At 43.1% G+C, this 243,793-nt stretch overlaps 1 protein-coding gene across 1 annotated transcript; it reads left to right on the forward strand.

Annotated features, from left to right (window-relative positions):
* The first annotated feature begins 132,226 nt into the window (after window positions 1-132,226).
* On the forward strand, window positions 132,227-243,204 carry MAP1B (microtubule associated protein 1B). The gene is made up of 7 exons (XM_004608502.2): window positions 132,227-132,559; window positions 141,072-141,173; window positions 207,638-207,720; window positions 211,739-211,879; window positions 227,171-233,675; window positions 237,474-237,712; window positions 238,760-243,204. Exons 1-7 carry the CDS (start codon window positions 132,376-132,378, stop codon window positions 238,913-238,915), a joined length of 7,410 nt encoding a protein of 2,469 aa, XP_004608559.2. The 5' UTR covers window positions 132,227-132,375; the 3' UTR covers window positions 238,916-243,204.
* The last annotated feature ends 589 nt before the right edge of the window (window positions 243,205-243,793 follow it).

Consider the following 243,793-nt stretch of genomic DNA (forward strand, 5'->3'; position numbering starts at 1 on the left):
TCAAGGTGTATGTGCAGAACACATCCATGAAAGCACGCCCAGCAGGAAACTGCCTCCTGTGCAAACAGATGCTCCTCGCTAGGGGAAGATGGGAATGCATCCCCAACAGGAAATGATCTGTGGGAGAGAGGCAAAACAGAAAGAGAGATTTAAGTTACATAGAGAGAATTTCTTTCAAGATGGAGTGGTATCAATTATTAAAGCTGTACATGATGAGTAGGCAGGATAATATCAAGGAGTTCTAAATTATTTACACATTATTGCTCTCTGTCTACGGGTGTCTGCCATCCCTCATCTTCTACTGGGGGAATCTGCAGAATGTGCTTGGCTCAGAATAATTTCTAATAAAGTTTCTCCCTCTAAGGTCTTGACGCTTCCTATTCATTTGAAATAATCAGCTTCTTGAATTCCCTATCACAAAGATTCTGCTTTCATGAGTCTAAAGTTGCCGAATATAACTTCTATTTTATGATGCATGAGATGGAAGAGATATTTCCAAGGGGTGTGTTATCTTTGAATGTGCAATCAACTCTGACATTTCTGAAAAAAAGTCCTGATGTAGTGGCAAAAATGATATTAGGAAGCTTTCACCTTCCAAATGCACCTACTGGCTTCTTCTGCTTTATCATCACTAGTGCTTCATAAATCCAGCTGGCCGAAATATACCCAAAGTATAGGATTGCATCAATAAGCTAAGTACTGCTTCATCACGCCTGTACAAGTCTTGGACTTGAAGCATATCAGTGGAAAGGGGACTGAGAAGCTGCACAAAATAATAGATGGGGGAGAGAATTTGTGAACTGTTATGAAGAGGATTTTGGCAAGACATGATTTATCTCAGGAAAAACTGTGGAACACGTTTTCAATGTTTGCTGTGAGTAAAGAGGATCAGAGGCAGGGAAGCCCTGGGCTAGGTTAGTCATTATGGACCTTTCTTGGGCATCTCAAATTCACTGAAACTTGTCTTGATTCTACCTCCCATGAGATGAGTGTGTAAGGGTTCCCACCGAAGGTGAGGTATCTAGTATAGGTTCTGGAAGAATCCATTACATGCATGATTTAAAAAATAATAATAATAAAATTCCCCCCCTCCCCAGATCTTCAGATCCCTGACTGTAAAAAATAAACTCAACCTGGGATGTTGAGTAGTTTGGAGTGGTGAATTGTTTCATTCAAAAAAAGAACATTAAGAGTGGGTTTCCCCTTTGATTCCTGTATCCTGATAAAGAGAACATATATACTTCATTATGATCCTAAAACTCTTGTATTCAGATACTTAACTTGGTTGGCAACTCTTGGATGAAAAAGGAAATGAGGAATTTAAGTGAGATAAAAAGAAAAACGTAGGAGACTGGAGCAATAGCCAGCAGGTAGGGTGTTTGCCTTGCACACGGCCAACTAGGTTCAATTCCCAGCATCCTGTAAGGTCCCCTGAGTACAGCCAGAAGTAATTCCTGAGTGCATGAGCCAGGAGTAACCTCTGTGCATTGCAGGGTGTGACCCAAAAAGCAAAAAACAAAAAACAAACAAACAAACAAAAAACATAATAATGAGCCATCTAAAGCATTTACTATTTATTTTCTTTTTGCAACCCTACTCCTACTCTCTCATCTCTGGGTGTCAAACTTCTCAACAATTTGACACTTTGATCCCTCACAACAGGATTATTGATTCAGAGAGGGGTCTTCATGTTATTGGGAGATAACTCAGATTGACCTGGTCATGGCTTTGAAAATCTAAGCCTCCTCCCATCCTGCCAGCCAGGTGGTCCTGTGCAGGGCCCTGTGGGCTGGTCTTGGTGTTCTCCCGGGTGGTGTGGCTCTTGGTGCCTTCCAGAGGGGTGTTGTTAGAAGTTGCAAGCAAAGTAACACACAAGATGGTTGAAGTGTTCCACAGACTTGGTTCTCACTTTTTTTTTTTTTGCTTTTTGGGTCACACCTGTCGATGCACAGGGGTTACTCCTGGCTCTGTACTCAGGAATTACTCCTGGAGGTACTCAGGTGACCAGATGGGATACTGGGAATCAAACCTGGGTTGGCCGCATGCAAGGGAAATGCCCTACCTACTGTGTTATTGCTCTAGCCCGGTTCTCACATCTTAACCCCCCCCCACACACACACACACACTTTGTCATTAAATTCCAGACTCAGAAGAGCCCTATTCCAATGAATTGGCTAAAAATAAAATGACTTCGTTAATGAATACAGTTGTTTACCTTGTTCTGCTCAGGGAAGACCCTCTCTCATGGTCTTGTCACCCCTTCTCCCCTTCTCCCCACCCCTTCTACCTCACCCCCACCCGCATCCCAGCCCTTCAGAGCGCCATCGCCTTCAAGTCCTGTCCCTTCACACCTATTCTCACAGACCACTCATTTTGGGCTTGTATTATTGAATGCGTTCTAGATCCTCGGTATGTTTTTTTCACAGTGTCTTTGTTCCTAATTCTATATTCTGGATCATTCCTAGCCCCAGTGGTTACTTTTTATGGGAACTCTCAGTGTGGCCTTTGTAGGAGACATCTTTCATGTTCCTGTTGGACAGCAAATCGGCTGTCCCTGGAAAAAGTGGTCTTTTCACTCATTTGCTCAGTTCCCCTCCCACTGGAGATCTAAGGGAGAGTTGAGTGTCTCTGTCCTGGTTCTCTGATGGAGAATTGCATCTGCAGAGGTGGTTTCCTCCCAGATCCCTGCCCTCACCCTTTCTTCCCTACAGAAAGAAACTTTACTCTTCAGCAAGAGGCCCCTGAGTGGCTTTCCTTTCCCTCCTCCCTTCCCTCTGCGTCTAAACACAGCAGCCCGGAAGCATGTCTGAGTGTGTGGGGGTTGTGGAAACTCTCGGGACACGAGTCCTTGTTTCATGGGTGTGGTTCTCAGGGGCAAAGGTGGGTGCAGGCAAGGAGCTGGAGAGGAGGGAATACAGAGGCCCTAGCTCTACTTTGTGTCCTTCTGATTGATTTTATTCTATTATTTTTGGAGGTCACACCTAGAGATGCTCAGGAGTTACTTCTGGGGAGGTGCTCAGGAATGATCCCTAAAACTGCTTGGGGGACCATATGCAGTGCTGGGAATCGAACCAGGGTGGACCACATGAAAATTGAGTGTCATAACCTCTTAACTACTTCTTTGGGCCCAGATAAATTTGGGGATTTTGAGGAGATCACAATGGGAAGTCCTTGGGGGTTCTGTGCTTGGGGTAGCTCTGAGCAGTTTTTGGGGGTCCAGACAGTGCCAAGAATAGAACTGGGATCAGCTGCAAGCAAGGCATGCACCTTGCAATTTCTATACTATCTCTCAAGTCCAACCTTTATTCAGTTTTATATATATATATATATTTTTTTTTTTTTTTGCAAGGTGGGGTGTGGGGGTAGTGAATTTGAGTCACAGCAAACAATACTCAGTAACTATTTATGGTTCTGTGCTCAGGAGTGACTCCTGGCGGTGCTCAGAGGATCATATGCAGAGCCAGGGGTTGAATTTACCTCCTCTACCATTACCCCCTGAACTGGAGCGATAGCACAGCAGTTAGGATGTTTGCCTTGCACTCGGCTAACCCGAGTTCATTTCCTTCATCCCTCTCTGAGAGCCCAGCAAGCTACTGAGAGTATCCCACCCACATAGCAGGGCCTGGCAAGCTCCCCGTGGTGTATTCGATATGCCAAAAACAGTAACAACAAGTCTCACAATGGAGATGTTACCGATGCCCGCTCGAGCAAATCAATGAACAATGAGATGACAGTGTTATAGCGCTACTATTACCCCAAACATTCTAGCTTTTAAATGGCTGCTCTCTAGCCTGTTGACACTCTGGCCAGCACCATCTCCCAGGCAAATAGTATAAAAAGTCTACCTTTCTCATTAGTAACCAGGATGGCTGACACAGTGCACTGTTAATGTGCTACACTTAATATTGTGTGGCATTTCATCCTTGTTCTGAAGCAATAAAAAAAAGTGGGTTCTTTCATTCTCCCTGTTCATAGATGAAGACACAGACCCAGGAAGTGAGGGGGAGGGAGAAGGCTCTGGGGGCTCAGGGGTAGTCAGCGCTGACCCAGAATTAAAATGCTTGCCCGGGGCCCACTGAGAACACTCATGCCTATTCTCTGCCTGTGCTTCCAGGCCTGTCTTAGTTGTTACATGACCAGGAAAGCAGCACCAACGCTCTCAAGTGGAGCATGCACATTGATGGAGCCAACCTTGACAGGGGCTGTCAAAATTGAAGAGCCGTTTGCTCCTGTTGGGCTGATCTGTGCTTGCAAGTCAAAGGTCTGAACCCAGACACTCCAGATCATCTCTGCTTCACCGCAACATGCAAGATAGCAAGACTTCTTTGGAATGGGCTCAATTTTTGAGTGTTCATACATTTTTTTCCCTTCATCAAGCAGAACCTGGTCCAGTTTTTCTGTCCCATTTATTTTGGAGGCTCTCTTCCCTGTGAGCAAGTCAATAGCTAGGGTTGAACCTGGCTGGCATGATCCCTTCATTCCTCTGTCTACCACATCTGACTCCTGTGCCTCTGAAGTGTCTTGACCACCCTGGGTCTCTACAAGATGCCAGCTGTATCCCTTTCTGCAATAGCAGAACCTGGAGCATGGCAAACATCCCGGGAAGGTTTGTGAAATGAGTGACTCTCTGAACAAATGAATGAGTGAAGTAAAGAATGAAACTTTCCATAGGTGGACCCATAGCATTCTGACAGAGCTGATGTCATAATCCCTTTGGAGAGGAACTGCTTGCCTGGTATCAGAAAAGAGGAAGGAATATTTCCTGATCCAGATTCTTTTGAGTTTGGGGAGAGCTCTCATTCATCCCCCACACACTTAGTTAAATCCCACCTGCTAGGTAGGTAAGAGGCAGTCAGGTTGAGTTCTGGGCCAGTCCTCTCCCAACTCACTATTTCCATGGAGGGGTTTGGAAGCAAGCTGGTATTGTCCATTGTTTTGTTAGAATCAATGTGACACCATCGTGTTCCTTGGGGCACTGTGTCAGATGCTGTTATAGTTGTAGAGATAGAAAACTTCCATTTCCAACTCTGGATGGAAAAATAAGGCCTTATCGAGAGGTCTAATAGGGCATGCTATTTATAAACCGATGCGGCTTATCACCAACAAGAATGTTATCTTCACTAAATGATGCTTTTAAAGATTTCCTTATTCATTTCAGAAAATATTTTGCTAGACCTGCTTGAGCAGTTATTTCTGACTAGGTTCAACTTTCATTTCCAGAATGTCATGGCTTTTTGTTCCTCCCTGTGACCCACTGTCTAGCCTGACTCATCTCTTCTAGAACCTTCTCTGTCCTTCCCTCAAACCACTGGAAGTGATTTACTAAGTGTCATTTTCCAGCCAACTTCCAGATGCTGGCTAGAAAGACAATTTACAGGAACAAAATGTGCTCAAGTTATCACTGAATCATAGTCCAAAATTTATTAAAGAATCAGCTATTGGAATTAACAATGCTTTCTCTTTATGGAAGCTGTGGTTTGAGTGGAGATTGCTCAGGAAAGCTCTTTAAAGTCATGTCATCAATTTTGCAATTGTGTATCTCACAGTGATTCAATTTTAAAAAATTAAAAGTAAAAAAAATTAAGTCATGTTATCAAGAATGAAGCTGGATTAGAAGGAAAATGAAGGATCAAGCAGTAAAACATCTATAAGGTACAAAAGAAGGTGTGTGGGTAAGGGTAAGAGGAGAATTATGAGGGAAAGGAAAATACTTCCCCTCCCTTTTTGTTATTGCAGTTCTAATCTGGGGCACAGCTCATCTTAGTCAGGATTTTGTGATCTTTAAGCCAGAAATGACTGGAGTTCAGCATTTGATCCACGATGAGCAATTTAAAACCAGCTTGATGTACCAACTGGAATAGCAGTTTTCTCCTTATCATTGCTGGCTACCTTCAGTAAACATGTTGCTACCAGTACTCACTGAAAACAAATCTGAAAGGACCTTTAGATTCACTTGCTAGACACATTTTTGGTCTAACTGTGATGATAACATCATATTACTAGAACCAAAATGTACCAATTACACAATGTACCAATTACCAATTAATTAGAACCAATGATCCCAGGAGCCATTTTGATTTCTTAAACCTCATGTAATATTGATTGCTCTGTTTTGACCTAACATGTAAAATTTGTAGTTTAACAAGCAGGAAGCAACTTAATTTCTATGCCATCAGAAAATTTTATGTTTAACTACCTTATAATTATTTCAGCTATAGAGAGCACCAATATTTCCTGAGGGCATTTTTGAAGGAGAGAGAAGCACAGAACAACCATATCTTAATCCACGAAAGTTCTGAAAATTCAAAATTCAGTTGCATCCCATCCTTTTCAGGAGTAACAGGCAGAAGAGCGAGTAAAACAAAGCATATAAACAAGTATAAAGACCCATTTATGAAAGGGATACTGACGATCACTTTCATAAAAATTCTTCTGCCCCTAGAGCAAAGGATCTCAATTGGATATTAGAAAGAAAAACATACAAGCTAATTTAAAAGAAAACACAAGCTAATTTAAAAGAAAACATAGAAGCTAAATTAAAAGAAGAGGTAAATGACTAGCTAATGCCTCTCCTAACATCCCTAGATGTTAATTTTTACCATTTTGTTTGGTTGGGGAGGGGGGTTGTATTTTTATCACAACCTATCACCAGAGTGCCCGCTTCCCTCCACCAGTACCCCTCCTACCCACCCTGCCATGTAAGCTCAATTCTTCGACAAAATCATCAGTCCCAATGACTTAAACTGTAAATCAATTAGTTGAGAATACAACAAGGATATAAAGGTGTATCTTTAACGAGTAGAATTTGGAGGTGATATGACCAGTTCTGTGGAGAAGAAAACTTCAGGAAGCTATTGGAGAAGAGATTTGGGGTCCAGCCTGGTATTTGGCTCTGGAGTTCAGCTTGCCTCAGCTAGTTATGTTCTCCCGAAAGTGTCATCTAGCATGGAGCTAAGGTGGAGCTGCTCCCCAGGGAGATTAGAGCCTGCGGTTGGCGCATGGGCACCGAGAGACACCCGAGCTGACCTTTCATCTATCTCTGTTCAAGGTTCTTCTCTCTTTCCAGTGGTCCCATTTCTGCTCATCTCTTAGCTATTGCGTTTTTTCAAACAAGCCTGGCACCTGGACAACTTTAAGTTGCATTTCCCTTACCTTCCCCTGAAATCATCAGCATTTTGTGTCCTCTCCTACCTTCTTCTACTCTACAACAGGCTTTGGTTCCCAGGCTCTCTCGTATCTTCTTACGTCCTAGAAACTTAGCTGGCTGCTGACTTTGCCAGGGGAGGCCCCTTTTTCTCCTAGCTTCTGGATTTCTCTGCACGCATGGGAGGAACCCTTCTGTCCGTGGTATAAGTGTTTGGGACAAGCCTGGCCCTCAATCCAGCAGCCCCCCAGTCCTCCAGTTTCATTGCTCAAGGAGACCGACAGTGGTGCTGCTGGCCTAGAAAAAGAGGAATCGAATGATATTTCTGATGCGTGATTTGGTTGTAACTTGAGCCCTGTAGACACATGTTGGGGTCTCGGTAGCCAGCCTGAGACTTTGACCAAATCCCAGATCCCCTGCCCCTGAAAGAAAGAGCCGGCCCTGTTTACAGGGGCCTAGGGGCTTGCTTCAGCACTCCACACACATAGGCACTCTAGTTGAAGGTGAGGGATGTAATAGTTACCATCTGCCTGAGCTGATACACCTGGCCCTGAGAGCGGGAGATGTAAATCATTAACATCTGTATTGAGCCTAACAAGGTAAAAGTGATACATGTGGATCACCCTGAAATGTGTGTATAAAAACTCCTGTGTGAGAGCTAATAAATGGATTGCTGATTGACCACCAGCTTTCCCCCTCCCCACGCCCGCGTGGTTCTTTCTCCACGGTGGTGGGAGTCCGAGGGTGCGTGGAGGGCCAGGGCAGAGGCTTCTCCCCTTCCCACTCCCTCTCCTATAGGGAGTAAGTCCGGCGACTGGGGGATGGTAGTCCAGTGTGCCGGGGTCGACTGGCCAGGACCCCGACAGACACAGCTAGACGAGCTACAGTTCTGCATCTAGACCAAGCATACTGGTTCTTATTCAGGTAGACTCAGAAATCCTACAAAACATGCGGATTTTGTTTTAAAACTTTTAATTGAAATACTGGGATTAACAAGACTGTTAATTATACTTTTCATGCATATGTCATTCTAACACCACACCTGTCATCAGAAAGCCTGCTTTTCTCCACAAGTACCACTCCTAGCCACCCTCCCATGTGAGCTCAGTTCTTTAGATAAGATCGTCCCAATGACTTAAATTGTAAATCAATTAGTTGAGTAAAGAATATTTTTCAAGAGCTGTTTCTCTTTTTATAGGTATATACATAAAAATAATGATGTAATGATTCTATTTTAATATGTTTAAAAATTAGCATGAAATAGATAAATTTAAGAGTGAGGGAAGGACAATTTTAAAAATAAGTTAAGGGGAAATCTGAATATGTCAGGCCGGAGCGATAGTACAGCAGGTAGAACATTTGCCTTGCATGCAGCTAACCTGGGTTCAATCGTTGGTACCCCACATGGTCCCCTGAGTCCTACCAGGAATGATTCCTGAGCACAGAGCCAGGAGCAAGTCCTGAGCACTGCCTGGTGTGGCCCCCAAACAAATAAACAAACCAGCAAATCTGGATACGCTGGTAGAAGTATGAAAGTGTGTTTCCTCTTAAGATGATGATGCTTTGGACTGGAGCACAGCGGGTAGAGCATTTGCCTTGCATGCAGCCGACCTGAGTTCGATTCCCAGCATCTCATATGGTCCCCCACACACCGCCAGGAGTAATTCCTGAGTGCATGAGCCAGGAATAACCCCTGTGCATTGCTGGGTGTGACTCAAAAAGAAAAAGAAGATGATAATGCTTTATGTTAGAAAATATATATTATAAATAATGATTAGGTTTCTGCATTAATAAGTAAAATATATTGATAAAAATTTGAGCCCACACAGTGGATGCTCTCATAATATCAGCATTCTGCTGCAGAGAGTGGATCAGCCTACCCACTAGGGGCCTCTGTGCTCCTCTCATTCTACCCCCTAGGCATCTAGCAGAGCAAACCTGTTAGAGATACCAGTGCCAGGCACACGGGATGCAACTGGAACACGTTTCCCAAGAACCGTGTTGTCTTTTTTTCAGAAAACAATGGGGACTTCCTTAAAGCTATAGTAGAGTCTCTTTCCCATCAATCACAGTGGCTAAGTTAAGCATTCAATAAATTGGCTCTATGTATTTATAAAAATCACTCTTTTTTTTTCATTTCACTCATTTCATTTCTTTTGAAATGTTTGTTTTATTTTATTTTATTGAATCACCTTGGGATAGTTACGAAGCTTTCATGTTTGAGTTTCAGTCTTACAATGATTGAACACCCATCCCTCCACCAATGCACATTTTCCACCAGCAATGTCCCCAGTATCCGCCCCCCTTCCCAGCCCTCCCCCTGCCTCTATGGCAGACAATTTCCCCCATACTCTCTCTCTCTCTACTATAAAAATCGCTCTTTATGAGTCTAAATAAAAGCTTAAAAAATCAGTCAGATCAGCACTGAGAAGTGGAAAATATCCCCTCATGGGCTACTACACTCCAATGTTTGTAGAACTCATCAGCAGATACTGACCAGGTACCTCCTCTGCGTAGGAGCCTGAGCCATAGGGATATAGGGATACAGTTATGAATGAGGAAAATCCATACCTATTCTCACAGGTTATATAGTCAGTTTCAAGAAGAGAAAATTATAGGCACTGTTTTTAAAAAACACAGAAGGTCAAGTGGTCACAGTGTTTCATGCCCTAAATCAATCTATGCTAACTATACATTTATCATCTCATTTCTTATTTTTCCTACTAGATTTTAAATTCCTTGAGGGCACAATATATTTCCTTTGGGTGCTTTTGTGCTTTTCTTGCACCTGATTCTTCACTTCTGGGTCTTTATGTTAAAGGAGATAATGCTTTATGTTAAAGGAGATTTGCTGATGCATAGCAAATGTTCATTGAATGGCACAGGCCCATATTCATGACCTTGCTTGACCCAAACATTAACCCTAAAAGGAACCTGCGATTATTGAAGCCATTTGATATTGTTCTTACCAGCATCTGTGGCCCAATAGGACCTGACCCCAATTTCAATTCCTTCTACCTCCCTCTCCTCTCTCCTTGCTTGCAACTCTCAACCTTCCTGTGGTAGGGTCCAATATCCAAAGACCACACATAGCAGTGAGCTTTGTAGTATAAAGTTTTATTCTGCACAATACAAGCAAGCATTGGGTTCAGAAAGCTAAGAAAGCTGAGAAGGCTGAGAAGGCAGACTGGTCAGGGCCGGCCCCTCTAGTAGGAGAGCGACCCCCTCCTTTGTTCTTGCACCTCTTATATCCCTGATTTCTGCACATTGCCCATTTCTTGGTGGTCTAGCTAACTTCCTGGTGACCTTTTACAGGCTGCCTTCAGCTGGTTTGTATTGGGCAAGTGCGTGTCAAACTCCTATTGGTGGTTATCATCCGAGGGTTCATGTCTCATCTCCCTCTGAGAATTCGCCCACTGCAGGTTTCCACATCCTGCTATGTGTCAGGGTTTCTAGCTAACTCTGTAATCCTGATATAATGCCTCAAGGCCATGGTCATGGATGTACAAATTTTCCACTAAGCAAGCTTTGGGTGCAGAATGACTGCCGCTTAAAAATGGGGGTGCTTATGCTATGCTGAATGATACCTATTTTTTCTGGCAGTTGTGGAGAGGGTCCCATGTCTCTTGCTTTCAGCAGGTCATTCCAGATCCAATTCCAGCATGTGCTTTCCTTTTCCAATACCTGGAAGGCTAGTCGCCCAGGTTTCCATGTAAATCGTCGCTCCACTCGCTCAGATGCTTGATGCTTCCACTCCGAAGAGGGATTTCCTAACTTCTCTGCTACCCCTCATGTGCAACGGCTCATCTCACCCTCCTCCAGCTCTCTCTACAGCACTGGAATACCATGCTGTTTCAATGGTAGTGCTCCTTAATATCTGAACGACAGCTTTACTGGCGAGGGATTTTGTCTTACAGGGCCAAAGTTGGATCCCGAGCCCTGAGCCCCTGCTGAACCCCAAGCAGATCTCAACAAATATTTGTTAGAGAAATGGGTCTTCATTCTATGGATGAGGCACTTCGAAGTGCAGAAGAATTCGGAACCAAATTCAATGCCACACAGTTTGAAAGTGCCAGAGATGGGACTTGAAACCACATTGTGCCAAAACCAATGTCCTTAACCCGTGTGTGTGTGTGTGTGTGTGTGTGTGTGTGCGCACGTGCACATGTGCATGCGCACACACACACATATGCACATGCATCTCCTGTATGCTCTTGGATTCTTCATGAAAAAGCACTATTCATTTTATATCTTGTACTTTAAATGCTTAATGAGCCTGACACACGAAGGGGATTGCATAAATGCCAGGTAAGAAACAGACAGCTGGCTAATGGAAGATTTGACAGGTGGAGAGAGCCATGGTTCTGAGGAAGACCCAGTGGCAATAAGGGCACGGGACTTAATGAAAATATTTGGTATAGCATGGTTCCACTCCACAGCCTGGAAATGCCTGAGTGAGTGGCTAGCTATCACCTAAGGCGCTTCAGCAGTGTGAAAAGGAAAGTCTATTAAGTCCAAGCACTGTAAGGGTTTCCTTTTAGCAGCTGAGTTGTGGACCCATATCTTGTCTTCATGCTAATTTAAATGCCTGAAGTGCTTTGTTAGTCTTTCAAAGACTTCATTATGATGAGCCAGAGTCACGGTAAAAAATGTGCTAGTCTTTAAACTCAAGGCAGATGGGAAATTGATAGCGCTCTGAAATGGCCACAGAACTCAACACTGCTTCTCGATGGCTGCTAGATTACATATGTTAAAACTGATGGACAGAGTCTGCAGTGAACGAGGCAATGAATTTGGAAGCATGTAATCAACAAAAGTATTAGTTTTTAATAAATATTTAGGACTATATACATATTTTTTAATATAAAGAACTCTTAAGGGCAAATAACGGTTTGGTAGAAAGCCGCAGGAAGATAGCCCATTGCTGGATTTCTCAGACCTTACCACCATGTTCCTTCTAATGTTTTGGTTCTATTTCTCATTCCTAATTTTTTTCTTGCTCCTTTCCTTGTACAGGAAGGAGTAAAATCAGAACCCTCCCTGGGGGTTAGTTTGCCAACACAGATACTCTGGGTCGGACCCTAAGGCTACCAGGGCTCTGGTTGTATAGAAGGGGATGCCTCCTTTCTCCCCGTGCCTACCATAGACATTGGGTCATTTACACTGTATCCTTTCCATAGGCTTAAATGCTTGACATCCTTCCTTGCACCCACTTCATTTGCTGTCTTTTCTCCTCATTCCTCCTCCTGCAGCCCTCCACCCAAACACATTGTTGTGGATTCTCATTAACTCTGAAGCACAGGTGGAAAAAAAAAATCTGCCTGACTGGAGGGTATTACACCAGGGAAGTAACATTTCAAAGCATAATTACTTGTCTCTCTAAACTTGCTTTCTAAATTAAACCAGTGTGCTTTACAACATCCCAAACACTTTTTTCTTTCTATGGGAAGTCAGAGTAAGTCTCTGACTCTAAGTTTTTGAAGAGGGAGGAAAAGCATCTTTCTCTGACCCGTCCAGGGTTCCTTAGGGTCCTGACTCAGTAGACTGAGGGACAGAAAGAGACTGGGAGTGCTGGTTCTGAGCCAGAGTGACTGAGCCCAGATCGGGCCTGAGGTGAGAGGGGTATGTTTTCCTTTTTGTTTACACTTTATATTCCACATCTGAGAAATGATTTCCTATGAAGAATTCCTTATTTTCTCCTATATTGCTTTCTTAAAATCTTTTGCTATGCATCTCTCTGTCATTATTCCTAATCATGAAATTGATTTCTGTGGATAGTTTGAGCAAAGAATCAGATTTCATGCCTTCTATATGAAAAAATTATCAAAACTCCATTTACTAAATAACGCATCCTTCTTTCACTGGTATGCAAAACCTATTGACACAAATCCAGTTTTCACTTATATACAAGAATCTGTTTTGAGGCTCTCTGGTCTGTATATTCTTGTAACCATGCCTTAATGCCTTTATTTCTGTTCCTTTATAACATATCTTGCCAGGGGAAATTCTGACCCTTTGCTCCTATTATGTTCTGCAGTGGCAGCACATTTTGTTTTCAAAGATGAACATACACACATTTGTCTTGGGGTGGGGAAACTTCCCCAGTGATGTTCCCATGGCCCGAGGGCCCCTCCTGGCCCTGCTCAGCAAACCTGCTCAGTAGTTAATGCGAGGGACGGACTGAGTGAGGTGATGCTTGGGCCCTGTGGTGCATCCACAGTGCTTGGCGTCTCCAGGGCTGCACCCAGTGGTACTTGGGGGGGATGGTCATGTGGCTTCAGGGGGAGAATGTGGTACCCAGGAATGGAACCAGGGATGGCCAAATGCAAAGCATGCACCTTAACCCCTGTACTATAAGTCCAGGCCCCTTGGCTTAAACATGATCGTTAATTTTTAGGAAAAACCCAATTGGGAGTTTAACTGGACTTACACTGGTGTTGTATATACTCTTTCTTTTTTCTTGTCTTTTTTTTTCTTTTTGGGTCACACGCAGCAATGCTCAGGGGTTACTCCTGGCTCTGCACTCAGGAACTACTCCTGGTGGTGCTTGAGGGAGACCATATGGGATCCTGGGGATTGAACCCAAGTCTTGGCCGAGTCCAAGGCAAACGCCCTACCCACTGCACTATCACTCCGGCTCCTGTATATACTCTTACAAAAGGTTTATGGTAGATATTGAGTCTTCTTAGTCAACAGTATAGAATAACGCTTCCTTTATTTGGATCTTTTCTAATGTCTTTCAGGAAACTTCTATGGATATAATTTTTTTGAAACAACACCTGTACAATCATTTAAATTTTTTTAGATATGCCTTTTTGTGTTATTATAAATTTCTTTAAAAAATAGTGACTGTTGAATCGAATCTGTACCCATGATATTCTTCAAAGAAATGGATCAAGCAATCTTAAAATTCATATGGAACAGCAAACGTCCAAGGATAACTAAAACAATTCTTGGGAAAAAGATGATGGGAGGCATCACCCTCCCTAACCTCAAACTTTACTACAAAGCAGTAACAATTAAAACAGCATGGTACTGGAACAAAGGCAGAGCCATAGACCAATGGAACAGGGTGGAATATCCTTACACACAATCCCAAATGTATGATCATCTAATCTTTGATAAGGGAGCAAGAGATGTGAAGTGGAGCAAGGAAAGCCTCTTTAACAAATGGTGCTGGCACAACTGGACAACCACATGCAAAAAAATGGGCTTAGACCTTGACCTGACACCATGCACAAAAGTCAGATCAAAATGGATTAAAGAACTCAGCATTCGACCACAAACCATAAGGTACATTGAAGACAAGGTCGGCAAAACCCTCCACGATATTGAAGATAAAGGTCTCTTCAAAGGCGACACGGAACTAAGCAATCTAGTAAAAACAGAGATCAACAAATGGGACTACATTAAACTAAAAAGCTTCTGCACCGCAAAAGATACAGTGACCAGAATACAAAGATTATCCACAGAATGGGAAAGGATATTTACACAATACCCATCAGATAAGGGGTTGATATCAATGGTATATAAAGCACTGGTTGAACTCTACAAGAAGAAAACATCCTACCCCATCAAAAAATGGGGCGAAGAAATGAACAGAAACTTTACCAAGGAAGAAATACGAATGGCCAAAAGGCAGATGAAAAAGTGCTCTACATCACTAATCATCAGAGAGATGCAGATCAAAACAACCATGAGATACCACCTCACACCACAGAGACTAGCGCACATCCAAAAGAACAAAAGCAACCGCTGTTGGAGAGGATGTGGGGAGAAAGGGACCCTTCTACACTGCTGGTGGGAATGCCGACTGGTTCAGCCCTTCTGGAAAACAATATGGACGATTCTCAAAAAATTAGAAATTGAGCTCCCATTTGACCCAGCAATACCACTGCTGGGAATATATCCCAAAGAGGCAAAAAAGTATAATCGAAATGGCATCTGCACATATATGTTCATCGCAGCACTGTTTACAATAGCCAAAATCTGGAAAAAACCCGAATGCCCTAGAACGGACGACTAGTTGAGGAAACTTTGGTACATCTATACAATGGAATACTATGCAGCTGTTAGAAAAAAGGAGGTCATGAATTTTGTATTTAAGTGGATCGGCATGAAAAGTTTCATGCTGAGTGAAATGAGTCAGAAAGAGAGAGACAGACATAGAAAGATTGCATTCATCTATGGTATATAGAATAACAGAGTGGGAGACTAACACCCAAGAATTGTAGAAATAAGTACCAGGAGGTTGACTCCGTGGCTTGGAGGCTGGCCTCACATTCTGGGGAAAGGGCAACTCAGAGAAGGGATCACCAACTATAATGTAGTCGAAGGCCATGCGGGGGAAGGGAGTTGCGGGCTGAATGAGGGCTAGAGACTGAGCACAGTGGCCACTCAACACCTTTATTGCAAACTACAACAGCTAATTAGAGGGAGAGAACAGAAGGGAATGCCCTGCCACAGTGACAGGGTGGGGTGGGGGGAGATGGGATTGGGGAGGATGGGAGGGATGCTGGGTTTACTGGTGTTGGAGTATGGGCACTGGTGAAGGGATGGGTTCCCGAACTTTGTATGAGGGAAGCATAAGCACAAATGTGTATAAATCCGTAACTGTACCCTCATGGTGATTCATTAATTAAAAATAAATAAATTTATTATAAAAAATAGTGACTGTTACATAAAAATTCAATTGATTTTTAAATATTGATTTTGTATACAACAACCTTGCTTCTAAGTTTAGTAATTTATCTACAGATTCTTTTGGGATTTATTTGTGAACAATTGTGCACCTGAAAACAATGACAGCTGTATATTTGTTTCAAATAAGATAATAAGCCCTTCACCCACTTGGTATCAATTCTAATAAGATCTCTAGTATCACTAGTCTGTAGTTGAAAGGGAGTGATAAAAGTAGATCTTTAATATTTTTCCTGATCTTAAATATTTTACTACTAAGTATGTTGGTTATTAAGATTTGTCCTAGGGATATATCTTTATATTCAAGGAAAATTAAAGTTATGCTTTTTATTAAACTGGACTGTATACTGTATTTAATCAAGTAATCCATTAAATTATAACATAATAACAAACTGTTAACTTCAATTTATTTACTTTTCAACTCTAGAATTTTTAAATAATTATTTTTATTTTTATTTCTCCATTACATTCCCAACTTGCTCATTATTAGTATATTGCCTTTATAGTTTCTTTTAATTCTTTAAGTATATTTATAGGGATTTTATTATTTATGTATTGTTGTTATTTGGGGATCACACCCTTTGGTGCTCAGGGGCTACTTCCAGGGCAGTTCTCAGGGGATCAGGTAAGCTGGGATCAAACCCAGTCCTACTACATGCAAAGCATACATTGCAGTCAGTGATCTATCTTTCCATCCCTTATAGTAACTGATTTAAAGTCTTACTCTGCTAAATCCAACATCTCTGTCCATTTGGAACCAATTTTTTATTGAGTTCTCTTTTTTCTGAGGATAGCTGATACTTTCCTTTTTCCTTGAGAATCTAATAAAATTTGAAACTTGGATATTATACATAAAAGCAATTCTGAAAATAGTTTTTTTCCAATTTGTAATATAATTTAATTGTCTGAACTAATATATTTCCCATATGGTATGAAACTGCTAATGTCTCTGATCAGATTGGTGGTTTTTTTTTTAAGAAAAAAAAAAACAAGCTTCTGGCTCCTTAGAGGCTTTTATGTCTGTGTAGTTTTGCACTGAGACAATATTAGTGCAGAAAATATACTCAGGCACATCAGTCAGTAAGATTATCACCTTTTGCTCCTTAGAACATTGACAGGCCTCCTTCAGATTTTAGATTATTTCCCTATCACTGCTTACAGCAGTCTTCTTTGTTCACATGTATTAGCATAGTTTAGTTGTCATATAAAATGTGTGAAGACTTCATTATTTCAGCCCTTCCATACCTTTTCTTGCTTCCAAGATCTCTTTAAATTACTAGCAGTTTGTTCTACCAGCTCTAAATAAAGCCTGACACTTTCTATCAGTGAAACTGCAGGGCTTTGCTGGAGTTCTGAGGGAACACCCCCAAACTGAAATCTACAGTCTTACCTATTATGGCACCTGTTATTCACAAATAAATGCGTCTAATGTTGTTGCCTGACTTTGGAGATTTCCCTGGGCCCTGAAAATTATTGCTTTTAATAATTTTTTTCAGTTTTATTGTTGTGTTCTATGTGAACAAATCACTCCATTTTTTTTATTACTTACCAGTTCTAGGAACAGGACTTTAGATATTTTCTTCCTAGTATATACTGTAATAATTTATCTATTTCTTCACCAAAGGGACTCTAGGCAATTAACTTATGTGAATGTTCTTTTGGAAAGAGGGATAGAGACTTGCCAAAACCTAATGAATTTGAATTGCTGATCATACCAAAAGACCCACTGTCTCACAGTCCACCTGGTATATTAGGGGTCATTGGAAGCCAGATAATAAATGACATCTTAGTGTGTAGTGAGCTGACAGTTTGTGGATTCATTTGGGGATCATTCTCCAATCCCTGTGTGTATAATTGGAATTGATGGTGCAAAAACTGTCATAAAAGGGAAGGCCAAGCGGAAACTCACCTCCAGCCACGTTTCAACAGAGGTGGCAGAGAACAAGTCACCACTTAAAACTTAAAAAGAACAGGGATGACATTTAATTAACCAGCATGGCCTCTAAGAAAACCACATCAACTGGAAGAATGAGTCAACTTCTATAAAGTATGAACCCTAATAATTGCAATAACTAATAATTACAGTTGCTGCAATTATGTGGGGTACCCTGCTAAGGCAGACTGTTTATTGAGTTCTCAGAAGCATGGCACTGGGTCAATGATTTTATGAGCATGTTTTCTTCTATTTTGATCAGAAAAGAGGATTAGAATGAATTCATATTTATATGGAATGAACAATGAACATAATCATTTATAGCCTTGCCCTAGGGCTATGTTAACTTTCCTCTGTAATAATATATTCCAAAGAAATGTGGACTGTCTAGACACCTCGTGGATCAACAACATTGATCTATTGCATTATGCTGAGCAGGAAAATAAGCAAGAGAGTACAAGCACTGAAGTCCATGTAAGTTTTGGGGCTCTGCACAGTGGGAAGAACAAAACATGATTCAGGAACCTGTACCTCCAGTAAAATTTTTTAAGGTGAAATGGTTAAGGATGTGCTGAAATAGCTTAACTGAAGTCAAAGAAAAATGATGTCATTCTACATCCTCTACCACTGAGTTTGGAACATGATAGGCCATGTGGGTTTAGAGCAAGCACTTTCTGCATCTTGGAAGATTGCTCTGCCCATCTGCTAGGTGACATAGAGGTAGCCAGCTTTGTGTGTGTGATCCTAGCAGGAAAGAAATCTGCAACAAGTCTAGACTCTGGTGCCAGCACACAGTCAAATAGGGCCCCTGGGGTATGGAAGGTATCAGTGGCAGAAAGAGATGCAGGATAGACCTTAAGGAAATCTGTGAGAGCATCACAACACAGCCCTGTGGGGTTCTACAGCATAAAAATATACCTACATTTCAAATTCTGTTGCTGGCTCAGAATTTGGCACTAATGGAGAACACTTGTTTACTTGAAGCACCAAATAATCTTGAACTTGGAGTGATCCAATCTGAGCCAAAGTCTACCAGCTCTGTCAGCTCACACTTTTTTTGACAGGCCAGGAGATGTCAAGAATAAAATTAAAAGTGTAAACAACTAATGGACAGTTGTTTACACTTCCATGTCACCAACTACCTCATGGGTGCATCCAGCTCAGACCTCAGTCATGAGATGAGAAAAAAAGCCTAAACCTGGAATGCAGTACTATGTTAAAGAAAGATAAAAACAGATGAGACTGTGTTATAGCCGCAGTAAGGGTGACCTTGGAAAAAGACGAAAAGAGAATTTCAAAGTAAACAGTGGGGCAAGTCATACACATGTGCATCCACTTGTAATGGAAGAAGTAGCATGAGGCAAGAATAAATATAAATATTTAGAGGTAAGAATAAGAATAAATAGTGTCTGAAGATCAGGTTGGTTGATCAGACTTCAGAGAGAAAGAGAAAGATCAGAGACAAGGCAGTGTTAGATAGAAGTTTAAGATGGACACATGGGAGTGGGAAAAATCTGTGAAGATTTTCATATACTTTCACACTCACCATAAAGCACCCAACAGAATAAAATTATTGAGCTAAAGTGATTTATCTGAGTAATAAAATCACTGAAATGATTCCTTGAGGGACTAGTAGACAATCTTTATCATTGACACTCCAGATCTGGAACGATGTGCACATGAATACAAGTCTGGAAACCAATAGAGCTGTCAGGGGACCCATTTCACAGCCAAGGATTGATGGAAATGGGTCCCTGACTTCAAAATCTGCTGATTGTGTCATCCTACACCAAACAGTAGTAGGGAGCCTCGTTGAACACAGGAATGGTTCACAGACAACAAAGCTGAAAATATAAGCCAACACCAATCCAACCATTGTTGTCTCTGAACATACACATTGATAGCAATCACCAACATTTTGGCCTTCAGTGCTGTACTCTTTTTTTATTTTTTAAATTTATTTTCCTAAAGTTGTTCACAATAATGGATTACAGCCAATATATTTTTTAAATTTTTATTAGAGAATCACTGTGATGTACAGTTACAAATTTATGAACTTTTGTGTTTGCATTTCACTCATACAGTGATCGTTTACCCATCCCTCCACCAGTGCCCATTCACCTCCACCAATGTTCCCAGTATCCCTCTCACCACCCCCATCCCATCCCCCACCACCCCTCCCTGCCTCTGTGGTAGGGCATTCCCCTTTGTTCTCTCTCCTTTTGGGTGTTGTAGTTTGCAATAGAGGTATTGAGTGGCCATCATGTTAGGTCTATAGTCTACTTTCATACAGCCAATATTTTGACACCAATCTCACCACCATTATACCTTCCCACCACCATTATTTTGAATTTTCTCACCACCACTCAATCCTTCCCAAAAGGCAGATGCCAGATAATGTATTTTGTGTTGCTTGTTATGAATAGCATAAAATGTCATGTGGCTACGTGCTCCTGGAATTCTAAAATTTTAGATAATTAGGGTCTGGAGAAATCTCTGCAGAGAGCTGCGCGGTTCCGAGATTCTTTTTTTGGGTCTCTGGATCATGGCCCTTAGGAGTTTAAATAGTGGCCAGAGGCAGTTCATGGGCATGACTTCCAGGGTCCCATGGGGGTGAGGAGATGGGAAGGACCTGCCCATCCTCTATCCTGTGAGGCCTGGAGTTTGCCATCACTAATCCCAAGCACCTAGGCTTTCCATTGTGTTCTGGAAGTTGGCAGCTGCTGGGATTCTTAGGGGGCAGGTGGAGGGAAAATGCCTGCTTCCATCTGAGGCACTCCAGTGAAATTGTCCTGGCTTAAAGTCCAGAAACATCTCTGCAGTGAGCTGCTTGGTTCTGAGAGTCTTTTGTGTGTCTCTCAGTGTTCTATTCTTTTTTTTTTTTAATTTTATTGAATCACCGTGAGATAGTTACAAGCTTTCATGTTTGGGTTACAATCTCACAATGATCAAACACCCATCCCTCCACCAGTGCACATTCCTCACCACCAATATCCCCAGTATACCCCCCCTTTCCCACCCTCCCCCTGCCTCCATGGCAGATAATATTCCCTATACTCTCTACTTTTGGGCATTATGGCTTGCAACACAGACACTGAGAGGTCATCATGTTTGGTCCATTATCTACTTTCAGCACGCATCTCCCATCCCGACTGATTTCTCTATACTTATTAGAGGAGATCAACTCACCACTCAGTGGGAGATTAAATGCTATGGAGGAGTTCTTCTATATAGGAAGGGTCAACAGCTTTGCTGACAGAGAACACCTATTCTGACCAAGAAGAGTTTGCTATATCCACCTGAATACCTTGGTTTGCTCTTTTGTCCTTAAAAAAACATGGAATTCTTGTCAGTCCTTTGATTCAGGGGCTTACCAATACAATATAGAAATCCATATAGCATAAATGGCTGGGAGGCCCACTTAGCAGAAAAGATATGTAGAAATGGGCTCTTGATCATGGAGAACTCGAATTGTATCATATACTGCCCCATGCAATGGCAGGAAGGACTTAGTAAAAGCACAGCAAAAGCACCAGTTTAGAGCCAATTTTTTACAAGAATAGGTGCCATTCTCTAGGCTACAGACCTCATTATGTTTCCAACAGTTAACACAGATGTATCTCAGAAAAGGGGTGGAAGTACTAGCTACTCTGTTTGTCATTGCACCAACTGAGGTTTTTGAGCTTTACATTCCCACAACTCTGAGCACCACAGAGGCAGAGGTCCTGGTCTCTAAAGAAAATGTCGTATTGACTCCAATCTATGGTTTCTTCTAAAACATATGGTGCATCTCCTATCCAAGGTCTTGTTGGATAAAGAAAAAATTATCTCTGCAGAGTCATTAGGGGCTGGAGTGATAGCACAGCGGGCAGGGCGTCCACCTTGCACATGGCCCACCTAGGTTCGGTTCCTCCATGCCTCTCAGAGAGCAGGGCAAGCCACCCGAGGTGTATTCGATATGCCAAAAACAGTAACAAGTCTCACAATGGAGACATTACTGGTGCCCGCTTGAGCAAATCGATGAGCAACGGGATGACAGTGACAGTGACAGAGTCATTAGATCTCTTGAAGAAGGTTAGACTACTATTATTGAATGAAGTCCAGAAAGAATACATGTAAAAATCAGCTATCTGCTTAGACATCTCCTATATGCTGGCATCTAATTTTCATTGTGAATAGGCATATTGCAGGAGCCTGGCCCAGAAAGGTTTAACCCCAGTGTATTTTTTACTATATTAAAATTTGTAATATATTTTGATATTACAGTAATATAGGCTCAGTAGCATAGGCTAGATCACAGCAACAAGTAATCTACTGAGAAGTACAAAAGAGATGTAATGAGGAAAATTTAGAATGGACAGTGGAAGAGGGTGAAGATGAGACCAGCTGTAGTTTTGTGATCAACTGTAGTAACAAGAGAAAGATGTTATCCCATTAATCTCTCAAGTTTCCCATTGAAAGAGGAAAGACCATAGAAAATGAAGGAGTTTCTCCAGGGACATAGAACCCAGATCTATGTTGGAATTTAGTCAAATATTTTGCCTATTGAGAGGAACATAATTTTTCTCCTTGATTATGTCAGTGTACTGACTCAGTGTTACTGATTTCCTAGTAGTAAACCAACCTTGCTTTCCTGGAGAAATCCTGCATCTGGTCTTGATGTATTATTGTGTTTACATATTGCTTGATTCAATTTGCTGATTACTCAGGCTTTTGTTGTAGTTATTGTTAGGGAGGATGTATGTCAGAGATGAAATCCAATGTGTCCTTTATGCAAAGCTACATGCCTGGCCCATTATAAATTTTTATATCTAGGCTTAGGAGAGATATTGCTCTGTCATTTTCTTTTTCTTGTATGTGTGTGAGTGTGTGTGTCTGTCTGCCTGTGTCTATCTATGTTTGTCTATGTCTTTATCAGCTTTTGGTATCAGGGTTTTGTTGACATCATGAAAAGCAGTTGGAAGTTCTCTCTTATTCTTTATTCTGAAAGTATATAAAGGATTGATATTCTTTGTTTAAAAGTGTTTGGACTTTAAGTGTCCCATAGATAGTACAGTGGACAAGGCACTTGCCTTTCATGTGGTGGGCTGGTGTTTTATCCCCAGCACCGCCTATGGTCCTCCAGCCCTGCCATGAGTGACCTGAGTAAAGAGGCAAGAGTAAGCGCTGAGCACCACTGGATGTGCCCCCAAACAAAAACAAAAACAAAAAAAATGTTTGCATTCACCTGTGAAACCATGTAACATAGAATTTTCCTTGTGTTAAGAATTTTTTGATTAATTTGGATTTAATAGATGAGGTTATTCATATTTGTATTCCTTCAGGTGTTAGTTTTATTTAATTGCATAATTCAAATTTTGTCTACATTTGGTTCATTGGACTTACCTAAATAAGAAAATCTATTGGCACAATAGATTTTTGTATTCTGCTGATTTGGGTTTAGTTTGTTGTTCTATTGCTAGCATTTTAGGTAAAAATAATATTGGCATTTAAATTTCTTTATATTGTTTACTTATTGACCTTTTACAATTCTGTGGGAAATGTGGCATGCTCTTTGGCTCCAGATACTGTTAATTTGTCTGTTTTCTCTTTATTTAGTTATTCTGTCTTGCTCTGAATTTATCAGTTTCATAAATCTTTTGAAAGGAAATGACCCTGGGCTATGTGGATTTTCCTAATTGTTTGTAGGCTTATTGTTTTTATTGATTTGCACAATATGCTGATATGGGTTTAGTTTGTTCTTCTCTTGCTAACATTTTAGGTAAAAACTTATATCATTGATTTTATATCTCTTTTTCTTAAACATAAGCATTTAATGCTATAAAATTCTCTAAATATTACTGTATTGCATCCCACAACATTTGACATTTGCACTCTCATTTTCATTCAGTTAAAAATATTTTCTAATTTTCCTTATTATTTCCCCTTTGCCCCTTAAGTTATTTAGAACATTTTTTGATGAATTCTCAAATAATGGAGGATTTCAATACATTTAAAAAATTGACTTCTAATTTATGTTGTGGCAAGAGAACATTTGTACAATCATTTAAAATGTGTTGAGAATTGCTTTGTAATGCTAGTCACCTGACATATATTATTCCAGGAACCCTTACCGATAATTGTTGGAGTATTTTATAGATACAATTTTGATTAAGTTGGTTGATTGGTTATTTAAACCTTTCATATCATGAATCAACAAAATTTTATGTGAAGAGCTATTTTCAGTTTTGCAGGCCATAAACTCTGTAGCAACATCTGACTTCTATCTCTGCAGCACAAAATAGCCACAGAAACAGCATATAAACAAATAAGATGGTCAGGGTTGGTCAACAGGCTGTGGTTTGTCAACTCTGGTTCTATGTTATTGCTTATTTTTAATTTATTTGTCTTTTCAAATACTGGGAGAGGAGTATTTAAAAGTCAAGCCATAATTGCAGATTTGTTTAATTCTTAACTTAGTTATGTTTACTTTTTTAAAATTTCTGCTTTCTTAATGATTGACAGCCATTCTGACATATTCCTTTTATTCTTGCATTGCATTTCAGCTTAACATTTATTTTTCTTAGGTTAATAAAGCCAAGCCACATCAACTTTCTTATAATTAGTGTTTTTATGATATAATTTTCCATTCCTCTTTCAAAGTTTTTGTATGTGGAAGAATAAAAGGTCCTATTAGACTAGACATAAAATGAAACCTCAGCCAAATAAAGGCTATTGTGATATAAGCAGAGTTGCCATCATATAATAAAATATTTAATGATTTTCCCCAAATATCATAAATTAGGCAAGGTTGTTTGTTCTCATTTGTGTTCTGTATTGTACTAGAGATCATACGTATAACAAACAGGAAAGATTTTTAAAAAGCAGCAGGATGGACAGGTGAGAATTAAACATATTTACTCACAGAGAAGGGAGATATATATAGAGAGAGTATGCTTCTAAAAGCATCTACCAAAACTGCTAAATCAAATAAGTGAGTTGAGTAGCAATGAGTACCAGGAATTTTGCTCCATGGCTTGGAAGGCAGCCTCACATGCTGGGGGAAAAGGCAGCTCAGGTAGAGAAGGGTACACCAACTAAAGTGTGGTGGAGGATCCACTCGGGATGGAAGAGGCAGGTTGAAAGCAGACTGTAGATTGAACACAATAGCCACCCAATATCTCTATTGCAAACCACAACACCCAAAAGGAGAGAGAGAACAAAAGTGAATGCCCTATCACAGGGGCGGGGTGGAGTGGGGGGGGGGAGAAGGGAGGGTTGGAGGGACCCTGGGGCCATTGGTGAAGGGAAATGGGCACTAGTGGAGGGATGGGTGTTCTAGTATTGTATGACTATAACACAAGCATGAAACTCTGTAACTGTATCCTCATGGTGACTCATTAATAAATAAAAAAATTTTTTTAAAGAATATACAGGATACAAAGGCAATATTTAAGACTTAATTGAACTTCTATGTACTAGGAATAAAAATTAATAAATAAAATAAAATTCTACATTCACAACATAGAATATTGAGGGATACATTCATTGAAAAATCCACATACTGAAAACTATAAACTATGAAATAATGCTAAAAAATGGAAAGGACAGTAATACATGGAAATATCTTGATCATGGAGGAGAAGGTCTACTCTCTTTCTCATTAGGTTGAGCTTAGCCTAGTCTATACTGCAGCAATTCCATTCCCAAAGACATACCCAGAGAAAGTGACCATGTCCAGGGCCTGGAGAGATGCTTAACAGTCTGGGATGAATACACAGAACTGAGTTCAACCTCCAGAACTGTATGGTCTCCCAATTATCACTGGGTGTAGCCCTGGTGGTCCCCAGCGCCTCTGGGGAGACACACAAACAAAACAAAATTAAAAAACAACAAAAATCTGTCCACATGTACACTGTATACGAACATTCCTGACTACTTTAGTTATGATTTCCAAAATCTGGAAATAAGTCTTAACAATCTCTCAACAGAATAGACTATAAATTTGTAAATGTAATCTGCCTAGCAACCAGAAATAAATTAATAAAACCTGCAAGAAAATGGATGAATCTCAAAAATATTAAATGGAACAAAAGAAGTCAGATGTCAAAGAACACAAACCGTACCTTGATTTAATTAGATAGAATCCAATCTCATCTCTGATGGTAAAAGTCCAATAGCAGCTGACTCTGTAGGAAGGATTGGCTGGGAAGAGACATTTTGAGATAATGGAAATATTTTATGTCTTGGTTACAGCTTGCGCAAACTATATATATGGTCACTGTCACTGTCAATATATATATACACATACATATGTATATATTTGTTTATCAAAAATCACCATGCACTTAAGATATATGCTTATCTCAGTAGGTAAATTTTAGCTTTATTTTTAACAAGAAACAAAAAAATAATGAATATCTGTTGTACATCTGGCACTGAGCCAGGTGCCAGGGATCTAGCTATAACTGACAATATCCTTGCCCTTGTAAAGGTTAATTCTAGTTTCAACATCAGATATATAAATAAAATTCTGCTATGCCTATCTGAATCTGCAAACACTGGAATCCCCGCTTATGCTGACAAAATGGCTCACGAGCCCGGTTCCCCCCCTTCCCCACTTACCATCTTGCTGCCTTGGTAGCAGGTGTTTTCAAGCTATGAAGAAAAGCCAGTCCACCTGATTGGGAAGTGGTGTGTTGGCACTCAAGGTTTCCCATAGGCTGAAATGTGCTAACTGAACTGAAAATGAGCCCTGAAAGAAAACCCTTCTGGGCCATATTTCATTTCTACATAAAGCAGGATTCATTCAATTACATGCCTTTAGTGGGATTCTTGGGGACAGGCTTGGGCAGATGGTGCAGGGGAGGCAGCCACGAGGCTGTGGCTTAACCTGTGATCTTGTCAGTTGGCTGATGCTACATCTCATGGGTGCTTTTCCAAGAACAGTAGGCAGACTCCTAGGGAACAGGAGGACTAGGACTCGGATGGAAGTTGAAACTGAGAGCCACATCCTAACAACACCACCCATCCTATCCTGGGTCTTGGTTCCCCTTCCCTCCCTGTTTGCTCTCTGGAGTGTATGTCCAAACCAGACTTTGACTGAGATGGTAAGAAATGGACTGGAGAACATAAGCAGTTGTGAATGCTTCTCTCACTGCCTTTATTGGTCTCTGAAGACACTCCATGATATAAAATTAAAATATCAGGGTTCCAAGATAATAGTATGAATGTGTTGGGCTGAAGGATCCTGAGGTACTCAGGGAAGTTGCTGGTGGGAATGAATGAGAAAATAGTTTCGAAGATTTTTCTAAGAGTAATGGTGTCAGATATCTTTGCTTCTACTGAGAATTGGACCTTTATTTTATAGGGGCTGCCCTCAACAGTGCTCAGTGAGATGTGTGGTACCAGGAGTAAACTCCAGGGCCTTGCATATACTATATATGTGCTTTACTTAAACTACCTCTCTGCCCCTAAATTTGCCAAATTTTTATTAGCATTAACGTTTTTATCATTTAAAATTTTATAAATTTTTATTGTGATAAAGGCAATAATCTATTTAAAAACCATTGTCATTGTGATATTGTATTTATTGCATGTTACTTAAAATTAAACCCAAATTTAATATTAGGCTAACAGCTAGTATTTACATGATCTGTATTTTATAAAGCATAGTGTGGTAATAATCACAGCTAGTTCTTCTGCTTTCTTTTTTTCCATTTGGGTTCCCCTAACAGTAGACTCTCAGAAAAGAATTCCAGGATAGGGATTTCTTTGGAGAATAGAAAATAAATGAGTAGAAAGTAAGTGTATGAGATAGGGAGAGAAAAATCAGCCAATAAAAATGCATTTGAACCCAGAGGTTGAGTTCTTGCCTTGCATTTGGAAAGCCCTGGATTTGATTTCTGGTGACAGAAAAAAAATGCATTGGGGGCTGGTGATACCTGGGAATCACGAGTCTATCTAGTTATCTGACTTGCAAGGAGAAACAACTACCATTAACCATTTGTTGAGAACTGTTCCTTTGTGGTGGGGGTAGGGGACATTCTCAGGCTTCTTGGTCCATCTCTTCAGCAGCAAACCTGAGCCAAGATCGAGAAAAAGCATACTGGAAGAAACGAAGGTGCTCATAGTTGGGTGCTCCTGAAATGAGCTGAGTGTCACTGTGCTGGATGCTTTCTGTGCATTTTGGACTCAACAGTCACCCCAAGTTTACGCCTTGGACTTATGGCCATGTGTTAAATAGATTGCAATGTGAAAAGAGGCAGGGTTTTTTGTTCATTTTAAATCATGAGGACATGCTGAAGGAGACTGGCATTTAATTTTTTTAATGACATTTTGTTGTTTGCAATACTATTGATAATAGTTTCTCATGCATATAATTCCAACACCACTCTCATCATCAGTGCACCGATCTCCTTTCACCAAGAGCCCTAACACCTCTCCCTTACAACATCCCCAACTCAATTGTGTGGATCAGTTCTCCCATTATGTTCCTTTTGTTAATTTTTTTTCTTTTTTGGGCCACACCCTGTGATGCACAGGGGTTACTCCTGGCTCTGCACTCAGGAATCATGCCTGGCGGTGCTCAGGGGACCATATGGGATGCTGGGAATTGAACTCGGGTCGGCTGCATGCAAGGCAATGCCCTACCCGCTGTGCTATCGCTCCAGCCCCCATTATGTTCTGTTTGGCCCTTGGTTTCTACCTTGTTGTGTATCTTTAAGTCCCACATATGATTGAGATTACTCTGTATCTGTCCCTTTCTGGAGCTTGGCACTTTGGACTCCAAAACTCATGCAGACCTATGCTCTTTTGTTTTGCATTTTTCAATTCCTGGAACTATGCAATAAACAAGAGGCATTTTCTTGACTTCTGTTTGGCAAAGAAGGAAATGGAGGCTCCCAGGCAGCCACTGTCATGCCCCTTGCAGGCTGTGAAGACACTGCCTGTGCCTTGCTCCCCTACCAAGGACTGTGGCTTTCTTTTTTGGCTCCAGTCTTTAGAGACTTTTACTTATAACTCTCCTGAAATGGGCTTCCCCCCAAATCCGCTCTCCCATACAGAGCTGTTTCCAGCTAATTGCCCAGACAGACTCTTTCATCAGCCTTGGAGAATCTAGTTGATTTACTTGATTTCCATGTCTAAGCTTTCATTTGGTTGTTTCCCTAATCAAACAAATTAAATCTCCAGCCTTTGAAGGTGGAACTCTCAGAGAGGTCATAGAACATGTTCAGTAGAAAAATTACAGAGAATTCCAAGAACAGGTGTTTAGAAAGAGATATTTTAGTCAGATTTGATTGCAACCCCCACACCACTTATTCCCTGTAAGAAAGCTTAGATTTAAAAGGACCAGCTAGGTCCCAGCAAGTGCTTGCAGCCATGTTTCCAGACTGTGAACTAAGCCTTTGCTCCATGCTGCCCCAGGAAGGGAAATGATGCAATTTCCAACATAAATCTCCCTGGACTTAATTACTAAAATACAGAAATCCTAAACTGCGCGGCCAATACCAGTTATCAGTTATCAGTTATGCAGGAGGATGTGGGGGGGTTGGGGGTGGGGGGTGGGAGGTATACTGGGGTTTTTTTTGGTGGTGGAATATGGGCATTGGTGAAAGGACGGGTGTTTGAGCATTGTATAATTGAGAAATAAGCCTGAGAACTTTGTAACTTTCCACATGGTGATTCAATAAAATAAATTAAAAATAAAAGGACCAGCTAAATTAACTAGAGCATTTAGTACCACTCCTTTCTCTGTTTCTTATATCCAAAGATCTGTGAGGAAATGAACTGACCATGATGGTATACAGTGATGGTATAGTGCTGAGTCCCTGCCTTTCCTGGTCTGACAGAAGTCAGGGTGGAGCCCAGCAGGGACAAGAGAACCAAGTGATTCCTGTTCAACAGAAGGCCTTTGTGGCAGGGAACCTTGGCTCCAGAGAGTCTCGGTTGTCTATAATTGAGATCTTCCTAGATCTGCATTGCACCCCTTCAGTTCTTCTTAACTGTCCCAGTCCTGTCCCAGTCCTGGTTATTTGCATACTGTTCTGAAGACATGTCCCACCTACTCCTGCTCCTCCTTCACAATTTCTGTTTCTTCTTGGTGTCCCCTTTTTGGAGGACTCACTGATAGGATTGGTACACTGAGTGGGGTTTAGAAAAGATCACTTGACACATTGCTGGCAAAAAGAGAACACCAGCTTGGCAAAATGAGAAATGAGGAACATGCCTCAGATCTGGTAGTGTGGCTCTATCATAGAGGTCAAGGGATGACTTGGTGGTCCTGATGTGGGAGCTGAACATTGTCAATTGCAGTGGTTCAGGGACTTGGAAGATAGGAGGCAAACAATGATAGCGATTATTGCTGCAATGGTATTGATGCCCTGTGGAGGAATAATTAGAAAGTGAGGGCTGTTAAATAATTCAAGACTAAATGTGAGAGCCAGATGGCTTCTTTGGACAGTTACAAATAATCCCTTACCATCTCTTGCAGTAGAGGAAGGCTTATACTTGAAAAGAGGGTTCTAGATTTAATTGTTTCTTGAAACCCCAGAGATACTTTTATGCTTAGCTAAGGATTGTTCTGCTAAAGTCAGAGCCCTGACTGGGAAAATATGGGTCTCTGATGTCTTGCCCCAGATGTCTGGGTAGAGGCCAAACATTTCTAGCTACATAAACTTGCCTAATTTTTCAGAAGTTTCCAAGCAGTGCACACCTCCCTATTAATAGCTGGCACATGCCCCTTTAGGTGAGACATTAAAGAGGCCCTCTTTCCACCAACAAATGGATGCTCCCTCAGTTGCCACCTGCACCTCATTGCCTGGCTGCCAGGCTCAAGACAAGAGCTAAATCTCAGCATAACCCTCAGGGGCATGATAGACTTTAAAGCACAACAAATAACATATCCAGCAGTAGGGTGGGGACACTATATACCTGGAAACCCACTGTTAACAACTATGTGAATCATGATGTCTAAATAAAAAAATTTAAAAAAATATTTAAAAGCACAAACAAAATTGATCAAGAAGTCTGGAAGTTTAGCAAGTTTCTGCTAGCACAAGAAAAAGCAATATTTTGGAGACTGGATTTTCAGGATTTTTGATAAAGAGATGGACTAGAAAAGAGTCTTCGCAAGAATTCATGTACTTGCGAAAGTTTCTTCTGTCAAAATACCCAAGGTATAGGGCTAATTTACAGCTAAAGTGGCTCTTAGAAGCATAAAGAAATAATAGCCAACACTGAGAGAAGTAGACATTGCTATGAGTAGAGATCACAGATAGTTAAGAAAAGAAATGAAAGGGTTGGTAGATTAAGGAGGAGCAGAATAAACCGGAGTCATGTTTCATGTACAACCAAATATATCAGAAGATTATAACTGTATAGCTGGATCCAGAGGACGTGAAGACTATCAAGAATGCACTTGGAAGGTATGTGAGGGGATGAGATGGGGTTACTGATAGTGACAGAAAACAGAGTTGGAGGTCACAGAATTCAAGGAACAGCCCTTAGGCACTACAAACCAGAGGATGCAATTTTCATAATGACTGACAGTGTCAAGGGAGTAGCTAAGGGAACTTGACCTGGGAACCGGGAAGATGTCAATAGATAAACAAAAACTGAAAGTGCTGCTTTCATTTACTTGACCATAGATGGTCATTTTTGACTGTTCAGAAGAGGGTGAAAAAGAGAAAAGCCTGAAGACAATCACTTCAATCAAAGACCATGATCAGTTGCTCAGTTACTAGACCCAAGTTCATTTTCTGACTTGAAGCCCATTGAGAAAAGAGATTGTGGGTTATAGGAGAAAGGTCCTGCTATACTCTGGAGAGTATACAGCAATGATTCCCTCCTCAACCTTTCTTCTAAAAGACCAAGGGTCACTTACTTGAGTGCTGGTGTACTGGAAGAGAATACTCAGACATTTCAAGAGGCTGGGAACAGAGTCTGAATTGGCACTAACTGTCAGAGACCCATCATATTCTCATAAGCTCTTAATGAATGGAGACCTAATTAGTCTGATTTAAGACTTGGGCCCATGGACCCAGGGGCCAGAGAGATAGCATAAGGGTAAAGTGCATGCCTTGTATGTCACTGACCCTGGATCGATCTCTATGAGTGCTTGGTCTTCTGAGCATCACCAGGCATAGCTCTGAGGCCTTGCTGGGGTGATCCAAGGAGTCCTTGGCACAGGACCCAAGCAGCATTGCATCCTCGGCCCTTACCATTGAACAGTTGGGTCTGGTCAGCGGAGAATTGCCAAGGGAGTGTGGGGGTGAGGGTGGGGGTCTTGACCTCCCAAACACTACTTGAGACTCCCCTCCCCATTCCAAAAAAGAATCAGTGGGCCCAAACGGTTGAGGGAACTCATACATTCAATTTCTGGCCTGTAAAAGCTAGCATAGTGAAAAATGTCAAGAAGCTTCTGAGGAAAACAAAACAGTATGACATCCAAAATTTTTATTTTATTTTTTTTTGGGAAGGGAAGGAAGTACCACTTAAAATTAAAGAATGTAAAGATGGTGGTTTTTTTAATTCCCATCTAATATATCAATGTATCACCAACTAGATGGTTCAGGGAGTATTACTATAGATTTCACAGTTAAACCAGTGATGTTCCTGAATGTAATACTATCTCATACTGGGGCTGGAGAGATAGCACAGTGAGTAGGGCATTTGCCGTGCATGCAGCCGACCCGGGTTCAAATCCCAGCATCCCATATGGTTCCCTGAGCACGGCCAGGGGTAATTCCTGAGTGCAAAGCCAGGAGTAACCCCTGTGCATCGCCAGGTGTGACCCAAAAAGCAAAAAAAATACTATTTCATACATAGTGTCTTTGCTACAGGGTCTCCACAAGTGATTTGACTTGTGGTTTGGGCCACAATGACTGCTGATTTGGTCACTGTCACTGTCACTGTCATTCCGTTGCTCATTGGTTTGCTCGGGTGGGCACCAATAATGTCTCTCATTGTGAGACTTATTGTTACTGTTTTTGGCATATCAAATACACTATGGCTAGCTTGCCAGGCTCTGCCATGCGGGCGCAATACTCTTGTAGCTTGCCAGGCTCTCCGAGAGGGGCGGAGGAATCGAACATGGGTCGGCCGCATGCAAGGCGAACACCCTACCGCTGTGCTATTGCTCCAGCCCACTGATTTGGTATCTACATTATTTATATTCCAATCAAAAAGTAGATCAAGATATTTATATTTACATGTAATAGACAATAATACTTAGTTTTGCCTCAGGGCTATGTGTACTCTCTCACTCACTGAACATAACTGAGTAGATGTGAACTACTTAGGAAGGAGGAGAAAAGAGCATGAGTCCCACATTTACCGTCACTCTTAATTACCCCCTGGGGAACTTTATACTTCTCAATCACATAGTTTGTGGACTTTGTAGCTTAGTTGTTGTCTCCAATAAGAGTACTATTTTGTCATATCATCTTGTGTTCCATTGAAATACAACTTGGGGCTTTCCACCTGAGCTCTGTGAACTGTTGGTATCCAAGGAAAGAAGAGGGAGCATTCTAGCTGGAGTAATTGTCACTGCTTAGCAGGAGGAGAGAGGTTAGGGACAGAAAGGAGCATATGTGAGAGGCACTGGAGACAATAGTGATCTTTCATAGTCTGCAGGTGGCAGGGAGTGTGGGCTCATCTAGGAATGAAACCGGAGTCATACCACTGGATTTACCATTCAGAATTACCCAGGATGAGGGGAATTTAGAGCAGGGAGTGAAGAAGGGAAATAGTGATCAACTGCAGAGGTGAGGCTGTCAATAGTTGGTCAGAGAAGACACTGTAAATAGGGATGCATCTAGGCAGCCTCCAGGTGTGCATCCTTTACTCTACCTTGTGGTCTTGACCTCCATGGGTTGCTCCAATCAGTGGCGCAGTAAGACAGGAGCCTGCCATGCCTGCCCTGTGTGGGAGGTGGAGGGGTTGGGGCTCTTAGTAGAAAATCTTAGGACTAGGGCTTCCAAGTGGCCCAGTGAAACATTTTAAGCATTTTACTATAATCTTAACCTCCTTCTTCCTACATCTTTTCCCTTTCTCCCTGCACAGTTGCCGGGTTCCCTGTCTTTCCTCATTCTCTCTCTCCTGTATCCCTCACAAATGTTTTCCTCCTGCAAGCTATGTTGGCTTGCCTCTGGTTCTCAGGAGATCCAATGTGGCACTTAAATTATTCAAGATAATAAGACCAATATAGCTAAGATTTGCATGGAACCATAAAAATGCTTAACAATTCTGAAGGAAAAATGAAGATGTGAAACATTGCATTGCCTGGCTATAAAGCTATAAAGCTATAGACCTCAAAACTCTGATACTGGTACTGGGGTAAAAGTGGACACACAAAACAATGGAATAGAAATGAAAGCCCTTCATATGTATAGACAGTTAATTTATTACAAAGGAGCTGGATATGTGGAGCAGACAAGAAAAGTCTCTTCAACAAATGGTGCTAGGAAAATTGGACAGCTGTGTGCAAAAATACGAATCAAGATCTCTGTCTCACAGCAAACACAAGTTAATTCAAAATTCATTAAAGATATTGATATTAGGTTTAAATCAATAAAATATCCTGAAGAAAACTTAGTAGAACTCTCCAGGATATTGGTTTCTTTAATGATTCAATGTCAATGGCAAAGAAAATAAAAACAAACAAATGTAACTACATTAAACAAATTAAACCTTGTGCACCATGTAGCAAAGTTGATACTAAAATAACAAAGAAACTAAAATTTAAAAAATTAAGCAAAAATGAGGGTCCTGAGAGATAGCTCAACAGCCTACAATACATACAGGAGGCCTGAGTCTGATCTCCAGCACTGCATGGTCCTTCTGAGGTCTGTTGGGAGTGACCTCTGAGTTCTGAGATGGGAGTTGCATGAGTTCTTCTAGGTTTGGTCTCCAAAATGTAAAAAAATCAATAATAGTCAATAATAGTTAATTATATAAGACTTAAAACAATAGTAATAGGGTAAAATAAACACCATAGCAATTGGACAAAGATCTTTGCACATCATACATTTGATAAAGGGATAATTGCTAAGACATATAAGTACTAAAGAAAACTCAATATCTAATAAAATCAAACACTCCCAATCCAAAATCAATCATTCTCCAATCCAAAAATCAATCATCCCACTCCAAAAATAATGAGAAGAGCCGAGCAGGTGTTTCCTCAAAGAAAACATATAGATGGCCAACAGGCATATAAAAATGTTTATCATCACCTATTATCAGAAAAATGTAAATCAAGACAGCAAGGAGATATTACCTAATATCAGTTAGGATGGCCTATTTTGAAATTTCTAGAAATAATTGGTGCAGTGGAGATGTGGAGGTAAGGAGCCCCTTGTTAACTGCTATTAGGGTTGTTTTCTATGGAAAACAGTTTAGAGACTTCTCAAAAAATAAAAATAGAACTTCCATATGACCCAGCAATTCCATACCTTGGCATCTATCCCAGGAACCAAAATCCAAAAAAAAAAACATTAATTTCAAAAGACATTTGCACAGCATGTTCATGATTTGTATTAGTCAAGATATAGAAACAACTGAAGCACCCAGTGGCAGATGAGTAGATAAAGTGCCTACGGCATATATATAATGATATACTACTTGGCTACGAGAAAAGATGAAATCTTGCATTTCATGCAATCTGGATGAGCTGGAGGGTGTCCTGCTAAGCAAAGTGAGTCAAGAAGAGAGCAACAAATTTTACTCCTATGTGGAGTACAGAGAGAGAGAGAGAGAGAGACAGAGACAGAGAGAGACACAGAGACAGAGACAGAGAGACAGAGACAGAGACAGAGAGACACAGAGAGAGAGTAAAGAAATATAAACAACAGCCAGGGAAATCAAACCTTGAGTTCTACTCACAGAACTGATTCTACCAAATAGGGTGGAGGGTGGGGAAATGAGAAGGAACCTAAGACCAGTGTGTGTGGGGTGGGGGGGATAATGGCATGCTGGTCGCAAGCCTGGTGTAGTAATATCACATGCCTAAAATATTAGTACTATTATCAATCATGATACCTTAGTGGAAAAAAAAACAAAGAAAAAGTTTTAAGTGTTGTACAGGAAACCTCAGAAAATTATTAACAAAATTTTTCCTGTTTGAAAAAAAAATCTATGGCTCTGTGGAGAATCAATTGGATAGGGTGTTTAGCTATCCACTTTCTGGATGTTTTCAGGAGCGAAAGGAAACAAAAATAAGTGTCAAGGAGCAAATTTTTTATCCAAAGCAATTTTCGAGCACGTCTGTAATCCTAAATTGTATTAATTTGTGTGAAAGCTCTTATACTTGTCAGATCCAATTATTCTTCTCTGCCCTGATTGGGCAGTTGCCCTAGTGCATGGCAAAGGACAGTCCTTGAACGTTGGTCCTTAATCTTTGAATCTCTTCTCCTTCCTGTCCTTCTGGGATCACCGAGGGCTGAGCTCCTCTTGATTTTCACAGGAAGCTGGGATGGAGCATGATCATACTGCACTTGACAGCTGGTCCTGGGGGACAGCAGTTCACCTTTCCCCAGCTTACTTCCCGTTCCTTCTTCTAGGTGAAGGAAAAGGCCTACCAACAGCCTCTGCGGGCAGTCGGATCGTTTGCCACTTCTATTTTCTGTGCAGGAAAGTGAAATAAAACCATCTCCTAAATTATTGAACCTAGAAAGGTCACACCAAAAAAGTGACATCCCCTGTCCTTGGAGACCAAAGAGGAAATGGCTGAGAAAGCACTGAGGCTAAAAATAGCACAGAAAGGGGCCAGAGAGATAGTAGAACAGGTAAGGCACTTGCCTTGCACGCTGCTAACCTGGACTCAGTATCTGGGACCCATCTGGAGTTAACAGTAAGCCCTGAGCACCACCGGATGTGGCTGCAAAACAACAAAAACAATAAATAAGGCAGAAGAAGAGGACTCAGGCACAGTGAGGAAAAAAAGTCAGTGAAAGCCACCTCTCCCCCTCACGCCACCTCGCTGTCTTGAAAACTGGCTGAAAACATTTTATGTTATTGTTATTTTTATTTTCAGGGGACTGTTTCTTAGGGGACTTTGTGACTCCTGGCTCTGTGCTCAACAATTGCTGAGGAATCTTGAGATCCTGGGCATGGAGCCAGGGTCAGTGACATGCAAGGCGAGCACCTCACCTGCTATACTATTGATAGGGACCAAAGGGAACAGGCAGAGCAAGATCAGGGACAAAGACCTGAGTAAATCACAAGCATGGACTGTCCGGGGGATGGGAGCATGGGCCTGCATGGTGCCTTACAACCTGGCTGGCAATAGGCCCTGTCAGAACCTGGACTCTAGAGGACAATCATCTTGGTATACTTTCCTGCCGGGACCCAATGCCTGGGAACGGCCAGAAACCAATGCCTGGGAACAGCCAGAAACCTATGCCTGGGAACCAATATGTCAGTACAAACTGACCTGTAACTAAGGAACAACCGCTTCTTGGGAAAGGTTGCAGAACAATGCCCAGAGAAACTGCCATCAGGGCCCACATCCAGTTTTGTTAAATGTTTGCATTCTTTGCTATTCTCCCATTCTGCCCACTTCCTCATATAATCAATTATAAAAAACTAGCTTAGGAGAAATAAAATTGGAGCTTGCTCCCATTCTTGTGTTTGCCAGTGTCTGTCTCTTTCTTCTTGTGTCTGTCTCCTTTTCACTCATGCACCCTCTCCCGGCTACCCATGTTGACCAAGTCCCGCTGGACGGGAACACTTTTGCCTATTCGTAATGGCCCACATTCTTAGAACATAATCAAGAAATGCTTACCCACCCACCTTTGTTAAAAAGGTATTAAAGGGGATGGTCAGCCTTTCTCCTTTATCCTGCTTGAGGAGACCCTTCCCATAATCTGGAAGCTTCTCAGCGTTCCTTCCCCCCACTCCTTTCTTTCTTTAAAGTGTTTTGCTAAATTCAGCTATTTGCTCTCTTGTCCCTTGCTTTAAATTTGACTGCTTTTCATTCAGGTCAGGACCATGGCCTGAATGAAAGTGTGCGCCCATCACAACACTATTCTTAGACCCCCACAAGGCTGAATTTTCTTCTCCCCAATCAATAAGTGAAAAAGAAATGGTCTCTGACTCGGCTGACTCACAATGATGCTCTCAAAACCTGAGTCATGCCAGGAAGGAAGGGAATGAGGAGAATGGATTTAGATGGCCTTTATGACAATGATAATGGTTGCATTTGCTAAGTGTCTTCCATAAGTCAGCTGCTCTTCCCCCAAGGACACTACAGGATCATTGTCCTTTCTCCCACTGGACAAAAGCAGTAGCCTTGGTGAAATTGAAAGATTTCTATTTGTTCCCCTTTAAAAGGAGGATTGGAGATTGGAAAGATAGTACAACATATAAAATGCTTGCCTTGCATATGGCTTACCCAGGTTTGATCGCTGGCAGCCCGTATAGTCCCCCTAAGCACAAAGCCTGGAGTAAGCTCTGAGGATCACTGTGTGTGGCCCCCAAACCAAAGAAACAAACAAACCAAAAGAGGTGGATTTCTAGGGGAAGGGCTGAGTCTTTTTATTTTAAATCTGGAAAGGAAGCAGTGGGCTAAATAGGGCTCAAGAGGTATTGTAAACCAATAAGTATGTAAATTTGTATCTCTATTAAAATAGTGTTGGACATTTGCTTTGTCCTATCATTATATCTGTGTGCTTTAAATCTCTCTTCCTGGGCAGTAACTAGATCTTGATATTAATAGCCTCTGCCACTTATGTTACACTTGACATATAACTGTCTGCAATTCCATGAGGTTTAAAAGCCAGCTTTTCTTAACCTCTTTTGAGGACTTTGAGACTCAGCAGGGATAAAATCACATACTTAAGAATGGGGAAAACTTAAATCTGAATTGACATTTTTTATCTTTGCATCTATTTTCTTTTTCTCCCCAACATAGAATCCTATTATTGGAAGCTTTTAATTTGCCATTATGGTTTAACACAGCTAAACATAAGTCCTACATCTGCCTTATAATAAAGTCCCATAAATACCTATGATTTTTTTGTGGTTCTTGTGTGTGTGTGTGTGTGTGTGTGTGTGTGTGTGAATGAATGACTAAGGAAGGAAAGTAATGAATGAAACTCTCCATAAAATGACTTAATAGGATTTTGCCTTTGGGCAATTTCCCTTTCAGAGCAGGAGAGAACATAGTCTAGAAATTCTGCCACTCACATTTCATAGAAGTGAGTGTACTCCAACACCATAGTTTGCAGTTTCTAGTTAAAAAGTGTTTGTGTTTGGTCCTTTCGGCAGCCATAAATCTCAGTAATCAGTGCCTAATGGTTTGAGGGATATCTCTGAGCAAGTCTCCCATTAATTGAAAGAAGAATGTTGTCATCTGCTACAGAGATTTCTCATTATGTTTCATCAAATTCAAAACAGATCCCTGTTTGAAATTCTTTTATGGACAGTGTAATTACCCCACATCCTATGGTGTGTGGAAGTAGCACTCACAATTAGCATCTCTGTCATGAGTGGGGAGTGATCCGTGCTAAATAGGAGCTGGGCCAGATGGGGCTGGCTGAGACCCTCTCCTCACCCCCTCAGCTCCATTCAATTAAGCTATTCCAACGTGTGTGCGAAAGACATAAATCCATCTTTTGCTTCTGTGTGTATTAAAGAAATGCTACCGCTTCCAGTAATTAAAAGTCAAGTGCTTCTGTGACAGTGATTCAGGGTCGATGCCAGTGATGCCAAAGAATTCCAGAGAAGGGGATTCCGGGTGAGATGTCACAAGCCTTGGCAGGCTGGGAGGAAAAAGGAGCTCAGATAAAATCCACCAGTCCAGACTCTGGGTGGGAAAGGGCAGCATCCCAGCAAACCCCAGCTTGAATTTCCTCAGAGCATATGGTCCATACTCTGCTTAGGTACCAGTCATCCCAGGCTCTGCTGTGAGTGGAACCCGGGGCTGGGCAGTCACATGAGCTGTGATAGTCTTGATCCCCAGTTTCCTCCTAACTGTAATAGCTATCTCGAATTTTACTTTGTTTGATTGTTTGTTTTTGTCTTTGGATCACACCCAGTCATGCTGGGGGGTTCTCTTGGCTCTGCACTCAGGGATCACTTCTGAATAGCTTGGGGGAACTGTATGAAGTGCCTGGGATCATACTTGGTTTGGATGTGCTCAAGGCAAGCACACACACTGCTGTACTATCATCTAACTCCCCCATCAAATTTTTCCTTTGATGTCAATTTTTATCCCTTCCCACCTTCCCCCCTCCCCACCACACACACACACACACACACACACACACTCAAATTGTATTGCTTTCCTTCTTCCTTACTCTACTGTCAACCACAGTTCTTAAGTTGCTTATCAGTCATTTTGGTAAAAAGTTTTACTGATATGACTTCTCATATATTTTATATTATATTTTGCATTATGTATACATAATATGAATTCCACTTCTATAATATCTCTGCATGTACATACATAAATACATTATAAGCTTGGCTCCTCATTATGGGTGGGAGTTTCATGCCTGATTAGAGAATTTTCCATACTTCCTCCTTATTACCTGGCAAAATACAGGTCACAATAGATACATTAATGTAGATTTTTAAGAGAGAAAAAAGTAAAGGAATTTCACCTACAATTCTATTTTCAGAATCAACCACTATAAATATCTTGGTGTATTTTTTCCTCTCTTTTCCACTTACAAAATTTTGGAAAAAAGTTTGCTATGAAATACAAGGAAAATGCTTAAAACTTTCATATGCATATGTCCAACTTAAAGGAAAAAAGACAAATGATATGCAATTTCCTATTTTACTCAGCAACACTAAATCGTATCCTTTAGTCTGTAGACCACACAGGTTGCAATGTTATCGGATGCAAGAAAAAATATTCTCCTTTTTTTCTTTTCTTTTTTTTATTATTTTTTTGAATTTATTTATTTTTAATTAGTGAATCACAGTGAGGGTACAGTTACAGATTTATACACTTTTGTGCTTATGCTTCCCTCATACAAAGTTCGGGTACCCATCCCTCCACCAGTGCCCATTCTCCACCACCAGTAAACCCAGCAACCCTCCCACCCTCCCCAATCCCATCTCCCCCCACCCCACCCTGCCACTGTGGCAGGGCATCCTTCTGTTCTCTCTCTCTAATTAGTTGTTGAGGTTTGCAATAAAGGTGTTGAGTGGCCATTGTGCTCAGTCTCTAGCCCTCATTCAGCCCGCAATATTCTGGAATAGGTGGGAAGATAAGGGAAAGGGTGGAGCAGTGATCACATCCTTCTTTTGTGTTCTGTTGTTGAAGCCACCCCAGGCAGTGTTCCCCTCTCCTACTCTGCTCTTCATCAGATCCACTCAGGAGTATAGTCTTCATATCATCACAATCACAAGTTGCTTATTATTTCACTTTTTTAAATTTTCACTGAACTTGCAGATAAGGACAGATGTAACACTCTGTGGTGGAGGAATGTCAAGTGATCCTGGATTCCTCTGAGCGCACATAAATTGGCTAGATGGGAAATTTGAAGTCGCAAAGAAGAGGTAGTTTAGGGGCTTGAGAAATAGTACAGGTATTAAGGCGCTTGTCTTGCACACAACTGATCCATATGGTGTATCCCTAGCACCCCATATGGTCTTCAGAGCTTCAGTAGCATTGATTGCAGAATCCGGAGTAAGCCTTGAGCACCATGAGGTGTAGCCCCAAAATAAGCAAACAAAAGCACTGTCTGTAGCACTGTCATCCCCTTGTTCATCGATTTGCTCGAGTGGGCACCAGTAACCTCTCCATTGTGAGACTTGTTACTACTTTTGGCATATCGAATACACCATGGGTAGTTTGCCAGGCTCTGCCATGTGGACGGGATACTCTTGGTAGCTTGCCGGGCTCTCCGAGAGGGATGGAGGAATCAAACCTGAGTTGGCTGCATGCAAGGCAAATGCCCCACCCGCTGTGCTATCGCTCTAATCCAGCCTCAAAACAAGCGAACAAAAGCACTAAAATTTATTAAGCCTAAAACTAGGAAGGACTCTCACATGGGCAGACTTTGGAGGGAGCGAACAAGCTGTAGTGCAGCTATTGTCTAGGGGTTTTATAGGTTCTCTTCACAGTAGTACTAGCTTGGACCACTATTCTATGATTAATGATGCTTTCTGTTTCTTAGTTGCCAGACTGAGTTAGAGAACCCCAACATCTCTAGGTAGGATTTTGAGAGAAATATCCGATATTTCATTAGTCTGCCATGAGGACCTGGGAAAATTTTATGTACCCTGACAGCTGACAAAAGAAAAGTGAAAAGTCCTCTTTCAATAATTTAAGAAACATTGAAACATTTCTACCATCTTCCTTTTTCTCCTTTAAGGTTGTTGGTAATATTTTGTTTTATGAATTTAGCACAAGCTGATATGACCTTATAGTTGAATTTTTTTCACTATTTCCCTATAATCATCAGTTTCACATGTAAGTTTCATTCTTCTTATTTTTTTTCTTTGGGGTTTTTATTTTGGTGCCATTTCCTAAGGTTAGGCATAATAGGTCAAAGAATGTGATTTTGGTGCATAACATAGTTAAGACTTCCCTAAAATTGAGGTGATTTTTTCCCCTCACAGTAATTTATTGGATCACTTTTTTGGTTCTTGTGATCATTGTTGGTGTGCACACACACAGTGCTCAGGGGTCATATGGTACCAAGGATCCGACCCAGAGCCTCATGCATGCAAGTCACGTGCTCTACCATTTGAGCCATATTTTGTTGTTTTTGATTGCTTAGGCACCACCTAGTAATGCTCAGAAGCTATTCCTGGCTTTGGGCTTCCGAAAATGCTGAGGGGAAACATATGCAGTGCATAATCAAACAGGTTGACTGAGTGCAAAACAGCACCTTATCTCCTGTACAATCTTCATGGCCTCTTGAGCCGCATTTTTATATGCTCAAGAAGAGTAACGTATAACAGAAGTTGTTATAAAGAGAAGGAAGTTTAGTTTCAATGATTCTTTGCAAATAATATATAGATATTCCTAAAACTTATGAGAATGTCAGAAGGAGCATGAAAAAAGTAGGTACATCTTTACTTTTTAAAAGGAGATTGCTCACATCCTATGCTAGTCTATAAACTAACCTATTTCTAGTCCTAATTAATTCCCAGGGCATCCAATGGACTCATTCCAAAATGAATTTATTGGCCATGAAGTATGTTATGATGTGGGACGTCCAGCACTTTGGTCCTCAAATATTTCACATTTATTCAGAACCAGTGGATGTGTTCTTTGTGGATTGGTTAGATAGTCTAATATGAGAGTATAAAACAAACCGCTTTGGCCCAGATATTAGTGTAACATGGAACTTTGGATAGCCAAATACTAGAACTCATTTAATAAAAGGGTGAAGGTGAGGAGGGGTCATTTTCTAGGAATCTGAACTTGTTTCCCACTAGCAACTTCACCTAAATAACAAAACACTCCACATATGTATTGCTATTTGCAAGACTGAGCTGATGATTTCCTTAGCATGTGTGGAACATAGGCATGTGTTCTTGAAGTTTGTAAGAACTGCAGACTAAAGGACATGTCTGGATTTTTAAAGCTATGGGTCTGATGTTTATGATGTAGAATATAATTTGCCATTAGAAAAAAATTATAATAATGACATCTTTTACATTACATTTAATAGTTTATAGATACTGTATAATTATACACATATAAATGGATATGTGATTTCACTTGATCCTCACAACCATTTGTGGTTAGAAACATTATTAACCCATGTTAGAGATGTAGAAGAGGAAAAAGAGACAGAGAAACCAAGTGAAACATTTCAGATTCATGTAGCTCATGCATGGAACAGCCAGATCTTGAACCCCAGGCTTGGATGCTTTCTATGCCAACACACTTGGCCTGCTTCTTGACACAATATTTAGGGAATTATTTTGCCCATGATTATTAATATGACTATGATTTGGGATAAATATCTGCCTTCCTAACACAGGATTTACAGCAAACTTTTAAAATGGAAAAGAATCTAGAAATGAATGATGTGAACTAAATATTTCTAAGCTTGTCTTTTGATCCCTCAGGTTCCTTTCCAGGATGCTTGATGCTTTTCCACTGGCCCAGCTCCAAGTATACTGAATCAGATTCCCCAGAGTTGGCATCTAAGAATGCGTATTAAAGAAGAAAAAAAAACTAGCACCAGAGAAGACAAAGAACATGGAAATGTGAACCAATTTCTTATGTAAGAAAACAGGAAGACTTAACAACATAAAGATGTCATTTTCCCCTGAGCCAACCTTTATGCTAAGACCTCAAAACAATACTTTAAGGACAAAGATTGAAAGTGATTAGCTAAGGCAAAAGTTTTCTTGGAAAAACTAACAAGCATGAACAGGCCAGAATTTCTGAAAAAGGAGAGTAGCGAAGGGGCGGGGTTGGGAGAGGTTTAGCTTGTGGGGTGTTGTAATAGGACGTGAGGAAGCCAGTTCCTTCCCTCCATCTTGCAGCTTTGGTACCTTCACACACAGGTCCCAAATGAGCACCAAGTCTTCTCCTCACATCAGGAAAAAAATATTTTAAAACTTTATTTAAACACCATGACTTACAAAGTTGTTCACAATTCAGTTGTTTCAGGTATTCGATATTCCAATACCAGTCCCACCACCAATGTGCCCTTACCTTCACCAATGTCCCCAGTTTCCTACCAAACTCTCCAAGCTTTCTTCCTTATCAGGCACTAATTATATACTTTATATTGCTAATTACAATCTGTATCTCATAATGGTGTTGCTAAAATCATGACCTGAAGATTTACTGAGCTGTTTGATGGGATTGGGCCTTCTGTGTTACTGTTTTCACTCATTGAGTTTAGTGGGCTTCTACTCTCAATTTTCCTCTCTAACTGTCTTGTTTCTCCTGGGCTGTCAGTTCTGTGAAGTGTGGAGGTGTTGTGTAGCACAGGTGTGGCTATCTTTTCAAGGGCTTTGGAGCTGGGATGATCAACTGCAGGTACCTCTCTGGCTTCTCAGAGGTCACTTTTTGAAGCTGAATGGATTCTGGGCCAAGATCTCTGAACTCTAGGTGGGTCGGGGGTACCCTAGAGTCCCTGCCCTGACAAAGACCTGCACTCCACCCACCCACATCCAGCCCCTGCTACTGCCAGAGAATCAGCATCAAACTTTTGAGGAGAAAAAAGTTCAGCTGGGGCCTAGAGAGATAGATGAAGAGGTAGATTACAAGGCTCGCACTTGCAAGATCCTGTGCTTGATCTTCAGCCCTGCATGCCCACACCCAACCAGGCACCCTGAGTGTGTTCCAGTTGGACTCAGAGCACTGCCAGACTGATCCTTACTGCTGACCTGGGTTGTACCAAGTACTACCAAGCATGGACTCTACAAAAAAAGTAGTCCGAGTGTGAAGTCTAGTGCAAAGATTTAAGAAGTGTCTCTAAGATACGGAAGAGATTGACCCTTCACCCTCAAACTCCCTCAACATAATCTCCTTAGGCTGAGTCTCAGATTTTAGAGGACCCAGGTCTGAGTCAGTATTTAGCTCTCATAAAGAAGATGGTGTCTCTGAGACCTTTGGGGTAGTCATTTACCCAGCTGGAATAGAGAGAGAGAGAGGGAGAGAGAGAGAGAGAGGTATGGAGGGAGGGAGGGAGGGAGGGAGGGAGGGAGGGAGGGAGGGAGGGAGGGAGGGAGGGAGGGGGAAAGAGAGAGAGAGAGAGAAAGAGAGAGAGAGAGATTCCATTTAAGCCACTCCACAGTGCCCACGCCCCCATGCAGTGGGAGAGGCTCTGATTGGAAGCCTGTTCTCAGGGGCCTGTGCCACAGCAGTTTCTATAGAGATGAGAGTCTCCTTCCTAGGGAAGCTCAGCAAGCAGGATATACAAAAACCCCAGCAACTGGTGGAGGGCTTTCCTTCCCTTTCATTCTGAGCGTTTTCTATGCTTTTTGAAATCAAAAGCCCCCTCACTAAAACTACAGTTTAGTGTCGAAGAACACAGAAAAGGCCTGCGGGTGTCCCTGGTGCTGCAAATTTGGAAATCAGATTTGAAGACTGCTGGTAGACTCGGGAGGGGGAGAAGGGAGGGAGTCACTGGCTGTGCTACAGGCCAGCTAGCCAGCTACAGCTGAATCCATATTGCAGCTCGCTGATCCATGCCCTCTGCCAATCCAAGAGGCGCTCTCCCACAGACAAAATTAAGGAGCTATTGACTATGCCACCTCATCCTGGGCTTCCTTTTCACTGGAAGCAAATACCAGGCATTGTAGCAGGAAGAGTGCAAGAACTCAGAGGGTGAAAGTTCGGGAACTGGGCGGTATAGCCAGCCCACTTTCTTGACACAAAAGACTCCATTTAGCTGATGTCTAATATTTCTGCTAGCCAACTCAGCACAAACATCTCTTCTTAAGCTACGGCTTCTGCCTAGGTATGGGATTACTGAGGATGTAAGCAACAAAGGGTTTGTTTTCACCTATGAAGCTCCAAACCGGCCAGATCAGGGGCCTGCCAAGCTCAGATGTCATTTGTTTCTGAGCTGGCCCTGTCCCTCTCCCTGTGCACCCTTGTGCCCCTTCATAATCAGCAATGACTGTCATCCTCCAACCTTCATTTCGGTCCGGGGGAGGAAGTAAGGGAGAAGTGGGTGGGTTCAAACTCAGAAGCAAGACTTACTTTTCCTGGAAACCTGCAGCAGGTTTCTGCTTCTACTTCATTAGCCAGAACTGGCTCCAAAGGAGGCTGGCATATGTGGGTTGGTTTTGTTGTTTTTACCAATGACCACCATGAACACAAAAGTCGTTCTATTTTAAGGCTAGGAAAATATGTGTAGGCAAATAGCTAGTGGCATTCACACATATTTCTGTACTAGAATTGGGCCTTGCGACTCTGGCCATGCTCTATTTTTCTTCTTGCATCCTGTTGGTTTCAAAGTTGATCTGCCTCCTGAGGGATGGGTTCCAAGACTTATGCTATTATCATCCACTCTCTGAGCTAGAATAGAATCTGTGATATTGCATGTAAGGACTCAACATTGGTGTCCAGGCCATGTGGGATGCTCTCTATATTGCTTAAAGGCTATCTAACATGTTCTGAGCTCACCTGTCACAGGAAAGTCTGGTTTTATAAAACCAGGAAGAAGGGGCTGGAGTGATAGCACAGCAGGTAGGGCGTTTGCCTTGCACACGGCCGACCCAGGTTCGATTCTTAGCATTCCCATATGGTCCCCTGAGCACCACCAGGAGTAATTCCTGAGTGCAGAATCAGGACTGACCCCTGTGCATCTCCAGGTATGACCCCCCCCAAAAAAAAAAAACAGGAAGAAGATGAACCAGTAGTCTTATTTTCAAGTTTGTGAACAAACTTAATTTATCAAAATGACATCAAGCAGAGCCCATAAATTTATTTATTCTGACACCATGATATTTTACAGTTTATAATAGGATTTCAGATCTACAATGTCCCCACTTTCAATTCCACCACCCCATGTCCCCATTCCTCCACCACTGACCCTCTTTTCCCCACCCCCAATACTTACTCCTTACAGATACATTTTTTTAAGTTTTATTGCTGCATTTTGAGTTCACTGCTTATAGTAATTGGGTCTAATAGTTTGGATATGTACAGTTATTCCACTTCTCTACTGTCCAGGAGTCTGAGGCCCCTGATCCTTGCAAACATTTTTCTCCCATTTAGTAAGGTGCCTTTCAATTTTAGTCTGCATTTCTTTTTCTATGCAAAAACTTTTTTATTTGATGCAGTCCCAGATATTTATTTTTGGTTTTGATGTTTTACCTAATGGAAGCAAACCATTAAAAACAGCTCTGAGGTCCAAATCTTGGAGCATCCCACCTATATTTTCCTCAATAAATTTTATGAAATCTAATCTAAGGGTATTAAATCTACTTTGAATTGAATTTTCTGTAAGGTATGAAATATGTTTACTTGCCTTGTATTCCTTCCTTCCTTCCTTCCTTCCTTCCTTCCTTCCTTCCTTCCTTCCTTCCTTCCTTCCTTCCTTCCTTCCTTCCTTCCTTCCTTCACTTCCTTCTTTCTCAGGTGGTTATCCAGCTTTCCCTCACCATTTATTGAAGAGGTTATCTTTACGTCACTTAATGGACCTGGATCCTTTGTCATAAATTTATTGTTCATATGTCTGAGAGTTTATCACTGGGTACTAAATTGGATCCATGACTTGGTTTATTAAAAATATTTAATTTGGACTCCTTTATCAATTTCAGGGACTAGAAGATTCTAAAAATAACTTTAGACTTAGTTCCAAGTTCTAAAATAGAGCAAATAAAGTTCATATTTATTTTGAAAGGGTTGTTATCTAAGCCTGGGGTGCCAGCACATATGGAAATTTCTAGGCAATCTGCTGTTGGACATCAGCTGCAGTGCCTTGTCCAACTACATTTTTGTAGGATAATGGGCAATACTGTGCCTCCAAGTGGCATGAACCCAAATTACAGGCCCAAAGTCTTGTAGGGACCAATGAGCAAAAGAAAAGTGTGCATCATAAATTCAAATGTTATGTTATTTTATAGGTCCAAGGATCTTTCTAATTCTTTCACATGAATGTTTGAATCTTACACTGTCTTGTGAAAAATGGCTAGCATTTTATTTACAGATGAATATGCAAAGAATGCTATTTCCTGTCACTTGCAGGTCTGAGATATTAGCTTTGATTTGAAAATTAATATGATTGTCTATGTTTAGTCATAACTTTGCCCCTTTAAGTTAGAAAAGAATAGCTTTGAAGAGGAGCAATTTAAACCTGAAGGAATCAATGTTGAGAATTTCAAGCACTACTGAAGACAAATAGAGGAGAATTTTCCAGTTTGTGCCATCAATATTGGAGGCAGTCTCCTATTTCTCTCCTAGCAGAAATGGAGTTAGAAATAAACATTTCAAAGTCTAGAAGAAGAGAAGATGCAATTCCTGAAATTTCCTTCATATCCATGAGCTGATGTGTTTTAATCTTTGTAAAGTAAAATGACTTTTATTTTGAAATCAGAGTTAAAACTTGCAAGGCAAATGACCCTGGCTAAAGCTTGCAGTGTAAATGGCATTTACTGTAATTTGTGCTAGGCTGGAATAATTAACTGACAGACAGTCTTTTTGCTGGACTCTGGCAGAATGGAGGAGACATTCAGAATACCATGATGAAAGAGGCTTATATTAGACAAACCTGACACCATTTCTTGACACACCGTTAGCCTACAGATCTGTGTCCTGAGAAGTAAACCAAACATGTGTAACTGTTTTTCTTTCAGTCATCTTTTTACTATGACCTAGGAAGAATACATACGAGTATCTGACTTTAACAATAGTACAAAGAAACTTCAATGAGGATTTCAACAAGATGTGTAGAAACAACCCAAAGCAGAAATGAATGCATATGCCACTTTGATATGTGTGCCATTCTCTGTGATGTGAAGTGGTATCTCATGGTTGTTTTGATCTGCATCTCCCTGACGATTAGTGATGCAGAGCATTTTTTCATGTGTCTTTTGGCTATTTGTATCTCTTCCTTGGAAAACTTTCTGTTCATTTCTTCGCCCCATTTTCTGATGGGGTTGGATGTTTTCTTCTTGTAGAGTTCAACCAGTGCTTTATATGCCCTTGATATCAAACACTTATTGGATGGGTATTGGGTGAATATCCTTTCCCATTCTGTAGATTGCCTTTGTATTCTGGTCACAGTGTCTTTTGCAGTGCAGAAGCTTCTTAGTTAATGTAGTCCCATTTGTTTATCTTTGTTTCCACTTGGTTGGTCAGTTTCGTGTCATCTTTGAAGATACCTTTAGCTTCAATACAGTGGAGGGTTTTGCCGACCTTGTCTTCTATGTACCTTATGGATTGTGGTCTGATGTTGAGGTCTTTAATCCATGTTAATCTAATTTTTGTGCATGGTGTCAGGTCGAGGTCTAAGCCCATTCTTTTGCATGTGGTTGTCCAGTTATGCCAGCACCATTTGTTAAAGAGACTTTTCTTGCTCCACTTCACATTTCTTGTTCCCTTATCAAAGATTAGGTAATCATACATTTGAGGTTGTGTGTAGGGATATTCCACCCTGTTCCACTGGTCTGCGGCTCTGCCTTTGGTTCCAGTACCATGCTGTTTTAATTGTTACCACTTTGCAGTAAAGTTTAAGGTTGGGGAGGGTGATGCCTCCCATCATCTTTTTCCCAAGAATTGTTTTAGCTATCCGTGGGCGTTTGTTGTTCCATATGAATTTCAGGATTGTTTGATCCATTTCTTTGAAGAATGTCATGGGTATCCTTATAGGGATCGTGTTGAATCTGTATAATGCTTTGGGGAGTATTGTCATTTTGACAATGTTGATTCTCCCTATCCATGAGCAGGGGATATGTTTCCATTTCCTCATGTCCTCTTTTATTTCATGGAGTAGCAAAACCCCAAAATCTTTAATGGTTCCCATTCATTCTCTCAGGACAATCTCCAAACTCCTTCAGAAAGTATAGCAAGCTTTTGCAACACGGTCAGCTGACAGCTTCCTCGATAGGCTGAGAGGCTATGCTCACTCTAGCAATAAGTACACACCATCCTCCTCACTCTGCTCTTCTAGTTTCAATTTATGCTTCACAGTTCAACAGTCAGAAGCTTTTCCTGAGGAGAGTTTTGGGATACCCACGGTTTGGGGTATCCCACAGCATAAGTGGCTAGTTATTTATTTATTACTTTATTTAATAAAGCATTATATGAGTGCCTTAAGGTCCTGAAAATACCCAGCCATACAGATTTTAAGAGTCCAATAAATCATACATAAACCTACCTTAGCAGAAAATTGCAGAGATTTGGGATACATGCTAAGGCGCTGAATCACCCTCCCAAGGCCTAGGGGAAAAAAGAGAGCTTCTAATAGCTATTTTAAGAAGAAGAAATTATCACTGTATCACTGTATCATCGATTTGCTCAAGTGGACACCAGTAACGTCTCCATTTGTCCCTGTCACATTCAGGGTCAGGGGAATGAGGCCCGTTATTGTTACTGTTTTTGGCATATTGAATATGCATGGGTAGCTTACCATGCTCTGCCGTGCAAGATTCTGCATTGCTCTCTTCCAAGAGCTTTGTTTTATAGTCTCTGGATCTTGGCCGTTGATGAGATTACATGGCGTCAAGGGCAGTTTGTGGGTGTGACTGCCAAGCTACTGGAAAACTGGGGATCTCGGTGGAGGAGTCCCAGTCCTGATCCAATAATTCCTTTTAACCTCTTTCTGTTACTTATCACCCACACTAATCAAAAGAAGGAATCACTTTCTTTGAGTAATTTTTTTAAATTGTTACATGCCATGCTCTTGCTTTCCTACTTTTAAATACCACTCAGAAAAATAAAAGTGATATTCAATAGCCGTGAATTGTCCACATTTAAAACAATGCTGTGTCTGATTCATGAGACTATCTAGGTAATGAAGAAATGTAGTGTACTTTTTACTAGAGTCTCAGGTTGAACGATTTTGGTTATAATTACTGATGAGCCATTTACTTAGAGCTGCAGGGCCTTTCACAGGCCCTTTGACAACCTCTATTCCGTCACCTGCAAACTTATAACAACAGTGCCTACCATATATGGTTGTTACACAGATTGAGGCAACCAATATGGTTCTGAAAAGGGCTTAGAATGGGAGTCATGCAGTCTTCAATAAGAGCAGAGTACAATTGTTACCTGTGTAACAATTGCCCTCAACAATTCTTTTGTGGAAGAGATACAAAAACTAGTCAACATTGTGGACATTTCTCAGTTCATGATTTGCCTCATTCTCCCCACCTTTATTCAGAACCTCAGAGTAATATCTTACAGTCTAAAAGATGTTACATTTGGACAAAATGTAGATGGCTTAAGATATAGAAATAATCCAAATGCCCAACTACAGATGAATGGATCAAGAAATTATAGCATATATACAATGGAATACTATGCAGCTCTAATAAAGAACAAAATCATGCTGCTTATGGAACCAGAGGATTTCAAGCTAAATGAAGTCAGAACGAAAGAGATAGATACAGAACCATCTCTCTCATATGTGGGACTTAAACATACACAGCAAGGAGGCAACAAAAGTTCAAAGGCAAGATAATGGGAGGACAGATCTACACAACTGAGTTTGTTGAAGGAGGTGTTGAAAGGTAAAGTAACTGAGGACCTTGGGGGAAGAGTATGGTTACACTGGTGACAGGTGTGGTGTTGTAATTATATACATAGAAGACAACCATTAACAATATTGTAAATCACAGTACTTCAATTAATAAAAATTTTTAAAAATGTAGGTGGCTCAAATCCAACAACAATTAATCAACTCAGATAATTTTCTCAATTGTTCTGGTTAATTATCTATCATATAGACTAAAATCATCCCAAGTCATATTTCCCATTCTTTTCATATTTAATTATTCCTCAAGATTTAAAAATTCTCAAGGCCATTTTATTACTTTTTACCTCGTTCCACTACCACTTCTGCACATCACAAATTTTTATTCTTATTATATAACCTCTTATTTCATTCACATCTCATTAGTCAGGTCATTCTAGAATATTTCCTGAATTCATACTCTTTGTTCAGAAATCTTCAATGGTGTCTAATTGTTTTTTGGGAATCAATCCAAAATTTCATAGTCTGCATGTAAGTCCCATCACAATCTTACCTGCAACTCATTCTTTCTATTCATTGTTTTGGGGGGGGCGGTGGCACATTTTCAGTGTTCAGGGCTTATTCCTGGCTCTGTGCACAGAGATCACTCCTGGAAGTCCTCAGAGGGCCATATGTGGTGCATTTAATGTAGTGCATGGATTCAACATTGAACTTCTGCATGCAAGACAAGTGCCTTCACCCCTGTTCTATTGTTACAGCCCTCGATTCAATTTTTAAAATCTTCTAGACAAAAATCTATGTTCACATGTTTGCCCAATCTACAGCATTAATTGATAAAGGGACTGGTACTCAGGCCAAGACATAAATCCTTCCTTCTCTAAACCCAGCTGTAAAAATGAGCACTAGACATTATACTAACAGGAATGAGACAGAATCCAAATACTCATGAGCAAAGGAAATGAAAGCTAGCAAGATGCTCCTCCTCAGCTGAAGCTTCCCAAGTGACTCCATGGAAAGAGCCATGCCCAAGTGTACCACCTTATAAAAAAAAACCCAGTGTTCTTGCCCAGCACAAAAGTAGGGTCCTCTCATTGTCCTGAATCAACTAAGAGGATTTGTAATTCCTTCTGGAGTGGAAAGAGTGAACAGAAGTTTCAGTGTCTCCCTTCACCTGGAATGCAGACTTCATACTACTTCCCACCTCTTTGCTTTTGCTCATAACATTGCTTCTGCCTTGACTATCCTCCCCACTCTGGCCTGATGAAATTCTGTTCATCCTTCAAAATTCAAAATAGCATTTTGTGTTCTGACTTCAAACTCATATTTTCTATATTCTAACTATGATGGCTGCAATTCTAATTTGATCATATTGTCTGCCGTGAATTTTCAGCTATGTAAACTTCCAGTCTATTTTTACTTCTAACTTTATTGGCATCTCCTTAAAACCTTAGATCAAGTCATTATACAAGTTTGGTGTTATTAATTAAGATTTGATCCTATGGTGCAACTTTCAAATACAAACTAGGATTATTACGTATATGCTAGTGAATTAAATGCCTTATACAGTACCTTATGTGTTAAAGATTTCAATGTGTGAAAGATCAAAAGATTTGGATTACATACCAGGATTTTCTTTGTAAATTTTTTTAAATTTATTTTCATTTTTTTATTGAATCACCATGACATACAAGCTTTCATGTTCGAGTTACAATCACACAATGATCAAACACCCATACCTCCACCAGTGCACATTCCCCACCACTAATATCCCCAGTATACTCCCCCTTTCCCACGCTCTCACTGCCTCCATGGCAGACAATATTCCCCATACTCTCTCTCTACTTTTGGGCATTATGGTTTGCAATATAGATACTGAGAGGTTATCATGTTTGGTCCTTTATCTACTTTCAGTACACAGCTCCCATCCCGACCGATTCCTCCAACCATCATTTTCTTAGTGATCCCTTCAGTATTCCAGCTGCCTTCTCCCCTCCGCTCATGAGGCAGGCTTCCAGCTATGGGGCAGGCTTCCAGGTATGGGGCAATCTTCCTGGCCCTTGTATCTACTGCCCTTGGGCATACCAGGATTTTTAATGCTACCATAAGAAGGCAAAAAATAAGCAAAACACACCCAAATACCCATTAATAAGGTAATAGATAATAAAATGTCATGTATAAATTTAAAAACTGATGAATAAAAATAGTAAATTCTATTGATGTCTTATCAACATTTTAAAAACATAATGCTCATGAAAAGAGCAAATTTTAGAACCATAATATAACTTATCACTTATATAAATTTTTACATATATATAATGCATTATGTTCATAAATACATGCATAAAAATTGATGGGAAAAATGACTTCAACCCATTTACATTCATATTCATCATCTAAAAGAAGAGATTCTTCAAACATTCTTTCAGATTTTACCAAATGAAATAGACGTAGAACAAGTGCTTGTTTCGTTGTTCTTTGTGGTTCTCATTGTTTTTAAAGCTTCTCAAAGTGAAGAGAAACAAGCAAAAGGATGCCATTTGCTCGAGCCCCCCTGTCCTCGGGCTGGCATGTGATCATTCTTACTCTTGCAGAACCCCAAAAATCAAAAAAGAGGTTAAACTGTGCTAAGGAGAAGACATGATTTGAGATTGTTGTAAACGCAAGCTCACTAAATGCTTTGAGCTAGTCTTTTTTGTTGTTGTTTTCTGGGTTTTTTATTTTGTTTTGTTTTTATTAGTGATATCCCAGTAAATAAAAAGAGGGTAATGGGAAGGCAGAGAGGGAAAAAAATCCTTTCGTGTTGCCTGGTAACTATAAAATGAGATGACTCCATGTTGTTTTGCAACCTCTTATAAAGTATGTCTCATTTTTTGTACCCCTTTTGGATGGGTACTGTTTCCAGCTTATAGGTCTATATGTCTTATACACTCTATGCACTAATAATAGCAAGATATAACAATTTTAAAGAGCTTGCTCTGTGCCAGGCATTATGCTAGGCTCTTTTGCTTACAATACAATACTTCTAGCTGCAAATCTAAAATTCCATTCCAGTAGAGTTAAACATAGGAAAAAGTGTTGAATGACAATAATCATGAATCCAGAACTTGGCAGACTTAAGTAACAGTTTCTGCAAAGGCCCAAGGGTATCAGCCAACTCACAAGTTTCCTTCTTTTTAGCCCTTCGGTTCACAGATGACACTAGAAGAAAGTCACAAAGTTTGGGCTGTGGACTTCCACATTTGCATCCAATAGACGTGACCTGAAGTGCATCAGGTCAGCCCATCCCTAATCAATAATTGTGGAGGAGATGGAGTTCTGAAACAGACAGATAGGTAGATAGATGAGGCCCCAGAAATGAGATCTCAGCAAATAATCGACCCAAGATGTGGTTTAATTAGTTGCTCTGTCACTAGCCCTTAATAAGTAAAAGGCATGAAAGCACTTTGTGATCACAGAAACTATGACTCTGAGAAATACTCTCATTTTGGGCCCTTTAAATTTGGTCTTGTTTTGAAAAGATGCACGAAGACCACTGATGTGGATTTGAAAGGGGACAGCCCTGTCGTGACCTAAGGCTGAGGCCTCATGCTCTGTGTCAGCAAAGGTTACATTTGGAAAGCCGATGAATGAACAACCTCAAGTCACTGTCACACAGAGATCAGGGGCCTTTGGAGACAAGACACGTGGAGTCACCAGTAGAATTAGGCCCCAGAAAAACTTCATGACCTGTCATCAGGATATTTCAGATATTTTATAGAATCAGCCAAACACTAGGCAGGAAAACCTGGTGAGGCAGGAACTCATTCCTTTGGAATCCCCTCCCCCACAAGGAAAAGTGTGTGTGTGTGTGTGTGTGTGTGTGTGTGTGTGTGTGTGTGTGTGTGTGTTGGGGGGGAAGCACATTAACACAACAGAAGAAAGGGACAGATTGTCTCTCCAGAATGACACCTGTCAGAAATACTGAAAAGTAGAATAATTGTGCAAAATGAGAAAGGTATTATGCACTGGTCTGAGGAGAATTGCAGAAAGGCTTATAATGAGAAGAATGAACAGAGGGACCATGTAGGTTCCACAAATACTCATCATATGAGTGTTCTGGTGGGGCCAGCAAACCACTACCCATCCCACCCCACCCTTTGCTCAGAACCCCCAAGAAGACTATTCTCAGGACAGAAGTTCTTTGCACACAGTAAAGAGGGATGGCAGAGCAGGTAACTGGTGCTCTTTTTCTTCTGTCTCTTTCTCTCTCATTCTTTCTCCTTTCTTTGTTTCTTCCATTTTCTTTCTTTCTGTCTTTACCTCTTTCTTTCTCTCTCTCTCTCTTTCTTTCTTTCTTTCTTTCTTTCTTTCTTTCTTTCTTTCTTTCTTTCTTTCTTTCTTTCTTTCTTTCTTTCTTTCTTTCTTTCTTTCTTTCTTTCTTTCTTTCCTTCTTTCTTCTTGCTTTGGGCCACATGCAGTGGCATTTTGGGCATACCCCTGGCTCTGTGCACAGGGATCACCCCTGAGGGACTCTGAAGACCATATGGGATGCCTGGGATTGAACCCAGATCAGCCACTTGAAAGGCAATCGCCCTGCCTACTGTTCTGATGTGACACAGCTCCTGTGCCACAAGTGACTTTCTTGCTCCCTTTCCTACTGGAGCCAGAGGCCTTTCCTCATTACATTACTAATGGCAGTAGCCTTCCCTCTTCTCAAGCTCAGGGACTGCAGTGCTGTCTCAGGTGACACAGAAACACCAAACTTCTCAGCAGACAGAACTTCGATAGTGCATTTGGAACAGAATTCCAACTGCAGGTCACTTTGTTCTCTACAGGAATACAGATGCACTTGGGGGACTGTGTCTACAAGCCAGTTTCACTACATAAAGGTGAATCTTGTCTCCACCGCTCCCCCACCTCGAAGACTCTGCATTCCATAGGAGGAGGGCAGCGAAGTGACAGGGAAAAGTGTAGGGGGTGTTCCAGAGAAAGAAGGCTATTCCTCTGTATGGTGTTGGCTGTGGTCCAAGATGTCAGTTATAAGCAGGAGAACCACAGGTCTGGGTCCTATGCCCCCAGTCAGGGACTAAACAATTTGCTCTGCCTCAGAGATACATGGGTCTATTATGACCAAGCATTGGAAGGAAAGGAAATGGGCAGAATTTAGGAAAGAGAAGGAGCTAAGAAGGGACTAAGAGGATACCCTAGGTGAAAGGCACGGCAGAGCCATCCCCCTGAGCAATTTGGCAGCTCTGAGCGGGCAGTCAGAGCAGTAGGAGTCACCGGAAGAGGCTGGGATTGAGGCTCAGGCTGGAATTTTCCTCCCTACCAACAAAAATAGGGTAAAGTTTGTGGTCACTCATATTGATCTTTTATTGTTAGTACTCGCTCCCTGTCCCTGTCCCTGACCACACTCCACACCCCTGTACACACACACACACACACACACACACACATACACACATACAATTATTTAGGACATGTTAGACTAAGCAGAAAAGAAATTAAGCTGCTAAGCATTAAGGCTGAAAGAAGGGCGCTGCTCACCCTAATCCTGCTACTTGTTCTTTATAACCATTCTTTAAGTTCCGGGAGCATACAAAGCACCTGCATAACTTGATTTAAAATAAATAAAATGGTGGATTCCATTTCCCCAGCAAATGGGTATGAGCCCCGGTTCATGCATCACAGTCCCCAGCATTTCCCCTGTAAAGGGAGTAAAGGGTCTAGAGGCAAGGACTTCCTAACAAAGGCTGCATGCAGAGGAAAGAATTCAAAACACAGCACCTGCATTCAGCCACGTTCTGCTGAGCCACCCAGAAAACACCCAGAACACTAGCGCAAAGAGGTGCAGTGCAACCATTAGGTGACAAGAAGTGACATTTCAAGCTTGAGGTCAGGTGCTGGGCCTTGGAGGAGTGAATGTGCATTTCATAAAGGTAGGAAGTTCTTTGTCTTGCCCATTGCTGTCTCTGGAATGTCGAGATTATTGTCTGGCACCTTAGAGATCCCCAACAATTATTTGTTGAACTATGATTGCAAGAATAAGCATGTATGGCCCCTCTATGTCCCTGCTCCCCACTGCCCTCCTTATTGCGAAGATTCTAGAAGGAACAGCCAGAATCAGTCAGTGAATCATCCTCACTGAACTAACTCTTCCTCTCAGAACAGCAATTTTCTTATGGCTTCCTTTTTGTTGTTGCGTGGTTAATCCTGGACTCCCTGGACTATGGTAGACAATTTCCCCTATACTCTCTCTCTACTTTGGGGCATTATGGTTTGCAATATAAATACTGAGAAGCTATCTCGTTTGGTCCTTTATTCATTTTCAGCACATATTTCCCATCCCAAATGATCCCTCCAACCATCATTGACTCAGTGATCCCTTCTCTGTTCCAGCTGCCTTCTCCCCCAGCTCATGAGGCAGGTTTCCAACTATGGACCAATATTCCTGGCACTTGTATCTACTGTCCTTGGGTGTCAGTCTCATATTATTTTATATTCCACAAATGAGTACAGTCATTCTATGTCTGTCCCTCTCTTTCTGACTCATTTCACTTAACATGATACTCTCCATGACTATCCACTTATAAGCAAATTTCATGACTTCATCTTTCCTAAGAGCTGCATAGTACTCCATTGTGTGGATGTATCAAAGTTTCTTTAACCAGTCGTCTGTTCTCGGGCGCTCGGGTTGTTTCCAGATTCTGGATATTGTGAATAGTACTGTAATAAACGTACAGGTGCAGATGTCATTTCTATTGTGCTTTTTTTGCACCCTCAGGATATATTCCCAGAAGTGATATTGCAGAGTCATATGAAAGTTCAATTTCTAGTTTTTATAAAGAATGTCCATATTGTTTTCCAAAAGATTGGACCAAAGAAACAGTGACCAAAATTAAGAGAGATCCCACGTAATGGGAAAGAATATTTACCCAATACCCATCTGATAAGGGGTTAATATATATGATATACAAGACACTAGTAGAATTGTACAAGAAAAATACTTCCAAACCTATCAAAAAATGCAGGGAAGAAATGAACAGAAACTTCCTCAAAAAATAAACACAAATGGCTAAAAGGCACATGGAAAAATGCTCTACATTGCTAATCATCAGGGAGACGCAAATCAAAACAATAATGAGACATCATCTCACACAGAGAGACTGGCATATATCATAAAGAACAAGAACAAACAGTGCTGGTGTGGATGTGAAGAGAAAGGGACTCTCTTTATTGTTGGTGGGAATGCTGACTGGAAATAACTTTTTTTAAAAAATTGAATCACATAACTCAGGGAAGGGACCACCAAGTAAAATGTGGTTGGAGGTCATGTGGGGGAAGGGTGATGCGGGCCGAATACAGACTAGAGACTAAACACAATGGCCACTCAACACCTTTATTGCAAACCACAACACCTAATCAGAGAGAGAGAACAAAAGAGAATTCCCTGCCATAGTGGCAGTGTGGGGTGGGGGGAGACGGGACTGGGGAGGGGGGGAGGGATGTTGGGTTTACTGGTGGTGGAGAATGGGCACTGGTGAAGGGATGGGTTATAGAACTTTGTATGGGGGAAACATGAGCACAAAGATGTATGGATCTGTAACTGTACCCTCACGATGACTCTCTAATTAAAAATAAACTAATAAAAAAAATTGAATCACAGCAAGATACACAGTTACAAGTTGTTCATGATTGGGTTTCAGTCATATAATGTTCCAACCTCCATCTCTTCACCAGTGTACATTTCCCACCACCAATAACTTAAGAGGGCTATTTGGCTTTGTCTTATTAATATTGTTAAGAGTTGGGGATCCAGAAAAGTATGAACATATGCCTTTTAGGAGATTTGGGGTTTTGGATGCTGGTAGATTTCCCATCAGCAGTAGCTTGTTTATTTAGTGGCCCCACCAGCCACTTCTTAAGGTGCTCCTGAGAACATTCACTCTCAGTGGCACAACACAAAGGGATGGAGACTAGTTACTGTCTGAGGGTTTCTAAAATCCCATGCTTCACTGTACCCCTAGTTAACCTCAGGTGACAAAGACAGACAGACATGCACAATAAATATGTTGATTTCTCTTTCTCTTCATTCTCTCAGTTCTTCAGAGAGTTTCATCTATTTCCCCCAGTTTTATCAATTACATCATTCTGGTTCCTTTAGAAAGTCTCACAATGGATCAAAGCCTTTGGGCAATTTCTTAGATGTTAGCTGCATCGCAACAAAAAATATTGATGGAGCAATTTCTGTCCAAATCCTCTGATCAAGCTGTGATATAAACCCTATGTGTTAGTCTAGCCTGCTTTTATTGCCTTGTGACTAGAATTCGCTTTGGGAATCCAGAGTGCCCTGGCGTGGCTTTTGAGAATTGTGCAGCAGTTTCAGTTCTGGCCCAGAGAGTTTACGAGTTTTTGGCAGAATCGAATTTCACTTCAAGAAAAAGTTTTTTGAATTTATCTTATAAAGCATGTTTTAAAACTTTCTGGTGGTGATAGATAAATAGCTGTAATTAAAGATAAATCAGAGCATCTTTTTTTTTTCCAGTCACACCTGGTGATGCTCAGGGGTTCCTCCTGGCTCTGCACTCAGGGAATACTCCTGGCAGTGCTCGGGGGACCATATGGGATGCCGAGGATTAAACCTTGGTTGTCTGTGTGCAAAGCAAATACCCTACCAACTATGCTATCATTCCAGCCCTATGAGGCATATTTTATCTCTTTCTAGCGACCTGTTTGAAGGAGTGAGATTTAAAAAAAAAAAAATTGTTTACAAGGCAGGTGGGGAGAAGAAGAAAGAAAAAAATTCCATAGTAGCTATCCGAAAACTAAGGTTTGGGCAGCATTGTGGACCAGGCAGGTGTTTCTAGGGCAGTCAAGCACTCCTGCTTTATTTCCGTCTCAGCTCCATTTCCAGGCAAGGGAGAGGTGACTGGGAAAGGGAGGCATCTCCTCTATGGTATGCCCTTTCCCCTCACCTTGTGCCTAAGATCTCTTGGACTCCCGGATCTGACTGGAACCTGGGTTCTGAGCAGAGGCAATCTCTGCTGACCCTGGCTTGCACATAAATAAAGGGTCTTTGCTTGATGTACATAGGAAGGAAACACAGGCATCTCAATAGGTCAAATGAGCACTTGGGGTTTCCTCCAAAGGCAATAGGACTAAAGAGTGGATCAATTCCTCCTATAATAAAAATGAAAAACAAGCAAACAGAGCCATCCCACTCAACCCTGAGTTAGATGAAGTATCAAGAAGCGTTTTCTTGTGTGAGCTACTGGACCACCTCCTTCCCCCCACAGGAATCCAAGTGCTCCTGGAAGGGGCATGCCTGCCTCTCTGGAAAGGGGAGATAAATGTTTTCACTATGCAGGTTTGTTCCTGGCAGTGGCACCCTGCAATTTCTTTCTGGATACAATTTTTTATTTTGGGGAGCAGCAGAATGATTTGATTTCAAAGACAGAGCAGAAAACTGTGAGGTAAACCTTGGAGGTGAGGTTCTTAATGTAAAGTCCCTGACCTCCAGTTGGTGGACACCAGAGGTCTGTGAACTCCCCAGAATTGCATGGACAATTTTGTATTTGTGGATGTTAGGAGGGAACATTCACAGCTGCCATGTTAATGGCAGGTTAGGATGGGGGTGGATACTGGGGATATTGATGGTAAAAAATGTGCACTGGTGGAGGGATGGCTATTCAATCATTGTATGACTGAAACGCAAACATTAACGCTTTGTAACTGTATCTCACAATGATTCAATATATATGTGTGTGTGTGTGTGTGTGTGTGTGTGTGTGTGTGTGTGTGTGTGTGTGTAAAGTCATTTCAACTAAGGAAAACATTCTCAAATACTCTATCCTTCTTAATCATCTGACTTTTGGGGGGTCATATCCTGCAGTGCTCAGGTGGGAGGATGATGAGGTGCAAGGACAGAATCTGAGGTAACTGCATGCAGTGCGCTTGCTTAGACCCTTTGACTCATCTCTTCATTATCTGACTTTTATTTCTCAACATAAGACAGTATTGAGCTGTTATAATTGACCACATGTTTAGGAAATAACATCCTTTCTTTATTATCCAGGCTAATTGCCTTAGAATAGCCTTGTTATTCTAAACAATAAAGAGGTAAAGAAAGCAGTATAAAATACTTGGAAAAATATTTAATGGGCTATGGAGATTTTCACACCGGGGAATTTTATGGTTCCCATGCCCCAGGGATAAATTTCTATATTCATTTAAGTTATACTCTAGGAATACTAATAAACTTCATCCACCAAAATGGGTATGATAGGTTTTGAAAACTATGCTATTTGGACTGAATTATGGTGGTCAGCTCAGAACGAGGGAGAAAAATATGGACCTGTCTGTGATATTCAAAGGCAGATACTTCATTCCCTCTCACATAGGCATAAAGTCCCATATGGGAATTCACTTTGTGGGTCAAATCAGTGAAAAATTTCCTTGGGAATACCTTTTAAGAGACACAGAGATTGCATACATCGTATTGTTCATGCTACATTGGCCTGGACAACCGAAGCTCAGAAGCGATGTTGTTGATCGTCTGGAGGAAAATCACTCTCTTCTACTCTCATAGGTTTGGAGGCCAGAATTAAACTAACAAAAACCAGATTAGAATAAAAAACTTAAAAAATAAATTTATGTTTTTCTTGGTGGGTTTTTTATGGGGGGGCAGGGGCCACATGTTTTTGGTGAGGTTGCTCCAGGAAGTGCTCAGAGCACCCAGGATTCCTACATGCAAAGCTCTCTCTCTCTCTCTCTCTCTCTCTCTCTCTCTCTCTCTCTCTCTCTCTCTCTTCTCACCCTGACATGACTTTTCACCAATATTTTACAGACCTAGGTGTTCAAGAAAAAGAAATGAAACTCTAGGGAACTTGGGCTTTAAGGGACAATAAATTGTGGGGATGCACCTAAGAAATGGTTGGGGGATTAATGGAAGAGATAACAAAGAGATAAAGGTATTTTAGGAAGGTTTGTGCTCACAAACTTGTTTGAGTGACTACTGTTTGTGAACACAAACCTTCCTAAAATGCCTTTGATAACCTAGTGATAAAAGTGTGCTCTTCCTCCTGATATGATGGATATGGGAGCACAATGTCCTTACAAAGGAGTATTTATACACTACTTTTAGGCAGAGAAGAGGATGCAGATAAGTCATTCTGCATTTGTTTGTTATTTGAGGCTTTGGGGGGTGTTTTTTTTTGTTTGCTTGTTTTTCATTTCTTTTGGCTTTGAGACCACTGGCGTTGGAGCTCAGGGCTTAATCTTGGCTCTCAGCTCAGGGATCACTCCTGAAAGGACTCAGGGAACCATATGTGGTGACAGAGATTGAGTCCAAGACAGCTGCATGCAAGGTAGGTGTCTACCCACTATGCTATTTCTCTGGCCCAACCTGTTTATTCTTAATTATCATGAATTCAAAGTGATCCTATGCCAAGGTGTCATACTTTGGGGTGATGTATCCTGATCTATAAGATGACCTTTCAGGTTTCAATAGGGAAAAGTTAAACATCTCTTGATTTTGAGTGGAGATATAAAATCTCTCTTGCCACAAAGCATGTTGATAAGGTAGAAAAATTAGACTTTGTTCATCCAGCACTCAAAGTCCCCACCCACAAAAATACTAAAAAGAAGAAATTGCTAATAATCAAGTCCATACTTTGAATAAGTCAATTAAAGAAGTCAGGACTGGGGCTGGAGCGATAGTACAGCGGGTAGGGCGTTTGCCTTGCACACGGCCGACCCGAGTTCGAATCCCAGCATCCCATATGGTCCCCTAAGCACTGCCAGGGGTAATTCCTGAGTGCAAAGCCAGGAGTAACCCCTGTGCATCGCCGGGTGTGACCCAAAAAGCAAAAAAAAAAAAAAAAAAAAAGAAGTCAGGACTTTGGGGGCACCCACACCCTTTTTGGTGGGACGAACGCTAGATTCCAGAGTGTTGCTGAGTCACCTTCTGGAATCTACCTGCTGATTGCTGGAAACAGGAATCCTAAAGTGACAAAGAACACCTGGGTAAAAATGCGCTGTGATCACGTGTACTCTATGGAGGCTTCCCTCAACTCTCAGAGCTCTGACTGTAAATGTGGCCAACCTTTCTTCTCATCCACTGTGGTGGGAACTCTGAGAATTATCACTGAAACTGTAAGCTTAATTAGTTTTCCTATTTAGATAATTTTGAGAAATCCTCTCTTTAAAAACATCACTGTGCTCATTTTGAGAAATTTCGTTACTCTAGTGCACATGTATATGGCAGGGTATGAAATAACCCCAGCCCTCCTTGTAGCTGCTGGAGTCCAGTTTCCTGAAGTATCAATGTTGCAAGGCTTGCCAGCTGGCTATTTTGAATTAGACCCTTATTCAAATAAATGGGATTTTTACTTTAATATGTTTGAAATATAAGACAGGCTCTCTATGTTGATATCTATATAAGAGGGTAGTTATAAATATTTTCATTGGCGTATTACTTAGTGATAAGTGTATTTCTAGTTCAAGTGAGTAATTTGTTCTATTTCTACAGAAAAGTGAATCTTATGTTCTCACACATAAGTACTGAAATAATCCAATTTAACTATTAGAGCAGGTGCAATATGGCTTTTCCCTATCTGTAACCTGTTTCACACTTGAAAACCACTAAGAAAAGCCCCTTATTTTTGTGTGTTCATGTACAGGAAGCAGACATTAAGGATTATGCCTCATAAGACTGAGCTCAAAGACTTGACTGGAGATCTTAGGACAGAATGACACGAAGTTTATTTGAACATTCTGATTTCTGGAATGCAGTCTGAACTAAGATATTTTCAATTGTGATTTGGCGAATTCTATAAGGTTTCTGGATAATGAGTTACTTAGTGTTGCATGCAAAAGAATGGATGAGGACACACATGAATTTTGGAATGAGCGGCTTGCTGCACAGATGCCTCCAGATTTTGCAATAGGCCACTCCAGACGGAAGCAGGTACTGTCCCTCCACCTGTCCCCTAGGAATCTCAGCAGCCACCATCTTCTAGAATTCAGCGAAAGCCCCAAGTACATGGTAGCAGTGGCAGAAAACACTAGGACTCACCAGACAGGGGAGAAACTATTCCTTCTCCTTACCCCCCAACCCAATGGGACTCTGAGATGACGGCCACAAACTGTCACCGGCTACTTAAGCTCCCATATGGCAATGATCCAGAGACACACAAACGAATCTCAGAACTGAGCAGCTCCCTGCAGAGATCTCTCCAAACCCTAATTATTAAAATTCTAGAATTCCTAGAGCATGTAACTGCTGTCGTGGCTGCGTGAGATTGTATTATATCCATACCAAGCAGTACAAAACAAATTGTCTAGCACTGCCTTTTTGGCAGGTTTGAGTGGTGGTGGGACTGGTGTTGAAAAATTGAATGTAATCAAAGTAGAGAGAGAGTATTGTGAAAATTGCCTGCCACACAGGCAGGGGAAAGGGTGGAATGGGGGGTGGGGAATACTGGGGATTTTGGTGTGGAAAATGTGCTTTGGTGAAGGGCATTTGGTGATTGTATGATCGAAGTTCAAATATGGAAGCTTTGTAACTGCATCTCATGGTGAATCAATAAAAGGGGGGATCGTAAAAGAATGGATGAGAGCATATGTGAATAAAGATAAGGGGAAATGAGTAGGTTCAAATAGTGGCACTGAGAAGGAATAACATGCATCTTCACAACATCTTTTGCCTGTTGGAAATAATAGGATGATCTTTCAATATAAGTCCTTAGATTTCCAAATTATTGTACATGAATACTCCTTTCAGCATAATTCACAATAGGTAAAACTTGTGGGTCCACCAATTAGTGGGTAAGCAAATATGATCTTTCTATACAATGGAATATAATTTGGCATTTAAAAGAAATTAAATACTGGAGGCTGGAAAGATAGTACTGGCTGGCATTGCATCCAACTGACTCAGGTTCAATCCCCAGAACCAGGAGTGATCCTTGAGCAGAGCCAGGAGTAAGTTTTGAGCACTATCTTTTGTGCCTACCAAAAACAGGAAATACTGTGTATGCTATAACATAACCTCAAAATTTGTATGCTCCCTGGGTAGTGAAAGAAGTCAGAGCAAGAGAACCCATATTTTATTATTCTTTTCAATGAAATACCCATGGAGACCAGAAGTGGGTCCTGTGCCTATAGCTGAGGGATACCACTGTAACAGGACACAGCTTTCTTCTTGGGGCTATGGAAATAATATAAAATTGAATTATAAGTGATGACTGCAACCTACTGGAGGTCATTAGAAAATTGAATTAGAAAATCTGGGGGATAGCTAAGGAGTAGAATGTGTGCCCAACCCCTGCCTTCCACCTCCACCACCTCCAGCATCTCCATCTCCAACTGTGAGAAAGGAGGAATACTTAAGAATAATATGGCCCCTATTTTAAAAAGTCATTGAATTGTAGATTTTAAATGTGTGATTTTATGGGTTGAACATGGGACCTCAATAAAGCTGTTAGCAAAATAAATTGCTGTCTGACAATAATCTCCTTTATCATCATCATTACTATTGCTCGTGAGGCTGTTATTGTTCAAGGACTTCATGCATGAGGGCATGTTCCTTGTGGCATTACATAAAATTGCCTTTCCCCTTTGTTTTCTTTCTTCACAGGAGAGAGGCCATGGATTCCTGGATATCTCAGGGCCCTTGAACTGAGGTCAGAAAGGGGAATGGCCTCTCCCAGAACCAACCCATTCTCCCAAGAGTGCCACCTCTTCTCCCCAGCTGTGAGTCTGTGAGTCCAACACTATTTCTCTACACTCAGAGGGCGATTATAGGTTGATAGATGTTGGGGGTTTCTAGGTTTCAAGGACAAAAAACACTCTGCAGTGAGAGGAAGAGTGACTTAGAGCAAGTGTGAGTGATTGTTGGGAAATGACATCAGTAATCATACAGGTCTGATATTGATGCAAAGAGGGGGTAATAATTCAGCCTGGAGGGGAACTTTCACCTCTCCACTGACATTATTTTCTTGAGGCAGGTGGTTTTGAATTGCCATGAATAGACTATATTTGCATAATGGCTTTCCTCCATTTATTTTCTCCCTATTACCCCCAACAAATTGCTTTAGGATAACATAGCTATTTCCAGCAGACTCCTCCCCCTGGGAACCATTCCAAGCAGAGGTAATCTTCGAGCTTTTGCTTCTTCAAAGCATAACGTGGAGTTCGGGGCTCCTGTTACAAATCTTTGGCTGCCCAAGGCTGAGAAACCCGGCACCAGACAAGCTGGGATTAGAGAAAACTCCCTTCCTTGTGTTATGGTGAGAAAACGGCCAGGAGTGTGAGCAAAACTCAATCTTGTAACTTCTGAAAGCTTGGTGAAATCTCCATGGTCTGATTTTGAAGTAACAACAGTTTTCCCAAAAATGGCACTGCTACACACTTAATTTAGTTATTCCATAGTTCGCTAGAGGTGACTAAAGCAGGTGCACCCAAAGAATACATTCTACCATCTTTTTGTTTGTGGAAACCTATGTCCAAGGGAATGCATTAGGGACCTTTCTATATCAAGCCAGAGCCCATCTCAGCACATTGGCTTTTTATAAAATTGAAGATGGCTATCAAATATATTTCTTTCTTTCTTTTACATTATTTTATTAACTGAGGTAACATTGATTAATGGGAGAGCAAATGTTTACAAATTTTAGGGGTACAATGTCGTCACTCCAATCTCACCACCAAAATGCATTGTCCATAGACTCCTTCCCATCCATTCCCTATTCCCATTTGTAACCTCAATGGGAAACTGTCTTCAGAGTTTGCTCTCACTAGACATTTTCTACTTCTTTCCTTACTTGGTTTCTTTACATACCACATATGAGTGAGATCATGCAGCATTATTTTTCTCTTTCTTATTTCATTTACCATGAACTTATCAGAGGCTCCTAGAGTTATTTGCCCCCCTTTTCAGAAAACATAACAAAACAAAACAAAAACACAGCATTCTCTTGGAAATTTACCTTTTAGTTTATGTAGGTAGTTTTTGGGTCACATCTGGCTGTGCTCACTTTGCTCAGGGATCATTTCTGGTGGTTCTCAGGGAACCACATATAGTGCCAGGGATCAAACCTAGATAACTTGCATGCAAGACAAATCTTGGAGTGATAGCACAGTGGGTAGGGTGTTTGCCTTGCACGTGGCTGACCTGGGTTACATTCCTCCATCCCTCTCGGAGAGGCCGACAAGCTACCGAGAATATCCTGCCTGCACAACAGAGCCTGGCAATCTACCCATGGCATATTCGAGATGCCAAAAACAGTAACAACAAGTCTCACTTTGGAGACATTACTGGTGTCCACTCGAGCAAATTGATGAACAATGGGGATGACAGTGTTACAGTGCAACAGTGCTTAAAACTGAGTGGTATTTATTTATGTAAATAAATCCCATCTTTATTCACTCATCTGTTTCTGGGTACTTGGATTGTTTCAGGCATTGTCTACTTAAGTACCACTGCGACACATATATCCTTTTGAGTTAGTGTGTTTTGTTATCTTGAGATAGATTCCTTAGAGTAGAACTGCAAATTCATATGGTTCTTGTTTTAATTTTTGTGAGCACTCTACCCTGTTTTTTTCATGGAGACTGGGTCCATTCGCATTTCCACCAATAGTGCCTGTCTGAGGGCTCCTTTTTCTCTGTTTCCCCACCAGCACTTGCTGTTCCTCGCCTTTGCTGTTGTTGTTGTTGTTGTTGTTGCAGGTCGTTCCTACTGGGGTCAAACACATTTCTTCTTAAACTTCACCTTGGCTAAGCATTTCCAATTGCATCAACCATTCTTTAGAATAATGTTCATCTTGGCAGGGAGAATGCTTCTATTTTCTCTCTTACAGTATGTCAGCCTCTTTGAGGAATGCTCTGAGAGATAACAGGGTGTGGCAATCCTCCTCCTCCTCAGTAACAATGACAGTTATTCATGGGAAACATAAGCTGTACTGAGAAATCATCCTGTGAGGGCTGGGAGAGAAAGCTACTATTTGTGGATCTTTACCACGAGCAGCCTCTGGAGTGATTTATAAGCATTATCCTACCAAGTGGGATGGAAAGAGAAAGAGGACTTTCTGCTCACTTATAGGAGCTAACTTGGAGATCACAACTATAACTAAAACTATGCATAAATCTTCCCATTCCAGAAAGCACCCTGAACAGTCTTTTTCATTTGAAAGCTTATTAAAACAAAAAAAATTTTAAAGGGGGAAAAAAGATAAATTAAAAATGACTAGCCCCATACTAGGAGGGAGCAAATGAAAGTAGCTTGGCTGGAGTTTACTAAGCACAGTTACATCTAACAATGAGTAACAAGTAATACAACTCTGACGTTAACTTCTAATCTACTTCACTGGGGAATCAATGAAAACCTTCCCACGGGAGGCAAGAAAGCAGCCTAGTCCTTTCATCATCCCAAGTCTCCCCCTCCCCCACTCTCTTCAGGGACACATGACTCTCAGGTTAGAACACCAGTCTGAGGTGTCAGGATGGCTTTAATTAAACCAACAGTTGGGAACTCACAGGCATTATGTCTGCAGTTGCTTCAAGTTCACTCCTCTTGTGCAACCTTGAGGAGTTGCATTTGGAGCACATTTGTGTCTCTTTAATGAGCATTCCATCCCAGCTGCACTTTGTGATCTGTGCTCCCTCCGGCATTAGCTGTAGCTATGAGGACTGTTGCAAGTGGGGAGAGAGGAGGTTGCTGGCCTAGGTTCACCCGGATCAGGGCCTTTCTGGTGCTCAGAAGAAAACTCAGCGCTCAGTAGGATTCTTCATAATTCATGTTGAAGGAGTGTGGGAGACTTCTGTGTATTTATGGACTTGATTAGGTCAGGATAAGCAGGCTTTCAGAAGTGGTCTGTCAAATATCAGGATGCAATCAAGACCACTGATTCAAGAGCACTTGACTTTTACTCTCAACAGCACTGGACAAGTCAACATTGCATTGCCTTGTGGCACTGGAGTACTTTGTATGCATTCATGTGTAACAGACTGGAAGACATTTAATATCCCCAAGTAGGAAACTTAGTTAAGTGGTGCTAACACATTGGAGAATGTGAATTTCTCAGTGAATGAGTAGTGAGGAGGGGGGCAGCAGCAGGCGTGTTCCAGCTGTGCAACGACCAGACCAAGGCTCCATGCCTTTGTTGTTTTGTGCTCAGGCCCATTGCCACATGCTCTCCCAGGCAGTGAGTGCACATGCAAAGCAGTAAGGGAGAAAGAGGAAGTCTGGTTCCAGAAGGCTTTCCCCCTTATGTTTGTTCTTTTATCTGAAAATAAAATCTTTTCTAGAACTCCCACAGCCGACTTCACCCATATAGCTCATTTGTCAGAATTGGGTCTATGGCCATCATTCTCTGCAAGGGAAGGTGGGCAAGTGAGTAGCTCAGAAAAGAGAATGGATTATTCTAATTGTTGGAAAGAAATCAAGATCTATTGGAGGGAGTAAAGAAAACTACATTGCCTCCTCCAGACTACAAGATGTGAAGTGGAGAATCCTTAGTAGCCACTGAGCTAATTGTGGAACATGGAACATACAGAATCACTTTCTAGGACCTGATTCTGAGAATGGAAAGACCTGTGTGAAAAGCTAAATGTTATTCTTAAACTCCTTCCATGTCAAATCAACACAAAATATGGCTTCTACAAAGTTAAAAATAAATGTGAACTTGGGTTTCTAATATTGGTTTAGGGAACACAACCAGCTATGCTCAGGCCTTACTCTTGGCTCTGTACTCAGGGGTCACTCCACAGGCTTAGGGGACCATATGGGGTACCAGAGACCAAAGCTGAGCTGGCTGTGTATAAGGCAAATATCTTACCTGCTGTACTATTGTTCTAACCCAATTGGAAATTTTTAAAGGAAACTGTTCAGAGTAGAAGACTATCATGAAGACACTGCTAGCCATTACTTCCCTGTAACAGACCTGCAGAGGTCAACACACAGCAAGAGCTCTCTCTGTGGTGAGCACATAGAGTATCTTCAATGTTACCTCCATCAATATTCCCCCTGTTTTTATCTGGGAGAAGAAAATCTTTTGGACTTCATTTTAATAGTTCATTCTAACAAGTAATTCATTGTCAAGATCTCTGCTTGGTGTTATTTTCTTTCATCTTCTAGCTTATGACCACTGCCTGCTGGTGTTTTGCCAAAAACATATAATTTAAAAAATATTTTGTACTTGGACCAGCGGGACGCTGGTGGTATCTCGAGCCGGAGCCGATATCAGCGCAAGAGCTTTGGTTCCAGAAACTGCTTCCAGACACTCTACTAGACTATCAACTAAGCCAGAGCCCCACGCCGGCTGATGACGGGAAATAACCATCCTCTTCGGTTTTTTTTCCCTTTGTCAGACAGCGTGGCGATTACTAAACAGGCGTGAACTCGGTGGCGCGGGGCAAGGGGGAAAAAGAAAAGTTATGTAACAAACAGCAGGACTTAATATCTCTATATGCTTAGTAATGGAGAATTATCAAATGCCTCATTGGCAATAGGACTGTCTTTTTCTTTTTGGGGGGAAACCCCAGCAACGGTAGTGAGTTGTGTGTTGAAACATGGAATGTAATCGAGATAAGCGCAAATGAAGTGAAACCTATCACGTATAAGGGTGGGGACTAGGGAGGTGGGAGGGGGCGGCAGATAGACTGGGGGGGTTGGGAATGTAAGATGGGCACTGGTGAAGGAAGGGGTATTTGAATATTGTATAACTGACATAATCCTGAGAACTTTGTAACCCTCCACTTGGTGATTCAATAAAAAAAAATAATAATAATAAAAAAAAAATATTTTGTACTGCTTTGATAGCAACTCTCTAATTAGCCTGTGACCTAAAAAAGAATCCATGGTAGTGTCCCTGCCCTCACCTAGCAGAGTCACGGCTATTTCCTAGGTGGCACGAGCTGATCCCAGAGTTGATCCCGTGGGCCACAGCCTCTCTGCCGCAGCGGCTCCAATTTGCTATTAACCCTCCACGCCCTGCACCGCAGCCTCCAGACACAGCTGCTCCTGGTCCTCAAAGAGAAATGCTGAGTAATGCCAGCTTTTCCACCCCTGACGTTTCACATCTCCCCATAAATCTCGTGGCCTACCTGATGAAGACCTTTGTGCTGGAAGTAATTTTTTAATTGAAGCCAAGTATAAAATGGGATGGTATTATGTCTGGTGGAAATAATTTTATTTTGTCTTTAAAAATATTGTGGGACACTTGATTAACTCTCTGCATATCATGTTTGTTTAGACTAGCAGTCTGGCAAAGGCATGGAGGTTGATCAGGAAGCTTCTTTGTGTTATTGTCTCTGCCCTCTAAGCAGAAAGAGACAATATGTTAGAAATATAATAGAGATCATGTCTGTTTGGGTAACAATTCTAGAGACTAAATAATTTACAAGGAACTTCCCCAAAGCATGATAAACTGAACCCACCTGGCTGTGAATGATGATAGTGCTCTTATGTCTGTTTTTTTAAATAATTATTTTCTAGAAAAATGGCCAAAACCAGTGTGTATACAACCCCTCTCTGACTTTTCCCACCTGATCCTTCCTTAATTGGATCAGTTTAGAAAGTCCAGGCATTTGTAAATTCTTTGCCCACCTCATAGGTAATGTAGGACATTGACCTTCAGAGCAAAGTCAAAGTTAGATACAACTGTTCTTTTTTAAAAGTTACCTAGGGGCTAAGCAATTGATACAGCAGGTAGAGCATTTGCCTAGCATGTGACCCACCCAGGTTCAATCCCTGGCATCCCATATGATCTCCCAAGCACTGCCAAGAGTAATTCCTGAATGCAGAGTCAGGACTAACCCCTGAGCCTTGCCAGATGACCCACCCTCCAAAAAAGTTACCTAGGCTAGTTGATCATGGAGGAGGTAAAGTGGCTTCCTTGCATGCAGTGGGCCTGAGTTTGATCCCAGTTCCCTACCTTCTACCAGGAGTGATCCCTGAGCAAAGAGCCAGAAGTAAGCCTTGAGCCTCACTGGGTGGCCCAGAAAATCAAACAAAACAAAACAAAAAATGTTGCCTTGAAATCAACCTGGCCTAAAAGGAGAAAGAGAATATGGGAAATATTGTCTGCCATAGAGGCAGGGGGGGGTATACTCGGGATATTGGTGGTGGGGAATGTGCACTGGTGGAGGGATGGATGTTTGATCATTGTGAGATTGTAACCCAAATATGAAAACTAGTAACTATCTCATGGTGATTCAATAAAAGTTTTTTAAAAAGAAAGAAAGGAAGAAAGAAAGAAAGAAAGAAAGAAAGAAAGAAAGAAAGAAAGAAAGAAAGAAAGAAAGAAAGAAAGAAAGAAAGAAAGAAAGAAAGAAAGAAAGAAAGAAAGAAAGAAAGAAATCAACCTGGGCTGAGCAGAGGTCCATTTGTAAACTCATCTTAAAAAAAAAAGTCGTATTAACTTTTTTAATTCCGTTGTGGTTAAGCTGGTATCAAGGAAAAGCTGTATTCATTCCTCTGGGAAAAGTGTTTTTAAAATAAATTCTTTACCAAACAGGATTGGGGGGGGCTGAGGGGTTGGATTCTGGGAACCAATGTGATTTGGCTGAATGCTGCTCATTAGTTTAGGCAGCCATCCAGATACTCCTGGTCCCAAGGGACTCCAGGGCAGATCTGATTTTTTTTTTTCAGAGCTGACTTAGCCATTGGAGTCGACCAGGGTAAATCACTCACTGCAGCTGGAGTTTCCATCCCACGCAGAATCAGGAGATGTGGTTAAAAACAGAGAATGAAAATGTCTATTCTGAGTATGGAAAAGAAAGCAATTGTGCTGCATCTGAGAGCCCTCAGGTGTGATCCTGGGATGTTGCTGAAACATCCATTGGAGACTTGTTGCCAGAAACAACTAATGATGCAGAACAGGGCTTGTCGCCTGTCTCAACGGAAATGGAAGCTTGTAGCAAGCAAAGGACTTCCTCAAGAGCCCCGGGGTAAGATATGGTGCTGTCAATGAAAATGTACCCCTCAGATCTCTGCTCCAGAAACTGCTGTCCCTCTGGCTGTAACACTGCACTTGTGCCAGGGCCATACTTACCACCAACAGCTCCCAAGCTCCACTTACAGATGCTAAGACAGGGACATTCCACGTGATGTAAAACTGCTCCAAGGATCATTTTGTCTCAAGAACTCCCTAGAGACTTGGATTTCCCTTCAAACTTGACTGTACTCAGACTTTTCTTATAAAATCTTTTTCTTTCTCCCCTACTTCTTCTTGTGCTCTTACTAATGTTGCTTTTGTGCTGACTGGGAGTTTCGCATGGGTCTAGCTTTGGTGCTTGCATCATATTAACTCACTGTGGGTGATACAGCAGGTTTTTTTTTTAATTTATTTTTTTTTTAATTTTTTATTGTGGAAAGTTACAAAGTTACAAAGTTTTCAGGTTTAAATCTCAGTTATACAATGCTCGAATACCCATCCCTTCACCAGTGCTCATATTCCACCACCAAGAATCCCAGTATAGCTCCACCCCACCCCCTCACACCCCAAACCCCCCCACGCCCCTAGCCCCCCCACCCTAAGCCCCCCCCCGCCTGTGTAACTAATAAATTTCACTTTACTTTCACTTTGATTGCATACAATATTTCAACAAAACTCACTATTATTGTTTGGAGAGTCTCTCCCCGATACAGCAGGTTTTAAGGCTCACACACTCAGCTGCGATGCTCACCAAGGTTGGCACTCCTTTAGTCGGGGTGCTCACACACATGCTGGGATTCACCCTTTTCATCTAGATTCACAAGTTATGGTTATGGTACCTGCCAGGGGTCATGATAGTGTGGACACATACATAAGTTCACCAAGGGCCACACCTGTTGTCTGTGGTATGCACATGTTTTTAGCTGCAGTGCTTGCCAAAGGTTACACACCCTTTTGTGGTGCTTTTGTACATCTAGGCTGAGATGTGGGTGGAAATCACTTGATGCCAAGGCTCACAGATAGGAGAGCTGCCTGGACTGTGCTAGGCACATAAGGGACACCCGTGACAAAAACTTGTTACTTTATGCATGCAAAGACGTTTCTCTGAGCCCTGTGCTAGTCATCTGGGCCTCCAGGAGATGATTTTTTGTGTGTGGGGAGGGGGTCACACCTGCGATGCACAGGGGTTACTACTGGCTCTGCACTCAGGAATTACCCCTAGCGGTGCTCAGGGGACCATATGGGCTGCTGGGAATCAAACCTGAGTCAGTCTCATGCAAGGCAAATGCCCTACCCGCTGTGCTATTTCTCCAGCCCCAGGAAATGATTTATTTATAAATCTTGAATATTTTCTTCTCTGTTATTCTTTTTGGCACAATGCACACACAAATACAGAATGGAAGGCTATGCCATACATTTATAAAGTGCATATCCCAAAGCATTACTCGATTAGTTGGGATTTGCTTTCAATTCTAAAAAACAAAGAATCACAAGTTATAGGAGCCTCATCAGAATAGATAAAGCATATCTATAACTCAATAACAAAAATCAGATAATCCAAATTAAAAATGGGCAAAGGATTAGGATAGACACTTTTTTTTCAAAGCTAATATGTAAATGGCCAACAAACCTTTTGAAAGGGTGAAAAAGACAAAAATATGAAAGCCTTACGAAAATGTGCTCAAAATATTAAATATATATAAAACATTCATTTCTAGACTACAGGAAAGTGGTTGATTTGGTTCTCATGTGCTAAGTTTGTATTCTACAATTTTGGTCCTTCCTCCTCTGCCTTTTGAGACCCTCCCAAGCAGTGTTCAGGAACGCAGGGTTCACTCTAAGTGATGCTAGGTCAGCTAGGCTGGCAGTTCAGTGCTAGATTGTGATGCTGCTCAGGTCCTGCCATGCCAGAAACTGCCAAGGACATCAAGGTCGTGTTCAGGGGGCTTCCTGTGTCACATTCAGAAATAATAGGGGGCTCTGTGGGCATATCCAGGCACCCTGCTTAGGAGGCTAAATGATGCTAGGAATCAAAACCTGGTCGGACACATACAGACATGTACAGACATGTACACCCCAAACATTTTACTCTCAACTGGGGCACCATCCTCATTCTTAAGTGCCTTTTATGAATTCTTCCCATAGCTGCACTTTTGCATGTGCTCCTCTTAGAATAATCAGAGACTTTCTGTGTGTCTATACTGGGTTGGTTGAAAAATGTAGTCTGGGCAACCATGTGCTGAGTAAATACTTTATTACTATATATGATAAAAAAGAAGGTTAGCTCAAAGGGACTACCAGCAGTTTCTTCTACCACTCTGTGTCTCTTTGGCTGTGTGCACTGTCCTTCTCACAGATAACACATATTACCTTTTCTAAGAGAAGTGATTGTAGCATGCAGCTAGTACTATAAAATCAGTCATCTGCTACACGCATTCCCCATGAACAATACTCAGGAAGGGATGGAAGAACACAATGAGATTTACCTTCGGAGAAAAGACTAGGGAATAGAAAACATGAAATAGTAATGGGTCCATCATTTTTCATCTCACCAGCATACCATGGTCTTCTTGAAGACTGTACCTTTTTAATAGATTATTTCTTGCTAATGCAGATTTGGAAACCCAATAATGACAGGTTACAGATTTTGGTAGATTAGATCATGCCCTTGGTTTCATTGACAATACAATTCTCAAAAAATCTGTATGAGCTTTAGATGCACTTGCCTTTTGTCGGTTCCATTTGTAAGTGACAACAACTTTAAGTTCTTATTTAGACCAGCTTTTTGTTTTGCTTTGGTTTGGTTTTAGGCCACATCTGGCAGTATTCACTCCTGACTTTGTGCTTAGAGATCACTCCTGATAGGGCACAGGAGACCATATATGGTGCTGGCAATAGAACCCAGAATTGCCCCGTGCAAGGCAAATACCCTACCTATTAGACTATTGATCCAGCCCCCAAATATGTATTATTAGAGCACTTTTCTCTTCCAGTCTTCTTATTTTAACCAGTATCAGTTTTATCTTAATGACTATTACCTTGAGATTTGATAAACAGTATGCTTGTTGGCATAGGTAACACATGTAATTTACTCTTACACTGCTAATTTAATCCTGCTGTGGTACTGGCACTCACAGTCTAGTAGAGACTTTTTAATAGAAGGTGACTGAAAAAAATGAAGCATGAGTGCATTTTCTTCCAGCACTATTGCTCAATGCATAATTTCTAACCCCTTCAATTTGGAGTGTTGAAATGCCTGACATAATCAGACATGCAAAGCTCTGACTCACTCATTTAATTACAGATAAAAGTCAGGGGGTTCCTTTTGGAACTGTTCTGCAGAGAATTTGGGCATCTTATCCAGTTCCCTGACTTGGGGAACCTTGTTCTGGTTCCACCTGTTATGGTTACCACCAGTATACCACAAGGCTTTTAACTGACCTTTCCCCTAAGGCAACCTTCTTAGAGACTTTCAGTGATCTACCAGGGAGAGAACTAACATCCAACTAACTCCACGCATCCACCTAGGCCAGTATCTATGTCACTCTGGTGCTGCTTCTTCTGCTAGTCTATCCTGACTCAGTTCTATTCTCATTAGCACAGCAGATCTTCAACTAGGGATACAAAGATCAGGCTCTCCATCCTTACATGGGAAACTCTAACATCCCTTACTAACCTTATTTGGCGTAGGTGGAACTTTAAAAGTCTTTCATGATGCAAATAGCACTCCAGCAGTTCTTCCCTTTAATGCAAAACATTGTGGAAATGTGCATTAATGTTTATTTCTGAAATAATAACCCATAGATCCTGACCCCCAAAATGAAGAAACCAAATGTACTGTAGAGTGATATATGAAAATTATTATTTGGGAAATTGGTGGATCTGTTAGATTGTTCTGAAAATTCAAAATAGTTCAATTGCATGAGCCATAAATACAGGGTTTCAGTAATATAGACTAAATATAGACGTATGGAACACAGGCATGCCAGATAAAGGAGCAATGGTTACTTCCTGAAAAACTCAGCTCTCTGTGAACATGACAATATCCATACTAGCCATGAGGATAAATACTCCTAGAAGTTGATGATTTGTTTTGGAGTGTAGACAGTATGGGCCTCTCAAAGAGTACCCCAAACACCCCAATTTAGGTGTTCCTAAAGCAGTTAGACAAAAGCAAAGGTGTACACTGAGTTACTACTGAAGAATTCACCCCTCATGAGTTTTTCTATTCTTTGGGTTTCTCCTGAATCAGCCCCTTGCTTACACTGCACTCAGCCTCTGGGGTAAGCAGCATTTTCTATCCATCCCTCTTTGACTTAAGTAATGTGCTTGGCTGACTTATGCTACTTGCAGAAAGTTGATTCTTAGCCTTCCTTAACTCTGCCTTTGGTGATTTCACATCAGCAGTTTGAAATTGATTGCAGTTGGAGAGTTTACCTGATAGAAATCATCAACTGCTGTAAATTAGGCCCATTCAGGTTAATCGACATTTACGCACTTACCAATCATTAAGTGCCCATGAAGAAAGCCAGAATAAGAATTGTGAGGGAACTTAACAAGCTGTACATGGAAGACCTTGGTGTTAAGGTATAATTTGTGGACAAAGACTATTTGTTCACTAGGTGAACAAATAAATGATGCATCTATTTGGGGAGAAAGTATTCTTGTTATAGGAAAGAGCAACTTCAAAGCACCTTATAGCAGTACTTGGTGCTGAAGGACAGTAAAGAAAGTCATTGTGACTAGGGCAGGGTGAGCAGAGAAGTGAGAGGGGAGAAGACTCCCCATGAGGAGACCCACCATGACAGTGAGGGGAGACAAATCATGAAAGACTTTTCATATGGTCCTAAGAATGTTGGCTCACTCCAAGAAAAATGGGGGCCCATTGGAGAGAATAAAGCAATTAAGTGAAATGAGAATGGCAGGGTGGCATAGAATTTCAAGAATGATTCCTTTTTAATGGATTTTCTATAAAAAAGCAGATTTCAGGGGGCCAAGCCAGCCACTAGAAGCAATTCATAGGGTATTTCAGGGCCAGAGATATAGTTCAGGAAGTAAAGTGCTTGCCTTGCATGAATCTGATCCAGGTTCAGTCCTGAAACCACATATGGTCTCTCACTAGGAATGGTTCCTTAGCATAAAGCTATGAAGAGCTCTAAGCTCCACTCCATGCTGTGCAATCCTTCACCCACCCGACCCCATGAGGCCATTGCTACAATCAAGGTGTAAGATGGCATGCCTATGGTTAGAGGACATAGAAAAATGTTCCCGTTCTGAATATAAAGAAAATTATTATTATTATTATTATTATTATTATTAATTTTATTTTATTAAATCACCGTGTGGAAGATTACAATGCTTTCGGGCTTAGGTCTCAGTTATACAATGCTGAAACAACCATCCCTTCACCAGTGCCCATATACCACCACCAAAAAAAAAACAAAACCCACACAGTACACCTCCCATCCCGCCCCCCCACCCCCTACCTTGTAACTGATAAGTTTCATTTTACATTCTGTTTACTTTGGCTACATTCAATGTTTCAACACAAACCTCACTATTGTTAGGAGTACCCCACTAGATTCAGACCTACTGTGAAGACAAATAAGGTCGCGCGGTAGCGGCCGCGCGGTTTTGAATTTCTGTACTTTAACAAGAAGTCCAGGGAGATTTCTTCCAGATATTAGATAATTGCAGGCTTGAAAACCCAATCTGTGGTTGTCTTAATATGGCGGCCACCACGCCCTTCATCCCCGGAGAGAAAGAGGCAAGAGAGAGAAATACCTTTCCCCTCCTGGGCGGGCACGGGGCCGAGGCTTAGTTCTCAGGCTGGAGACATTCCGCGAGGAGTTGCTCACACCGAAAGAGGTTTTGCTGGGTCTGGATTCACGCTTGTACAGCTGCGGAGAGGCCGCACATGCGTGCGGCCCCCGGGATCACATCTCGGCGGAAGAAAATTATTATTATCAATCAGATTTATCCTAACACCATTCCCATCTTGGTGTTTTGGAATGCCCAATATGGCACCAAACTTTCTGTGCCTGGACACAATCATGAAGAAGCTTGATGACTACTATTAGAGATACAGAGATGTTTCCTATGTTGAAAGGAGCTCATACTCAGTGACCTCTATGAAGATCCTAAAGTGACATAGGGTAATACACAAGTTAGAAAATTCTGGTATAATACGATAACTGAGTCAAGACAAAGAAAGCAAAGTTGGATACCTATTCAAATGATTTTTCATATATAGACATACATCCCATATTCATATGTATCAGGGCACATGGCAGATAAATGGATAGGAGGACAAACGTACAGACAGACAGACAGACAGACAGACAGACAGACAGATAACTGAAACTAATGACTGTACTTCAGTTTAGGTAAGTTACTGTAAAGAAGGTTTGAGAATCAGGAACAAGTAGTTTAAGGGGTGTCGCTGTCCTTGGTGCTGAAATGTTCATTCTTTCAGAATACACTTCTCTCAACGTGTTGTTTCATGCTTGGATGCGAGGGGAAGCAATGTAGCTTGTTTCATGTGAGATAGAGACAGGGTGTTTTGAGAAGGTTAGAGAATAAGGGGTAAATAATTTATTCAGGATATTATAGCTGAAAATATCTCAAGAACTATTTAGCCTGCCCATTACAACAAAAGTTGTAATGGAATCCATTTGCTCAGAGTAGCAGAGACCTGAAACCCAAATGTAACCTTGAATCCTGTGGTATTGTTTTAGTCTTCCTTTTTTATTTATCTAATTTGACATACATTGTTGTATAAATTAAAGTTATACTGTTCTAAACATATTTGACAGAATTTTTTTCACAAATTTAATTATGTGATCTCGTTCACCATCTCAGTGAGTTAGTTTGCTCAAAACATGCTTTGTTCTGTGCATTAATTACGCTGTAATGAATTTCACCTGGAGGCCCCAACATGGACATGATCTCTTTGAGTGTAATGAAGCAGCTGGTTGGTGTCACCCAACTTTCTGAACTTCCACAAATAACTGCCTTTTTATTGCTTTTACAGCTTCTAATTATCCTGTCTTGACTTCTAAAATATTATGGCTTTAAAGGGATTGAATGTTCATTTACATGATATTTTGTCTATATGTGGCACTTGCTCAGTAAAACTGTAGATAAGCCATTAGGCAGAGAGCAATTCATGAGGTTTCAAAGTAAGGGAAAGGGAAGAAGGATAAAGTGTCCAATGAAAAATCACAAAGAAACTCAGTGCTGTAAGGATTCTTTCTATAGGCTGTTTTTACAAAAAGAAGAATAGTAAGAAACTTCTGAAATGGATGATCACCCCAATCAAACCAGTAGTTTTCCCTAAATAAATACAGCCATGCCTAAAAAATAAGATATATATATATACATAGATATATATATATAACATATATGTGTGTTAAGATTTGCATACCTGAGGAAGCCACAATAAATCTTTATTTTAGGGCCAGGGATGTAACTCAGTGGCAGAATGAATTCCTTGATGTAATAAGCCTCTAAATTCAATCCCTGGCACCACAAATGACCACAACCACCATAACAATAATAACAAATTTTAACATCTTCATTTTAAAATCTTCATTTTAAAACTTTGATAGATTGATTAATTGTGAGCTTTCTAACTGGACTGACAGGCATTGATAACCACTAAACTAGTGAATTGCAGAATGTCATTGACTCTTGATCTGTATCTAGAACAAAGCCTTCTGTGCCATGGAGACCTCACGAGTTCTCCTCACTGTAACCTTGGGTGCAGATGGAAGTGGTTCAGTGTCCCTGATCACCAACCTCATCTGGCTTCAGGGCCTCAGAGTCAAGTGCAGGTGTGGCTCATGACCTTCTCTCCAGAGGGGCTAGAAAATTTGTCTTGAGACTCCCACAGCAAACAAAATCCGGGAGAGGAATTTTGAGAGCCTAAACCAGAAATGGACTCAAAGTGGAGGGGTAAAATAACCTCCCTTTTAATACCCACCCATATTAAAGCAATTCCCAAGTATTTCTTATGCAGAAGGTATGGATCTCTAAGGCCATGTCCTGAGGTTGTTACTTCTATGTTACTGTAAGTTGGTAGGGAATCAGGGCGAAGCAGAAGAAGCAAATCTAGAGAAAGTTTCTCAACCTGTCCCCATGCACGACCTCCTTCCTAATTTGCTTTCTCCTTCTGGTCCCTTGTCTTACTAGTTGCTTCATCTCATGCTGTGGGCCCTTGATTTTGTGATTGTTATTTGTGGCCCCCTTGGAATATCATACCAGAAGGGTGATCAGAGTGGGCCACATGGCCTCCAATTGAGAAACTCCAGTCCAGAGAACTATTGGAGTAGAGTATCTTTCCTTCTATACCCTTCACTCACCCACCTAACTGGCACATTTGACTTTTGGCTGAGGACCCATCCCTAAAGAATACATTTTCTGGGGCCGGAGTAATAGTACAATGGGTAGGGAATTTTTCTTGCACGTGGCTGACCTGTGACCTTCCCTAGCATCCCATAAGGTCCCCTGAGAAGCACCAGAGTAATTTCTGAGTGCAGAGCCAGGAGTAACACCTAAGCATCACCAGGTGTGACCAAAAAAATAAAGCCAAAATAGAGAATGAAACACATATGCTAGCACCAGGGAGACTGCTAGAGACCAGGGAGAGTGGTGGAGCACATATCAGCAGGTGCCTTGAGTCTGATCCCCAGCACCACAGACCCTTTCAACCAGCACCATTGGAAGTACCCTCATGGCCCTTGAACACGAGCACTGCCAGGCAGTGCAGGACCTAGCTCGGCCCAGAGTGACCCTTGGCTCTGAGCAAAATGCAGTGGCCATGTTCTTTTTTTTTTAAAGAGAAAGAGAGAGAGAGAGAAATAAATTCATTTGCCATTGTATCTGCCACCCCCACCCCTGCCTCCCTGGACGGGGAGTAAGACAATTTCCTCTTCTAAATGTACTTCAGCAAAGGAAGAAAATGTCCTGGCAACAGCAAGAGCCGCCATTCTTTTCACATTCAGTCCAAAGATAATCTGATGCTGGAGAATTAGTACAGAAGGTTAAACACTTGATTTGCTGTGGCTGAGGAAGCTGAGATCATAGTTTGGATCCCCGCCTCCACCTCCCAGGAGGGATTTCTGAGCATAGAACCAAGAGTAAGCCCTGAGCATCAATGGGTGTCCTCCAAACAAACAAATATATATATATATATATATATATATATATTTAAATTTAAATTAAAAATTAAGCGGAGGGGCTGGACTAATAGCACAGCGGGTAGGGCGTTTGCTTTGCACATGGTCGACCCGGGTTCGATTCCCAGCATCCCATATGGTCCCCTGAGCACGCCAGGAGTAATTCCTGAGTGCAGAGCCAGAAGTAACCCCTGTGCATTGCTGGGTGTGATACAAAAAGCAAAAAAATAAAAAAAAATTAAGCGGAGATTCTCATGAGCTATGGTTTGCTCTCGAGCGCTCCTGTCTGGACATAAAGTTTTAGAAGATGGTTAGGATAAGACCCCTGCCTAAGCCGGCAATTTTCCCTGACACTTGGAGCTTCTATCAACAGAAAGGCTTTTCTGTCGAAGGGCATAGATATTGGTCTCAGGGATTCAGTGGTTAGAGATGCCGCCGGAGGTTCTAGAATGGCTGAGCTGTGTTTCCCAGAAGAGCCTCTGGGGGCCTCCGCCACTCCCTGTGCTGCAGGCAGGAGCTGGTTTAATTGCTGGTAGTTAAGGCAGAATCTGAGTTTCTGGGCATGCCTGGTGGGGGAGGGGCTGGGCGTCTGGCTTTGGAGAAGCTGCCGACTCCGTGGAACCCTGAGCTCCACTGCTTACAGCCTGTTGCCGGGCAGTTTTCAGCACTAGAAATCTGATTAATTCGACCTACACGGTCGGAGATTTGTCTTTTCAAAGGAGTTTAAGATAGAAGAGAAATGGTCTTGACTGAGAACTTATTCTATATCAGACGCAGTGCTAAACACCTTTAATTCCCACAACTTCTCAAGAAAAAAAACTTAACGATGATGATAATAGATTATATGATTTACTCAACGTCTACAAGGAGCATAAAAAGAGCAAATTTAGCCCATTGGTTTCTGACTTTGTCATTTCAAGGAACATGTAGATGGGAACTCTGTTGTGACTGCATCTGCCCTTTAGTGTGCTGGGACATTCCCCCCCCCACCCCACACACCCACTTCTTAAGAATAAAACAAATGTGAGGCTAGGATGTGGTTCAGTGAAAGAGCACTTGCCTTGAATGTATAAAGTCCTGGGTTCACCACCAAGTACTACAAAAATGCATACATCTAGAGGTTAGAAATGAGGATTTCGGATTTTCTTGTCAAAAACAAAAACAAAAAAATCAGGTATGACAACACTGGCCCAAACCTTGCATAAATAAAAAGAGGAATCGTGGCTGAATAGCTAGCTGCTGCCCCTTCTATAAAGGGAATTTCTAATTTCTCTGGGGAAATGTTCTCAGTTGACAGTTTCCTATTGTCTCCTAGTCCATTTTAATCATTTATAGAGCTTGTCCAGCCCTTGTTGGCATTTTGAGATTGTGATATTGCCTCTCGTCATGTACAATAAAATAAAATGTTGCTTGTTGGAGGCCCTATGTTTGATCCTGTGTATCCCAAAAAGGGAAAAAAAATAGAATAAAACATAGAATAAGAGGGTGCACTGGATTATAAAGGTGAGGTGGTAAAAAAGCTCAGTTACAGGAATAATCAGTGTCTTCATATGCAGAGTGAAAGCACATCACTGAAGACCAACTGTAGTCTCCTTTTCAGGCTCTTGGCTATTTGAAGGGAAGAGGTTCAGGGTAGGCAAAGAACCCCAAACATTTCAAGCAGTATAAGATACAGCCACTCACTTTTCCCATTTTTTTCCCCTGAACTTTGCCATAGCCTTTCTTTACGGGTCCTGCCTGATCTTCCAGTTGGATAGGATTCAAACACTAAAAGCTTATAACTTGCAGAGCAGGACGGCATTTGGCTGCCACGCTGGCTGTATAGCCACACTCGCCTGCTTGCTTCTGGTTAATGGTGGGGTGCGGGGGATTTCATCTGCACCTACAGTTTCCTGATTCAGTAGTTTGATAGAGCTGCTACAGAGCTCAGACTCACCTACCACCTGGAACCACAGCCCTTCTTTTGAATAAGTGGAGGGGTCTTCTGGAGAAGAGCAAAGTAAGACGATTTCTTACTTTTCTTTAACCTGAAAGACCGTCCTAGCTAAGCCAAGAATTAGAAGAAGGGTGCTTCAATGTTGAGGTCCAGCTTCTCAAATCCTTAGAGTAAATAGACAAATGTATCACATCAGACACCGTCAGAAAATCACAGTCCACTGCATCTTCCAAGCTGAGGCCTGGAGATATCCAGGCCTTTGCCTTCAAGAATGATAATTAAGCATGCATTAATTGATCAATGAAGCTTACCAGCTCTTCCCCTAATGGCTTGTAAGGCCACCAGCACTTTGTCCCTTTTCAAGGAGCAGGAGACTCTCCTTGAAAGTCTCCACAAACTCTATATGTTTGTGCACTTGTTTTCTCCCCAACTGGTCTTCCAAACCCAACCACCAAATTCCTGAGATTCTTTTTTAAGAAGGATGATGCATGGGGGACCATAGGGAGTGCTGGGGATTAGACAAGGGTTGGCTGCATGCGTGCCAAACATCTTAGCCCCTGTTCTATCTCTCTGGCTCAAGAAACCTGGGATTCTTTACTTCATTAATATCTCAGTAAAAACTGCTCTTGCTGATACCTAAACCTTAGAGCTTCCCAGGGAGGCAATGTGGTAGATTTATTAGAGCAGGGCATGGAGTTATACAGTTCTGGGTCTGTATCCTGGCTTTGCCACTTGCTAGTTAAGTGGGCCAACTGGTCCCCTCTGAAATGGGGTTTCCTCATTCAATCACCAAATAATGCTCCTTCATCTCAGGGTTGCAATGAGAACTCTGGAAAAAAAAAAACAGCTAATGAAAGAGCTTGGCTCCTACATACTGCTTGAAGGGTCTTGTTTACTCTGTCCCCTGCTAACCTCTCTGATTTCACCTCTTCCCATCCCCCTTTCCTACTCCCACTGCTGTTTCTTCAGATAAGAACATTCTTTTCATCCTTAACCATGTATTTGCCTATCTGCTGTTTCTTCTCTCCCTTTACCCTCTAGTCTTTCAGACTGGGTCAAGACCCCATGCTGAACTCTTTTCAAACCATCTGTGTTTTCTCTTCTCAGCACTTACCGCTGCCTCTGACACAACACTACTGTTTATCTATCTCCCTGTACTTTTATGACTGCACAAGACCAAGTCATAAACTTGTTTCAATTATTTTGCCACCTCTTGTATTAGGAGTACCTGGCACAGAGTAGACCCTCAGCAAATACCTGAGGAATGATTACTCTATGATAAAACTCAGCTTGAACTTTCCTGTTTTATGTAGTATATAACTGGGCATATGTAAAGACATTATTTACCATATAAAAATCAACTTAAATTATAACAAAGATCTAAATGTAAAAGCTGAAATTATAAAACCTCTTAGGAAAGATGGAAGGATAAGTCTTTATGGTCTTGAAACTGGACATGAAATATTATAATATGATATTAAAAGCAAGGAAATAAGAAACAGGTAAATTGGGTTTATCAAAATAAAAAAATATTTGTGTTACAAAAGACACCCCCCAGAAAGTGAAAAGACAACCTACAGAATGAAAGTGATTATTTTCAGTTTATATATCTGATAAGAGATATTAAAATAGTCTTACAACAATAAAAAATATATAGACAATTTAAAAATGAGTGAAGGATTTGAATTGACATTTGTCCAAAGAAGACCATGAGTACAGTGCATGAAAAGATGCTCAACATCATTAACCACTTGCTATGTAAAATCAAAACCACAATGAGATACAATAATCTACTACAAAAGGATCTAATTTAAAAAATCTGTTAACAGTCTTCGCTGGCACTGTGACCAAGTCAAAAGCCTCACACAGCTGGTAAGAATGTATAATGGTAGAGTAACTTTGAAAAAGTTTGGCAATTCCTCAAAAAGTGAAACACAGAGTTGCCTTTTGAATAGTATCTCCATTCCTTAGGTATATACATATAAATGAAGTGAAATACATTTAAGTATATAAATATAAAGGACATACTATATGTTCATATAGAATTGAATGCAATTGTTGATAGCAGATTATTTACAATAGCTTAAAATGGTAGTATTCCAGTGTCCATCATTTAATGGGTGAATAAATTCCCTTGCAAAGAGATAGTATTCAACTATAACAAAGATTATAATACTAACATATGCTACAGTGTGGATAAACCTTGATGGGCATAGGAAGACATCAGACACAAAGAACCGGACACGGTGGCTTTCTTTACTGGAAATGTCCAGACCGAGTAAATTCAGAGATGGGAAGTAGACTAGAGGTGGCTTAAGACTAAAATAATTGCAAGGTCAAAGCTAAGGGGTGAGAAGTTTCTTTGGGGAGTAGTAAGGAGTATGTTCAGTTGTGATGATTTCACTTTTCTGAATTGACTAATGATCATTAAACAGTACATTTCAAATGAGTGAACTGTATAATATGCACATTTGTTTCAAGGTTGTTGTTGTTGTTGTTGTTGTTTCAGCATTACAGCTCATTACAGCCCTCATGGGCACAGCTCTGTGGGCTGACTCCTAGACTGAAGTGCAGTGGCAGCAATAATGGGTACAACAGGATTTGACCATGCAAAAACCGCTACCCATCATACAGAGTCCTGAGCTTACAAAGACTCCCTTGCCTTGCTCCTTAGCTATATCAACTAGAGCTATTTTAAAAGAGAAAGAAAGGGGCTGGAGGCTGGAGTGATAGTATAGTGGATAGGGCACATATCTTGCATGTGGCCCACCCGCATTCAATCCATAGCATCCCATGTGGTCTCCTGAGCACTGTCAGAGTGATTCCTAAGTGCAGAGCCAGGGGTAATTCCTGATCTTGTGATCAAAGCCATGGGTGTGACCAAAACACAAAAAGTCAAAGAAAGAGACATCTAAAATCTCCATGTCTACATGTGCAAGGTCCTGAGTATGATTCTTGATACCATGTACCCCTTCCCCGGCACCCCATTGTAGTCTCTTGAGCCTGTCAGGAGTGATTGCTGAGTCAGGAGTAAGGAGTAAGCTCAGAGCACCACTAAGTGTGACAAAAAAAACCCTCAAAAAACAAACAAATAAAAGTGTTTGTAATCCCATATCCCCAAATATTTACAGTTCTGCGGTGAGGCAGCTTTACTGAATCAGCCTCAATGCACCTCTGGCGAGTTTGCTCTATTTAATATATCATTTAATGTATTTGTTCATTTAGGCCATGACTCATTGCTTCTCTGAACTCTATTTTTAGCTGCTACATCTCAGATGGATTTTTCCACATATCAGATGTTCAACTAAGTGTCTAAGGGGACATTTGCACTGGGGTTGGCCATGTAGTCTTATCGCAAACCTTCAAAGTCTGTGGCAAAAAAAAATGCCATTAGTCTCTCCTAAAAGTTTTTAAGATTGAGGTGTGACTCTACAAAGAGGACATGATAAAACTCAATTTTAAATCTATTGTAAGGTCTAATTCTGAGATGCCAGAGGAAGAAAAAGGTATCATTTTATACTTAACATCTGACACCAGAACATGGAAGAATCAGTCTGATGTCTGCAATGGCTGAGGTGGAAAGTGATGGAAGTTAAGGAGACTTTAGAGAGAAGCAGTGATTTTGGGAAAAAAAAGGAAGAAGATTGTCAGAAGAAAGAAAGTAGAGATGGATAATCAGACCCCAAGAAGACAAAATAGGAGCTTGAATTGAGAGAAGGAATCCCAGATGACTCTAATGGAGACTAAGCAAGATAAGGACCACATGACTTCTAAGAAATAATCATCTACAGAGCTAGAGAGATAGTACAGCAGGTAGGGCACTCCCTTGCACCCAGCCAACCTGCGTTTGATCCCCAGCATTCCATATGGAATCCCGAGCCTGCCATAGTAAGCTGGAAGCATCATCAGGTGTGGTCCAAAAATGAAAAAAAAATTAAATAAAGTAAGAAATAATTATGTACTAACCTTGATATTTCTCCTGTGTTTGCAACTGAGTGTGCATATTTAGAGGCAATTGCATAGACATGTTCTAGAATGATATACACAAAACTGTGTCTGGTTTTTAAATTACCAAAGGGTATTCATTTATTCCTTGTGTAGATTTTTTTTAAAAAAGTAAAAGACAAAAGAGGAGAGGCTATACAATTACATGGACCTATTATTAGAGAATTAGAATCATATAGTTAGAAGAAAACAAAAGCCACCTCCAATACTGCTAACTCAGAAATAATGACATTATGCAATATTTCCCACCCAAACCCAGTATGTTGGATTTAAAGTCCAAGCAGCAGAAAGCCTCTTCCAGTAGAGAAAAGAGTACCCCTGCAATGCAGACTAGAGCGAAATGGGAGGGTCACATCCAGTCTGAGCAGCAGAAATCTTGAGGTTCAGGAGCAAACAGTCAGCTGCACAGGCATGGAAAGAAAGCCCAGGGTGGAGGGCAGGGGTAAAGGAGGACATTAGCAAGAGGTACTCAGGAGGCCCAGAGACCACCACTCTGGTCATGAATGATCATACCAGCTTCTGAACCTAGAGGCCAGAAGCCTGAGAGGTCCGTCATACCTGGGTGAGGAAAGGCCCCAGTGGGAAAGGGAGTAACTGAGAGTCTAGAAGCAATGTGGATGCCAATGAAGGACAATGGCACAGTCCTTCATTCTGTGGCTGGTTGCCCAAGCCTTACAGTAAGGGGGCAGCTGAGCCATGCGTCACTCCTGATTGGGAAGTGACCAGATACACAGACATGCGTCGAAACATCTCAGTGCACAGATGCAGTACTTCATGAGAGGAGTGTGGGCAAGGTGTCTCATACCACCTTCCTTGCACGTGCACATGCACACACACACAAAACACAAACACACATATACAAACACACACATACACACATGCACATACACTGAAGAGAGCTTGAACTGCATTGTCAACCCTACTCTGGGCTACAGAGAATGAGGGAGACTGCAGGGTGCCAAGTAGTTACATGATTAAGGGAAAGGCAAGACACCAAGGGGCTGCACTCTAACTGTGGTGGAGAAAACTATTTGTCCTGCTCTCAGCAGATACCAAGATACACAGAAGATTTGTGAAGACCTATTTCCTATCGCTGGGTATGAAACGAGATATCCACATTACCCTTTAAAAAAATTTTTTTTTGCTTTTTGGGTCACACCCAGTGATGCTCAGGGGTTACTCCTGGCTCTGCACTCAGGAATTATTCCTGGCAGTGCTGGGGCACCATATCGGATGCCAGGGATCCAACCTGGGTCAGCCACGTGCAAGGAAAACCCTACCTGCTATCACTCCAGTCCCCCATGTTACTCCTGTGGTCTTTAGATCCATGCATGTTTTAGAGATAAAGAGAGCCAATGGTGGGTTCTGGATTGAATAATTATTTTTTAATTCAATCACTGTGAGATAGAGCATTACAGAGCTGTTCATGATTGGGTTTCAGTCATACAATGTTCCAACACCCATCCCTCCAACAGTGTCCAGTAACAATGTCCCCAGTTTCCCCCCTCCCAGGTTTCTAACCCTCCCCGCCCCCCGCATCCTGCCTCTATGGCAGGCACTTCCCACCCCCCCCCATCTCTCTCTCTGTGTATGTTTCTGTCTCTGTTTTTATCTCTGTCTGTCTGTCTGTCTGTCTCTCTCTCTCCCTTTGGGTATTGTAATTTGCACTACAGATACTGAAAGGTTATCATGTATCAGGTTTACCTACTTTCAACACTCATTTCTTGTCCAGAGTGATCATTTTCAACTATTATTGCTTTGAATATTTAAAGAAAGATGCAGTTAATCTAACATAGCGTTGAAAACCTCTTGAGATAGAACCTGTCATTTCAATAAGACATGTAACTCCCCTCTTGCGGGATCATCCCATATTTAACTTCTTGAGGGAAAGGAAATGTTCATGTTTACATGGGGTACACACAATCATCATCCAATCAACCTTGGTTTTGTTTTTGTGTGCTCAAGGCTTACTCCTGGTCTGTGCTCAAGTACAACTCCTGAAAGTGCTCACAGGTATCCTATGAAGTGCCAGGGATCAAACCAGAGTCAGACACAGGCAAGGCAAGTGTCTTAACCCCTTTACTATCTATCTGACACCCATCCTATTTTTAGATGTATGCCTCCAGGCATCTGAGAAATGTGACAACAATGCAATGTTGGTAATATTAAATCAAGATATCCCATTCTAAGTAGGGAAATATAGTGCATTTCTACATTAGCCCAGATTAGTCCTGACAAGTGTTAATTGCTCGAGAAGATGCATATATGCAATTTTCCTTTAATACTGCTCTGTACAAAACTGCTCAAAAAACAACTACCAATCTGACAACATTTATTTTAATTTGTGAAATATAAACCATATTGCCAAAGAGCTTTCAAAGGCCTTGGAGGAACCAGTAGATATGTAGTCATGGAAGGCTTCTAGTTAGTTAGAAAACTATTCTCCTTCACATTCACTTGTCCCTTTGTCCAGAAACTGAGCAAGGGTGTCTGAGAACGTCTTATTTTCTCCATTCTCAGGGGTCCCCATGGATTCTGAGCATAAATGTATTTACAATATTAACCTAGGAGACAATAATTGCAGTAGCAGCAGAAGCAACAGAAACATTTTTAGAATGGCCACGCTGGGTCCTGAAAGATAGTGTAGGTGTTCGAGCACTTCGATTGCATGTGGCTGACCCCAGTTATAATCCAGCACTGAATGTTGTCCCCTAAGCATTACCAGGAGTGAACCCTGATGGCTGAGCCAGAAGGAAGCCCTGAATACTTCTGGATGTGCTCCCTTCCCCCACCAAAATAAAAGAATGACCATCTTATGCAGGGCATTGCACTTCACATTGTGCAGCCATGCCCCATTAATCATCACAAGTCAGGGAGAGGAAGCTACTCATTTAACAGATGAAGAAACTGAGACTCCAGCAGGGGAAAGGAGGAACACCAATACACCTGACTATTCCTTCCGTTTTGGCTTTGACAGAACAAATGTTAGAAAATTTCTTCTGGGACCCCAGGACAAGCAGGAGAGGTGAGTGATAAATGTAGGATCCGAGGCATGTCATGAAAAAATGGGGCCTTAGTCTTGACACCCAAAAGGTATGAAACACTCATTTCTTTCCAAGACTGCCCAACAGTTTTTGTTAATGCTGGGTTGAGGGTCACTTAAGCCATTTGGTGAGACAGGGAAGAACTGTTTCCCATGCTTATTCAGTAACTTCTCCCTGGTGGTGGGAGCAGCTGGGTTTAGTGGGCTGGAACCCCACAGATCAATACAACCTGAACACGTGGACACGTGATCCTGCTGCTTGTCAGATACATATGGCAGATCAGTCACAGTGCAGAGGTCAAGCAGACTTTGTCTAGTGTCAGGAGGTTCATCCCATGGGAGCAAGGGACTTGTTTTTGGTGGGAACTCATTCATCCAATACAGTTTTAGAGAAGATAAACCCTATATATTTAAATATTTGTTATCAGGCTTTATGTGCCGTGTTGGCACAAGGAATAGAGTCACATCTATGTATATGACCAGAACACACATATAATACATAGCACGCACAGATGTATGCTGTGTGTATATTGAAAGACTTACATGGTTGTTATGCTTTGGTGTGGAATACTCTTTCATAACCAAACGCAGTTTTCTCTGTGCTCTTACGAAAACAATCATAGCATAGTGATTTACGTGTTTTGCAACAACAGCCTTTCTGCTTTGCTTTTATACTCATCAATCTGGCTCTCGATCTCATTCTGTCTCTGTCTCTCTGTGTCTGTCTGTCTGTCTGTCTGTCTGTCTGTCTGTCTGTCTCTCTCTCTCTCTCTCTCTCTCTCTCTCTCTCTCTCTCTCTCTCTGTGATGCCAGGGACTGAACCCAGAGCCTCATGCATGCAAGGCCAGCGTTCTACCACTAACCCATATCCCTGGCTTTCAGCTTTTAATTTCTTTTTTTTTCCTTTTGGTTTTGGGGCCACATTCAGCTGTACTCAGCGACCATTCCTCGTTCAGTGCTTGGGGTTCATGACTAGCTACTCCCTTCCACACAGAAAAGTTTGTACATCAGCCCTTTAAATTGTCTCCACAACTCCCTTCATCTTTTTCTTAAATGAAGCACAGCACCACTGCTGCTGATTTTAAGACAAACAAGCTTGAGTCCCCTTTGTTGATGAGGCTGCCACCTCCCCTGCTGGAGAGCCCTGCTAGCTGGGAACAGAAGTGAAGCTGGCCTGCCAATGTTGACTCCCCACCCCCCTTGCCCCCCTCACAAGTCCCTTCCCCCCTGCCCCACCCCACCTCTGCAGACAGCACTTCCCTTCTTCCCTTCTCTGAAGCTTCTAGGGAGGAGTGGCACTTGCTAAATGCCCTGTGCTAAAAATGCTAAAAATATCCCGAGGTCCTTTAAAAGCCATGGAAACTAACCAAGGAGACATGTTAAATAAAATGAAGGAACTTCTTCCCTCCCTCACCCCCCGCCCCCACCCCCTCTTTTAAAATATTTCCGGGATTCTCTCGCCTCAAAGTTACAGATGTTTCACCAAATTTGACTAGAAGTCTATTCATGCAAAAAATAGCAGCTATATTATAGACTAGGAATTCTGTCACCTCTAATGGACTTTGCAGATTCATGAGAGCCCCTGCCCAAATGCAAATGTGCAAAGTCTGATGTGCAAACACACAGATAAAACTACCCTCCTTGTCATTTTTCTCAATTACATTTCTGATAGGAAAAAAAAAGAAAGAAAGAAATCATCTACTCCTGTTGCCAAAGCAGCGCTAGTCCAGAAAACACAATGCCTTAAAGAAAATGAAAATCCTTTCATAGCCAACAAATAACCATAGGCCCCTATTTGGAATTATCTGGCAACCTCAGGACTAGAGTCCTTTTATTCAAAGTCCCCATAAGCTTGAAGGCAGCACTTGGGGGATAGTACAAGAGGGCAGTCTTGAAAGAAAGCCCACAAGCCCTCACTGAGCTAATCCACAAATGTGCTAAATAAAACCAAAATGCGGAGCCGCCCTGGGGTTGGCCTGTGTGGTCAGATGGGAGGTCTATGTACGCTCTTTTCTGTGACTCTTATCTTTCTGGGCCATGGCAACCAGGCTGGCCCTAGGATTCACTTATCTCATTCTATTGGTCTTATGCTGCATTAATTTAAAACATCTTTTAAAGAAACTGCATGTAAACTGGATACCTCTAGTCTGTCGCCACACACATATTTAGGACAATAACAATGCAAATCATATGCTGCTGATATTTTTCACCAGTATATGTGAAAGTGCTGGATACACAGTGAAAGACTGCTGGTCAAAGATAAGAAGCAATATAGATATAAAGATAAAGATCAGCACAGAAGGCTTATGCTAGCACAGATGATAAGCAGATAAACAGCTATTATATTTGTATGTGAGATATAGTAAGCAAGAGTAATAAGATATTCTTTCTATGGCTGCTATGTACAAACAAAGCAGATTGTGTGTAGGAGATCATTGGGCTTCACCTTCCAAGAGACTGGGAGGGTTTTTTTTTAATCCAGACCTTTGAGGCATCTCCCACTAAATGAGAGTGAATGGTTTTATGCAACAGAAAGTCAAGGTAAAAACAATTCTCCTGGGTTCTTCTAGGTAACTCAGGCAACTCTCAGGAACCCAGTGGATCTGACTTGCTATCTTTACAAGTGCAGGCACAGTGCAGAACCTGTAATATTTATCCCAACACCATTCCTGTGTTCTGTGGCTCTGGACAGCTGTTACCATAATTTTACTGTATTTACTGTTACTGTATTAAACCCCATCATTGCATCACCCTTGCACTCTGTTTCTGGCAATACCAGCCCACTTCCCTTTGAAAAGCTTCACATAATGGTTGGCCTCACATTTTTGCACATAAAAAATTGTCATAAAATTTGTGACAATTATGCAGTGAAACGGTATAGTTGAAAGATGGGGGTCTCGAAAGTACAAAACAGGTAGTTGTAGAAGAGCTGGTGATCTTTTTTTGGTTGTCAGGCTTGTGATCTTAAATCCTATGCCAACTTCTCTGCGAGAGCCTTTAAAACACCCAAATCGGGGTGGGGATGTAGCTCTAAGAGACAGTGCATGTGCTCTGCATGTTGGTGATCCCCAAGAATGGAACCCATTCTGAATACTTCTGGGTGTGGCTCTAAAACGTAAGAAAAACAAATAAATCCAGCCTTTTCTCTTTGTGGTGCAGTGACTGTTTGCACATGGGCAAAGGTAAAAAACCCACCCTCAACCCTGCCCTTGCATTCAATCTTCACTTCTCTCAGGGGAAGAATCTTGTAGCCCATAAAATTGATGGCAGCAATCGCCTGCCTTCAGGAGATTGTCTGGAAATGCCTTTTCAGAAATTATGAGACTGATAGCCATTCGTGTTCTCATTATACATATTATATGGGTCCCTAATTATTCTCCAGGAATAGTTCTCCCCACTGTGGTTAGGGAAGACAACCAAAGAAGATTCTGGCCCTCAGATATAAGAGCCGAAAGGAAGGGAAGCAAGTCATAAAAGCACATAAAAAAGGAGACGTATCGCATGCATTTATGTGTTTTCCTATAATGTTTTTGTATCAAGATGATTTGTTCATATTATTTTCATTGAGCATAATAGATTTTTTTAGCCCCGCTTCACCTTCACATGACCTTGCATTTTATGGTGTCATTACTGTGCGAATTACAGGAGCATGGACTACAAATCAACCCGGGACGAACCTGGATGGCAATGGAGCAGGAAGTTACACATATATGAGAAAGGTGTCTGTCATTGGCGAGTGGAGGGGGGTCATCTGGGAGTTATGACCTGCAGTGGAGGTCCAGACTACCAGGAATTGGTGGCAAGGGAGAAAGACAGCACCACCTTTGGTTTCTAGAACTGTCCTTGGGCCAATAAAGCATTATCCATCCTTGGACCACCTGGGATTCTCAGCAAGCATGGCTACTCAATCCTTTGTGCTTTATTCTTCCCCAACATCCTCGTGTTAATATTGTAGCACTGTCATCCCATTGTTCATCAATTTGCTCAAGCAGGCACCAGGAACGTCTTCACTATGAGATCTGTTGTTACTGTTTTTGACATATCAAATATGCCACGTAGCTTGCCAGGCTCTGCCATGTGGGAGGGATATTCTCGGTAGCTTGCTAGGCTGTCCAAGAGGGATGGAGGAATAGAACCCAGGTCAGCCACGTACAAGGCGCCCTACCCACTGTGTTATCACTCCAGTATGTGTCTATCTGTGTATATGTGTGTATGTGTGTATACACACATATGTATGTACACACACATTACATGGCCAGGCTTGGCCCAAAACCTCATATATATATATATGTTATATATAATGTGTGTACATATACATATAAATATGGGCTTGGGGTGGGATTTGGGGACAAATATGGCCATTTATAGAGCTTAGTCCTGGCTTTGCACTCAGTAATCACCTCTGGCACTTCTCAGGGGAACATTCTGGTCCCGTTCTCTGTGCAAGTGTATACGCTCAGTGGGGTTGATGATCTCATTTCACCCACCCAATAGTTCTTATATAGGAACTATTTTTTATTTATTTGTTTGCTTGCTTATTTGTTTGGGGGCCACATCCAGCAGTGCTCTGGGCTTACTCCTGACTCCGCACTCAGGGATCTCTTCTAGCAGTCTCTTGGGGACCACATGGGGTGCTGGAAATCAAACCAGGGTCAGCAGCATGCATGGCAAGTGTCTTATTTGATGTACTATTGTGCTAGCCCCAGATGGGAGCTATTTTTATTCCACTTTGTCAGAAGCGTAGCCCGAGGAGTAGAAGTGGTATGATTCTCTCCTGAAGTGACTGGGATACAAATGCAGCATAACTCTAGTGAAGTAGAATATTGAACTCTTCCTTCTTTTTCTTTCTTCTTCAACATTTTTTTCTCCCCAAGAACTTTCTCTTGATCTTCAGCTCTCTCCACTACAAGATTTTTAGGGCTGGCACTTAAATTCTCACAGAAAGAAATAAACAGCAGGTAACACTTTCAGAGATGGGGTTTATTACAAGAGAAGATTCTCAGAAGATCTGGAGATTGCCAAGTGGAAAATGCTGGATGGAGAAGGAAAAGGCACAGAAAAATAAGTGGCCTCCTGTGAAGCAGGGCAATGGGCACTGGAGCAGCAAAAACTTAACCTTGCACAGCGGCCCTGAAGCAAAACCTCACAAGAAGGAGTAACTGGGCCAATTTAGCAAAACAGGGTGTCTGCACCATGTGTCCGGCCTTGAGCCTCACTCAACCCCCTAGTCACATACGCCTGAAACGTAGAAACTGTCACGTACAACTTTAGCAAGTCATTCCAACCACAACATATAGCCTTGAAATAGATTAGACTGGGGAAAAAGCAGAAAGGAAGAAGTGATAGGCCAATAGTGTTAAACTCTTTGTGATTGGACCTCCTGTAAGTAAAGACCCTCTATATAAAAAAAAAAAAAATTTTGTCAGTAAAGTGAGCTGTGATCAACTGCGCCCAGAAGGGTTTCTCCGTGCACCTGTCCTCCTTCGCCCCACAGTCAGGTTCCATACCTGGTGTGCAACATGTCCTGGCATGATGGGGATAAGTGTCCCCAATGGCCTCCAATCCTCTTATCTGTTTGAAGAAAAAGAAGAAAGCACAGGATCTCAAATCATCTGTCTCTGAAAGAAAAGACAAAAGATTTGGAACAGATCCACTTCAAAATACTTTCTGAAAAGCTGAGTCCTTTGAAAGTCCCCTGAAAGACACTGAAATATGAGAAATGTATTTCTTTTTTAAAATGGCAAAAGAATGAAAAGACAAGCAGCGCAGCCTGTGAACATCTTCAGTTTCTGTGTGTGTCACCATCTGGGGGTCAGATGTCTTCCTCAACAGCTGATGCTAGGGTGCCAGAAACAGGGAAAAGGGATTAAAAAAAAAAAACTTGCCTGACAAAGGCCTCACGTTGACACCCTAGTAAAAAGGCTGAGAAGCAACAAAATTAAGACGAAGAAATACCTGAGGTCTGAGGGCTCGCTCAAGAAATGGCCTCTGAGGAGTTTTCAGACATCAGCCAGTGAATCCATTTCCTCCCACGAACTGGAGCCTCGAGGACACATTTCAGCTGTGGCTAGTGAGTGCTTATTTTTATGACCATCCAACTATTGATGAACTGAAAAGTCTTTCATTTTCTATTGACACTCTCCTCCTTGCTATTTATTTTGGGTAAACACTGTGAGAACAACACTTCACCACGACATCCACAGAAACGGAATGGGAACCATTATAAACCTCTTTGATTTCTCCTCAAGGAGATTCTCAACTCATAAAGAAGGTGCAGTTCAATTTAGATACGAAGGGGTGGGGAAATGGGGATTTTCAATATTAAAGATTTTAAAAAAGGGATTGACATATATATTTGCTGAGTGGAGATTTACACCTTGGGACTGTTTGGGTTGGCCTTAAGACTTCGGAAGCTACAGCAGTGACAGGTCCTCTGCTCTGACAGAAGGCAGAATTCTCACCAGGCAGGACTGACCACATTCGCTTGTCATTGGTGAGGGCTGAGGGTCTCACTAGTCAGCCCGCACCAGTGGATCCCAAAGTTCCTTCCTGAGCTTTGCTCCCTGCCATACCCTGGACCAGCAGGCACTGCCAAGGATGACCGTGGTTTAGAGAGGTCAAGGGGAAATCTAAAAGGGGAACCCTTGAGGTTTATTTCTCTAAGAGAAGGCACAGGGAGAATGTGGCAGGCAGCACCTGACTTTCAAGCCCGTATTGAAATGGTATAGTTGATGATTAATTATAATTTTCCTTTTGTTATTTCATTTTATTTTATTTTGCTCTTTGGGTCACACACATTGATGTTCAGGGATTACTCCTGACTCTGCATTCAGGAATAACTCCTGGTGGTGCTTGGGGGACATATGGGATGCTGGGAATTGAACTCTGGTCGGTCCCGTGCAAGGCAAACACCAAACCCACTGCACTATCTATCACTCTGGCCCCCACAATTTTATTTTTCATTTAACTTTTGAGAAATACAGACAGATGGGCCAAAAATTTTAAATGTCAACAACAAAAAACCTTAGCCCTTGGTTTTCCCCATCCTTTGTATCTTTCTATAGATATCTCATACACATGCATGTAAGCACACACCTATTCTTCTCTGCACAAATAGTGGCATACTTCACCCTGTGCCTTGCTCTCACCCTGCCCCAACCATTTTATAATGCATTTTAGATCATTTGACATTAGTACATTAAACCCTCTCTTTTCACGGTCAGATAGTATTCCATTAAGAGGATGTATTATTTTTTTATACGATTCACTAATATTGGTTATTGGAAGCTGGACTTGTCACTGAAAGCTGTTGAAAACTTGTTTACTCAGAGATATTTAAAAAAGGAGGCAAGTTCTCATCATCTGGTGCTTTGAATAATACCATGAGACAGGTCCCCTGAGAGTTCCCTTTGAAGAGTGTCAGCGAGACTGCTGGAAACTCAGACTCCTACAGCAGATCATACAGCACTGAGAGGTTGCTAAGAACTCAGCCACTTTTGTAGCATTAAAAAATAATAACATGAAAGCAGTAATAAATATTACTTGATAATAAATTATATGTACACTTATGTGCTTAAACGAGGGTTATCCTAACATTGGCTTTTCAAGCATTATAGTTAATGTATTAAAATAGAAAACACAAGTTGACATCTGTTCTGTGTGGTCGTTGCACTAAACTGGGGTAACACTCCCTTTGCCTTCTGGTGTGTGTTTCAAACGCAGTGGAAAAGGATTAATTGCCTTCCAACTCAGAGCATTAAAGAGTCAAACTGAAGCTGTAGTGGTTAACTTTAAACAACTTTTAAATTCTATTTCATTATACCCTTCAAATCCATTTCCCTCTTTTTCGGAGCTACATTATTTATCTCACTGACATGACATCTATTTTGGTTAGATCTCAGGCTGAGCTCCATCAGCCAGAGTGTGAGAACAAAGGCTGCTGAGCATGTGCTTTAAGGAAAGGGAGATGATGTGACTTTGGAAAGTGGCTGCAGGTAGGGACACTCTCCTCCCCCAGATCCAGGCTGGAGAGTTTGACTTGAAATAAATGACCAAAATGAGCTGTGGGCAGCGCGAAGAGGAAAGGCAGTAAGGAGGGCTCCTCGTAAGCTCACTCTTAGGAGCCTAGGAAGCAACCAAATGGTGTCCAGAGTGTGGAAGACTCCCGGCAAGAGGCCTGGCCATCCACCAGGCCACCTCCTTGGAGGAGACCTGAGTCCAGGCTCCATCTCCTCAGAGTGCAGTTGCACCACCACACACACCCTGGGTACACTGTACATGCTAGTGGAGCTGAGTGATTCAGAGAAGCCTCACTGTGGGAAGGAGAGAAGGAAGCAGTTTCTGGATATTTGCCATGCTTTGTCAAGTGGGGAGGAAAAGCAGAGCATGAAGAGGGGAGTCTGGAGACCCTAGTGAAGCAAAACCTTCAGGACCTCTCACCTGGACACTTCCTTCCAAGACCTGCGTTTTGGTTTGTTTCATTGAGAAACATTGCCTTAAAGACCAAAATTCACAAACTTCAGATCCATAAAAATCTATGTCCACTTCAGTACAAAAGACACATAATTCTTAGTTCACAATACTTCAATTCTTATTTAAAAATTATAGCTGAGGCTGGGAAATAGACAGTGGTTAGGGTGCATGCCTAGAATGCAACCAACCCAGGTTTTATTCCTGGCACCACCAGGTGCAGACCTGGAGGCCCCTAGCCCCCCCTGGAATGGCCCACATATTCCTGGCATGACAGGCCCAAGTGGCACTGCATCTTCTGACCCTTGTGCGAACCCAGTTGACTGAGAATCACCAGTGAGGACCCCAGATCTCCTGAGAACCACTTAGGAGTCTCCTTGGAAAATTACAACAAATATACATTCAACACGTTCTACAACACACAAGTTAGGGGGGCACATATAAAATGTTAAATTGTTAAAACTTGTTTTCCCTAAAGGTGACTATTTGCAATTTTCTATTATACCAAAATTATTAAGTAATTCAATGCTTTATTAAAAAGTCACATTTATTAGGAGCAGTAAAAGAGCCTTCCGATCAGGGGTCTGGAGGTCACTCCCAGAGATAATTGGCCGAGTGTCCATCAGTTCAGGGCTAGAGCCCAGGATGTGGTGTTGCTCAGGCTCTGAGACTTAGGACTTCCAGGACTACCTCGGTAGTGTTCAGAAGTCTCAAGAGACACAGTTGGTGATGCTTGGAGACTATGTGGTGCCTTTGTACCCCTAAAATTTATGAATTTTCCCATGTAACTCATCTCACTGAGCCCTTGAACTGACTAACCTTTTCCTAACTCTTAATACCTATCACTGCTGTGTTTCCCCTCAGCCCACACAGGGAATGAAATTGTCATTTCAGGTTCCTTAGAAACATAAATTCAGCTCAGGGAAGGAAAATGAAGCTACAGGAGCAAGACTGGCTCCCTCTGTGTGAAAGCCCCCACGTTCACGGAAGGATATATGTCGTCAGCTCTTTGGCAAGTTTTTGCAGGAAGTTAATAAAAAGAGTTACAAGAACTGTTCTGATTCTCCTTTTCTTTTTTAAAATGTGCTGTGGGGGCTAATTTCAGGGATCTGGGAGGCCCTCTGTGGTCCTGGGGATTTCAGTGATGAGGCGGGTCAAATCCAGAGTCTCGCACACATTCTGTCACTAGAGCCACAAGCCCAGTCAGAGGGTCTCTTTGTTGCCTGCCTTGGTTCTGTCTCTCAGCAACCTCTGGCCCCCTCAGCCACATGGTCCTGCCTCTACTTTAGCTCCAGGTGTCTAAAGGGCCATGCTGGGTCATATCTCCATCCTCACTAAGGATCTTAGCATTTAAATCTCTGGGATTATAATGAGAACAACTTGCGTTCCATCTCTGTGTGCCAAACCCAGGAAGGCAGACATAGTGTCCAGGAGTCCAAGTCTCCATTCAAGAGTCTAAGAATTAGGACCTTGGGGATTCCCTTTACCTAAGAGCCTGTGGTGGGGGCTGGATCGATAGCACAGCAGGTAGGGCGTTTGCCTTGCATGCGGCCAACCCGGGTTCAAATCCCAGCATCCCATGTGGTCCCCTGAGCACCGCCAGGAGTAATTCCTGAGTGCAGAGCCAGGAGTAACCCCTGTGCATCGCCGGGTGTGACCCAAAAAGTAAAACAAACAAACAAACAAACAAAAAGAGCCTGTGGTGATGGGCTTGTGTACTGCTCTCCCATTCTCTATGCCCTCCTGCTCAGAGCCCAGCCTTTGGAGAGTTCACCTGGCCCCAACTCTCTGCCCTGACCCCAACTCTCTGCCCATGGACAGCCAGCCAATGGCAGGGAGCAATAGTAGCAATGTTGGTTTGGGGTTCTTAATCTTACCCTGTGACCACCAAAGTCCTCAGGACAAAAGGCTGCACTGTGTGGAAGTCACTGTGGTCTTGAGGTTTGCTCAGAGAAGAAACAGAGTTATGCATTCAGAGCTAACTTGAGGCCCATTCTCTTCCCAAATCTCATTAATTTATTAGTCCACTTACTCAGTCTTTTTTCAAGGACTCCTATTCAGCACACATCATGTTCTTTCTACGTGCAAGGAACTGTTTCCTAGGCTGTGGCTACAGATAACAACAAAACAGATAAGACCACTGCATATAGCTATTTATAACGTGATGACATAATTTCTCAGTTCTTTTTATTTTTATTGTAATTTTCACTAAAACATTTCAATAGATAACTATTTTCCAGGCCTTTCTCACTGATAGACCCTTCCAACTTTGTGTGGTGCTATCTCTGGGTTATATCCCATTTGGTTTTTGGTCTCTCTTTGCATAGAACCAAACTCTTCTTAGGGGTGAGAGTTACTATAGGGACTTCTTAGAGTACCATGTGGTGCCAGAAGTTGACTCAAGGCTTCCCGCATGTAAAATATGTGATCCAGCCCTTCGGTCCATCTCCCTACCTACATACCACATTGTCTTGATTGTTGCTGCTTCATGATATGAATGATATCTTATTGCTAGTCCCTGCCCTCAAGTTTCTTCACAACAAGTGCTTTGAGTAGTTTACATTCCTGCTTTTTAATTCTCCTCAATATTTTAAATAAACTTACTGAATTCTGCAAGGAATTCCATTGTGATTTTTCTGTGGAGTGCATTGAAGATAGGTCAATTGACTACGTACTTATATATAGAATGCATATTTTTATATCACTGAATATAGATTTACAAATATATCCAGATTTAACTCAGACAAAAATTTAATTTGAATTAGACATGTACTTCAAAAGATTGCCATAGCTAGGAACTCCATACTTGCCCTCTTAGTTTTGTATTATTGGACATTGGTACCAATCTTCCCAATGGAGGAGGAGAAAATATATAGCACCAGCCTTCAAAAAATGAGGTTCTCCTATACAAAAAAATATTTAGAGCAGTAGCAAGCACCTAATAAGAAATTCACATGTCATTATCCTTCTTGTTTGCACTACTTTAGGCAAAAAGGACAGCAAAGGTTTGAAGGTAAAGGATAATTCTGTATGTTAAAAGAATTAAAAAGGAACATGTGTAAAACACAGGATGGGGGGTACTGGGTTTAAGAGACAGGTATGGGACAGAGCACTGGAAGTCATATTCCTGATGGCCACTGATTGAGCCAGAGTCCTCACTTTATGCTAAATTTATCTCATTACTAGTCTCCTTTACCTGTTAAAATGGAATCACCAGGCATTTAGCATCCTCTTAGCAGCCGTGCCACACCCTGGTTCTAGTTGCCCACCACTCTTCAAACAGACGCCCATGAGATCACTCTCATACTCAAAGGCATTCTGTGGTTGCATATGATCCACAAATCTTCCTCTGTCTCAGTCTGGTGTGCCATCACTGTCATGCTACCTGTGCCAGTCCTCCGTCACTCTCTCCCGCATGGCCACTACGGCCGCCAACATGACCACTTGCTTCAAATGTCCCTGTATCTGAAATGCATGTCCTAAATGCCCCCACTCTGGAATCTTTTGAAATCTATGCACCTTTGAAAGCTCTTTTCCAGTGGTACCTCCTCGGTGAAGCTTTCCCTTAGATTCTGAAGAAGTTGTGCCTTTATCCCATGTCTGAACCCCACTTAGCACTTACTCCGGGGTTTATGTGGTGATTAACCACAATAAAGTCAATCATATTGGCACCTTCAAATTCTGTCCTGCAGGGTCAATCATGGCACCTTTGACTTTTGTCCAGTTGGGTTGGTCACAAAGAATGAGACACACACATAGTACAGAGGAAGGGGATGATTTGACTGACTTTATTTGGATGATCCACCACAAGTTCAGGTGGTTCCTTAGCAGAGGTTCAGAGGATTCCTGAAGTCTTCTTCTCACGGAGAGCCTTAGGGTTGTATTCTACAGAACCATTTCAGGAGACTCGAGGGGAAGAAATGGAATCAAGCCACTGGGTGGGCTCTCTCACAACGCCACCACTTGGCTCTGTTCTGATAGCTGATGGTGGGAGTCTCGGTGACCTCTGTGTATCAAACGCACAATGTAAGTGGCAGGAGAGATAGTGCAATGGGTAAAGCACTTGCTGTCAGGCACGTGGATGACCCCAGTTAGATCTAGACACCACATATGGTAACCCAAGCACTGCCAAGAATGATTCCTGAGCACAGAGTCAGAAGTACGCCCTGAGCACAGCCAAGTGTGGTCTGAAAACAAAAACAGATGAAAGATCAGTGGCTAAAGAAGCTGGAGGCTACAGCAACACTCCAGTCCATGAAAATTATTACTGAACCCAGGGAAAGGGCTGGTCCGGGATGTCTTTCAATGTCTTTCAATTAAAATGAATCCTTTAATTAAGGCTGTAGTACAGAGGCAGATGGGTGGAAAGAAATAATGTCCTGGCTAGAAGCAAATTAAATTATTTCCCTTTATTTACTCTTTTCCTTCCTTGTCCCTTCCTCCTTCTCTTTCCCCCTCCTTCCCTCCCTCTTCCTCCCTCCCTCCTTCCCTCCCTCCCTTTTTTCCTTCCTTCCTTCCTTCCTTCCTTCCTTCCTTCCTTCCTTCCTTCCTTCCTTCCTTCCTTCCTTCCTTCCTTCCTTCCTTCCTTCCTTCCTTCCTTCCTTCCTTCCTTCCTGCCTTCCTGCCTTCCTGCATGCCTTCCTGCATGCCTTCCTTCTTTTCTCCTTTTTTCCTTGTTTCTCATGATGACTATCTCTACTATGTAGTTTCAGCACTTGGCCCAATGCCTCCCAGCTCACCTAGGCACTCTGGCTTTCAATGTCTTCACTTAATTACTGCTATCAACTTTGAAGATTTTTGTAAACTCCACACACCGAATAATGAGGTTAATAAAAGCAGTGAACTCCTCTGCAGTGTACATAGACCACTTCTATTAAAATGTCAAATGTATTATTAGCTCAGATTTAATCATCTTTTCTTGCCGCTTGTAAATTTTTTCTAATGAGCCCATTGACTTTACAGTTGGGGCTCACTTACTCAGTGTAAGATTTTTAATTTCTCCGGACTTGATTAGAATCTGTATTTATAACTTCTAACATTGCTCCTCTGAATAATTTCCCTAGTGAATATGCATCTGGAAATCCACAAATTGGACAAGGCTGAAGCCCCTCATACAAGTGCTGACCAGCTCTGACCACACAAAGACTTTGAGACAGAAACTCCATCAAAAGAGTTTCCTGTCCACTCGGTCCCCAGGCTATCAGGGGACTAAATAAGGCAAAATATTCAAGCATGAGATACTTAAAAAGAGAAGAGCCTTTAAAATTGCACAAATTCATTCAATAAATATTTATTGAGAGTCTGCCGTGGGCCAGACTATACACAAGCAAACCAGGGACACAAATTGAATCATTCAGATCACACTCCCAGACCTCTGGTCTGCAGAAACTTAGATGAAAACAGGGACAGATGGGCATTTAAATGGTTTTTTATATTGTATTTGGAAACATAGCAAAAATTAGCACTAGGTAAGGTTATTTTAGAGAGAACAAATAAGATCAATTAGAATAATCTTCCTAAACAACTGATTACTACTTACAGTGCAAATTAACCCTAGTGTCAAAAGATACTTTTTTTTTCTTTTCTCTGAGATGCAAACTGTCCCTGAAAAATAGCGAATCATGTGGATGGAATTCCTGTGCTAACATCAGGTCAATAAAGTGAAGGCAAACACTATGGGTCTAAAATGGGAATGTAAGGAAATAGAGCACAGATAAATTGGGTGGTTTTCAGGAAGAAAATCAAGGATGATGAGCTGGGTTTAATGAAAACTAAAGAACTAGGCCCTGTCCTCCACGACATATAACCTAGAAAGAAGTTCCATGTGTGAACTAGTGGATGAGAAAACTCTAAAGCTACAGTCACATATTCATAAATATTCATCAAGGCAGAGTTGAGATTTAGGCACATAAGCCCTTGGTCCAATCTGGTAGATAAAGAGGATAAGAAATAAGTTTCAGGGCTTACACAAGGGGTGGGGTCCTAATTAGAGAGATGCTCTTCACATTACCTGTAACATGTATTGAGCACTTACTATGTCAGACACAGTGGTAAGCACTCTTAGTTCCTTGTTTTATTCTTTATTTATATGTGCATTTATTTTATAGAGAACACTCCCATTGGTATGTGATGAACAACTGTACTGTAACTGGCAATGTGAGAGCTGCATGAATGCAGGGTTGAGGATCAAACTCAGGGTCTCACTTACACTAGGAAAATGCACAATACTTGAACAGCATCATTTTTAATATCCTTTGATACTCATTTGAATTACATGCTGTCATCACTCTGTGTTGAGTCAAGAATAGTAACACCCTGAAAGGTTAAGCAAATGCCCCTTGGTCACTTCAGCTGTTAAGTCCAAGCACCAGAATTCAGAGCTTGAAACTCCTGAGCTGCAGGGGTTGCTTAATCCTTCAGATGACTTAAATTTTTCTCTCTGGGATGAGGAGGAAACATTTTTTTAAATAATATTTACCCTGATGTTCACCCTGCCAACTGTGAGCTTCTCTGTGACCATTCAGAGTCTCTGAAAGACTATAGGAAACTAGATTAATCAACTCTGCCTTTCAAAGTCGGGGAGGGAGCTTCTGACAAGAAGCCATCCTAATCACAAATATAATATGATAAGGATAAACACAGAGGCAGAGGCAGAAGTCCTCAGAAAGGGATAATCAGGACCAGAACCACAGTCTAGACATCAGCATGGCCAATTGGCTCAATTCTCGGCACACAAGGGCCAGAAGGATACTGAGCAAGGATGCCACTGGCTAACTTCAGAATCATGAGTCCACTGTGAGGCTAATTGGTTGCAGTTGGCTGCCTTTTAAATAATAGCCATGCCACATCACCAGAGCTTTAGGAATATGGTAGTAAGCAAGAGTTTTTTTTTTAATGCCCTGTTCCTACACTAGCAGATCTCCAAAGAATGGAATCTACCAGTGTATGTGTGGAATGCTTACCCTGGGGACCTTGACTTGGCTGATGCTGAAGTGTCATTTTACCAATATCATTAGCCATGCTTGTCCAAGTTCAGTGCAGGTCTCAGGAAAAGGAGCTGGACCTTAACAATTTACCTTCCAGGGTCTTCCAGTTTTTTTTTTTTTTCATGGAAATTGATGACTCTTACAAGTAATAGAGAATCCTCTATGGGGAAAAGTAAAGGCCAGCTCCCCATTGCCCTCACTCTTTTTTTCAGACCATCTAAAAAGAGAGTTATTTAGAAATCAGAATTTCCCCCTTCATTCATTCAAACCTGAAAACAGAACAATTGTTGCCCTCTTGTATAATATTTTGGGGATATCACTGCAAAGAAAGATGGGACAACAGAGTTACCCTATTTCTGGACTGAGTAAGTTAGATGGGAGGAGTTATGTGGTCACTGACCATGAATATGCAGTTACAAATATTAATTCTTTTATTTTGAAAAACACCTGTTGTGGCTTGCTATTTACACAGTTAGAGGTCACAGCTGATTTTCCAAGAGCGCATTGTTGAGGCTTGATGTCTCTCAGAACAACTTTTGGCAGGGGCTGCAGAAACACTACAGGGGTTTAGGTGCTTGCCTTGCACATAGCTGATTCGATTTGGATCTCTATCACCGAATGTGGTCCCCGGGTCCCCTGAGCACCACACGGGGTCACTTCTGAGCATAGAGCCAGGAATAATAGCCAGGTTTAGTTCCAAACCAAAAAATAAACAAATGATTAAAAACAACGTTCTCTTTGGAAATATTAAAAAAAAAACAAAATTAACAAAGATGTCAGATTTCTGTGTTTGGTTTTGTTTCCTTGTTACTTATTTTTTGCAGTGCACAGGACAGAGGGAATTGAACCCAGGACCTCACAAATGTAAGGCTTATTCTCCCCCATCAAACTACACTTCTAATGTTAGTTTTGAAAATGGTATTTTAAAATGAATTCCAAGCACTACAAATTTGCGATCACCTACTAAATCATTGTAGGTAATGTGGATTAATGGATACAAGCTGAGTTCACAAGTCCCAAATGAAAATGTTTCAGTTGAGGTAGTGAAGCTCAAATTCTGTTTAAGAGGAGTCTCCTGCTTCTCCCAGGTAGCTCCTCTTTCTCACCTTCATTAATTTGAAACTGTTTTTATATGGCTATCTGAGAAAATAAGATTATCTTCAACTGTGTAACAAAAAGATGTGGTTTTGTTGAGCTTGAGTGATAAGTTGGTGTTCTCTGAATATGTGTTTGCAATAATACACACAGAAAAATTCCATCATCCAAAACTCAGCTATTCTGAAATCTGAGGAAAATGGGAGTTGACTCAGGGCCAAATCAAAGTAAAAGAGGCCTCACATAAACTAAAGAAATCTTAAAATTCCAGATACGTATGCTCAGGCACTTGATTGGAGGGGCATGTGTCCTAGCCCCTGCACTCTCTCCCCAGACTCCAAAAAACATGTTGTTGTTAACATTTGAGTGGCCATCGTTGCCTATGGTCCCCTGGACACTGACAGCAGTGATCCCTGGCACACAGCCAGGAGTCATTCCTGAGCACAGTCATGCTGTGACCATCCCAAAACAACAAAACAGGCAATAATAACAAGAGCACTGTAGCACTGTCCTCCTCTTGTTCATCGATTTGCTCAAGCGGGCACCAGTAACATCTCCATTGTGAGACTTGTTGTTACTGTTTTTGGCATATCGAATATGTCACGGGTAGCTTGCCAGGCTTTGCTGTGTGGGCTGGATACTCTCGGTAGCTTGCCGGGCTCTCTGAGAGAGGCGGAGGAATCAAACACGGGTAAGCCGCATGTAAGGCAAATGCCCTACCCGCTGTGCTATTGCTCCAGTCAATAACTGTAAAAAACTAAAGGACGCCGAGGGGCGTGTGCACTCAAGGGCTCTCTGGGCAGCTCTGTCCCACTGCCCGCGTTCGGTGCTCTGGAACCGCTGTGTATGGGCTGGATCAGGACGGCCGTTGGCCAAGGACAGGCGAAGGAAGAACGAGGACCAAGCTGGTTGCTGATTAGCTACAGTTTATTTAATCTTCCATCTTTCTTATCTCCCTCACTCCTAGCTCCATCCTCTCTCTGGATCTACTGCAGCCTGGATTCTCCCTCTTCACTCATCTCTCCCCCTACTTGTCTCTATTCACCTTGCCCTCTAGGCTACACACAGCCAGGTAGCAAAATCAACATAAGAAAGCCCTTCCTGAGGGCCAGGCATTCCAAAGCCCTTTCCTGACTGCCAGCAGGTAAAATACCTCTTAAGGTTTTTCTCCTTTCCTTTGTCCAAGAACTTATTCACATCTGAATACTAGTTATTTCTGTATGGACATAGCAAGAGATACATTGAGGCTTGCAAGGCAGCTTTCCTGGCAACATCTTGCCACAGATTCAGACCACAGCACTCAGGCCAGATTAATCATTCCTAACCCTAGAAGGGTCCGAATCTAGTTGTCACTATTTGTATCATGACAGCATTTGTCCATGACCAAGCTCTTAACTTATAGTTAAAAATTAGGCACTTTGGCCAGGCCCATCTCGATGCCAGGGTAGCACACAACTCACCGCTTGCCCTGGGTTCGTCTCATCCCTCGTCGGGACCCTGCTTTGGGGGGTGCTAGGAAGTAAGGGCAGCTGAGGCTTAGGTCAAGAGAACAGATGCCCAGGAGGAAAATATCATGTGGAGTCAAATGACTCCCAGGTTACAAAAGCATAGCATTTGTTAAGTCTTCCTGTGTCCATACAAAAAGGACATGGCTCTGAATAAACTATGCAAAGGACTCAAGGAGAAGAGAAAAACAGTATTTACAAGTCAACAGAACACTAAGAAAGACACTACAAATAAACACAGAGGAATGTGAGCACTGTGACGGGAGTAACCCAATAAACCTAAACTACCTGAGGCTATGTTATATCCTACAAATCACAATCATGATCACGAAATCCTGTTAATCACTGATTTCTTGGGTAGGCTCAGTAACATCTCATTTCGTCTTTTCCCTGAGATCTTAGAAGTCCATCTTGACTCGGCCCTCCTAATGATGTTGCACTGGGGGCTCTTCAGGGTCAAGGGAATGAGATCCAGCTTGTTACTGGATTTTGCATATGAATACACCATGGGAAGCTTGCAAGGCTGTCTCATGTGAGCAGGAAACTCTCAGAAGATTGCCAGTTTCTCCCAGAGGGAGAAGCAGGCTACATGACATCGCGCAGCTGCAAAGCTTCTGAGAGCTTGCTTTTAAGTCTCTCTCTGGATGTTGGCTATTGATGGGATTACACACACCTGGGTTCCTCTGCCAGTACCTTCATGCATGAAGCCTGTCCGAACTTGTGGAGAGGGGCCTCCAGCATGGCTGTAGCTAGGTTCCGGTGGTCTTCGGCCGCCAGGAGCTCTGCTCGGGGTGGGGAGGGAAGCTGGAGTCCATACCCTCCAAGGGGCCCTGGGGAAGACAGCCAGGCATGTGGGCAAGAGACTCTCTATTATTATCCTACAAATAACAACAATAATAGGATTTTCAAATGAAACTTGGAGTTGTGGAAAACTCTTTCAGTTTCCCAGTAATAAAATACTTCTTTAATAAGAAAGGAGATATTATTGGACTGGAGCAATAGCACAACAGGTAAGGCATTTGCCTAGCCCGCGGCCGACCTGGGTTCAATTCCCAGCATCCCATATGGTCCTCTGAGCGCCGCCAGGGATAATTCCTGAGTGCAAAGCCAGGAGTAGACCCTGTGCATCGCCAGATGTGACCTAAAAAGAAAAAAAAAAGGAGATATTATTAACAAATTGTTCTTTTGCTATTATACAATACAATTGTCAAAATAGAATGATTTGTAGAACTCAGTGAGTTGAACTTTTCTAAACTTCCAAAACATATGACTTCTCAAAATCTTGCACAAATAAAAGAGTCATTCAGAATAAAAGGTAGGACAATGGATTATAATATAACAATGAAATATTCTTCTGTTTGGAGTCTGGAGAAATAGTACAGAGGTGAAGGCACTTGCTTGTGTCTTGCTGACTCCAGCAAGAGCCCCAACACCACAAAGTGTCCAGGACTCACTCCTGACCACATAACCAGGAACAGCTCTGGAGCAGCATGGGAAGTGGCCCAAACTGCCTCCACCCTAAAAAAAAATTTACTTGCTTTCAGATCTCTGTTGAAAGAAAAAAATAAGAATCGACCACTTGTTAAGTTTTAGCAGAGTATGAAAATCTAATATCCACAGTTTCTGAAAAGTCTTAAAAGATCTCTTAAAATGTTAAACATCTCTCCCTTCTTTGACTATCTGTGTCACTTGAATGCAAAGGAAGTTCTTGCAGCATATTGGATGTAAAGGTAAATATGAGGAAGTACAGTGAAAATCACAAAACAGTTACTTTTCTCTCTAAAACTTTTGTTTTGAAAACTACGCATTTGAGGCTGGGGATAGCAGAGCATGTGCAGACCAAGGTTTGATCCCTGGAACCACATGGCCTATCAGGCATGGCTGGGTGTGGCCCTAGAGGCCCTGGTACTGCCTGGCACTGCAGGGCCCAAGCAATACCACATCCTTGGGCCTTAGCATCAAACCACTGGGCCCAGTGGGCCAAGTATTGACAAGTGTGGCGACAGGAGTCCCTTGGACACCACCGGGGAGCACCCCCACCAAAATGAGAAAATGATTTTAATGTAAATATATTGGATAACCTATGTTTACTAGGGCTATGTAAAAGTGAACAAATAATAAAAATTTTAATACATTCCCCTTTTAATGTCTAATACAATAAAGATGAAGAAATAATAAAATTTTTAGTGCATTCCCCTTTTAATGTCTAATACAATAAAGATGAACATGCACAAGAGCACTTCAGGATCCTCAATGATTTTTACAAGTGCAAAAGAAGGGAAAGCAAAAGTTCTGAGAATCTCTGCCTCCTAAGTATTTCTGACTACTACATTAACTACTACTACAAATGAGAGTCCCATTTTTGTTACTGTTACTGTTACATTAGGATCCTCCATGAGCTGTGTTATGGATTCACCACCAGGATCTCACCATTCTACAAGGAAATGATCATTGACGTAAAGAGAAGGGTTTGGCAGGGCGACACCATTTCACTGAAACTCTTCAGTGCCACCCTTGAGAACATCATGCAACAACTGGAATGGGAAGGAATGGGAGTATAGGGAATGAAGATAGACGGTCAGCAACTACACAGCTTCGCTGATGATATCGTTCTAATAACACCAAACACTACAAATGCTGGCCAACTTCGACCGTGAGTGTGGAAAGGTCAGACTACAGCTGAATCTCACAAAAACAATGTTCATGAGAAACAAACTGGTTATCAACATGCCATTTGCTCTGAATGGAACAAACATCTCCAAATGCAGCAGTTGTGTACCTAGGTCAAGAACTCAACGTGACGAACAACCTCGCACCTGAGCTGCACAAGAGGAAGAGAGCGTTGAAGAAGTTGTTAAGAGGACAAAGAACCTCTGGCTCCGGGCACATCTTTTTTTGTTTGTTTGTTTGTTTGTTTTTATTCAATAACTGTGAGAACAGTTACAAAGCTTTCCAGTCTAAGTCTCAGTCATACAATGATCAAACACCCATTCCCTCACAATTGCACACTCTCTACCACTAAGAACCCCAGTATACCCCCATTCCCAACCCTCTCCCACCTCTATGGCAGATGATTTCCACCTTACTCTCTTTCCCCTTTAATCACATTCAATATTTCAACAAAAGATCCATCATTATTATTTGGAATTTTCCCCAACAATCAGACCTGCTAAAAAGGCATCATTAGAAAATTTGTTTTCTATTGCTGATATGAAGAGTATTCTTGATTTCTAATATTTTAGTGATATGTCTGGAGGGATTTCTGCCCAAAGCTGCTGGGTTCCAAGATTGGTTTATGTGCCTCTGGGATCATGGCCATTCAAGAGCCAGGAGCCATTCATGGGCGGCAACTCGGGGGCTTGTTGGGGCGGGGAGGGGGGCCAGTTCTACACCCCCATCATTGCAGTCTTGTACCTGACTGTCCAATAGACTCTGGAAAGGTGGCAGCCACTGCGCCACCAGGGAGAAAAGGCGGAAGGTACAAACACCTCTCCCCACCCAGAATGGCACAATATCAAAGTTTAATGCTCAGTCCAGATGCATTTCTGCCAGAAGATGCTGGGTTCTGAGATTGGTCTGTGTGCCTCTAGAATCATGGCTGTTCAGGAGCCAGGAGCCATCCGTGGGCAGCAACTCGGGGCCTCGTTGGGGTGGGGAGAGGGTCCAGTTCCACCCCCCACCCCTTGAGGACTCGCATGTTGCCACTCTCTCTCTAGTTTGAGGCAGGGTCAGACGCTAGATCATTTGTTTTCCATTGCTCACTTTGCATATCAGGAAAGGTCGTGTGGCCTTTGTGCTTTGGAGGAATAGTCCTGATAGCCACATACCGGAGCCATGCTGGTAGAAGCTCATAGTCACCGGGTTCCATCAAGAGAAGGTGGGGAGATTGCACCTGCTCCATTTGGGGCATTCCGGAGATAGCGGCTCAGTTTGGGGCCCAGAGAATTTTCCGGTGTTGTGGTGCCCACCGGCTTTCTTCACTGCTGAGTGCACCAAGATGGCTCCAGGGGTCTGGGCACATCTTTTGACTCCACTGTTCTTCTTGCACTAACATAAGCCTCAGAGACCTGAGCCCTATGAAAACAGGATGAGAACGCTATTCAGGTCTCCCAAAGAGGAATCGAAAGAGCTATGCTTGGAATATCACGTTTACTCAAGTGAGAGAAGGAATCTGGGGTTCCGAACTCCATTGATGATCGAGAATCAGGGACGCTGTCTCGTTTGCCAAGGCATCAAAAATCAGATGGGCCAGACATGTAATGCGATTTGGAGATGACTGCTGGACTAGAGCTGTTACCATCTGGATTCCACAGGACGTCAAAGGAACGTGTGGCCACCCAGCTATGAGATGGTCAGACTTCTTCGTCAAGATCCTGAATGAACGGTTTGAGGCTCTTCATGTTCCTGGAGAGAGCAGATGATATTGGGCTACACTAGCACATGACAGGGACGAATGGAGATGTTACTGGCATCAGCTGGACCAAATCGATGTCATCCCAAAACGGGGATGACAAGTGATACAAGTGATACTAGTACAAAAATACTTTGATGAGAAGAAGCACAACATTGCAGGGTAGACTAAGGGAAGGTATCTAATGCAAAGCCTGGGGTGGAGGGGTCCCTGGAGTATTTTGGCTCTAAACTAAGACTAATGGAACACTGAAATAGAAAAAAATGCTTCTGCACTATTCTAAAGGAGCGAGAATATGGCTCATTGATGGAAATGATACTTGATAGAACTAGTTTAGGATAGCCTACCATAACATAAGATATTCATTTTTAAAAATATAAGATATGTGCAGGATTAAAAAAATTAACTTATCTCAAGTAAACAGAGTGAAAGGGGACAAAGTTGGAAATGGTCTCTGGCATGCTTTTGCAATTTATAGTAAGTTTAAAAGTGCCAGGGAACCATCAGCACTGTGTCACAAAGGGGATGGATCCAACCAGGGTCACAAGGCAAGTGCCTTAATCCCTGAATACAAGGCAAGCGCCTTTATCCCTGGCCTATCTCTCCAGCCCTTAGACTCGCTTTGAAACATTTTTCATATTTAAAAGAATTCCATGGAGATATTTCAAGTCTGCTTTGAATTTACAAGAAGTTTGGATTTAAAACCATTTATAGAAATACTTCTTCCAGATTGGTATTATCTCATGAACCACAAGTGATTCTTCTCTACAAGCAAAATTAGATTGTCATGTGGAATTCCCCACATCTTTTTCCAATCAAAAAATTTTATTGAGGTATCATGATTTGCAGTAGTATCATATTCATGTTCTAGACTCACAAAGCTACTGCACCACACCCAACATCAGAGCACCAACACCCTTCCACCCCTCTTCCTAGGGCCCTTCTCAACAGCCCACGCCAGTTGACTTCATTAACTCTGTTGGCAGCTTCTCAGGTTTGTTTTCATTGGCCAACATCTATTCCCTAGCCTTGTTTCTTTGTACTCCAAATACGAACAAGTTATTTGGTGTTTGCTCTTCTTATTTCTGACTCAGCCTGACAGCCTCCACTTCCATCCAAATTATAGCAAAAGGCAAGATTCTTCTTTCCTGATAAATGGATAGTATCCAATGGTAATTTTCTGTTCCACAACTTCTTAATCTATTCATCTGTCATTAGGTACTTGGGTCTTTCTCAGATTTGGGGTATTATAAATAGTACTGCAATGAACATAGGTTTATGTGTTATTAATTAATGTTTTTGTGTTCTTACATAGGTGCCCAGGAGCATCTCTACACTTTGGTGTGTTATTATCATGTTTGCCATACAGCCAGTTTCCTGTTTTTACCATTTCTGTTGTGTTTTAGTAGAAACTTCATGCTGCACTCATGAAAATCTTAAAATAAAATACCCTAAAGAGCTACTGGAGATATGACTCAGCATAGAGTATTTGCCTTGCAAGTAGTTGTGTGAGACCTTAGGTTCAATCCCTGGCACCACCAGCAAACAAAACAAAACAAAACAAAAAACCTGGAAACTCATCCAAGTGGGCAGACTTGGCAGATGCCCAGGTAGGTATGTACCCCAAAGATCAGGCCAGGTAACCAGCAACTCTATGGGATATTGCAGCATACTCAAAGCTCTGGGTTTGTCTACTGAATATTCATGAACTGAAAAAGAGCTTCTAAAAATGATTTTTCTCTTTTAAGTAGGAGTTTAGAAGAAGCAGAAACAAATTTTTCTAACTCAGAGGTTAAGCCTAGTATATTGGCATATTGGAACAGAAAGCTACCCACAATTGCATCACTTTGGTCTTTGGACAGCCATTTCCTGGTATTAGAATTAGGATTTATTGTCAAGAAAATACTGCAGTTAAGGTTATATTGGTACATATTGCAAACTATTTCTAAACTATTTCTGAACTATTTAATTCAGAACTATTGTAGAACATGCAGAGAATATTTTTCCACGGAGCATAGCTATAAACTTATGTTCAAAAGCCTGCGTATCTATTGTCTGACCAATATATCTTTTGCATCATACATAGTTTTTGCTTATAGTCAGTATTTTTGTGACTGCTGAGGACTCTGAAGGACAAAATAGAACAACATGGGATGACATCACTATTGCTATTTTTATATCATCTAAAGCAAAACATGGGGCTGGGAAGATAGTCCAGTAGTGAGAGTGAATGCCTTACATGAGCAGAAAAAGGAGTTATATCCCCTGCACTATATTCTCTGGTAGCCCCAGAACCACCAGGCTAAGCCACACTGCATCACTGGGCCCAGGCATTGACTTGTTTTGCCTGGTTGACTGAGTATCAACAGGAGGGCCTCCAAAAGCCCTCAGCAATAAAATAAAATAAAATAAAAATATGGCAAAGCAATAAAACTATTTTAAAACTAAAATAAATGTTGGACACTGCATATACCTTTCATGAGATATTTTAATATTGGGTCAGGAGATGTCGCTCAATGGAAGAACCCATGCTTGGCTCTACATTGATCTGTGACATTAGAAACAAAGTTAAACACTAACCAGGAACTGGGGTTGAACTCAAAGAGCTAGGGCATGTAATGCAAAAGCCCTAGGTAAGATCCTCAACACGTTCCCTGAGCATGGTTTGGTGTGATCAATAAATATACTAACCATTAAAACTTGCTGTGTCCCTAGCAAGTAGTTATGTCTGATATGCAGAATGTATACCATAAATGCTGAATGGGTGATTGAATTCCATGACACAGAAGTAGTGACTGATAGTCACGATTTTCAAAAGAGGAATTGAGACCCAATGAAGTGAAGTACCTTGCCCAATACACACAGTTAATAAAAAGAATAATTGGGCTTTAAAATTAGAAAAGCTGACCAGAAACTGTCACTTCTACTCTAACATAAAGTCAGTGAACTTTTAAAAGATCAATTATATTTAAGTAGTATAAATGTTCTTTGTTTTATTTGGGGGATGGTGGGCACATTAATCAGTGCTCGGAGCTTACTCCTGGCTCTGTGCTTTGGGATCACTCTTGGCAAGGCTCAAGGAACCTTATATGTGCTAAGGATTGAAGTGGGGTTGGACACATGCTAAGAAAGCGCTTTAACCTCTGTACTGTCTCTCCAGTCACCAACCCCCTGATTATGTTTTAGGGTGTGAAGAAGACAGATTCACAAATAATCTGTCTAATTTTCTCACTGTCCACCATCCCAGTGACCATCTCTTTGATGGTAGGGGCGTGGTGGTCCAGTTCTCCAGGAGGGCAGAAGTGTTCAAAGACCAGCGCACTGGCCTTCAGAAGCAAATGACTCAAGCAGTACTTTTCCCCACCCTCCTTGTCCTGTGCCACTACTTCCTGTTGCTGCCAGGATAAAAGTGGAAACGGGGCCAAATCTCCACCTTCTTCCACAATTACCCTTTGCTTTGCTTCCGCTTTGTTTCCCAGATAATTGAGCTCTTTAGAGGTTTGAACTCAAAGGTTTCAAAGGTGGTCGATTTCTGTATCATTTCAGGAGACTTGAGAAAGCCAAGAAATGCAATTCCTGTGTGGATATTGATGACAGATTTCTATGATTGTTAATACTAACATGAGACTATAATTAATCAAAATACTCAATAAAATATCTGATATTAAAAAAAAAAAAAAAAAAAGAAATGCAATTCCATCGTGTTTCTTCAAAGCTGTAATCACAGCTGTAAGAGTCCTCCTGGGCCAGTACTGTGTTCTGGAAAATGGAATCATGGAACTTCAGAGTAGCCAGGCTTCTGAAGTCTGATCCCCAGGGGGAAGGAAGCCAAGTGGATTGCTGGTGATGGCAGTTGGTCTGCCCACCAGCCCACACTCCTTCAGTTCTGGCAGATTCCTTACACATTGTACTGCCTGATGAACTTCTCATGTCGTGTTTTGTCTACCAGCGACCAGCTTCTCACTCCCTAGGTTTGATGGAGAGGGTGGTTCCAGGGTACCCACTCTTGTGGATTTGGTGCCACTTTACAAATCCGCCCCAGAACCGTCCTTTATTCTCCTCTCACGAGTGTGTCAAGTGCCACTTTAACCCCTTTCCAGGATTTTCTGGAGCTGTGCTTCTGCTCTGGAGAATGAGCTCTAGCAGGGAAAGAACCACGCACGTTTTTCTCATTTTACATTAAGAGTGACGATAGTCTCAGGCATGTGAAAAATGCATATCAAAATGTGTTGACTGAATGGCTGTTTAAGTCCAAATAAATAAGTCTTTATTTGCATGCTGATATTACAATGTGGAAAACTGTTTTCTTCTCTAGCTGGTTTCTTCTTTTTCCTATCATTTCTTAAAAGTTCTTTATCATGCAGAGAAAAAAAATCCATCTCAAAGCAACAAATCCAAAAGCAATTCTATAATTCTAAACAGGTCCTTTCAGGAGTGGTACAACTTGAAATATCCATCGAATGGGAAACCAGATACTGCTGACCAGGAGATCTGGGAGAAATTGTCCCTGTTTTTTTAAAGGGCAACTTTGACTATATAGCTATTTTAAATCCCAGTGGTTTCTGATGCTCCTGCCCAGCTCCAATCTATTTAGAGGGTGAATAACCATGTATCTTGACAGAGTTCTGGGAGAAACCCCAAACCAAACAACTTCACAGAAACTCCAACCATATGATCTGCTCCCACCCCAATTCTCCATGTATTCCAGGCCCTTCTGTGGAGGAGGGGGTAAGTTATCCCACTCAAAATTCCAGGCTACTTGGTAGCTCCCCAGATGCCTACATCAGGAATAGCACAACCCCTGCAAGTACCTGAAATATTACGTTCGTTTCCTATTGCTTGTTGTAACATAGTGGCAAATTGGGTGCCTTGTGAAATACAAACTAGTTTAAAACTCTAAATGCAGAGAGTTCCAAAATCAAGCAGAGTTTGATTCCTTCTAGAGAATCTAGGAGAAAATCCAGTTCCTTGCCTTTTTTTCACTCATATCCCTTGCTTCCAGGTCCTGTACCTCCATCCTCAAAGCTGGAGAAGATCTGCAAATCCCAGAAGCTTGTTTTCTGTCCATGGGACATCTCACTGAATGATCACAACCCTGACACTCCTGTTGCCCTCTCACAGGGACATTTGTGATTAATCTGAGACCACCCAAAAATCCAGGATATCTTCCCACCTCGGGATTCTTAATCAGAGGTGCTCCTTTTGCCAGGTAAAGCAGAGGCCTCAGAGACTCAAGGGATTCAAATGTGAACATTTTAGGGGAAGGGAGCACTATACTGCCCCTTCTGTCTGCTTTCTGCCTAGTGGTCCCAGAAAGTGGCCTTCGGGCCCCTAAGGCTAAAAATGCCCCCAGTTGCCAGAGGTTTCTGTGCCACTCTCTCCCTTTGAGTTTTTTTGGTCTTCCCACCTGCCAAAGCCTGCTTCTTCCTCCACATGTCCATGACCCTCATGGTCCTCCCAAGATGTTTTATTCAACCACTTTCCATTCCATCTAGAATGCAACACTGGCTTCCTGCTAACTTGGGCCAGGATCCAACTCCCTGAGTCCTCCTGAGGCACTGAAATGTGCGGCTTGCTGGCAGGTGCTCAGCTGCCACTGGAGAGCTCTGCAGAGGGTATGTGAATCTCTTCTCCTGGACCTGGTGCTACCCAGATTCTTCCTGCAGAGACCCAGACAGTGCCCTTCACCATACCCCAGAGCCAGCGGTTACACTGGTGCACACCACACAGCTCTCCAGGATACACATAATCTGGGGGCTGCCAGTGGCCAAGGAAGGAAGCTGGCCTCCACATATACAGCCTCCTGCCCTGCACACGCTGGTTCTTCCCTGATGGATGTTGTCTGTGACCCAGCTGGTCTCTGCTGGGCCAACTGAGAAGCTCCATCCCCAGCTGTCTCAGTTATTTCCACTGTGATTCTCTGCCCCTCAGGATGCCATCTTCTATGAGTGTCGCTATGACTCACTTGGCACTTGCCCTGATAAGAGGCCGAGCTAACCAGAAAGGCCCAGAAAGGCCTCCTCTGCTCTACCTTTCAGTTACTTCCCTGGGTAGGGTAGGCCTTGCCTTCATCCAGAAGAATCTTATCTCCGCAGCAGCCAAGAAATGCACCAGAACTGTATTTAATAGCCAGATTCTAGGCACAGCTTGGAGCTGTGCTGAAGTGGATGGCTGCTTCGCTCCTGAATTTTTCTATCATCCTTTTTTTTCAAGCACTCAAAACAGCCTGCAAATCTGCCCCAAGTCAATAAACCCTTTCAAAAGTAAAGTCAGGGGCTGGAACAACAGTACAGCAGATAGGGCACTTGCCTTGCACGCAGCCGATCTGGGTTCAATCCCTAGAACCCATGTGGTCCCCCAAGCACCACCAGGAGTAATTCCAGAATGCAAGGTAAAGAGTAACCCCTGAGCATCACAGGGTGGATGACCTCCCACCCACGTCCCCCAAATAAAGTCAAGTCATACTTTTCTGCAGTCATTGAAGCACCATAATCATCATGAAAATTTCATGCAAACATTTTATGTTCTGTTTCTGGAAGCTATGCTTGGAGACCCTTAACTCTTCGTTATGGCTTTAATTCATATCCTTCCCTCACTCAATTACATCAACTGGTGATCAGTCCATTCTTAATCTAAGAGTGTCAAAACCCATGTAAGCATCATCTCATCATCTTTTCATCAAGCCCAGTGTTCTTAGCTAAAGTCAATGTTTATTTCCTTTCATTTGAAGTCTTTAAAAGCTGTTGTTGCTTTCAGAGACAATTTCCTGCAAACACCATTTCTCATGGAGGGGGTTAGCTACAGAGACCATCTCCAGGGTTGGAAGCTATCAATTGGATATGGAAGTCCTTCCTGATCTCTCGAAAAGATGCTTTGTAGTTGCTTACTCTGCCAAGGGCACTTACAATAAAACGCAGCATTTTGAGTATCATAAGCCACACTATGGCTAGAAAGCCAAGGTCACACGCTGTAGCAACAACATTGCAGACTCTGTAACAACTTGAACTCTCTTTCACCTGAAGTCTCCTGTGGTAAAAGTGAAAACCCTTTTGCGATTTCTTTCCATTTGTGAAAATGGGAACAAAGCTGTTTTGTGTAAGTGATGAAAACCACAATTTTAAAAAGCACAGAACAACTATATTACTAGGAGAAGCACAAATGAGTACAACATTTACAAGGAACAAATTTTCAACATATGCTAAAATGATAAGCATGCCTGCTCTTTGACTCGATTTGAGGTACATTTGAAAAGTTTGAAACCCTTACCTAGCATGACAAATCACAACAATTGATAAAGAAAGATTAGCTTAACCTCATAAGAAACTTAATATTTGGACTGCAGAGATCATACAGCAGGGAAGGCACTTGATTTGCATGTGGCCAGCTCAGATTGGTTTCTGACATTGAATAGGGTCCCCTGAGCCCCTCCAGGTGTGGTCCCTGAGCACAGAGCCAGGAGTAAACCCTGAGTAGTGCTGGATCTGTCCCCAAACCAAAAGATTAAAAGGTAATTAAATTTTTTATATAGTTGAACACATCATAGATGGTACTTAGAAACTGAGTACCATATATAGACAACAAAGGTTTATTATCTAGATATTAGAATGCTTTTAAAGCAATAAAAATAGAGGCAAAGTCCCAATAAGAATAAAGAGATATATATTAAAGAAAACTGCAGTGACAAATAAAAATACAAACAAAAATGTTTAGTTTTACTCCCAAAATTTATATAGCTCTATAAACCAAAGACAAATCAACAACATTTTAAAGAAAGATATTTCTTAAAAGGTCTCAATTTATGTATTTTACCTCTTTGATGTGACAGGCAATAATTAAAACAACTTATACAATGGTAGGGAACAGGCAGTGAGGAGGTGGGACTATAAATTGTTAAGACATTCTCTTTGCAGGGTAATGTGGCAAGAGTCATTAAATGTTAAGGTTATGCATTATGCCCAGCCTACCTATTCAGCATCTAGACATCTGCACTTAGGGATTCATATATGCACATGGAAACCCTTTCACGCCCGGTCTCTGCAACATTATTTATTATAGGAAGAAAGAAAGCTCTCCCTAAAAGATTAGTAATGGGAAAAAGGATGCATGAACTTTGGTAAATTTATTCCATTGGCTACTGTGAAGTCGTTTTAAAAATAACATAGATTTTTACAAATTTACATAAAAAGAGCTGTGAGTGAGGGAAGGCCATGAAGCACAATATGTAAATTTGTGTTTATGAATATATGCCTAGAGATATAAATGTCTCTATGTACACAAAACACACATATTACATATCTGTAAGGAATATGCTTAGTAATTATGTATATAATATACATATAGATATACACACATAAATATGCAGATAACTATAGTAACAATAGTCACCTTCAATTAGGGAAGTAAAATTAGGAGTAAGGAAGGAGGAACTTTGTCACCTACATATTTAACAAGGTTTTATTCTATTTTCTTGTTTGTTGGTAGATGTGGTGATAGAAAGGACTTGGTTCACACTGGTAAGAGAAGGGAATTAATCTCCATTAACTGGCTTCCCAGGATGGTTTTTTTCCCCACTGTTCCACCAAAGTTAAAAAACAAAGCACTTTCTGTGTCAAGAATGAGTAAATAGAAAAAGTGAGAATGGTCTATATTAAAAATGGGAGTTCAGAAACAATGTGTTGGCAGGCATATGAGGGGAAAGAAGGACAACTCATTCACTGCTGGTGGAACTATTGCCCGACTTAGCCTTTTTTTAAAAAGAGGTTTGGTGATATCCCCAAAACTGTTAACAGAACTTCCATGTGACTCTGCAGTTCTACTCTTAGGCATCTACCCCAAGAACACAAAAGCGCTAATCCAAAAAGACATATGTACACCTATGTTGTTCACTGCTGTATTTTTACAATGGCCAAGGTTCGGAAGCAACCCAAGTGACTAACAAGACATTGTGGATTGAGAAATACACACAAATTTCATATGTATACAGATTGGAATACTGCTCAGTCATGAGAAAAGACGAAATTTTGCTGGAAGTCAGGCTAAATGAAGTGAGTCAAGAAGAAAAAGACAAACACTAGATAGTCTCGGGGTTGGAGCGATAGCACAGCGCATAGGGCATTTGCCTTGCACACGGCTGATCCGGGTTTGATTCCCAGCGTCCCATATGCTCCCCTGAGCACCACTAGGAGTAATTCTTGAGTGCAGAGCCAGAAGTGACCCCTGTGCATCGCTGGGTGTGAGCCAAAAAGAAAAAACAAACAAACAAACAGAAACACTAGATAGTCTCACTCATATACTCAGTACAGAGAAATAGAGTAAGGCATCAGACAACCCCCAGTGGAAATGACCCCAAGATTAGTCCAGAGAACTGTGATCTGGGGGTGCCAAGAGTGGGAGGAAAAGACTTTGAACTAACGGTGGCAGGATCCTGGCATTCTGGTATGTCCATGGGGTAGTGGCACTGCATGCATGAAACAATAATACTGATACTGCTGTGAAAGAAATAACAGAAATTAATTTTTTATAGTGGCTTTCTCTTTCTCTGGCTATGAAGAATACCACCAAGTTTTTAGAAACTTCCCTCTCACAACCAACCAAAATAGCTATTACTGAGAATGACACCCACTTATTTTATGGGCGTGGAGAATAACTGCATGCATCATGACAGAGCACACAGATTATACTTTTAAAATCTCCAACACTTTGTTTCATGTAAACCTTTTCCCTAATTTTTCTTTATTTTCCTCACATACTGTTAATCTTTCTACAGCTGACTTTAAGTTTGGAAAGTACTACCTAAAACTGAGCAGAGAAAGACCATTTCTTGACACTTAAATTACATACTGTTGCTAAAATTATATTTTAGAGTCATTTTAATTTTATGTAACAACATAATATTAGAGGTTTGTTTCATGCAAAATTTTCATTAAAATTTTAGGTCTTCATCTTTTATTTCTTGCCCCAATCAACACATTTCACTCTGCTTGGTCTTCTTTATTTACTTTAATTCCTCTAGCATGGAGAGAGAGGATTTTGTAGGAAATATCATAAGCTTTGAAGTTTCGTATATATAAATCTTTATAGGTTTTCTGTGATTAGGGGCAAACTATTTAATTTTCTTAATTATCAATTTTTCATCTGTAAAGCAGAAATAAATCATGGTAAAATAAGAAGTCACAGTGATATTAAAAATATTATTAAATGAGTAATAATGAAAGCAATGCAAACAAAAATTAAGGTAAAGCAAAGCCAGGACTTAGAAGTGTACAGTCTTAAAGGCATACATCATAAAAAGAGAACTGAAACTGATTAGGTAAATAAACTTTGAAGAACTTTTTAAAATAAAAATTCAGTAAAATAATCTGCACTCATATGTTCATCACAGCACTATTTACAATAGCCAGAGTCTGGAAAAAACCCGAGTGTCCGAGAACAGATGACTGTTTAAAGAAATTTTGGTACATCTACACAATGGAATACCATGCTGCTGTTAGAGAAGATGAAGTCATGAAATTTGCATACAAGTGGCAACATGGAGAGTATCATGCCATGCTAAGTGAAATGAGTCAGAAAGAGAGGGACAGACATAGAAGAACTGCACTCATTTGTGGAATATAAAGCAATAATGGGAGACAAACACCCAAGGCAGTAGAGATAAGGACCAGGACAATAGCTCCGTGGCTTGGAAGCCGGCCTCACATGCTTGGGGAAAAGGCAGCTCAGATAGAGAAGGGACCACCAAGTGAAGGATGCCTGGAGGGTCCACTCAAGATGGAAGATATGTGCTGAAAGTAGACTATAGACCAAGCATGATGGCCACTTAATACCTGTATTGCAAACAACAACACCCAAAAGGAGAGAGAGTAAAAGAGAATGTGCCTGCCACAGACGCGGGGTGGGGGGGATGGGGTGGGGGTAGTGGAAAGGACACTGGGAACATTGGTGGTGGAGAATAGGCACTGATGGAGGAATGGGTACTCGATCATTGTATGACTGAAATGTAAGCACAAGAGTTTGCAAGTCTGTAACTGTACCTCACAGTGATGCAATTAAAAAACTACAGCAAAATTTAAAAATTAGGCATAAAATGGTATAGATTAAAATTATAATAAAAATAGTATAGATAAAAACAAATAAATGAGAACATTATACAATAAATACAGAATGTCAACTGTGCTTAATTTTGTTAAAAAAATTAACAAAAATCAATAAACCCCTCCCAAGATGGAACAAGAAAAGATATATATACTTATTTATATATATATTTATATATATGTATATATATAAATATATCACCAAGATCCAAAATGCAGAAAGAGAACCCACAGGCTTTAAAGGTATCAAAATGAGATAATTTCTGGGAAGTTTGTGGATCACTAAGCCAATGTACTTAAAGCACCTCGTTAGGTAACAGAACTCATAAAAGTGGAATCAGTGATAAGAATTGAATGAGAAATACTCTCTCCAGGCATGAGGAGGCCTCAGGAGAGCTGGAGTGGGGGTGGGGGTGGTCTGGAAGTTCAGGCCCTTCCCTCTTGCAGTGTCCAGTGTGAAGATAGGCATATTTCCAGCTATATGCATTATATAAACTTACAATGACAAGTATAACCAACAAAGAAGTGGGACAGGGAGCTTAAAGGTTGATAGACCTTTAAAGAAGGTCAGAGAAGACTTGTCTCAGGGAAGTAACATCTGAGATGCCAGGTGCAGGACATGTAGACATTACATAGGTGAAGCTGACTGGTACGGGTCTTGTCACAGGAAAGGCTAGGGCAAAGGACCCACACTGGGAGGAACAAAGCCTGATGGAAAGTCATTGTTCCTGAATCTACACACCTGCAAATAAGAATAGGTGGTGCGGTGGAGGACAGGGGGGGCGGGGGCGGGGAGAAGCTGGAGAAGAACCATGATGAGCAAGGCCAGACTTTTGGGATCTTGGAAGTCTCACTATGGAGTTTGATCTTTTATCCTAATAAGACAATAGGAAGTCAATGTGGCTAGATAATGATTAGCTTAGCAAAGCCTCCCCCACCTCCCCAATGTGTATGAAGTGTGGTTGGATGGATGTAGTACCCATGGGTTATGCTGCCAGATGACTATTACTGCTGTACAGGAGTAATGCTAGCTAGGAATACTGCTTATATGCATACACTAAATGAAAAGCAACTACAGAATGTCCGTCAGTAATGAACTTGTTGAGTAAATGGTAAGTAAAGGCAAATGGCTATCATGAAGTGATCAAAAGGATCAAGCAACATAAACATGTACTGTTAGGAGTTTATCTCCAGGATATTCTGCTAAGTGGTAAAAACACAGTGTTCTTAGAGATAGTACAGAGAGATAGTACAGGAGTTACAGCACTTGTTTGCACATAGTCAACCCTGGTTCCATCCTTGGCATTATATTTGGTGCCCTGAGTCTGGTCAGGAGTGATCCCTGGGTATAGAGGCAAAAAAAACCTTGTGCACCACTAGGTGTGCTCCCACCCCCAACAAAAGCAAAAACAAAATCAAAGTGGAAAATTGCATATATGCGCTGTTTATTTAAGAGCAGTAGGAAGGGCACGTGCCTTGCAGGGACAAGTGGTATCCTTGACACCGACCTACAGACACAGAGTGATCCCAGCACACTGCAACCAAGTGTGAAAACCACATCAGGTTTTCAGACACCGTCACCAGTGTTCAGTCCCCGAACACCGAAACAATACCAAAGAGAAGGAAGAGGGAAATAGAAATTGAAAAAAATCAAATAAAAAAAAAGCTAGAAAGGGAATTCTCTGAACAGAGACTGTCTTGTAGATTTGGCTTTAGAACAGCATAAATATTTTATGTAATTATAAAGTAAAAGTGAAGTTTAAAAAATTAATTCTGAAAGTGAAACAAAGGAATATAATTATGTATAGTTAGTGGAATAATCATATAAAAAGAATTAAAATTATATTAAAGCTTTATTCATTTGGAAATATCTAGTAACTACAAAATTTCCCCAAAGAATTCCTAAACTGCTTTCAATGATCCAATTAATATTGGTAACACTTTTATTGCAATTCTGAGAGCATTTTATATAAATCCTGGGATAAAAAAATTTTGAGAGCCATCATGTTGGCATCTTTGGCAATTGGGAATTTTGGTTTGGTAATGTGATACATTTCTAAGAACAAAAATAACTGCAGTACAATTTGATTTTTATTTTTGGCACAGGGGATTGACTCCAAGACTCACACCTGTGATGAACTCTCCATCTGAGCCATATCCCTGCAAAAAAAAAAATGTTTTAGCTGTATTCGGTGATCATATAATTTGCAAAATATTTTATTTTTATCATGAACAAGTTGAGTATAATTTGTACATATTTGGGGATGGATAAAACGAGAAACTGTCTTCTCTTTTAATTCAATCTTAATATCTCTGAGAACTAGAATTTTTTTGTCCTATGACAAAAGAAATACAAGTATAAGAAAGACATAATACTAAATTATGAGTATTCATAAATGTATTTCATCTTGAAAAAATTTACTTTCTAATCCTTTCTGTTGAAAATATCTAAAACAATGGCCAACACTGTAGCAACAATTTGTACTTGTAAAAGACTATGGTTTCTGCACACTATTTTCTACCTCAGGGGCTCCTTACAAAAGTAAATGACTAATTCCAGAAACTGAGACTACGAAGATATACATGGTGAGCCAGGAACACCCAATATCATCCTATAATATTGATTAAAATATTGATATTAATAATGGCTACAAACTATATCCTTAATAATATACAAATATTAATCACCTTTAGATGATGATCAGTGAATTGCTTTTGAAAATAATAAATGAATAGAAATAATTTTATCTTTCCTTTCCTTTGTAAACTAGACCCAGGCTAGTCCTGTCATAAGTAGTACTTCTGCAACAGAAGTTTTACCACTATAAAATGAAGAAAATGTGATGAAATCATAACATGATTACGTTCCAACTCTAAATGAAATGTGAATTTAGATCATGATCATCACTGCTTGCTAAGACCTTAGAACAGGTTAACTAGATGGAAGAAAACAGTACCACCTAAGTAGACTTGCCAAAAATATCAAACCTTTTTCTGCTCAGATCTTTAGATATAACTGTCCTTATATAGAAGAATTCAAGAGCTAGAACAACATATTAAATAACATAACAGGGTGGAACACAAGTAGAATAATACAGAACATGAAATTTTGCATAGTAAGTTATTCTTACAATTCATTAGGAAGTTATGAGGAAAGAAAATAGAGCAGGAACTCATAGACTAAAAAATGACTTGAGACTAATCAATCTATTGAAGTACAAGAACCTCATTTGAATCTTGATTTAAACAAGCAAATTGCAATACATTTGATTGGCCCACTAGAGATGCAGTGAACTGGTAGAGTCCTTGCTTTGCAGGTGTGAGTTTGCAAGGGGTGTGAGTTTGACCCCTGTTATGAGTACAGTGAGGGGGGAACGGGCACTACAGTTGTGATCCCTTGCACAACAACAAGGATGCAATCTCTAGAATATCCAAACCAAGTGTGTAATCCCCAAACACTGCAATGACAACAACAAAGGAAAGGGAAAAAAGAAAAAATAATCTGCTTGGTGAAAATAGACACGTGGTGTTCTTATATCTTTCATACACATGCTTGAAATTTTCCATAGTAAAAATTTAAATAATAACAAGAACAACTAGGTTCTCTGGAGTGCTCTGGAATGCCCCAAGTACTTTTCTAAATATTTTAAATATATAAATGGTTCCCTTTGTGACAATTTTTGGCTTTATATGGCTACTTATCTCTATTGATAAAAATAATGAAACCATAAGTCATCAGATAAGTAAGCATTTTGCTGAAGATAATATAGTTAATAAATTAGGGTGCTAAGACTCAAAATCAGGCACTCTGACTCTGGAACCCAATTTCCAAGCTATATTTTATTATGTCTCATGAGGCAGTAAGTTAGGGGTTAACATTAACAACATGCATGCTGTATCCTCCTGGGATGAAGGGACAGGTCCAAGATGCATGTAAGGTTTTAGGTGAATCACATTATAGATGAGGATAGTGCTCACAGAAATAGGAAAAAAATGGAGTGGTTTAAGTCTGGAGGGCAAAGATGATTTGGGTTTGGAGCATGTTGAGTTTGAAGTGCTTTTGGGACATCTGAATGATGTCAAGTAACAGCAGACAAATTGGCGTTCATTCTTAGATGTTAGTTTTCCTCCCCAACCCCCTCATCCATCCTCCTTGGAACTTTTCCCCTCAGTCATGGATTGAGGGCAGGGCTACCATTTTAGTTTGTGGTGTTCTAAATATTCTATTCTTCTTCCAGAGATGTTGATCATTCTTCCAGTTTGATGCCTTTGGTTCATTTCTTTTAAGATGCTTTTACCCCATTTTCCAAGAAGCTGGGAGAAAACAATAATGCACCAACCATGTATGAGTTTTGTGTCTCAATGGCTGAATTATGTCCTGACACTTGATATCATGTCCTCTAACAGTCACTCACACAGTTTTAAAGGTATTAATCTTTCTTTTAGGGGTGACTGAGCAGTCAGCAGTACTCATAAAATACACATAGTACAGAGCTTGGGGGTCACTCCTGGTGGTGGTCAGGCTGGGGTGAAACATGCAATACCAGGGGTCAAATCTAGAGTTCCTACTTGCAAAGCCTGTGCTTCAACCTTTTGAACTATCTATCTTCCCATCCCTTAAATTTTTCCTTTACAAATGGAGGCTGAAGAATAAATCATTTGTCCAAAGTTGCAAAGCTGTGCAGTAGCCAGTGAGCAGCTCTAGCCCATGTCCTCCCATTATGTTTCTGTTTCTTAAAGTGTGGGTGATTACTTGGGTGGTTCACGGCCATGGCATTTGATTGTACTGACTCACCCAGAAGCCTCTTCTGTTGTTACTTTTATCCTATCTCTGTTATAACAAGGAGGACAGCTCAGTTAGGTGCCAACTTGTCTTCAACACAACATACTTGTTAAGCTCCCATTTTAACTTAGAGAGGGGACCCCTCTGGCTCATAGCAAATAATGGTATACAGCAAGAATTTTATTATTATCCTAGGGATACCTTCTGTTTATAAGTGACACTTATGATTCTATTTATACAACAATAATTTCATAGAAATACATTTAAGCAAAACAGAGCTGTAGGAAATTATTGTATAATAAAGCTTAACAGTGGTTCAGAGTAATAGGGAAGGAGGGACTGGTCAGGTGAAACATTCATCTAAATGATTGTTGCAAAACAGTGCTCCTCAAGATAGCCCTCTTCAACCAAGAGGGCTTTTGTGCTATGCTCAGAACTCAGTGGAATGGAATGGAAGCAACAGCATGTCTTCTCCTGGCCCAGATAATAATGTTAGCACCCCACTTGGGAATTCTTGGACACCACTTACTGATGAATACAGCATTTCGAGTGCTGTAGATAGAGTAGTAGATTTATTCTTTGATGATCAACTTGACATAATAGAATGAGACCTCAACTGACCATGTCTTACATTGGCAGTGCTCAGCAAAGTGCAGAGTACTTTGCCAAGAAGTTATACAAGTTAACCAAGCCAACGGGCAATTCTGAAAATCTTAGCATATCCAGGGGGTTGGATTTTTTGTTTGTTTTCTACCAATGTGCACACCAGTATTAAAACTTTATCACTTCTCTAATGTCTGTCCAGTTCTTGTCCCCAAACGTCTGGCCACACGTCTTTTGTGCTGGTACAAGGCTTCCTCTTTCTGCCCCCTTTCACTATCACCATCACGCCTTTCTTGGGGCAGAAGTTGCCTTCAGCATGTGTGAGCAATGGTTGTAGACAGGCTGCTTTTAAACATTTTTATGAGTTCTACTAAACATAAACAAAGGCAGTAAAAATTTCCAAAAACTACATATATTAAAGACATCTATATATTTTTTTAAAGACATTGTGACATGGAAGAATTTTGCTTGTGAGCTCCCAAAGGAACTGAAAAAGTACATTATAATCGCTGTAATCCTGCTGGGTAGAGACAGTATCTTCTCTTTATTCTAGGTTACAGCTGATACTATCTGTTCTGTGTCTTACTAAGAAAAGAAATCTGTGTCTAGCATAATGCATCTGTATTCCTCTTATTTCTCATCAGCACCACAAAGCCAGTACTTCGGCCACCATCGGGTCTTGCTGCATGGGGCCCAGAACTTAAAGATCAGTAGGCTCTGATTCAGCATTTGGGGGGTTGGGGGTCCGCTATACTATTAAGGGAAGGTGGTATAATCTACAAGGTCAAAGACAAGACAGGTGGTTCTTCCTGGGCGGGGTGCCCTCGGCACCATCTGCGGTGGTGCTTACAGCTGCTGAGAGCCTGGCCTCACCAGGACGCCAGGCGGACAGAGAGGCATGACTTGTGCGCCTCGGACAAGGTAAAAAACCCGACTCGGAGCGAGGAACCCAGCTGGCCCCTCCGGTTCCCCCGCACCGGCTGCGTGCTCGCAAAGTGGCCCGTGGTGGTGCGGGAGGTGCGGGGTGAGAACGTTTCCTCCCTTGGCGGCTGTGGCTAGGGGGGCTTTCAAGGATACCCCCTGAGCTCTGGACTCAGGGCCCTGCCCAGACCATTGTCCGCACACCTAGTTCTTCCAGCTTCCGGGCCTCGGGCGACATGATTTGCTGCAGATGACATCAGCCCTGGGCCAACGGCTGGAGGAGCGGAGGCAGCCACCGCGTGAGGATGTGCCGGGTGGTCCTTTCCTCCTCCTCTTCCTCCTCCTCCGCCCGGCTCCCTGCCCGGTGCCCGTATAAAAGCGGCGGCTCCTCCCCGCCCTCGCTCACTCTGCGCCTGTCTCCAGCGCGCGATCGCCCACGGGGCGGAGGGGAGGCGGCGCGCGGCGGGCGCCCGGAGGAGGGGGGCACGCAGGGGGCGGAGCGCAGCCGCCACCTTCCCCGCTAATCCTTTCTCCTGCCGCAGAGGAGAGGAGCGGCCGGAGCGCGACACTTCGCCGACGCTTCGCGGGGCCGGCAGGATGGCGACCGTGGTGGTGGAAGCCGCCGAGCCCGAGCCGTCCGGCAGCCTTGCCAACCCGGCGGCGTCCACCTCGCCCAGCCTGTCGCACCGCTTCCTCGACAGCAAGTTCTACCTGCTCGTGGTGGTCGGGGAGATCGTGACCGAGGAGCACCTGCGGCGCGCCATCGGCAACATCGAGCTCGGTAAGCGGCCCCGGAGCCCCTCTAGGGGGAGGCTGGAGGGGAGGGGGGGCACACGCGTGCACGCGACCCCACCCAGGGCGTGACGGACACCTTCTTGCTCCCGCGCGCGCCCCGCACCCCGCGCCTCTCTCGCTCGGCCGCCTCCCGCACTTCCCCCCGCTAGTCTCTTCATTTGGGGAGGAAGAATGAGAGTGGTGAGGTTAGCTTCCCGGGGTTGGGGGGCAGGTAGGGGGACAGTTTCTCCTAATCTTGAGGGACTTGTCACCGGACTGAGCCCTGAGATCCGAGCTGGCCACCGCCCTCGCGGGCTAAATGAAATGCAGGTGTCAGAAGAGCCGAGGCGGGGGGTGGGGTGCAACCGCAAAAAGCAAAAAATAAAAAAGAATTAAAAAAAAAAAGAAAAAGGGGGTAGGTGTATCTGGAGGAACCACTCCTTTCAACCCCCCCCCCCTTTGCCCCCCTCAAAACCGCCGCGGAAAAAAAAAAGTCCTGCAGCAGAATCGCCACGTGCCGGGGGTCCGCGTGGGAATCATCCTTACGAAGGCCACCGCAGCCCCCGAGAACTTGAAGCCATCCCTGGCTTCAAACCTGTCCCCCACCCCCGCCCACTATTTTCCCCCTCACTGCGCGGAATGACTAGGCGAGTCCTGGGGCCACGCCCGCTCCCCGCACCCCGGGGACGGACGCGGCGATGGAGAACCCGCCTGTGCGCGCGGTGCCCAGACGCCGGCCTCCCGCCCTGGGGGCCTCAGCTGCAGCCTGGCGAAAGGACAATGGGACCCCAAGTTGTAGGGTGGGGCTTCTGCTTTTGAGACAGAGAGAGAGAGAAAAAAAAAAGTCTGAGCCTCGGGAGTGACGGCTCGCGGGAGGCGGGGGTGGGGTGTGGGAGGAGATGTCTGCGGGCGCGGGCAGCGCCCCGTCGGCCGGGCGCACGGAGGAGCGCGCTCGGCCGCCGCGGAATAGCGGATCGCCCCAAGCCGGGGCGGGGCAGCGGGGGGCGGCAGCGCGGGGCGCGCCCACCGAGGCCGCCTCGCCGCCCCACCCGACCTGCCGCAGTGCTCCGGTCCACCCGGGCCGCCGCACCTGCCCCCCGCACTGCGGCGCCCCCGCTGCAGGGGTGGGGAGCGGCATGCCCCTCTCCCGTCCTCTCTCCGGCTTTGTTGCACGCCCACCCCCCGGGCGGGTAGCTTTGGCCTTTGCCTTTTTCACGAGACGCGGGATGCTGCTGCCTTTCCCCCTCGTCTCGGCCCTCCCACTCGACCCAGCAGAGGTCGCCGGGGGCCTCCCGCGCCCCGCGCTCTCCGGGCGGCGCTGGAGCCGTTCAGCCCGGGGACACCGGTGGGTGGGCGTGGTGCAGTCCGCACTGCGGTCTCTACGGCAGCCCGAGGCGGACAAAGGGCGTTCACGCAGCCCTCCTTCTCCGCGCCCGCTCCTCCCCCCGACCCCACGGCAAAAGGCCACTGAAAAACCTTGTTTCGGATGGAGAAAATAAAATAAAATAAAATAAAATAAACGCTTGTCATCTGCCTCTGCATTTGAAATCGGCCGCTAGTCCCCAGAACAAAAGACTGTTGGGTGGGGACTGGAGTTGCAGACCTGCTTCTTTTGTTTAACTTTAAAGCACTGATTTTTCCTTTGCAGCTTAAAAAAAAAAAAAAAGTGAGCAGAAAGCAGACATGTTATTTTCTTTGAGGAAAAAAAAAAAGTCAAGAAAGCGATATTTCCGTCTTAAATGGTCTTTAAAAAAAAATAACACCCAGTCATCCTTCGTTTTAAAACTGTGCACCTTTTTAAAAGCTGTTTCAGTTTAGATGCAATTTTCTACTTGGAAATTTCCCAGTTACTGGCTTTGGGTGTGGCTACTGTAGGAATCAATGAGTTTGGGTTTTTTTTTTTCATTTCTTTTTTTAAGATACGATTTGCCAGTAACATAACCAGAAAGACAAAAGATATGAAGGTGTGCTTTTCTATTTATAAAATTTTCATGGCCATCCCATCTGGTGTTAGAAGGACCTTCATCCTCGAGTCTATAAAGATGGGGGTTCAGAGCGGCAGGAAGGATAAAGGGACCTGCTCAAGGTCATGCTGCTGCTGAGTGGCAGAAGTGCCTGATCTGCTCTGCAGCCTCGCCACTTCTCTGGCTCTGTCTGGATGCTAGTGCCCGGCCCCTCTGAGGACCATCCAGCAGCGACTTAATAGAGCTTGCCTTTGTAGGGGCAGACACTTGTGGGCAGTGCCCCTCCCAGCGAGGTAGTTCAACAATCCCCTTGCATCATAATTATCTTCCTGCCTGGTTACTCTGCCCTTGGTTCTTTTAAAGCCTCTCCCTGGTTTTTTCTTCTTTTTTTCCTTGTTTGCTTCTATTTGAGCATCCGTTGCTGCACCCAGAGCAGCTGGTCAAGTGCTCCCTGTCTTTATTCTTTTCCACACTGCGAGCACTTATGATCAAGGCCAGATTGATCTTTGTGACATTTTGTTGTTGTTGCATTGTGCTGGGGATCAAACCCAGGACCTCCCATGTGCAAAGCTAAGTGCCCTCCCAAAGAACCACAGTTCCAAATCTCCTCCTGATTTTTTTTTTTCCGATTAAAGCTTGATTGCTGTCTTCTCTAGCAAGGAAAAGGCACAACCGAAAAATAAGAAGTTGGGTGGGTTTTTACAAAAGGAGCACACCTGTTACCCTGCTTCAGAAACAGAAACTCGAATCCCAGAAGCCCCCCTCTTGTTCCGTGTTTAGTCCTCATGCCTTCCTGATTTTTAATTCTCTAATTTGGTTGGATTTTGCCCACAACACTGAAATGGCTGTATTGATCCCATTAAGAATCAGTGGAGTGAGCAAGCGGGGCCATTTCTGTGCACAAGTAACAGATGCTGTTTATCTCTGGAGATTGTTCTCCTGGGCCCTGGGGTCTCCCATCCAGTTCAAGCTACAGGACTTTGCAGTGCTCAGTGAAAAGATGCCCCTGCCGCTTTTCTATCTGACATGACTTGGTCACGAGTTAGGCAGGTGCTGCTCCCCAGTGCATGACCTACTACTGTTGCCTCAGCCTTTAGGTCCCAGCGGGGTCTTCTCCTGAGGTGGCCCTGATAGCACTGCTGTTGTTGCTGATGTCCCTGGGCCATATTGTGTGAAGCAAGATGGAGACACTGGAGGGGGTGGGGGTTGGGCTTGGAGCGTGGGCTGCAGTCTGGGGAACAGTTCATCAGCTGTTACTCTTGCTGCTTATTTCCCCTCCTGTCCTCACTGAGGCTCTGTGGATTTGGAGACCCTGGTGACTTGGGTTTTTGCAATCCAATTACCCAGGGCTCTCTGGGAAGCCTAGGAAATAAATCTGAAGGAAGATGGTGGTAATGCAATAAATCAGCCGTCCTGAAGCATCCCTGGGAGGCTGCTTAGCAAATGCTTCTTGTGAAAGCAAAGAAAAAGAGATGGTCACTCATTTTCTCAACTGGATTCAAGAAGCATAGTATAGGGACTGGTCTTTTCATCCCCAGTTTGAAACAATGGGTCTTTTCCTTGGCTGGCCCAGCTCTATTTATGCAGGACCTGATGTGGAACCATTGTTGCTGCCACCCACCCTGGCTCCTCCTTTGCCCCTTTCCTAGTTAGCTCTCAGCATGGACTTCAGCCGCCCCCACTTGTAGAACAGCCACCCTCCTCCCGTTCCCTTCGGTACCTCGACTACAGGCATCATACAGAGGGAACCTTACAAACTGGTGTTTTGTAAGAGATGTGTGTTGCTTTATTTTTTTTCTTTAAAGGAACTAAAATACATAAGAATTATTAAGTGCCAGTGTGGTTAGAGAGTGTGACTTTCCTCCGACACTGGGAATCAGCGAGATTCTTTCATTAAAAAAAAAAAAAGATAGTTGTAAACAACATCTATTGCCCTAGATTTTTAGATTTAAATTTAGCTGATTACACTGTAAGAGTTCTTATGTTGTTTTATGTAGTATTTTAAATCAATGTGGCTAAGAGAATTAAGAACTCAGTGAAGACTTAGGGTTTACTTTTTAAAAAACACTTGTTTTTGAGCCACATCTAGCAGTGCTCAGGGATTACTCCTGGCTCTGTGCTCAAGGATCACTCTTGGTGGGGTTCAGGGTACCATATATGGTGCTAAGGATATTGAACCCTAGTGGTCTTATGTGCAAGGCAAGCACCTTATTCGCTGTACTATCACTCTGGCCCGTAGTTTAATTTTCGTAGATAAAAAACAAAAACAAAGGTTAAAGGAAATGTTGGAGAGTATGGTATTTGTCTTTATACTTTCCAAAGTCAAAAGGCAGGTGGGTTTCTGCTTGAACTGCTTAATCGGTACTATCTATAAGGGTTCCATGATCCATGCTGAAATATACACCAGTCATTAAATTGATGATTCAGAGACCAGGACTAGAGCTCGGTGGAAAACATGCCTTGCATGTGTGAGACCTATAGTCAATCACTGCTACCGCAAATAAACAAACAGAAATACTAACTCCCCATTCCTTCTCCCCAGCTTCTACCAACCCTAACCCACCAAAATGATGCTTCGATGTTAATCATCTCTGTGGACTTAAAAAACAAAACAAGTTTTGGGTTTTAGATCAAAAAATAAATTATTAGATGTCACATGTTTATTTGTGAGACACAACCCAAAATCTAGAGTATTTATCATCAATGCTTAGAAATGATGAGCTGTTTGTAAGCTGCTGTCTGCATTAACATAGCATATATGTTTTGAACAGCAAGTTGTTCCGTTTAGATGGAATGAAAAGAGAATTGAAGGTTAGGTCAAGGGGAAAAATAGGAACTCTGTTCTCTGAGAAATAAAGGCTATCTGAATTGAACATTTCCTTTGTTTCACTTCCCTTTATTATTTTAATATGATTTCAGATCAGTTTTGAGCATAGTTTTACCAATAGAATCTCTGGCTATTTAGAGGTTGATCATTTGCAATAAAAAAAATGTATGTTTAAAAGCTTATTTCATGAAGGGAGCCACTGAAATTTGGAGAAAATTAATTTACAAAAATCCAAATAATTGTCAGAGGAGAAGCTATGTCCATTTGCATGTGCAGTGCTTAGTCATTTCATTTTCTTTCCCCATCTACTCTTTCAGTAGCAGAGATTTTTCTCTTTTCAGCAGGAGGTGCTTCCGTTCCTCCATTGCTGGTTTTATTAAGCAGCCCAGCAGAATGCTTGCATGATCAGTGAAGGTGGTGAGATGTGGTCTGGCTCTTCCTCATTGTCCACACTGTGAAGACACCACCCCCCTCCAAGCTCTGCCGAACAACTGCTACCGCAAATAAACAAACAGAAATACTAACTCCCCATTCCTTCTCCCCAGCTTCTACCAACAGAGAACAACTGTCCCTTTTCTCTGTTATACCTTTAAAACTTTGTGTGCTCTTTCGCCTCCCCATTATGCACCACTCTCCCCTGGGGTGGAGAGCCAGCAGAGGTGGAAAGATCCTTTGTTACCTCCCTGCACTCTTCAGCTGTTAACACTGGTCCCTGGGGATGGGAGTCACTTCCTGGGCTTGACAAGGTCTGAAGGTCAAATGGGAGAGTTTTTAGGGGGCTGAGCCATGACCTGGCACACCCAGTTTTCCAGGGTATGACAGGTTACCCTCCTGAATTGGGAATTTAGAAACAGGAGCTTAATTTCCTTTAGTGGATGCAGTTTTTTCTGCCCATACCCCCTGTCCCACTAGCAGCCTTCTAGCATACCAACGGGAAGAGCTTGAGCGGGCATGGCATAGAATTGGACATGGTTTGGGAATCTCCTCACTGGAGACCTGGCAGAGGTGCTTCTGAGAGCTGCTGTAGGACCTCTTTACCAATAGTCCTCTGCCACCTCCAATTCTCTCCCCAGGGAGAGCAGAATGTGGGAAGAATCAAAGAAGACTTTTCTGTGGGGAGATGCTTAAACTTGCTCAAGACAATGTGACTCCTTATTGAGAAATAGTTTTTAGTATTTAAGACTCAGTTGACAGTACAAAGTAATTACAAAACATCTTATTTTTAAAATTCGTGTTGAAAATGGCCAGGTTCCAAAATTTTCCTTTCCAACTAAACTAACCAGTAAATCCTTTGGAACCCTTATTTTATAATTGGCGGTAGTGATTATGCTTTATTAAGAAGTAATTTGACTAAATTTTTGCTCTCATGAAAAGAGAACCCTAATTTTTTCCATTTCTTTGGGAAAATAAAAGTGAGAACTGTTTTTATCAGCCTTTTGCTCATGTGATTTTAAAGGGACTAAGTGGCTTTCTATTGCAGCATATTTTTTCCACTGCTAAATTACAAATCATACAACCGGTTTATGAAATCCAAAGCACACATTTAATTGCATCTGTCATGACAGGTTAATTGAAACCAAGGGGAAAATAGCAAGGAACAATGTCAGAGCAAGTCTTGTATAACCCTAGATAAAGACATTCCAATGATGTATAATTTGGACATTTCTTAAGAACAAAGGCAGACAAATGGGATGAATTTAATTTAAATACATATGTCTCATTATTAACTTACTGACCCAGTTTGACAAGCCAGAAGACAAAGTGAAGCTCAGAGCCAGAGCCCGAAGAATCTAGTCAGCAATTCCCAATTAACCAGCTCAGACAGGCGTTGGGCGATTTTTCACCCTAGATGCGTATATCGTATACATTGAATAAAATATTCTAATGAATTCAGACCTTTCAACCTGTCAAACTTTCTCTGAAAGAAAAAGAATCCATTTGTCATTTCTGCATTGAAAAAGACCTGCAAAATCTCAACATGCCTTTCTTGTTAAAATTTAAATACTCCATTAGCACAAATACAAACTGAGGCTATTAAGGCTTCCAGGGAGACCCATAAAATTCTCCCTTATAATTTAGCCTCTCTTTAGGACTGTTAGCTTTTCCACCACACCTGAATTCTACCTATGGAGTCTATGAGATATTCCATTCTCTAGTTGGTGCACATGTATCTATTTAAAAATATTCCTCATAGTTGAAAGGTATCTGCTTGGCATATAATTTGAAGATATTTTAGATGTACATTCAGTTGAGTTTCTAGTATCTTTTGTGACATATGTAGATTATCCACATTTGTGTATATGTATATTTATAGATTGATTTCTTGTGAGACAGAAATCCTTTCTTGCGTACACTTACAAATGGAAGGAAATGAAAATATGTATTAAGGATTTCAAGAAGGATTTAAATAGCCCATTCCCATTGATAGTCCCATGCCTGTGTGCACAACTAATGATTAGCAAAAATAGTTGACTGGAGCTGTTCAGTCAATAGTTCATCTACTGTGTGATATGCAGAGGTGTGGTTCCCACCTTTAGTAGGGGTGCATGCTGTCAGTGATTGTTGTTCCAGAGGCTTATTCCTGAGGTGAGGTTTCATGCAAGGGTGCAATCATGGCTGCCACAAACTGGCTCTGCCATGAGTAGTTCATTGTGAAATGTGAAAATGCAAACAAACAACCTCTGCCCCCCCCCCCAAAATTTGTGGTCCCCCTCGTTAGTTTTCCCTTGGATTGCTCCCAATTTTCCCTTTTCTGATGCCCTCTGGGTTCTCCTCTAGCCAACCTTCTGGGGTAATAGGAATGAGAAGGGCAGAGTGGGCAGGAGGAAGGAAATAACTAGGCTGGTGGGTATCCCTTCTCCTTGCCCTCCTGTTCTCCTATACCTCCCACCCAGCCCTGGGAACAAAAGCCTGAGCTTTTGTGGGAATGGACAGTTCACCACCCAGTAATTCTGTAGTTTTAGAATTCATAAAAAGTTGCTATATTTCTTTGCCTCTGGATAAGAAAATTCAATAAAGCTAACAATAGTGAATGAAAGAGCTGTCTGCCAAGCTAGTTAGGTGGGGGGAAAAAATGCCCAGGAGGACAGACAGGCCAAATCGCCAAATCTTGAAGATTGAGATCCAGTCTTTTCATCAAAGATCACACAAAGTTTGGATTGATAGTAAGGGACTGAGAGGTCAAGGTCTTCCATGGGGTGGACAAGGGCAGGAGGTCTTGGAGGCACACAAAATGCCTGCGAACTCTGCAAGAACACCACTCGGGCCCCTGCACACCCCTCCCCTCCCCACCACCATCTTCACTCTCACGTGCCAATTTCTTACCACCTCCAAGTAGGCCATGGGAAACTCAGGATTGTCTAGGGGCCTCTTAACGGCTTCAGAGCTCAGAGCTCACCGTCTTCCTGTCCTCTCTCTTCCCTCCCCGGAGCAAAGCCTGTCATTTCCCTAATAACTGTTTTCTTTTACTCTTGGAGAAAATGCTGCATTTATGTTTTATGAGGGGGCAGAAGTTCAGTCCACACTGCTAGTTATCCTTCCCTTGTGGTTGGGTAGAGAGACCTCCCCACTCTTTCATTTTGTGGGCACCCACTACTCATCCCTAAACCCCCAGAAAGGGAGTTCCCACATCCTCCATGAAAGCCTGAGAAATCTTACAGTGATGTTTTCCAAACCACTCTGAAATGACTAACTGGAATTCTGTCAACTCTTTTCATCTCCTTCCTCAGGAATCCGATCATGGGACACAAACCTGATTGAGTGCAACTTGGACCAAGAACTAAAACTTTTTGTGTCTCGACACTCTGCAAGATTCTCCCCTGAAGTCCCAGGTGAGGCTTTGATTTGCATCTGTAATCCATCATCCTCAAAATGGGAAGGAATGAGGCCATTGTTTTTGTTTGTTTGGTTTGGTTTGGGGGCCACACCCAGTGGTGTTCAGGGCTTGCTCCTTGCTCTGTACTCAAGGGTCACACCTGGCAGCATTTGGGGGACACCTGACAAGCCAGCACCAGTCCTTTAACCCCTGTATTATTTCTCAGGCACCTGATAGAGGAGCTTTTGTATTTATTGTTATTATATAGGTTAGCCAGAAGCCACATGTGGGTATTTTGTGAGTTCTTAGAATTTTTAAAGTTCTGGGTTTCTTAAAAAATCACACTGTACTCTGGTCTCCATGGATTGCAGACTACCTAGATGTTAATTTTATTCAGTGATGAATTCATGTTAAAAAAAGATGTTAATTTTATTCAGTTATGAATTCCAATTGAATGGCCCCAGAATTCCACAACCTCCTTTCCATCCCAGAGAAAGGAAACATCTATATTTAAGAATGAAATTGAGGGCTGGAGCGATAGCACAGCAGGTAGGGCATTTGCCTTGCACTCGGCCAACCTGGGTTCAATCTCCAGCATCCGATATGGTTCCCTGAGCACCGCCAGGGGTAATTCCTGAGTACAGAGCCAGGAGTAACCCCTGAGCATTGCTGGGTGTGACCCAAAGAGCAAAAAAAAAAAAGAATGAAATAGATATTTTCATGATGACATGATCAACCCCTTTCCGTAGTGTGGCTACAAGGGTCTCACATTCCAAACTGTGATGAAAAAAGCTTTTCTTTCAGAGATGGAGAAGAATGCTGCCACCTATTTAAAGGTAAGGGCACCAACACTTGTCATCTGTGGAAATACGACTCTTGATCACATTCTCATTGGACAGGAACAGACTGATCTGTGCCTATAGACCTGAGGGTGCTACCAAACTCACCCTCACCCCGCGCTAGCCCCTCCTCTGTTAGCAGTAAACACTCCTTCTTCTCTGGAGTTATGTTAGAGGATTATGAGACAGGGTTGCTGGCCCATAAAAACACACTGAATGTGGGATAAGTTTCTCAGACTCTGGCATTAATTCGTTATAGATACTGCCTTGCTTTTTTATTTCTTGGATGCCACTTGGACTTTTTGTAAAAGAAAATATATATAGGGAAACTCCTTTTGTAATATGCATGATTTTGTTGTGTGATTGCTGATTTTGTTGGCATTGATGTGAAATCAGGCATGCCTTTTAGAACAGATGACAGCATATGGATTTCATTAGTCTTGTGCACTTTGAGATCTGAAACCACTTATGGAATGTCATCGCCTTAGTGAGTCAGGCTCTGCTGCAGCTGTGTACCCAGATTCCCAGGTCTTCTCTTGGTGTCTGATTCTAGAATAAAACTCCATACATTTCAAGCTGTCATTGAGTAAATGTGCTAAGAAAAACTTGCTAAGAACTGCTTATTAAAGTTGTGGGGTCGGAAAGACAGTACAGAGAGTAGGGTGCTTGCCTTGTACCCGGCCAGCTTGGTGTTAACATTCCTAACACCCCATATGGCCCTCCAGCACAGCCAGGAACCATCCCTGAGCACAGAACCAACAGTATTCCCTGAACAAAGCTGGGTTTGGCTCATTAAAAAAAAAAAATAAGAAGAAGAAGAAGAAGAGTTGCATTTGCTACAAAGACACACAAAAGACCAGCTCTTAAGTAACTTTACCTTTTTTAGTGATTTAGACTAATTTGGTCAGTACATGATCAGATAACACAAAGCTACTGTCCATGGTTGCTGCTTTTGTTAATTCTGTTTTTTTGTTTTTTTTTTTGCTTTTTGGGTCATACCCGGCCACATGCACAGGGGTTACTCCTGGCTCTGCATTAAGGAATTACTCCAGGTGGTGCACAGGGGACTATATGGGATGCTGGGAATCGAACCTGGGTCAGCCACGTGCAAGGCAAATGCCCTCTCTGCTGTGCTATCACTCCAGCCCCCCTGTTGTATTTTCATCTTTTGCATCTATCTGTAACTTTCAACATCATCTCATACACACAAAATAAGAGAAGCAATTTTCTTCAACCAGTACATTCCAAAATGGAAAACCAAGCCTTTGTCCTTTCTATGTAGGTTGTTCTGACTGTTTTTGTAAGAGTACTTTTATTGATTTTTGTCATCAAATCCTGTGATTCCCAAGTGTGTTCATTCATACTTGAACTGATTTTATAAAGTTGCCCCTGTGTTTTGCAAAATAAAAGACATAAGAATTGCTGACAAATTAACCTTTTTTGGGTCAAAGACCTGCTATTTATTTTGTGGGGAAAGGCAAGTTCCACTTAAACAGCGAGGAGGTAAGTTCCACTCAAAATGTCACTTTAGCTCATTAAACTACCAACCCCATTGTTCATGCTGATATAGTAAGCATCTCCTGCATAACTTATACGATGCTGTACCTGATACTGTATTGAGCTTACGTGTGTGCTTTTGGTAGCTCCCAACCACCTCACACTGTGGCCAGTCCAGGTCGATTGGATAGTCTGATCTTTCCTGCAGGCCTGGAGTGTACCATGCAGGGCTGGGCATTCTTGGGAACCAGGCATGTAGAACAGAGCTGAAGGTGTGATTCCCCACATGGGGAGACTGGGGGCAGGGTTGTGTGTGCATGAAATTTTCTAAACACAACCACAGTAGGTTATGTCAGATGAAGTTCAAAGTGTCAGAGAAGAGCCAAGTTGTGCTAGAGGACCAGGATGTGAAAGTGGGGTGAGGAGAGACCCCCAGGATGACCATTAAGTTTGGGTCCACAGCTGCCACATGCTTTTCCTGAATCAACTAGAAACATTTAGGGGAAATTTTGAAGCCTAATTTTTGTTGTTTGTTTTTGGTTTGGGGGCCACACCTGGTTGTGCTCAGGGTTGAATCCTGGCTCTTCACTCAGGGATCACACCTGATGAGCTCAGGTGACCATGTGGTGTGCCCGGGATCAAAACTGGATCTTTCAAGTGCAGGGCAAGCCCCCTGCCTGCTGTACTATTGCCCCAGCCCCTGAAGCCTGTTTTTAAGAGGGCCCGAGCCTAGGGCGTCTCTTCCCTATTCACTGGGCATCGCAGAAGGTAACGTGTCTCTCAGGCTCCCTGAGAGGCAGTGGAACGAATGTCTGCTTTTAGGATTTCAAGACTTGAAGTTAATTCTAAGGTAAGGAAGAAAATGAAGAAAGAATTGCCTTAAGGAATGATTCTGCTCATGTTAACTGAAGAACTTAAGCAGCACCTGGGGTGTTCCAGGTCCTGAAGAGAGGGTAAAGGCTGCTGGCATGGCGAGGAACCTGGAAGTCCCTTCTTTGATGTATATCACCCCCTAACCCCCCTCGCCTCCCTACCCTATACACACACACCCGGAGAGAAGAGATTGCAGCAATCCCAGAAACCCATTAGAGTGCTAGCACCCAGCATCAAACCCAGGTGGATTTCTGTTTTGTTTTTCACACTAACAGGGTATAGTAAAATATTCACTGTCTTTCTTTATACATATAGTTCAGGGCTAGTGTCATACTTATGGTTTGTTTTAGGGCCATACCTGACAGTGCTCAGGGCTTGCTCCTGGCTCTGTGCTCAGGAATCACTCTTGGGAATTGGGTACCGTATGGGGTGTCAGGGATTGATCCCGGATAAGCTCCATGCAAGGCAAGTGCCTTCCCCGTTGTACTATCTTTCCAGCTCCTCATGTGATGCTTAGAGGTATTTTTATAATACCATGTTATTTTACCTTTGTTGGTTTCTGTTGCTGTTAAAAGTAGAACCCAGGACCTCATCCAGAATAGGCTGACTGAGCACATCGAATTTTCTTTCTTGTTTTTTTCCTTTTTCTTTTTTTTAGAGGGAGGGGGACCCTCCAGGTGATTCTTGGAAAACCAAGCAGGCATCCTGGGGGATTCCCTTGGCTCCTGCCCCACCCCTCAGTGCTGTCTCCAGTAGGGCCTCAGTAGTGGGGGGTGAACTGGGATTAGCTGCATGCAAGGCATGCACCCCTCACTGTCTCTCTGGACTCTGTTGTTTTTAAAACTGGGAGATGAATTCTCAAAGACTGGTGATATTACAAAAGCAGCTCACAGATTGTGGAGGCAGCACAGCCAGATCTGTTCCCTTGTCCTCACAGACCCCTTGTACTTGCTTGTAAAATCTGGTTTTGAGATTCAGTTGGGCTCTTTCTGCGAGTATTATTCAAGAGCCCTCTGAAAGGTTAAGTTGTTTTGAATCCATATTCTTTGAATAGGACCCTGTAACATGAGTGCCTTCTCTGTATAAAATGGGTGTAGGATAGTAGGAATGATGGTGGGAGGGGCTCCCAGTTCCCCACACCGTGAGCCTGGGGACTGCTAGTCCTCCCCCACGGGCATGCACTGGGTCTTGGAATGGTCTCAGGAACAATCTTTCCCTCTCACCTTGTTTCAAAAAACACTGTCACAAAAATGTCACTTGCATAGCCATATGACTAGATATCTCTATAGGTATATAGAAATATAGGGGACCTCCCAAGCAGTGTTTTGGGGGCGACTCCTGGAAGTGTTTGACCAACTAGAATAGAAGGCTCAATGCTTGAGGACAGCCACCTGATGTACTCAAGCCCAGTGATGTTGGGGGGCTTTGGGAGCCATACCCAGCAGTGCTCAGGAACTTCTGGGGCTGCACATGGTGGTTCTTAGGGACTCATGGCATGCTGGGCATCAAACTTGGGGACTTAGGCCAGAGAGATAGTACAGTGAGTAAGACTCTTGGTTATACATGCCCAACCCAAGTTTGTTTCCCGGGACGGCATATGGTCCACCAGGAGTGATCCTTGAGCACAGCTGGGTGTGGCCCAAAAATCAAACAAAAAAATATTAGGGACTTGCACATGCAAAACATATGACTCAGACTTTTAAGCCATTTCCCCATATTATATTATGTATCATAAATGTAATATATATTACAGTATGTTTTTATACTTTAAGTATTGAAAGGAAAATCCTTTCAGTAAGCCTTAACACAGAATGAGAACTAGACTGATGCTGCGTAGAGTTTCTTTGTTCCTCCATTTCTCCATTCATTACCTCTTGTAAGTTTAGGTCTGTCTATAACAATAGAGAAGAAGATCTCAGGTTCCAGGAAAGCTCCATCATCATCCATGTCTGACAGAGATCATGTGAAAACAACCAAAAATGCAAACCATTCACACAGGGGACCCAAGATTGAAAGTTCATTTCAAATTTCTTTTTTCCATTGTTTTCCCATTTCTATCTACCTATTAAAATAATTTAAAATGTTTTATGGTCCAGACTCTTGCCAACATCATAGTATGATATCACATCTGCTGACGCTGGAGCCAAACTGTCTGTGTTTTTGTTGTACTCTGACATTTATTTGCTCTCCGAGCTTACTTAACTATTCAATACTGTAGCTTTATTTCTTATAAGAGGGGATCATCCTTTACAGCTCACAAGGTCTTCATGAAGACCAGACATATGAATGCATGCAAAGATGTTGAAGCATTATTTGTCACATGGTAAAACAATAAATGTAAGCTAGTACTAATATTATCGCCCTTGAAGAAGCAGAGGAGGTCAGGAGAATCATTATGGGCTAGAGGTGACATCAGTGGTGGAGAGTCTTGGGCACTTGGTGGTTGGATACAGTAACTGTGTCCATTAATACCATAAATTTTAAAACTATTGAAACCGGGGCTGGAGCAATAGCATAGCGGGTAGGGTGTTTGCCTTACACTCGGCCAACCCAGGTTCGATTCCCGGCATCCTATATGGTCCCCTGAGCACCGCCAGCCGTGGCTCCTGAGTGCAGAGCCAGGAGTGACCCCTGTGCATTGCCAGGTATGACCCAAAAAAACTAAAAAAAAAAAACAACAAAAACAAACAAACAAAACTATTGAAACCATGTTACCTAAACTTTAGTGACAAAGTTCAGATAAGGGGCTGAATGATAGAGCAGCGGTAGGGTACTTGCCTTGCATGTGGCCTACTTAGGTTTGATCCCTGGCATCCTATAGGGTTCCCTGAATACCACCAGAATAATTCATGAGTGCAGAGCCAGGAGTAACCCCTGAGCATCACCAGGGGTAGTCCCAAAACAGCAAACCAAATAAATAAATAAATTAAATAAATAAAACAAAATAATAAAAAAGAATCAAGTAAGAACGTAAGAAAAAGAATGCTTGATATTTGTTAGGAAAAAATCAGTTAGAAACTCCATAGCTGTGTAGATTTTGTGATTATTGTTATCTAGAAGAAATCATCATACTCCTAGAGATACTTGCTAGCCTCTTGTACTGCTTTTAAAGTTTGTGATAAAGGTGTTTCTGGGAGAAACAGGGGTGTCAGTTTTCTCTGAAGGCATATAGCTGCTCCTTCTGTGTAGGAGGCAGCAACAATCTGTGCCTGAGCCCAGGAAGGATGTTCAGGATATGAAAGCCAACAGAAGCTGGGCATTCGGGGCCTGGCATCCCTTGTAGAGCCTCTGTGGTGTTGCCTGAAATGCAATGCAAAATGGTTCTATTCTGGTCCTTGTGAAGAGATGTGTTTGTGGGTGACATCACCTGCCCCCCTGCTGTGATAATCCAGCCACCGAGATGTATCCACTCCCTTCAGTCCTTGGTTCTCTCATCTTTGTTCTCCAATAAACAAGTGACTATGCCCTTGGTCAGGTTTAAGGAACTGAGATTTCCTGGTAGGGTTTATTTTCTTAGTCAACTGAATAAGTAGATCTTGGCATGTTTACATTCTGTTGCTGGTTTTGTAACTCCTAGACTACATTCACAAAAACCTTCAATGCAATTGATTTTGTAATATGCGTGTTTAAGGGTGGTACTGTTGAAGAACCCATGCCTTTTCCTTCCTAAAAGGTAAACAAATCACAGCCAAGCAGAGTAAGATTTGTGCTAAGTGACTGCTAAAAAAGACCTTGCCTCAAGACTGATTTTTGACAGAGAATGAAAATCAAATCCTTTGAATTTAAGTCATGCGAATCCTCGACTCCTTTTGACATTAACGAGGCAAGGTCTTATAATATTTGCCCATGGAATAAGAAAATGCAAAAATGTTTTTAAAAGAGAACTAAGAATATTTTTAGTTGTCCTCTTTCTCTGTCTAGACTTGTGTGTTTAGTCTGTCCTTGTGCAGAATTATAGCCTAATTGAAGGTGCCTACAATGCAGCTACTGCCCGATGACAGGGAGTAATGAATGTGTTTTCAGCCTGGTGCCCCACCTTTAAACAACAGAGCACAAAATATATGTTCACTTGCATTCTAGACGCCGCCTTAACCCTCAGGGGCCCTGCAATTTCAGAGGGAGAGTAGCGCTTTCTCTCCTGTGTGCGCATGCGCGCAGGCACAGCCGCCTCCCCCGACCCCCAAATGGGTCCCCCTCTCCCATGCGCTTGCTCCCAGGCACAACCCCTTCCCGTGTTCTGGGGTCTCCTTTTCTCATTGCATCATCCAAAGTGACAGGAGGAGCCCTGGTATTAGAAGAAAGTGACACAGAGCCCTATTTTTGCTGGAGTAACAAACCTCCGTCTCTATGTCTGGAGGTCACTGTTGCCTGGCTCAGGAAGGGGACTCCCATTTTCATGGAAATCACTTGCTTCTCAGGCAGCCCTCTGAACCCACCGAGTGCTCCCATTCATGAACTGTCTGAACAGCTGCCTGGCCACCCCCAGACGCACTCCTTTGACACAGCGAAGGGGCAAAGTTTCCAAGAACTAGATTTGGTAGTGTTTGCACATAAATCGGGTTTCTCTGCATGGCTTATATTTTGCTTAATCTTGACATTTGGGGGCTTTTTAAACACATCATATCTACATCTACATCTGTGTCCATAGATCCTTCCATCCTGTTGTGGTGTTTTTTTTTTTTCTTTCTGGTGCAGATGTGACCAGTGGAAAAGAATAAAATGGTGTTTCTTTGCCATGTTCAAATGACTTCATCCCTCAAGGTTGTTACTGATGGCTCATTGAGACAGTTCTAGAAATACCTATTCATCTCACTTTTTCTTTAGACTAGAAAGGATGTTTTGCTGGGCTGACTGTAATGGCTCTCAAGAGGTTCCTAATGGGCACTGTGGAACCACTAGGCAGAGATGCAGGCAGGCAGGAAGGGAGCAGGAAATTGGTGGCCTGGGCCCAGTAGCCATTTGGGTGACTGTCAATAACCCCGCCATTAAATCCAACTAAGTGCATTTCAGCACAGTCGCTAACACTGCTAACCAGGGACAGTGTTTCCGGCTGAATGCCAGGGCTTTGATTTTCATCTCTAGACTCCAGAGAAAGTGCCTGGTCTTCACTCTGTGTGTGTGTGTCCACACCCCTGCACCACTGAAAAAAAATTTAATCTAATTATTATAGTTTAGGTTTTATGATTATGTTTGCATTCATGTTTGTACACAGTGACCTTACCACCACCAGTATGCCCAAGATCCAGCACCAAGTGCCCTTGCGTTATTTTCAGTCCACCTCATGCCCACCCAACCCCTTCAACCTGGGATGCTCAGGTCTGTAATTCAGTGTCCAGGGATTATTATCAATGGACATTGTCTAAACCCTTGTTTTGTTTCTCTACATACCAGAGATGAATGAAATCATCCATACTTTTTCTCTCTCTGACTTATTTGACTCAACAGATTACTTTCCAGTTTGATATTTTATCTGCCCTTCTTTTTCACTGCCTAGTTATGGGCTTGCTATTTGCTTGGGGGCATTTTGCTTGGTATCTTTTTGTTTTGTTTTGTTTTGTTTTTGGGTCAAACCCGACGATGCACAGGGTTTACTCCTGGCTCAGGCACTCAGGAATTACTCTTGGCAGTGCTCAGGGGACCATATGGGATGCTGGGAATCAAACCCGGGTCGGCTGTGTGCAAGGCAAATGCCCTACCCGCTGTGCTATCGCTCCAGTCCCTAATTTTCTTCTTAAAAAAATTTTCAACTGATATTTTTGAGGCTGGAGTGATAGCACAGCGGTTGGGCATTCACCTTTCATGCAGCCGACCTGAGTTTGATTCCTCCGCCCCTCTCGGAGAGCCCGGCAAGCTACTAAGAGTATCGAGCCTGCGCGGCAGAGCCTGGCAAGCTACCCCTGCATATTGGATGTGCCAAAACCAGTAACAATAAGTCTCTCAATGAGAGACATTACTGGTGCCCACTCGAACAAATCGATGAGCAACAGGATGACAGCGACAGTGATATTTTTGAGTGCAAAAAAATTGTAAAAGGATGTATGGAAGATTATAGTATTTCATCATTTAGAAATTGGTCAGAAAAGTTAAATTATTCATAACTTAAAAATATAGTAACAAAGCATGTTTTCATGGTTTACAAACTGTGTGTGAGATAGAGAGAAAGAGAGAGAGAGAGAGAGAGAGAGAGAGGAGAGTAGATTTACTGAAATTGCTAATGAGGAGACAAGAGTGAGAATGACCATCATAACAAATGTTGCATTTTGATTGTTCAACCACAGATGTAGTCATGATGACAAAGGTTACCCAGGTACCAGCACCCCACCCCCAGCTGCAACGCAGGGCTAATTAAACGCTACCCAGGCAACCATCAAGTATCCCCAAACATCATACTCCAGGGCTTACAGCTTTTGTTTTCTCCACCGTGGTGGAGGGAAGGGTGATTTCTTTTGCGTGTGAAGTCAGATTTCCTTGGTCCTAGAGAAGTGTGAGAAAGTAAGAAGTGCCCTGTGGAGAAGTAAATTTCAGCATGAACCATAGGCACATAAATAGATGAGACAGATATAATGTTATTTTAATGAACTGGTGCAACCTATGTTAAAGATTTCCCTGTCATCAGGACTGGTGAAGTTGCTGCTTGTAGAAAATTCAAAAAGCGAGTCTATACACCGTTTACAATGAAAATGATCTAATTAAAAATGCATGTTACAGGTCAAGGGTCACTGGTGTTTCACTGCCAGGGCTACCCTCAGAAGCTGCACCACACCTCATTTAAAGACTTAACTGAGGGGCTGGAGCAATAGCACAGCGGGTAGGGCGTTTGCCTTGCACGCGGCCGACCCGGGTTCTAATCCCAGCATCCCATATGGTCCCCTGAGCACCGCCAAGGGTAATTCCTGAGTGAAGAGCCAGGAGTAACCCCTGTGCATCGCTGGGTGTGACCCAAAAACCAAAAAAAAAAAAAAAAAAAGACTTAACTGAGATTACCTCTAAAATTACCTTTGGGGGCTAAACATTTGTAGGACGAAGAGAAAACATAAATCTCCTAAACACTCTCTTTATTTGGAAAAATTCTCTTTAAAAATCTGGTCTTTGGTGGTCTTTGTTAACTGTTGGAAACCAGAGAAAAATGTATTATTTTGTGAACCACATTCACAGAGCTCATGTTTTCCCTTTACTGGAGACTTGGAGAAAGGAAAAAAAAAATACAGCTAATTCCCAGAGGGAGCACCACATTTAGAGTGCAGTTTACCCCAAAGACAATGCTTCATGGACCTGTTCCTGTTGAATTCGTGAAATGGCAGTCAATGGCAGTGTACCATTTGGAGACGTGAACTTGATAACAGTACAACTAAGGGTGGAGCAGGGGGAAGTGGCTTGGTGGTAGAGCACTGGCCTTGCATGAGTGAGTGAGGCACAGGGAAAAAAAATAAGTAAAGGGCCACATGCTAAATAAGTTCACAGAGCCACATGCTTTCCATGCTGGAGCACAGATTTGGGTCCCCAGCCCTTCATGGTCTTCCAGCACCTCCAGGAATGACCCCCTAAGCAACGAACCAAAGTACTGCAAGGTATGGCCCAAAGATGGAAAAATGAAACTTAACCTAAACAACCCCTTAAACTACGGATATATGACTTCTTCATGTAGGTCAGTCACCTTCTGTTGCTGCTTGGCCCTGGATTCAGCTTGAGCATTTCATCTCTACTTACTAAACTCTCTCCTGGAACTTTTGGTATGTGTGACAGACTAGCTAACAGGAATAAATGCCGCTTGATGGTACTTCTTCCTCTTCTTTTCAACGTAATGCCTACTGTTCTACCTGGGATTCCTGTATGTTTTGAAGCTCAGATATTAAGAGTTTTGGTGATGCAATGGAATGGGGCATGGTGTTCATGGCCAGAAGTCCTGGAGGCCCTACAAGTAGCACAGATACTCCGGAGGTAGCACAAAATGACATGCATGTATGCACGCATGCATGGGGATCAAGAGAGCTTAGGATATCATCTTTCCATACAATATGTTCCATGTTTTTAGAAGGCTCCCTGGGATAGGCCAATCAATCCGTCATTATATATTAATATCATTCAACCTGTAGTTACCACAGACACAGTTCTAGAATTCGCTCTGTGACCATAAGAAATGCATAGTTGGCCTCAGGGTGGTTTATAATCTAGCATGAAAGTGAGATAACTAACAAAACAAGTGAGTGTGTAGTGTGTGTCAATTGAGAGTACTGTAAGACTATCCTGTACATTCTGTGGGTTATTTAAAAACACGTAATGTGGGGCTGGAGCGATAGCACAGCGGGTAGGGCGTTTGCCTTGCATGCGGCCAACTCAGGTTCAATTCCCAGCATCCCATATGGCCCCCCAAGCACCACCAGGAATAATTCCTGAGTGCAGAGCCAGGAGTAACCCCTGAGCATCACTGGGTGTGACCCAAAAAGCAAAAAATAAAACAAAAAAGCAAAAAAAAGCACGTAATGCATATATGCTTAACAATGCACTAAAACCACATTATCCTAGGACTAGCTAGAGAAATAGTACAGCAGGTATAGTGCTTGCCTTGCACTGAAGTAACTGATGTGAGTTTGATCCCTGGTACTACATATGGTCCCCTGAGCCCACCAGGAGTGACCCCTGAGTGCAGAGCCAGGAGTAAGCCCTAAGCACAGCAGGTGTTGCACAAAGCCCCAAATAATAATAACAATCTAAAATAAAATCACATTATCTTTACAAATTGAGGCTTTAATACCAAAAAAAAAAAAAAGAGAGAGAGAGAGAGAAATCTTCCTGCACTGTATTTCCTTGTAACCAAGGAATTTGAAATCTAAAGTGAACTAAAGTTGGGAGCTAAAATTTCAACTTATCCCTTTAATTTCATGGGGAAAAGATAGAATTGATATTTTGTGGCTTCACCCACTGTTGGAAAACAGGAGGAAAGCAGTTTTGAACAGAACCTGTAGGCTTGATTGCATGATGTTCATCTTTGAGTGCTGGAAATTGGCCATTGGCAGGCCCTGAGGCCTCTCGGGAGAGCTTGTGGAAGGGAAAGGATTTATGAAAATAAATCTGAAGTCATTGATGCGCTGCCTGGAGCTAGAACAGACCCCAGGAGGTGGCTGACTCTGCAGGGTATAGCAGGGGCAGGAGGGTGGGGGCAGCATTCCTGGGCCATCATGCTTGGAGAATCCCAGAAGCCCGACCAAGCCTGACTACAGGCTTCAGTTGGGGAAGCACCCGAGACAATTGTTGCCCATGTAACCCGCTGTGAGGCCTTTTCTCTTTTGCAAAATAAGGGATTAGACTTCATTTCAGTCTCTGTATCTTCATTCTGGCAGGCATGAATACACTTGACCCCTGAACAGTGAGTGCAGTGGTGAAGGGCGTCAGGCAGTCAGAAATCTGTGTGTAGCTTTCTGCATCCCCAAATTCAACTGCTAAAATCCTACTGTTGATCCAACGCAGTAGATATGCATGTGTTTTGTCTGTTCTTGTGGCTTTAACTATACTTTATACTGTAAAGGAAGCTAGAGAAAACACTACATTCTTAAGAAAATTACAAGATGGCTCAGTGACTTAAAGCTTAAAAAAATTTCCCCTTTATTTTTCCTAGCCATTTCAACCCCCACCCCCAAACACACACACACACACACACACACACACACACACACACACACACACATACACACACACACACACACACACACACACACACACATACACACTTTCTCCTGGGGATCTAGGTTTTCAGAGAATCTAATTTGGGAAAGAATGGACTCAATGATTTCGGAGTTCCTTTCCACTGTTTATATTCTATGGACTTTTCTCAACTGTATCCTCTCTGTAATGTAGAAGCCAACTCATCCTTTTCTCTGTTCAATATGGGTTTTTAACTCAAGTTTTAAAATATCAGTAGAAGAATTTTTTACTGAAAGTCTGCCCATCCCATCTGCTAGGATTATTAATTTTAGGGGAAGATGCACAACTTTTCAACATGTGGGCTGATTTCCAGTTGGGAATTCTTGACCTTTGACTTTTCCCATATGTCTTTACCTCATAGACAGACCAAACAAGACAAAACATGATAGTATTTTCACAGTGTCAAACACCTGCATGGAAAGTATTTCAAAAGTTGAATTCATGAGTATTTTTTTTATCTACATAAGGCCAACTAATAAACAGATGCATTTTTTCCCCATTAACATGAGGATTTCCATATTGATGTCTGAGACTATGCTAAGTGTCAGATTATTGCTTATTCATAATTCCTTGGAAAGAGGCTGAAAATGGAACCTTATGCATGAGTTCCGGGGCTCATCTGTAGGATGAGTGTGGTTAAAGTACCAGGGATCTCATTTGTTATGGATGATTGAGGAAGGGCTGCATTTTAATAAGGATGATCAGTGATGCAGAGCTTGTCATGTGAACCATCAATTAACACTACTTAATTTAACAAGTAGGTACATGCAAATATGAACACCCTTGGGAAGCAATACTCAAATCGAGTTATTACTGAGAGTGTATGAGTTGCATGCAGGTAACCATTATCAGAAAGCTATGATTATCCAGAGGAAAGAGTGCTTTTTATGGTAATACATCATATGATAGATTATTGGTACTTAATAACTTAAGGTTATTTCAGTTTTACTTATCCCTAATTTGATAGTGTTTGCAAAAATGTTTATTCCTTCCTACAGGAAAATATTAATTAACAGAGTTCTAAAATCTGAATAAAATAATCTGTATAGAACATTTATAATAGTGTACATAGAATGAGAAGAATAATGATTTATATGTCAGAAAGTGGCCAATAATTCCTGCGAGATGATTGTTCTGGGAGGTTTAGAATCCAGTGATAAATTTCTTTCTTTTATAACAGCATCTCAAATTTAGATAAAACTGACTTAGAATTCCTAAATCAAACATATACCTTAGCCTAGATAGGCAAGAACTAGATAAAGCATGAACTGAGATTTATGTTATTCTTTGCAAATAGAATGATATTTTCAAGGTTTTTTTTGCATAGTTGGAATAAATATGGATATGTTATTGCTCTTGATATGAACACCAGTGGCAACAATATTATCAACATAGGGTGTGTTGATTAGAAGCAAGTTCCTATATGGATAAGAACACAAACACACATTGGGTTGACCAAATGACCACCTCAGTACTGATGTATGATTATGTTTCTGTGTAGGATGATGGATAACCCCCAATATTATTGTGACTCTGAGAAAGTGTCATAGATTATAGATTGTGTGAAAGAACTCCCAAATGCCGTAGAATTGGAAGTGTGCAGAAAGCAAATGCCAGTCTTTGAGATAATTTTTTTTAAATTATGGTATACATACACAATGGAATATTATACAGCTGTAAGAAAAGTTGGTATCATGCAGTTTGCTACAGTGTGGCTGGAACTGGAGAATATCCTATTAAGTGAAATAAGTCAGAAGAAGTAGAAGAAATACCAGATGATCTCACTGTAGAACATTAAAAGACAGAAGAAAGGGATAGACAGTATTGAAAAATGACAAATCTTTGGCTTTGGATTACAACACTCACATTACTTAGCAGGGGAGAGAGGGAGTGGAAGAGAATGAGTATTGTCCAGAGGTGACATAAGGACAGTGGTGGAAGGTTTGGAGCATTTTGGTAGTGGTGGGGTGCAATAACTTGGTATTTGATACTATGAAGTTAAACACTATTTTAACCATATCCTCTAAATTACACTGTAGCACTGTAGCACTATCGTCCGTTGTTCATCCATTTGCTTGAGGGGGCACCAGTAACATCTCCATTGTGAGACTTGTGTTTTCTGTTTTTGGCATATTGAATACACCATGGGTAGCTTGCCAGGCTCTGCTATGCAGGCGGGATACTCTCGGTAGCTTGCCGGATTCTCCAAGAGGGATGGAGAAATTGAACTCAGGTCAGCCGAGTACAAGGCAAACGCCCTACCCTCTGTGCTATCACTCCAGTCCATCACCTAAACTATAATGTAAATTTTTAAAATAAAAGGATAAAATGAAACCAAACCAACAAAACAGCTCAAGTGTTTGCAGAATTATGCATGAACTCACTGCACTATTGTCTCTATAGTAGGTGCAACCTCACATGCAAGATCGAGTCATGTTTGCTTCTACTCCCTGTCAACCTTATGTACGAAGATAATGTTTCTTTAGTGAACAATTATTTTCTACATGGCACCATCTCTCTCCTAATGAGCTACTAAACAACAACAGAAAAACCCCAACCTAGCGGTAAAAGAAATGAGAAGTGTGATTATTCTTTAAAGGTTAAATTTATGCCTCCAGTGGCACAGAGTATGTCTAGATCCTAGGGACAGATAGGTTGTATGACTAAAATTGTGTAGACATTTACACACACATAGGTTGTTTATATACTGGGTATGACTTTGCTTTTATAATATTAAAAAAGTCTTTCCCTTTTAAAAAAGCAGAAAAACATCCAAATAAAGATTGGCCAATGAAAAAATGACTTTTCATGTAGGTTTACCTCTTTTGCTTTGTTTTCTTGTTTGTATCACTCATGCCTTTCCCCCCATTAAATGTCACTTATTTCCTATGTGTTTTTTTCTCCATCCCCCTTTCCTGATGTTCACTCTCTGCCTTCTAATCACAATTTTATTTTCTAGAAATACTATTAGGTTTGGGTCGCTTAAAAATATCTAAGGAAACCAGTGCCTGCTTTTAAATAAAAAGCATTGCATTATGTATTAGTAATGCATATTATTATTCTTCGTCTTATTTTTGTTTTATTGCTTTATGCAGAGAATAGCGACTGTTTGGAGTCTTTGGAATAACATTCCATCACAGAAATATAAATGAAGTAATTTGGCAAATTTTCCTACTCTGGGGTTGTCTAGAAATATGACTCCATCATCAGATGGAAATTGCTATTGCTGGAATCCTTTAGCCAAATAAATGGATTTTCTATGCTTTATAAGCAAATTAAAAATGTGAAGCTCGTTATCATTCCCCACTCCCAACAAAAGCTCCAAATTAAGGCTTAAAAAGAAGAGAAAGAAAAGCTAAACACTTGATTTAAATAAGAAAAATGGAAACCAAAGAGCTTGAATCAGTAATTAAAAGGCAATTTTTTTGTTTGTTTTGTTGTCAGACCAGCAGTGTTCAGGGGCTATTCCCAGCTCTTAGTTCAGGGGCCACACCTGGTGGTACTTGAGGGAACATTCAGGTGCCAGGATCGAATCTGGGTCTCCTGCATGTGAAACATGTGTTCTAGCTCTTTAAGTAATCTCAGCACCTAAGGCTAGATTTCCAGCCCCTACAATTTCTTTTCTTTTTTTTTTTCTTTTTTTGCTTTTTGGGTCACACCTGGCTTTGCACACGGGTTTACTCCTGGCTTATTCACTCAGGAATTACTCCTGGCAGTGCTCGGGGGACCTTATGGGATGCTGGGAATTGAACTTGGGTCAGCTGCATGCAAGTCAAACGCACTACCCGCTGTGTTATCAGCCTAGCCCCTATAATTCCTTTCTAAATTAAAGTTATTTTTTATTGAAGTAATGTTACATTATAACAATATGCTTCAGGTAGATGTCATTATAAATAATTTGTATATGCTCTATTAATGTCGCTGGTAAAAGTCCAAATCTAGAGTCAGGATGTAGCTCAGTGTTAAAGAGCTTGCCTTGCCCAAGTTTTGATTCCTGGCACCACAAAAAGAGAAAAAGGAAAAAATAAAACACCCAAAATGAGTTCCGTTCTGTTTATTATCATAAAATTCCTCTAGTCATCCACACTCCTTCTCCCTTCTTTTCTGGTAATCACTGATCTTGTTGTTTCGTTTTGTTTTATATTTGTTTGGGGGCTATACCTGGAGATGCTCAGGGCTTACACCTGGCTCTACATTCAGGGATCACTTCTAGCAGTGCTTAGGGAACATGTGGAGTGCCGGGGATCAAACCTAGGTCAGCCACACACAAGGCAGAAGATCTATTCACTGTGCTATCTCTCTAGCCCTAGTAATCACTAATTTTGTTTTGAAATCTAAAAGTTTAGTTTTGAGGAGCTGGAACAATAGTACAACAGGTAGGACATTTGCCTTGCATGTGGTCAACCTGAGTTTGATCCCCAGACTCCCCTATGATCTCCAGAGCCTTCCAGGAGTGATCCCTGAGTCCAGAGCCAGGTGTAAGCCCTGAACACCACTGGGTGTGGCCCCCAAACAAAACCAAAACTTATTTTTGAGGGTTGTGATATAATATAGCAATTAGGGCATGTCCCTGCCATGTACCCAACCTAGGTTCTATTCCCAGCACCAGATGGTCCCCTGAGCATCACTGGGTACAGCCTCAGAAATCTCCAGCACCACTAAGTGTGGGCCTGGAGGGCTCCAATGCCTTGGGAATGACCTCAGTATTCTCGGCAGTGTCTAAACCTCCTGTCCTGGCATTGAACTGATGACTTGTCCTGTCTGACGAGATTCACCCATAGGGCCCCAGGTCTCCTTAGTACTGGTTGGTAGATCTCGCACTCCCCAAAATAAAATAATCTTCTAAAGTTTATTTTTGTTTCATTTAGTTTATTACCTTGTCTGGTTTCTCTGTGTGCCATAGATGAGTGAAAATTTAGTGGGTGTTTGTCTTTTTTTCCTGCTGACTTAAACTCTCAAAACATAATTATCCTTCTAAGTGAATAGCAGAAATTCTTCTTTAAAAAATTGCATACTTATATATATCAAGATAGACAAGTAGTAATCGATTGTGGATATGTACTGTTTTTTATCCACTCATCATTTGATAGGCATCACCCTAGTTCCTTGGCTACTGTAATAATGATGCATGCACGGGGTGTATATATTTCTTCAAACAAATGTTTGGTAGATAGTGATATTACTGTGTTGTGTGGAATTCTAGATATTTTTTTTTGAATTTCCAGTTTTGCTTGGAGCCTACTCCAGTTTGGTGCTTGAGGGTGACTCCCAGTGGTGCTTGGTGAGGCCAGACACAGTGAAAGATCGAACCCAAGGCTCCCACATACAAAGCATGAGCTCCAGAATTCCTCCCTTTAACTTTTGTGAGGAACCTCTTTGTTGCATCTAGAATGGCAGCCCCATAGACTTTACCACATGGTCACCACATTCTCAGCTCGCCACATCTATGTTGACACTTGTTTTTTATCTCTTGGATACTCACCCTGCTCATAGATGTGCAGTGAAAATTCATTTTGATTTGGATTTCCTTAATAAGAAAAGAAGATGAACTTTTTTTTTTGTTTTTGGGTCAGAAGTTCCCATCCATCAATGACTGGATAAAGAAACTGCAGTCAGTGCGTGTGCGTGCATGTGCGTGCGTGTGTGTGCGTGCGTGTGTGTGCGTGCGTGTGTGTGCGTGTGTGTGTGTGTGTATGCGTGCACGCGCGCGCAAGCACGTGTGCGTGCACAAGCACGCGCACCTGTGTCCATTGGAATATTTCTCTTCAGTGGAATACTTCCCATTAAAAAATATCCGGGAGTAGGTGGTGAGAGATATTACAGCAGGTACGGTGCTCACCTCACACACAGCCAACCCAGGTTGAATTCCCCACATCCCCTATGGTTCTAAGTAGTGATCCCTGAGTGCAGAGCCAGGAGTAAGCCCTGAGCACCACCAGCGTGACTCAAAAACAAACAAAAACAAAACAAAGATCCAGTGTACCCTTTAGAACAATATGGATGGAAGTTGAGGTCACTATGCTAAATGCATTTAAGAAGCGAAAGAGTCACTGCATGGTCCTACTCATATGTGATATATAATTTGTTATGGAAAATGAAAAGGCAAAACAATAAAACTGACTCCCTAAGTTTTCACTCAATTAATTAATTAACAGAAGAAATGTGTGTGCTTAGAAAACAGTTGCCTTGCATATCTGAATCCCTGCATTCTATCTCTAGCACTCAAGAAAATTATAAATTTGAGTAAGGAAATTCTTAGGCTCTTCTGTTCTACCACCATAATCTTACTCATTTGAACTCAAAGTAATGATAAAATGATGTCTGCTTCATTTACGAGCATCTGTAATGCTTATGGAATGTGATGCTGTTTTAGCCTTGGGTGAGCTTTCGTTTCACATTTGTAAGAGAATTGCATGTCATTTATACAGAACATGCTCTTTGGTAAGGTTGTTCTGTTTCATAGTAAACAGCTTCTTGTTCTCAATGTATGTAATGCATACATAGTTCATACCGAAAGCCAGTAGTTTACTGGTTTTATTGCCTTTAAAAAACATTTCTAAAATGAAAGTGTTACTTTTTAAAAAATGTAGACAGTCTTTGTTAAAGATTAATGCTGTTAACCTGCCACTCAAGGAAATGCAGAAGAAAAGTTGGCCAGGCAGCAAAAGCTGATTCACCTCAATGTCATGTTAGAGTGACCTGTAATATTTGCAGTTCTATTAAATTGCAGTATTTAACCATGACTTGTTCAAGTTTATGGTTCTTTTCTTGCATGAGCAGCCTCTATATATCACTTGGTTCCTACAGCCAAGTATTTCCATTGCTCTTTGTCTAACTAGGATTTCTCAATTCAAAAGTTTCTGTAAATCCCTCTCATCTTCATAGCATTGTTGAAAATCCCTCCCACAACCTCCTGCCTCTGCAAGAAGGACCACAGTCATTCTTATTGTCGCCATCTAAGACACTAAGTTAATTGTCATATGAATTATAGCTTTCTCTTTTACAGGGGGCCTTTGCATATTTGTGGGTGAGTGTTTTCTGGGCATGTTATCTTTGGTCACACTACAGCTTGATTGGATTGAATGAGAAAAATGGGATTCTATTTAGTTACTGGGAGTTGAAAAGTGTGCATTAGAAAAAAAATCAAGCCTTTATCCATGGCCAAGGTAGTCCTTTGATTGTTGCTGCTTTAGGTATTGTCCCAGCAAGACTCCACCACTGCCTTTGAGGGTCTGATTGTGTCCTCCAGAAGGGGCCCACGGGGAGGGCTTACTGGCACCTCACAGCCACCTCCATTGCCTGGCATATTAAGCCAGTAATTATAGCAGACATTACATTTGTCCGAGCTTCCTCGCAGTGATGTCATTGCATGTCAAACAGGGGATTAGCATGGAGAGAGAAGTCCTACTGACATTTTCATTAAGGAGAATTTGGTTTTATTTCGTTGTGGTAAGAGGAGCTGTTGTCTTCCTTCATAGGAGAATAATTTTTTAAAGAGGGAGGAAAAAAGTCCTGTGAACATCGAAGCAGACATGCGCTGCCCTCATGAATGGAGCTGGGCCGGGGAGCGCCACTCTATCAATTAGTGAAAGGGTCTGGGACACAAAGCATGCCTGGGAAATCTGCTCTTTTCCCCCACAAAGGCAGAGTGACATTCTTCTCCCAGCCCACAATGGCCTCGGCGCGGCTGCAGAGAATGTCCCTGATAAAGGAGAGCGAAAGAGGTGGCCTTGGCGGGCTGGAGAGTGAGAGCCCAGCACAGTTGACTCTGAAATGTCTCCCCTTTTGCCATGGTGGCATTGATGGAGCATGTCTTCAAGTGACACTGACTTCTCAGGTTCCAGCTCTTAGTCCAATCAGTTCCCATAAAAAAAAGAAAAATAAATCTGGCAAGAAACCTGAAGTCAAAGGTTCTCTGAGCCTAACGCTATGTATGGAGGAATGTAAGTTTAAGCAACCATTCCCAACACCTTCAAAAAAATTTTTACAGGGGGGATAAAAGAGCGTGATCAGGCTTGGGAAACAGGGCTCCGTGTCATCTCTTGGGAGCCCCTCCCCATAACTCTGCATTGGAAAAGCTGGGGTCATTTGCCAGCTCTGGCTTTGGCTCAACTCTGAAAACTTGGGCAAGAGAATTGCTCTGAGACTGTTTACTTACCCATATGCTGGAGTTAACTGGCAACTGTGCCTACTACACACAGTTAGTAGAGGGTTGTACATGAGGCCTTTGACTCTTGTTTCTTTTCCCTAAATTTTCCCCTTTCAGAAATAGCCTAGTGTTCTGAGACCACTCCATTACTTCAGCAAGCAAATATGGCAATCCCCTCTTTGCCATCTGTGCCCCCACTTTTGTCAGGGCTTAGAAAATACCAACACACTTATTTTGCTAGTTTATATCCCATCCCAGTGGCATGGGCTTTGGAGCAAATGAGTGTTCCTGGACCATACAGACGTTGGAACTGCAATCTTTTTGAATTTTGCCAAAGCACTTGGAAGAATAAAAAAGTTCCCGTGAATGTTTCTTGGGAGATTTTCAACTCCTTATAATGTTTCTCAGTTCTCTATATTTGGACATAAGAATTTTTCTTAGCATCCAGTTTCTTGGGAACAGAGTTGTCCTAGGAAGAAGCTTGAGTTTGGTCCATATCGGGCACTATCTCACTGCGGGGCGATCATTTCCCATCGAAGTTACACTGGGCTCTTTCCATTTTCATTCTTGTTTTACCTTGAAAGGCAGCCAGTGAGTCTTCGTTCATTTTCTTCTGTTGTTTCAGGTACAGCTACCTAACCAGTCTCTGCTTTCAATAATGAGGTTTTGTGGTTAGGTGTGAAGGGGTGGGGAGCAGTCCTTTGGGACCCCAGAGCTACTCCCTGGGGTTCTTGGGCCGGGTGGCACTCAGGATCACACCCACTGGTATGGATGAGGAGGGCATGCATGGTGGCTTCATTGGCCCAAAGCAGGCACTCCAGCCCTCTGAGTTATCTCCTTGGCTAAGAAGGGCATCTTAGAAATGAGACTGAATCACACATGGTTTGGAGGTGTGGCACAACTCCTAAGGTCTCCACTCCAGTTCTCCAGACTTCTGTGTTTGGTCTGGGGCACCACATTCTGTTTAAGTGTTCTAGAAAGGACTGGACCTTCTTGTCCATTGCCCTAGTGTGGACTGTGGGGAAGGGGAAGCCATGGACACTTGCTGAGGTGCCGCCTGCAATGTGGGATGCTTTGCTGTGGAGAGATCCCTGCACATGTGCTTTCCTTGGGTTTCCCCCACATCCTCTCCCAAGCTTCAGAATATTGCTGTTTCTGCTAGAATATTGCTAGAACTGTTTCCTCCCAGGTCTAGCGCTTCTTGGATTTTGGGAAATCCAGAAAAATTCTCTGATCATAAGTTACCTGACTGTAAATGAGATTCATGGGCAACACCTTACAGGAAATTATCCATTGCTTTGGGAAACTGAAATCACAATAGAGAGAGGTCGGGACATGCTTTTCCAGGGTGGCTGAGGCCATCAGCTAGTCATCATCCAGTTGGGTCCCCTTCTCAGTACCTCAGCGTGTCTGTCCAAGATCTCAGCGTGGTGCTGCCATCAAAGCTTCTCTGTATCTATGGGTTTGACTAATTTTCCTCTGGGATCCTTTAGAATCTGTTCTCCACCTACCCTCTAGCCCCCATGAATGCATAGCCTCGGAGCTGATCACGGAATTCTTTATCAGTTGCTTTTCATCAAGGGCAATTATTTTCCTCTATCCTCTGGAAAGTCTGCCTAAATCAGTCTGGTCTGTTTTTCTCTCTCTTCTCAGCTACTGACCATCTGTTTTCCCTTCTAATTCAGCTATCTTCTTAAGTTGTTTCTCATCCTTCCCTGATTATAAACTACAAACATCAATTTTGTCTACCAAACCCAAGTCAGCTGACAAGTAAAATCTCGTCCAGGGGTTCCTAAAATGAATAAATAATATAGAAATCACTGTGTATCTGTGTGGGAGATGGGGATTACAAACATTTTATTTAACACAAGTTTAGTTCTGAGTGTTTTATGTTTGGTTGTTGCGATGGTAGGGAGATCCAGATTTCTGCCCCTTTCACACAGTGGAAGTGCCTACCAGCTATGGTTATTGTCAGCATATCAGTAGGGTTTCTGGAGTATTACATCTGTGTTTGCATCAGAATGTTCAAGGGCTGAGCAACAATTCTCAGGACCCGGAGTCAGTTTGCCCCCAAGTCAGTTCATTTTGTTTACTGGCAGCTATTCCATTTTATTCCCTGGGTGGTAGTAGATCATTTGGTGATAGAGGAAGACACATCTTTACCTAGAAGCAGGCAGCAGAATTTCCCCTTACTTACCTGCCTATACCAAGACCGCATTGATTTAAATCTTACACAACCAGAATATGCCAGGGTGTAGGAAAAATTATGGTTTCAAGATAGCTCTTTCTAAAAGTGCCTTTTATAAAAATAAACAGTAAGTCTTCCCTTCTTGAGTCACGTGGTTGTTATATTTGGGTTTTCAGTGATTAGGAATCCTTCAAACAAGGCACATGGAATTATGCCACAAAGTGGCACAGAAATAAATTTGAGATGATTCAGTGCTAAACTTCTTTCTCTTAAGGATGCTGAATATGAGTCCAAGTTTTTATTTTGTCCACTTAGGTGAAATAACTTTAAAAACATTTAAATGTGAGCAAAGATTCTGAATCATAGGATCCATGCATAACATAAATAAGTCCAGTTAACTCTTTTGTTTCCAAAACTTTAATCAGCATGGGATCCTACTAAATCTGTGAGCTGGAGCAATTGCTCAAGGTGCCAGACTGCAGGCTTTTCATGCTAGAATCCCAGGTTCCATCTCTGGTACCATGTAATCCCTTGAGCACTGAGCCTCTAAGATTTAGATGTGGCCTCAAAGTTAAACAAAAAAGGCAAGTAAAAAAGGCAAGTAAAAAGTATTAACTCTGCTCCCTATCTTGGGAACACGAAGAGTTACCTTTTAAATTCTGTTTTTGTTTGGGGGCCATAATCAAAAGTGCTCTGTTGGGTCCCCAAGCAGTGCTGGGGATCAAACTTGGGGTTTCTACATGCTAAGTATGCCCTCCAACCTACCCTTTGAGACATCTCCTGTATCCCATAAACTTCAAACTATATATCTGTGTCACATATATCTATGTGACATATATCTGTGTGACAAACTGAGAGGGAAAAACTTCAAGTTCTCAACATAGGAAATGATGCAATAAATATGTATTTACCAATATTCGACCTATATGATAGTGCATGTACTTGAAAAGTCTCTACTGATGGTTAATGTTGGATGAAAGGAGCAAGACAAATGAAGGTATCTTTCAATTTGGTAACAGTTTAGTTAAAAATAATTTGTGTACTGTCTAGATAGATAAGTACATCCCAATGTTACTGTGAGCTCTCATTCAGATGATGAAGAAGTTATTTTAATTTTCATTCTTGTCATATTCTGCATGTTTTTAATTTTGTACAGTTGGCTCAGACTATTTTATAGTCAAGAAAAAGTAGAAGCATTTCAAAACTGGTTAAGCTTAGCACTGGGGACATGAGTCACTTGCTCCTGCTGTGTTTCTCCTGGAAATGAGATTCAGTAGTAAGCTTTACATGTGGGGAAAATAGAACTCACTGGAGTTGGAGATTGGAAGGCTTTGTTGAATACTAACTTCCATAACTTCAAACTAGGAGGCAGTGGATTAAAGATAGGGCACAAAGAAACAGAGATGTCAGTTTGAGTGAAGGAGGTTCAAGTACGTACAGAGAATAGTCAACAGAGAAGAACATTCACAAGCCTCTTATCTCCAGCTCTGTGAACCCCCAGGGTCAAGCTGTGCTCCCTCACATTTAATCTGTATCAGAGCCCAGGGCGCTGGCCCCAGCCCACAGAGGCTCACATTCTCTTTCTGGCTGCTTTGCTAATACTTTCTGTGATGAGCTTTGGGCAAGTCACCAAACTTTCTCAACTCGTGAATTTTCTATCAGTGCTGGAGATTTGTTCTTTTCATGGCAATTTGGCACATTCTGAGGCAATTTGGAGCTGTCAAGGTGAAGTGTGGGTTTCTTGTGGTGTCTGGCCAATACTGAGACACATTGACATGCCCTTGGGCTCATGTCCTTGAGTCGGAAACCTCTGATGTCATCTGGTTCTATCGTTAAGCATTATTTTTAAATCTCCCTTCCCTGTATTGTTGCTGCTGCTGCGGTGACTGGAGATTATATACTAGGATGCATTGCTTACGTCTGTGCTTGCCGAGGGGGATACTCTTAAGTTGGGTGCCTGTGCATGTTTTAGTTGTGTTCATTGTATGCGTGCACATATTTGGCCGCATTGTCCTAGGAAGGCACCCTTTTTTGTGGCACTGGGGATCCCAGAGCTGCTCAGAAGCTTGAAATCATGTGGAGGTAGGAACCGGGATCAAACTCTTGACCTTACCAGTCCTAAGAATACAAGGCAGCACTTGTGCCACTGAGCTGTACCCCAGGGCCCTTGGTCTTGTCATCTTTGAATAAAAATCACCATGATAAAAGTTTCTGGGAAGGACTATGGCTGAGGTTAAGGAAGACTGTTAAATTTTCTCTTAGAGATCAGAAGATGAAAACAGAGGTAAGTCGCGGCATAGAAACAAAGCTAGTAGATACTTTAACCACCTATTTTTTGCCCTACATAAATATTTGAGTTTTTCATTATCAGGTTTATTTTCACCATGCCCATTGGTGGAGGTGATTCAGAATAGAGATGTCAAGGGTAGCCAGCCTACACACCATGTGCCTGGTGCATAAGAAAAGACAAGTTCAGTGAATCTCATTGTTTTACCCTAGAAACCAAATTCTATTCAGAGCTACATTGTCCAGCCATATTTTATAAAATACTTGTGCTTTAGCCACAGTATAAAAACAACTGGGTTTGTATATAGGCAACATTAAAAGTAAAGTCTTTCGAAGCAATACCAATCCTTCTGAATTATATTACTACCCATTTCTTCTAATAGAATATAGTATTCTATTAAAACTACCGGTTGCGGGGCCAGAGCAATAGTACAGCGGGGTAGGGTGTTTGCCTTGCATGCGGCCAACCCGGGTTCGATCATCGGCACTCTATATGGTCCCCTGAGCACCGCCAGGAGTGATTACTGAGTGCAGAGCCAGGAGTAACTTCTGAGCATCGCTGGGTGTAGCCCAAAAAGAAAAAAAAAGACAACCTACTGGTTGCAGCTCACTACTTGGTTTTGATGACACCCTGGAGTACTACCAATATCATTCTGAAGAACACTGGTACTGGACTTTTTGAAAGGTACCCAGAATGAGGAGAAAAGCAATTCAAATATCCTGGGATCTGTGAAGTATCATTTAGGCAATCTTTGCAGAGAGACAGGAAAGGGAAATATTTAGTAGGCTAAGCTGCCTGTTTAGGGAACAATAGGAGGAACATGTTACAGAGGAGATTGACACATATCCCATCATTTTCATGTTGGAAGAATGCATCTGAAAAGAGGTGAAATTGTGCTTCTGGAAGCAATCACTCACACCTCTGCCGATGAATGAATTTATCACCACACTGACAGCTGGGGAAGAGCACAAGAGATGAGCTCTTAGTGGGCTTGATTTTGAATCTAGTGCCCATGGTGTTCTTTCCTTTTTCTACAGGTGATGAGTTGGATGGGTAGGTGTTTGGGCCAAACCCAGTGGTGCTCAGGGGACCATGTCAGAGCAGGGTCTGCATCAGGCTTCCTGTATGTAAGACATACATGATCAGCATTTTGAGCTCTGTCTCCAGCTGTCGGCAGGTTTTTAGTGACCTGTGATGCTGAGTTGAAATAGATCAAAGCCCGGAGATGAGAGCCTGGTGCAGGATGTGTTACTTGCTTTAGCACCAGCTGAGGTCCTTGAAATCACTCACACATTGAAAGGGAACAGGGAGACAAAGTGACCTTCCCCTTCCCAGCTGAGCTGCCTGGGCCCCAGGGAAGTTTGGTACTTTCGTGTGAGGCACCTGTTCAGTGCCCCGAATCACAGGACCCAAAGCTGGAACATGCCCCACAACGACTTTCTCCATTGAGCTGAAAGAAAGTTGCATAGAATCTCGTCTGTCTAGAAACTCCTTATATGGAGAGGTTCTGAGACTGTATTTTATGTTTGGTTTGAAAGAGGATCAAGGTTTTAAAAAAAGAGAAAGTGAAGACAGAAAAGCCTAAGGCATTGCTCTCATGTTATGGGGAGGCTTGTGACACAATTAAAAAGACGGAGTGCTGAATCCTCTGTGCATACAGCACATCCATCTTGGCGCCGTCCCGGCCGGCCTTCCCCTGCAGCTCTGGCACCCAGGACCCAGGCAGCCCTCCCTGATGAGACACTGTTTCCCCTTGTCTCCCACTGTGGCTGCAGAGAGGCTGCAGGGCTGGAAAACGCTGCCCTGTGCTTCTGTAAATGGGTGGTTTTTATTATTGCTGGAACACAGCCCCCCAGTCCTAAATCCTAAAGTGCTGACTGGGCATGAACAAGGGAGACAGGACAAGCCTGAACCATGACAGTTCGCTGGCCCTTACCACCTTGGCTGCATGCCTGAAGTAGTGAGTGACAGCAGTGGGGACCTCGCCCGTGCCCACTGTGTGACCCCCCTCTCCCCTCTGCTAACTTGCTGCACTGGAGGGTGAATTGGAGCTCTTTGAAAGCCATGTAAAAGGGGGCTTAACATTCTTCTACCAGGATGGAAAGATGGTTCAAGTCGTAGAACAAAAGTCCAGTGCTTGAGGTACTGGCTTTGATCCCCAGCACTGCAAAGTCCCTGAGTACATTGAGTGTGGTCCTTAAATTTAAAAAATACATGAAAAGGGATAATTTTTCTCCACAGGATGAGAATTGAGGGAGTCTGCTTTTGGTGATCTGGACCTTCCCCTTCAGCCCCAGAACCCAGGACTTGAGTAGCCCTCCGGGGTTATAGATTGTGACGTGTAGGCTGTCTACCTGTGCTGGGACCTGCTTTCTCCCCATCCTTATTCTTACATCAGGGGACAGCTGCAGGATTTCTACAAAATCTTTCTGTGTTCAACTTTATGATGACTTGAAGCCTCTTGATGGACAGACAGGAGGTGAAGAAACTGTACCTAGGTGTTTCTTAGACAGAGTATTGGAGCTCATAAAATTAGCCTTGAGGAACCGGAGAGATAGTATAGTGAGTAGGATGCTTGCCTTGAATGTGATCAATCCAGGTTTGATCCCTGGCACCACTTATGGCACCATGAGCAGGACCAGGAGTGATCCCCTGATCACGGAGCCAAGAGTAAGGCCTAAGCACAATTGGGTATGGCATACCCCCTCTCCATCCCTACACTAAAAAAGAGACATTTCAGAGAAAAAATATCTTCCTTAAATGGAATAAATGAAAGTCCCGAGGTTTCAATGATGAAAGTATCTCTAATCCATAGTAAATTCACATAGCACATTGTGTTCAGACAAAAGAACTAAGATGAAAGCAGAACTCTTTTGGATCACATTTATATGGGTTAAGTCTATACTAAAACATCTTCAGTTGCTTTTATTCTTTGCTTCATTTCTTTGGGAATAGGATGGGGAGTGGATTGAAGCAGAGAATAAACAGAATTGTTTTTAATTTATTAGTTTTTAAAATGGAATCACAACAGCTACAAAGTTGTTCGTGGTTGGGTTTCAGTCATACAATGTTCCAACACACATCCCTTCACCAGTGTACATTTCCCACCACCAATGTCCCCAGTTTCCACCCCCACGCCCCACCTCTGTGGCAGGCACTTTTCTTCTTTCTCTCTTAGCAGATAATTTTTTAAGTGCTTTGAAGACAAATTATAATCATTCGGAGCTTAACTTGACAGTTCAACCTTCAGAAATAGTGTGGGGGGAGTTTTTTTTTTTTATTGGGAGGCTGTAGGGGTGCCCTCCTACAGTCTGGCTAAACAGGACAAATGGTTTAATTCTAGCAAAGAAATACTTGGACCCAGCAGTGCTGGGGACCAGGGTCACACCCAAAAGTGCTTGGGACCATATAGGACCAGGGAGTAAGAATAGGTACCAGGCATGATCTTTCCCTTTGAGCTGTGTCCCTAGCCATGATTTTCTGGTCTTTGCTTGTGAAATTCATAGTGAACTTTGGTTTAAAGCCTAGATAACAATATATTATTTCCTTTTATATTATTGTTGGCATTCTAATATAGAATCCATCTGAGTGCTCTGTGTGTGTTTGTGTGTGTGTGTTTGTGTGTGCATGCGCACACACAGCTTCCATAAAAGACCCAAATATGGATATTTTTCTTCTGAGAAAAGAAAAATCTTTATACATAGCCTAAATAAGCTATGGAGTTTCACCAAGATTTCCAGAAAAGAAAATGCAAACTGAGAATTTAGTAACAAAAGAATTCATGCCTTTTGTTACAGATGCTAAATATAAGAGAAAATGTTTCGTGCAATCCCAGAGCAAACAAATACATATTCAATTCAGGGCTCCGGGGAAGGCAGTGTAGTGAGACATGGTCTGGATACCAAGGAACAGAATCCAACCTTCTAAACACCTCTTCAAGGTCCTACTCACAAGTACCCACTGGATTATGTCACCAGACCCTCTGGCTTCATTGGAGCAGATGTGTTGGGATCCTATGCCACTTGATGGCCCCAGATATGGTTTTTTTGTTTGTTTGTTTGTTTGTTTGTGTTTTGCTTTTTTTAGGTCAGACCCGGCAATGCTCAAGGGTTACTCCTGGCTCTGCACTCAGGAATTACTTCTTTCAGTGCTCAGGGATGCTGGGGATCAAATCTGGGTTGGTGTGTGTAAGGCAAACCCACTACCTGCTGTATTGTCACTTCAGCCCCCAGCTATGGGTTTTTAATTCATGTATTTTTTGAACAATGGACAGGAAATATCCCAAGGAATTCTCAGGGGACGGGTGGGTCACTCCCAGGGATACTAGGCTGATAGGACCACACTGTTCCATGGATGATATGATGATGGGGTACCACTGGGGAATTAACTTGAGCCCTGCATATGCCTTGCTCCCTGAGCTGTCTCCCCGACCTAGTGTGTTTTTAGGATACACCTCATCTTTTTTTAAAAGTTGAATCACTGCAAATTACAATACTTCAAAGATCTATGATTGTGTTTCCAGTGTATATTGTTCCAACACCAGGAAGTATCTCATCTTGAACCTGAGCATCTTGCTGTCAGTTGTTTGTTTCTAAGTCTACCAGCTCTTCTTTATTCACTTTTCCCCGCCTTTTTTGGGGGTGGATCACACCCAATGATGCAAAGGGGTTATTCCTGGCTCTGCACTCAGGAAGCACTCCTTGCGGTGCTCAAGGGACCATATGGGATGCTGGGAATCAAACATGGGTCAGCCGCGTGCAAGGCAAATGCCCTAACCACTGTGCTATCGCTCCAGCCCCTTCTGTATTCACTTTTTAGGGCTGCTCTAACCAAGTCTGCTATGCTCATTGACCCAGAGACCCATCCATTTACACTTCTAGAGGTCAGAAGTTCCTGATTCAAGGTGTTGGTTCCTCCTGAAGGATCTCAGATACTCTGTCTTACACACCCCTCCTGGCCTGTAGTGCATATGCATAGTCCTTGGCATGTGTTGGCTGGTTGCACTCTGCACTGACATAGCTGCCTCTGTGCTCCTGGTGGGCTTACCCCAGTCTGTGTCTGTTTCGCCTTGAAAGGTACCATTGGATTGAGACCTGCCCTGATCTGAGACAGTCTCATAGTAATTAGTGCTGTCTGCAAAGATGCTGCTTCCAAATGGAGTCACACTCTAAAGTGCCCAGTGGATATAAATTTGGGGAATCAACCCCAGTAGCTCCTGTCTATTTTTTTCTTTCAATTCAGCACGAGATTCAGAATGCCTAAATGCCTAAACACATGAGCTTCCCCCCGAGAATGAGAACATCCCCGGATGGAGTGGGCACGCCATCCGGGGTGATAAACCTAGAGGGAGCTCCATGGGATCAAGGTCCTGAGTTTGACTGCTCTGATACAGGCATGGCTAATTAGGGGTTCCCCCCACCCCATATGACTGGAATCTAGACTGAATATATTCAAGTTGAGACGACTTGTTAAAGAACTTCTGAACACCCCAATTCTGTGCTTGGTTCAGTCAGATGGTGCTTTTGGGGAGGAGGGGTTGGGAGAGGGAAATAAGTTGAGTAATGCTTCTGTGCGGGAGTCCAGGCCAGGCATCCTTTAGAAAGCACAAGAAGGGGCTGTCTGGGGGAGAAACCCTAGAATACGCTGCTTCTTCTTTTAAGGAAAACACAAGTCCTCTTTTCTCTTGGCCATTTGAGCACAGGACACTAGCGCCTCTCGTGTCCCTGCCTATCTCTGGAATGAGCCTTGAATCACGCTCTGTCCCTGCAGATCACGTTCTGGACAGCTGGGGGAAAAAGAGTGGGGGTTCTGCAGAGGATGAAGCCCCCCCCTCCACTCAGTGAATCACTATGTTTTAAGGCTTCCCCAGGGGTCTGTGAAAAAGGAGGACATCGGGCTCACCAGAAAATGATAACAACCCCACTGGGAAAATGTGCCACTCCGGGTATGAAATGATGAGCTACCTTGTGATTTCTCACCACAACCTTTTTATTTCTTTGCCACAAGGAGAATACTAATCCTCAGAGGAGCACAACAGCAGAGAATGATAGGAAACCTTGAAGGAATTTCATCTTTGGCAGCAACCCACATGCTTGCAAAAAAAAAAAAAAAGATTCTGTTTCCATTGTTGTGCACCTGTCATCACTCTGAATGAGTTCTTTTTCCTCCCCTGATGGATGGTGGTCTTAAAAGCTTGTTGTTTTTTATTAGCAAAGTGAAATGGGGAGCCAGTGAGATGGCTTTGTCATTCTGATAGAGTATAACATATGAATCAGTGTAATTATTCAATGTTTGCGCAATCAGCAAGATTTTGAAGGGGAATGTTACACAACTCAGAAGTGGCCCAATTTCACCTGACAATATTCTGTTCAGCTGCCTAGCATCTTCTCCAAAAAGCAATAATGCTTTGATAGTTTTCCTTCAGGCACAAGGCAAGGGTGTTGGGAATAGGATTGTTCTAAACCACTAGCTCATTACGAGAATACCCAGTGGGCACTGAGAGTGGACGACCCTCCATCAGCTAACTTTATCCCTGTTGTTTCAGAAATATCATTTATTTCTGTTGCGGGAAGCAGGTTGGGTTTGTGGGGTCCAAGTGAGTGCAGCAAGAAGAGACCTGCCAGCTCCATTAGCGTCTATTCAGGAGTTGAGCCAGACCTAAAAATGTGGACTAGCCTGGGAGTCCTAGTAGAAAGGGCTGGCTAAAGAGATAGGCCAATCAAATGCTTCCTTGACAGTGGTACTGTCTTTTCTTTTTTGGGGGGAAACCCTAGCAACAATAGTGAGTTATGTGTTGAAACATGGAATGTAACCAAGATAAAGCGTAAACGAAGTGAAACTTATCACAAGGGAGGGGACTGGGGGGGTGGGAGGGGGCGGGAGGTATAATGGGTGGTTGGTGATGGAATATGGGCACGGGTGAAGGGAAGGGTGTTTGAGTATTGTATAACTGACATAATCCTGAGAACTATGTAACCCTCCACATGGTGATTCAATAAAATTTAAATTAAAAAAAAAAAAGAGATAGGCCAGATTAGGACTAGTGCAGAGGGATTTGGGAAAATACGATGTTAGCCTTGCACTCTTTTTCTTTTTCTTTTTGGGTCACACCCAGCGATGCTCAGGGGTTACTCCTGGCTTTGCACTCAGGAATTACTCCTGGCGGTGCTGGGGGACCATATGGGATGCCGGGGATCGTACCCGGGTCGGCCATGTGCAAGGCAAACGCCCTACCCCCTGTGCTATCGCTCCGGCCCCTCACTCTTCTTTTGAAGGAGAGCTCTCAGAAACAAGGCACTTACTCTGTTGAGCTTTTTCAGAAACGCTGGCAATACCAGTTGCAGGGAGAGATGGAATTTTTCACTAACTCATTTAAATCAATTTATTCAGCCCAGCATGACACCACACATTTGCACAGGGCCCCAGGGCTGGCTCTTACTGCCATCCTGTTCATCAAAAGTGAACCAGATTGATTTTTTGCATTTACGCTTTTTCTTTTCTTTTCTTTTCTTTTCATTTTTTTTTTTTTTGAAGTCAGGCTACCTTTCTAAGGATTTCTGTGGTGATTCATATTCTAGGGAACAATCCTAACCTTTCTCCCAGAGAGTGGTGGTTCTGGAAAGGGGTTAAGTTTCCCTTCCCTCCATGAAACCAGCCTGACTGACCTCTATTGTTGGTGAGAATATTTAGAATTTCTTGCGCTTCCTGAGTGCCTCCCACATCCAGGCACTGCTCTAAACTTGGCCTGAATCACAAATGTAATCCTCCCAGCTTCCCAAGAAGGTAATATTCTCTCCTATTTAACCATAAGAAAATTGAGGCCCAGAGTGGTTAACTAGCCTCATAGCCAGTAAACAGTGGGGATGGAGTTCAGACCCTAGCAACCTAGCACCAAAGTCCCACAAACAGTTCTGAAGAATTGTGTTATCATTGGAAATGACCTTTAATTAAAGACAAACAAACAAACAAAAAAACTCTTCTATGCCTAGGCAGAGCTTCCTGTAGATGTGGGGCAAATGGATTCCAACTTTTTGAAAAAGCATGTACTTTTGCCATGCAGCATTGACCCTTTCTGGGGCACCACAAAGCTTTTCAAAAAGCAGACCCTGAGTGGCCACAGAATGTGCCAAAGGATACACTCAACACACTGCAGATGGAAGAATGCTTGTGGTCAAAATCCTCATTTGAAAAAAATTAAAACTGGCCAGGAAAATAACTCAGTCATCTGGAATACGTGCCTTGCATGTGCAGGGACCCAAGTTTCAATCCCCAGCACTGCATACCATCCCTACCCGCCAAAAGCACTACCAGATCTAGCCCAGGAACCCCGTGAGCATTGCCAGCTATGGCCGCGCAACCCCCCCCCCCCCGCCGCTGGCCCTCAGCACTGCAACATTGCCATGCCTGAGCATTGAGCAATCTACAGTGACCCAAGTGTCACTGGAAGTAGTCTCCAGGTGCCCTAAGCACTGCTTGGGAGGCCCTGACAAATTACACTTTTTTAAAAATCAGGGGCCAATGGGGCTGGAGTGATAGCACAGTGGGTAGGGAGTTTGCCTTGCACGCGGCCAGCCCACGTTTGATTCCCAGCATCCCATATGGTCCCCTGAGCACTGACGGTAGTAATTCCTGAGTGCAGAGCCAGGAATAACCCCCGTGCATTGCCAGGCATGGCCCAAAAAGCAAAAATAATAAAAGCAGGGGCCAGAGCCATATGGTCCCCCCTCTCCCTAAATCCCACCAGGAGTGATCCCTGAGCACTTCATAGTGATCCCAATCACCCCCCACCCCAAACAAATGAAAAAATTAGAAAACCAGTCTTGGGCCCTGGGGTGTGACTCAGTGTAGTGCCTTGCACTGTTCATTCCCCAGCACACCCCTTTCCTCAATGATTCCCAACACAGTAACAAGTACACAATCTCCTACAACTATGATTAAAATGATCAAGAAATGAAAAGTCTATGGGCCAGGGAGATAGTATAGGGGTTGAGATGCCTGCCTAGCATGCTCCTAACCTCGGTTCCATCTCCAGTGCTGTTCATGGTTCCCAGACCCAGTCCCCCTTTTCCTCCTCCTCCCAAACTCCATAAAAGCAAGAATAACCTACATTTCACACTTCAAACCCCATTTTTGGTCACACTGCTTCAGTGAACCTGTCTTGGTCACTGTGCTGAAACACTGAAGAACATCCAGCCTGATAGCTTACTTACCAGTGCTCTATACTCCAGCTTATCTGGATCACTGGGTGAATCCTCTTTAGTGATTAAAAAAAGCAAAGGGGAGATGACTGAGAAGAAGGGCAGGCTCGTACCTTAGCTACTCAGTCTCTGAAAGCCCCGAGGAAGGCCCCAGAGAGCACCCCAATGGGGGATTCGTTTTTTCCATTCCCCTTGACCTATCTGCTTCTGCAGCTGAAGACCAGGACGAGCCGGGCAGTGCCCACAATGTCAAAGAGAAGAGGGGACAATTAAGTAGACTGGAGTCTTGTACCAGATCAAGTGAGAAGGTAACATGGGGATGGAGAGGCATCTCTGCAGAGTGAAGCTCAGGGCAGCAGGCTCCCCAACTCTAGGGTACAAAGGTGGGGAGATTGGCTCAGAAAATCAGCTTCCCTCAATATAAGAATGAGTAGTTCTAAAGATGCCACCCAGTTTATCACAAGTTATTTACAGCAATGAAAAATAAGTCTTAGGGTGGTTCTAAGGGGGGTATGAAGATTTTGAAAACTACGAGATAGTTTGTAAAGTAAGTGGTTATTTTTGTTTGTTTTTGGCAATGCATTTTTGGAACAAAGGAATAATTCTAGTGTTATTTACCAGCTGTTGAAGTTTTAGTTTGTGGATTTTTTTTTTCATTGCATCTAAGCTTCAGCTTAGAATTCAGCTTCTTAAAGACCTTTCTCCTCCCATCTCCTGGAGATTCAGAGGACACCCCTTATTCCCCCTTCTCTGCTCCATGCCAACCAGGGAGCATGTAGGAGGGAGGACTGTGGCACGAGGCCTTCTACATTCTTCTTTCTTCAAATGAACAGCAATTTCATGTTTCTAGCCAAATGATGTGCCCATTCCAGAAAAATGTGCTAGTTAGGCTGGAGATGTGGTTGACGCAATCTGATGTTTGCATCTTCAAAACTGACACTAGCTTCTCTGTAGACTCTCAACACATGTTGAGAAACACTACCTAGGATTAGAAGTGTTGATGGGCCAGAGAGATGGTACAGATGTAAGGCACCTGCCTTGCACAGAGCCCAACCCCTTTCCAATCCCTCTCACTACATATGGTCCTCTGAGCACAGAGCCAGGAATAAACCTTGAATATAGCTAGGTGTGACTGACCTCAGAGCAAAACAAGAAAAACTACAAAAAAGGAAGTAGTGATTTGTTGCATTTGTGGTTGAAGATTGTTAGCACATTAGTAAGTGAAAGTGAGATTTTAGATGTTTGAGACCCCTTGTGAAGACCCCCTCCCCCTGAGGACCCTCTGGACTGGGTCTGTTTGTTCAGTGGGAGGCCTCTGTGCTCTGGACTTTGATTCAGAGCCTTGGAGACAAGTGGATTGGGTCAGAAAATGGGGCAGGATGTGGTTGGGTAGGAGTGGGGAATAGAAGCAAAGTTAATTCTTGTAGCTCTAGATATTCTCTATCCCTTGAGCCAGAAGGAAGTAGGGCAAATGAGATTCAATAAGAATTCAAATTTATTCCTCAAAGCCAACTTCTCTCTGTGTGTTTTCTTTTCCCTCCTGAATATTGATGTTGTCACTTGAGTACGCCATGGGGAAGAAAATCCCAGGAGGATTAGATTTATTTTACTGTGTGTGTGTGTGTGTGTGTGTGTGTTTGTGTGTGTATCACATGGATTTCATGCTCCAGCTGAGGTGCTAAACATACACTTCCACTTCCACATATTTCTTTAAATTGAGCCGATATTTATTCCCTCTAATTCTTACTTTAAAATGCATATCCTGGGGCTGAGAAGCTAGTTCAGGGTTAAAGAAGTTAGGATACAGGCCTTTTGTGCTCCAGATCCCAGTCCAATCTCTGGTGCCACACATGGCCCCTGAGTATCACTGAGTATCTTGGAGACTCCCTGCACTACTGGGTGTGGCCCTGGAGGTAATTCCAGCACCACAGGGTCTGGGCGTTATTGCCTCATCCGTCTTACACTAAGGCTTACTGAGAATCACCAGGAATGGTCCCAGGGCCCCCTGAGCATGGTTTAGCAAGCCCCTTCCAAAAAAAAAAAAAGATGCTTTGAATTTGAATTTAAGTGTGCAACATAAGCAGATGCTTCAAACATCATAAAACATTAATGTTGAGTCAATATTAACTTTTTTTAGTTCCCCACATGCAATGTCTGCTATTTTTATTCCAGTTACTGATTCAGCATCCATTTAATGTTTTATATCAATATTACTGTTTGCACTTTATATAAATTGAATGTACTTTCTATTCTCACGGTCTAAAGTTTTTGTAGGTGATTGGCATTTCATTCTACGTATCATTAACCAGTGACAAAGCCAAAGTGGACTCAAACATTCTGGAACAACCTGTTCTGCTAAGTTACCAGTGAGGAGCTTAAGCCCAGAGAGAACTGAATACAGGCTGATTTTTTTTTTTTTTTACCTCCTTTCAGTCTTCTATGTATTGATTACCAAGTGACACACTCTGTGCCCTCCCCTGCAAGCTGTGGTCAGTGTTTAATAAAGTAAGCTGCAGAGGTGAGTGAGTGGGCATTGGTTATGCTTTGTGTTTACAATGCTTTGGATTAATGTGGGGAAGTCCCAGAAGACAGATAATAAGTGAAAAAAACAGGACTACAAAACTGTTTCCAGGGGCTGGAGCAATAGCACAGCGGGTAGGGCATTTGCCTTGCACTCGGCCAACCCAGGTTCGATTCCCAGCATCCTATATGGTCCCCCGAGCACCACCAGAAGTAATTCCTGAGTGCATGAGCCAGGAGTAACCCCTGTGCATCGCCAGGTGTGACTCAAAAGGCAAAACAAACAAACAAACAAACAAACAAACAAACAAAAAAACCCTGTTTCCAGTCATGCCCGTAACTCTTGGAAAAAATGTCTGTGTGGAGGACCAGAGCTATAGTACAGAGGGTAAATCCAGTGGATGCGGCTGACTGGATTTGATTCCTAGCACCCCATATGATCCCTTGGGCTTGCCAGGAGTGATCCCTGAGTGCAGAGTCAGGAGTGAACCCTGAGCATCACTGAGTGGCTCAAAAACAAACCCCTCAAAAGTATGTGTGGAAATGAAAAGAAATCAAATGGAAGAAGATCAATCTTGATTGTTTCTGGCTTAAGTTGATTATTAGTGAGCCCTAGCTGTTCAGTTTGGGGCACCTCAGCTGTCCATGGTGATGGTGGTGGTTTCAGGGACAGGGGGTGGGGCGCATTTATTTTCATTATTTGTTCAGGGTTTAGAAAACCAATCTCTAGGGGTCAGAAAAGGGTATGGTCTTGCCTGTAGGGGGCATCCCAACCAGCAGGCTTGGGTTGTTCTAAACCCAGGCTCCTGGTACCATTTTCCCATAGTTTCAAAACCTCTTTCTTTGCTTTTCAGATAGAAAATGTCCAGTGTCAGGATGGACATTTACTCATTATCTTAGAAATGTCTTCTATTATTCTTTTATTTGTGTAGGGCCCACACCCCGCTGTTGTATGGCATGCGGTGCCAGGTTTGAATTCAGGACCTTGTGTTTGCCAGGCGTCACATCCTCCACCCGCACTGCCCCCCCTTCACCCTCTTGCACCTTCTCCAAAACTAGGAAATAGTATCTGTAGAATGTTATTAAGTGGAATGTAGATTTCATCTCTAATTTCCTAATGTCCAGGTTCCAGGGTGCAGCTCAGGGCCCACAGAGCAGTGTTCGTTCCAGGACAATGCATACAGGTTATCCTGACTTGACATTTTATCTACTTAAAAACAAGGCACTTCTTTTCTCCAGTGAGTGATCCTGCAAAGTAATTACCTCTCACTCCTTAAAATGGGAGTCTCTTTTTTCCTACAAGCCCTGCAGCTTGAACCCCTTCTTTCCCTTTCCTGCCCAGAGCATTCTGTTGGCCAACAGAAGCTCTGTAAAAGAGGGAAAAAAAGATTCAAGAACAAAGAAAGCCTTTTGAAAATTCCATGATATCTTACTGTCATTTCTTATAAATTAACCAGGCTTTAAAAAAAACAGAGCTTTGCTTTCAAAACTACTATTTTGATGGAGAACATGGTACAACTAAAGCCTTTGAAAGCAGTGGTGTTGCTGTATGAACCTTGGGCTGGGCAGTGGGGGCGCTGGCCACCACAGGAAGCAGAGCCGGGTTCCACCAGAACCCCCTACCCCACCCCCAAGGAAGCCGAGACCACCTGCAGCATGAGAAGAAAGCCTGTCCGGAGTCCCAAGAGTCCTCCTAAAAAAAACAAGATTTATTTAGTCCGGAAATTGCACTAGGGCTGTGTCTAGCGTCTGGCTCTGTGAATTCCAACCAGACGATAGACAAGTATTTGCTGAGCTACCTTGCATTTTCCTCAAATACGAGTTTGCTGACTCTTCTTTATGCACAGATTTGTCTTTCTGTCCTTCCCATTCATACTCATGAGGCCACACGTTGGCTTTGCTCTGTAACCTGGCAACCGGAGGCCCATCTCAGCCCTGTTCTCACACAGGGGACTGGGGAAGGGAGGATGGCATCTTTGCTAGAAACACAGGGGACCCCATGCACACCACAAGTATGTGGGGACTGACCACAATGGACTTGACAAGACTTTCTCACAAAGTTGAATCACGTGAGGAGGGGATGTGGTCTTTGTTCTGGCCACACGCTGGAAACGTTTGTGAGAAGTGATAGTGGTTTTTATTTCTATGGGTTCCCATCTTCCATGATCATTTTACTCAAAAGTGAAGTAAGAACAAGAACAACTGAGGCCTAAAGTCAGAGTATGGTGCATGCAAGGCAATGTAGTATAAGGGATTGAGACAGTCCTGGCAGAACCTCACAGCCTCCCCCCCACCAATAGGTTGCGGAAGGTAGGGTGAATAAGCAATACATAAGATGGGCAATTCAGGAGTATAGAACCTGGAAGATGTGAGACTCTGCTTCTCCTTCTTTATTCTCTGGGTTCCCCTCAGTCCATGGTTAGACTAGGGACCCCTTGCTGTTTGTTAGAGAGCAGAGGGGGGACTTAGGATCACAAAAGAAAATAGAAAGGATGACATCTCAACTCTCAGTTGCGGGACCTTGCAGGCAGTGCTCCCTGCTGAAGTCTCAAACTTTATATTTGATGATTTTCATTTAAAAAAATCTCTTTGGGGCCAGAGACATAGTCCAGGGCCAAAGGTACTTACCTTGCATGCAACTGACCTCAGTTTCATCCCTGGAGCCACATGGTTCCCTGAGCACTGCTGGGAGGTGGTCCAGCACCACCGAGTGTGGTCCCCAAATAAAAAATAAAATTAAAATGCATTTAAAACAATATCTTTTCCAGGACCAGAGATGTGAGCTCAGTGCTAGAGCACATGCTTTGAATATAGGAGTTCGTAGGTTCAATATCCAATACCCAAACAAATGTAAAAAGTAAATTAAAAAATGTTTCCTTAGGTTGACGATATGACATTCAAAGAACAAAAGTTCTTTCCTGGAGAGTGACTGGCCACCACAGTCATATCTGGTGGTGCTTGGTGGATCCTATGTAGTGCAGGGTCTGAGCCTCGACTCTCTGACCTATCTCTCCAGTTCCAAAGAACAATTTCTCACCAAATCTTGCAGGTTAGACCTATTGTTAAGAAGCAGATCTTTGGGGAAGGAGCAGGAAGAAGTGGGAACAGAGAGATATTTAAAAAGGTTAAGGCCCTTGCCAGCATGCTGCTATGGCCATCACCCTGATCTGAATTTGGCACCACTGATGGTCCCTTGAACTCACCAGGATGACCCCTAAGTGCAGGGCTAGGAGTGGCCCCTGAGAACCAACTCATATACCCAACCCCCCACCCACCCCAAATGTAAACAAGGGGCTAGAGATGTGCCTCAGTGATAAAAATATGCCTTGCATGTCTGAGCCTTGGGTTCAATTCCAGACATCACAATAAATAAATAAATCAATAAGCAGATCTTAATGAATATGTCCCGTAAATCTTTCATGTATTGAGTAAAAGCAAAAAGCAGGGAATATTGGTGTGACATTATTGCTTTGATTCTTTGATCTGTGTTTATCTTGGGGGATTTGATCTTTGTTTTTCCTGTCTCTTATTCCTAGCTCTCTTGCTAGTGTCTGCAACCGTATGTACGACACGGAATGATTCTCTAGAAACTCTGTGTGCAGGAAGTGACCCTTGAGTGGAGGGAGAGGGCAGTAGCCCAGGAGTTAGAATGTCCGGCTTGGTGCCCGGGTGCAATGCCACACAGACCCAGTAACTCTCCCCCTTGTGTGTGTTAGACTGACTTAATTTTGGGCCAATTGACTGTTTTTGGTCCCTCTCCAGCTTGCTGTTAACAGCTTTATTTTTTGCCTCCCTATTTGTAAACAGACACAGAGGTAATGTCTACACAACATGAATGGAAGTTTGACAACTTTTAAGTTAATTTGGCTGGTACAGATGGCCACGGGCGGGCGAGAGTCCGAGGGATGTGTTGGAGGTGTGAGGCTCCTGGTCTCAGCTGTGCCCAGCTTCTTGCCCCGCCCAGCTGGTGAACGTGGCCAGCATAGGCTTTCTTGAACACGCTACTTGGGACCCCTGGTAATTGGAGAGGCGCCTGCCGAATGAGGCCTCCGGGCTCAACTCTTGGCTCACTTTCTGTGACTGGGCCTGTGGCACGTGGAAACTGCTTCCATATGCCCTCCTGAGTCTCTGTACTTTGGGATTTTTTTGCTTCAAGGGTTTCCGGTGGTTTCTTAGCTTTCCCACTTTCATCCATAGGTGCTCACCAGGTACCCTGGCAGTGCCTGTGCATCTCAGAATAACCTGAGAACTTTCACACTCGCGGCCTTCTGTCTGCAAGACATCTTTCCTGACAAATTCAGGAGCACTGCGAAGCTTAGAATGTCAGCAGGATGCTCTGGAACCTACATCGTTCTAGGCTCCTGGTTCGACTTTCTTTTCAGGACCACAGCCATGGATAGCTAGACATTTGGAAAGTTGGAAGAGAATCCATGACTTGGTGGGCTGTGAACCATCACTAGCCCTTGATTATTCTTGATTATACTCACATCTGTTATGCCCTAACTGGTTTATAAACAAAATCTGCCCCCATGACAAGATTGTTAGACCACTCTAATGTGGCAATCTTGCTCCCCTAAAGTATACCAAAGTATAGTAAGGAGTCAGTTTGTGAAAGGGCTGATAGTGTAGGACGAGGAGTCCTGAAGGCACAGCCATGTGTTTGTTTTGTTTGGGGCCCACACGGAGCTTATGCCTGGCTCTGCAGTCAGGGATCACTCCTGGTACAGCTCGAGGAACCATATGGGGTATAGGGGATGGAGCCCAGGTCAGCTGCCTACAAAGCAGGTGACCTAACCAACTATACTATCTCTCCAGCCCCGAGGCATGCACAGCTCTTGAGCTCTGCTCTGACATCACAGAAGTGGCCACTAAGAATCTGATTTAACGAGTGTATGTGGGTTTGAAATCATACATGGTGATTTTGTCTGTCGTTGGAAATTTTGGAAAGTTATCGTAACAATGAAGATATGTCATGGATTAAATGCTGATCTGTGAAAAGGAAAGAATGTTAGGTCTGCTGAAAGATGGGGATATTCTGACACAAAGAGAGTTACGGTCACAAAACCCCAGAGTATGGACAGCAGCAGCATGCTCTGGCAACTGTTTTTGAAACCTCCCAGATAACTTTCTTTTACTGCTTTCTACTCACTCTTCAGCAGAACATTTCATAGAACTAGGAGGCAGGTGAGGGATCCTCGTCAATGCACATTTGGCTCCTTAGGCTTATGCCTGTCCTCTCCATCTCTGCTTCCAACTACCCTGCTTGGGAAATGCTGGTTTTTCTTCTTAGGGAGTGGCTAAACCTGGCAGTTGCAGGCCTGGCCATGACCTCAAACTTTCCTTGCCTCTCTCAAGTTGCCTCTTGAGTATTCAACTTAGAAGATAGAATAGAAATGTGTCTGGCTATATGAGTCATTTATGTGTGGTCAAAAATAGGGAAGGTAAACAACTGAGGAGACAAGAGGGGGAGGTGGGACATGGTAAAATCCTATGTGAGTCATAGAGATAGTACAGGGAGGAAGGAGAACCACAGATGCCCCCCCCAACCCCACCAGGGGTCACTCATGGCCCAAACCACACCCTCCCACCCACCACCCTCCAAAAAAAAAAACCTCTCAAGAATAACTGGTAACCCACTCATTGATCAGCCCAGCCAGATCATAAAGGCCATTTGAGGGGTCAAAGAAAGGGTAAATGGGACAGAGATGCCTAGATGTGATTTAAAAAAATGTAAATTACCCGTTTCTGATCCTAAAGAGCAGGCTTCAGTCTCAGTGTTCTGACTATTCTGACTGTACAACATTTTCCAACATGGTCCTCAAAGATGACTTTTAAATCATTTTTACCAATCCTAGGTATAAGAATTGTTATTGTTCCCATTTTGTATACCAGGAAACCCAGTTCTGGTAAGATTTAGGGTCAGACATGGTCTTCTGGGTTTCAATGCTATTGCTTTGCCGTTTCGTGTTTAATAGAGGAAATGGTTTCAACATAACACAGTGACATGGAGTGAGATCAAAGTCCTCGAATTACTTCTGAGTATAGAGCAGGGATGCTAGGGATGTTCTAATCCATACCCCTCCTTTCCTTCCCTCCATATTCAGACAAGGGAGCTCTGCCTCCGATTGATGCACGGTAGCACCGTCATCCCATTGTTCATCAATTTGCTGGAGCGGGCACCAGTAATGTCTCCATTGTGACTTGTTGCTACTGTTTTTGGCATATCGAATATGCCATGGGTAGCTTGCCAGGCTCTGCCGTGCGGGTGAGATACTCCCGGTAGCTTGCCGGGCTCTCTGAGAGGGACAGAGAAATCAAACCCGGATTGGCTGCGTGCAAGACATGCCCTACCGCTGTGCTATCATTCCAGTCCTGTAGATAGACAGATGGGGAAATTGGGGCCCAGGAAGACATCGTGAGTCAGGCCTGGCACATTCTGAACCAGAACTTAGGCTATTTCCAGCTTCTAATTGGTGCGAGTTCATCTGTGTTGGGGCAATGGACCAAAAGCTCCCCCCATTCACCCTTCTTCTAGGTACTCAACACCCACTCTAAGTCAGTGCTCAGAAAGTGCATGTGAAGCAGATAGACACTGGGTTTTGTTGTAATCATGTGGCAGACCTCTCTCTCTCTCTCTCTCTCTCTCTCTCTCTCTCTCTCTCTCTCTCTCTCTCTCTCTCTCTTGACCTAGTTTTCCCACCCAAATATATGATTTTTCAATTTGGATGGAGAGGCATGTTTGTAAAAGTCCCGAGACAACCAGCTGAGAGGCTCTGCATGTGTAGAAGCTGCCCACCCTGCTCGGTATTCATGGAGTCCCTTTTCTGTGGAACTGTGGGTTAATCAAAGGCCTTTGTTTGAGTTGCTTTAAACATGGATCTCCAATTTATGATTTAGCTCGCTGCTTTATAAACTGATTTGAAATGCAAATAACAGCAAAACACAGGTCAACCGCTGCAGCTGTGAGGTTTCAGACAATCAGAGCTAAGGGACAAGATAGAGTTGGGCTACTGGGGGTGGGGGCGGAGGTGGGGGGCCTGGCTGCCCAGTGAGGGCCATGTGGGGACTCATTGCCGAGGGTAGGGCCTTTTGAGTACATATAGGAATCAAACCAGGACATACATGGTTTGATTCCTCAGTTTCTGACAGTGGAAAAAGATGACTAGAAGGTGGTATCTATATGATCAGGTTCAAGGCCACTCATTGATGGAACATGCCAAAGAAGCATTATCTATGCAGCTCTTCCAGGAGTTGCTTCTGTCTGTGGGAAATGACAGTATCAGGACATGTCTATACAGAGCACTTTCCACAATGCCCAGCATGCAGAAAGCAGGCATAAAAACTCACTCTTATTTTTTCCACTTCAACTTATATTACAGTACTTATAATAGAGTATGTTAGTAGGGGATAGCATGCAAATCTGCAAATGTGGAAAAACTAAATAAATCTTAACCTCATCGTCACTCAACTCTCTAGGAGATTCCAGTCATTCGAGAGAATAAGAAGTGTTTGAGACTGGGTTTCCTTCAAGCCAGACTTCCTTCAAGACAGTCTCCATGGCTGAATGGGGAACATTTCCAGTGGTGCTTTAGCTATGTGATTTTTAGATGACCAATTGAGAGGATCGTCAGTGTGATGGGTAAGAATGAGGTCCTAAAAGGCACTTGAGCTGTTTCTGTCCTGGAACCCTTCTATATTAGAGCAGTTGAGGAGGAAGTTTTAATGTGTGCAAGTATTAATGTGTGTAAGATGGATCTTAAGACCACCAGGGTATCTCTGAGAGTGGGAGAGGAATTCTAGGTCCAATTTATACAAATGTGGGTAATTGGATTTGCAAGGGTTCATTGTTATAAGAAGTTAGGTGTTTGGAAAGTTTGTCCAGTTCTAATTAGTATACTATGTATAATTAGATCCTTGTGTTGATACCAAATTCCTTATGAACAAACTTTATGGAATCCTCATTTCAACCTTCAAAATGTGGGTCCTGCTGTTTCCATTGACCAGTTGGGATACTGAGGGCCAGAGAGACTAAATCACTTGAAGGAACAGTAATGAGTTTGAACTTAGATCTTTCTGTCTCTGTGGCATCTTTTCCTGCCTCCAGGAAATACAAATTCTTATGCCAATAAGACCAAAAAAAGAATCTGTCTTTGACCCAATGCTATAGGAAGACAATCCTTCCTTGAATAATGATGCTAAGGAATTAGTCAAAACAATTGCATTGCCACTTTACTGTGCCTATATTTGGACTTATTTCTCAGGAATCCCTAAAAGCAGCAACAATTTTATGTGCCTACTGTCTGAAACCTCCTGAAAAGGCATGGGCTATATTAAAACAGTAGCACAATGAGCAGGATCACTGGGCACCTATTTCATGTGGGCTGACAAGGAATTAATATCACTGCCTCTCAGTATCTGTATTGTAAACCATTATTCCTAAAGGAGAGGGAGAGAGAGAGACAGACAGAGAGAGAGAATATGACAGAGACAAAGTCAGAGAGAGAGAGAGAGAGAGAGAGAGAGAGAGAGAGAGAGAGAGAGAGAGAGAGAGAGAAAGAAATTACTTGCTATACAGTCAGAGTGGGAGGTGGGGTGGGCATGCTGGCAGGAGGGATATGGGGGATATTGGGAAATGTAAGAAAAAATAGGCCATCTCCTAGTGTGGCTGGTTATTGAAAATATTTGTTCTAAATGGACCTATTTTGTTCCATTGTTGATAACACCATCCTATCAGTGATTTTTGTTTATGCCTTGAAGTAAGAAGTGCTTTCTAGACTAATGGTTATTAACAGTTGGCATTGATGGATTTTAGAGGGAGCCCTCTAGGCAATAAATGATAGAAATAAATAAAGAAACATTTATGAAGACTCAGCAGGGACTTCAGGAGCTTTTGTATTTTGTACCAAGTTCACATGAGATTTGAGTCCACTTTTACGGGGAATGGTGTTCTACAAATGGTGTGAGATCCAGACCTTTCTTGTAATTGCTTGAACCTGAAAAGTGGGGCACTTACAGTGTCTGTATATGGTGAAATCATGTGCCACCAATCATGGTCACAGAGGGGACTCCCTCAGAATTACATCCCAGTGACTCTTTACTTATTTCATGCTGCTGTCTAGAACCAAAAATCAGTAACTGTCTGCTTTCAATAGAGAGAGAAAAAATACATTTTTAAATTTGATGTTCCAATTTTCACAGTGAGCATCAATTAGAATAGAGCAGCAGGAGGGAAGAGTTACTGCGGATGAGGGACATAGAAAAGGGGGTGGGTAGCCAGTTGTATGTAGGAAACTAAAAATACCCTATACGCAAACAAAAACTTCCTACATCCTCTTCCCAGCTATTTTTGAAAAGCCTCTGAAAAGTCAAATAACATCTTTAATCAAGAGCTGTTGTGCTAGTTCTTCTACTACAAAATGATACTGTTCTTTGGACTTCTATTTACTTTGCCAGGCTAGAGACAGTTGCAGTTATTTCTACCACTATGACTATTGTCTAAGAACTGAGTGCAGGCAGGAATAACCTGGCTGATTACACTGTTTAGACAGAAGAAGGTCTACGAATGTTTCTGTGACCCCATTCTGTGGTTACCTCAGTCCATTCAGTAGTTGTTCGTGAAGGACTCTTACTCTAGAATAAATCACCTCCAAGGTGCTGTGGCAAGAGTCAGGCTGCTTCTGGTTCTTAAGACAGGTAAATAGATATCAGAAAAACTTGGAGGAAATTTCTTTAATTCTCAGAAAGTGGTGAGTGGACCAGCTGAATTCTTTCTGCCCTGTCTACCTCAGTCAGGGAACAGAATCTTCTGTGTGACTGGCTTGCCACAAGTTATTGTGGAATATTTGTCACATTCTTTGTCCCATGTTATTTATTTTTATTTTTGACCACACATGGCATTACACAGGACTTTCTCCTGGCTCTGTGCTCTGGGATCACTCCTGGCAGGGCTTAGGGAACTATGTGGGATGCAGGAGATCAAATCCAGGTCAGAAGCATGCAAGACAAGTGCCCTACCCACTATACTATCACTCCACCCCCACTGTGTCAGCTATCTATTTATTTATTTGCCTTTTGGATCACACCTGGAGATGCTCAGGGGTTACTCCTGGTTCTGCACTCAGGAATTACTCCTGGCGGTGCTCAGGGGACCATATGGGATGCTGGGGATCGAACCCGGGTCTGCCACATGCAAGGCAAATGCCCTACCTGTTGAACTATCACTCCAGTCCCAACTGTACCATTTTTTAGGAAAAAAAAAAAAGACTGAGCAAGGAGTGACCCTTCCTTTGGCCATTGATCTTGGTGTGACAGCAGAACTGGGTAAGCTCCTGAGTGAGTCCTTGAGTAACTGTACATTAAGTTTGGTTACAAAACTTGCAACATTTGGGATATTAGGGTTTCTTCCTCCAACAGCTGAGGTTGATCTAAAACACTTTCTGATGTCCAGAACTTTCTTGGCTTTACATGTGATCTCACTGTTCCCAACAGCCTCAGTGCCCTGTGTCACTGACTGTCCTCCTGGTCTGAGGTCTGCTGCGCTGTCATCTGTCATGCGGGCTCTGTAGTCACCTCAGGGTCTGTGGTTCCACTGATCTTAGTCCATTTAGCTCTCCTTTGTTCTCTGGCCACGTTCATATGGACAAGAACTTCCACTTACCTGCCTTCCACCTGGCACCAGTGAGGAGTTCGAGAGAGGTTGCCCTAAATCCAGGCATGAGCAGAGGGTCAGAGGGGACATCACCTGACCCACACCCCTATCTTTGAAGTGTACCTCACTGCGCCCACACTCCCTGCCACCCCCAGCCATTTCCACGATCTTGGTGCCTTGCCACCTCTCTTGGAGACAAGATTTCAAAGGATCACTGGGATTTAACTGCATTCCCTGGTCCTTCCCTCTCCTCCCCATCCATGCCCACTGCAGTATTGTGACCAGGATGGATTGAGTGAGTCTTGCCTCAGCACTGAGAGTTGGGTATTTCACAGGCCAGACAGATCTCAGAACCCATCCATGCTCGGGCGCCCCCACCCCTACCCCCTGTGCTTTAGGGGCCCTGAACTCACCACTTCTGGCTTTGATTTTGGTGTCTCCACTAGCAAGAATCTCAGGGTGCTTAGTGGATAGCTCCATGGCTGCCCCACCGCCACTGAGGAGTTCCAACCCCGCCAGTGTTCTTGGGCAGTGGGGCCTGTGGCTCAGTGCAGGGCCTGAGAATGCAACTCTGCAGTGCTGGGGAGACCCAAGTCACCCCATCAGTGCTGAGGGCCTCCAGGGCTGCACCAGTGATGCTCTGGGGACCATGCGGTGCCAGGAATCAAATCCAGGTTGGTCACATGCTAGTCCTGTGCCCTACCTATTTCCTGTCCTATTTACTGGCTCCTGTTGTTGTGATGGGCTAGAGTGATAGCACAGTGGGGAGGGCACGGGTTTGCCTTGCCCGTGGCCGACCCGGGTTTGATTCCCCTGTCCCTCTCAGAGAGCCCGGCAAGCTACCGAGAGTATCCTGCCCACACAGCAGAGCCTGGCAAGCTATCCATGGCATATTTGATATGCCAAAAACAGTAACAACAAGTGTCACAATGAAGTTTTACTGGGGCTCGCTCGAGCACATCGATGAACAACAGGATGAACAACAGTGCTATGGTGCAGTGCTACAGTTGTTGTGACATGCAGGGGCTCACACACACACACCCAGCGGTGGGGCTTGTCCATTGAGTTCTTGTACCTGTAGGGGGTTGGCACTCTCAGCTGGGGTGTTCACCAAAGCTTTCTCTCCTTCAGTGCAATGCACTGGGGCTCACTCTCTTAGTGGAGATGTACATTCTGGTCGTTGCATTTGCCACAATCTGCGGTGGAGCTGACAGATCTGCTCACTACTACTGGCTGTGGTACTTGTACATCTTTTCGTTACAGTGCTCACTGGGCAGATTTCCCCCGGACCTCTCCCTCCAACACACACACACATCTGGATCAGTGTGGCCAAAAATTGCTTATGGAATGTGGGATAGCTGAGCTGCCAGGTTTGTGCTCAGTCCTTGGAGGACACTGGGGGTTGAGTTTATGTTTATACATTAGGCACTCTGCACCCCTGTACTGTCCCCACCTTTCCCCCACTGCCCAGGCCCAATTTTTTGTTGTTGTTTTGGGAGCCACATCCAGTGGTGCTCAAGGCCTATTGCCAGCTCTGTGCTCAAGGATCACTCCTAGTCGGCTTGGGGGACCAGATAGGGTGTTGGGGATTGAACCTGCGACAACCATGTGCAAGGTAAGCACCTTTTCTTACCTTGCACATTATCATTCCTGCCTTCCCAGTACCAGTTTTAAACAAACTGTTCTCAGGACTTTATGAGTGAGTAGAATTCATGACTTGTAGTTTGCAGCTGAAAATATCTGACTGCATCTTTTCATCTAAATCAGTCTCACATCCTGTTTGCCTCATTCATACAGGCTTTTAAAATAAAAGGTATTCTGCAGCCACTACTTAATCAGTATTACTGGATCCTTTGAGACCACCCCAAGGACAGTCTCTGTGAAGGAAGGTTTTATTGACACTGGTGAATCAGTTAAACTCCCCACAGCCGCCTACAGGAAGCTGAAGGTTCCCTCTTGAATTCTGGTTTCTGACTTGGGAGTGGGTCTCACCGCAGACCATACGGTGTGGCTCAGGATGGGGTTGTGACTGCAGGAGTGAGCACCAGCTGCCCCAGGCCAAGGGAGCTCTCAAACGACTCTCCAGAGGTGGTGAGGCTTCTCCTTGAGCTGAACAGAAGCAAACTAGTAAGCAGGAAGGGACAAATCTCTGGCACAAGTGCCCAGCATGTGTGGAGGCCGGATTTGACAACCAGAGGGGAAGTGCATGCGGGATGGAAGAGGGGAAAGTGCAGGGCGAATGAACTGTGTCCCTGCACCCTGTGTCTCAGCATGTCTCGGGAGTGGTGGCTTTTCTGACTGTGCTTCTGTGGGGGACGGACACTGCTGGGAGTCCCGAGAGGTAAGGCAATACGTAGACCATTTCCAGCTACTGAAAGAGGGAATCTGGGGCTGGAGTGATAGCACAGCGGGTAGGGCGTTTGCCTTGCACGTGGCCGACCCGGGTTCAAATCCCAGCATCCCATATGGTCCCCTGAGCACCGCCAGGAGTAATTCCTGAGTGCAGAGCCAGGAGTAACCCCTGTGCATCGCCAGGTGTGACCCAAAAACCAAAAAACAAACAAAAAAAAAAGAAAGAGGGAATCTGCTACTTGATTCATGCGGAGGGAGCATCCCTGGGCCATCTGCACTGGTAGGTGCACATGATTTCAGATGATGCACTTGATTTCAACCCCAAAAGATTCAACGTGGCCGTGTTCTTCTTCCTGAGGTGCAGTGATCACTGACAGTGCTTTGTCCTGAGAAATCACTTCAGAGCACCTAGCAGTGTCATGTTCTCCCAGGCTTCTTGAAAACAAGGCCCTTAACTCCTTGATGTGTCTGCAGCTACAAGGCCCTGTGATCCTGGGAGGCCTGACAAGTCCTCCACAAAGAAATCCAATAGAGACTTGTCTTCATAAATGTTCTCTGATAAGGTGGAGTGGGAATTGCAAGCCCCAGGCAGCTCTAACTGGAAGGAGTCCAGAGCCAAAACTGAGTTTAAAACTCATTCACAGCTTTGAGCTGGTAATGCCGAAAGGGTTGTGTGATGGCGTAAAGCTACTAACAGAGGAAAGAAAGAAACAAGTGCCTTTAGTTGACAAATGATAGGCTGAACAGGGCAGGGCAGCCCAGGACCAACGTGCAAGAAGGTTCTGAGCACATATAAGTAGACTCACTGTACTTCAGTAGATTTGGTTGTATTCAATGCATTTTGACATAGGATGGCATAGGATGACTTAATTTATGATGGGTTTATTGGGATGTGATCCATCCCACTAAATCAAGGAAGAAATACACTGGTTTCCATCCATTTCCTGCCTCCCTAGGTCTGAGAGAAGATGCTTTGGCAAAACCTAAAATTGTATGGGAGAGAAAATTCTCCTCCACAATCTCATTCAGCTGAAATCTTCTCTGATTGCGGCAAGGAAGCTGTTTCCAGAGCCTGACCAGCATAGTGCTTTAGAGGGAAGCTACCCCATTGGTCCTGGAACCTCTGCTGGCAAAGAGGTCAGGTTTATGGAGCTTTTGCCTGCAGGTGCGGCTGGGGGGAATCAGCGGTCCCTTTCTCCAGTGTGGTCTGTGGCTTGCAATTGTTCCTGACACTCTACCTCTGATAAACATGGAGAGTTTAAAACAGGATTGAGGAGAGACCACTGCAGACACTTGTATGGCCTCTGATGGTCACTGCATGCATCTGGCCTTCCACACTCCAATTCCATAATCTGGGCTGCCACAAAGTGTTTTAATTTCTACCTTTGGAAAAGGTTCCCTCGGGGAGATAGGGATAGTACAGCATGTAAGGCACTTACTTGCCTTGAATAATGCTGACCCCAGTTTGATCACCTGCACCCCATATGTTCCCTCGAGCCCTGCCAAGAATGTGGAGTGTGGACTCAGGAATAAATCCAGAGGACAGCCAGGTATCCTCAAAGGACAAAACAAGGGGCCAGAATCACATCGGGTACTGGGCACCAAACCTGAGTTGGCCATGTACAAAGCCAGTGCTTTACCCATTTGCTCCGTACAAGACCAACTCGGGTTTGGTTCCCAGCACCCCATATGGTCCCCCGAGCCCCACCAGGAGTAATCCCTAAGCAAAGAGTCAGAAGTCAGCCCTGATCAATATTGGGTATGGTCAAAATAGTAAGGGAAGGGAACAAAAAGGAAGGAGTGAGAGGGGAAGAAAAGGGGAAGAGGAGAGGAGGGGGAAGGGGAAGGGAGACATTGTTTCTGAATTGAACATAGAAGAGGGTAGAAGTTGCAAGATCATTGTCCCTCACTTCTGCATCTTGGGATTTAGAAATTTTTCCTTTGTGGCCCTCTGCTGGTTCAGAATGCATTGTGAATGCATTGAAATTGCCCCCTAGCCAGATTTGATCAAATTGTGTTAGAAACAAATCGCTGCCAAATTTCATACATTCTTTTCCTATATTAATTTTTAAAAAATCTGTAGGTGTAATTCTTCAGCCAACATTGACCAGAGTAGAGCAAGTGTGGTTTTCAAACATTCAAGGACACCCCATGGACAGTGAGTGACCTTGACCTCACTGTAATTGTGAAAACACTGGAATTGCCTGAAAAATCAGAGTGAAATCTTGCTAATGGCACCCTATTTTAATTCCATAAGGAATCACAAGGTGTGGCTAAATGACCAGAGATAGAATTCAGTTTATTTATGAAACACACACACACACACACACACACACACACACAGCACCTGACACTTTGAGATGCAGACCAGTGTGAGCTGAATATTTGACAGAAACTTTGAGGACTATACCAGAAGTGGAAGTTCATGTAGGGTGGGCAGAGAGGGCATGTAACTGAGGGCCAAAGAAGGAAAGTGAAAGAGGATTTGGGGGTTGGCCCTCATGTGCTGAGTTTCAGCCCCAGGAGGGCTAAGGTGCTAGATAAGTAAGAATTGGATATCTTTTCTTTTCTTTTCTTTTCTTTTCTTTTCTTTTCTTTTTCTTCTCTTCTTTTCTTTTCTTTCAATATTCATTTTTAAAATTAAAGCACTGTGATGTACAAAGTTATTCATAGTTGAGTTTTAGACATATAACTCTGCAGCACCGAATCCCACCATCAGTGTCAACTTCCTTCTGCCAGTATTCCCAGGTTTTCTTCCTTATCTGTCCATCCCTCCCACCCTTTCAACCTGTTCTCTTGACAGGCACCTTTTTAACTTTGGTTGTAAAGTTTGGATCTCTTGATACTAGTGTTTTGATAGCAGAGTCTGTGGTTTGGATATTTGGCTCTATCATTCCGTAATTCCATCCTCGTGCCTTAATCTCCTGACCTGGCCCCCATGGCTACTCATCTGTCTCTTCTCCCCTCTTTTCCTTGCTTTCTTTCCTTCTTCTCCCTGTACTCTGGCTCCAAGGTTGATCTGGGCATCCCCGTTTTAAAACATTGCATTTTCTCATCCAGTTATTCTAAACTCCACATATAAATGATAGTGGAACCCAAGGGGCAGACAAGAGTGTGGCGTATTAATGCACTGGGCTGGTGGAATCAGCCCTCTCCTCCATCTGCAGTGGAATGAGGCGGTGTATAAGTAAACAAAGCCAAAATGTAGCGCCCTAAGGCTTTAGGTTTTATACTGAACATTTTATAAAAACTAAACTTAAAAGTGTGCCTGTCCAGGAGGCAGGTGGCAGAGTGGAGAGAAGTGGGGACACTGGTGGAGGGAAGATGATGTTGCAACTGGTGGGATTGATGTTGGAATATTGTGTGCCCTGAATACATTGTACAATCATGAATCACTATTCAATCATGGTGCCTCAATATTTAAATTTAAGGGGCTGGAGCGATAGCACAGCGGGTAGGGCGTTTGCCTTGCACGCGGCCGACCCGGGTTCGAATCCCAGCATCCCATATGGTCCCCTGAGCACCGCCAGGGGTGATTCCTGAGTGAAGAGCCAGGCGTGACCTCTGTGCATCGCCGGGTGTGACCCCAAAACCAAAAAAAATATTTAAATTTAAAAAATAATAATGTAGAAGGAATTGTGGGGAAAGACATGGGTTGGGGTGTGTGAGAGGAGATAACTCAAAGGACTGGATTGCAAAGTTTCCATATGGAAGTATCCTTGGCATTCATGGCCCCTGCCAACACTTCCTGGAGTGATATTTCCACCCACTGCACTGCTGGTTGTGTCCCCCAAACCAAAATGAAACCCAACGGTATAACTGGTAGTTGGAAAGATAGTTCAGGGGTCAGGGATCTGAATTCTACCTCTAGATCTGCCTAGTCTCCACAAGCAACACCGAGTGTGGTCCTGGAGGCTCCTGATCACTGCTGGAGTGACTCTGGTGGCCCCCGGAAGCAATGGGTTTGAGCAGTACCACATCCTCAGACTCGCCATTGGACTCACAGCCTGGTTGACTTTGGGATCACTGGGAGTCACCACTGGCTTTCTGGGTGTTGCTTTGCAGATGCTCCTACCTCCCAAAAAAGATCTGAGCAGATTTACTGATCCCAGCTGGGTCATAGGACCTGAATGTCCACCTTTCTACTGTTTGTTATGTTTGTTTGTTATGGTGGGCGCAGGTAAACTGCTTCATCTCAGACAGCCTACAGTGCCCCCGCCTCAAGCCTCCAGCACAGGATGGTTGACCTCTAGAAGACCCTTTCCTGGCAGGTGACCACATACACTGCTGTCCCCCAACCTGACGTCACTGAGGACATCAAATCGGTCCCCTTCTCCCTGCTTCGGGGCTCAGGGTGTCCAGGGATTGGTAATTACAGAAACACCACCGGATATTTGCTGTGTCACCTGTCTTCTATTTCTTCTCAATTGCCAGCATACCAGAAGCACTAATTTGATTTTCCTTTCGAAGGCTGCCGGTTTCGAGAGTGACTCATTCGATGATCTGGTTCTGAATGGTTAAAGAAAGGAGGGCAAAAGAACAATGCTTTTCCTGCCTTTGATCAATGGCAGGCATTTGACGGCAAATTAAATGTCAGATAAAACTGTCAAATGATTCCAAGGATCAATAATGACTGGAAAAAAATGGCCCACGCCTGTAATGAGCTCTCTCTCACGCCCGAGGGAAATAACTCTAGCAGAGTTCAGACCTCAGCACAGTCATGCATAAAAGCAGTGTGAGTAAATTTAAATCAAGCTGCTTCTTGTGTCAATTTGGATCAATAGTGTATTCCTCAGCTTCACTTCTATGTCTCCAAGAAGGGACCAAGGAACCAAGTCACCAGGGAAATGGCAGAAATGCAGACTTGGTCCGTCCCTGTCCCTGAAACCTTACGTTGTTATTGAACCCCTCAGGGTACCAGGCTGTAATGCATTTGGAGAACTGCCGTCCTTTTCCTCCATCTGACAGAGGCTTCCCAGAGAGAAGTTAAAATTGTTGCCTATCAACTAAGTGAGAGGTGGATCACCTGTGTGGTTGTGCTGGGGGCTGAATTTGAAGAGCAGGTCTGAATGTTTAATGTCTCTAGAATATTCTGCTCTGATTCTCTGCTTTGGTGGAGGCCGTTTAAGTTGAAAATCAGGACAGCAGCCATAGACTGACTGGGTCTGGGGTGAGGGAAGGGGGTGTGACACCCCATGTCTGGTGCATTTGCTCCATCACCTTCACCAGCTTTTTTCCTGCTTTGCCATTCCTTCCCAACTGCAGCCTTTTTGGGGAGCCCTCAGAGATAAGAGCTCCTCTGTCTTGCACGTGGAATCCTGGAGTTGCCGGGTACACAGCCAGGTGTGTGTGGCACCAAGCTGAAGCCTGCCATGCTGGTGAGCATCACTAAAGATGTTGGGAGCACTGTGGCCAGGAGTGTGGCCATCCATGAGCACGTGTGTGAAAACCTGTCAGGTTCACACCCGTTCTCTGAAACCTACTCTGATCTCAAGAAAGTTAAGCCTAATTGTTGAACCACAAGAAAGTGATATTTGGAGGCTAGAACATAGGTGCTCTGGGCAGTCTCACTGTTTAACTTAATACTTGGCACATGGCAAGTGTCCCTGAAAACAAAAATAGCTCCCAACATACCCCAAGTGCTGGCAACATTCTAGAATAAATCAAAGGAAATTGTGTCTCAGATAAAACTTATTTTTAAAAAGTAAAGATTTGGACCTGCAAACACCTAAGAAGATCTGAGAAGTTTTGAGGAGCAGTGACAAGTGGTGAGAAGACAATCAGGAATCAAATTTTGCGTTAGATTTCAAAGTTCATTCAACAGGCCACGTTCTCTCTGTGACACGAGACAAGATCCATGGCCAGTGCACAGCTCTCATCATCCGCTTTCCCTTCCTCTGTGAAAATGGAGAAATAGAACCGCTGGTCTTTGCGATGCACTGATGAGGTTATATGTACAAAAACAACAAGATTTCATAAACCATGAGGTAGGACTCAAAGAAAAGGCAGGGATGCTCTTATTTTAGCGCCTTCCTCCAGATAGAGCTATCTAATTTATTTATAGGAGTTGGCTTTGGGCAGACAGAAGTACTCGGAGAATGGGACTGGACAGAAGAAAAATCACAAGGAGAAGATTTAGAAGGAGGGTGATCCATGGAAGAATCAAACTCATCATCACCCAGCATCTCATTTCCTTATAAGCTCTGCTCCCAAGGAGACCTTGTGAAATGCAGAAGGAGGCAGCTTCTGCCACTGGAGGGTCTTCCTAGGAAAAGCACTGGCATCACTGAATAGAATAAAGGGGCTTTATTGTCAGTAAAACAAGTTAAAACGAGAAGGATATTCACCAGCAGGGGCTGGAGAACAGCTTCAAAGCGAGGGAGTCAGTGGTCTGGTTTTATGCCCAGTAGAAAGAAAGAGAGTGATGTAACAGGATTTACATATTCTAGTAGTTTTTCAGGAAGCTCATGCATATTCATGAGGGAGGATGGTGAGCATGTGCAGTTGAGGAATAAATATACAAAGAATTTATATTGTGGGTACAGAAAATGGCAGAGATGGTTGGAGAGGGGGGCTGTAATTAAATGTGGCCATGAAGACCAGGGAGGCTAGAGGTCGAAATGGTCCTACTGTGTAGTCTTGGGTGGGGGCCTGTGGCCTTATCACTGCAGAAGTGTTCTTAAACTTTCATCTTGGCCCGATCAAAACTGCTCTCCCAAGTGCAACAGGGCAGCTTGTCCCAGAGAGAGATTGTCACACCCTTCAAAATGTACACCAGGCCCAGACTGTTTCAGCTTTCCAAACCCCAGCGATTCCTTCTTAATTTTCAGGAGATAGGGAAGAGACAAAAAGAAAGTTGCAAAAACCTTTGACAGCAGCTATGCCTCCTCTTGACCCCAAGGCCAATTTTGCATCTGCTTATAGAGAACTTTGTTTAAATCAGGAGAGAACCACGGAAGAAGGGGTTTGCTTGTGCGTGTAGCCAGGCAGGCATCTAAAGGTCAGGGAAAGCCAAAGGTGGCAGGGATTCCAATAGATGCTTAGGGTAGAAGGCTTTGCAGACACAGGGCAAACTACACCTAAGCAACAGCCACACCCCTCCCCAGGGGAAAATAACAGAGTCCAGGAAATGATGAGAAAAATAAGACAGACACCAATTCTGTAGCAACTAAATTCTCCACAGCACAAAGATATCCAAGGTGAGATTTTTTGGGGGGTCACAACCAGCGATGCACAGGGCTTACTCCTGGCTCACTCAGGAATTACTCCCTGGTGGTGCTCAGGGGACCATATGGGATGCTGGGAATCGAACCCAGGTCGGCCATATGCAAGGCAAATGTCCTACCCATTGTGCTATCACTCTAGCCCCTCCAGACTTTTTTTTTAAAATGTTAATTCCTAAGCAATGATTAGCTTATTTAAATAGAAAAAGGGTTATTTGTGAAATGTCCTGAACTTGATGAGAATAGAATTCGAGTTGTCACTCTAGAAAAGCAAACACTGCTGAGAGAGAGAGAGAGAGAGAGAGAGAGAGAAGGGGAGGGGGAGAGAGTGAGTGAGGGAGAGAGAGAGGAAAGAGAGGGAAAGAGGGGGAGGAGGAGAGAGGAAGGGGAGAGAGAGTGGGAGGGAGAGAGAAAGGGTGGGAGGAAGAAAGAGAGAGAGAGAGAGAGAGAGAGAGAGAGAGAGAGATGTGCTGTGCTGACTCATACCCTGGGGTGAAGCACACTCAGAAACAAAATGATTCTGATAGAAAAGCAAAACTGTTTCCAGGAATTTCAAGGGAGAGCTGGGAGCAAGCTGGGCTCTGATGGATGCACAGAAAACAAGACATAACCTCTGGGCCTGTGTGGGAGGCTGACTGCCTGCTGAGGGCAGTGACTCAGTGGCCCTGGCTGCCTGAGGCTGGCACAGGAGACTGGGCATCACAGATTAAAAACCTTTATTTTGGACAAGATTGGATCTGAGCAGAGGGACGTGAGAAGAATGGCAGAGTGTTGGCTGTGCGTGGCCATTTGAACAGCCCAGCAAGGCCTTGGATAAGATATTTGAGCTCCAGTCTTGGGTGGGTGGAGAGGATCAAGTGTTTGTGTTCACTTCTTCCCGGGAGGGTGCTGAGGTTAAGCAAGGAACCATCTAGCACAGAAGGCTTTGTGTGTTCCTTCAGGAACCAGGCAGTGCTCAGGAGCTGTAGAGAAGATGAGTCTTATCACACTAGCAGACTCAACAAGGTTTGCAGCATGGGACTGGAGCGATAGCACAGCGGGTAGGGCGTTTGCCTTGCATGCGGCTGACCCGGGTTCAATTCCCAGCATCCCATATGGTCCCCTGAGCACCGCCAGGAGTTAATTCCTGAGTGCATGAGCCAGGAGTAACCCCTGTGCATCGCTGGGTGTGACCAAAAAAATAAAAAAAAGAGAGAGCGCCACCAAGGCTTTGGTTACAGTAGTACAGGGATGTGTACTTGCAGCCACAGAGGGGAACATGTGGAGTCAGTCTTACCCAGGACAGAGAGAGTGGCGGATTCCACACAGGTGTCAGGGTGAGACAGTACAGAGACAGATCCGGAAGGAAGAGGAAGGGAGTCAGTCTCCCCCTGATTGTGATAATGAGCCAAAAGGGGTGGAGGAACCAGGCTTCCCTTCACAATGCAACCAGACTTTCCTTCGCAGAACTACTGTGTGTACCCAGGAAGGTTTCACTGCTGTGTCTGTGTGTCGCACTCTGATGAGGAGGTAGATGCATCCCACTTTCCTATAGTCTCCCCAGAGTAGGTTTTCTCTGGGCCCAGGTTGGTTCACAGGGAAGACGCTTCCGCGACACGACCCAAGATCAGCTGGCGGGGCTGTGCCAACTTCCCCCTCGAGTCCCTGTTCCCTTGGCCCCCAGCCTGGTCCTGTTCAGCCTGCAGAGGCCTGAGAGTGCCCGTGAGTTGAGTCAGATGTGCGCGGGCGGCTGCCCTGGGGGTAGGAGTTTGAAATAGCTGGCGGGGAGTCTGGGGCAGCTCCTGAGACCACTGGGCTTTGGGGCCCTGAGATCCGCAGGTACCAAGTCTCCGAGTCTGTGTTTGTGACCTGCTGGGGCCAGGGACTGCTTGTTTCTCCTGCTTGGCGCTCACATTTCTTCTCAGTTCTGGGGTGATTTTTTTTTTAATCCCCACTGTCCAGTCTTGCCCCTTCTCCCCCATTCCCCCACGGATCCCTCTTGCAGGGGACCCTGGGAAAGATGTTTGCTGATGACAGCCTTGCACAGGGTGGCACTTGTGCCTTGTGGCCCATGGGGAGCCCTGCTCGTGCTTGCTTAGAGATGAGGTGTGAGATGGGGGAGTCTAGGGGGAACCATCTCTGACTCTTGGGAGCAGTGCCTGGTGCTGTTTGTGAGGCCTCCTGACTTGCTGGAACCTCCCCTCCCTCGGGGAAGGGAGCCTGGGGGCCGCCTCTGCCCAGCTGGGCGGGGCTGCTCTGTGGCCGGAGTGAGCTGGATTCTTTCCAGGGCGGGGAGAGAAAGAGGATGCTTGGGGACACTGCTGAGGCAGGGCCCCCTCCTCCCCTCCCATGTCTCCCATTTTTGTAGGGCATAATTCTGTCGGATCCTGCAGAAAAGAGCACTTGGATGTTATTCCAAATCAAAAACTATTATTGAAAACTGCAGGGAGAGGGGGCTGATAATTGCTTAGTTCCTCATTCACCACCTTTTGTCTCTTACTTTTATGCCTCTAGTTAAATTTGGGGGTTGGAGGTGAGAGGCGTTCCCCTCAAAACTCCACTTTGGGGCTGGAGGGATAGCTCAGGGGTCAAGGTGCAGCACCATATTATTCTCAGAGCACTGCCAGGAGTGTCCCCTGAGCACCCCACCCAGTGTAGCCCCAACCTCTACCACCTCATAAGAATTTACTTTAGTGAAGATCAATGTTGAATTCATATTTCTCTTCCTGCTTTTTTCCCTTCACCCCTATTTCTTCCTATGAAAACAGAATTTGTAGGCAGGGGGGAGGGAGGGAGGGGCACATACCAGGTGGTGCTCAGAGGTTACTCATGACTTTGTGCTCAGGGATGACTCCTCACAGTGTTCAGGGGATCGTATGTGGTGCTGGGGATCAAACCTGGGTCATCCCTGTGCAAGAGAAGCACTCTACCCATTGTTCTATCTCTCTGGCCCAGAAAACAGGCCTTTAGACCAGGACGGTGCATGCTTTTGACATTTCCCAGCCTCCCAAGGTTTTACTCTTTCCTTCTGCATTTGCCTTTCCAGCTCTGGAATTGTCTCTGAGGATCAATAATGTTTGCTCTGCCATCAGGGACTTTTATTTTATTTTTTTTTATGGAGCATCACAATATTGAATCCTTTCCCAGAAAGAACTCTCTCTGGCGTGCAGGCCAGCAGGCTCAGTGGGCGAGACTCAGGCATGGGCGGGAGCAGGTGCAGCAAGGGGCATAGATGGGGTGTATGGGGGGAGGGGCACTCTTTCTTGCTGTAGCTTCCATCCTCATTACCCGTCCATCCGTGTCATGTCTCAGGCTTGTTCTTCTCCGCACTGAATAGTTCTAGAAAATTTATTCTTTAATTTCCACTTCTAAATGATGTTTTCTATGTCTGATTTTTATTTTGGTTTTTGGGGCCATACCCAGTGGTGCTCAGGGATTACTCCTAACTCTGCACTCAGGCATCATTCCTGGCGGTGTGTTGGACCATATGGGATGTTGGGAATCAAATTCAAGTTGGCCATGTACAAGACTAATGTCCTACCTGTTGTACTATCTCTCTAGTCCCCTTATTTATTTTTTGGCAAAGACATTGTAGAAAGAGTGTGTTGGGTTAAGATTGTGAACGGAAATTAAAATTAAATATTCACCCAGAGAAACTCTGGTGTGAGTTACGGTGTGACTGTCCTGGTCAAAGGATTTAGTGTTATCAACTATTCGTCACATTTAGGGCTCCCCATCCCTGTGTTGTTGACTTGGATGGAGCCTCTGTATTCTCTTCCTCTGCTCTGGGATGTTTTTATTTTGGGGCGATGCTTAGGCCACACCCAGCTGTGCTCAGGACTTACCCTGGCTCTGTGCTCAGAGATCACTCGTGGTGGAACTCAGGACCATATGTGGTTATGAGGGTGTCAGACCAGGGCCAGCCAGGTACAAGGCAAGTGCCCTACCTGCTGTATTATCTAGCTCCTGCTGTAAATTGTTTGAATAAGCAACTGGCTGACTGGGTGGAGAAAACCAGGGTCACTGCTCTGGCCACAGCAGAGATGTTACAGTCTCCTGGGTAACTGAATTCTGTGCTCCAGTGTGGGATTGTATGGGGGAGATTTGTCAGAGGCATGTAGGGAAAGTTTGAGCATAATGGAGTTTGGGTGTCTTGGGTTTAACAGCTGCCTTGGTAGTGAGTGAATTCAGTGAGTGAATTCAGCCTTGATTGGCCTCTTAAACCAGGAGAGTATGCATGTGTTTCATGCATGTTTCATGCATAAATCAATATCTAACTCTGCATAGAAGAGATCCCATAACCTCCTGCAAAAACATATACCTGGAAAATAGCATTTTGCCTTAAAAGATTTTAATGTCACTTGGATATAGTAAAACCCAAACCTCTGGAACAGTCTAACCTTAAAAGGCACGTAGATTTTATGAATCTGTCAAATGTTCAGAAAAGGGAAAAAAAAGTTCCAGGGAACAGGCTTATTGAAGTTTCAAGCATAGCCTTTGGGAGGGAACAGACAAAAGTCCCGTTGTCTCTAGGGACCTGTGCTCCTGCAAAAGGAGACTGCCATTCTCCTCGGGTCTAAGGTGGAGTGGACCTTCTTTTGTCGTAAGATAGTGTCTCCCATCTGTCTACACCCTCCAGCTGAGCCTTCATAGGGATGCCGGGTTTGATAGGGATGGGGCGGGGGGTGGCTCTCCAAGCCTGTTCCTTCCTGGAGGAACCAGTGATGTGATCCTCCCATCTCGAGACCCTGCCTTGGCTGCCCTGCCACCCTTGTGGGGAGAGGGAGCGATTCATCAGGGCTGCCCTTGGCGCCCTCCCTGAGAGCTATCTCAGACTGCAGACCGCCATGCTAGAGAGAGGCTGCAGCGGGGTCTTTCTTTGCTGAGCTTCTTTTCTGAAGCCTCTGAATGCGACCTTTGCTGGTGAGGGGGTGGGGGGAAGCCTGTCTCTCAGAATGCCTGGCCTGTTTCCCAGTGTGAAACATTCTTCAAATATGCCACTTGGTAAGCGCCCAGCAGCCGAGCCCAGAGCCGCCTGCCACCAGGAGAGCTGGCATCCATGCTGGGTGCTGTGGGTGGGGGCACTCCAGCGCGTCCCACTAGCCCTGGCTTTGCCAGCTGCTGGGGAGGCCCCACCCCTGGTTCCGTCTGGGGCAAGAATGTTTCAAGAGTCAACTGGGATGCTCGCTGGAAGCTTCTTTCTCTTTCAATCCGCTCCTTCATGCAAGAGCAAGCTGGTCCAAAGGCTTTTGTAAAGGAGCCGCCCTGCGGCCTGGGTGCATGTCTGTGTCACTGCTGTCAGGATTTCCAAAGATGGACAAAAGAGCGGCCTTAGTTGAATTCCTGGGCAAACAAGTCTGCAAGTTGACTGGCAAGGAGTCAAGGTAAACGGCTGCTGTCACATGACATAAGTTTTGTTTGCAAGTGATGACAACAGGCATTTCCCCAGGATGGTAGGAAGAACCAGGGAGCGCCTTAGTGACCAGCACTCAGGCTCCTGGGTGCAGGGGATAGAGCTCAGTCACTGAGTATGTGCTTTGAGGAAGTGATTCCTGAGTTTCATCCTGGCACACATCAAAAACTGACACCCAACCCAAAGCCATTTGGGCTGCACATTGTTGTTGCTTAGAGATGCCTTTTGAAAGGTCCCTAGTCGGGGGGCATTGTGCAGATCACTCAGGGAAGAGAGAGTCTCTGGTCCCTTTACCATCTCATGAGGAGGGAACCATTTTGGTGCTCCTGGTTCGCTTCTACTTTTGTGGATCCCTGATGTCTGGTCATGACTAATGTAGTTAGATCTGGACATTCTGCTGCCTGTTGCTCTGCCAGTTGGAAACAGTCACATACAAAGCATTATTAAGAAGATGACCTTCATTTCTCCTTAGACTTTAGCTATGCTCGTGGCTATCTCAGCGGCATACTTTTGAATCTCATAAAGTCTTTGTTTCAAGGAAGTCACCAATGGAATGACCTGGAATGAAAATGGTTTTCTGTTTTACCAGTTATTATCTTATCTTAATCACTGGCTTCTTCAATTTGATGGTTCTTCCTTCCTTCCTTCCTTCCTTCCTTCCTTCCTTCCTTCCTTCCTTCCTTCCTTCCTTCCTTCCTTCCTTCCTTCCTTCCTTCCTTCCTTCCTTCCTTCCTTCCTCCCTCTTTCTTTCTTTCTTTTTCTTTCTTTCTTTCTTTCTTTCTTTCTTTCTTTCTTTCTTTCTTTCTTTCTTTCTTTCTTTCTTTCTTTCTTTCTTTCTTTCTTTCTTTCTTTCTTTCTTTCTTTCTTTCTTTCTTTCTTTCTTTCTTTCTTTCTTTCTTTTTTGCTTTAGTTTTAAATGTACTTAATTGTCCAAAGCAAGACCAGCCAAGGCAGAGCAGTAGAGCAGTGTTGAGTAAGTTGTAGACTGTAGCATTCAAGCAAACAAACTATTTTTTTTATGGCTTGGGTAAATTCTTTTTCTTGAGGCTCAAGGATTTGCTGCTGCAACTGTGTGATGCGGTTTCTTCATTTTTACGCATGTGGAATTACCTTTTCTTACTTTTCTCATCCTTAGGCGGGGGCATCCTGCCCATTTTTGTCTGTTTACTTCTCCTAATGCTTTCTGACTTCTTTATGTTTTCATTCCTCTGGATTTTCCCCTAGCATCCAGAGTCTATGCTTTATCTGTTTTTCTAAATCCTGGCCTTGGAGACTAGCAGTAGAGATCAGTGAAGCAGAGGATTCTATAACCAGAGTCCAGGTCCTGACTGACCATTTGCTAGTTGTGTGACATTGGGCCCATCAGTTGTCTTCTTTAGATTTTATTTTCCTCTGCAGGATAAGGGGCCCATCACAGTACTTATGTCAGGGGTCTGGAGAATAAATGAATGCTTATGTGAAGTGTTTAAACCAATGCCTGACCCCAGGGTGTTTATTTTGGATTTCTTCCTCATCTGCCCAAGGGGTTTAATGCTAAATATTCACTGTTAGGAAAGAGAAGACAATAAGGATTGGGCTTGTTAGTGGCAAGGGTGATATTTCAACATGTTGTTGCTGTAATACTTTTGGTCCCAGAGGATATGAAGAATAAAAGCCCTTAACACTATACCTTAGACCTATACCCTAGATCACTTTCTCTCTTTTCAACCTTGTAATGGAGATACAATTTGCATGTCATAAAATCCACCCATTTAGAACACAGATGCAAAATTTATTTGTATATTACATTATTGATATTTTAATGTTTTGATAAATATAAATATCTTATCACCACTTTTGCTATTTATTTTATTTTATTTTGCTTTTTGGGTCACATCCAGAGATGCACAGGGGTCACTCCTAGCTCTGCACTCAGGAATTACCCCTGGCGGTGCTCAGGGGACCATATGGGATGCTGGGAATCGAACCTGGGTCGGCCTCTCGCAAGGCAACGCCCTACCCGCTGTGCTATCTCTCCAGCCCCACTTTTGCTATTTTTAAATGGGCACTTCAGGGGCATTTATGATACAGTGCAATCATCACCCCTAGTCCGCCACTTTTATGCCCTTCCAAACAGAAACTTTGTACCCAGTAAGCAATAGCTCAGCATTCCTGCTCGCTCTGGTTTTTATTTAGTTCTAATCTATTTTCTGACTTTGTAAAATTACCTACTGAAGGTATTTCATGTAAGTGGAATTATAGTATATGTTATTTCGTGTCTGGCTTATTTCACTTACCATGATTTTTTTTCAGGGGGTGTCCATTTGGCAACAAACACACTTCATTTTTTTTAAATCACAGAATAATGGTTCATTGCATGATCTACCATGTTTTGTTTATCCAATCCCAGAGTGACACTTAGACTCTGTGTCACTTCGTGACACAGAGAGACAATCTCTCCATTTTGGCTGTTGTGAACAATGCTGCAATAAATATTAGCTTCAAAATACTACTCGATCCCCTGCTTTTAATCTTTCTAGTTGTGGAATTGTCAGGTCACATAGTAATTCTACTTATGATTTTTGAAAAATCACCCAATTTTCCCTAGAAGTTGCTTTTTTGGTCATTCTCTCCTCTTGCATTTCTCTCCTTTGGGATTTGTCTCCTTCAGATTCTATTTCACTTCCTCTTATCCCCCAAGTTTTAGTGACTTTCAAGGGGCAGATATATCATCACACCTACCCTCCCAAACAGCTCTCTTCTCTGTCCCTCACCAGCTTGCAGAATATAAATGACCCACTCCAACCAGGCATTAACTTAATTACTTCCATTTCCTTGTCCAGGAAGGAAGAACCTTTGTAGCAGGTCAACCAGAGTCTTCATCTACTTTAACTAGAAGTGGTTTCATCCATAGTGTATCCCTTACAGATAAAAATAAATAAATAAATAAAAAATAAACTTGCAGGAAGTCCCAGGCCTGGAGCACTGTGTAGATAGCCCACCTCATCCTGACACCTTGTTCTCTCTTTTCCTTATCAACTTTGCCTGTCCTTTGGGGTGATTTGGCCGCCCCATCTAGTGGGAGAGCTGTTCCTCGTATTTTCATTTGTTCACAGTTTCCCCACTTTCCTATGAGCAAGTGAACTAATTAATGGATACCCCAACAGACTGAAAGCCCGCCTCAGACAGCTATTCTGGTTGTGGGGCTAATTGTTCGCCGGGGTTTCTGGATGTCATTCATTTTACAATAAGGCTCCTAATTAATCTCGGCAGCGTTCTCACCAGAAGAAAGGCTGATAGGGAGAAACATCCCCAATTACCATGAGAAAGGAAATGTCAAGAGCCCTTGTCGAGTTTTCCTGGCATCCACCCCTGTCTCAGATGGGAGCCGCCATTAATGCTCAGAGGCTGTCTGGGGACCAACCCTGAAAACCCAGAGGGTTGTGAGAGCGCCAGGAGACCTGAGCCCCCCGACCCAGCTTCGGGGAACCGACAGCTCCTGTTTCCCAGCCCAGCTGCGTTTCCCAAGAGCCTCTGGACCGTCTGGGTGCAGGGGCCCAAGCTCACAGCAGGCAGGGCTGATCTAATCCGGAAAAGCTAAAGGGTTCCTCTTTTGTCTGTGTTTTTGTGCCTGCAGGACAAAAGATCCTTCACCACCGAAGTGACGTCTTAGAAACCGTGGTCCTGATCAACCCTTCCGATGAAGCAGTCAGCACTGAGGTAAGCCTTGCCACGGCAACCCAGCTATTCGGAGGGTCTGGGTCAAGTGAGGGAGACAGTGCAGGGAGAGAGCGGTTTGGGGTGCAGGGGTGCAGGGATGCTTTCTTAATTCCAGAGAGTGGTTGGCTATCTGCATCTGTACCTCCCCTTTTGAGAAGGGCACCAGCTGGAAGTAGAGTGCTTTGTCAAAGCCAGGGACTGTGAAATCTGGGGTACATTTGGGGGCATGCCAGTGACATGGAGTCTGATTGGAACCTAGCAGGAAGATGAACTCTGGCCCAGTCTTGGGGCATGGAGGAGCCTCTGGTTGGAGGAGATTGGCATCTCCATGCAGTACCCCCTTGAGGGGAGAGTCACAGCTGGGGTGTCTGAGGGCCATGTGTGATTCTGCCACATTAGCCAGGTGGCCCCCAGCAAGAGACTTCCTGTCTTCTGGCCTCTGTGAAATGGAGATTCTAACAGTTGTTTACATTTACTGTTCCACTTAGAAATGGCGGGTTGCAGTGATAGCACAGTGGTAGGGCATTTGCCTTGCACATGGCCCACCCGGGTTTGATTCCTTCGCCCCTCTTGGATTGCCGAGCAAACTACCGAGAGTATCTCGCCCGCACAGCAGAGCCTGGCAAGCTACCCGTGGCATATTCAATATGCCAAAAACAGTAACAAGTCTCACAATGGAGACGGTACTGGTGCCCACTTCAGCAAATGGATGAACAACAGGACAATGACAGTGCTACAGTGACAGTGCTTAGAAATAGCAACTGCTTACAACAGAGCATGGTGAAATTTAAATGCTGACTCTTGTTCTTACGAATATTTTTATATTAATACAGTTATTTGCACACTTGCCTATATCTCCCCCCTGAGATGTGGGCTTTCTAATTTAGGATACATTTCTCTGTTTGGGGGAAATGCCCTGTACACCCTTGCATGGAATGTGTTCTTACTTGCTTTCCCCCCGATCTGGAGAAGTCCGTGTCATTTTTGTAGCATGTGTTTCTCTCTTTCCCTTCCTTTATTTCCTAAATAAACTTGTTTTGCTTTAAAAAATAAAAAAGAAAGAAAGGAAAAAAGAAAGAAAGGAAAAGAGAAAGAAAGACATCAAAGAAAGAAAGAAAAGATATCTCCGATGGCCAATCTCCTGAATTGTAGGAAGATAAATTCTTGTTTCATTCCTAGCTTCTTAAACTGTGAGTGGCAATCCCATATAAGTTTGTATAACTGAATGCTGGAGACACACAAAATAATCTTCAAAACATGTTTTCAAATAAATTTCTGTGTGATATAAAGGAAAGAAAGAAGGAAGGCAGGCAGGAAGGCAGGAAGGCAGGCAGGAAGGCAGGAAGGAAGGAAGGCAGGAAGGAAGGAAGGAAGGAAGGAAGGAAGGAAGGAAGGAAGGGAGGGAGGGAGGGAGGGAGGGAGGGAGGGAGGGAGGGAGGGAAGAAAGGAGGAAGGGAGGAAGGAAGGGAGGAAGGGAAGGAGGAAGGGAGGAAGGAAGGGAGGAAGGCAGAAAGGAAAGAAGGAAGGAAGAAAGGAAGGAAGGGAAGAAGGAAGAAAAAAGGAAGGAAGAGAGGAAGGAAGAAAAGGAAGGAAGGAAGGAAGGAAGGAAGGAAGGAAGGAAGGAAGGAAGGAAGGAAGGAAGGAAGGAAGGAAGGAAGGAAGGAAGGAAGGAAGGAAGGAAGGAAGGAAGGAAGGAAGGAAGGAAGGGATGCTGGGGTGGGGCCTTGGGTTTAGGAGGCAGAGGGTGTGGTTCCTCTCCTGACAGCTGCAGTAGAGTTACCATTCCCATCAAGGGAGTCTCACAGGATGTCAGTCTCCCAGTGCTTGTCCAGAGTGACAGTGCAGTGGCTCTGTCCACAGACACGGTGCATCTAAAATGAAATTAGGCTCACAGGTACTTCCCATCAGGTTGCATCTTTCTTTTTACTTTATGGGATTCAGTCTCCTCTCTCTTCTCTTCTCTCTTTCATACTTCTTAAGTACAACTCTTTTACTTCAGTAAAATAAAAGGAATGTGGCTCAGACCCAGAGGGAGTACTTGCTGTTTGACAAATTGGCACCAAGAAGCTTGTTTGACAGAGGGTCGTCCTCACCTTCCATTTTGTCTCACTGTCTGTGAAATATGATCATCTGAGTGCGCCTGAATTTCAGAGCCTCTGGAAGGCCTGAGCTTGGCTGAAGCTAGAGCCAAGGAGTGGACATGGCTCCACACCCTATGGTGTTTCTCGCAGGTCAGCACCTCTGAGCCTGAGCTATTTCTTGGCCCCAGGAGTCCTTGGAGGCTGGCATGGTGTCCTCTGCCCATGTGGGCACATCTGTGACGATAGCCTGTTTTTTAAAATGGAGAGATGGTTCCCAGACCATAAAACCCTTCCTCCCGTGGTGTGATACTAATGAGTTTTTATTTTTGTTATTTTTCATTTGGGGGAGAGTTGTTTGGATCCATAGTTTACAGAACTCAGGGCTTACTCCTGGCTCTGTGCTCAGGGATCACTCCTGGTTGTGCTCAGGAGACCCTATGTGGTGCCAGCAACCAAACCTGGTCAGTCTGTGCCAGGCAAGCGCCCTAGGCCCTGTTCTATCTCTCCGACTCTCATGGATTTTTATATTCACAAAGTTGTGCAACTGTCCTTACCAATTCCAGAACCTGTCTGTCACCCCCCTCTCTTCCCTCCAAGATGATTCGCAATTTGCAGTTGCTCTTTACTCTCACCACCTCTGGCAACAACCTATTTATTTTTCACCTCTATGAATTCACCTGTTTCCCTGTATTTCAGATAATAGAATCATGCAGTAGGAGGTCCTCTGTGTCTGGTTTAGTTCATTTAGTATGTTTTCCATATTATAACATATATCAGGACTCCATTCCTTTTTAATACTATTCTCTTGTTTGGAGAGATTACATGCTGTTTTCCTGTTTATCAGATGATGGACATCTGGAGTGCTGCCCCCACTGAACTCTGGTTGCGGAGCTTGTTTTGCTCCGGTGATCAATCCTTTCTTCCTGCTTCAGACCAGCACAGCTGCCTTGACAATCTCGAGGCTGAGGCTGAGGCCACTGATGTGACTGGCCCTCTCCCTGTGACTCACAAAAGCAGGGAGTCAGTACAGCCAGAATAAACTTGGACGCTGGATGTACGTCCAGGCAGAGTACCTGGGGTAGCTGTGAGAAACAGAACAGGAAAGCATAAGGCGTTTCTTTAAGGACCCCAGGTTCTCTTGTGCTGCAGCTGGGGTTGGAGCAGGTTACTTTGGTACATTCCTCAATCATATTGTGGGGTTCTTGGGGAACAACGGGTCCTAGGCCTGCCTACTCTTCCATCTTCATCTTCCCCCAAGCCTAGCCTCATGGCCAGCACTCAGTTTGGGTTGACAGAATTGCGCTCCTAAGGAATACCTTGGTGCTAACTTAGATCGGCAGGCTAGGTTGGCTTCCTGCCACTGAAAGTTCCCAGCATTCCACAGTGAGAGTCATGTATGAGACTATGTAAAAGACGCCCATTCAAAGGGGAGCCTTTGTTTCTGTTTAGCATGAAGCCCCTTGCTGATTCCACTGGAGACTGCACATAAAGCGGCGTGTTAGGTGCATGGCTCTGGGCGAAATAGGGGATTCTAGCCGAGAGGGGCTGATTGGTTTGGGACCCCACTTGGAAACCTGTTTCCTGAGCAGCTGGGGGACCTTGACTGGACCTCGTGACTGTGTGATATCCACAAGCCTCAGCTGCGGACCCAGCTGTGGAACCCATGACTGCCAGCTGCAGGGACTGCTTTGCAACAGACAAGGAAACAAGGGGCGAATGTCAGAAAGTCAGTGACCACTGCTGTCTCAGCTGTAGCCAAAATTGAACAGGGGCAGGCACGGCAAGCTGAAGACCACGGTCAGCTCTGCCCAACTCTCCAGGGGACACGAACCTAGGATGCAGAGGCTCATTGGTGACAAACGTCTCACTCCAAGGGCTGGTCCCGGGGCTGCCAGACTGCCAGTGGCTCATGTCCTGCGCCTTCTGCTTTGTTCCAGGTGCGCTTAATGATCACAGACGCGGCCCGACACAAGCTGCTTGTGCTGACCGGCCAGTGCTTTGAAAATACCGGGGAGCTCATTCTCCAGTCCGGCTCTTTCTCCTTCCAGAACTTCATCGAGATTTTCACCGATCAAGAGGTGAGCTCGTGTGGGGGGGATGCCTGGCTTGACAAGGGGCCTGGTCATGGCTGTAGTCAGAGGCTGCACTTTGAAAGTGCTTCGGGGAGATCGAAAGGAAGGGAATGTCACACCTCCTTTGAAATGAGCAAATCCATGTGATCCGAAGGTATTTTCGTTCTGTGGCTCAGCAGCGAAAGAATGTAGAGCACTCATCTAGAATTAATTGGAACCATTCTTAATGGGCCTTTGATACAGATGGAAGGAGGGTTAGAATAGCCAATGTTTTCCAGATGGCAAAAAATAATGGAGAAACTTGAAATAACACAGCCCAAAAGAAAACCAAGGTTTCCTGTTTTCTGAAAGAATAGTCCAAAAGATCTTTTGGACTTCTGGTTTGGTTTAATGGCCCTGATCTCTTTCAGTCTTGTGCTTACTTTTCCTGGTCTAATTATTTCTGATTTCTGTTTCTTTGGGTGCCTGGGTCCAGTGTTTGAACTTGGACTGTTTGAATAATCCAAGAAAGAGGGTTTCAGAAAAGGGAGGGATGGAGGAGTGTGGACACTCTGAGAACCCAAGGGAAAGAGGATCCAAGTACCTGATTATGGATTATGCATGGATTATGCATGTTTCTCATAGAGATCTTATTCAAGAAAGATGCCTGTGAAGGATTAGAAACGATGTTAGTGGTATTTGTTAAAAGGAGATTGATAATTTTAATGTGGTTATTTCTGCTTGAAAATTTAGCTTGGCTGGAAAACTTCTCTTTACCACAATACCTTGTCTCTTTGATTTGATTTCTTAATAGCAGAATAGGGACAGTCTGGGGCTGTCCCAGAGTGGGTGGGGCTGCCCTGAGCTGAGAACAGATTTCATTATTTCAATCTTTTTTTAATTAATTTTTTTATTGAATCATCATGAGATACACAGTTACAAGGTTGATTATGATTGGGTTTCAGCCATACGCCACTGTTCCAACACCCACCCCTTCACCAGTGTACATTGTTCATGACCAATGTCCCCGGTTTCCCTCCTGCCAAACCCCACTTTCCCAAACCTGCTCTGTGGCTCTATGGCAGGCACTTTTCTCTCTCTCTCTCTCTCTCTCTCTCTCTCTCTCTCTCTCTCTCTCCTTTCAGGCATAATGGGTACTGAAAGGTTATCATATTTGATTATATTGATCTCTTTACCTACTTTCAGCACTCAGCTCTTGTTCAGAGTGATCATTTCCAGTTATCATTGTCACAGTTATCATTGTCCCTTTTCTATCCCAACTGTCCCCACCTCACCACCACTTGTGGCAAGCTTCCAAGAGTGAACCAGTCCCCCGAACCCTTGTTTTAACTGTCGCTGGGTATTAGTCTCATACTATGTATTTTTATACCCCTCAGATGTAGTCATTCTATGTCTGCCCCTCTCCTTCTGACTCATTTCACTCAGCATACTCTCCATGTCCATCCATTATAAGTGAATTTCATGACTTCATTTTTCCTGGTAGTTGCAGAGTATTCCGTTGTTTAGGTGTACCTCAGTTTCTCTATCCAGTCATGAAGAACAGATTTCTTAATGGTGAGGTTGAGAGAAGTGCAGACAAGGCTGTTCTGTGTCTATTTAAAACCCTCTTCCCAGTTTCCCAGGAGGGCAACCTCTGGTCCTTTGGGTGCTATGGGGCGGGGGCGAGCATCTGTCTCACTGCATTTCTTCTGCCTTAGTGTTGCTCCTCTGACTGAGGGCCCTGTGGGCTGTGCACCACAGCACAGGCTGTACAGCCACCGACCAGCTCCCTAGATGCTTCTGTGGAAAGACTGCTCGGATGACATGACCCAGGGCTGCAGCAGTCCCCAGGGTTGGGCAGGAGGGGATCCAATACTGAAAACCTCTCATGTAGGTTCAGTGCCCCAGCTTTTAGAAGGTGTGTCAGCTGGGTCCTGAGACCCATAACTCCAACTCCCCACAGCAGTAAGGACGGGTCCTAGGATCATCACCTCTTCAGAAGGAAGGTCTTGGCCCTATCATTTTCCAAAGCTCTTGACCTGGCATCTATTTCTTCCCAAGACTGTGAGAGCTTAGGCTGCAGGTTTCCTATCTTGCACCCACCCTAGTTCAGGTGCATTGACATTCGCAGCCTGGAGCTCTGGCTCTTACTCTGCTGCTCTGAAATGGGGGTGTCATCTCTGTGAGCTCAGAATCTTTGGAAGTTTGTCTTTCCAGGTTGCTGCTGTGCTCAGGGGTAGTTGTGTCATAGCCTGAAGAACACACACACACACACACACACACACACACACACACACACACACACACACACACGCATGCACACACACGGTAGTGTGGTCAGCACCTTGCCCCCAGCAAGGAAGAATGAGTGCTGCCAAAACCTAGAAGCAGTCCAATGACCCAGGGAGTGGAGTGTCCAGCTCCATGCCTCACTGCTTGGGGCCTGGAGGCCTCACCCACATTCCTGTGCAGGGCTGCCCTTGGATCCCAGCTGCTAGCTCCTACCCCATGTTATTGGTTTGTCTTTTGGGCAGTAGAACTGGAAAAGGACCTATGGGATGAAAATGGTTTATTGCGACCAACCCATTCAAATAAGGAGGTATTACATAAGGAGGTTCATTCATTTGGACCCCAAAATAATTCTCCTTGTCTCTTTAAATAAGGCAGAGCATTTGGAGTATTGTTGCTTGAACCATTTTTTATTTTTGCTTTTTTTCGGGGGAGGGGGAGGGTCACACCCAGCAATGCACAGGGGTTACTCCTGGCTCTGCACTCAGGAATTACTCCTGGCGGTTCTCAGGGGACCATATGGGCTGTTGGGAATTGAACCCGGGTCGGCCGTGTGCAAGGCAAACACCCTACCTGCTGTGCTATTGCTCCAGCCCCCAACTGCTTGAACCATTTTTACTAGCCCATAGATGTGGAACTGTAGCACAATGTGCATATATTAAGCATTTATGATGAATTACAGGAAAGAAAGAAATGCCTACATCTGAGAAAGTGGGCTCTGAGGGAGGATGGATGCCCAAGCTGGGTGCTGGAGGGGCTCACATCTTCACCTGTACTCAGGTGGCTGTCCAGCCCAAACACCAGATCATCATCCCCTTGGCCTACCCAGAAATCCCTGCCCAGTGCTTTGGAGAAAGTACTGTTGCACTGTTTGGGGCAGTTGTGCGATAGCTTCTAGAATACACACACGTAGAAGACTCTCCAGAGAGCTGGAGAGAGAGTGCGGTGGGTAAGGCACTTGCCTTGCATGCAACCAGTCCCAGTTTCATTGCCTGGCACCATGTCTGAACCCAGCTAGGGTGTGATCCCTAAGTGCAGAGAGCTCGAAGTACATCCTGAACACAGCCAGGCATGCCCCCCCACAACTGACAAATCAAAACAATCTGCAGAATTTTATGTAACAGCCCAGATTGGTAGCACCTGGGAGGCTGGGAAGAATTTAGAATGGTCAGACTGTAGCTTGAATTCACTCTTGTCTTCTTGCACCAGCTATCTCATCCTTGATTTCTTTTCTCGTACTTAAAATTATAGTGATTGACCATTTGTTTCCAATACTGTATAAATATCAGTAGTCAGCTTCACCCCTCTGTGCATATGTAAGCCTCACGGCACACACAGACACTCCCCACCCCCCTGTTCGAGTCACCCTTATCAGATTGATTTATTCAGCTTGCCGCCCCACCACCCTCCCCTTCCACTCTGGTATTTTTATCGTCTCAGAGTTATTTTTGTTGTTATCTGTGTGTGTTTGCTTCAGCTATTCATATTCCACATGTGAGAAACTATTTATTAATTGTCTTTCATTCAGTAATTGTCTTTTGTTTTCTGACTTACTTTGCTTACCATAATTACTTCAGATTTCTTCCACAATGTTGCAGAAGGCAGGAGGCCATTATTTTTGTTTATTTTGTTTTGTGTTTTATTTACAACAGAGTCGTATTCTACTGAGTATATGTACCACTTCTTTATCCATTCATTTACAGATAGACATGTAGTCTTTGTTCATATTTTAGTTATTATAAAGGATGTTGCTATAAAAAAATAGCATGCATATATTTTTTCTTGAAAGTGGTACTTTCTTGAATACTTTAGAATTTTAAGCTAATCACAATTAATCTTGTCTAATAAACAAGACAAGATTGTTGCAGATTAATACCCTTAGAAAAAAATGAGGTGGGGGGTGGGTCCTGGGCCACGCCTGGCTGGCAGTGCTCAGGGCTTTTCCTGCTGGCTTTGTCCTCAAGGATCCTTCCTGGTGGGCTCGGGGGACCCTATGAGATGCCGGGGGTCTGAACCCGGCTCATCCACATGCAAGGCAAATATATACCCACTATACTCTGCCTCCAGCCCCTCCTTAGTAATATTTCTTTTATTTTTTTTTTAAGGATCTTCTTAAAGTCTTGGTTTTGTTTGTTTGTTTTTGTTTTGTCTTGCTGCGGCACGGGAGCAGGGTGTTTGGGCCATATCCAGCAGTGCTCAGGGATTACTCCTGGCGATGCTCAGGAAACCATGGTTTACCACACATCAAACTGGGACTGACTACATGCAAGTCAAGTGAAAGCGCCTTACCTGATGTACTATTTCTCTAGCCCATAAAAAAAAAAAGGACATTTATACAAATGAAATTATGCCTTTCCCAGCATTCTTTAAAGAAAATCTCTTAATACACTGGTATTCATTTTGAATTGTTTTCCTAAGATTTATTACTTAAAATTTATCCTCAGGGCCAGGTATAATGGGCAGAGCACTTGCCTTGCACGCTGCCAACCTGGGTTCAATCCGTATAAGGTCCCCCATGCTCCACCAGGAAACCAGGAATGATCACTGAGGGCAAAGCCAGGAGTAAGCCTGGAGCCAGTGCCAGGTATGCCCCCTGGCCAAAAAAAAAAAAAAAAGAAAAAAAGAAAAAGAAAAGAAAAAAACTTAAAAATAAGACTAGAGATTAATTTTTTTTGTGGACAAAATTTATTTAATCTCTATAGACTTTTGCTTTTAGTTTGTTTGCTTGGGGGCCATAGTCAAACATCACATATCCAGCTGTGCTCAGGGCTTACTCCTGACTCTGTGCTCAGTGCTTACTCCTGGCTCTGTGCTCAGAGATCACTCCTGGGGGCTCAGAGATCATATGGGTTGCTCAGGATTGAACCTGGGTTGACCATATGCAAGGCAAGTGCCTTCCTTACCTGCTATACTACCTCTTTGGCCCCTAAATTGGACTTTTTAATATCATGAGATAACAGCAGTTTTTGCTATCTTGGAACAAGGTCTGTTAAAAGCATTATAGTTACTCCGTTTTAATTTTTTTATGTGAGGGTGATCCTCACCCTGCAATGCCTGAGGGGTTATTGGGGCCATACCGTGTCAAAACCAAGGCTACCAAATACTCCACCCTTTGAGTCATCTCCTCTGCTCTTGTAATGAAGGGTGGGGGTGAGCAGGGACGCTGCACCCAATGGAACTGAAAATTCTAGTGCCTTTTCCGACAGCGTGGGCCAGACTAGCATTCACATTTAGCAGTGCTTAAGGAAATCATACCAATGCCAGAGATAAAGCTAATAGCCTCATACATTTTAGGATTTTGCTCTACCACTTAAGCTATCTTTCCCATCCCTGTAATTATTTTTGATAATTACTATATATGGGCTGGAGTGATAGCATAGCGGGTAGGGCATTTGCCTTGCATGCGGTCAGCCCAGGTTTGATTCCTCTGCCCCTCTCAGAGAGCCCAGCAAGCTACCGAGAGTACCTCGCCTGCACGGCTGAGCCTGGGAAGCTACCCGTGGCATATTTGATATGCCAAAAACAGTAGCAACAAGTCTCAAAATAGAGATGTTACTGATGCCCGCTTGAGCAAGTCGATGAGCAACGGGATGATAGTGACAAGTGACAAGAAACAATTACTACATACAGGCAGGAGCGATAGCACAGTGGGGTAGGGCGTTTGCCTTGCACTCGGCCAACCCACGTTCAATTTTTCTGTCCCTCTCAGAGAGCCCGGCAAGCTACTGAGAGTATCTTTCCCACATGGCAGAGCCTGGCAAGCTCCCCGTGGCGTATTCGATATGCCAAAAACAGTAACAAGAAGTCTCTCAATGGAGATGTTACTGGTGCCCGCTTGAGCAAATTGATGAACAACAGATGACACTGCTACAGACAATGCTATATTGTTTTTCATTTAAATGGTACTTTTAACCACTTTTATTCTTTCAATCCATGGTTATTAGGTACTTTTTCATTTCTGTTTGTATTATGTTTCTTTTAACAAAAGAATTTCTTTCAGTGTTACCCCAGTCTTCCTCCTCAGTAACCTTAACATTCAGATATCTTTATGATAAGATTTATAAATGGGGATGTTCTCTTGATTTCTCTTTCCTCTAATTTATTGTTTATAGAAGTGCAAGAAATGTTTGCATCTTCATTTGATATCCTGCTACTCCACGTCATTGTTATTTCTAGTAGTTTTTTTTTGTGGAATCTTTTGGGTGTTCTCTGCTATCGTGCCAGCTGCAGTACTTCATCCTTTCCAGTTTAGAGATTTATTTTAAATTTTACTTCCTTCCTTACTTCTCTAGAACTTTACAGTTTTTAATTTGTAAGCTTTGGAGAAAGAATGTCTCATCCAAAATGGATTGAGTTCTTGGTCTAGATTAAACCTTTTATTTTGTGAAGGAGGTGGGAGGGGCTGATATTGTTTGGGTCTCCCAAGCTATGCTCAGGGAGCCTGGGGACCACTCCTGGCAGTACTCGGGCAACCAGGCTAGGGGTTCAGTGGCAGGACCCAAGGATGTGGTGCTGATGAAGCCCTGAGGTACTCGGACCACTGAGGTCACCCTGATGATGCTTGGAGGCCACGTGTGCCCGGAAGTTAACTCAGGTGTGTACATGCCTTGGCTCTAATCCTTTATGCTGCCCCCATCACTAATTACAGTCTTGAGAGCTCTCATCACTGTTGTTGCCCTGGAAAGGGAATTAACAGAATGACTCAGCAGTGGAGGGAACCTACAGACCCGTTTCACTCTTTATTCCTTTTTTTCCAGACTCTGAGACATTATTGGTCCCTCTGGAGATACCAGAAACATAATATGGGTAAAACAAAAATGATACTTTTTTTTCCCCCCGCTAAGAACAACTAAGAAATATGCCGACTGAGAAATAAAATTGTCTACGCACTCTGAGTTCCAGGCTTTGGAGCCTCCTTCAGCTACAAATTCTGAGTTTATAGATCAAACAATAACTTGCTAACCCATCCCTTCCTGAAATGGGAAAATGGTGGAATCACCAGCTCCTCAGGACATTTTCCAGTTTCTTTGTTGAAGAACTTTTCCTTATTTGTTCCATTGGATCTTTAAGCAAGAAATTGTGTCCTTTTCCCACCCGATTCCCTTCACCAAGCTACCATTTCCTGCTCTATTACTTCTTTTCAGCACTACCCACTGATTTATATTTTTTTGAGGGGGGGAGAGTTGGTTTGTTTTTGTTTGTTTTGTAAAACAAGGTATTTAAAGTTTTTGTATTCCCTCATCACTGTCCTTTGCACTTGGGGGACAGGCAGGGTATGGAGAAATTAAGTTCAATCCTAGTCATCATGCTCAGTGCTTTGTGATCAGATATTTGGGCCTCTGAGTCCAGAACTCAGAATGCTGAGTTAACTGAAGGTATTATCAGAGCATAGGAGAAAAATTTACTGATCTATAGAGAAAAATGTCCTTGAAGATAAAGGGACCTATTTAGAGGTTAAGGCCTAAGTGGAGAAGCGAGCAAGATGACTTGTTTACCTTTCCCTTTGTGCCTTTTGTCTAAAATGTCAAGACTCCCAGTGAACACCACATTGCAGACATCATTGTTTAGTTAGGATTGTGAGAGTCATACTTGTATGGTTTTCATCACAATCTTCTATTAAGTCTCAAAGTAACTTTTATTTATTTAACTTATTTTATTTTTTTTGGCTTTTTTGGGGTCACACCTGGCTGCACAGGGGTTACTCCTGACTCTGCACTCAGGAATCACTCCTGGCAGTGCTCAGGGGACCATATGGAATGCCAGGGATCAAACCTGGGTTGGCTGCATGCAAGGCAAATACCTGCCCCGCTGTGCTATCGCTCCAGTCCCCTCAAAGTAACTTTTAGCCATTACTATCCAAAGTGAAATGTCACTGTGCAGTGTTAGTAGACTTTGAGGGATTAATATAACATGCATGAGTGAGGGGACTCTCTTTAAGAAAAATAAAACAAAATTATTATTATTTTTTTATTAGTTTATTTTTAATTAGGGAGTCATCGTGAGGGTACAGTTACAGATCCATACATCTTTGTGCTCATGTTTCCCCCATTTAAAGTTCGATAACCCATCCCTTCACCAGTGCCCATTCTCCACCACCAGTAAACCCAACATCCCTCCCCCCCCTCCCCAGTCCCATCTCCCCCCACCCCACCCTGCCACTATGGCAGGGAATTCCCTTTTGTTCTCTCTCTCTGATTAGGTGTTGTGGTTTGCAATAAAGGTGTTGAGTGGCCATTGTGTTCAGTCTCTAGTCTGTATTCGGCCCGCATCACTCTTTCCCCTCATGACCTCCAACCACATTTTACTTGGTGGTCCCTTCCCTGAGTTATCCAAAATGAGAGACCAGCCTCCAAGCCATGGAAACAATCTCCTGGTATTTATTTCTACTATTCTTGGGCGTTAGTCTTATAGTCTATTATTCTATATTCCACAGATGAGTGCAATCTTTCTATGTCTGTCTCTCTCTTTCTGACTCATTTTGCTTAGCATGATACTTTCCATGTTGATCCACTTATATGTAAACGTCATGACCTCATTTTTTCTAACAGCTGCATAGTATTCCATTGTATAGATGTACCAGAGTTTCTTCAACCAGTCATCTGTTCTAGGGCACTCGGGTTTTTTCCAGATTCTGGCTATTGTAAACAGTGCTGCGGTGAACATATAAGTGCATATGTCACTTCGACTATACTTTTTGGCTTTTCTGGGATATATTCCCAGCAGTGGTATTGCTGGGTCAAATGGGAGCTCAACCTCTAGTTTTTTGAGAATCGTCCATACTGTTTTCCAAAAGGGCTGAACTAGCCGGCATTCCCACCAGCAGTGTAGAAGGGTCCCTTTCTCCCCACATCCTCTCCAACAGCGGTTGCTTTTGTTCTTTTGGATGTGTGCTAGTCTCTGTGGTGTGAGGTGGTATCTCATGGTTGTTTTGATCTGCATCTCTCTGACGATTAGTGATGTAGAGCACTTTTTCATGTGCCTTTTGGCCATTCGTATCTCTTCCTTGGTAAAGTTTCTGTTCATTTCTTCGCCCCATTTTTTGATGGGGTTGGATGTTTTCTTCTTGTAGAGTTCAACCAGTGCTTTATATACCCTTGATATCAACCCCTTATCTGATGGGTATTGTGTAAATATCCTTTCCCATTCTGTAGATAGTCTTTGTATTCTGGTCGCTGTATCTTTTGCAGTGCAGAAGCTTTTTAGTTTAATGTAGTCCCATTTGTTGATCTCTGTTTTTACTAGATTGCTTAGTTCCGTGTCATCTTTGAAGATACCTTTATCTTCAATATCCTGGAGGGTTTTGCCGACCTTGTCTTCAATGTACCTTATGGTTTGTGGTCTGATGTTGAGGTCTTTAATCCATTTTGATCTGACTTTTGTGCATGGTGTCAGGTCAAGTTCTAAGCCCATTTTTTTGCATGTGGTTGTCCAGTTGTGCCAGCACCATTTGTTAAAGAGACTTTCCTTGCTCCACTTCACATCTCTTGCTCCTTTATCAAAGATTAGATGATCATACATTTGAGGTTGTGTGTGGGGATATTCCACCCTGTTCCATTGGTCTGCAGCTCTGCCTTTGTTACAGTACCATGCTGTTTTAATTGTTACCGCTTTATAGTAGAGTTTAAGGTTGGGGAGGGTGATGCCTCCCATCATCTTTTTCCCAAGAATTGTTTTAGCTATCCGTGGGCGAAAAACAAAATTATTAATGCACAGTTACGTACAGGGCTCTGGGCCATGCTAGTGCAAAATTTTGGCATTGGATTTCCACTTTTTGGTAGGTCCATTTGACTGACTACATTCCCTGAGTCCTTTCCATGGCTGCTATTAAGCCACATCTCCCAGTCCTGTAGCTAGTTACCCAGCTGGTTATTGGACCATAGGCTGGTAGAGCCTTTCTGGTAGAGTTGACTTTGACGTTATCTTCCCATTGTCAAGAGATTTGGTAAATGTCTTAATTGTGTCATCCTGCATTTTGCCATGCTCTGCAATTTTATGCTGTCCACAGATTTGATAAACATGTGTCTTTACAATGTTCATCCAAGTCAATTAAGCAACTGGGCACAAATGAGCTCCAGGGAAGCCCTTCCTAGACTGCTTTAGGCTGACACTAAGCAGCAACATTTATATGGCTGGCTACAAATCCAGCTAATTCTGCTATCACAGTGTTCGGAGATCCTGTTAAATGTCTTGCTAAAACCCAGGGATAAGCTGTCTGCTCCGTTTCCTCATTAGCCAAGCAAGAAACCTAATCAAAAAAAGAAATGTAGTTATGTAGGCCTCAGTTGAGAAATTTAAGTCTTATTTTATTAGTATTATCTGCAGTTAAGTCATTAATTTCCTAGCTCTTCCTTCCTCTTCCATCATGCCTGCATTTAATTAGAAAGAGGAAGAAATAGAGTAAGACTGTCCATGCTCTGAGCATCTTCCTTCAGCCACGCCTCCCATCCATCTCTGTGAGAAAAATAGTGCTCATATTTGCTTTGTTTGGTCACCGTCTCTGTGGAAGAGGGAGTGGGAGCTCCAGTCACTTCCCAAGTGCCCACTGGAGCAGACAGGCAGGTTGAATTGCCTGAGATCAGCGCAGTTTAGCAAACACCCACTGAGCCTGACAATGTGTTACAGAAACAAGGTCAACTGCAAAGCGGAAAGATTTCTATGAGCTTCCGGCTATTCAGGGATATTGGATACAGTGGATTCTAACAACTGCCTACTACTATGATGCTGATTTCCAAACATTTTGAAAGGTAGCCTCAGTGGTCATGTGTAAGGTCCCATCATAAGTTTCCTTGCTATTGCTCTCTTGGTTCTCTTCCTTCTCATTCATTCATTGAGTATGTATTGATTGCCACCTTGGGCTGAGTAGTTTCATAGGACCCAGTCTTTATCCACAAGGCTGTGTGTGTGTGTGTGTGTGTGTGTGTGTGTGTGTGTGTGTGTGTGTGTGTGTATTCAGGAAGCAGGATCTGGAGAAAAGCTTCATTTCCAACCCTGTGGAACTCCAAAGCTTCAGTGGTTGTTTTTGTTCCTCCTCCCCCCAACCCCATTCCACCTGTCCCCTCCATGACAGGCTCCCTTTAGCCCTAGTCTCTGTGTTCTTATCTCCCTTGCACAGTACACTGGCATTTCTCCAAAGGGATCAGATTTTCCCTCTCAAAAGGAATTTGTCCAGAACTCTGGCTTTATTATCTACTTTTCTTAGAACATCCCTGGTACAGAATTCTGTACATCATTTTTTTTTTTTCAGTTTGTAATCTTCAATTCACAGGAACTCTCTGGGTACAGATGAAAAGGTAGAAAGTAAGATAGTGTAGTCTTAGGATAGGATGTTTTTCTTTGTGAACTTTGTGACTGCATATATCACATACAAAGTGACAGCGATTGAACACTGCATACCCTTCATGCCTGCTCTCAGGGCAGATTGTCAAATATGTAGCACCGTAGCACTGTTGTCCCATTGTTCATCGATTTGCTCAAGTAGGCACCAGTAATGTGTCCATTGTGAGACTTGTTGCTACTGTTTTTGGCATATGGAATACGCCAGGGGTAGCTTGCTAGGCTCTGCCACGTGGGCGGGATACTCTTGGTAGCTTGCCTGGCTCTCCGAGAGGGACAGAGGAATTGAACCCGGACTGGCTGCATGCAAGGCAAACGCCCTACCCTCTGTGCTATAGCATGTGCTATAGCACCTCAAGTCAAATATGTAAGTGGACTAAATTTTAAAGTTTTTTCTCTTAAAAGAGCCAACAGTCTGAGTTATCCTAAGTTCTCCTCCACTACTCTTTATAAAGCATGAATAGTTTATGGGAAATTAGGGTTGAGAGTAATAAAGATGAGAGGCTATATCGTGGGGCCACTTCTGGGGTAAGAACTCATGTATAGTGCTCATATTTGCTTTGTTTGATCAGCAAATAATCTGACTGCCCCAGGCGTGAAACCATTTGCTTTTTTAACGTTCTTAGCTTCCAAAATTGTTGATTCTTAATCCTCTAATAGTAAATGGTCTAGGTAAATGGGAGTAAAATAAAGTCACGGACATTATTTTGCTATTTTGTGATTCTTCACATAAGGTATAAGATGAATAGACTTTTAAAATGGCTCTTTTACCACAAATTTATGTAGGACAGTTTGGATTCTTAAAAACACACACACACACACACACACACACACACACACACACACACACATCTACCAGTAGCCTCAGAATGTTGAATGTTGGTATCCAGGAGTTAAGGAGACAAAGAAAACCATTCTAATACTAGAGGCTGAAGGTTCAGACATGCTGGCTCAGGGATGCCTGAACCAATTGAAATCTTTTTTCCTTCCCCCTTTTATCATTTACGATCAAGGACACAGAGCTCTTTTCATTTGGAACTCTGGACTGATTTATGAACTTTGCTACAAATAATTAAGACTAGAATTGGTCATGATTTGCCCTCACTATTTACTAAGCTAAGATTATGAAATAGAAAGCTATCATCTGAAATGAAAAGTCAAAACTATTTTCCCAATGTCTTTTTTGGGACTTGATTTCCTCTTCCATGCTCCCATACTGTGGACACACTAAACAATGTGTTGAAAAACACTCAGCCAGGTTTGATCTTAGCCACTCACTCCTGGCTTATTCAGAGAAGCAGACTTATGAGTGAGTAGAATGTCTGGTGATGGGTTTGAACATGAGCCAGTTGGGTACAAATTTGGTCTCTTGCTTATGTAATTACCCAGTTGCTTAAATCATTATGGCTTCAACTAAAGTATTTATATTCGCTGTTGGATGAGCCACTCATGTTTGACATAATGGAAGCTGATAAAAGAGCCAATATATATTTTTTGCAATAATGTACAATCCATAACTTCCTTTCTCCCAGGGGAAAAGTAAAATTGCACTAAACTTTTTTTCCTTTGTGCCCATCAGATTCTAAACATAGACAACAATAAGTGCACTGTATCTAAATTCCCTGTGTCAACCAGAACTTTTTGTCAACCCTTGTGGAATAAAAAATACAACATTTTATAAATGACTCACACAGCCTCCCCTGTGATAATATTTTCTAAAGTTCATTTCTGCATTATCAGTACTATGGATAGTAGTATTTTGGGTGCCTCCCCAGTGCTATTGTAGTGTTCAAGGGAATCATATAATGCTATGGATAAAATCTAGGACTCTCCCATTCAGAGAATGTACAACTAACTTTGTGTTACCACTCCCATTTTTTTTTTTAATTTTTAAATTTATTTATTTTTAATTAGAGAATCACCGTGAGGGTACAGTTACAGATTTATACACTTTTGTGCTTATACTTCCCTCATACAAAGTTCGGGAACCCGTCCCTTCACCAGTGCCCATTCTCCACCACCCGTAAACCCAGCGTCCCTCCCACCCTCCCCAATCCCATCTCCCCCCCACCCCACCCTGCCACTGTGGCAAGGCATTCCCTTCTGTTCTCTCTCTCTAATTAGCTGTTGTGGTTTGCAATAAAGGTGTTGAGTGGCCGCTGTGCTCAGTCTCTAGCCCTCATTCAGCCTGCAACTCCCTTCCCCCACATGGCCTTCGACTACAATGTAGTTGGTGATCGCTTCTCTGAGTTGACCTTTCCCCGGAACGTGGGGCCAGCCTCGAAGCCATGGAGTCAATCTCCTGGTACTTATTTCTACAGTTCTTGGGTGTTAGTCTCCCACTCTGTTATTCTATATACCATAGATGAGTGCAATCTTTCTATGTCTGTCTCTCTCTTTCTGACTCATTTCACTCAGCATGAAACTTTTCATGCCCATCCACTTAACTACAAAATTCTTGACCTCCTTTTTTCTAACAGCTGCATAGTATTCCATTGTATAGATGTACCAAAGTTTCCTCAACCAGTCATCCGTTCTGGGGCATTCGGGTTTTTTCCAGATTCTGGCTATTGTAAACAGTGCTGCGATGAACATACATGTGCAGATGTTGTTTTGATTGTACTTTTTTGCCTCTCTGGGATATATTCCCAGCAGTGGTATTGCTGGGTCAAATGGGAATTCAATATCTAATTTTTTGAGAGTCGTCCAAATTGTTTTCCAGAAGGGCTGAACCAGTCGGCATTCCCACCAGCACCACTCCCATTTTTTTAAATAGTAAACTTTTATTTTATTTATTTCACTGCCATCACTGTCATCCTGTTGCTCATTGATTTGCTCACGCGGGCACCAGTAATGTCTCCATTGTGAGACTCATTGTTACTGTTTTTTGGCATATCTAGTATGCCACGGGTAATTTGCCAGGCTCTGCCGTGTGGTTGAGATACTCTCAGTAGCTTGCTGGACTCTCCAAGAGGGGTGGAGGAATTGAACCTGGGTTGGCTGCATGCAAGGCAAATGCCCTACCCACTTGTATCACTGTGAGATACAGTTACAGACTTACAAACTTTTATGCTTAAGTTTCAGTCATACAATGATCAAGTACCCATCCCTCTGCCAGTTCCCACTCTCCACCACCAATGATCCCAGTATCCCTCCCACTACCCCCCATCACCCCCCACCTCCTGCCTCTGTGGCAGGTGCATTTCCTTTTACTCTCTCTCCTTTTGGGTGTTGTGGTTTGCAATACAGGTATCAAGTGGCCATCATGTTCGGGCTATAGTCTACTTTCAGCACACATCTCCCATCCTGAGTGGGCTCTCTAAGCATCCTTTACTTGGTGGTCTCTTCTCTATCTGAGCTGCCTTTTCCCCCAGCATGTGAGGCCATTCTTGAAGTAATTCTTAGCTGCTGTGGCATATGCCCTGCTCATGCATGTGGTTGCGGGTCTCAGAACTGGAGCAGAATTCTAGAGTTTCTGTGGGGTGGAGGAGAGGTGTTAGTGCTGGTTCTGGGTAAAGGAGGCGTTGTTTGATGAGGAGACAGTAGTAGTGGGGTTTTCGACAGATGCTCTTCAACTACTAGTATAGAGATATGTAGCCTCTGTGAAATCCACAACCTAGTAGTAGAGAAAGGTCAGGATCAGTGATGGCAGTCACTTAAATCTCTTTCCATTCTTTTTTTTTTAATTAATCCCAGATTGGAGAATTACTGAGCACCACCCATCCTGCCAACAAAGCCAGCTTAACCTTGTTCTGTCCCGAAGAAGGGGACTGGAAGAACTCCAATCTTGACAGACACAATCTCCAAGACTTCATCAATATTAAACTCAACTCAGCTTCAATTTTGCCAGAAATGGAAGGACTTTCTGAGTTCACAGAGTACCTCTCTGAGTCAGTGGAGGTCCCATCACCCTTTGACATCCTGGAGCCGCCTACATCAGGAGGGTTCCTCAAGCTCTCCAAGCCCTGCTGCTACATTTTCCCAGGAGGCAGGGGTGATTCTGCGCTGTTCGCTGTGAATGGATTCAATATGCTCATCAATGGGGGATCAGAAAGAAAATCCTGCTTCTGGAAGCTCATTCGACACTTGGACCGAGTCGACTCCATCCTGCTCACCCACATTGGGGATGACAATTTGCCTGGCATCAACAGCATGCTGCAGCGGAAGATCGCAGAGCTCGAGGAAGAGCAGTCCCAGGGCTCCACCACCAATAGTGACTGGATGAAAAACCTCATCTCCCCTGACTTAGGAGTTGTGTTTCTCAATGTCCCCGAAAATCTGAAAAACCCAGAGCCGAACATCAAGATGAAGAGGAGCATCGAAGAAGCCTGCTTCACTCTCCAGTACCTAAACAAATTATCCATGAAGCCTGAACCTCTGTTCAGAAGCGTTGGCAACTCGATTGATCCCGTCATCCTTTTCCAGAAGATGGGAGTGGGTAAACTTGAGATGTACGTCCTTAACCCAGTCAAGAGCAGCAAGGAGATGCAGTATTTTATGCAACAGTGGACTGGTACCAACAAAGACAAGGCCGAACTAATCCTGCCGAATGGTCAAGAAATTGATCTCCCAATTTCCTACTTAACTTCTGTCTCATCTTTGATTGTGTGGCATCCTGCCAACCCTGCAGAGAAAATCATCCGCGTTCTGTTTCCCGGAAACAGCACACAATATAACATCCTAGAAGGACTGGAAAAGCTCAAACATTTAGACTTTCTGAAACAGCCACTGGCCACCCAGAAGGACCTTACTGGCCAGGTGGCCAGTCCTGCTGTGAAACAAATCAAGCTGAAACAGAGAACAGATAGCCGAGAAAGCCTGAAGCCCGCTGCAAAACCACTGGCCAGCAAGACTGTGAGAAAGGAGTCTAAAGAAGAAAGCGCTGAGGTCACCAAGGCAAATCATGTGGAGAAGCCGCCCAAAGCCGAAAGCAAAGAAAAGGTCATAGTGAAAAAAGACAAGCCAATGAAAACAGAGGCCAAGGCTCCAGGCATAGAGAAGGAGGCTGGCAAAGAAGAGCAATCTCCAGGGAAAGCCGAGGGTGCTGAGAAACCAGCCACAGACACTAAACCCAAGGTGGTCAAGGAGAAGACAGTGAAGAAAGAAATCAAGGCCAAATCGGAAGACAAGAAAGAGGAAAAGGAAAAGCCAAAGAAAGAAGTGGCTAAAAAGGAGGACAAAACCCCAATTAAGAAAGAAGAAAAACCGAAAAAGGACGAGGTGAAAAAGGAAGTCAAGAAAGAAATCAAGAAGGAAGAGAAAAAAGAAACCAAGAAAGAGGTAAAGAAGGAGACACCATTGAAGGAGGCCAAGAAGGAAGTGAAGAAGGAGGAGAAGAAGGACGTTAAAAAGGAAGAGAAAGAACCTAAGAAAGAGGTTAAGAAAATCGTTAAAGACACAAAGAAATCATCCACTCCTCTCTCTGATGCGAAAAAGCCAGCAGCATTAAAACCAAAAGTACCCAAGAAGGAAGAGTCTGTCAAGAAAGAGTCTCCGGCCGCCGGGAAGCTGAAGGAAAAAGGGAAAGTTAAAGTCATTAAGAAGGAAAGCAAGACCACAGAGGCAGCTGCTGCAGCCGCTGGTGCTGCGGCCACCACAGCGGCCGTGGCAGCGGCAGCTGCAGCGGCCACCCCTGGCCCCACCAAAGAGCTTGAGGCCGAGAGGTCCCTCATGTCGTCCCCTGAGGATCTCACCAAGGACTTTGAAGAGCTCAAAGCTGAAGAGGTGGATGTAGCCAAAGACATCAAGCCTCAGCTGGAACTGATTGAAGACGAAGAAAAACGGAAGGAGACGGAGCCAGTCGAAGCATATGTCATCCAGAAAGAGACCGAAGTCATCAAAGGTCCCGCCGAGTCCCCTGACGAGGGCATCACCACCACAGAAGGGGAGGGGGAATGTGAGCAGACCCCCGAGGAGCTGGAGCCAGTTGAGAAGCAGAGGGTGGACGACATTGAGAAATATGAAGATGAGGGAGCGGGTTTCGAAGAGTCCTCAGAGACGGGAGACTATGAAGAGAAGGCAGAAACTGAGGAGGCTGAGGAGCCCGAGGAGGATGGAGAAGAAAATGGATATGTGAGCACGTCTAAGCATAGCGTCCTGGAGGAGGAGGACAGCACCAAGGCCGAGGCTGATGTGCACCTGAAGAAGAAGAGGGAGTCCGTGGCCAGCGGGGATGACCGAGCGGAAGAAGACATGGATGAGGCCATAGAAAAAGGAGAGGCTGAACCTTCGGAGGAGGAGGGTGATGAAGAGGACAAAGCTGAAGATATCAGAGAGGAAGACTATGAGGCTGAGAAAGTTGAAGCCGAGGATTACGTGATGGCCGTGGTTGACAAAGCTGCAGAGGCGGGTGGTGCGGAGGATCAGTATGGGTTCCTGAGCACCTCCACCAAGCAAGTGGGGGCCCAGTCTCCTGGCCAAGCGCCTGCCTCTTCAATTCATGATGAGACTTTACCTGGAGGCTCAGAGAGCGAGGCTACAGCGTCTGATGAGGAGAATAGAGAAGACCAGCCGGAAGAATTCACCGCCACCTCTGGCTACACTCAGTCCACTATTGAGATATCCAGTGAGCCCACCCCCATGGATGAGATGTCTACTCCCCGGGATGTCATGAGCGATGAGACCAACAATGAGGAGACAGAGTCACCCTCTCAAGAGTTTGCTAACATCACCAAATACGAATCTTCACTGTATCCTCAGGAATACTCCAAACATGCTGTTACATCCCTCAATGGACTCTCTGAAGGGTCAAAAACAGACGCCACTGACGGGAAGGACTATAATGCTTCCGCCTCCACTATCTCGCCACCATCATCCATGGAGGAAGATAAATTCAGCAGATCTGTTCTGAAAGATGCATACTGCTCTGAAGAGAAGGAGGTGAAAGCCAGCACCACGTTGAACATCAAGGATGCTGTCTCGACAGTTTCTCCTGACACACGCAGTCCATCCAAGAGCCCTTCCCTGAGTCCGTCTCCTCCATCACCCATAGAGAAGACCCCCCTGGGTGAACGTAGCGTCAACTTTTCGCTGACACCCAATGAAATTAAAGTCTCAGCAGAAGCCCAAGCTGTACCCGCGTCTCCTGAAGTAACCCAGGAAGTGGTGGAAGAACACTGTGCTAGTCCTGAGGAAAAAACCCTGGAGGTGGTATCTCCTTCTCAGTCTGTTACTGGCAGTGCTGGCCACACACCTTACTACCAGTCGCCCACTGAGGAGAAAGCCAGTCAGCTCCCCACGGAAGTCAACACAAAGACCACGGCAGCCTCGGAGAGTTTTGAATTTAATGATGCCAAAGATGAGCACGAGAGGGCTTCCATAAGCCCCATGGATGAGCCCGTGCCTGACTCAGAGTCTCCCATTGAAAAGGTTTTGTCTCCCTTACGAAGCCCTCCCCTCATCGGATCAGAGTCTGCCTATGAAAGTTTCCTAAGTGCTGATGACAAGGCTCCCGGCGGATGTGTGGAGAGCCCCTTTGAAGGAAAGAATGAGAAACCCGGCTTTTCAGACCAAATAAGTCCAGTCTCTGATGTGAATTCCACTGGTCTTTTCCAAGGTCAACAGAAAGGGAAAAGCACAGACTTTATACCAATAAAGGAGGACTTTGGGCAAGAAAAGAAAGCGGATGATGTTGATGCTGCGAGTTCTCAGTCAGGACTGGCTTTAGATGAGAGGAAGTTAGGAGGAGAGGTTTCCCCGACACAGATAGATGTCAGTCAGTTTGGATCTTTTAAAGAGGACACTAAGATGTCCATTTCTGAAGGCACTGTCTCAGACAAGTCAGCAACACCTGTTGACGAGGGGGTAGCAGAAGACACCTACTCTCACATGGAGGGCGTAGCCTCTGTCTCCACTGCATCTGTGGCCACGAGCTCATTTCCAGAACCCACCACCGATGACGTGTCTCCTTCGCTGCACGCAGAGGTGGGTTCCCCGCATTCCACCGAAGTCGATGACTCCCTTTCAGTGTCGGTCGTGCAAACACCCACCACATTCCAGGAAACAGAAATGTCTCCATCAAAAGAAGAATGCCCAAGACCGATGTCCATTTCTCCACCAGACTTCTCTCCTAAAACAGCCAAATCCAGGACCCCAGTGCAAGATCACAGGTCTGAACAATCCTCCATGTCTGTTGAATTTGGCCAAGAATCTCCAGAGCACTCCCTGGCGATAGACTTCAGCCGGCAGTCTCCAGACCACCCTGCAGTGGGTGCGAGTGTGCTTCATATCACTGAAAACGGGCCGACCGAGGTGGACTACAGTCCTTCCGACATGCAGGACTCCAGCCTCGCACATAAGATGCCACCACTGGAAGAGCCCTCCTCCTACACCCAAGATAACGATCTCTCTGAGCTCATCTCAGTATCTCAGGTCGAGGCTTCCCCGTCCACCTCTTCTGCACACACCCCTTCTCAGATAGCGTCTCCTCTCCAAGAAGAGGCTCTCTCCGATGTACCTCCCCGAGATATATCCTTATATGCCTCACTCACCTCTGAAAAAGGGCAAAATCTGGAAGGAGAGAAGCTCTCCCCCAAGTCTGATATCTCTCCACTCACTCCCAGAGAGTCCTCTCCTTTATATTCACCTGGTTTTTCAGATTCTACCTCTGCTGTCAAAGAGAATGTATCAGCTTGCCACACTTCCTCTCTTCCACCTATGGACGCAGCATCCTCAGAGCCCTATGGCTTCCGTGCCTCAATGTTATTTGATACAATGCAACACCATCTAGCCTTGAACCGAGACTTCAACACCTCTGGCACAGAGAAGGACAATGGAGGGAAGACTCCTGGCGACTTCAACTATGCCTATCAAAAGCCTGAGAAAGCTAGCAGGTCTCCTGGTGAGGAAGGGTATGACTATGACTCTTACGAGAAGACCGTGAGGGCGCCTGATGCCAGTGGCTACTATTATGAGAAGACGGACAGAACCAAGACCCCATGTGACGGCGGCTACACCTATGAGACCATTGAGAAGACCACCAAGACTCCCGAAGAAGGGGGCTATGCCTGTGAGATAATTGAGAAGACCACGCGGCCCCCCGAGGAGGGGGGTTATTCTTATGAGATCAGTGAGAAGACCATCCGGACCCCCGAAGTGAGTGGCTACAGCTACGAAAAGACGGAGAGGACCAGAAGGCTTCTGGATGACATCAGCAATGGCTACGATGACACTGAGGACAGTGGTCACACCCTGGGGGATTGCAGCTACTCCTATGAGACCACAGAGAAAATCTCCAGTTTCCCCGAGTCTGAAAGCTACTCCTACGAGAAGTCGACAAAAACCACCCGAACCCCTGAAATGTCTACCTACTGTTATGAGACCTCAGAGAAGATCACCCGCACCCCACAGTCGTCTACCTATTCCTACGAGACTTCTGACCAGTGCTACCCTGCCGACAAGAAGTCCCCCTCCGAGGCTCGCCAGGAAGTCGACTTATGCCTTGTGTCCTCCTGCGAGTACAAGCACCCCAAGACCGAGCTCTCCCCCTCCTTCATTAACCCCAATCCTCTCGAGTGGTTTGCCAGTGAAGAGCAACCTGAAGAAGGAGAGAAACCCCTCACTCAGTCCGGGGGCGCTCCACCACCTCCAGGAGGAAAGTCACAGGGGCGGCAGTGTGACGAGACACCCCCCACGTCTGTCAGCGAGTCAGCCCCCTCCCAGACCGACTCAGATGTGCCCCCTGAGACAGAGGAGTGCCCTTCCATCACAGCCGATGCGAACATCGATTCTGAGGATGAGTCTGAAACCATTCCCACAGACAAAACCGTCACCTACAAACACATGGATCCCCCGCCAGCCCCCATGCCAGACCGCAGCCCTTCTCCACGCCACCCTGACGTGTCTATGATGGACCCCGAGGCCTTGGCCATCGAGCAGAACCTGGGCAAAGCACTGAAGAAAGACCTAAAGGAGAAGACCAAGACCAAAAAGCCAGGGACCAAGACCAAGTCCTCGTCTCCTGTCAAGAAGGGTGACGGGAAGTCCAAGCCCTCTGCTGCTTCCCCAAAGCCAGCAGGCTTGAAGGAGTCCTTAGATAAGGTGTCTAGAGTGGCTTCTCCCAAGAAGAAAGAATCTGTGGAGAAGGCCACAAAAGCCACGACCACGCCTGAGGTTAAAGCAGCACGTGGGGAAGAGAAGGACAAGGAGACCAAGAATGCCGCCAACGCCTCCACATCCAAATCCGTAAAGACAGCCACGGCAGGTAGGTGACAGCGCAGGCACCCTGACATGCTCCACACTTCCACTTTCCCATAGCTGTCATGCTGCCATTATACTCGCACAGTGCCCTTTCCCTTCTCTTGACTGTTCCTTTCTGCCAAAAGGTTTAGGCCTGAGCCTCAGTGGCCTGGAGATGTAGTCAAAGCAGGTAGTCAAAGCATTTCCCATGCACCAGATCCCATTTCTGAGTGTGCTCCTTTCTACCACATAGCAACTGATTTGGCTTATCCTAAACTCTCTCAGAACCTCGAATGTGCAGAGCAGACTTCTCTGGATGACTATGCAAGACTGGCATAGGCCATGTGGTCCCAGAATCAAGCGAAGGTATCCCAGGTCAGACACTTCCAGAGACAGAAAGAACCAGCAGAGGCCCAAGATTCCATGTTTTAAAGTAGCTATAGAATTTTGAAGTAAAAAATTACTCAAATACTTGGGCCAAGGACATAGCTCAGAGGTAGAGCACTTGCCTTGCATGTGTGAGGACCTGGGTTCAATCCCCAGCCCCTCAAAAGAAGAAAGAAAGAAGGAAAGAAAGAGAAAAAGAAAGAAAAGAAAGAAAGAAAGAAAGAAAGAAAGAAAGAAAGAAAGAAAGAAAGAAAGAAAGAAAGAGAGAAAGAAAGGAAGAAAGAAAGCAGGAAAGAAAGAAAGGAGGAAAGAAAGAAAGAAAACTTTAAAAGTTTGCACTGTAGCACTGTCGTCCTGTTGTTCATCGATTTGCTCAATCGGGCACCAGTAACATCTCCATTGTGAGACTTGTTACTGTTTTTGGCATATTGAATACACCACAGGTAGCTTGCCAGACTCTGCCATGCAGGTGGGATATTCTCGGTAGCTTGCCGGGCTCTCCAAGAGGGACGGAGGAATCGAACCTAGGTCGGCCTCATGCAAGGCAAACACCCTACCCTCTGGAGAAATCACCAGGCTGGGTTAAACATTAAAAGCATTGTTCTATTTTCTTATCAGCATATAAATACCATAATTTCAGTTGACCGGTGAATACCCACATAAAACAAGAGAAAAGTATTAAATCCTCTTCTTATCCTTCTCTGACCTTAAGGCCTCATTTCAGATTAGGATTTCACTTGTGAGGATCAGAGGCTCCCTGACTTTTGATTGCAACTACCTTGTTCCCAATTCCTATATTTCGAAAATTCTCAGCAAGGCCCTGGTGTTTTGATGAGCCAGGCCTCTGATGACCAGCTTGCTGTCGTTGCTTCAAACCAATCTATGGGATTTACATTCATTCTATTTGCTTTACACTCAATCTGGGATTTCCCATCACAGTTTACAAAATATAAAATGATTCAGGTACCAAGCAGAAATTAATTTAAATTTTCCTGATTTACTAGGGAAAATCAGATCTGACAGATGAATTTCTGGGGAAGCTGAAATACAGTGTATATTTGGGAAGTTGCAAAATTTTTACTCTATTAGAGTTGCAAATTTTTACTTTAAGCAACGTAAACTGCAATTTCAATTCTTCATTTATTTCTACATGCAAGAAAGAAAACAAACTTGTTCATGCTTAGAATTAGTGGGAAACCACCAGATTATGGACAGCCAATGTGGACTTAGGAGGAGACATGAAATCCATTCAAACATTAAAAACCAACTGAAACTTGCCAGAACATAGATGCACTAGCTCACCCAGTGAATTTTTTACTTAAACTTGCTTTGACAGTTTAATTTAAAGACATAGTTTTGAGGGTGTTTCTTTGGGAAGAGGTTTAGCTATGCCTCTCAAGGTACTCTGACACTGCTTGGGGGACCATGCAATGCTGTGAATGAGGCAAACACTATAATCTTTAGGCTATCTCTCTCACACCTACAGAGAATGTAAAGTCAGAGTTGTAAGGCTGCATTCATTTGAATTTACTTTGAAGATGCATTTCAATAGATTTTTAGAAAGAAAAAAATATATTGTTAAAAATTGATTGTTAAAACAAACCTGGATTGATTCTGGCAGCTTCTCTTATTTGTGTTTTTATCAACTCATTTACTTGGTGTTGATGGTAGTGATTCAGTGTGTGAGAGAAAATTTCAGTTTTAATTATTACAATAACAGTAATTCACAAACTTCTGCTATAAATTGGAATTATTTGTGGTGACCCTTTATGTGGATATTCTGAAGGCCTTCAGGTCACATTCATGAAATGGTTGGTTGGTTACACTATTCCTAAATTGAGTCCATTTATTTAAATAAGAGTTTGATTATATACATATATGTATATGTATATAGATGTATGTATATGTATATATATGTGTGTGTATATATATATATGTATATATATATATATATATAGGCGGGGGGCACACTTGTTTAGGGTTTACTCAGGGTTTACTCCTGGCTCTGCATTCAGGAATCACTCTTGGCAGTGCTTGGGGAGCCATATGGGATGCCAGGGACCAAACCTGGATCATCTGCATGCAAGGCAATTGCCCCCTTCCCTCCCCCCCACCCCTGACACACACACACAAACACACACACACACACACACACACACACACACACACACACACACACACACACTGTACCATCATCCCGATCATCCCGATCCTAGTTTGATTGATTCTTACCACTCCTTGTCTCCCCCTCAGAAATAAAACTGGGTGGTTGATGGAGTTTACTACTGGTTTCGACTCTGAGGTGACAGTATTTAAACAGCCCATGGAGAAAGAGGCTTAACTATATAGGATCCAGACATTACAGCAATGGTTCCAAACCAGCCGTAGATTAGAAACATCTGAGTTCCTTTATAAGCTGGAAAGGGGATGGGGATGTATCTTAAGGGTAGACTACAAGTCTTGCATGGATAAGATTCTGGGTTTAATCTTCAGCACCACCAAGTATAGAAAGCTAGTGGTGCCCAGACCCGTACTCTAGTCAGGTTAAGTACATACAATTTTGTAGTGTTGGATTTGGGCATCAGTAGTTACCATGCTGATGATTCTAAGCAGGCAGCCAGGGTGAAAAACCATTCATTGCCTTCGAATGCTAGTTTTTATTACTGCTAGTTTAAACTCTCCAACTGGAACATGTCAGAAAGCCAGCTCATCAGACAAGGTGCCAGGAAAGTTTTGGGGTTAATTTGACTCTCCTTTGCCCAGGCTTTCCCACTGAGGTTGGGAATTCTTTATGCCAAGTCCCTTTTCTCCACTGTGGTCTGCACTGATTGACCAGGGAAAACCTCCTTTTTCTACCCTTCGTCTTGCCAAAGTTTGCCTTGCCTGAAGAGAGATGGCTCGCTTCGGCAGAGAACTGTGTGAAACAGAGAGTATAGTGTTTCATCGGTTTTTGAGTAAGGTTGAGGTCCAGAGGACCTTGGAAATCATATGCGGTTAAGAGCTGAACCATTTTCTAGACCAAATGTTGGGGTTTAATATTCAACTCTGAACCAAATTGCTCTCAAATGAGATCCCACTGTGGATTATGAAGCCTGCCTAAGATTGTGTGGTTTGTTAAATGCAGGGGCTTCCTTTGGTGTTTTCAAATCTCTTTCTTAGATCACTTTTCAAAGATGCACATTAGCAGTTCTGTTAGGATGAGTAAGATAATACAGTTTCATTTTTTCCCCCCAGAAAGGCCTTGAAACTCTTCATCCTAGCTAACGAGTTGCCCACAGAGGAGGATAACTCTGTGTTTCTCCTTGAAGGTGGAAAACAGCGGTGTTATCTATCTCAAGTTGCGGGTCCTCCTGGGGCATAAGTAGGGCAGGGAAAGAGGGCAGAGGGGTCTCTTCACATGCTCATGACCCTGCCTTTCTCCTTCTATTTTCTAAAGGACCAGGAACCACCAAGACGGCCAAGCCCTCAGCCGTGCCTCCAGGTCCCCCTGTGTATTTGGACCTGTGCTATATTCCCAACCACAGCAATAGTAAGAATGTTGATGCTGAGTTTTTCAAGAGAGTGAGGTCGTCCTACTACGTGGTGAGTGGGAACGACCCCGCCGCAGAGGAGCCCAGCCGGGCTGTCCTGGACGCCTTGCTGGAAGGCAGGGCTCAGTGGGGCAGCAACATGCAGGTAAGATCCCTGGACTGTGTCCCTGTGACAGTGCAACTGCATCCAGGAGAGAGGGAAGGAATCTGGGTTAAAGAGGCACTGTTGGCATCATTGACATCTGGTACCCCTCAGCTCTGTCACACACGAAATATCGTGAGCACAGAGTGGAGTCCACATACGGAAGAGTCCGGTGTCTTCCACTCTCTACCTTTCCCAGCTCCCATCACATACCAAGAGAATGCATATCTGAGTCATATTCCCATTGAGAGCTGCTATGGGATGGTCTTTACTTTCGGGGGCCTAAAGAACAGACCTAGGAATACAGGTAGTTAGCAAGTCAGCTTTCCCTGTGAAGTTAAATTCCACGGGGGCTGAAAATGGTCCCCAACAGGCCCATACCAGACTCCCCAACATTTATGACTGGCCACAGACTATCCAGTTATTTTGGTTGTGATCTTTGCATCTATTAGACTGATTGTATGATATCACATAAACTTGCTTATTTAATGAGATCGAAATCAAATGAGAAGTACCAAATGTAATGACCTCTTAATGAAAACTAGATGGAATTTTAACAATTTCATTCACTACCCACACACCCATATTGATCCTCCATTTCCAGCTATATGCATGCATTAAAGATTCATCTTATTTTCTCAGAATTAAAATATTAGTCATCTATGATCAAAATATGTGGAGCTATAGGAATTGCTATTAAATCTTGGATTAATTGCTGAATATTTAATGCAAAATTTACCAGTTGTGCTTAAACAAATGCATAGAAATTCTACATTACCTCAAGCTCTTTTTTTTTACTCTGAAGCATTAAAAAATTGCTAGTAAGTAGAGATGAAAAATTAATCTATCATTAGATTTTTTGGTTCTAATCTTCAGCTCCCCAGAAAAACTTAACCGTCTGGTTTCTGGAAAGTGTTCAAAAGTTCTTTGAATTTCTTGAGAACAGGAGACAATATCGTCTTTTTTCCAATTATTGCTTCTTTTGTTTATTTATTTTTTGCATTGGATTTCTGGCTCTGCCTTCATCAATGAATGTCTCTGTCCCTGCAGGTGACACTGATCCCAACTCATGACTCAGAAGTGATGAGGGAGTGGTACCAGGAGACGCACGAGAAACAGCAGGACCTCAACATCATGGTTCTTGCGAGCAGCAGCACCGTGGTTATGCAAGATGAATCCTTCCCTGCATGCAAGATTGAACTGTAACCGCCAAGGTCCGCCACACCACAGGATTTGAACTTTGTCTCCAGAAATTCTTCAATTTGAAACCACCTTTTCTAAAACATCAATTCATCTAAATAAGTTGCTGAACTGTTACCTGCCAAATGCTATGCTGTGTCACGGTGATGGAAGTCACTAATATTTTCTCACTTTTTGCCGATTGCTAAGGGAAGTAACAGTATTCCCAAAGTAGGGTTCAAGTTACTGCAAAATTACCTACCACAGTTCATCTCTGCTGAACATTTGGAAACCATGCACTAGCCAACCCAACTGATTTTTGCTAGGTAGAGGCATTTGTCTTAGAGAGAGAGAGCGAGCAAGGAAGAGAGAGAGCGAATGCGTGCGCATCAAGAGAAGAGAATGCAGGAGAGAGGAGAGAATGAGAAAGAAAAAGGATGCAAAAGAAGGGCGATGGAATGATAGAGAGTGCTGGTGAGACACCCAGAGAGAATAAGAGACAGCAGGTGGGGTGAGGGGAAGAGCGTAACCCATGGTGAGGTCTGCATTTTCTCAGGCATCTCTATTTTGTAGTCTGCAGAGGCAGAATTTTCAACTTGTGTCAGTCTGAGTCATCAAAAAGGGTCTTAATTTTCTAAAGCAAGTTGGTGGAAGACAATAAAAAGAACATTAGCGGGCATGTGAGATTTTCTCGCCTTAATTAAGCTCCTTCAAGTTTGAAGGCTGCACACTGACATAACTTAGTGAGTGTAGACTGGGTACACAAGTGGTTTGAACCCCAATTCAGTACTCCCAGACTCTTCAGACAGCGAGTAGATTGATCTAAGGCATGCTCCCAGCGTTCGTACGCCCAGTTAGTCCACTGATCCAATTTACCTGCATGCGGAAACACCCAAGTCCACCCTGATTAACAAGCCAATACCAAAGCAGTTGGGAGTACATATGGTAGACAATTTGCCTTAGAAAGCGACTTGAATGTACAAAGAAACTTGATGCACTTATTTTTTAATGTGAGACCGCAAGTTTATAAAACATCCGTGTAGGATTATAGACACTCCAGTTAAAGGAGCAAGTGTGTGCACGAGTGTGGGGGTACTAGAAGCTGAGCTGACTGGTGCAAGTTTGAGGCCAAGTCACAAGTGTCCCATACCGCTTCCGTGCACCTGCACCCCTCAGCCAAACAAGTTGAGCTTTTTTGTAGCTTCTTTACTACTGCACATTCAAGGTTGAAATGGCATCTATGGTCAGAACTGGGCAAACAGTGAATCTTACGGTGGAAGAATTTCTCAGCAAATGTACAGTATTTACCTTTTTCTGTCTTACATTGGCTTTTTTTTTTTAATTTTCAACTAATTTCTGCCTAATTATGGGAACAAGTGTACAGAAGAATTTTTTTAAGCTATGTGAGAACTTTTCATAGATGAACTTTATAACAAATGTTTTCATTTACAGGCAAATACAAGGAAAAACTCAAGTGACAGTCTTTTTTTTTTTAAGTATCGTAAGACAAGAACAAAAAATAATGTTGTTTGACGTTCTGGTGAGATTTAAGCCTGATATTGCAGTAATAATATTTATTAAAAACCCATAACTACCAGGAATAGTGATACCTCCCACCCCTTGATGCCATAACATAACTATCTTGAGTACATGTTCTTTGAGAGTGGTGGACAAAGACATGCTAGGCTACTTACTTGTACAGGCCAAGTCCATCACCTAATGGTTCATACTTCTTCCAAGATCTTCATCCATGAGGTAAAAGAGTCAAGATGAGCTCAATGAACACTAGCAAAAATTTTGCTTTGGGGTATTCTTTTCTGGGGAAAAAAAAAAACACGTAAAAGAAATAATGAATGGAAAGCAAATGAATTCCCGACTCCTACAGTTTATCATGTAGAATTCAGAGATCATTTCCGGCATTGAATGATGAACCTGGGAAGTGAGCTAACAATTAAAACTGCCATCACGTTTCAAGATGCAGATCAGTGCACCCGTGTTCAGATGTGGCAAACCTCTCAGTGACGACTGTGCCGTGCTATGTCATTTCCTGCAGACTCTAAGATCTATGGAGTTTAGTGAACAATGACCTCATTTTATTTTCTATGTCAGTTATTTATTTTGAAGTTAACATTTTTGTTTATTTTTGTCTGATAAATGTGTGTTTTGCACTGCTAACTACTATGAGGGTTTAAACAATGCTTCTTCAAGGTCTCTTCGCTGTGGACCTGTGCAGTCTACTTAATGCTGTGAATTACATTTTTCAAATGTTTAATTTTTTAAAAAAATAATATTCTATTTTTTTTAGGCTTCTCTAGGAATGCAGCTTTTATTTATTACCCCATTTTGTTTGAGTTCTTAGTAACAACACATTGGTTAAGGGTACAAAACAATTAAACAATGGAAACTCATTGTATCAAAACCGAATTTCATTGACTATAAATACATCTACTTCAAACTTATTTTCTGAGACAACCTAAGATGCTCAATCTAATTAGTGAATGACACATTGTTGAGTTGGTTCCCGAATAATGTATGGGAGGAGAAACAGATTTCTACCTTCTTGCCAAATCAGACCTCTGGTTGAGTTTTCCTTGATCGAAGTTGAAATTGTTCTCCAGTTTCCCAAATTAAATTTATTTACCATGCATTATTTTGTTTTTTAAAAATACGTAAGCATTTCTTTTTTATTTTTGCTATGGTTTTATTGGGAAGCTGTCACTTTCTAGCTGTCTCTTTTTTCCTGTAAAATATATTAGTACATTCTCCATCCATTGTTCTCAGTTATGGCCACAGAACCTGAGCATACCCCAAACACCAATATTTGCATTACAGGTCGCTCCTGTCCTTCCAAACATCTTTTCTACCTGTGTGACTAACCTAATTTTGCTAGTTCTATTAAGTACACAATTAGTTTTGTAACAACCATCACAATGTACCATGTACATTCATGGTGAGAGCTAAAGATTGACACAGACTTCTAATTCATACAATTACTTGGTTCAATTGTGTAGACTGAATATTTGAGTGGAAGGAATTGACAGTGCTTAAACGATGGGATTCCATCAAGATAGCATTCATGATCATGACTTTTTTAGTAGTATTCTTAAAATTCTACAGAGACAAAAGGTTAGGATGATCCTCCGTTTTCAATTTTAATGAATTCTATCCCCTTCTCAAAACCCAACCCTGTGCATGCTTTCTCAGTCTTGTGGTGGGACTGAATACAATGACTGAATCTCTTCTCTCCCCGCCCCCCTGCCCCCGCCCCAACCCAACCCCCTCTCTAATGCCATTTTCCATGGATTAAAAAAAGAAAAAAAATTTTTTTCTCCTTAACCTTACATATCCTAGTGAATGGTTTTTCCCAGTGTATATGGATGTTTTATGTGTCTCCAATAGCTTATGCAGTTTAGGAGCTGTCCAATACTCATTTAATAAGATTTAATCATTTGCTCATGGAAATTTTACCACCTACCATTTCCCCTCCATCATCAAATCTGAGCTCTCAGGAGCTGCTCTTACAATTCTGAAATGACTTTATTTTCTTTTTGCCTCTCTTTAGTCACCTGTCACAGGAGGTTCTTGCTCAGTAATGATATTGTGAGTTAGAGAAATAGCTTTTTCTTTTCTTTTTTGGCGCTTGAGATTTAGAAGAAAAGATCCTGTTTCCATTGGAAAGGAACTGTAAGCTTGTCTTCTAACCAACTGAACAACACACCGAAAGCAGCCTAGGAATGAGTATTTCTTTGAAAGCAATTAGGTTATTCACCTGGTATTAAAAACTACGATTTAATAAAAAGAATCTGTGACTTCATTCATTTAAAAGGCAGCATCAAAAACCGAAAAGGAAGGGGGAAAAATAAGTAGCTTCTCTGCAGCCAATTGGAGCTCCTCGAAATAGGAGCCATGGAGAGGAGGCGTGAAAACTTGGCTGCCCTTTGGCCCTCGGCCAGCGCCTGGCTAGAGCCTGGCCGGAGCCCAGCAGAGCCCAGTGGGCCCATGGGCCTGTAGCTCTGTCTCTGTGGCCCTGGGAAGACGTGGTCTGAGCCCCCGCTGAGAAGCACCTCCGACTCCTCTCTCTTGTTCTGAATGGTGTTTGTGTCAGTCTGCAGCTGTGTATGGTATTACGTCTTATAATCCTGCATCACTTCTATCCTATCCAGTCATATCTAATGTAGAAAATTAGTTTCCAGTGAAAGTAATATGTAGTGCTTTTATGATATTTGTGTGCAATATCCCCTCTTCCATTGAGGATATTTGATGTAAAAGAAAAAAAAAACTCAGTTCCACAATAAAATACAAAAGTGGCAAAAGTTCATGTGTGTGCTGTGCTGTCATTCATCTTGTGTTTGTTGAACTCACCCAGAGTTAAGATTGGCCACCCGGAGGGAGAGGGAGCAGGCAGCCAGGATTCACTCCTGCCTCAAGGGTAGCCTGGATCCAGAGCTTCCTGGCTTCTGGCAAAGCTGAGGGGACCTGCTACTGATTTCTACAGCTGCTACCTCTTGATTTGGGGGGCTTAAGGACAAAAACTGGGGTAAGAGATGCTATGTCTTGAAAAGTAAAAGTAAAATAGTCCAGGGCAGTTGAAGGAGGCTGTTTAGAGGATTAAGTTAAAGCACAATACAAATTCCCCAAAGCTTTTGTTCCAGCTCTATCAAACCTGACTGCATGACCGAAGCCACTATATTCATTTGGAGTTCCATTTCTCTCCCTTGCAAATGAGAGAATTTGATTAGATGATTGAACTGGATGGTTTCTCTCCAGGCTGATTTCCTGAGGCACACCATAGCTGCCCCTCTGGGTTGTTTAGACCCAATACTTCACCTCCCCTTGCTGCTTTACTCTGCTTAAGAATAAGCACGATATGAGGCTGCAGCAATAGCACAGCGGGTAGGGCATTTG

Source organism: Sorex araneus, chromosome 1 (assembly GCF_027595985.1).
Source record: "Sorex araneus isolate mSorAra2 chromosome 1, mSorAra2.pri, whole genome shotgun sequence".
Lineage (NCBI taxonomy): Eukaryota > Metazoa > Chordata > Mammalia > Eulipotyphla > Soricidae > Sorex > Sorex araneus.

Coding starts and splice junctions, on each gene's coding strand:
- MAP1B (XM_004608502.2), top strand. CDS start 132,376: ATGGCGACCGTGGTGGTGGAAGCCGCCGAGCCCGAGCCGTCCGGCAGC. Junction 132,560..141,071: donor CATCGGCAACATCGAGCTCG/GTAAGCGGCCCC, acceptor CTCCTTCCTCAG/GAATCCGATCATGGGACACA. Junction 141,174..207,637: donor ATTCTCCCCTGAAGTCCCAG/GTGAGGCTTTGA, acceptor TTGTGCCTGCAG/GACAAAAGATCCTTCACCAC.